Source organism: Epinephelus fuscoguttatus, linkage group LG16, assembly GCF_011397635.1.
Source record: "Epinephelus fuscoguttatus linkage group LG16, E.fuscoguttatus.final_Chr_v1".
Classification (NCBI taxonomy): Eukaryota; Metazoa; Chordata; class Actinopteri; order Perciformes; family Serranidae; genus Epinephelus; species Epinephelus fuscoguttatus.
The window spans coordinates 17,454,545-17,711,588 of record NC_064767.1 but is presented as its reverse complement, the minus strand read 5'-3'; the positions used below and the strand labels follow the sequence as shown (position 1 = coordinate 17,711,588).

At 40.9% G+C, this 257,044-nt stretch overlaps 10 protein-coding genes across 17 annotated transcripts in view; 5 read left to right on the top strand and 5 right to left on the bottom strand.

Annotated features, from left to right (window-relative positions):
• The window catches only part of fas (Fas cell surface death receptor), a 7,096-nt gene extending 3,647 nt beyond the window's left edge, over positions 1-3,449 (top strand). Inside the window, exons 4-9 of one of the 2 annotated variants that reach the window (XM_049600103.1) lie at positions 1-34; positions 451-521; positions 618-722; positions 929-981; positions 1,320-1,338; positions 2,452-3,449. The exon at positions 1-34 is cut by the window's left edge and continues 84 nt beyond it. In XM_049600103.1, the coding sequence (XP_049456060.1) occupies positions 1-34; positions 451-521; positions 618-722; positions 929-981; positions 1,320-1,338; positions 2,452-2,570 (401 nt within the window). In that variant the 3' untranslated portion in view covers positions 2,571-3,449. Of the gene's footprint in view, positions 35-450; positions 522-617; positions 723-928; positions 982-1,319; positions 1,339-2,341 lie in introns of both variants that reach the window. The other variant, XM_049600102.1, reaches the window with a different exon arrangement.
• A 6,348-nt stretch (positions 3,450-9,797) lies between these two features.
• Positions 9,798-11,266, bottom strand: LOC125903279 (cholesterol 25-hydroxylase-like protein). Its single transcript, XM_049600105.1, has one exon. It carries the CDS (start codon positions 11,264-11,266, stop codon positions 10,457-10,459), a length of 810 nt encoding a protein of 269 aa, XP_049456062.1. The 3' UTR covers positions 9,798-10,456.
• Positions 11,267-13,741: 2,475 nt separating this feature from the next.
• LOC125903273 (inositol 1,4,5-trisphosphate receptor interacting protein) lies at positions 13,742-20,221 on the top strand. The gene is made up of 2 exons (XM_049600095.1): positions 13,742-13,859; positions 16,881-20,221. The coding sequence occupies exon 2, from the start codon at positions 16,948-16,950 to the stop codon at positions 18,580-18,582; it is 1,635 nt and encodes a 544-aa protein (XP_049456052.1). The 5' UTR covers positions 13,742-13,859; positions 16,881-16,947; the 3' UTR covers positions 18,583-20,221.
• Positions 20,222-20,223: 2 nt separating this feature from the next.
• On the bottom strand, positions 20,224-23,598 carry LOC125903281 (glutathione S-transferase omega-1-like). Its single transcript, XM_049600107.1, has 6 exons — positions 23,433-23,598; positions 21,760-21,868; positions 21,427-21,649; positions 21,226-21,327; positions 20,939-21,045; positions 20,224-20,668 (listed from the first exon to the last, which is right to left on the bottom strand). Exons 1-6 carry the CDS (start codon positions 23,458-23,460, stop codon positions 20,518-20,520), a joined length of 720 nt encoding a protein of 239 aa, XP_049456064.1. The 5' UTR covers positions 23,461-23,598; the 3' UTR covers positions 20,224-20,517.
• A 74-nt stretch (positions 23,599-23,672) lies between these two features.
• On the top strand, positions 23,673-46,258 carry cfap43 (cilia and flagella associated protein 43). 2 transcript variants are annotated; one of them, XM_049600083.1, is made up of 38 exons: positions 23,673-23,800; positions 25,495-25,748; positions 25,919-26,015; positions 26,125-26,292; positions 26,382-26,532; positions 26,717-26,861; positions 26,983-27,065; positions 27,245-27,376; positions 27,495-27,611; positions 27,710-27,787; positions 27,918-28,066; positions 29,958-30,061; positions 30,269-30,418; positions 31,779-31,939; positions 32,092-32,256; positions 32,337-32,467; positions 33,523-33,688; positions 35,024-35,134; positions 35,814-35,891; positions 36,312-36,428; positions 37,753-37,857; positions 37,958-38,074; positions 38,593-38,784; positions 38,987-39,193; positions 39,374-39,457; positions 39,692-39,772; positions 40,636-40,764; positions 40,870-40,989; positions 41,838-41,945; positions 42,204-42,290; positions 42,379-42,467; positions 42,552-42,765; positions 43,806-43,918; positions 44,140-44,299; positions 44,394-44,558; positions 45,668-45,748; positions 45,846-45,999; positions 46,080-46,258. In XM_049600083.1, exons 1-38 carry the CDS (start codon positions 23,772-23,774, stop codon positions 46,253-46,255), a joined length of 4,968 nt encoding a protein of 1,655 aa, XP_049456040.1. In that variant the 5' UTR covers positions 23,673-23,771; the 3' UTR covers positions 46,256-46,258. The 2 variants fall into 2 exon arrangements, with proteins under 2 accessions (XP_049456040.1, XP_049456039.1); XM_049600082.1 differs by having other exon boundaries at positions 38,590-38,784.
• Positions 46,259-46,268: 10 nt separating this feature from the next.
• On the bottom strand, positions 46,269-47,632 carry sfr1 (SWI5-dependent homologous recombination repair protein 1). The gene is made up of 3 exons (XM_049600108.1): positions 47,223-47,632; positions 46,726-47,082; positions 46,269-46,636 (listed from the first exon to the last, which is right to left on the bottom strand). The coding sequence occupies exons 1-3, from the start codon at positions 47,316-47,318 to the stop codon at positions 46,448-46,450; spliced, it is 642 nt and encodes a 213-aa protein (XP_049456065.1). The 5' UTR covers positions 47,319-47,632; the 3' UTR covers positions 46,269-46,447.
• A 9,905-nt stretch (positions 47,633-57,537) lies between these two features.
• LOC125903266 (collagen alpha-1(XVII) chain-like) lies at positions 57,538-88,382 on the top strand. Of its 2 annotated transcripts, XM_049600080.1 has the most exons (56): positions 57,538-57,966; positions 59,209-59,273; positions 61,781-61,831; positions 61,975-62,082; positions 64,561-64,887; positions 65,009-65,065; positions 65,177-65,215; positions 65,352-65,402; positions 68,142-68,279; positions 68,609-69,061; positions 69,202-69,285; positions 69,393-69,476; positions 69,581-69,742; positions 71,408-71,497; positions 71,585-71,629; positions 71,716-71,862; positions 74,554-75,189; positions 75,290-75,334; positions 75,452-75,469; positions 75,586-75,612; positions 75,709-75,771; positions 75,861-75,965; positions 76,073-76,126; positions 77,729-77,764; positions 77,910-77,963; positions 78,062-78,097; positions 78,595-78,630; positions 78,722-78,784; positions 79,709-79,744; positions 79,969-80,037; positions 80,129-80,155; positions 80,269-80,304; positions 80,419-80,454; positions 80,544-80,624; positions 80,717-80,752; positions 80,846-80,926; positions 81,811-81,891; positions 82,045-82,095; positions 82,222-82,281; positions 82,373-82,441; positions 82,528-82,554; positions 82,662-82,721; positions 82,831-82,917; positions 83,019-83,057; positions 83,154-83,261; positions 83,351-83,470; positions 83,574-83,684; positions 83,842-83,985; positions 84,077-84,196; positions 84,287-84,466; positions 85,515-85,664; positions 85,747-85,974; positions 86,059-86,223; positions 86,351-86,431; positions 86,514-86,597; positions 86,680-88,382. In XM_049600080.1, the coding sequence occupies exons 2-56, from the start codon at positions 59,219-59,221 to the stop codon at positions 86,727-86,729; spliced, it is 5,481 nt and encodes a 1,826-aa protein (XP_049456037.1). In that variant the 5' UTR covers positions 57,538-57,966; positions 59,209-59,218; the 3' UTR covers positions 86,730-88,382. The 2 variants fall into 2 exon arrangements, with proteins under 2 accessions (XP_049456037.1, XP_049456038.1); XM_049600081.1 differs by lacking the exon at positions 59,209-59,273.
• An 80-nt stretch (positions 88,383-88,462) lies between these two features.
• slka (STE20-like kinase a) lies at positions 88,463-116,793 on the bottom strand. Of its 4 annotated transcripts, none has more exons than XM_049600084.1 (19): positions 116,016-116,793; positions 112,951-113,115; positions 109,676-109,724; positions 108,974-109,123; positions 107,079-107,151; positions 106,507-106,701; positions 106,233-106,314; positions 105,922-106,053; positions 104,100-105,353; positions 103,874-104,004; positions 101,505-101,628; positions 100,936-101,115; positions 95,808-95,909; positions 94,615-94,744; positions 92,831-92,955; positions 92,539-92,733; positions 91,864-91,989; positions 90,299-90,412; positions 88,463-90,173 (listed from the first exon to the last, which is right to left on the bottom strand). In XM_049600084.1, exons 1-19 carry the CDS (start codon positions 116,163-116,165, stop codon positions 90,027-90,029), a joined length of 3,624 nt encoding a protein of 1,207 aa, XP_049456041.1. In that variant the 5' UTR covers positions 116,166-116,793; the 3' UTR covers positions 88,463-90,026. The 4 variants fall into 4 exon arrangements, with proteins under 4 accessions (XP_049456041.1, XP_049456042.1, XP_049456043.1 ...); XM_049600085.1 differs by lacking the exon at positions 95,808-95,909 and adding an exon at positions 97,717-97,809 and having other exon boundaries at positions 116,016-116,791; XM_049600086.1 differs by having other exon boundaries at positions 95,808-95,879; positions 116,016-116,791.
• A 2,801-nt stretch (positions 116,794-119,594) lies between these two features.
• Positions 119,595-182,108, top strand: LOC125903269 (SH3 and PX domain-containing protein 2A-like). 2 transcript variants are annotated; one of them, XM_049600088.1, is made up of 14 exons: positions 119,595-120,071; positions 124,325-124,405; positions 131,683-131,758; positions 133,578-133,654; positions 134,546-134,637; positions 142,165-142,196; positions 156,108-156,236; positions 170,289-170,402; positions 174,145-174,228; positions 177,914-178,031; positions 178,120-178,448; positions 178,549-178,598; positions 179,770-179,889; positions 180,067-182,108. In XM_049600088.1, the coding sequence occupies exons 1-14, from the start codon at positions 120,000-120,002 to the stop codon at positions 181,987-181,989; spliced, it is 3,297 nt and encodes a 1,098-aa protein (XP_049456045.1). In that variant the 5' UTR covers positions 119,595-119,999; the 3' UTR covers positions 181,990-182,108. The 2 variants fall into 2 exon arrangements, with proteins under 2 accessions (XP_049456045.1, XP_049456046.1); XM_049600089.1 differs by lacking the exon at positions 174,145-174,228 and having other exon boundaries at positions 119,598-120,071.
• Positions 182,109-191,904: 9,796 nt separating this feature from the next.
• LOC125903272 (E3 ubiquitin-protein ligase NEURL1-like) lies at positions 191,905-234,254 on the bottom strand. The gene is made up of 6 exons (XM_049600094.1): positions 233,995-234,254; positions 225,538-225,779; positions 222,667-222,988; positions 204,297-205,013; positions 197,569-197,748; positions 191,905-196,735 (listed from the first exon to the last, which is right to left on the bottom strand). The coding sequence occupies exons 1-6, from the start codon at positions 234,026-234,028 to the stop codon at positions 196,491-196,493; spliced, it is 1,740 nt and encodes a 579-aa protein (XP_049456051.1). The 5' UTR covers positions 234,029-234,254; the 3' UTR covers positions 191,905-196,490.
• Between the last annotated feature and the right edge of the window lie 22,790 nt (positions 234,255-257,044).

Below are 257,044 nucleotides of genomic sequence, written 5' to 3'. Positions count from 1 at the left end.
CAGAAACCTGTAGGATCTGCTACCCATGTAAAGAGTAAGTTCTGCTCCTACAAGTATCCTTGAACTGGAAGATGTTGATGATGTCTTTAAAACAGTGCCACAGTGCTGTAACAGTTTGAGTCCATGTTTCTTGATGGAGGTAGTTTGGAGAGTGTGGAAAAACATGATAGTCAAAAACTCACAGCAGCACTTGAACTGAATTTACCACAATGCCCGTCATTTACTCATCAACCTTACACCGGGTTGTACGGTTACTGTCTTAACATAAATTAACAAAATAGAGTTCGGCACAGGCATCTTTTTGTAGCAAGAGTGCCACCTAACTAACTATTGTGTGTTTCGTATCCGTGTTTATTTACTTGTCCTCATAGGCTGCCAGCAGAGTTTTAAAAATATGTGTATAAAGATGTGAATATCTGTCACTCATACTTGCTTTTCTTTTGGTTCAAGGTGTGGTCCCAAGGGCGTCAAAGTAGCCTGTACAGCGAGAAACGACACAGTCTGCAATGAGAAAACTGATGGTATGGTTTAATTCAGCATTATTGCATTATGGTGGCTTCAGTAAGTACATTGTCTTATTGTTTGGGATCAAAATGTAATGTGCCTTTGTGTTTCAGGGGGAGATAACACAGGGATGATAGTCGGTATAGTTGGCGCCGTACTTGCAGTACTCGTGCTTGGTCTTGGTCTTGCTGCATACTGTTGGAAGATACGTAATGGCCGTGAGTATATCTACCACCACACCTACATTTAATAGGACCAGCAGAGGGCACTAAAGCCTCATGTGTTCCTTAATAAAATAGCAAAGTACAGTGATAATAAAGGAGGTTCATGTTAAATTCAACATACATTCAGATTTAATCACTCTTGTTGTGTCTTCTAAATTCTTCGTTTAAGTGTCTTGTTTTTTCATTATTTACCTCACAAGGGAAGAGACAGCCGATCACAGAAAGAGAGATGAATGGAAATGCACGTGATGTGGTAAGTTATTCTCAAGTGTTATCATCTCTTATAGTCTATTTTTAACTCTCTGACCCGTTCGAAGATGTTTGTCCTTTGTTCTGTTTTATCTAACCTCTCTTGTCACACTTGCACATGTGCACATGTGCCTGTATAGTAAACACTTTTCTGTCTCTTCTCTTATGCTGGCAAAGCTGCCCCTTTCTATAGGAGGTGCAGGTTAGTTGTCTGTAACCTTTGGTGTCCGTGTTAGTGTGCATGCTCTGTGTCAGTACCGCTGTGGTGTAACGTAGCTGTAAAGGTTGTGTTAGCAGTTTGATCACTGTTTTATTAACATTTATTCTACTTGTGTTTTTCAGGAGATGCAGCCACTCGCAGGTAAGAAAAGATCCACAACGCCTTTATTTATTGATGCAATATGAGAGCTTTAATTGCTGTTTCTCTACATTTTGAGCTTGTTAGATGAAATAGCTGATCAGTTGATAATCAGACTGAATCGACATGTCATTATGTCATTATGCAGTGTGATATTGGAGCCCTATCTCACTTCAAAGTCGTCGAAATCCGGCGCTTGGGCAGTAACTTCCGCCGTCAAAAACCAATAAAAAAAGCTGTCCTTTAATGTTGGCATGATACGCGGCCGGTTGCCGATATAGTCTAATGGTGTGCGGCAGCATTGGTGGGGGGGAAGCCGCAGGACAATCAGGAAAGTTAAGGTGGCGAAAGGCTGACTGGGGCAGGCGGGAGGGTTGGTGGATGGTTCCAAGACACTTGAGAGAGCGGTGTTCAAGTCCTGAAAGATTCTAAAGCCGAACCCTGTTCCTTTTTTCTTGTTCCTTTTTGTGTTTGTTGTTGAAGGAAAAAAAAATGTCAATTCGCGGTGTTGTACCGATGTAGTGTTTATTTTGAAAGAGACTCTATGTAAACGGTCAATTTCCTGCAAACAGAAGTGTACTGAAAGAAGACAATGCATGTAACAGGCAGAACTTGACACGGCGTCCCAGAACATCAGCAACCAACGTAGGGTACCTTGCACGTCGTATGTCGACGTGGAAAGGCCGTGACCAAACGTCAATATGTGACGAGGTCGGAGTGAGAATGTGTTGGAAATTTGTGTTTGGTAGGGTTGTATTTAGGTACTGTAAAATTTAAATTAAAAGCCTCGTCCCAATTTAATGCCCAGTCCCTTTTACTAGCCCGGTGTGGCTACACATTTTGACAAATAAAGGTCTGTCTCAGTTAGACACCTGGTCTGGTTGCCAAGCAATTTTTATAGAAATTCTCTGGATGTTTAAAACCAGGTTGTTGGCTACCCACTTGAGCTAACATTAGTTCAATCAGGAGAGACAGAAGAGGGATAATGTGTTGTCTTTCCTTTTAGTTCCAGTTTTGGATCTCCAGCCTCACTTGCATAAACTTGCAGAAGTGATAGGATGGAAGGATATGCACTATGTAGCAACGCAGAGCCATATAACACCCGCTGTTATTCAGTCTTGTCAGCTGGACCACATCAGAAGTCAGGACCAGACATACCAACTTCTGGAGATCTGGGTGGAGAAGCAGGGCAGGAATGCCTCAAAGAAGCTTGTCGAAATCCTACAGAAAGGTGACAAAAAGGGCGCAGTGGACAGGGTGATGGAAATATTGTCTAGAGAAAATCCTTCAGCTTGAGTGTGTCTGTTGTGAGCACTTTTTAAATATCTGCAGTGCTGTCTGCTGTGTGAATTGTTCTCCTAAAAGCAATTGAGATGTTTACATTATAGGATCAAAGTGTAACTACTGATAAAAGATTCTATGTGTTGATTCTGACTGTACTTGAACTTTTTTAAAGCAGAATTTAGGGTATGATTTTGGAGAGCTACTGTGATCTGCAACGGTGGTCAGGGAGGAATTACTAGTATCTGCCCCCATGTTAATGAACTAATGGTGTGAGGGGTTTTTTCCTGAAGTGTGGAGTATAAGTGTTCATAATGATTAGATTGAATATTGCATGCACTGGTTTACGCCTCTCTCCACTTGTTTTTATAATAATGTTGGTCAAAAGCCAGAAATATGCTATGTACTGTTTGTGCCACCATTTGTATATTGTGCAATAAACTAATAAATGTGTTAATAGTAAAAGTGTCACAGGGATTTTGATCGTCTAATGTTCATATAGCTGTTTTTTCTGTTCACGTGTCCTTCCATAATCTCAAACCAAATTACAACAGTACATCTTAACTTCTGAGAACTATCAAACTTTTATTGCTGTTTTGTCAGGCTTGTTGCAGAAACAGTACTCTAGTTATTTAATAAGTTCTATATTTAAAAGTTTTTGTAAGTATCAAAAGTCTAAACTAAAATATAGGCCATCTGTATCATATTTATAAGTACTTAACAAAACAGTATGGGGTGCAGTGATGTTACTTTGTTACAGATTAAGAGCATAAGTTGAATAATTATTGAGTATCCTGAAATAAGTACCAATAAACCCACATTATTTTCACATCTTTTGTCTACTTGCCGTGTATTTTGTTCTAGTTTCTGTTTTATTGCCACTAGGAAAACCAACAAACCCTCAAATTTGAAAAGCTGCGAGGTGAACTTTTGTCATTTTTGCCTTTAAAACTATCATTATTTCAAACGTTTTTGTAAATATCGGATACTAAACTTAAAAATAGACCATCTGTATCTGCTTTATAAGTACTTAACAAAACAGTGTGTAACAATACAGATACATATTTCTAATTAAATAATTATTAAGGCGAGACACTGCAGGTGAATAGGGTAAAATTTTAAAATAATAGATATCATGAAACTTCCCCAGTTGATTACTTACAATAGTATTAAAAAAAGTATTACAAGTTTTTAAAATTGTAATGTTTAATTATGCAAATTAGACATTATCTCATTAAATATGCGATAATTTGCATAGATTTTAGAAAGATAAATCTGAACATCTGATAAAGTCAGGTGCAAAATTCTTTTTTCATTTTGTTTACATATAAGATGGAAAAAAATTACAGAGAGATTTAAGGATATCTGCTTTTATTACCTAGAAAATCAAAATAGACTGTCCATAGCCTTAAAAAAAAATCAATTTTCGCCATATTTTTGGGAATAAAATGTCACATAAATCAGGCTAGGAATGATTTATTAACAAACCCCTCTGTAAATATCTTCAGAATGTATAACTGGAAGGTTTGGTGTACATAGGTGCTACAGAGGCTGAGATGTTCGACTTGGAGTATGACAAAAAACTCATTTTGAGAAAACGGCATTCGAAGATTTACATAACAACATAACATAATACAAGTAGACAAAATGTAATAAAATAAACATCTAAATGTATAATTTGAATGTTTCCATTATAGCAGTTTGAAAGAATACATATACAAGGTGTAAACAAGCCCAAAATCTCAAAATTGACCACTGCATGACAAAATCAATGTTTTTGCTTGCCTAGTCTCACCTTAAGTACCCTGAAATAAATACAGATAGACTTACATCCCCATTATTTTCACATCTCTTGTCTATTCACCTTGTATTTTGCTCTGTTTTTTTTTTTGTCTAACTAGCACTAGGGTTGCAACATTTATTTTCATTATTAGTTTTTAACACTTAAACAATACACAAAAAGAAGAAATCCAGGACAGAAAAAAAGAAAAATATAATGATGACAAAAACAACGGAAAAACGCAGGAGATGAATGACTATAAACTGAATAAGTTGAAGTCGAGCTTGAATGGAACATGTTTTAATCCTTTGTAACCCTCTCGCCCATAATTCATCTGAAATTGCTTCACCTGTATCCCCAGACCGAGCCTCTTTAATATGGAGAGAAGGGTTTGCTAAAGTAAAGAGATGGACAAAATGTGGAATGAAATACTTGGATGTGGGAGCTCTAGTCATTAGGTCATAAAAGTCGTGCTGTGTGGGCAGTGTGTCAAAATCAGGTAGTAGCTGTCCAACCAGATTTCTAATTTGGAGGTTATGAAAAGTGACCAGGAGGGAGACTGGATTTTGCCTGGAGTTTGGCAAAAGATGCAGATTGTTTATTGATATAAAGAAGTGAATTCAAGATTGAAATTACAAAAAAAACCCACACACACTCACATCTGAAAAACTGAAACAAATGAATTTTTGTTGTTTTTGCTTTAAAAATAAAAATTGACACCGACTAAAATTCTGTCAATTCATTGTTTCAGCTCCAACTGGCACTTTTCATGGACAACAAACAACAAATGGTTGCAATTTAAAGTATTATCCTTTTGACCCATTACCCTTTCTTGTAGATGAATCAATAAATTCTTTGTTCAATAAAATGTTGAAACATTTCCAAAAGTCTTTTCACTAGCATACAAGACAGAAAAGACACACATCTGGACAACTGAGGGGCTGAAAATAGAAAATGTTTGGCATTTCTGATAAAGAACGAAACTAAAAGTTCTGTCAATTCACTAATCGCTTTTAATAGAATGACACGAATCAGAGTGGATGACTGCCTGACACAAGAATCCCCTTACAGCTCAGTATAGTGGTGATGTGAAAAGCGAGTGTCCGAGTGCAGTTTCTCTTTTATGTATAGTGGTTTGGTTTCTCAATCCAAGTTCCACATTCTGTAAAATGCAGATAATGTGGTCAGCGCTGACAAGAAGTTGGGATCGGGAAAGTCTGTAGTTGTATTCTACCTTTGTGCACCTTTTGTAAAACAAATCAAAATATATTTTACTTTGAGATTGTGCTGAAGGGTTTTGTAGTGGTAGAAACATTGCGAGAATGTATGATGAAGAAATCGACAGTGAGGTCACTTGATGAAAAAAAATTAAAATAGGATTTACAAAGAATAACCAAAATAATCAAAAATAGATCATTAAACAAAGTTAAGTGGATGAATATATAGTAATATAACAGAGTCATTTGACAGCAGGGATTTTTAAACAGCAGGTTTGGTGTTTTAGGGGCTTTCCGCAAATAAATAGCTGTTGTGTCATCTGATGGGTATTTAAAGGTCACTTCACCCATATTACCAGATGCAGATACTTGAATCTAGGTTTCATTAGTCCGAACTTTAAGATATGTGATTTCTGCCTCCACACCAATGTAGGTGTTTGAGGTACTCAAACTGTGAAATAGTCATTTCGTTTCAAGCCATACATGGGCTGGCACCCCAGTACATTGCTGAACTTCTCTGCCCCTACTCCAACTCTGACCTCTTGGATCCTCAGAACATTGTCTTTCAACTGTCCCACGATCGAAGCTGGTGGGTAAGGGAGATCGTGCCTTCACAGTAGCCTTCCACTCTCAATCAAATCCTTCCCCTCCCTTGACACTTTTAAGACAAATCTTAAAACGTACATGTTTTCAATGGCCTTTGGTTGTTTGTAGTTGCTTTAATATTGTAGTACTAGTCCATACACATTGAGTACAGCATACCATACCATGACTTAGTCATACCAAAAATTAGAAAAAACACAACAACAGGGGCCACATCGGTCGCATTTTAGCCATTTTTAAGCATTTTTCTGTTGTTATAGCGCCACCCAGTTGCCAATTAGAGTTAAATTTCTCCAGTCACCTTGAGGCGTCCTGTTCTACATATCTATCAAGTTTAGTAAAAATCGATACAGCGGTTAGGCCTAGATAAGAAATTAGCTCTCTAGCGCCCCCATTTTGTTTGATGGGGTCAGTAATGGAGGGGTCCCCTCAGATTATGTGTGGTCATATGCCTACAAAGTTGCGTGGTGATTGGTGAAACCCTTGAGATGTTATACACCTTTATGTGATGAGCCACGCCCTCCGCAATATTCATTGCCTTATAGAAGCTCAGTTTTAGTAAGTTTTCCAACTTTTGCCAAGAGGGAACTTTAGATATTGGTCCCTAGATTATGTTCACTGAGTTTCATGCAGATGGTCAAACTTCCTAGGAAGAGATCCATTTGAAGTGTTTTTCAAAAAATTCAAAATGGTGGGAAATCTGTATAACCGAAAGTTATGGGTTCTTGAGGCAAATTTGTTCCTCATGAGGAGAGGCATCTCTGTGCAAAGTTTCATAAAAATGCTCATACAGCAAAATAACATGTTTGTCTTAGGTAGACATCGGCGTAGACAGACATAAAACCACCTAACACTTCGACAGATTCATGTTTCAGTCCCATATAACCATGAGGAAGGAAGCCCATCTGTTCAGCCCAGTCATTTCAGGTCTGCTGATTAGCCTGTCCACTTTCATTTCTCATTGTTGCAACACTGGCACCGATGTGCCCACATTCACTTTTAAAATCAGCCAGAGCTGCTTTCAAAGGTCAGTGTATGTAATTTGTGATGACATCCAGGCATAGTTTCTAATATTACTTTTCACAGACTCTTTTTGTTGAGACATCAGCACCCTCAGTGTTATTATTTCTACAGTAACTTTACATCATCGTCTCCTTTTCATTGTCAACAAAATTCAGTTTGGCATATATCTGTTTCCTGGAAATTATTTTAAAAAATGACAGCACATGGGAATAATTTTCAGTGAAGAGAGTGGGTGGGCTATATAAAACTACAGATTAGTATATGTTGAGAATATTAAGAGTACCTGCTATGGTCATAAAAACATATACAATTATCAAAATGGAGAGAAATGATGCTGCAACTCCTACATTGGGAAATATAAAGAGGGAACATTTGTTTCAGGGCCAACCCCAGACGTTTGGGGGCCTAAAGAAGGATTTGGTTTTGGGGCTCCTCATTATAACCTGTTCAAATGGCACTGAACAAACTTCCCTGCTAAAAGAAAAAGCATAGACCAGCATGGTTTACTGTACATGCTATTAACAGCACATGTTGTTCTTGCACTTACACACACACATATATATATATATATATATATATATACCCACATAAAGTACCACAATTTGTATGTAACCCATGTAATCAGGGGGGCTGTGATCATGTAATCAATGCACTGATGGTAGTTAAGAAGGAAGTAGTATAAAGACCAAAAGTCCACATAAGGAGGTAGGCTGGGGTGGTGAAACAAAGGACTTTCCCCCATAAGACCAGCATTTGGAACTGTGTGAAACTATAGCTCCGTTTCCACCAAACACTTTCAGTATGGTACCTTTGGAACCAAAAGTAACCCTTCAGACATGGTACCTAGACCCTAGGTCCGTTTAGTGTTTGCACTGCAAACAGTACTTTTAAATGTGGGCAGGGCTGTTGTCACTCACTGCTCTGTCCTGAACTGTATTTCCTAGCTCTTCACTGGTGACACAAGGGAACGTCTGCAACTCGTTTATCATTAACAAAATGAGGGCAAAATAGAACAGGCTGCAGTGAGAGTCTCTCTCCATGGGTTATTGAAAAATAGCGGATTTGTGCATTTAGTCCTTCTCAGGCAAGCTCAGGGGTTTAGTGTTGCCGTAGCCACAGGGTGAGGATTATAATAAACGCAGCTCACATTATCCGGTCGAAATTAATATATATTTTCAAACACTTAAAGATCCTAAAAGTGCATTTCATCCAAAAGAAACAATAAAAACTACAGTAATGGTCAAAGTTACCATTGAAATTTGAGGTGTGATGATGGATTCACATTGTCAACTCATAGATCTGGTAACATTACAAGTTAACGTTCCACCTTAAAAATTGCCAGCAGTCAGCCCAGTAAATTAAAGTACTTTTTCCTCAGACTCCAGCTGCTGCAAGAGGCAGCAAAACATCCTTTCATTTTATAGTTGCTACTAATGTATGTAAAACTCTCCATGGTATGAACAGTGGTTACATAAGTCTAAAATCATGCCACAGCTCAGCCCTGAGCAGAGTGACCGTCTGCTATTGACCAATCAACAGACTGCAGTGTTCACAGCTCCACCTTTTAGTATCAGATCTGTGTGTTAGGTACCCCAACAGAGGGGGGACCAAAAATGGGAAAAGTACAGAACGGTTCCACTGGTACCATCCACAACTTTTCACAGTGGAAATGGATAAAAATACGTACCGAACTGAACTGTACCGTACTGCTTGGTGGAAACGAGGCTCAAGTGAATTTTGAGTTATTTTAAGGTACATCATCACCATGTTTCTTTTCCTAAACTTGACCTATGTGTAACTTTACGTTATGTAAGTAACGTCATTCATTGGGTGTTAATTCGTTAGTTATCATACAAACTACTGTATGAGAACATGTCGAGCACAAGCAACAAGGCTGAAAAATGAAGCCAACACCAAGTGCCAAAAAGTGCAGTTCTTTGAACGGCCACTTGAGGCTGGCTCCAGACGACAGTCAATCCTCATAGACCCCAGTGTTACAATAGCCAGCTTTACAGCAGAAATAAACATGTTTACAGCCTGATGTAAATGATTTGAGTCTTAATAGTTAATTTCTCCCTTTACGACAGCTGTACAGGGGGTGGATTTTTTTTTTTTTATATAACTCTGACGTTTACATTTTATCAAGGCTAAAGTTACACATAATTAAGGATGTGGTCACTTTGAGTGACAGGCTGTCTGCTGATAGTGTCCTCCATCCTCCACAGCACCAGCCTCTTGCCCAAATATGGTCACTTCTAGCTCCACAAAAACCAAGATGGTGACAACCGTAATGCTGAACTCGAGGCTCAGAACGGGTGTCCACAAACCAGTGGGTAGCTCGGTCCCTTATTTTTACAGTCCATGCTGCTGCCTAAATTGTCCATCTTGCCCGTCTCTGAGCTTTTTGTTTTGTCACAATTTGTTGGCAAAAATGGCACAAAATGCTGCCAGTTTTTCTTTTTTTGTAAACCTTTTTACTGATTGAGGATATGGATAATACTAATAAAATATATTTTTAAAAGAATTCTGTTTTAGACTGAAAAATTGCTTAAATATGAGAGAAAATATGATGCATGAATTGAGAGACTTTTGCAGAAACATGGCTCATTTTAATTAATTTTTGGGGTGTGGTAATAATCATGGTTGGAAGATTCAAGATTATCAGTATCAGTGCAAACCTTATGTCTTCATGCATTGTATTTACAGATGGAGATACAAGTCTAGATTTGATTTCCTTCCTTCCACAGAGCCTGGTAATAACTAGGGTGCAGCTGTGCAAACAAATTGTTACATAAGTGACATCACCAAAATATGAGTGAGTGCTCCAAAAACATGGGGTGAATGTGTCCTATCATGTTTTCCATGCTGCATGATCAAATTGGTGGTGGGAAAGTGTAAGGAGTCAGATAAACGGACCAATAATACCAATCATTAGTGGTAGACAAGTGTAGTAATTGAAAAATGGATAAACTAAATGTAAACAAGAATGTCAACCGGATGTAAAACAGTAAGTAAAAGTAAAATGTACAGACGTTTTCCAAAATTTGAACCTATTTTTTGAGCATGACAGACAACAGGAGGTGTGTTTCATTCTCAAAAGTTTTTTAAGTATCTCTAGTGGTCTTTTAAATAAATTAAATCAGTCAGTCTTCTTCATGAGTTGCTTTTCTTACAAGCTAACAGCAGAAATAAAAATATACTTCACATATTCTGACAATCATGGCCTCTTTAAAGTCTTCCGCAACTTCCTCCGTGCTTTCTTCAGTGTGCCAAAAAGTCTGTCCCAGTGTGTGAAGTATGGCGCATAGTTTACTTTAAATTTTAGGTGGTGTAGGTCATGATGCCGAGCTCCTCCGTAGAGGCCAAAGGGCACCAGTCCATGTGGAGACCAGGGGAATTCATAGCCAGAGTGCGCCTCCACAGACAGATACATGTTTGTGATGAAGAAGAGCATCTCGGTGAGTGGATGGCAGTCCAGAAGAGCAGGGTTCAAGCCTGTGAAGAAGGCGAGGCTCAGCATCTCCCACACGCTTGTGTTTTCTGTCATCAGGGAGAAGGTGGCTGTGTAGATGTGGTGCTCCTTATGGAAGACATGGTAGAGCCAGGGCACCTTGTGATGCAGCAGATGCCACAGAAAGTACTGCATGTCGAACAGGAGGAGGCAGGCAAGTACGTCCTTAACAATGCTCAGCATCTCAGGTGCAAGTGCAGGAGCAAACACAGGTCTCCAGTACCAGTGCACGACAGAGAGGGGGAAAATGAAACACACATGGTTGTGGAGAATTTTGCGCAAACACCTCCAAGCCATCGCCCATGTCACCTCGCTCTGAGGCTGGATCTTGAATCGATGCACCAGGGTAAGTCTGGAACAGAGCAAATCCAGGCAAACATAAGGCAAGCAGCAGCTCAGGTAAACTGACAGAGAGAAGAAGACTGGGAAGAATGGAGATCTGAGGAAGCTCTGATGTCTTAACCAGTCCCAGGGAACCTGCAGAAGGAGCGTCTCTGTGCCCTCGGAGTTTGTCATCTCTGCTACAGTGTTCGAAAACGTAACTGTACTGATGCATTTGTGCTTATTTCAGGGTTCTCGAAAAGTGTTGCGTAAGACACAAAAGCATTTCCTGAGGGGTGTTACACTGAAGACACTGCCAGACAAAATATTTGTATTCATGACAGATACATCCACTCCTGTGACAGTCGTTCACGATGGCACAATATTAATTTATCACTTTGAAAACAATGGAAATATGTGGATTTGTTTTAGGTTGGCATCCACATAGGAGTGCCAGTGTTGATACAACAGTGTCTGTCAGTTTACTGTGTTTAATGTCTCCAAGTCGACTTCAGAAAGTTTGATTTGCTCAAGCATGAAGCGCCATCTTGTGGATGTAAATATTTCTTGTTACTATATCAACAGTGTTGTTATTTTTAAAGTTAGCTGAGGTATTTCATGAAACATGTGACCCACACCAAGGCCCAAAACTGGTTGTTTTTTAGAGATGAAAATTTTAGAGAGTTTTTTGGTTTGATTTACATTTTTGCAACATCTTAGTTTAACCCTTTGAAAACTGGAGCAACATCATTTTTTTTGAGCTGCTTTCAGACACTTTTCACAAGTATTTCAACCTTTGAACCCTGAGAAAATGGGTGGAATTTCTTAAAAAAAATATGGGGAAAAAGGCAATGAGCAACTTAGTAAGAAATGTTCCACAAATTTAGAAAAAAAAAAGAATTAGAAAATTATTCATAAAGGGAAATATTATTTTAAATTATGTTACAGAGTTGTTATAATTTAAAAAATATTATTTTTAAATTTAATTTTTTTTTAATTAAGCACTCTTGTGGTAATTTCTTTGTTTTTTTTTAACTAATTTTTTTTTTCTCAATTTTCTCTTTTTACTTTTGCTAATTTTTGGGGGGTTATTTCTACTTCTGCTGCTCATTGGCTTCTTCCCATGTTTTTTTAAAAAAGAAATGAAGCCAGTTTTCTCAGGTTATTAAAAAGGCTTAAAAGTGTATCACAAACAAATGCCTTTATCCACACCATCCACTCACGACTGAGTTAAAGTTTTTAGGGGTTTCAGAATTACTGATTTTCTAGTAATTCAAGTTTTACAACATACAATTGGTTGTTTTTTAGAGGGGAAAATTTTAGAAAGTTTTTTGGTTTGATTTACATTTTGCGACATCTTAGTTTAACCCTTTGAAACCTGGAGCAACATCACTTTTCTTGAGCTGCTTTGAACCCTGAGCAAATGGGTGGGATTTCTTCAAAAAATGTGGGAAAAAATGAAATGAGCAACTTGATAAGAAATGTTCCACAAATTAAAAAAAAAAAAAAAATTTAGAAAATTATTCAAAAAGGGAAAAAAGCAAAAAGCAAGGGGAAAGAATGTATTACTATTACTGTTATTATTATTATTATTATGATGATTATTATTATTATTTTAAATTATGTTACAGTGTTATTATAATTTAAAAAATATTATTTTTAAATTTAACTTTTTTTTTTAAATTTTAATTAAGCACTCTTTCATGGTCATTTCTTTGTTTTTTTCACCTTTCTTCTTTTTTAGTATTTTTTTGTTCTTAATTTTCTCTTTTTACTGATTTCTTGCTAATTATTTGCGATTATTTCTACTTTCGTCGCTCACTGGGTTCTTCCCATGTGTTTTTAAAAAGAAATGAAGCCAATTTTCTCAGGTTATAAAGGGTTAAAAAGGCTTAAAAGTGTAGAAATGAGAAAAATCACAAACAAATGCCTTCATGCACACCATCCACTGATAACTGAGTTTTTAGGGGTTTCAGAATTACTGATTTTCTAGTAATTCAAGTTTTAAAGCATACAATAATTAGCCTAATGCTTTAAGTACATTTTTCTAATTAAACTCACCAGAGGTGCGACCAAGTTATTGTTTTGCAAGTCACAAGTAAGTCTCAAGTCTTTGCACTCAAGTCCCAAGTCCTAAGCTTTGAGTTTCCAATCCTAAACAAGTCATAATGCACTCCTGGGTTGTCTCCTGCAACTTGACAGGACTCTGTCAGATTGATTCAAAGTTGATCATCTGGGGAATTAAGTATTGACTTGCTGGAAACGAATAGTAGTATAAAAGTAGCACAGTGTGCTATTTGTAGCCTACTTTTACTTAAATAAGGATTTTATACCTTATTTCCAGCAATATCACATATATGTACTGTAATCAAATTCATATTCTGCACAGTGAGTAAAGCTGTGAGCTGAACTATTACAGTATTATTACACTATTATAAAAAAAAGCCTACATCAACATTGCACAGCTAAAGCAGCCCAAGTGCAATTTATAGAGTCAAAAACCTCTGCTGTTCAGAGTGATGTAAGCTCTTTTTGCACTCCATGCATGACATTTAAATTCATCATGAAACCGGAAGTCTACTGTTGACAGGTCAAAATGCCTATTTTAGGGGTTGGAGAGGGGAAGCTGGGCGGTGTCTCTGTGTGCATGGGTGGAGCACACAGTCAGGAAATGTGTAAGACAAGAGCTGAGAAACATTTTCCCTCGCTGTTCACATGAGGCTGTTTCAACTGGAGAGCCTGCAACACAACTTTAACATCATGAACTCAGCCAGAGATCACCCCAAAGGTAGGTTTTTAACTTTTCACACCCCTATGTTTTACATATAACTTACATCTGTAGACTTGTGGATCGACGATGAGCGAGTTGAAGCTGATAACATGCAGATATGTTGCCCACATGACGCGTGTTGCTCATATTTTCTGGAAGGTAAACATTTTAGTTGTTGTTTGCGTTAAATCTTTGCACAGCATCCTACAACAGAGCAGTGTTTGTGAGCTGTGAAGTGACTCATGTGTCTGGTAGCTATAATGTTTTCCTGCCGCGATATTTCCGCGATGAGCGGGTCTCTATTTTGTTGCTAAGACAACCGAGGAGGTGACCGTTGGCAACGTGTGAACACCACATCACCCTGCAAGCACACAGACACGTCATTAAGGGGTGGTGGAAATATGTACAAGTTTATTTAAAGTACTTTTACTTTGCTTAGTGGGGAAAGAATCTGCAATAACTATCTGCTAGTCTACAAGTAAAAGTCCTGCGTTCAAAATTAGTACAAAATTAATAAACTTAAAGTATTAGAAGTACTCATTATGCAGAATGGTTAATTTCAGAATAATGTACATTAGACTATATTACTGGATTATAATTATTGATGCACTAATGAGTACATCACTTGAATGTTGCAGCTGATAGGATGGAGCTGATTTTAATGACCTTATACTCGGAATATGGCCCTAAAATAATATATTTCAGGGTATTTTTGCGATAACAATATTCTTGATGATTTGACTAATTTTCTTCTAAATAGAAGGAAAAAATAATAATTTAAGAGCATAGAACTGCAACAAAATAAGTGATATAGTTCATGTCACCCTAAAAGTTTGCCTTCAAATATTCAGTAAAATTTAAAATGATCTCTCATTTCTTTAGTTTGTGAACGATAACCATAACTCAGAGTGAGATTCAGATTCTGTATACAATATTAATAGTTCAACAAAATAAAATCTACCACATATTACACATTTAAACCGCTCCCTAATACAAAAAACGAACCCTGGGATCTATATATATATATATATATATATATATATAGAAAACAGCAGGTGATTTCCTTCTTTTAGCAAAATCCTAAATGATTGAGTTGTTGTTTTGTTTGTTGTTTTTTTTCCCACCTGGACCTTTATGCTCTGCCATTTCTCCTCTAATCATCACACATCAACTCTATTACAGGCTTGTGATTTGTGATATTAGGCTTTATACATATAATTAAATTGAACTGAATTAAACGCTGCTGGGTAGTTTATTAGTAGTAAATAACGCAGAGTTTATTAGTTGATTATATTTTGTATTCATTATCTGAATCTGCAAAGTAACTATACCATTAAAGGAATACTTCTTCCACAAAATCACTTTGTGTTAATTAGTAAGTCATGCTGCCGTGTTACCTTGAATTTGTGAGGAGAACTTTGTTGTTCCTCAGATGGCTCCACAGAAAACTTTGAACATACTGACTTATGTATTGATTTGGGGCCGTACACATGCTGCATCTTTAACCGCCTGGAAAACATGAGGTTCTCCCACTGGGTGGTCTTGTGCCCTTTTTGCGCCAGCATTCAGGAGAGGGCGGCAGGTTGTAGTCTGAAGTTGTTCAGCAACCTTAACAAGCATCGTACAGCCTATTTACCTGAAATTCTGAGTGCAGAGCTGATCGTCTTCTTGACGCTGTTTATAAGTGTGTAAGCCTATCGTCTGTGGGACAGATGTAAAGCTCTGGGCTCTGGCACTAAAATATTGTTGAGTAGAAGTATATAACTTGGCTACTTAAATTAAGTACAGATACCTCATAACTGTACTTAATAAATTGACATATATATAGTTACTGCACACCACTGGCTTTACTTGAGTACGTCCATTTAATGCTACTAAAATTCTGTACTCTTTATTCCCATATATTTATTTTAAGAGGAAAATTATTGCACTTTTAACTCCTCTTCTTTTATTTGACAGCTGTAGTAGGTAGTTGCTTTACAGATTAAGATGTTTCATACCAAAATGATAAAATATGAAGCATTGAATACATAATAATAATCTAATAATATCAACATTTTGCTGACTTCTTAAAGAGTTTTACTTCTACCAGAGCGTTTATATGTAGTGGTTTCAGCACTGAGGAGGAGTGAGTGAGTAAGGATCCAGCCTTTGTTTATGCTGACTCCATGTTCTGTAACAATAGCTGATCTCTGATTTTTAATGAGCTACAGAGCAGGCCTCTCTCTGTCTGGGCTGATGTTTGTTTGGATGGACTGAGCCATGTAAGTGTTGGAAAACATCCCAGTGAGTAAGTCATGGGAAGTTTCCCTGGCTCTGTGGCCTCGCATAGTCTGCCATTACTGCCCCGCCATTACTGCTGACATTTTAAAGCTCAGGTCTGACAGAGAACAGCTCAAAAGCTCATGATCTGATACTGAGATCATGATGTACGAGCACTTCCCGTTTCTTGTTGCACTCATTTGCCACAGGAAGTCGCACATTTTATGCTTTTATTTTAAAGATTAATAAGTCATTCAGTCGATTCTCAGCAGAGCAGTGTGTGGCTGTCTCTTTAAATTGTACTAAAAGCTTGGAGCAGGAGCAAGACACTTATGTAATTTCCTCTTATGTACAGTATATTGCATTACTTGTTGGTTAACTGATGATGTCCGGGAAGGATGATAATAACGTCAATGACAGTTTTTTTCCACATTGTTTCTCTTTGACACTTTACTTGGACACTTTCCAGTTATTCGTTTTATTTTAGACAAAATGCTAACAGGCACAATGTTGGTAACTCAATAGGGTTATCAGAGGAGGGCACCCAAAGGGCCCAATCTTCCTTCCTCCCATCATGTTGCACAGTCTGATACTGGGCGAGTGCGTCACTCAGCCCACTGACTCTATATTTAGAGGAACAATCTGTGCTTTCCTTGAGGGTGGAGTGCTTTACAGAAATAACTGGATTTTTTTATACATACCATGATTTTCATACATTTATATACATTAAATCCACTTGGCTTCTAAATAAAACCACTATTTCTGTTTTTGTTTCAGGATCTGAGCTGCAGCTGCCCAGGCGTCTGCGAGGAGCTTAAATGTACATGTTAGAAACAAGCTGAAGATGCAGGGTGCCATTGCACGAGTGTGTATGGTGGTGGCCGCTGCCATATTAAACCACCCGCTGCTCTTTCCCCAAGAGAACACCACAATCCCGGAGCAGGATGAGGTGCTGATGGCTCGCATGCGGGAGCACGAGGAGAGGCTGGAATTGGAGCAGGCCAGGCTGGAGAAAGAGCTCGCACAGCTGGAGAAAGAGCTCGCGCAGCTGGACACGAAGCAGGAAGAAATCAGCTCGGAGGACGGTTACAGTTGGTACTTTTGGAGCACTTTGTCTTTCATCATATTCTTCACTATCGAGATATACAGGGTGGATCCTTCTGATGCAGAAATCCGGCCAGTTGAGGATGAAGACGTGTTTTCAGAGAGCGGATCCGTCACCCCCAGGACGATGGTGCTGGATAAGCATGTCCTGAGCAACTTCTGTGACAAATGCACCTACACTTCAGCCCATGAAAACTGGAGGGTGAGGGAGTTTGTCGAGGGTTTTGCAGATGACTTGCTGGAGTCGCTCCGGAGCGTATGTGACAGAGAGGCAGACATGGAAGTCGGGGATTTTGTCGGGATTGGAAGCATGTTTGAATCCTGGAAGGTGTGCAAGCCACTGACATGCGACCTTATGGTGCCTTTCTCGCCTCCAGATCCGTACTCCTTCCAGTTCCACCTGTGGTGCAGCCCCTCCAGTGACATTCCTCCAGACATGCAGGGCTGCGGCAAGATAAAGGTGACCAGGTTTGGGGAGAACGAGGAGGGCTGTCTTTGTGGGTCCGCTAACCTGGGAGAGGACATGCTGTGTCTGTTGCATAGCAGGGATGACACCCCCAAAGTGGACCTCAGTCCTGATGAACTGCTGTGCTCCAGGAACACACGTTTCTTAGCCAAAGATCAAGTCATGAAGTGGTTTCAGATCTCTGTAACCAAAGCGTGGGGACGCATCTCTCACAAATACGACTTTGAGGTCACTTTTCGCAATCTTGATGCAGCCGGTGCTTTGAAGATCCGATTCCGTTCAGGGAAAGTCATTGTAATGAACATCGTACCTGTGGTTCAGCTGGAGGATACAGATGCTTATTTTGTCTCACACTTCCCATCAGACTGTGACAGCTCCCCTGACCCATACTGGCCCCTCTCTTTTGCCGTCTACGAGAGGAATTTGCTGAAACACTTTGCCAAACGCCTACCACAAAATTCCTGTCATTTGCACTGCCTTCAGATTGTTACTTTCCTACACAGAAAGCAGACAGGGCTCACAGGGAAAACTGCCCTTACTAATTATCATTTAAAGACTGCTCTGTTGCACTTGTTGCTGAGTAAAAGGCCCTCTGCGTGGGGCATCGAGAGTATGGAGCACAGGCTGCGGGATGTGCTCAGCTTCTTGCAGAGGAGCCTACAGGAAAAGAGACTTCATCACGTTCTGGTTGGGAACAGTAAAGTTCCAGAGGTCGTGCAGGTTCCAGAGATCATTCGCAAATCGGAGCCCATCAATCTGTTCCGGTCTCTGGTGTTGCAGAGGGAGCTTCACGCTGCAACAGTCAGGCATTTTCACGAGATGTTGAGAAATGCACCTGTGCTCATACAAGAGTACACACCTCACTTATCAAACGGAGGTTTACACCACAGCTTCGACGACAGTTTGTGAGCTTTGGCTATGTTTCTTATCATGGCTAGAGCACTAGCAGATCTTAAAGTACCATTCAGTGTTACTAAGATAGTGTAAGTAATAGTTGCACCAGATACACAAGTACTCAAACGAAAAGGTGCAGTTATTTTAGTTACGGCTGATATCTTGACATGTAGTGGTTTATGCTGCAGCTGCTTTCTTCAGTGTAAGGGACTCCAACAATAGAATAACAGAATGTTAACACTGGGCTCTGTTGTTCGGAAAATCTAGTTGCAAAATGTTTCCTACCAGATTTAATGGGTTTATAGTTTACCAATGCAGGAGGTAGGCAGTCTGTAGGACTCCTTCTGAAGCTTGCAAGTCATATTGCTTGTTTTATAGATGTAACCTGGCAGAGAGATTTTCAGTAGATATTCCTCTGCCTTTTAAAGAAGCAGCAACATGTAGTTAAATGAATGACGATCATTTTAGAAATGCAATTTACCATTTATATGAAAAAAAGACAGCACTTTTGTCAGTTGGGGAAATATTTTAACAGAAATACCTCTCATACTATACCGGTATGAACAGGAAATAATAGAGTGGTGCAGGTATGACCTTTTTTAGCATCGCCCTGGTTTTGCTCGCCAAAAGCCAATGCGATTTTACCACTGGATTTTGGATTATTGCAGAAAATAAGCTCTATGGCAACCAAAAGTTGCTTACACCTTTGGTTCAGCAATATCATCTTCACTAATGAACAACAATTTTTCTTAATTTAAAGCATAAATGCATTTGCCCAAAGTGAACAGCAAACGTTAGACTATGAACGAACTGAACCACGATTGCAGTACCTCAATGTCACCATCACCACGAGGTTCTAAAGCTGTGTTCAGGGCAATGACTAGGGCTGACCTGCATGCTTTGAAGCTTCAATCGTGCCAGTAATCAACATCCAAATCAATATTTGAGTGCTTCTACATTTGTTTTTCTTCACCACTAAAATGGTGGAGCAAATTGAAAGGAGGTGGCAAGTGTTAGAGAGAAATAAGGCCAATATTTTCGGCACAGTTATCAACCCCTGCTTTGAGCATTAAATTGGCAGCCCAGTGAGGAAAAGGAACAAGTGAGACAAATTGCAGATGGTTATCTGAAGCCGCCAACTGCAATTAAGCACTTGATTTGTATCTAGTGATGTGGCCCGACCTGCAGCATTCCAGGTTATTTATAACTTACAAAAAGATTTGTTGCCACAATAGTCCACCTTCCACCTTCTCTTCCCTTTCTCTGTCACACACATGCAACGGCTAATATGTTGTTTAGCATACATGAATATAATGGATTAAAATCATCGATTTTGAGATGAGTGAACCAGATGTACAAAAATGCAAACTCATTTCCGGACTTTCTGACTCATTCCTGCACCATTCTGTTTACCAAACAGTATAGCAATGTGTTTATTTTCATTCATACTGTTGCATATCTGATGGCAGCTATCACACTTTGTAATGTTCAGTGTTTTCTTTTTTTCTTCCAATTTCTTGGTTTGAAGCAAAGTTTTGCTTTCTTATTTTCTTCCCTGATAATTTCTACTGTGTTGTCCAGTTGTCTCCAGTTCGAATAATATAGTATTTTGTTAATTATGACACAAACAGAAAATCATGATTCAGGCCCGAGTCATTACTTCTACAATTTTTATTAGAAAAAGTGCCGCATCATTGAAAACACCTTGAGTCATACTGACGTCACTGTACCTCATTCCCATTATGGTTCATATATCTTTTTTAAACAACAAAAAAATGTCAAATAAAAACTTTCTTACTGTGTCCCATTTTAAGGCATTGCTATGGTATGTTTTCCTTGTACATCAAATCTAGAAGAACAGACATGACTCCAAAATAACCATAAACAAAAAAACAGACAGGATTTAACATATGGGACGGTTTAAGGTTTGGGGTTTTGCTCACTTCTTTTCTACAGGCCATAGTCGTAGTCAGGTTTCCCCTCGATGAAAGTCTTGTAGAAGGCCTTGTACGTGTCCAAACTGTGCATGGTGGCTTTGACAGCTGCGTCCTCCAACATGCGCTCTGTCCACTTCTTCAGCTCAGGTGTGCCGTCAAGGCAGCTGAAAAGACAACGGGAATCAAATCAGTCACCTGAACCAAATTACAGCACATGAACACAAGTCATCCTCATGAAATATGACTTATCAGATGTCATGAGAATACTTATATGCTCTGTTCAGGTGAGATTCCCTGCTCTTCATTGTCTTCCTTTTGTACTGTACCTAATATTTGTACCTTTTGCTCCTCTCTGTGGTGTCCATGAGTGTTTTGTAATGCTTCCATAAATAAAATGTATTTATTTTTAAATGTCCTGAGAGATTATTACTCACTGTTTGAGTTCAAAGATCTCCAGCCTCTCGAACCACGGCCACATCATGTAGTCGATCATTGTGATGGAGTCACCAGCAAAGAACTTGGTCTTCTTATTAACCAGGTCCTGAAAAATAAACATTGCATTTATCAGCATTATATAAAACACTGTAATTTAACCAGGTACAGTTTTAAAAGACGGACACTTTACTCATTATTTTTGACAATTTCCTGGGACAATTTTGTCTTACCAAAACACATTTTGTGAATATGTGAAGAAACCAGAGCATGTGACTCTGCAACCTACCTCATTTAATTTGGCAAACTTCTCTTTAAGTTCAGCTTCAAGTGCTGAGACATCGTCACCATTCCTTCTCCCCATTGGGATCTTGTAGAAGTATGGTGTTACCTGAAGCAAACAGTGGCATTCATAGGATTATTTGATAGTAACGAAAGACAAGGGTACCAAATAAATCCCCTAGATTTAGAGTCTTCATGTATAAGATACCTTGGAAAAATGCTCCAGCATCATCCTCTGCTGAGCTTTACCAAAAGGAGAGGAGGGAAGCAGCTTCTTCTCAGGGTAAACTTCATCCAGGTAGTCACAGGTGATGGGGGACTCGTATATCACCTCGCCAGCGGTAGTCTCCAGTGTTGGGACAAGGCCAAGAGGATTCTTCTCAAGGAACCATTCAGGTTTGTTTTTCAGATTAATGTTGATGGTGTCATGCCTGGAAAGCAAGACAGGTTCTTTAATCAGAAGTAGAGATTACAGGAATTTCATGTTACTGTATTAGTAATGCTGTAGTTTGAAATAAAATATAATGAAATGTGTCTTTACTTGATCCCTTTGGCACTCAGCACTAATCTGGTCCGGTGGGCGAAGGGGCAGAATCTCATGCTGTAAAGTCTGATGTGGTCGCTGGGCACTGGACCAGGTGCAGCACTTCCTGAAAGAAAAAAAAAAAAGCAATTTCCATACATGACAAAGTGCTACGAGGAGAGCACGTTGCTTTGTTGCCTGAATGTAAACAATTATTTATATTTACTTCTGTTACTGTCCTTTTTTGCACCATAGCATTGTCCTTCACATCTGAAAATCACAGCTGTCACAAACTACAAATCTAGTCAAGTTTATAAGAGAAACTCTTACTGGAACCTGAATACATTTTTAAGATTTAGTGTTTTCATTTCATACTTCCTACTTCAATCTCAAATGGAAAAAAATGTACTAAATAAAAATGTATCCGTCAGCAACAGTTACTAGTCTCTTTATGAATTAATGTTTTACATACCAAATGTATGATCTTTTTATAACATATGATGGATTGTTACAAAGTAGGGGAGTATCCTTACATTGTAGTACTACTACTCTAACTGGAGTAAATAATCTCAGTTTATTAATTTGCTTCTTTCACAAGTATAAAGCTGTATGTTTGAACTTCATCCTTAAAGTCACACCATGTTCTCTGCAGCTAAGGAGACTCTCCAAGATTAGTTAAATTCTATCCCGTAGAAATCTAGAGATTGTCATCCATGATTTTATTTATTTTAAGACCAAAACCAAAAAAGCGAGCATGTAACTCCTATTTGAGCTTCTCTTCATTGGCTTCCAGTAAATTTTAGAATTCATTTTGAGATATTATTGATGATCCTTAAGGCCCACTCTGGACTAGCACCTAAGTACATCTCACCTCTGTAACCCGAGGTCCTCTGTTTAGACTTTGCTGGCCATTCCACAATCTAGGCTGAAAACCAACAACCTCCCTGATGAGATCAGACTTCAGAGAGTTCCTTATCTAACTTAAAAACACATTTTTATAAATGTGCTTTCACAGCATTTATGGCCTGAACTTTGGTCTGTAAATCACTTCCTTAAAACCTATTTATAAACAAAGACATCCTCTTGATTTTTATTTCATTGACTATTTTATTTATTTGTTTGACCTATTTTAGGCTTTCTCATGTGCACTGAAACAAATTAGTTACTTATAATATCAGTAAAATAGCCTGAAGTACTCAGATACATATAATTTTCACAACTGCATGCCATGAGGGTATCCACAGGGGGTGGCAGTATGCTCCCTGTACAGGTAATACAGGTATAATTAATACTCGAGGTAAAAAGGGGTTGGTTATGGACTCTTTGCAAGACATCTTATCTATGACTGTAAGACATACGTAGTGAGTTGAGCAGATTATATAATGCCTAGTCATCATGACCGTGCAGAAACATTGCATTCCTCACTGCTTCAGGCATGTGACAGCATGTCACAATGGAGGAACTCAATGGGAAGGCGAACACGGACAGCATGTAAAGTTCAGTTTCAGGTTTTAAAAAAGCATTGCATTCAGTGGACATGAAAGTGAGCGCATATACACTGAACTGCACGTGACAGATTTTAGGAAGTGAATTAAGAGTAACAGCCATGCTAATCGTACTTTAGCTTGCTAGCAAAAAAATGACCTGCAAGATGCTTTTTCAGTGAGCCGAGTAACCGCTGTGCCACTTACCTTTGGCGAAACACTTCTCTGTAGACATGTTGACACTTCAGGTGGTGAATGAAATCAGTGTGAAAGCGACTTTGGTGCGAACTGGGACTCAAATCTGTGAGTGACCGAGAAGAGAACAAAACAAACAGTACACGGCAGTGGTGTGTGGCTGAATTATTTAATATGTACCATACTTCCGGTATGGGAGTGACGAATAAAATATCAACCAATAGCAGGAGAGGGTGGTTTCCTAGGAGTTTTGTGGTTGCCAGGGTTACACAACGACTCTTCTTGCCGTTAGTGTGTTGTGTCGGTGAAAAAGTTTAACTTTACTGTGTGTATTTTTATTCCTGTCTTAAAATGGATGACTTTGGAAGTCTAGAAGTCAGGTATGTCTCCGCTACAAATACACACATATATATTTTTTTACTTAACTACAATTAACGCACACCGTTAATGTACCGCTTTATACCAGTTGTGTACGTTATAGCAGTTAAGCTAGCTAATATTAAGATGCTCATTTGTTAGCATGGGGTGAAGTCAGGTAAAATGGGACACATAAGGTTTTACATCTTAGGCTCTTTAAATATTAGCACCCAGTCACCAAACATGTTATTGTCACATCATTACAAATGTCCTTTACATGAAACAGTCATTTTTATTGGTCTGAGATAACCAGTATGGCCACACCAAAGATATAAAACAAATATTAACTCTCAGAACTTGCCAAGTTAGCCATGTGGCTTTTTTTGTGGCTGACTTTCTCATTTTAGTAATGAGTCCTGCAGCTAAAACAGTAAGGGTACAACAACAAAATGGTTGCAGGATGTTGCATTTTATTAACTGTTTGACTTACAATCCAAATATTTTTACAATACACTTTACTTTTCAGGAGATAGGGTTTTGAGTGAGTGCTTAATGCAGTCAAGTAAAATGGGACAAAAAATTAAGTGAAAATGGGACATTTTCTGAAGTGAAACCAGCATGGTTTAGGCTCCCAGGTGCCATAAAATCATGGGTTTTGCTATAGTGTGCCACCCTGTCATATTACAGACATGTCTAGTATTTTTGTTAGTTAGAAAATATCAAAGATGAGTCCATGTCAGCCACAACAGTCCAGAGAAGGGATGAACAATAATATCAGCTTGCATCAGCTGATATTGGCTTTAAAATGAACTATCAGAGTCAGCCAACATGATTTTTTTAATCTTATTTTGCACACACATCCATCCATTTTTTCCCCTTATCCGGGGCTGGGTCACAGGGGCAGCAGGCCAAGCAAAGCACCCCAGATGTCCCTCTCCCCACTAATGCTTTCCAGCTCCTCCTGGGGGACCCCAAGGCGTTCCCAGGCCAGATGAGATACAGTATGTAATCCGTCCAGCACAACGAATGAATATTACATCCCTTAACAAGGATTTTATGTCATGTCTCCATCTGCTGGTGGGCATGCATAACATGATGTTAATTCCGCCACAGAAGACACTTGATGATCACTAAAATTAGGTTATATCGATAATATTGGCATGTTGGATATTGGCAAAAAATCCAATACCATGCATCCCTAGTCTAAAATAAGCCATCATTCTTATAAATGCACGTTGTAGACAGTATGGCACCGTGGAAACAGGCAGCAAAAGAACAGAGAAAACATGGCAGAAAAGTTGGATGATCTTTTTTAATGAAAGCCACAGGTTACGTTAATGATTTAAGAAATTCATGAGTGAACTGAAACATTGATTAAACCATTAAAAACATGAACAACAAACATGACTGTCCCATTTTACGTTACCAGTTATCCTATTCTACTTTAACATGTCATCAGAGTGAGGAAGGGGTACTCGCTGTGTTTGAAGGTCCAAAGTTGCTACAATATTTTACCTGGCAACATATTTTCTTCAAATATAGCAAAGAAACAAAATAAGTGCTAAAAGTTTTCAGAGTTTTGGGTGATTTTCTCGGTAAGCTACCAAAAAGTGTCCCAGATTACCTGACTTCACCTGACATATGGGTCACTGAGGTTAGCATACATGAGAGGCAAAAGTTGTGGCTGGCTAATATTCAGCTGTTTTACTCCTTCTAGGTGGATTCAAGGTTTTACAAACAAGACCATCGAGTTTGTCGACAACAAAACAATATGTTACACATGTGGAAGTCATATCTGTTTCCTGAACCTGGAGACAACAAAACAAAGTGTGTTTAAGAGTCCTGGCAGAGGCATCAGTGCACTGACAGCCAATGACAACAATGGGACCTTTGCTTTCTCTGAGGAAAAACTATCCCCATCTATATTTGTGTATGTTTTCCCTGAGTTGCAGTTGAAGAATGAACTCAAAGGTAAGATATTTTCTCGTAGCTGGGATCAATAGCTAGATCTATGCAATTGCTATGATATTGTCACCTGTAAGTTTTGTTTTTATCTATGATATTACTATATTTTTCTTCTAAGATGTATTGAGATAGTGTAGTTTGTTTGTATACATATCTCTTACATTCATTTTCACTAGGAACAGCACAACTGGACTACACATCTCTGACATTAAGTGATGGTGGTCCATATTTGGGCTGTTGTTCCTCTCTTCCAGACCACACCATAACAGTGTGGTAAGCCACCGAGAGCAGTACACTACCTTACATTGTGTACTTCATGTTTTCAGTTATGTTTATTTAGGCTGAGAAGCTCTGTTACTGTAATCATGACTGTGTGATGCAGGAACTGGGAAAGCGCTGAGCCAATTTGTACACAACCACAAGCTGGGCAGGGTGTCATTACTTTGGTCTTCAACCCTCTGAATTGGCTCCAGCTCTGTGCTCTGGGCACTACATCCCTCACTGTCTGGAATATTGAGAAGAGTGCCAGCTTTCATGTCCTGAAACCGAGGTAAAGCAGACCTGGCTGCACAAGCATGTAGGAGCAGTAGTAGTCCAATGAACACTGATAATATGTATGTCATATTTGTCGCACTGCAGTGTGATTGAGCTTCCAGCAACTGATGGTTCTTTTGTTGAGAGATTGGTGCCCACCTCTCATACTGCCAGCGACACAGTGCCCTATTTTGGTCCTGAGATGCCTCCCTCAGCCATCTCAGGGCTCAGGGGAGACAAGGCAGAACGCATTATGGTATTGCCTCATTGTTATTTACACACTAATACAACAAAACAAATACACTTTCACCAATTAATGTTTATTTAGGTGATACAGCTGTGATTATAAGATCTATTGGTTGGGAAAAGTGTTTGGTTTCCAGGTACACAAACAAAGATGAAATGTAAACTGTTACCCAACTCCACATGTGTTTACACAGACTAAACTGTGTACCAAGGCCAGGCTCACTCCTACTGCCATCTGCTGGACAGCCACATCAGAGCTTTACGTGGGCTGTGCGGAAGGCTTTCTGCTCCTTGTTGACCCAGAGAGTCTCTCTGTCTCAGTCCTCTTCAGCCCCACTAGTAAACAGACGCACACACTGGGACACTAGGACGGGGCAGATATTCAAAATATCACTGGGAGTGATTCTACACTTCTATATAAGTATTGCCTAATGTTGTTTTGTGTTTCACTTTTGCTCAGCTGTTGATGCCATTCCTGAACTCACACAGAGCAGCTTCCAAAGTTTAACCCTTAACAAGAATGGTTTGATTGCTGTGGGAAAGGTACAGGCCAATGCACCCATTAACATCTGTTTGGCTCACTGAGTATGACACATTCAGAATTGAATTAAATATAATACATTCATTCTCCTGCCAGTTGCTGATCTGATTTGCAATTTCAGGCATCAAGAATTCTCACTGACTAGAATTTAAAAGCACCTAAAAATGCTTATGTTTTACAGGAGAGTGTGGTGCACTGCCTGCAAATCAAAGAGACCAAGATCAGCATCACACAAACATGGCAATTAGAAGGACCTGTCACAAAAGTGATGTGCTCCCCTGACTATGAAACATTACTTTTATCTTCTTCTACTGTAAGTACTTCAGTAAACCACAATGTGTACATAAAAAAACACACAATAATAATGTTACTTGAGAGAAAAGGTGCACTAAAAGAAAATATTAGAAAATAACAGGCCTCTTGTTTTTCAGGGGCAAATTTATATGTTGAACCCAGCCCAGTCAGATGAGATTGTGAAAGTCCTGGATGTTCTCAGCGGCATCTTTGTGGCAGCAGCTTTGTCACACATTGACAAGAACATTTGTGTGGTAAAACATTTGTCTTGCTCAAGAATTACAGTGTCTCATGATGGCATGTGTAATTTAGTCAGTGTCTTTTAAGTAAGCTGTGATGTTTGTGTTCGCAGTCAGTGAGGGATTCGGGACAACTGCAGCAGTGGTCCACAGATGGCATTTGCCTTGGTTCTTTGTCTCTTCAAGCTGAGGTCAGATTCACAACATGTTAGAATTCAGAACATATCAGCAGTGTCATATTAATAAATTTGTTCTATAAGCATGTGAACATAAAGGAGGAAAATGTAAGTGAAGTTAAAACTTGTAATCTTTTTTGTTTAGGTGACAAGTCTGGCCTGCTGTCCTATTGCACAATACGCAGCTGTGGGAACGGTTTCAGGAAGTGTCCTCTTTATTGACCTGAACAGGGCGCAGCAACCTCGCCTGGTGCACCGTATTCATCTCTACCACACTCCTGTGGATCACCTAGTGCAAGTATCCTCCATCCCTGTGATGCCACAGAGTTTCCAAAATCCAAATTTATTTATAAAGCACATTTAAAAACAAGAACATATGACAAAAGTGCTGTACAACCAACAATTACAAAAATCTTTAAACAACACAATAGCCACCCTTAGACCAATGTAAAAGACAAAAGGGCAACTCTCAAACTGAATTAAAGCCAAGGAATAAAGATGTGTTGATTTAAATACAGACAGTGTAGGGGCCAGTAGGGGGGGAATGTGCTTTCACTTGCTTTCTGGACCAGCTGCAGGTGTGTGAGGGAGGCCTGGCTAACATCAACATAGAGGCATTACAGTGGTCAAATCAGGTCGAGATAAAATGTATGACCCTTACAAAATCACTAATGATAAAAAGGACTTGACCTTAGATAAGAGCTTAGATTTGGTCACTGAGTTTATCTGTTTGTCCAAATGAAAGTTTTAGTTTAACACAACACAAAATATCTCATCGCACAAATTATCTGCAGTGGTCGAATTGAGGGGGGATGAGGGGAGATGCCATCCCCTTTGTTAGAAAATTGACCAAAAAGCATCCCCCTTGTTATTCTAGAATCTGTGTGTGTAGGTACGGATGTAATTTGAGGGTGGGACACAGGGGACATGTCCCCTGCACTTCCTGTATCTGTGCCCTCTGTCCCCCGCACTTTTTACAGACGTTACAAGCATTCAATTCGTTTTTAACATGTGTTAACATGTTTTTCCGAGCCGTCTTTAAACGCACCACGAGTAGACTGTGCCAGGCGCATACACATGCTGTCATGCTGTGATCAGAATCACTTGCACACAGACGAGAGGTGGGCTGCTGACTGAGCAGTGCTGCTGTATGTTCAGCAAACCAGCAAACAAGAAGCAAAAAACCTTGCACAGTTTCTTCCAAACAAACCGTGTAAGTTGAGTAATGCTGTTGCATGTAGATAATGTTACCTCAATGATGACTAATTAATAGATGCCAATATATCAAGTTAAGCTAGTAAACAAGAACACTAATGTTATTGTTAACTATGTTAAATACCTTGGTAGCTAGTTTCATGCTAGGAAAAAACCCACTCCTCCTTAATAAGAACTTGTGCTCACTATTGCTTTGCATATATTCTTTAATCTTTATTGCCACAATAGAAAGAGCAGGGTCAGGGAGGAGACAGTGGACCAGAGGCCAGCAAAGATGATCATGCAGGGTTCTCACAGGTGAGGAGAGATTATAACTGGCTGAAAGAAAATATCTAGAGCACAAAAGTGACTGTGCGATTAATTTCCACAGCTATGTCACCACTACTATTCCTAATTCTATTTATTATTTTGCTTTGCACATTTATTATCTATATTATTGCAATAGATAGACGAGGGACAGGGAGAAACCAGGCAGGTATCAGGACAGGGACCTGACAGCAGCACCAATTATCAGCCCAAGGCTTCACAGGTAAGGAGAAATTACAACTGGCTAAGGAAATGTCTATAGGATAAGAGTGAGTCTAAGATTAATTTTCACGGATATTTCAGAACTACTCTCATTTATACTCTAAAATGTTTTTGTCTGTATTGCAATAGCAATACTACTGCATTATTTGTGTTTTAAAGGCAGCAGGTATAGGTCATGCCATTTTTCTTTATCTTGATTAATTTTGCACATCTGTGCTGTCATATTTGATTATGTGTGCACGCAAAAAAATCAAAGCTACATTGCATCCCCCTTGTTAAAAATTAACAATTCGACCACTGGTTATCTGTACCCAAAAAACGCAGACAGGACAACTGCTCTTCCACATCTGCTCAGGACATGTCACATTGAGTAGTTACATGCTGTCTTACTGTGTGCATGTATTATATTTCTGTGTATGTGTGTGTGTTTGTGCTTCTACAGTTTTGATCAAGAGGGGCACTATCTTTTCACCAGTGCCTCAGATTCACACATCTATGTACTAGATGCAAGGCCATCAAAGAGGTTTTCAGTCATAGGATACACAGGTAGATACTATGCTGTCCTGTTTGTACCAAGACACTTTACATATCAATGCAGAGGTCATTCGAGCTTTAAACTGATATAGCTATGTACCTCTGTAACACTTTAACTTGAGAACAAAAATGTATTTGGTTATTTTATGTCTAACTATTGAAAGATGGAGTGAGGTCAAGCTCACCTGCATCCTTCTGTCATTTTTCTTTCTTTTCCAGTTGTTCCTGGACCCATTTTGTCACTTTCCACTCAGTGCATCAGGGACTGTGAGCAGGTGAAAGTTCTTGCACTGTGCACTGGACAGAAGGGCAAAAGTCATGATGGTAGCCTGCTCACATTGCTCTCTCTGCCTGCGATGGACCTTACAGGTACAGCACTGATGGAGTAGATTCATGTCCTTCTTATTCTCTGGATTTTTGTTTTAATTGAGGGCATTTGTATCTGGTACAGATGAGATAGAGCTGTTCGGAACAGAGAACCAATAGGTCCAGTGGCTCCCATTACCTCTCTGAACTAACTGGTGAGGACAGTGTCAAGATGAGGGTCTTCTTGGACACATTATTCGTAAGATGATGTGGTGATAATAACCCAAACAAACTCGGACAGAGGCCAGGGAGGTCCACTGGAGACATGGGAGGTGTGATGTTGGGACATTGAACTCTAGGTGAGGAGAGGTTTACAAGGGGATCAATGGTATTAAACCAATTTCAAGGATTGTGCCAGTTGGTAAAAATGAATGATCGCCTGTAGCTTCCTTTACTTCAATGTTACATAACATTTCAGTCATAAATAATGAGTTACAGTTTTACGAGACTTCCATTTGCCTTCTGTTCTTATTGTTATAAGGCTGGGAATCCCATGATTCATCCATGGGAATGCTCAGACAGTGGACTTCAGATTGTTTCCAAAGAGAAAACCACAGCCAGAGACATTAACTTAACTGATTAATAGTACTCAGCCAGACATTTTTATCCAATTGTTTAGACATGATGTCACTAAAAATGTTAAAAAGAGAGAAAAACAACTGAACGGTGTACAGAAACACGCCCACTGTTTATACAGCCTGTAAAACTGTGCTGAGCAAGACCATGAGACAGATAGGTCTCAAGAGGAAAGTGCAAACAGTGCGTCTAGGGAGTGGCTGCAGATGAGACTTGTACCATGCACAGGTTAAAACATGCCTGTGTGTTTTAAGGTGTTATCTACATGATAGTTAGAGGTATATTAGGCTGGAATGGTCTGCTAATGTTTTTTAACAATATCGCTAGCAAAAATGAAAGTGACAGCCAATTCCTTCTTTGTTTGCTTGATGTTTCGCCTCGCTGTATTTATGATTTTTTTAGCCACTGTGTTGTGACTTTCATAGCTCACTCTTGGATGTGTGCTTATGGTCTTTAAGTCCTGACCTCATCTGCGCAAAGGTCAGGGTCTTACCACCACATACTTCTAGTGGGTCATAAGGGATGATTGAGAGGGAGAACTTCAGTATGAGTCCATACATTGTTTTTAGGAAAATCCTGCATTGTATATCTTTAAAATCGCCAATAACATTTGATCTTAAGTTGTCTTGTATAACAATGTTTATAGAGTCTTTCTATATGTGGTGTGTTTTATATGCATGCTTAAGCTGATGCAGCACCTCTGTAAAAAGCCCTCACTATTATTGTAGGTGTGTGTGATAAGCAAGCTGTAGCAGCTGATTGATGACGTGTCCTTTCTTACCTATAGGTCCAGATTGTGTAGACCACCATGGTTGTCTGTCTCCTCACATCCTCAAAGTGTCCAGATATGAAGTGCCTCAACCACTTACATCCTGTGTACTGGGAGACAGTGAGGTCTTTGCTTACTGCCACAAGAGAAAAACTCTTCAGTGCTTTCGGCTTCCTCAGGTTTACTGCTGCCAAATGTGACAGATTATGATCCTTATTCTCTCATCATCCACCTAAAATATCACTGATCATTATTATTATTATTATTATTATTATCATATAGAAACAGTGACAGTGATTAACACATTACTGTGCTTCCTGATTTTGTCCAGGACACAGATGGCTTCTCCAGTCAACAGGTGGTCCAGCTCAAGCCAGAGCAGGAAGTGAGGGGTCACCCTCTGGGCCCTGCCTCTCCCATCCTGTCTCCACATCAATTATGGCTGGCTTCTGTGGGCCAAGATGGCCTCCTACGCATCCGAGAAACTGCTTCCATGGTGGGAGCTCATTTTGTTTTGTTTGTTTCTGAATCAAGTTTTCATTCTCTGTGGTTACGATGCTGTTGCTGCACGTACAGGGGCGGTACACTGAACTGCAGTGTCATTCATGGCATCTGGGTGGAGTTCGGAGCGTGTCCTTCTCTGCAGACAGCCAGACCCTCCTCACTGCTGGCTTTAAAGATGGCTCTCTTGTGTGTGCTGATCTCAGGTAAAGCAACAAGCAGTCTGACATGCTTACACAATGCAGTAGAGGGAGCTGTTGCTCTCAGTAGTGATGCCACCCATATACAGTTTGGTATAATGCACATTAAACAGTATTTCCTCTCTTTGCGTCGGCCTTGGCGGACAGTAGTAAATAAATACAACTGAGGTGGTGGGTCAAGGAGGATCATGGTCGTAATCTGCAGGAAAACAAAGATCCAATAAATTTAACAGCCCAATCTCCCCCCTGAATCAGATCACATTCTACATCTGGCTCCTCTGCTTGCTCCTGCCCGCTATTGTTTTGATGTGTAAAAATATTTTCCGCAGCCCTTACTACTTGTGAGAACACTGTTTTTTTAATGTTCCAGGAATTGTATTTTTTTCTCCAATATTTTGTTGGGTCGCCATATGTCTTTGTTTATTGTGGATATGGGAATTTTAAGGACAGGTCTGATTTATTTTGAGTCAATCCCATATACACACTCCTGCTGTCTTAAATACTCAGTAGCGCACTGAAGTCACAGCTGGAATTAGCCCGTGATAAATACGCTATTTACTCCTGTTTGAATAACATTTGCAAAAAATACAGTGCTTAGCTGTTTTATGAAATAATAAAACAAACAAACTATAAAAAATGATATATGTGTGAACATTTTTTAAAGATTTGCATCTTCAGTGGGAAAAAATGAGCCTTGGGGCTGAGTGCCACAGACGGGAACAGAAGTTGGAAATTATAGAGGAATGAAGTAATTGCACAGTTTCTTTGGTCTTTTCATTTTGATTTGTCGACGAATAAAACTGTAGAATATGGTCAGCCTTATCCACTGATGTTATTCTACTCTTACACTTGATGATTTATAGATATATTACAAATAGAAACTGGCTACTTGATGGATTATATCATAAGGCAGAAAGAAACAGCATGATTTGTTTTTGAAAGATCATATGAAATGGTTAATTCTGTAATTATTTGGTCTTATGGATCATCATTAGACCTCTATGACAAATATCTTCATATATCTACTGTGATATTGTGTATATATTGTGGATTCTATACAGACTTAAAGGTGTAACAGCTGGTAAGGTGAATGAAGCTACTGAGTACAGTCAGTCTATGGATCATTTCTTGAAGACCATAATCAACACAGAGAATCCCGTCCTCATTAACCTGCCTGAGTGGGACCAAGAGTCTCCTGCTGGCACTGAAAAAACAGCGGAAAGGGAGGTAAATTATATTTTTATGTTCTACTTTAGCATTTAATTAGTGCTATGTAACAGTTACTATGTTTGTTGCTTTGCCATGCATTAATATTGACATTCATGAAGGTTGTAATGTTCAGTTATACTGAGCTGTTTTTTTAATTTTAGTATCCCCTCATTGTTATATATGTGGTGGAAAAAATATTAGAAACACTGCAGCAACAAAATTCAACAGCACCACAGACTTTAACCTCTAAAAGGATGAAACACCACTCTAACACAGGTTCAACAAAAATATTGTGTTACAGACTTAGAATGTTGATCAAATTTGTCAGCTTACTGGACAGCAAAGTATTTTGGCATTGTAGCTCTTGTAAGTGTGAGGCATCCCAGACTATAATGATAAATGTGAATTGTTTGTAACAGAGCTGTTTCAAAAATGTACAGCTCTGCATTTTTTGTTCTTATGCAAGGCACCGTGATACATCTGAAATGAATATTACACAATTGATAGATACTAAATTATGTTATTTATTGCCTATGCAAAAGCCTTGTTTATTACTTAAAGGGCAAGTTCAGTATTTCACAACTTACACCCTATTTTCCCATGTTTTTGTCTCTTAGTGACTAATGGGAACAGCAATTTTTGAAACTGATCCAGTATTGAGTGAGACTGCTGCAGATGGTGGTGGCTAAACAGGCTGCAATGTAACCATTAAAGAGTAAGATCCTTTCTGTTTATCAAAAACAGCCCCCAGAATTGCTGTCACCAATCACACCAGACTCCATTTGAATAAACATTAATTTTATCATTATAAAACACACTTCCTTCTAAATTTACAAAAACAAAATAAAACTCACAAAAGCTATCTTGGCTCATCTTTCGACTGTTCCAACCATCACTAACTCTGGTTCAGCTGAAATAAACCCTTAATACACCTGGTTTAATGGTGACAATATGCTGGCTCTATACAAGCTATAATGACTGTTTATTTAAATGGAGTCTGGTGGAATTGACAATGGCGTTTTCAAGGCTGTTTCAGGTGAAACATGAAGAATCTTAATCTTACAGAAAGGTCAGTCACTATAGGGATGCTTTTAATTATTGTTTTTAGACAATTGAAATAATAGTCAATGGATGTAAACTGATGATGTTAATATGCTCTGATTGGTACTCGCTCAATACTGAACCAATTCTTCAGTCAATTAGACACAAAACATGGGAAAATTGGGTCCAGGTTGAAAACTACTGAACTCACTCTTTAATTAGATTAACATTCTAACAATGTGTCAAAGCAAATGCATTTATGTTTCTATATCTGTGTATTATTTATTTATCCATGTTGTTAACACTCTGTAGGTCAGTGGTGGAGCACAGACTGTGGATGTGACAGAGCAGGATGAGAGTTATAACAGCCTGCTGTCTGCTCCTCCTTCACACCCCACCTGGCTGGAGAGCAGGCGAGAGGCGGTCAGTGACTAGCATGCTATAATATTTGCGGTGGTGGCATAAGATGTGAATAATGTAAACTATGTTTAGAGACTTCTCCCAGGTCTCAGCGGTGTTGCAGGTGGAGGATTTCGAAAGTGCCCATTGCACCTGTGTGTGATATCTTGCCATGCTGCTTTTGGCGAACAGTTTCTCCATGCAGCAGCTTGATTTATCGCCTTGTACTATAGAGTGAGAAAATCAACCAATTAGCAAATAGCAGATAAGCATTTGTAAATAAATGTACAATACGTTGTCACCTGACAAAGCTCCTTGATAACAATAAATGATACTGAGGGTGTGGCAGTCTTTGTGGGTTTACACCTCGCTGCTAATCACACATGGGAAACGGGCAGAGACATTTTCCTGCCTGCTTGTATGCCGCAACATGCTTTCTAATCTGACTCACGTTTTCTTCGAACACTTCTGCTTAATTCAAGCTGCATCATGTCAAGTGATAAAATGTTGGATAGCATATAATTAATCTTTTTTCCTCATGTTGTAAAATGCATCATAATTAACACACTGTGTGTCTGCGAGACATTTGGGTTTATCTACAGTAGGAAGGTGGGCAGGTGTTGGGAAGTTGACATAAGTGTACGCACTTTAACACTAAATGATTCAATGAATATCTGACTTGTTTTTTCAATCTGTTCTTTAGGTTATGAAAGAAGAGAATGAGCAATATTCTGAGACAAAGAAAAAACTGAGGAAAAGTCTCAAAGAGTTACGTGACACTGTGAGTTTGTTTTTCAATCTGCGCTTGAGACAAGAGTCATAAGTTCCTAAGCAGGAAAAAGGTATCATGACAAACACAAAACAACATCCCATAGTGCATGTACGTAAGCATGTGAGTGCTTTTCAGTTCAAAAAGACTTATCCCTGTAATTACATGCAGCAGGTCACTACCAGGGCAACACATACACACAGTAAGTTAGGGGGCAAAACACGTCATAACAAAACCAAAGCAGAAAGATAAAATAAAATGCATAAACAAGCTATGAAGCCATGCTGATGTCAACACTGAACTGAAAGTATCTGATATGCTTGAAGTCCATCATTAAAAATATGTATCATTTCAACAAACAGGTAACGTTTGTAGTTATGTTTTGAACATAACATGAACGATGACTAAACTGTGTGTATTTCTTGTTGTCAGATCCAGGAGATGATGCGTGAAAATGAGAACGACCCAGATGCCGAGCGCCTGGAGCAACAGGAGTTCAACCTGAATATTGAGGAGCAGAAGAGACTGGAAGAGCAGGAAGTTACTCGTGTAATGCACACATACAGTACACACACATTAATGAAGAAGAAGAAGCACTTTATTTATCCTTAATGGGGACATTTTTTCCATAGATAGTGTAAAAGAAGTGGACATAGCCACTGTGACATCACCCATTAGTTTATCATTTTGAAGTCTCAAGTTTTGGATTTTTGTCATCCCCATTTTGTGTTTTTGTGGAGTATACGCCTTGCTACAGCTCCACGAAACAAAATCACAAAATATCAAGAAAGGTAATATTTTTTTAGACCTTTTTTGTTACTAAACTGAAAAATAGAACCACATCTTTAAACGAACTAAAACTAGCTTAATTGCCTTGTAAATTCATCGTGAAACACACTTAATTTAAACTGTTGAAACAAAATAAATTCACCAAAACCGTCTTAGTTCATCATGCTAGTCAACTAGTTCGTTCGTCCTCTTTTCCAGCAGTCACTAACTCTGGTTTGGTCGCAATAACCCTTAATTCACCGAGTTAGATGTGGAAACATGCTGTTTTTCCTGTGGTCTCTCTGCCGTTGTTGGCCAGCTGTTTGCAGTCCTGTAACATTATCCCCACCACTGGCAGTGGTTTCTCTGTTCAACTACCTGCTCTTTGTTCCAAGAGTAGAGACTGACCTCTGGTGGTGTGTGCTGTGCACTACATGCAACACATCCTCAGTACAGCCTTTCAGTATGAGTTTAATAGAAAGATAAACACCTGTATTTTTGATGTTAATAAAAATCCATATGTCGGGATTTCTGAATACCCTGGTATACTCTAATACTGCAATACTGCCCAAGCCTAGCCTCTATTCTGATTTACAGGTTGCTGTGATAATTTGTTAATCACAAGGTAGCCATGTTTAAAAGCATACCCTGCTTTATGACATGTTTACTGAGGTTGTAAATCAAGTGAGAAATATTGTCATTGTTTTAGAGACATCTACACAGTCTGAAGTGTTTTGGTTTTTTTGCAACCAGTGGAGGTTTAAGGACTCTCTGCATTGGCTTCACTTTTTTAGACCTTGAGGCTACATCCATTTCTTTTATGAAGTCAGTGAGTGTCACACTGAAATACACGCTTAATGGAGAATGGCTGTGATCCAAACAGTTGTGGGTTTGGCACCACTGCAGTGCCCAGGAGGTGAACTGGCACCTCTCCAGCTACCAGTCCACAATCCGGACTTTGGTATGTTCCGGACATGAACTGCCCACCCTCTGGTCCCCAAGCCAAGTCTCTACAGACTAAGCCACTGCTGCCCCCAGTGCAATGTATTTTTCAACTTGGTTTGAGCTCATGATGGTAGTAATTTTTAATGCGGTCACATTTTAGGTGCGCACTGAAGTGGAATGGGAGATTTTATCAAAATGGTACCTCCGTGATGTCCTACAGAGAGAATGCTGGGATTCTTTGAAGGTCAAAGGCAAGGCCATAAAGGTGGGATGACAAACACAGTGAAGCGTTACATTTCTTATTTATCACAGCATGTTATGATCTGTACTAAGAAATATGAATCGCTTCTGGCTTTCTACCACAGGCCTTTCATTCTGACCATGAGGTGAAGAACTACCCTTTGAAGGAGCGAACAGGGAAGGAGCTGGAGGACCTTCGCAGGGTTCAGAATACAAGGAAGACTGAAGAGGCTGCTTGCACCGTAAGCAAAACTACTCCACAGCCCTGAGCTGTATGTGGTTTAGGTTCTTGTTAATGCCGTAATGAGGAGCACATGTGATGAGCCAGAATGGATTAGATGATATATTTACTGTTTTTAATGTGGAACAGACAGGCAGCATGCAAACATCTTCTCAAAGCTGTGATAAGGCAGCCTCGTCAGTATGTGGGTTTTCACACTCTGGAAATACATTTTATGGCAAAACCATTCAAGTCAAAACAGGTTTACAGCTGGAAAATAATTTGATGCTTTGAATCACGCTCCTACATCTGACCTTTCACTGTTGTAACTTTTTTAAATGCTTGAAAACCTGCCAGTCCGCTGGTGTCGAAACTTTTCTAGATTTACAGCCATGTGGCCTGAAGATGGTTGTTTAGATAGCTCCCTTCACTGCAATATTCTTAAGATAAAGTTTATAATCTTATGGCCGCAGAGTTGATCCTCAACATTTATTTCTGCTCTCTTATTCAAAATATTTCCCCACCTTCCGACTGCAGCAGAGCAGCGTAAAGAAAACTTCCAACACAGTGAGTGCGAATGAGGACAAGCTTGGGGAGGAAAGCCACGAGGCAGAAAGTGCTGCTGTAACAGGAAGTTTCACCGCCAAGTTGGGATATTCAAATCCTTACATCTACAATCAGTTCTGCCTGCAGACTACAGAGCAGAAGATCAACCAGATAATTCTGCTACAGGTGGGAACCTGCTTAAAAACTGCTTTGAACTATATTATATCATAATAAAACACACACTTAAGCCAAAGATGTGAACAAGTGAAATAAAAAGCACATGAAAATGAGTGATTTAAAAGAACTGACAGCTCAGTCACACATGGTTGTTGTCATAATGATGATAAATATTTTTTCTTTGCCTGATTTCACTCGTCTCTGACTGTAGGATGTGATTTATAACATCAAGACATCTTTCAACACTGAGTTTGACGCCGTGCACAAGCAGAAGGTGCAGGAGCTGAACCGTGTGAGAGACAGGAACAGACAAATCCGGGACATCATGCTGAAGCTGGACATGAATGAGAAGCTGTGGGAGCCTAGCCTGACCATCAGCGAGCAGCCAAAGAGGCTGCTCACAGTGGATGACTCTGAGGTTACCGACCTCCTCGTGAAACATCCAAACAGTTGACAAAGTTCACACATAGTTCAACAAACAAAGAGTACATGTCGAGCTACTCTGTGGTTTGTTTGTTTGTTTTAGTAAATTGTGAAATACTGTATGGTCATTACCGTATGGTTTACCAGAGAAATATGCACCTTTGTCCCATTCTAGATAAAAGCAGAGAAGTTTCTCACCCCAGAGAAGAAGGAGGAGGAGAGGAAGAAGCTGGAGGAGCAAAAACGTCTGGCTGCCGAAGTATGCTGCCATAAAAAATGTGTTTTTGTTTTGCAACTCTTGTTTGTCGCCATTAACAAATTCCTTAAATACTTCCATATATGAAAACAGCATCCATGATTATTGTTGACAACAGTGGGAGTACATTTATCAGTCCTTTACCAAAAAGAAATGAAATATATGTGATTTATAGAAAGGCATAAATATAAGCAGTTCACTTGTCTTATTAACAAAATGTCTGTCTTTCTGTTGCAGGGTGATGAAGTCAGAGACAGGGCTCTGGACGACATGATGGATGGAGTGCTTGAAGTGAAAAAAGAGGACATCTTGAAAATGGTGGGTCAAAATATTACAATTTTTGTGTGCGCATTTATAATAAAATAGATGATCCTATACATATATTTCCCATAAAATAATATATAAAATGGTGGACTTTTTTCCTGTGATATATTATGTATTTACTTGTTTGCTCAGTTATTTCGAGACAATTTGAAATACTTTTTTTTTTCAAGAATCAAGTGATTTAGTCAAGAAAATCTGCAACTGTTGTAATAATCTATTAATTGTTTAGTCATTTTTCAAGCAACAATCCTGAACATTCTCTGGTTTCAGTTTCTCGAATGGGAAGATTTGCTGATTCAGTAAACAGTAAACCAAAGATTTTTGAGTTTTAAAAACAATCTTTATAAGAAATACCACAAATTCTTTAATAAATATTTCTAAAACAAGACATTTGTTCTCCTTGGGCTGTTGAGAACTATAATGGGCATTTATTTGAATTAATGGTCCGCAGTTCTCTGACAGATTTATAGAATAAAATATTAATCTGTGAAATCAATCGCTAGTTTCAGCCCTAATGTAAATGTAGTTTTTTTTAATCATTATTAGGTGTAAATTTATTATATAATTAGATCACAGGGTATGCAAAGAGTTTCCGTCTGAGAGAGAAAGATTGAAAAGCAGAGCAGAGGAAAACCCTTCGCTACCTCCTGCAGTTGTTTCTCATGACGTACACTAAACACTACATCTCACTGCAGCCAAAATACTCAATGCTCGCACGAGAAAGCATTAATTCTCTCCCTTTAGGCAAATGATGTCTTAGGTTTGTTTTGTACTTGACATACTTTTCTGGGCAGCGTCAGTTGAATTAGACAAATCAGCTTGAAGTGCACATAGTTTCTTTTGAATTGCCTCCACAGGAAATACCTCTGCCTGAGTTTGTTTTGAGCAAACCTGACAGCCAGTGGACTGAGGAGGAGAAGAAAGCCTTTAAAGAGAATGAAAAGAAAAGCAAAGACCTGAGTGAGGAGAAGGAGAAATACAAAAAGGTGCTACAGAAGAAACATTCACAGTTCTGTTTTGCTACTGTCAGAAATATAGTTATCATGTGATCAGTGATCCATATCAATCATCTGTGAACTCTGTGATTACAGTCACTGGAAAATGAAATGAAAAAACTGCAGGCGTCCAACAGGGATGCAACCAAAAAGTTGGATGACACGTTGACGAAGCTGTTTGAGAAGAAAATGAAATGTGAAATGACTATTTATCAGGTGAGCCAATGCACAGGTACACACAGTACATGCATGTGATATTTCTTTATTTTAATGTATTTTATTTATAAGGACATCACACATTAATCAAAATTTCTGTAAACATGCAGTCCTTTGGCAAGATGTTTTGAGACAAATGAAAGGATAAAATTCACTGGACAAAGATATAAAGACATAAAGACAGCATTAACTACAGCAAACAGAGATACTCAAGATGGTACAGAAGCCATGCAAACCAACAAGCAACAGCAAAGCATCAGTACAACACAATAATACAAACAGCATGTGAGCACAAACAGACATGAACATGAAGTACCAACACACAGATTAGCATTACATGCAGACATGCCGAGCAGCAATAGTAATTATGTAGGTCTCAATAAAATATTAAAACATACAGTTACAGGTCAGCAACATGGTCATTTGCACTAACACACAAGCTATGCGACACAAAATTAGCCATGCTGTTGATAAAATAAATATTGCATACATACCCATACAGAGTTGGCTGCCTGGCAGTGGGCAAAGGACGGAAAGCAAGTCAGCAGCATGTAAGCCAGAAATAACAACAACAGTGTAGAAATGTTCACATGTCTGTTTGTCCAGAAACCAGGTCTTGAGCCTTTGTTCGATGGTGTGATAGGCGTTACACATTGACAGACTCATTACACTTAAAGCTAATCTGCGTCACGTTGTTTCCTTTTGTTTTCTCATTTTCCTCACACAGGATGAAAGGCCCTCTGTTCTCATTGTGGTTTTCTCCTTAAGATAATTGGGAGAGATGATATCTTGTGTATGTGTCTTCTTCACAAATACTGATTTAATGTTGTTTTTGATGTGTTTTACAGGAAGAGCTCAAGATTACCTATCTGGTTTATTCAGTCCTCACAGAAGATGAGATGAGAAACCGAGAGCTGGAGCTCAAGCTCAAACTTGAAAAAACGTTGGCATACAAGGTCAGAAAACTCGTAATAAAACAGAGAAAAACAGTAATGCTGAAGGAATTTATCACTGGCAGCCTTGGTTTCTGTTATTTGTCAGACACCTGAGTAAATGGCAGGGATGTTCTTCTTCCAAATTCTAGTTTAATATCTTGCCATCACTCAGGCGTGTTTTGCAAGAGCTAACCTGTGCGCCGCTCTCATTTCAAGAATGCCAGTGGCTAGTTATCATACACGCTGCTCCCGTGTTATTGACCCGTATTTCTCTGACAGGATGAAATTGCCGAGGAGGTGAAGAGACATGAAGAGGAAGTGGAATTGTTTCAGGAGGCCTATGACAGCCTTGTAGCTGAGGACAAAGTAAGCCAGCTGGTAAAACACTGAAATCATTTTGACTGTAAGTGATGGTGCACATACATTGATATAACATCCACTCATGTCTCCAAAGGTTCTTGACAAAGAATTCAGGAGGGAGTTCTTTGATGTACCAAGCAATGTGGTTGACCAACTATATAAGTCATTCAAGCGTAGACCCAGGTGGGTGATACTTACCTCGATGTCCACACACTGTAAGTTGTAAATTAGCTGCTCAGTCACTGCACACTGTCTCTTATGCCTCAGGGTTCAAAAGATAAAGACCCAGACCGACAACAACAACTCCAGCCCGTTTAAAAACCAGCGTCTGTGTGGCTCTCTGGCTCCTGATGCACTCGGCAAAATGTTGAAGGCCGTGGAGGAGCTTGATACTCCGGAGAATGTACCAGCAGGCTTAAGCCCATTGATCTGGGAGAGGTTTCGTCTTGTCCGCAAAGCAAAAATAGAGAGTGAGCATAAGGTAAAATGAGGACATGGAAATGTTAAAGAGTGGAGAGAGACACAGACAAACATTGCCAGTCAGCTGAAATACTGACAGAGGCTTTTCACACTGGAAATATACAATTAGCATTACATTTTATAGTCTGTTAACAAACTTTTTTGTTTTAATCTGCATCCTATTTCCTCATGTTTTTGTGTCTCAGTAACTAATGGAGACAACAGTTTAAATTAGTCCAGTATTGAGTGAAAGAGCTCCAGCCAGCAGCATCAAAACAGGCTGCAATGTCACCACTTGGGGGGTGTTCGCACTGTTAGTTTACATCCACTGAAAGAGCTTGTTTTTGCCACTGATGGGCTCGAATTACTTTCTAAGTGTCTTACAAAATTACAGAGAGGATCCCTACAGAGATAGACCTTTCTGTTAAAGGGTAAGATCCTTTTTGTTTAACCAGAAACCCATAGAACCCCCCAGAAATCATTTAAATAAACAGTAATTTTAGTGTGTATAGACATATCTAACTGAGTGAATTAAGGGTTTATTTCAACCAAATAAGGTTGATGCAACAGTGGAAAACTAAGATGGCTTTTTTTTCTCTATCAACTTAGAATGAGGTCTATTTTACATTGGTAAGATTACTGTTTATTTAAATGGATTCTGGTGGGTTTGGCGACTTTGGGGCTGTTTCTGGTTAAAATGATCTTACTCTTTAACAAAAAAAGGTTGTCTCTTTAGGGATCCTTTCAATAATTTTAAAAACACTTACAATAACAGTGTGAGCCTGTCAGTGGCAAAAATAAACACTTTTAGTGGTGTATTGACAGTGCACAATACCCCCTTTCACAGCTGCTAGCTGGACCAATTTTAAAAATCATTCATTAATCACAGACTCAAAAAACATGGGAAAATAGGGCCCAGGTTGAAAAATACAGAAGTTCCCCTTTAAATCTTTTTAATTGCAATTGTAAATTTATATTGCCAACATTATATTTAAGAAACTTTACCAAATTATTGTGTCTCATTTGTAGTTGTCTGTTTACTCTTTGACATGTCTTCTGCAGATCAAAGTAAAAGCTCTGACTATTGCTGAGATGTATGCGTTCCTACAGAAGAAGAGAGATGAAGAGAACGCCGCTCTACAGGAAATTAAAAATCTCTCTGACGGACTTGAAAGGTATTACTGCCATGTTGTCACTCCTTCTGATTATCATCACTCATTAAGGATGAACTGAGAGTATGGCACTCAAGCCATGACTCATAAATATGAGAATTTGTCTCATTGTCTGAAACCTGTAACAATAGTAAAAGGTGATATATTAAAAGTAAATGTTATTTATTGTATTTCTTGAATGAAGAATGATCCTCTAATGATTTTGTTGTCCTGCTTCCTTCTAGTCTGCATAAGGAGAAGCACCGTTTCCTGATGGACATCATGGTCCAGGTCCTGCTCAAACAGGGCCAGGTGGAGGTGTCCACCACAGACCTGACTCCTGACTACTCTGCCTCTGTGCTCCTTCACATGAGTGTGGTGGAGGACCTCAACAAAACCATCAGGGTAAGCCTACACGACCAGACACACTTTCACAAAACTAGGATATATATTCTTATGAGGGATCTGTGTGTCAAGTAATTATTATGCATATGATCAGACGCTTGGAGAGCAGAAGGTTGCCTCCATGGTGGAGTGCAAAGACATCCGTAAGGGCTTCATCCAGCTGCAGTGGGAGGACAGGATGATGAGGATGCAAATAGAGGACCTCAACACCAAGGCGAGGGACATCCAAAAGTTAAGACTCTCTGAGAGGCAACGGGAAGTAAGTTTAAAACATTATCATGTTTTTTTTGTTTTTTTTCTCAGCTTCCCTCTGAGACATGGATTTATTTTATTCTCAATCAAATCCTGTGTAACACTTTCTGAGCAATAATGCTATTGGATTGTAATTAGATTTGACCTTGTACATAATTTATGATAATTACATGTCAGAAACTTCCAAGAAGCTCAGCATCTTCTCGAAAAGGCATTAAAGTCTCCATTTATGGTGAAACTTTAACCCCGTTAGAATTTCTGGCCAAACCTCAGTCGCTGATATCAAGGCAGGTATTTTGGTTTTGGCAGCATGAGATGTTTTGCGAGCAGAAAATTGTTACCATCCCCGAACACAGATGGATCATCTTTTGTTATCAGAGACACACACCCTGCTCACGTAAGCTCCCCACCCTATTTTTTTCTTCTTCTTTCCGCATGTTTGAAAAGCGTATAGGTGGAGGCTGCTTAAATATACTATAACATACTTGTGCTTTCTTTACTCCTACTTTAAGATCTCTGACATGCCTATACAATATTTAAAAAGTGTAGAAAACTGAAAGCTTCTTTTCTTTGTTTGGCAGCAGATGCCAATCTAAGGCGTGAACAGGCAGTTTAATAAAAAACAGACCACAAATGCTGACAGGAAGATACTTTGCTCCAATCTGTTAACCCCTTCATACACATTATAAAACACGAGGAATTCCACATGTTGTTGATATGAAAAATAAGAGAGGTGGTGGTTGTGCAGTGAAGAAATACATAAAAATCATGAGTCATCCATCAATTTTATTTTCAGCAAGTCGATGAGCATGGCACACACGGAGTCACGTTTCCAGGCCTGAGTGCCAGTTTCCTCTGGCAAAAGGTTCAGGTAGCTCTGCTGTGGCGTGGCATGCAGCTTCCTGTCATTGTTTAGCCCCCCTGAAACCCTGAGAGGAAAAGAAACTTTAACTATAAACAAATCCGTCCGGAGTGATCCTGAATACTTTATGATGAAGCCGTTTTTCCATGACTGTTGTCAAAAGATCTGGAGCAGACACTTAATGTTACTGCTCCTTTTGTTTTATCTTTACCTTTGTTAAAGGTTATTATTCTGTTAATCCCTTTTCTTTTAAGTATCTCAACAAGACAGATCAAAACAGTCGCGTGTCCAAGCAAGTTTCCACTCTTGAGAAAGAGATGGATTTCCAGGAAAAGGTAACAAAAAACTAAAGACGTGATCTCATTAAATGGCTCTGTATTTTTTTACTTTCTATCCCCGACTGTTAATATACACATTCTGCTCTACTTGTAGACTCATCTTAAATATGTGCAACATCGCATAAAAAATATCAAACAAATTAAAAGGCAGGCGGCAATGAAAGCTAAGAAGAACAAAACTGTAGAGGAGCAGCTACCGGACATGCAGATGACCGTGGCAGAGAGGAGACACGTCTGTAAAGCAACAGGTAATAATCATTTCAGCTCACTGCAGATGCAGCTTTCAGAACCCTTATCTGACTGATAATGTGACTTGTTTGTTGTTCAGCTTCAGAGGAAAATCAGGCGGCTAAAACAGAGGAGCGCTACAGAGAAATCGTTCAGAGGAAGAACTTGGCGGACTTTGCCAGAGAGCAGGCGGAGGATCTGGCTTTCCTCTGGGCAGAGGTCGAGCGTCTGAGGATGAAGAACTTTCCTTCGCTCAATCAGCTGAAACACAACTGAGCGAAGCCTTCTCTTCAACAGATAACAGTTTCATTTACACCTCTTTAAGCAAGTAAACTTTACAACTTAAGCTGAGAATAACAATAGCAGCAACAAATAAAACAATAACATAACTCAGGATGTTTGAAATGTGTTCTCATGTAGTCATTTTGTATACTGATGACACAAATAATGTGTGTTAAAGCATATTTATTAGGTGGTGAAGTCCTCTTCTGTGCGGTCAAAGTGCAGGATGCCATCATCCAAACCAAAGAGATCAATCAGTTCCGACAGGCTGGCCTTTCGTCCGTCTACAGTGACGTCTGACTGGAGCTCATACAGTGCAGCCTGAGCACAACTCCTCCACTTGTCAATCAGGGTTTGGAGCTGCGTTAAGTCATTCTGGGGAGAGAAACAGGGGATGTGTGATATCAAATGACCACTTTAACTCAAAATAAATCAAAATGTTTATGTGAAATGTAGCTGATCACCTTGCTTCTGTACATTTTCACCATCTTGAGTCTGCGCAGAGTCTCCGCCTTGTCTTTAACCTCCTTCCTCAGCTGGTCTCGTTGTTGTTCAAAGCCTTTGGAAGGAGGATGTGGTGGTTTGGGACTGGCTCCAGAAAACTTCTCACTCCCTGATGTCTCTTCATTTCTGTTTACATCAACACTGGGCACGATCAGTGGAGGGTTATTAACCATGTCCCGGGAATCTGCTGAAACTTGTCGGCCATCATCCTCCTCCTCATCAACACAAAGGCGTTTGGCCACAGAGAAAGGCGAGGTGAAGGAGCGCCTTGTTCTCTTCAGCCTCTCCTTCAGCGAGGAGCTCAGCTTCTGATGATGCTGCGGAAGTCACAGTGAATGAATGACAGGGCACAGAGAGCAGTTCTGACATAAGGTTTAATAACTCTGACGTGACATTAACCAGCTAACTTTACCTGACTAGCAACGTTAACGTGCAAACAAACTGCAGCTGAACCTACCTTTTCCTCTTTGTATTCACAGGGGCTTGACTCCACCGAATCACACGGTGATGAGTACACAGACTTTAATTTGGCAGCTTTAGGGGTGATTTCCATCGGTGACACTTACTCATCTGAACTTTACTGAAACAGTAGAAACCTTCGGGATACAGAGTTAGCTTAACGACTTTTAGCTAGTCACATAGCTTCTCATCGACAATCACGTAAAAACAAAACTAACACCAACACTCAAACACACGTACTAATAAGCACTTTCGTAATATGTAATAAACAACTAACAGGTTTTTCAAAAAACTCGGACTAAGATACAAAAGTGAACGCGGTGTGAGATACTTCTGTTTTCCTTATTTTTGAGACTCAAGCAAACCTCCGAAGTCAGTGATTGGACAGAATTTGATGACGCATTATCGAAGAGAATCTTGGGAGCTGTAGTTGTTGCCAGCTAAACATGTTTCAGCACAAACCACAGCTTTAAAACGACTTTATTCAAGAAATTGAATCACATCCAAAAGGCTCTCTCCTCTTGTTTTGGTAAAATTATGCATACAAAATAACTTTTGACAAAACAAAACTGAACTTCATTTCTGTATTTTAAACTACACAGCCCACAAGCAGTGGAGGAGTGGAAATAAATGTGATTACTGTAGCCTACTTAAAAACATTTGACGTGTTGCACTTTACTTAAGTATTTCAATTTAATGCTACTTTCTTCTTACTTCTACCCTGGTACATTTTGGTGGCAAGTATTTCTACTCTTCCCTCCACTGCAGTTGTTGTCAGCTAAATATGTTTCAGCATAAACCACAACTTTAAACTCAATATTTCGACTTTATTCCACAATCACATCCAAAAGGCTGAGTCATCTGTCTGTTCTGGTTTTGGTAAAATTATACATATATAATAACTTAAGTGCCACTTGTGTTGCAACAAAACTGAACTGAATTATTTATTTTAAACTACAGATAGCCCGCAAGCAGTGTGGAATGTAATTTACTGTACTCATGTACACTTTACGTATTTGCACTTTCCTTAAGTATTTCCATTTTATGCTACTTTCTACTTTCTTCTACCCAACTACATTTTGGTGGCAAATATTTCTGCTTCTTACTCCACTACAGTTGTTGTCAGCTAAATATGTTCCATCATAAACCACAACTTTAAAACTCAATATTTCCACTTTATTCCACAGATTTAATCACATTCAAAAGGCTCCATCATTTCTCTGTTCTTGTTTTGGTAAAATTATACATATATAATCACTTAAGTGGTACTTGTGATACAACAAAACTGAACTGTATTTATTTATTTGAAACTACAGATAGCCCACATAGTGGAATGTAAGTACACTTTTGATATACTTGAACTTAACTTAAGTATTTCCATTTTATGATACTTTCTACTTCTACCCCACTACATTTTGGTGACAAATACTTCTACTTTTTACTCCACTACAGTTGTTTGACAGCTTAAGTTACTTTGCAGATTTAGATTATTAATACAAAATATAGATAAACTGATAAGTTATGATGTATTATTGTTGTGGGATAAGCCAGAGGAATATAAAGTACTTAAAACAAGCTCCACCTTTTCCAGCAGCAACAATAAAGTGATGAACACATCAGTGCAACACTAATTATAATCATATAACATAATACATATAATTATGAAATCTGCCATTTTGTATAATTAGTACCCTATCTTTTTTAGCTATTGACACTCTAAGTATAATATGATGCTAATACTTTTACTTAAGATATAGTTTGAGCACAGGACTTTGACTTGTAAAAGAATATTTCTCCACGGTTGACCTTCTACTTTTACCTACAGGGCAGTTGCTTAGTACAATACAACAGAGTACAATATAGCAACAGTAATAATATAGCAACTGAAAATAATGATTTTACGACAGAAGGGATTGCTTTAGTGAGATTAAAAAAAAAAAGTGAGACACTTTTTCTCAAACTGCTCAAAGGACGTAACAGTAGCAATGACTGTGGCTTCTGGGCAGTTTCATTGTTGAGGCAGTGTTACTTGGTGCTGCCTGTTACTAGGGTCGACTCATGCTGTGATTCAGCCCTTCTCATCCGTTGATTCATCTGTATTAAAGGATTTATTTTAAACTCCTGCAGGCAGATGTATTCATCGTTTGCTGAAGACTGTTTTGAGACTTGTCCAGATATCCTACGTTATTTTTAATTGTGTTTTTCTGTAGCCGAGAGGAAAAAAGGTGTGAATTAAAACCTGCTCCTGCCTAGACTTGAGCTTCAGTACTTGGCAGTCTGTTATAACACACCTGAGGGAATGGGGATTTTTAACATTTTATGTTGATGAATCTTGCAAGGCTGGGGGTTGGGGATAATTACTGTGTGTGTGAGTCAGGAGACTGTTTTCTGTACTTTTTAACGTTTGAGCAGTTGACATGAAATATTGTGTTTGCTCCTCGGCTCTGTGACTGTAGCGAAGGTGTGGGGTTGTAAGAATCTGGAGTCTATGTGAGATTTGAGTGAGAACGGCAGCTCTGTCATCAAAGCAGGTGTGTGTGCTGAGCACTCATAAATAAGGGTACGTGTTATGTTTGTGCAGGCGAATAAATCTTCTCAAGAAGCACATATGAGTCAGCAGTAGGACATTGTTGCTCTGTTAACACCTAATATAGTCCTGTCCTGTAGCTGAGGAGTACATTGTGAAGATGATTGTCAAACACACCAGTCCCGTCCCCCCCTCCGGATGACGTGCACAGACTGCAGTGTTGTCACTTGATTTTGTTGCCTGAAAAGGTTTTTAGGCTTTGAGTTAATGGGTTATTTTTATTTCCTGTTGATACTCTACGATGAAAAGGTGCCAAGTCTTGTCTGCAAACACTTCCTTATCTTCCAGGTCTGCATAACATAACATGGTTTCTAAATAGCAACACAATAAAGATCTGTAACACAGATTCCCTCGACAAGACACAGACACAAAATTACCTAATGATACAGGAACTTGTAGTTGATATTGTCTCTCAGTGGTGCCAACTTATTACAAATGTGCAAAGTATCTAATAGCTAAAGCAGCAGACATGCAGTAAACCTTTGGGTCTTTTTCACAGTGGACATTTTGAGTTGTCAGCACAGGTGCTATAAAGTGCACTAACAATGGCTGTGTTTTATTCAAGTGCTCCAGTAAATCATGACTGTGACATTGAACCAGCATGCGCAGCACCAGAACCCTGAAACCAGAGCAGCTAACAGGAATTTTAGCTGCTCTGAGACTTTATTTTTACACCTGTGCTTCCCCTACTGTGACATGTCAGAATGCTGTCTGTGAAGAAGAACTATAACTATTATAAAGTGCTTTTGAAATGGCAGTTTGACCCATAGCCTGCTGATTGCTGTGCTGGTTTGGATGATTTCGAAATATCCCCCTGAAGGATTTTTCTGCTGAGGTCAAAGAGTGGGGTAATTATAAAATACTGTGTGTTAACCATAAATCAAAAGTTGCGTTCCTTTCAGAAATAACAGTCCTTCCATTTTGGACATTACATTCTGTACACTGCCACATAGCGCTTCTCTCTATGCCTGTTATGCTCTCAGTCTGATCATATTAGTGCTAATTTCATTATGAGTATATCTCTAATGTTCCCTGATTAAAAAATACCTTTATTATTAGTCTATGGATTAAAATAAAAGCAGCAAACCCTCCAAATTTCAAAGCTGACTGGAGCTCTACCTTGAGAAATTACTTTAAAGGAGACCACCACCTAAATTAAGATTTCCAAAATGTTATTTCTGTGTTCTAGGAAAGTTCGATCAACATTTGTGGACATGAGCTACTCTCTCTCAACGCCAGAAACCAGAGAAGGTAGTCGTAAACTTATGATGTCATAGCACAGTGGTTCCCAACTGGTCCAGCCATGGGGCCCAGATTTCTCCTTAGTCATTAGTTCAAGGTCCACACAGTTAAATATACTCAGTGTCACACTTGCACTTGGCTGTGTCGTTGAGCTGGTTTCCTGTCTCTGTTGAATAGCTCTCTGTTTGTCACTCACTCTACAGCAGGGAACGGTACTTTAGAATAAAAGCTCTGTGCCAGAGATTCACTGAACTTTTTTACAAACAATTCAGAATGGACCCAGGATCCACTTTTGGACCTTGGCCCACCAGTTGGGAACCACTGTCATTGGATATAAAGTCTGGAGCTGCACTACTGACATTGAATGGGAGTGTGATTTTGTGCACCCACGGTTGTTGTCTCCAAATTAGCTTTATTGTACTATGGTGTTCTTAGTTCTGAAATAGAAAATGTACCCATACCCTCAAAACATTCTCCTTGGTGCTCTCACTATCATCTAAAATATCCTCCCTGATTCATTGTCTATGGAATAACTTCAGACGTTACACCCTATGACATCATACATTTCAGTTTTAGCACTTTAGTTTTTAGATTTATGAGGAAGTTAACTTGTGTTTTTGGACAGTCTTTGACCATAGGAATAACATGTAAATTTTGAAAATGGGAATAGTTCCCTTTTAACAATTAGTCAGTTATCAACGCAGTTGTTGATTATTTCTCATTTAATTGTTTCAGCTCAAGTTTAGTTTTTCTTTGACTATTAAAAGTAAGAGTATTTCAAAAAATAACAAAATCAACTGAAACGAAGTAAAAAATAAATGATGTCCTCTCCAAAAAACTTCCCTGTATCACTTTCTCTGACTCAAGAACACAGTGCTGGGAGGGTTACTAGGCTACACATTATTAGCTACCCTGTTGAAAATGTAATAAGTATTGTAACTATTTTAAGTAATTTGATTACTGTTTGATTACTTTTTTAAAAAATGTTTTAAACTGGCAATAAAGCTGAAAAATGTCTAAAAACAGGCTCTGCCAAAAGAAGGCATTGATGCACCGCATAAAAAACGCAAGGCAACAGACTCTGTGTTATATTCTACATATCCTGCTGAGACTCTGTGTCCTCATATGAGGACATCACATTTAGGTTTACTGGACCTTATACTTCATTCTGCTCAACTTGGACCTCTTGTCCTTGTCCCTTTTTCGTCCCATCTATTGGCAGTAAGACCACATACTAATCCATGTAAAAACAAGATGGCAGCCATCTCTGCCAAGTCAGTCTGCAGCTGATCCCGACACAAAAGTGGACAAGGTCCAAAACCTGATCACATTTAATGGTTGGAACTTGTTTTTATATGATTTTTTTGTAGTTTTGATATGACAAAATAATTGACCAATTTACGCAACAATAACAAGCTAAGACACTGTTAATTAGAAAGTACTTGTCTGAAGACGCTGGGAAGTTATCATCAGCTCATTGAAGGACATTGGGACGTTATTATCGTCTCGTTTGAGGACATTGGGACTTTTTATTGTCTTCTTTGAAGACATTGGGGCGTTATTATCGTCTTGTTTGAGGACACTGGGAATTTTTTATTGTCTTATTTGAAGCACATTGGGGCGTTATTATTGTCTCGTTTAAGGACACTGGAACTTTATTATCGTCTCGTTTAAGGACACTGGAACTTTATTCTCATCTCGTTTGAGGACACTGGGACTTTATCGTCTCATTTGAAGACATTGGGACTTGAGGACATTGGGGCGTTATTATTGTCTTGTTTAAGGACACTGGAACTTTATCATCATCTCGTTTGAGGACATTGGGACTTTATTATTGTCTAGTTTGAGGACATTGGGACTTTATTATTGTCTCGTTTGAGGACATTGGGACTTTATTATCATCTAGTTTGAGGACATTGGGACTTGTAGACATTGGGACTTTATTATCGTCTAGTTTGAGGACATTGGGACTTGAAGACATTGGGACTTTATTATCGTCTCGTTTGAGGACATTGGGACTTGTAGACATTGGGACTTTATTATCATCTCGTTTGAGGACATTGGGACTTTATTATCGTCTAGTTTGAGGACATTGGGACTTGAAGACATTGGGACTTTATTATCGTCTAGTTTGATGACATTGGGACTTGAAGACATTGGGACTTTATTATCGTCTAGTTTGAGGACATTGGGACTTTATTATCGTCTAGTTTGAGGACATTGGGACTTGAAGACATTGGGACTTTATTATCGTCTAGTTTGATGACACTGGGACTTGAAGACATTGGGATGTTATTATTGTCTCATTTGATGACATTGGAGCTTTATTATCGTCTCGTTTGAGGACATTGGGACTTTATTATCATCCAGTTTGAGGACAATGGGACTTGGAGACATTGGGACGTTATTATCGTCTAGTTTGAGGACATTGGGACTTTATTATTGTCTCATTTGATGACACTGGGACTTGAAGACATTGGGACTTTATTATCGTCTAGTTTGAGGACATTGGGACTTGAAGACATTGGGACTTTATTATCGTCTTGTTTGAGGACATTGGGACTTTATTATCGTCTAGTTTGAGGACACTGGGACTTGAAGACATTGGGACTTTATTATCATCTAGTTTGATGACATTGGGACTTGAAGACATTGGGATGTTATTATTGTCTCATTTGATGACATTGGAGCTTTATTATCGTCTCGTTTGAGGACATTGGGACGTTATTATCATCCAGTTTGAGGACATTGGGACTTGAAGACACTGGGACTTTATTATCGTCTCGTTTGATGACACTGGGACTTGAAGACATTGGGACGTTATTATCGTCTCGTTTGATGACACTGGGACTTGAAGACATTGGGACTTGAAGACACTGGGACTTTATTATCGTCTCGTTTGATGACACTGGGACTTGAAGACATTGGGACATTATTATCGTCTAGTTTGATGACATTGGGAATTTTTTATTCTCTTATTTGAAGACACTGGGGCGTTATTATTGTCTCGTTTGAGGACACTGGAACTTTATCATCATCTCGTTTGAGGACATTGGGACTTTATTATTGTCTAGTTTGAGGACATTGGGACTTTATTATCGTCTAGTTTGAGGACATTGGGACTTTATTATTGTCTAGTTTGAGGACATTGGGACTTGAAGACATTGGGACTTTATTATCGTCTAGTTTGAGGACATTGGGACGTTATTATCGTCTAGTTTGATGACATTGGGAATTTTTTATTCTCTTATTTGAAGACATTGGGGCGTTATTATTGTCTAGTTTGAGGACATTGGGACTTGAAGACATTGGGACTTTATTATCGTCTAGTTTGAGGACATTGGGACGTTATTATCGTCTAGTTTGATGACATTGGGAATTTTTTATTCTCTTATTTGAGGACATTGGGACGTTATTATCGTCTAGTTTGATGACATTGGGAATTTTTTATTCTCTTATTTGAAGACATTGGGGCGTTATTATTGTCTTGTTTAAGGACACTGGAACTTTATCATCATCTCGTTTGAGGACATTGGGACTTTATTATTGTCTAGTTTGAGGACATTGGGACTTTATTATCGTCTCGTTTGAGGACATTGGGACTTTATTATCGTCTAGTTTGAGGACATTGGGACTTGAAGACATTGGGACTTTATTATCGTCTCGTTTGAGGACATTGGGACGTTATTATCGTCTAGTTTGAGGACATTGGGACTTGAAGACATTGGGACTTTATTATCGTCTCGTTTGAGGACATTGGGACTTTATTATCGTCTAGTTTGAGGACATTGGGACTTGAAGACATTGGGACTTTATTATTGTCTAGTTTGATGACATTGGGACTTTATTATCGTCTAGTTTGATGACATTGGGACTTGAAGACATTGGGATGTTATTATTGTCTCATTTGATGACATTGGAGCTTTATTATCGTCTTGTTTGAGGACATTGGGACGTTATTATCATCCAGTTTGTGGACATTGGGACTTGAAGACATTGGGACGTTATTATCGTCTAGTTTGAGGACATTGGGACTTTATTATCGTCTCGTTTGATGACACTGGGACTTGAAGACATTGGGACTTTATTATCGTCTAGTTTGAGGACATTGGGAGTTGAAGACATTGGGACTTTATTATCGTCTCGTTTGAGGACATTGGGACTTTATTATCGTCTCGTTTGAGGACACTGGGACTTGAAGACATTGGGACGTTATTATCGTCTAGTTTGAGGACATTGGGACTTTATTATCGTCTCGTTTGATGACACTGGGACTTGAAGACATTGGGACTTTATTATTGTCTAGTTTGAGGACATTGGGACTTGAAGACATTGGGACTTTATTATTGTCTCGTTTGAGGACATTGGGACTTTATTATTGTCTAGTTTGAGGACACTGGGACTTGAAGACATTGGGACGTTATTATCGTCTAGTTTGAGGACATTGGGACTTGAAGACACTGGGACTTTATTATCGTCTCGTTTGATGACACTGGGACTTGAAGACATTGGGACGTTATTATCGTCTCGTTTGATGACACTGAGACTTGAAGACATTGGGACTTGAAGACACTGGGACTTTATTATCGTCTCGTTTGATGACACTGGGACTTGAAGACATTGGGACGTTATTATCGTCTAGTTTGAGGACATTGGGAATTTTTTATTCTCTTATTTGAAGACACTGGGGCGTTATTATTGTCTCGTTTGAGGACATTGGGACTTGAAGACATTGGGACTTGAAGACATTGGGACTTTATTATCATCTAGTTTGAGGACATTGGGACTTGAAGACATTGGGACATTATTATTGTCTTGTTTGAGGATACTGGGACTTTATTATTTTTGACAATGTTTAGTTTTCAAACTCATCAGGTCCTACTGATCCCAAACAGCTGGTAGAAATTAAAAACCAAACGAGGGTTCCGGTCTCACATGGATATGAAATTCTTTCCAAAAACATAGCAGAAACATTCAGATATACCTCCTTTGTGACCTCCAACATTTTGATTATAACTAAAGTTTGATTACATATTTTTTCTCACTAACTGTGACTGATTACAGTTACAGTTGTCATGTAATTTATTACTCAACACTGCAAGTATCCAGGTAAATAAATCCAGATAAAACCCAGTGAGGTCTCCCGCTGCCTCTGCTTGGTGAGACCACACACAACGAGTGCCCCCCCTGGAATTTATCATCTGCTGCTCCTTCTCTCTGAGGAGAGCTTTTACCAGAGACGTTTACCAGCTTAACTTAACAAAGCGTGACATCTTTTAAAGGATGAGCCTCAGCTTTGTCCCTTCAAACATCCAAAATACCTGTGGAGACAGTGTGCTGAGTTTTCCTATATTATCTTTTACAGTGCAGAGGAACTGTGCCCAGGGGAGGTTTCAGCTACGTAGATTCATCATTACCCACAGCCATGAAGAAAACAATATCTATTCCATCAGTTCTTGTAATGAAGCACTGTGAGTGATGTTTTCTGGTTTACCTGAGGACAGCTGGTGATTTCCTTACAACACCCTGCTGTCAAGAGATTCACTTTCACAGTGAATCATTAATGTGTACATGCCACATTATCTTGATAAACCTCCAGTGATTAAGTTCTTTGCTATGTAACACACTCTCTGTGAACCTAATTTGGGCACCTCCTAAACTGTTTGCCCCTTGTTCCAGAGAACCGTTGAGCCCTTGTGTGGGAGAGCGGTGATCCTCAACACAGACATGAGTGTGTTTCAGCACAAAGGGCTGCACAAGCCCGTCGACTCCCTTTCTTTCTTCACCATCCTGGAATCTGTTGTTTTAAACCAGCCCCTTTCCGTTAGATTTGGCATTATTCAAGCTTGCACATAAATGTGAGCGGAGCAGCTCCTCCTCTGCTACACTGTCCTTGGGGGCATTTGTTTTCCATCATTTTTGAGCAGATTGGAGTCATGCTCGCTGTGAGTCATGTGGGTGGGTGGATGTCTACACAGGGTGTGGTAGGTGAAGGATCCTAGTGGCGCTTGCGGCTGCCAGTGGAGGAATAAAGCATCCAATTTGGCTCAAAATTGCACAAATGCAAATGAATGGATGGGGAACTCTTTATTATGATCGTGGGGAGTTAAAAACAGCTCTTCCACTCTCCTGTGGGAGTCCTCAGTTAAGTTGTAGCAAAGCAGGAAAGCTGATCCTCAAACAGCTGCACCAACATGCTGATCAGCCCTTTGTGCAAAGACCTGGAAGTCGGCTAAGTCATGCATGTTGCTTTTGCACCAAAAATTAATGTGGCAAAACAGTGTCTGCAACCATATAGACTCTTTCCACTTCTAATGTGCGCACCAGATGTGCTCCAGCTGCAGCAGGATGGATATGCTGCATACAATAGATCAGCAGACCCTGAGATGGTTGCCTGCAATCTATAAAAAGAAAAAAACAGAAAGACAAAAAAATCCCACCCACCCCCCAAATCCCCAAATCACTCCTCTGCACCTCCTCCCAAAACTTTGCCAGTTTGGAAAAGTGGTGACTAAAGCAGCAGCAGCAGCAGCGCAGGAGCAGGAGGAGTTCACCACTTTTTCTTTTTACAGTCGACTATCTGTCTCTGCAGAGGTGAGTCTGACAACTTAATTGGTTCCCTCAGGCGGTGTTTTTTTTTTCTTCTTTTTTAAAAACCCAGCTTTTCGTGCCGTCTACTACACCTGCCTGCCAAGCTCCAGCGCTGATGGGCGCGGCTGGGACCAGTGCCCAAATCTGTGTTTTGACTTGCCTGGGAAAGTTGAGCGAAAAGGCACAAAAGGACCGAGGACTTTAAGAACATCCCACCACGGCGCGTCAACTCCACATAAACACATTATCCCTCCTGTGGACGGTCGCAGTCGGTCCATCCTGAGAGCACTCGGGATTTAATTCTCACTGGAGCTGGCTGAAGGTATGGATTTCATAACCTGAATGAGACTTCTTCTGTATATAAAAACTTGTGTATGGTGGATGGTGCTTCCCACCTGGCTGTTGCATCTTTCTGCACTAACAACTGCGCTGTGGGATTTTGGTGATGGGCTGTCGAGCTCTTTTCTTTAACTTAACAGCTACAGAATTTGTTGGATGAAATTGCACAAACTTCTTTATATTCCCCACAAAAAACTACAAGTACTTTTGATCTAGTCTGTGAAGCTCAGCAGGGGGTTTTGGGATCAGTTTTCTTCCGGTGTTATCTATAGAATAAGTCTGTTATAGTGATCTCAGGATAGTTTTACATGTATTTTTACTGGGCTATTTGCATCCCTCTAAATATATTCCAGAACCTGACGAGCTGGAGCACCAGCTTGATGTGACATAAGCCTTTTATATTTGCTGTTCAGATCAGTTTCAAGCAGTAAGTCTGTGAGAGCTCTGATGAAAAGAAGTTGTAGATGTGTGGAGAAATGTAGGTGTTATTGACTTCCACTAATATTTTACATGTCTCAAAGCTGGAGGAAGCTAAAAACTTTAGTTCATTTTGCACTCTACAGGCTAGAAATTGCTGTTTCAGTGACTCAGGCTGCAAGGAAACGGAAAGAAATGCCTATTTTGAGAGTGTTAGTGCTTTTTACTCTCTGAATATGATATAAAATGTGCAGTAAGTGAAGCACATGTTGTTAAATGTCCTTGGCTGGCAGGGTGTGGTGAGAGGATGGTCTTTCAGAGCTGTGCAGTGATCCTCAGGCCTCTTTTGTTCCTTTGTTAGCCTTTAAAGAAGTAGGTACAAAGTCTATTGAAATCTATGGATGATGCTTTATAGCTCCTGGGAGCTTTAATGTGGTTTCAGCTGTTCAGAAGAGGTATGGAAAGTTTTTGAATACAGTATAGGTGATGTCTTTGGATGTTCTAAGGAAATCTGTATCTGGAATATTAGATTGTGGTTTTAAAACATGATCATGAGACTGCTGGGAGGACATTTTTGTTTGTCCTCAGTGGTTTGAATCTTCTAATTGATGCAGTAAACAATCACAAACAAGCAGCCTGGTCTTTAACCCAAATCATTCCTGGCGTAACTTTGGGCCTTTCCCCATCCGAATGTTTGCTAAAATGCCATTTAACCACAGTTACAAGTTCAAGGAATAAACTGACTTTTGACATCAGCTGGCGCAGTGTCTGCATGACGGTGGTCACCATTTTATCATCATGTCACCAGATAAAATGGGATGGACGAGTTAACGAGACAGATGGACTTCTCGGCAGGCTTGTCGGGAGACAAGGGTGAGATTTCTGAATTTATTTATGAAGTTTTACGTAAACAAAAAAGTCACCAGAGAATGCACATTTCACACTTGTAGCTGTAGATGAAACAGACAGCGTGGGCTTTAGAGATATCTGAGACGTCTCAGGCCACACAAACAACATGGAAACATGTATTTACCAACAACACAGACCTCATTGTGGCAAGAGATATAAAAATATGCCATGTGAAAGCTTAATGAAAGATTGGCGCAGTTTGTTTAAAAGCCCCCAAAACACTCATGCATCTTATCTTCCTGGGTGATGCTTTTGTCTCTGTGTTTTTGAGGGTTTACTGTCACTAACATCAAGGCATGCCTTCACTGGTGTCGGTTTCCATTTCTGCTCCTCGCTCTCAAGGCTCAGGGTGTAAGTCATCCTTCGGGTTTTTCCTCCAGTAGTCGTAACTGGATGTAGAAGGACAGCTGGCAGCTCAGCTCGGCCTAATGACTTTTGACACAGGGGAGGATGGCGAAGGCAGAGGAACGCCTGATTACATGTTTGAAGCTAACTGGGAGAAACATGTAATCAGCCACCCTGCTGCCTTCGTGTTCTTCTCTTCTTTGATATGTCACTTCTAGAAGAAAGTTAGTCAAGTTTATACATGTGTCACCTTTTTAAATCAGTAGTTACAAAGTGCTTTAGAGGAGGAGACACACAAGATGACGTGGATTGGACACATATGCAAAGCTGGAAAATCATTTAAGAAAAAAAAGCAAGTGAGTATGTTTGTTATGATTTGGCTTCTTGGATGCTGCTTCAAAGTCGAGGAGCAACGGCAGCAGAAGCATGATCACCTTTAGATTTAAGCAGTGACCCTGAAACAAACAGAAGTCCCTAAAAGGAAGGAGGAGGAGGAGGACGGGAGCGAGGAGGCAACATGAAATCGAAATGGAATTTACATTATCTATAACCATTAAAGCCCAACAGGCAGCAGCTGCAGAACAAGATGCCTCCCAGTGGACAGAGGGTGTCATTAACATTAATTATCTGCACCCACTCCATCATAAACATGACAAGAGTTACCCCAACTTTATACAATGAATCAGACACAGTTTAACCACCTCTATGAGACTAAAGAGACACACACATAAATATGAATACGTCCTCAGCACAAAGAGTCTGAGAGTATAAGCCAAGCTGAGGTTGGAGGCTCGTTGTTGAAAATGGTCATTTGACAAAAAAAGAAATCCAAGCAAGAAGAACCACGAGCTGGAAATGTTCTGGAGCATTTATGGAAATGGTTTGTTTCATAATTACGTTTTAGGATAATATCTAAACTGTCTCCATGATGACGGAGCAAACTGTCCACAAATGAAGGCCTGGATATCTGACCAAAAGCTCAGGGAACAAAATGAAAGCTGTGACACACACACAGGAAAGACTGACGTGTCAGATATATTTGTTTGTTATTTGAATAACTAACTAAACAGACAAACTTGATCACACTCAGCATTCAGAAACACTGGCACTCCCTCATGAGGCGGCTTTTAAAATCTGTGCTCATGGTTAATAAATCATTTACAGCTCTGTTGCTTTATTAAAAGTCACTAATAAGAGCAACTTTTAGGTTGCCAGGTTGTAGACAATCTCCATTACTGGTTTCTAAAGTTGATGAACAGCTCAGTTTCTAAGACGCAATCAACTTCACAGTAGAAGATGTGAAGCTGACATCACGTCGTCTTAATCTTTTTGGATGCAAGCGCCATCTTGTGAAGTACGCGCTCTGCTACCTTGGCCTGCTAAGGTGGTCAGGCAACAGTATTAGAACAAACTAAACACAATAAACAACACAGATCCGTATGTGTTGGCGGGCCAAGACTGATTACAGACCCTGACGCAGTGCCTCCACTCACATACCCAGACATTGTGATCTCATTTTTAGAATTTAGACGGAGTACAGACACTTTGGTAATAGAGATAACAGAGCACTTACCTCACAAGATGGAGCCCCTGTCCCACACGGTGTGACGCACCTCACATTCTCCATGCATTAAGTAATTATGTTATATATATATCACTTATTTAAGCTGCTGGTGAGAAGTATTTTAAGTTTGGTGAGTCATTGATAAGAGGGTGCAGGTTTCTTACAGTCTAATTAGGGTTTTACAGTGATAATAATATATGTTCATTAAGTATGTACTTGTAAATGTTCTTAATAAACTGACTGTGCTTCAAGGTCAGAGGAGGAGAAGCAACTGACCTGCTGGAGGAGGATAGGCACCAACCTGGCAACCCAAACACTGTTCTTATTAATGGCTTGTAGCTGATATATTAAGGAATGTTGTTAAATGACTCAATTAGTTTTTGCTGTTGTTAGAAAGTGTTACTGAAGTTTTCACAGTGGCTGTAAATCCGTCACCCCTGTCTGTCAGTCAAAGTCGTCTTATTTTAGGTCTCATCACCGTGCCACTCACTCAACACTCAACACCTGTAAACAACTCCCAGGATAATACCGTTAATAATTATCTTTCTGTTTATGTGCACAGTTGTGACAGAAACAGTAACCACCACCACCAGACTGACTTCTCTGCCACCAAGTGAGTGTCTCTCTCTTCCAGTCATGCTCGCTTTAATTATAAACCTAACGCATAATACAATAATTATAGCCGAGCAGCACTGAAGGAAGTTCCCGATGAGTAACAGCTTCTCCTTGTTTTGCCATGTGTCTCCTCGTTGCTAGAGGGAACCAGCGGATCAAATCACAGGAATATGTCCAGCGGTGCTGGAGGGCTGGGCTTGGAGAAGAATGTCTTAACCCAGAACAGCGGTGGAACTTATTTCTCCTCATGTGAGAGCAAATTTCCACTCGTGGTCCAAAATTGGGAAGTTGTGGGTTCGTCTTAGGATAAGTTTTGAGATGCTGCATGTAATATTTTTAACCCCTGGCCAGTAGAAAGAAGGAGAAGTAGTCATTTCATTTCACATCACTTGCAGTTTTTAAGAAGTTCTAGACTCTTTTTTACTGCGCTACATTTATTTTACTGGTAACTTTACAAGTTAAATATATAAAAACTTCATATATGAAGAGCTTATAAACCATGATGCTTTGTTACAGAGCAAACTACCCAACAGTTTACTTGTTTACAGTTAGAGCTGACACAAATCAGTTTGTCAGCTGACAGAAAATCAACTGAGAGATGTTTTAATGATCAGTTTAATGCAAAAATAGAAATCATTGAATGGTTCCAGCTTGTCAAATGTGAGGATTTGCAGCTTTTTCCTTATAATAATAAGTATTTCTACTTAGTTCGCCCAATTATTAGACAAAACAAAGAATGTGAAGGTGTAAGAGTTTTACAAACCCAACAATTAATCATTTAATTAGTCGAGAAAATGATTATAACAAAAATAATCATTAGCTGCAGCCCTATATAAAACAGTTAAAAAAAATAGCTCCACTTCAACAAACTACAACAGTAAAATGCAGCTTACACATTAATGCATCAGTAATACTAATCTAATGACATAATATATAATAGTACAGACAGTTATTTTTCTGCAGTGAGTAGCTTTACTTTTTATACATGCTTTTACTAAAACATGACTTTTACTTACAGTGTGGTAATACTACTTTTATTTAAGTAAAACATGTGAATACTTCCTCCATTACTGCCCAAAGCTTCCTGAAATTTCCTAAAGAGGAACTGAAACTGTAAATACATCTGAAGGGTCCTGCAAAGAGCTGTGTAATTTAGTAGTAATTATAAGGAAAATTGTCACAGTATTGATGTGGCACACCTACAATAGTCTTAAAGTCAGTGCACAGCAGGTCAGCTGAACAGGTAGCAAAAAGTACAACATGTATGAAGAGTAAAGTTAGCTAGAAAAAGTTGGCTTTGTATGTTTCTACAAGCCATGGAAATGTTACATTTGTATGTTATTGTGCAGCGGATACACTAAATGTGGTGAATGTGTGGTTAGGTTTAGGCCCAAAAACCACTTGCCTATGGTCAGGAAAAGGTCTCCAATGTCTCGCTAAAAAACAGCCGCTTTTTCGTGGTTCTATCCCCGCTGGAAAACTTTGAAAAAACACCCACGTTTGATGGCTAAAAAGCCACTGGAAAGAAACACAGCGATAACTTGCTAAATCACAACCTGTGGTGTTATTTGTTGGTCTTGAACAGTAGTCTGCAGCTTGGAAGGTGTCCTGCCCAGGTGACACATCACCCACCATCCCCTCACCTCTAGTTGACAATGCTCATATACTACATCACTTTAGAAATGATATCATACATATGGAACGTGCAAATGTAACATATCCCAGGGTGTCTACAGCTCCTTAAAGAGTCTTAACGTGTCTTAAATGAAGTATTCTTAATATGCAGTAAGGCCTTAAAAAGTTTTAAATTGTCTTAAATTCAGATTCGACTGGTCTGAAATACTTTCAGCCACATTACCGTGAAAATGTCTCCAGCCTGACAGACCCAATGACTGTTTATGATCATTAGACAGACTGAAGAATTACAATAATAAATAGCATTTATGACAGAGATGAGATTTTGTATTTACATTAAAAACACAGACTTAAACTCACTCAATTGTTGTCATTTTCCCTTACTGGTCATTTTGAACTGACATCAGTGTGTGTACTTGGAAAGAGTACTTACACACTTACAGTACACACACATAGCCTATATAAATAATGTATATTTCCAGTGCAAGTTTGGTCTTAAATTTGACACAAGGTGGTTTTAAAAAGGTCTCAAAAAGGCTTTTAACTTGGTTATATCTGTAGACACCCTATTCACGGTTTGCAGAAACACCACTCTCACTGTGTGTGTTTACAGTCATTAATATCTCTTATGTTAATCCCTCTGCACAACAATAACTATTTATAAACCGAGGCAGCTAATTCAACACAAATAACTGTCTACTAAATTTTGTTTCCAGGAAATTCCTTGAAAATTATTAGGAAATACTGTGACCTATGAGGTGTTACCACTGATTTTAAGTACTTTGTATACTGTTGGTTAGTTTAATTGCATCATCATCATTCTCTTTTCATATGTTTTGTTATGTATGAAAAATATTAGTGAAGTAACAGCTGTCACATGGATGTCGTGCAGTAAAAGCTACATACTTTCCCTCTTAGATGTGGTGGAGTTTATAGAGGTATAAAGTAGCATGACATGGAAACACTCATCCCAACTAAAATAAGTAGAAGTACGTCCAGTTCAGCCTCACATGACTCAGGGATATTCATGTTTGTTTAGAGCTGATCCTCTTGCAATAAATCAAAAATAACTTTTACGCATCGTCCCTCCAGCCTCTGTAGGTGTAAACACTGGCAGCTACAGCTCCTCCTCGGGTGTGTACCTTGGAGGAGACTCCTCAGGAGGAGGTGATGGAGGGGGGATCTTCCTAGACCTGGAGGGGTATGGAAGCAGCGGAGGTGGCGTTGGAGGAGGAGGAGGTGGCGGTGGAGGAGGAGGAGGCAGAGGTGGCGGCAGTTATCTCGTGAGCTCCGTGACAAAGGTCAGGTCCAGCTCGTCGGGTGGTGCCAGGAGGGGGCAGACTGCTGGCTCATCAGGAGGCCTGTCGCCAGGTTTCCGGGAGAGAAAGATCATAACGAGCCGCTCAGGAGGCTACGACGGTGAGGTCATGAAACAAGTTGGCATCAGGAGTGTCTGAAACACAAGTTTGAGAAGTGGAGGAAACTGTTGTGCAGGAGGGTGTTGTTAATAAATCTGCTGCCATTGTGTTTCCTTTTATAGGAAGTTCCAGTGCTAATTCCTCTCCTGAGTTTACACGCAAAGATTATGGAGTCTATTGTGAGTGAGAGTGGCGGTTATACTGGATTATATACTTTCTGATTACACAATGTTATTCCAGCTTTATCCTCATGATGTGTCTGTGTGTGTGTATTTATGTTTTCTCTCCAGGCTCCAGCGGTACCACAAGAGGGCGGAGCGAGAGCAGAGGTATTCACTACTTCTTTCTCTCCCTTCCTCCCTTCATTATTTCTGCACCATCTGACTCTGAATTGTCCTGGCTTACTTTTTTATTAAACCAGGATTCCTGTGTCCATTGTGTGTGTTTGTGTGTGCTTTTTTCCAGAGAGCGAGATCAGAGCCAGATTACAAAGTGCCTCTCCCACGGCCGGCAGATGTAAGACCACTTGAGACACACTGATCCGTTCGCTGCTGGTTATGCAAGTCCTCATAAAGCAACAAAGCATCTTTATTTGAGTGTGTTCATTCAGAGAACCACATGGATCGTGGAACATTTTTACAGCAGGGTTACTTTAGTGCAGTGTGTTTCTTTTTTTTTTTGAGTTACGCTGCTGTCAAATACTTTGGCTCAGCATAAGTCACTCCTCTTCCACCACCTCTCACGTGGATGTTTAACTTTTCACAATTAGTAACACATGTGCAGTTCCCCCAGACAAAAGGTGCATGCGTCAGCAGAAAGAAAAGCGCAAGATTTAAACAATGACGCTCATGGGTTTGTGTTTGCATTGTGTGCATGTGGGGAAGAAGTGAAGGGGCATGTTTGTGGTGGCAACAATGGCACACATGAGTCACTGTTTGCAGCACCACCCGTTTGGGGCAGAGCAGCAGAGAGTCAGAGTTTAACCGACGGTGATTGCTCCCCCTGGTGAATAAAGTGCATAATATTTAATCCCCATTTTTTACCAGTTAGTCACTCTGTGCCACCTTAACCCTACTTCACCCCCTCTCAACCGTGATGGAAGAACTATTTAGTGATTTTATTTGAGTAGAAATAGCAATCCAACAATATGGAGTGTAATTAATGACTTTTACTTAAGTACTGTCCTTGAATACATTTTTTGGGTACTTGTACATCCCATTTTATGCTACTTACTGATAGCCTACTATGTTTTAGGGGGTATTATTTAAGAATTGCTGGCTACTTTTTACTCCACCACATTAGTATGACATATTTTACACATTGTATTCATGCATTGTTACAGATCAAACTAAGCAGGCGTATATAAAGAAGTAAAATTAGTCCCACGTCCACCAGCTACAGTATTAAACACAGTACATTCGTAATGATAATCCATAAATCAAATACTGTTGCTATAACATGCTGACAGCTGCCTTTCTATCTTTAATTTTATGATTGAAGTAGGCCTACATTTTTTGCTCCTGCTTTTATATTTGTACATGAGTAAATTTATGAATGTAGGACTTTTAATGTTCTATATATCCAAGTAAAATTCTCAGTACTTCTTCCACCACTGGCGACAGTGCCAAAAGTAAAAGTCTTGAATTCAAACTTTTTACTTCAGTAAAGAGAGTGTCATATTGTTGTATATTTAGATTTTAGGTGTTTATTATTCATTGCTGCACCCTCTGTCATGCTCAGAAGAGATAGCCGTGGCTAGCCTTAGCTAAAATTAAAGCTAAATAAATAGTAGCAGGCTTGGAGCCAAATGGAGGCAGCTGGAGGAATTTGGTTCGTTTCGAAAGCAGGTGACAAAACGCCAAACCAAAAATGAAGACGTACTGACAAAGAGCAAAGGAACTGGGCAGGTATAAGTAGTAGGGAGACACTGATTGGGGAAGTGACAACAGGTGAGCAGACTGCAGGACTAGTGAGGAGTGAGGGACAGGTGAAATTAATCAGACAATCAAAACTGAAAATACAATGGCAGAAAGTGAAGTGATCTGAAATGAGAAGAGATATAAGTAACAAAATAAAATAGGAAACAAACAAAATGACAAAACAAAATAACAGATTTAGCCGTTCAGTTGGCATTTTTGTTACTCGGTTACTTATTTCACATAACTAAATGCAGTGGTGGATGAAGTACCTCAGAGCCATACTTGAGTTTAAAAGTACAGATATCTTAACAGGAATTGACTTTGGTAGAAGATAAAATCCCCTATTAGAATATTACTTGAATAAAAGATTTACAGTATCTGATATTTACTGTAGTATTGGAAGTAAGTAAATGCTGGCAATAAAAAGCAAACGGTCAGAATCCTGAGGATTGTAAAATGTATTTCTTCTTAACATGTACACCACCTTAAAAATGGAGTGTACATTACCCTGTAAACTAAGGTCTTCTTCAGAGGGTAAAAGATTTAAAGACCAATTATCCAGTTGTCCTTTCCTCAAATTCATCAAGTTGTCCGTTCCTCCCTTCCTTTCCTGTTCTGTAGTAAGTAACTGAGACACAAATGTAGTGGAGCAAAAGTGACGGTTTACAAAAATGAAAAAACTCAAGTAAAGTATGGATACTCCCAAAAAATACTTAAGTACTGTAACAAAGTATTGTTACTTCATTACATTACAATACTGACTAAATGAGGCAGTAGCTAAAGCCAATCATGATGGAGAAAAAAAAAACGACACTCCAGCTAAAGCTAACTAGCTTAGCAGATCCCATGTGTAAGCTATCTTTAAACCACACACTAATAATGGAGCCTATTCAATTTTTAATTTATGTATTACATTTATTTCAATATAAATATTAATAGTACTCGTATACATTAAAATAATCAGAATTATTTCTCCAACAATCTGGGTTAAGTTTTCACATTCATGTTCCCTGAAGCTTATTGAAGGCAAAGTGAAGTAGCATATTTGTATTTTTGGGTTGTTTAGACAATTATTTTTGGGGGGGCTAAATAATCAGCTTACAAAATGGCTGTTTCTGTAGATACAGCGCTCTGTCTACAGGGCAGTATGGCTGTCCAGTAAGTGTTAGTGAATAAAAAGTACCTTACTTTTCATTAAAATTTAGTGGAGTTAAAGTACCATGAAATACCTCAATTTTACGTAAGTGCAGTACTTCAGTAAGTGTGCACTCCAACACTGACACTGACTGAGATATTGCATTATTACATTTGTTGAGCATTGTTTGTGGCGTCGCAGGGACGGAGCTGGATGACGTGAAGAAGCTGCTGAAGGGACGCTCCAACAGCGTGAGCCCCACTCGCACCTCGGTCACCCTGCCTGTCCCTAAAAAGGCCAGCGTGGAAACCAAGACCATCTCTGTGACCTCCCAGACGGGTATATACCCTTACCACAGCCACACACACACTCACACACATACTTCACATGCACAGACACCTTGTCTCCCTCTCTAAGGTATGTGGGTTAAAATGGTCTCAGTTTGTGCCCCTCATGTATTAGCATAGCATTAGCCTACATTCCAGATGCACAGCTGGTTTTCTGAAAGATAAATCCTTTTTGAACCCAGACGTCAACACTTATCACGGTTACAGTATTTTTAGACTCCTGAAAGACTTCTTCCTTGTTGCATGATTAAAATGACGCCTCCTTTCTTATTTTAAGCGACCTACAAAATATCAACAAGTTATTATTTTTCGCTCTTGCAGGTTCGACTTCATTTGGCTCTGGTGCGCTGAGCGGGTTCCACACCATTGACACATCCGGCCTGTATGACACTGCTCTGACATCAGGACAGTATGATACTGGCGTAAAATCCGGCCAGTATGATGTCACTCTGAAGTCAGGCCAATATGATACTGGATTGAAGTCAAGCCAGTACGATATGGGTCTGAAATCAGGACAGTATGATACTAGTGTGAAGTCAGGACATTATGACGTCACTGTGAAATCAGGACAGTATGACACCAGCATGCGAACAGGCCAGTACGACACGCTGGACGCCACACTGCCTACCTTCTCCTGGTCCACCTCCACGCTGCCCTCCGCCAACACCACGGTGGTCGCTGGCAACACCAGCAGCTACTCATACCAGGTCAGCACCAACAACATGTCGGGGGGAACCTCGCCTGTGGGCCTCACCTCACCCTCGTCCCTGTCAGGTGAGACCGAACGCCCCTTGAACGTCACCTGCAATTTTTTCTCAATATTTGGTCAAGTGTGTCACATCTTTGTGTGCTGTTTTATGATGATTATTATGTATGTTATTTAACTAAATCAAACCCTGTATCTCTGTTTACAGTTTACGGCTTCCAGAATAATCTGGCTCCCACCTCTCCCACAGTGCTCACCACCAGTGGAGGCAACATAAATGCCAACCTAGGAGGTACGACAGCATGCTCCCTCAACACTGTGACATATTTGCACTTTACAATAAAAGAAAATAGCACATTTTTTACTTGCATGTTCATCTGTGTGTGTTTGTATTTGCAGGTTATGGCGTTCAGAAGAATTTGTCAACTGGTGGTGGTGGTGGTGGTGGTGGTCTCGGTCTCATCACCACTCAACAAGTAACAAGTGAGTCCACAACATATTTATTTAATCTCCTAAAAAGTGATCACAGTCAAAAACAGTGCTCAAATTTAAATGATTTACAACTGTCTTTTCTTTGTCGTCGTCAGCCACTAGATCCCAACCTGATGATTCCTTTAAGAGAGAAAAGTTCCTGATCTCTGATAAAGAGAACGCTCCAGTGAAGAGGGACACAGAAATGTTCATTTTGTCCAAAGACAGCGGGAAGCAGTTCACCAGCACTGGCAGCATGCAGATAGGTGGTGGAGGAGGTGAGTCTGCTGAGTACTGCCCCCTTCTGGACAAACTCTGAATTTTCTCTCTCACATTAAAGGGATAGTTTGGATCTTTTGAAGTAGGGTTGTACGTATTACCTACAGCACGTTGGTTGAGATAGTCCCAGTTTGGAGAAGCAGGCAGGAATACAGACACAGAAGCTAAACAATGTACTGCTGTGGATGGGGGCGGCAGCAAAATGTATTTTAGCCACCTAAAAAACGTTCCCCATCCATGCTCTCGTCAAAGGCCACCAGACTCCATTGAAAACATACAGTAATTATAACTTGCAGAACACAGGAGTTTCTGGTCTCATGTGACGTTGGTGAATCCGAACTATTCCTTTTAAACGCCAAAGTCACACAATAACACAAACGAACTAACTGGTTTGGCTGTGTTGGAACAACAGCTCCTGTGTTCAGCTAAGTTAAATTACTGCTTTCTTCAATGGAGTCTGGCTTTGAAGAGAGCGATGTAACGGCTTCAGTTCCCCATCAAAAATAGCCATCTGGCAGCTGTGTAAAGTTGTGAAAATATTCTAAATATAGTGTACACTTAAAGTGATGTTGATATTTTAGGTGGCTAAAATAGGTTTTGCTGCTGCCCCCATTGGTAGTACTCCAGCCTGCTTTTCCAAATCGGAGGCATGCTGGCTGTAGGTAATATACTGACAATATGTACCTCATACAACCCCACTTCACAACATCTGAACTGACCCTTTAGTAGGATTTTTCAACTTTTCTGGACCCCAATACAACTATTCTGTTTAAACTGACACTGGTTTCTGGTCACTTGGAGGCTGTTCATGGATGTGATCCCATTAAAATATCTCAACGTTGACCCAACATTTCTTTTTCTTAAGAAGCCAGAACAACCTGAACTGAATTTGAATTTACAGTTCAGTGTTTCTAGCTTTCACAGATGATTTTAACCAGATCAGGAACTGAAGTACTATCCAGGCCAGCCTCATGGAATTATGGACATGGAGACAAAATTTTCCAAATTGGAACGTCATCCGTCACCCACCCTCAGCCTTTATTCCACTATCTTCACTCTGGCTTGTAAACTGAGCCAGCCATAGCAAGTTCTATTTGAGTCTGCCTCACTCCTCACCTTCGCCTCACACCTGGTGCTTTGAACACTTTTTAAGGGGCCAGAAATTCGGCCATTACCTGTCTGATCCTTTTGTTTTCTCATTTCCTCTGTACCCTGACTTTTCCTTGTCTTAACCCCTGATTTTTGGTGAGGCACTCTGACTCAGCCAGTCAGGCTCATTTTCACAATAACCGCGGGGGGCTGGGTGTCGGATGACAAGTTGAAATGTGTTTCTGATTTCTGGTGAGGCTTTTTGACTTAGCTAGTCGCCCCCACCCTGTGGCGAGGCTGCCTGTAGCAGTATTTATTTGTTTACCCTCGAGTGTTGGGGACAGAAATTCTGCTGCTTACTATTTTTTTCATCTTCTTTCTATAAATTGAGGATATTTGCTTGCTTATTTTTGTCTTTATAGGTTAAAGCCCTTTCTCTGTCGTGTTGTATCACATGTATCATCTGTCCTATGTTGATTATTGTGTTGTCTTGTTGTTAAAGAGCTGTGTTTCCTGGTTCTGCTTGTTAAATACAATAAAACTAGAGTTTTAAAAAAGTATTTGTTATCTTACAGGCTCACTATCAGGAGATTCAATAAAGAAAGAGAAGCTCATTTCAAGTTACAGTGAGCCGGCACAACTGAAGACAGAGACAGCCAACTCTTGTGAGTGCTCATTAAAAACATCTCTAATAACCAAAAGTATGTTGATTATAAAAGTAAATAAGTGATGTTTATTTATTGCTTCATCAGATGGATCATCTGGAGTTGTAATGAAAGACAAAGCCACCTATGCAGGTATTTTTTATTGCATGTTTGTTGATTAATTATGAGTATTAAAGTGTTTGGAAGTTAGGGTTTGACTCTGTCCTCTCCGCCTGCAGAGATTCACAGGGACAGCGGCATCTTTGGAGGAGGTGGAGGATTTTGCTGCTGCTCCGACTCCTGTTGCTCCTGGTGGAAATGGCTGCTGGGTCTCCTCCTCCTCTCCCTACTCCTGCTGGGACTCCTGTTTGGGCTCATTGCACTGGGTAAGGCTGACTTATACCACATAATGAGGTTTAACAGGGAACAATAAAAGTGTCCCTGAAGATAAAACCTTAGGAGTCATGGGATTCTCTCCGGAGCTGCTCTGCAGCAAAACGCCTGGGAGTGACTGTTTTTGAACCAATAAACTGTGTGTTTCAGCTTTTACAGGCTAGTGAGCATTATTTCACAGCGCTGCTAAGAGCTGTGAGACCGTAAATGTAATCCTCTCCCTGGAAATTTGATCTGTGGGTACTGTCCCGCCGCCATGAAGTCGGTCTGGCTTTCATTGTCAGTGGAGCAGCTCCAGAAATTGTTGCTTGATGACATCAGAGACTCCAGTTTGTTTTGCTGCAGCAGCAGCAGAGCTGTTAATGTGGATTTATCCTGATAAAAATGTGATAAAAAGAGAGCCTGGAATAACATCTGCAACTTGCATGCAAGCTTGTGCAAATCAAAACCTGTTGAGCCGTTACAGATAATCTGATCCTGTACAGTACATACAGTATATTTAGTGTGTGTAGGACACAATGTTCAGCTGCACTCTGTGGTAGGTTAAAGGTGCATCCTGAAGTTTTTTTTGGTCCTTTTCAGTGACATACACTAACACCACACTTCCAACTTCCAACTTCCAACTTCTGAGAATCCACTTAGAAAACAGAGAAAGAGACACTTGTTTTGGCCGTTCAATTTAGGACCCAAAATGCAAACACATCCAGCAAACGGGATGGTTAACAGTAGTTTATTGTAGTTTGAAAAAAATGGAGCTGAACTGGAATGATGGCTGAAGTGGGCAGGGAGTGGCAAAGCAGAGCAGGCAGATTAGCTAAAGGCAGAGCAGTCCAAATCTGGAGGCAGAAGACGAGAACAAGGCTGGATGTGGTGGGTTTTGGTTGAAGCAGGCAGAGATTCACAGAGTGGGAATAGATGTCCAAAAGAACAAAAAGACAAAGTGTCAAAAAACTAGACGTTGGCCCCGACATCTGTACCACGGTGGCGACTGAGCGATCTAGCAGAGTCTGGAGATCTGAGCTGGGTTTTATACTGCAGTGGATTGTAGATGAGGTTCAGGTGTGCAGGTTCAGGTTCAGCAGCTGCTGGCACTCAGGAGGAATTGGCAGGAGGAGGGAACCAGGAGGCCACACCCAGCAGAGACAGAGACTGAAAACAAACATGAGGCACTAGGACAGAACTTGCTTGAAAATCAACACATTTTTAAGTTCTCTTCAGTATTATAGTGACTCAGTGATTGTTGTGTGTACATCAATGAATGCATTGCAAAGAGGGACTGCTAATTGCTAGTTCAGCATACTTTTAATGCTTCCGATATGCCAAAATGTTTAAAAATATAGCTTAAAACTGGGACTAAAGTTGTAGCCCACACACACGTCCTGTTGGACTGTTGTACCAAGTGTCATACTCTTATTTATTTCCTTTCCAGTACAGTTTGTTGAGTGATCAGACAGTTGAGATTTGCTCTTTTATTTTGACAGTTTGGCTTTTGCTAATGAGATTTTGGCAGTTTGTAGTGGGAAAAGGTTAGCAGCTACTGAACTGCAGAAACAGCTGCACAGAGGACTATAATTCAGTGTGTGCATTAACTTACACACTGGTAATAAATCAAATATATGTACATACACGAGGGGAAATAACACAATAACTACATAAAGTAATGATATAAAAATGTATGAATAAGTAATTCTAAAAAAAAAAAAAAAAAAAAAAATCCTACATAAATATGCACCACAATCTACAATCAACAGATGAGCTCACTATGTATTATATTTTTAATATTAAAGGTCCAGTGTGGAGGATTTAGGAGCATCTATTAGTAGGAAATGCTATATTACATTTACAACTATGTTTTCATTAGTTTATAAAAACTTAAAAATGAGAATGAGCCGTTCATGTCTACATACAGAGTGGATCCTCCTCCACAGAATCCTCCATGTTGTTCTACAGTAGCCCAGAAGGGACAAACCCAGCAGTGGCTCTAGATAGGGTTATTCGCAGGTTCGAGTCAGCCACCTTAGTTCTCCTACACGCTGGGTAAATGGGTGAAGTGTCAGTTCTGCAACCTCACCACTAGATGCCACTACATCCCACACACTGGACCTTCAAGATAGAGCTGTTTCGGGGACAGATGTCTTTTTCTGTTTTGATTGGAAGGGCTACAATCTTCGCCTTGTTTTGTCTTCTTTATAGATAAATTGTTATTATTTGTATTATTGAGTACAATGTTTACTGTGGGCTGTATACAAAATATTTGTTTGTATTGTTATTTTCTAAATTTAGCTGATTCAAAAGTCAGTCAGAACGGTGCATTCAGGTGCAGTCGTTTAGATCAGCGACTTCCCTAGCAAGGGTTTAGTTTATGAATGCAACACTGTCTTAATAATGATAATGATAATAACCTTTATTTCTATGCACAGTTGTATGGATAAATGCAACACAAAGTGCTTTACATAAAGATGAATAATTACCAATCATCACATTATCAATGAAATAAGGTTAAAAACAGTAAAATAAGTTAGAGATATAGATAGGTTTATAAACTGTGGAAAACTGGTATTGATTATGAAATGATTCTCAATCTGTATTTTGTCAAATTTCAGATCGAGAATCATTTCTATCACTGCCTAAACGTGTTTCTCCTTGTAAGTTCATTTTACTAAATTTGGGCGTTCCTTTTTCAGCTGAGGACGTGAGAAAGCTGAAGAATCGTGTGGCCACACTGGAGGCCGAGTCCTCAGTCACTGCTGCTCGTACCAGCCGGCTGTCAGGTACTTCCAATGACATCAACGGCTATGGCGTCGCTGGAGGTGCAGGTGCAGGTGCAGTTGCAGGTGCAGGTGCAGGTGGAGGTGGAGGTGGAGGTACCTCCCACACTGACAACACGCTACTCCTAAACGGCGGAGGTGGAGGCTCAAGCTCCAAAACACGAGTCATTGTTGCTGGCGGTGGCACCAGTGATAGAAACGAAGTTGACGTCAGCCTTGCGACCGCTGCTGCTGCTGGCGGTGGGGCCAGTGGGGCCAGTGGGACCAGTGGGGCCAGTGGGGCTAGTGGTGCTGTTGCTGGCGGTGGGGCCGGTGGGTCCACTGGGTCCACTGGGGCCAGAGCTGGAAGTGCCGGCACAAGCCATGGTAGCACTAGTGGTGGTCGTACTAGTACCGGTTTTGGTGGCGGTGTCGTCGAAGGCAGCGACTCTTCAGTACTCTTCAGCAGTAGTGATGGCTACGGGATCAGTGGAGGACACATGAGCGCTGCTGCTCTTCAGTTGATGATCCAGCGAATGTTAAGAGCTGAAATGCATTCAGAGTCATACCAAGGTACTGATCATACTACATGAATACACACACACACACACACACACACACACACACACACACCCTGAACTAATGTTCATTGAGCTGTTGTTTTCTGTCTCAGCTTTGCTAGCATCGTCAGCGCAGAGAGGACTGCCTGGACCTAAAGGTGAAATTCAAATACATTTATTTCATAAAATCCAAACATATACTCTTTTTTAAAATCAATCAACATGAGTCTTGTTGAATTAATGCTCATTTTTGTTTCCGTTTTTAATATTTTTAGGGGACACTGGAGCTAAAGGTCAGGATGAAAATCACTCACTGAAATCTTCACATTTTTCAGCTGTAATTCTGTTTTATTTCTTTATTTTTTTTTTCTACTGCATCATAACCAAATATATGTTTCACTCATCACAGGAGATTCAGGTTTCCCTGGGATTCCAGGTAAGGAATGAAGACTAATTTTTTCATTGAGTCATTTTCTAAGACTATTTTGGGGCATCATAGTGTAATTCTGCTGACTGTGACCTTTGACCTCAGGCACTCCAGGTCCGATTGGACAACCAGGCCCTGAGGGTCCAAAAGGACAGAAAGGAAGCCAAGGTACAGACAGCTCTTCAGGTCAAACTACACGATGCCTCGCTAATTAACAGTGAGGTTTTTTTTAACCTGTATGTAAAATGTCTGATCAGGTGATCATGGACTGGACGGGGCGCCAGGTATCAGAGGTCGCGAGGGCCCGCCCGGCCCCAGAGGTGAGGCAGGACCTCCAGGCTTTGGACCGAAAGGTGACAAAGGTATGGCTCCCAGCAGAAACATGACTTAGTGTTTGTTAATGATACAGATAACACCTAGTTATTCCTGACTGTGTCACTGCAGGATCTCAAGTGTTTGGTTTATGCAGGTTCTTCCGGAGAGCCAGGACCCGTGGGACCTCCCGGCCCGTCTGGACCAAAGGGTGAGGTCACTGAACAAAAACATTCAAGTTGTGTTATAACATCAAAATATCATGGGTCCTACTTGCGGACAAAAGGTGCATCTGTATCAGTTTATTGCTTCATGGTGTATGAACCACAAGCAGCACCAGGTGGCAGCATAGAGTCAAAAAAGCCTCCACATCTCTACTTTCTATTTTTATACTAAACTCCTGCTGCTTGTACTTGTTGGAAAACGCCATATCACGGGACATATAAGCACACGTGTTCTGATGATGACTTCACACCAACAGCATTAATCCACCCTCTTTAACTTTTTAACTGTCGTTCTAAGCTTTATCATCATTCAGCCCATCCCTCTGTCCTGTGTATAAACCTAAATAAACCAATAAACATCACGTTTCAGAAAAGAAAAATACTCACAAAAGGTAAATGGACCTTCATCTGTATAGCACCTTTCTAGTCTCTCTGACCGCTCCAAGCGCTTTAACACTACATGCCACATTCATCCATTCACACACACATTCATACACTGGTGGCTAACGCAGCCCTCAGATCAATTTGGGATTCAGTATCCTGCCCAATATGAACATATGACATATGTTACATATGTTATGTTGACATATGAACTGGAGGAGCCAGGGATTGAATCACAGATCCGATGAATGGATGCCCTGCTCTAGCTCATGAGCCACAGCTGCCACAAAATGCTACTTTATTGTGATTTTAAAGATAATTAAACTTGTACAAACAGGATTGGGAATATGTCATTGGTATTATATAATTGGATTACAAAAAATAAGTAACTATAATCAGCCCAGATTACTTCTGAAAACATGTGTGATTGGATTACAGTAACATTGCAAAGGATTGTTGTAGTATAAAGTGAAATATTTTCATTGTTTGATTTTTAAGTAATCCAAAAGTTTACTAATTACAAAAGTTGTGATGTAATTTGTATAAAGTAACTGACTACATTTGAAAGTAATCTGATACATGATATAAATGCTTATTGGGCTTCAGTGTATTAAGAACACATCTTTATTTATATATTTATGAAATATTCTTTGATTTTAAATGAAATTAAATTACAATCTAAATGTATTTTTTCTCATACACTCAAAGATATTTTTGATAATTCTCATTACAGCACAATTTACACTTAAAATATTTAACTGTAATATAGAATCCATTAATTTAACCTGAGCAATTTATTACTTTCAAGAACACAAGAAAAAGGCAACGAGCAACTTTTCAAGAAATGACCCAAAATTTAGCAAGAAATTAGTGAAAGTTACAAGAAAATTTCCAGAAAAAATAGCAAAAAAACTTCTGTGACAAAATTTTAAAAAATATAAATAGATTTTTCTGGGTGTTTTTTCTTTGATTTTTAAATCATTTTCTGGTTACTTTCCCTCTCTCCTTTTTCTTTTTCAGGTTATTTTTCTTGTCATATTTTACTATTTTCTTGAAATTTGCGGGATGCTTTTTTTTGCCAAGTTGCTCATTGCCTTTTTCTTGTATGTTTTTGAAAATAATCAAAATAATTAACTCAAAGGTTTAATTAATCTTAATGTTAAACTGTGTTTTTTCATTCTAATAATTATTATTAATCTATGATGTAGGTATACATGGACTTCCTGGACTTATTGGATCACAAGGTCAGTTTGTCCCTGTTGTCATTCACATAGAGCATCACAGTGGCTCCTGCTAAATCAAATATTATCTAAAATTTACTATCTGAGAATACTGTAAGCAGTGCCTTGAATTAACCCCTGGTGTTCTACATGAACTGTTCTGTTGTAGGTCAACCAGGTGCTCAAGGTTTCCGTGGTGAACCTGGGCTTCCTGGACCTAAAGGTAGGTCGCATGGTTATAATCAGTTGCTAAATACACTTAAATGCATAATTACTTTATATACTTTCATGTTACTCACAGTCACTCTTCTCCCTCTGCAGGTGACAGAGGACTTGCTGGATTTCAAGGACCTAAAGGTTGGTTGTAACTACAACAGGTTTTTGTACAATTTGTGGAGTCAGTGAATGTTTCTAACCCAAATGTCAGCGTCGGGGGCTGAAAAATCAAGACAAAGGGGAAGTTTCAAAAGCTGCAGTTCCTCAAATGACCACTTGAGGCTGGCTCCAAAAGCGAGTCAATCCCCACTCATTCTTGGAACCAATCTACATTCACTGAATGTAGAGTCTGTATATAGAGACTAATCCCTGCTAGTCTCCCGTACCAAATTACAGCGCTGTGTCAGCAGGAGGAAGAGATCTGGAAACACCCATTATCGTTCTGGCACGGGGGAAAAAAACGCTCTGGGTAGTCTGTATTTCTCTAAATCAAGAGCTCCACCCTCTTGTCCAAATATGGTCACTTTTGGCTCCAAAAATCCAGTGGTGACAGCCACAAACCAGTGGGTGACATCACGGTAGTAACGTCCATTTTTAAATACAGACTATGTTTCTAACCATGTTAATGTTTATTTTAGGTGAAGCTGGTGACTCTGGTCTCAGAGGTCCCAAAGGTCAGTAGAGCTTTGTGAATTATTTGAAGCTGTCAACTTGCCATGTTGTGTACTCTGTGCTGTTTCCTAATCCAGTTGCCCCTCTCCTCAGGTGATCCTGGTATACCAGGTCTGCAAGGGCCGGCTGGAGAGAGAGGAATGAAAGGATCAATGGGTGAGTCGCAGGACCTCCAGACCCAGATAACTATTTCATTCTCAGACACTCAGATTGTGGTATCGTGCTTCTTAACAGTTTGGGAAATAGGCTCATTCACTTTCTTTGATGAGAAGATCAATACCATTCATGTATTTTTCCACTGAATATGAAGCTACAGCCCGCAACCGGCTAGCTTAGCGTAGCTTAGCACAAAGACTGGACATAAAAGCTTTCTTTCCTTGCTCCGTCCATGCACTAGGACCAGACAGCAAAACTAAATTTTGAGACTGTAGCTACAGGCACAGCTCTGTTCAGTCAAAGTACAAATATTTGAAGGGAGTTTACCCAGTATTGCTTTATAAATGAACAAATACCAGTTACTGAGCCTACGAAAGGTCAAAGATGGCCAGCCAGCCCTGGAATAAAGCGTACAGTCATGAGTGAGGGCTTTGGAATTTGTGACAAATCTCAGTGCACTATGATATGCATTATCTAACACGTGCAAACAATGTGCAGATGCATTCATGTACAACAAATCCCCCCAATCCAGAAGCGATAGCAGCAAGATTATCAACCTGAGGTTTAAAAGAAAGGGACTCATCGAGCCAAACACCAAGATATTAATAGGTGACAACCTCTAACTTCTTTCCCTGAGCAGTAAGAACATCAGGAATGTTCACAGGCTCTTTCCTAGCATTTGAGAAAGGCATTACCTGAGTTTAATCGGCATTTAAAATCAGATCTTAGCCCGTTTTCTGAACGTTACTGTTGATTTATGTAAAAATCAATAAACAACATGATCCAGCAGGGGGCAGCAGAGAGGAGTCTGCTCCTAAAGACTCTCACTGTTCACTGAAGGAACAATAGACAATGGCTATTACACCAAAAGCTTGTTTTTAAGAGCGATTAATGGATTGTTTTTGGTTCTTTTTATGTCGTCAGGTCTGTCTGGAGTTGATGGAGCTAAAGGATCAAGAGGTAAAACACTCATAATTAAAGCATTACAGATACACCTGCTTAAATATTATTTTGATGTGCACAAGAATGTAAAAGTGGTGATTACAGAACTCAAGAATGTCAAACTAAAAACAAAGCTTTTCCTCCTCTTCTTGAACATTTAGTATTTCAGACACACATTGTTTCCAACCTCCCCAAACAAGTCCTCAAATCAAAAGTTATATTTTTATTTTTTTGGCCCTCAGGTGACACAGGACCTGCCGGGCCCCCTGGACTCAGAGGTCCCGCTGGGCCTCCAGGAGATTCACATCCAGGTAAACTGAGCCTCTGATGAAAATGTAGCTGTATTACCATCATTAGTTGATAATATAATAAGATACATTCATGATATCTCTCCCTCTATAGCTGCACCTGGGCTTCCAGGACCTCCAGGTACAACTTGACTATTAATACAACACATATGACGTTTGATTATTAATTCTGTGGCACTTTATTATGAATTACCTTAACTTATAAACATATTTCGTCTTGCATCTTGCTTGTAGGGATACCAGGGAATCCAGGACGACCTGGTCCCAAAGGTAAAGCTCCCTTGATGCCGTCTGCAGCGAAAAAAAAAGCATGTTTTACACATTACCGCCTGTTTTGTGCTGTTAATCTGTGCGTCTGACGGAGCATGTGTCTGTCTGTTTTAGGTGACACAGGTCCACCAGGAAGAATCATCAATGCAGGTAATAGATCATGACAAAACATATACTTAAAACATAATATTATACATTGTCTAAGAAGATGTCTTACCATCACTTTATTTATCCTCCAGCTGGCTCCACTGCCGTCGGCATCCCAGGACCACCTGGGCCTGCTGGTCCTCCCGGCCCTGCAGGACCTCCAGGATTATCAGGTCTGACATTGCGCCCTTTGCATCCTGAGCCCTGAATGATCAAACTGTATCAGTAGTACCAGAGCTTGATGTTTCTTGTTTTAACTCCTCAGGTCCCATTGGTCCTGCTGGTCTGCCTGGCCAACCTGGTACGTTATTGTGTCTTTGCTCCTGAAGGGAGTTTTCCAGATCGGATGTGTTGCCCTCCGAGTCTGACAGATGCTGGATTTTTTTCTTCACAGGTGCTAAAGGTGACAGAGGATTTAAGGGAGAGCAGGGAGATGCAGGAATATCATCGAGGGTGTCTGAGACTGTGAGCTCGAGTGAGTACTTTTTAAAATGGTTTTCTTGAAGACATATTGTTTAGAGGTGAGAAATAACTTCATCTTTAGAAAACAGCAAGGACTGCATCACTTCTGAGAGAAACATAAATGGTGCAATCTCCATCTTACAAATGAAAACAACAATTTCCCCCCAGGATCAATAAAGTACCTTGAGATAGTTTGGAATTAACAGAATTTTTTATAACATTTCTTAAGATAAATTGTTTTTGCTATGTTAGCATTTAGCGTTATCCTGTAATTACATCTTGTGGCCACAGTGGGCGCTATTTGGCAAAAGTAATAATGTAATTTTCTACACTTTTAGTCTGGTTCATCCCTCTCTAACAGGTCCCCATAAAGTGCAATGGAATTTAAAGACAATTTGACATAGTGGCCAAACCGTGTAACTACAACTCACAGGTCCCCTCAACAAGACTTTTTCCCATAGACTCACATTGTGAAAGAGACGTTTGTAAATCAGTGGATACATTCTTTTAACCTCACAACCCCTGCGAAATGACTCCTTTCACCATTGGGATTGATCATTTTGGTCTGGTAAGATTTAGAAGAGGCCCCAGATTTTAGAGTTGCATAATTAAATCAATTGATCCCCATTCAAGGTAGTTGAGCACTAAACTGGAAGTTAGCTGCCAGGCTGCGTAAGTCTCCAGTGAGCTTTATGAGCCAATAACACAGAAGATCTGGGTCATTTTATACCTGGAAAGTTAACATTTTTTGGCCACATGCACCAGTGAGCAACTTCCAAAAGAGTCCATGGGGCTCCACCTCCAACGCTGGATCCAGTTCTCTTTATGCATCCATGCTCTCTACAGATCAAAATAATGTTCATTGCTTAAAATCATTTGTTTCTGTTTCTGCTTCAGGGCAGTACAGTGGTAGTTCAAGTTCAGGACACTTTGGCCAACCCGGCCCACCTGGTCCACCAGGTCCACCTGGACGCCCAGGTAAATAAAACAACACGCTCTGTTGCAGCGTTATCAAACACATCATCTGTAATGATTAAGTTGGATTTGTTTGACACCATCGAAGAAGACCAGAGTTTTCTTGTGATATTCTTAAAACTGGGTCACTGACTGATTCAAAAATGTTTCCATCAGGCGATTCAAGACAAGGACCTCCAGGACCACCCGGGCCTCCAGGTCAACCAGGTATTTAAGCTCTTTAAATCCACTGTTTCAAATATGGACTCTGCGTTGAGTGGTTCGTAAGGTGTGTTTAGTGTTATGTGAAGATCATCCATTAATATATCAAACTTCAATCATCTTCTCTTTTAGGTTATGGAATTCAAGGACCTAAAGGAGACAGAGGAGAGTCAGGCTTTTCATCCAGCTCTGGTATGAGCCAAAATCTAAACGTGTGCTCTGTCTTGATGTGGGTTTGTATTTAGCAGTAACAGAAACCATTTCAACGCTGCTCTCATTACAGGAACATATTACACTGGACCACCAGGACCACCAGGACCACCTGGGCCTGCCGGGCCTAAAGGATCAACAGGTGATCAGATTTGTGACAACTTATAATGTCCCCTCTTTTAGTTTTAGTAATTCTGAATTCTAACGTTAAATCTGTTGTTATTTTAGGTTCTCCTGGACCGAGAGGATACCAAGGTAATTGTCTTTCTTTAAGTAGACATACAATACAGGCGGTTGTGAGCCTCCCTTTGAACAGATTCTTGCCAGCATAAATAACTGTGATGTTATCATGTGTGTCTCAGGTGAAACAGGCCAGCCAGGTGTGCCAGGTGCCCCAGGAAGACCAGGAACCTCTGAGAGAGGTCAACATCCAAATGCCTATCATACAAAATCACATTAGAGTTGTATCACAGAGCCGCAAAGGCGTAATGCACACGTGTGATGAACTGTATATCTATTTCTTCCTTACAGTGTCGAGTTACGGTGAAGTACAGGGGATCCCTGGACCACCAGGTCCACCTGGACCTCCTGGACATCCCGGACAACAGGGACTTAAAGGTACCAACACATAGAAACATGTGGATGCTGTCAGTGTTTTATTGTCTGTATGCACCTGTGTATCACATGACATTAACGTTTTGTTGTTTATCATTTCTAAGGTGATCCCGGAGTTCCTGGTATTCCCGGCTCTTCAAGAGGTAGAGGAAAATTATAATTACATTTCACAGTAATATACAATGTCCAGTAATTTGTAACTAATTTGTAACTTGTAACTGTATCTAATTGTTCCTCAGGCGCCATCTCAGTCACTGCAGGCCCTCCTGGTCCTCCTGGTCCGCCCGGTCCTCCTGGTTCATTCTCTTCTTCCAGTGAGATGCGGCAGTACATCTCTGACTATCTGAGTAAGAGTTCTTCTGAAGCAAGATCTCACACTCACAGGCCATCAGGAGGACAGAACAAAGTATGAACATGTTTTATTTCTTCCACGCAGGTAGAAGCAGACAGTCTAGTATCCCCGGACCTCCAGGTCCACCTGGGCCTCCAGGACTTCCCGGAACCTTCTCAGGCTCTATTGAGGACATCTCTGCTCGTATCATTGCATACCTGCAACGTAAGTCTGTGCTTCTCCACAGACTGTATATTACTCAGTGATGAGGAGTGTGTATGTATGGGGCATAGTGACAGCAGCCATTAACTCTGTTGTGCAATTTTAGGTTCAGGCTCAAGCCTCGGCATTGGTGTTCAGGGTCCTCCAGGACCACCTGGTCCACCTGGACCTGGCTCTGGATCTTTGACGGTTAGCGGACTCATCGCCATGCTTCAGAGTGAGTATATTACAAATTTGGGCGGCGCCAAATGGCATTATCATCCAGCTCTCAACTGTCTTTATAATCTCTTCAACATGATCTCATTTGATTGTGAAAACAAACAAGTTTGAGTTTGAGGGCTAAACTACATCTACATCTGCTGTGATCTGTCCAGGAGACGATGTGAGGAGATATTTGACAGGACCACAAGGGCCACAAGGGCCACAAGGACCACCAGGAATACCAGGGGCTTCGGGAGGACTCTCAGGCACTTACAGTGTGGAGGAGATCGCCACGTATGTCTTCAAAATCATGAATGGTAAGCACAGGTTGCACTAAGAGAGACTAGAACCCTGGGAGTGATGTCTGGACTTGTCAACCAATCAAATTGCTGTTATTGTCATTTTCAGACAGAGGGATTGCTAGAGGTCCGCCCGGGCCACCTGGTCCTGCTGGACCTGCTGGACCTGCTGTTTCAGGGGGCTCTGGCTACACTACCGCTACGATTGACTACTCTGCCTTGATGAGAAGTAAGTCACTGTGTTTTATACACAGAGCAAATTCTCCAAGAGTAAAAACGTAGTCACTCATCATCCACCTTATATCTTCTCCTACTTTAGATCCAGACTTCCGCTCATGGATTACCTCTACTGTACAGCACGGTCTGCCTGGTCCTCCTGGCGTCCCAGGGCAAGCTGGCCCTCCTGGTCCTCAGGGGCCACCGGGAGTCTCCACTGCCACTGTGATCGGGACGGGAAGTCGCGACTACAGCTTTGAGGACATTCAGCGTTACCTGCAGGGTGAGTCTGACAGAGAGGATGAACATAATGTCCTGTATACACTGAGCAAGCCAACAACTTTAGCTTGGATTCACACATTAAGGTAATTTAACGATAATGTTACATATTTGTCATCAGAGAAAACCATCAGGTTAAATATCACCTATTTAATTTTTAATAGCTTTAATTTAATTTTGATTTAATTTTAATCTATTCATAACTAAAGTTATGAATTATTGTATATTATATTTTTATTTGTATATCATTTTAGCACCCTCAAGATAAATGAAAGCCTTAATTAAATACAGAAGAGAGAGATTAATTATCGTCATAAGTGCCTCCCTGAGAGAACATTTACTGAAAACAGGATTAAACATTTAAACGTACACAGCAGAACAAATCTGAATTTATTGTAAGCATCAACCAAAGGTGGTGTGCATGTATTTAAGCACTTCCAATCTGTTTGTTTTAAATCAACAGACTATGCTAGGCTAATTTATACAGTACAAAATGCCATAGGCTTGTGCTAATGTTAGCATGTTACATTAGTTTATGAAACGTGTTTAGTATAAGACAGTTGTTTTGTCGGTAAACCTTGTTAGCTATAATGGAGATGAATTTTGTAACGTTACCTTTGTTAAATGTTGCTGTTGTCCCTGGCTTCATATGAGTAGAGGAAAAGTCCACTAGCCACTAGGCTAATTTATACAATGTAAAATTCCATAGGCTTGTGCTAAAAACACTAGCATGTTGTATTTGTGGGGGAAATGTGTCCAGATAAAGACAAGTGTTTGTCTGTGAATGCTGCGAGTTATAGTGAAGCTGATTTGTGTACTTGTGTTGGAAACTGTCGCTATTAAGCCATGTTTAATGTGTGTTTAATGTGTGTTTTGGGTGTGTTTCAAATCAACTAAACTTTACAGCACTTCACAGACACCTTAATTTTAATGGGTGTTTATTACGGCATATTTTTTAGTCTGCTATCAGTGGGTGGGGTCGCACAGTTTCTTCATCTTGCTGTGCACTTAAAAACTAGAATGACAATGACATCAACTTGAATCTTTCCCAGGTTCTAACTTCAGAGGTCTCCCCGGCCCTCCTGGTCCTCCGGGACCACAGGGACCACAGGGTCCACCAGGCAGTTACAGCGGAACAGTCTCCTACAGTGGAACCTTCCCTCGGGAGAGCATCCGCACTGAGATTCAACAGTATCTGACCAGTAAGCACCTAACATCCCTCACAGACAGATTGTAGTAGCACACAGACGAGTGCAGGCATCGCTGATGATCTTTATCTCCCAGGTGACAGTGTTCGTCGTTCCATCATCGGACCTCCTGGGCCTCCTGGACAGAGGGGTCAGAAGGGAGATCGCGGAGAGCCGGGTTACATCCAAAGCTACACACACAGCCAGAGCTATGCTCAGGGTGACTCTCGATACAGCTCTGATCGCAAAGAGATTGATGTCAGCAGGCTTGCGGAGAATCTGGACTACTCCAGCGTCGCCATGAAAGTTACAGACTACATCAAGAGTGAGTCGATCACAGCTGACAAACATAGGTTGATAGTGATGATGAGTGTCATTTCAAGTCTCTGATATAACATCCCTCCTCTAGATCAAGGTCTGCTGCAGGGCTATCTGGTTGACGGTCCTGCGACGGCGCATGTCAGAGCGGTCCAAGGCCCCCCTGGTCCACCCGGCCCCATGGGACCACCCGGTCACAGCCGCGTCTTCAGTTCCTACGGGAACATCACAGCTGACCTCATGGATTTCTTCAGAAGTGAGGATACACAGTTATGATTTTCCACAGTGACTGTACAGCTGTGGAAAACTATCCAGACTTATGTAAGTGTAGCTGGAAAATGTTGCTTCATCTCAACTAAATCTCTGCTTCTGCTCTTGCGCAGCCTATGGCACCATCGCTGGCCCACCAGGAGGCCCTGGACCAAGGGGTGACAGAGGGTACCCAGGACCCAGAGGAGAGAAGGGTACGTTTAAACAGAGCAGATTAAACACTGCACATTCAGTGTGACTGACACGAGCATGTCTGAGAGTTTTGTGTGTTTTCAGGTGATCCCGGACGCCCAGGTATACCAGGACTACCAGGGTCCTACACTGTCCAAATTCCACACAGAGTGCAGAAGAGGGATGCAGGTAACCTCAGTTGGATTCTGTTAAATCACACAACAAGTATCCAGTGTTACATTCATGCTAACCGCATCTTTTCCATCCACAGAAGATAAGGTGGTTGGTCGTCGTCATCGCCGTCACGCCAGAGGTGGTTAAACATACTACTGGAGTTCATTTTTCCTCATCTTTTTTTTAAAGGGTTAAACTGTAGAAATGCAAGAAGTCGAAATGCTCCTTATTCTTGCCATCTGTAGAAAAGTCACAGGACAATGAAATATTAAATAAAAGCGGCCAAAAAATGCAATAAGTCTTTTTACAACAGCTTCAGTAGAGGTTTGGTTTTAGCTGCTGGTCGGTGTCTTCGTCACACAGACTGCATTATTTTTTAACGTGGGTGTATAATGTTTACTTTGCTTAGATAGACGCTTGCATCGAAACCTTTTTTCTCCAGGGGCAGCTTTGTTTAAAGGGTGACTTAGGTATTTTTTGACCTGGACCCTATTTCCCTGTTTTTTGTGTGTCTAAGAGACTAATGGGAACAGCAGTTTTGAAGTTGGTCCAGTGTTGAGTGAAAGCGCTGAATCCCATGGCAGCAAAACAGGCTGCAATGTAACCACATGGGGCAATTGCGCACTTTCACTTTATGTCCCCTTTAAGTGCTTGTTTTTGCCACTGACAGGCTCAGACTGTTATTAAAAGCATCTGGCAACATTATGGAAAGGATCCCTACAGCGATAGACCTCTGTTTAACCAGAAACAGCCCTGAAATCGCAATTACCAAACCTACCAATCTCCATTTTAAAAAAACAGAAATTTAAGCAGTTACAGATTTCAGGGCTGTTTCTGGTCAAACAAAAATTATCTTCCTCTTTGACAAAAAGCTCTACTTCTGTAGGGATCCTTTCCATAATATTTAAGACACTCTAAATTATAATCTAAGCCTGTCAGTGGCAAAACAAGCACTTATAGTTGACGTAAATTGACGGTGCACAATTGCCCCAAGTGGTTACTTCGCAGCCTGTTTTGTAGCTGCCTGCTGCAGCGCTTTCTCTCAATACTGGACCAGCTTTAAAATTGTTCCTATTTGTCACTTAAGACACAAAAACATGGGAAAATAGGGTCCAGGTTGAAAAATACTGCAGTTCCCCTTTAAGAGAATATCTATTTTTAAGCAATAAGTGGCTGATACTCTAATAGCACTTTGCATCTTTTCCCACTGCTTGTGTAACTTGAGTGTCTGGTGTATTTTTTTTTTTGTACTTGTTGTCTTTTAAGGATTATGTTGTATTGAGGATTATATGTGTTACATGTTGTGTCAAGGAACCCTTCATTGTGTCAGAAAATACAACAATATTGTCAGATTATACACAGAAATCAAGCCAGCCTTTAAGACCTTTAGGACCTCGGACATCATCCATTCTCCCCATACAAATTACATTTTTAAATATATATATAAAGCAATGCATCATTACCAGTCAGAGTGATGGTCATTTGTGCAGCAGGGAGGGGACTTTGGTCACAGGAAGTGTCGCTGTTGTCAGGACTGATGATTTACTTGAAAGATTTGATGGTGAAAAAGGAAATACATAAATGTTTGCATGGTTGACGGGCAAATAATCACTAAGGAATGACTGACTGGATTGTATATTTTTTGTATGAGAGCGCACTGAAATGGATATATTCTTTATACCTTGAAGTGTTGGAAAGATTAAATTATATCAACTGTTCCCAGATGATGTTTTACATGATTGAACTTATTGACATTTGATCAATATATTTGAAAGACACACAAATAAATATATTTTTGGACTTGGGAGTCTTGATATTTGTATGACTAAATTTGAAACTCACGTGTTTTTTTTTTTTTAAGAGACTTAAAATGTCAAATGAACAGTCAATATTTTATTTACAACAACAAAAAAAAGTCAATTTATAAAGACACTTTAAATACATTTGATCTGACATCAAAATAATATTCATTGTGGTACAACTTATCGAAATGCTGTAACCTAACAAAATAAAAAACATATTTGAAATCTATGGGGCGTGTGGTGTATGCACAGGACGCAGTCTCCAATGACCCCGATAAAAACCCAGCATTCATGACAGAACAGGAGTCGATGTTAATGTCAGCATACGGAAATTAAAACATGCACCGATGATATGCAAAATAAACTAACCAGGAAATCTCTTTTTGAAAACCATCAATACTTTTGTTCCTAAAATACAGCAAAGGATGTCTCCTCAGACAGATACTTCCACCTTTCACACAACACTGGTTTCAACAAGAGCCGACAGCTCACAGAAAAGAGCGATTACAGCATCGATATAACAGGAATACATGTTTAGAAAACTAGATGTGGTTTTAAAATACTAAAGGGCATATTTGAAAAAAAGTGAAATTATAAGTAAAAATAAAAGTTCAATTCAGTCAGTTTGGAGTTTGAATAGGCTTGGGTGAGACGAAGGTGACTCGCTGTCAAAAAAGACTACTGCATATTTTTTTCTTTAGCTCATGTGGCAAAACAGTGCAAATCAACAGCTTTACATTCCTTTAGTTTTCATTTCAAGGTGATTTATTTCTATATATATGTCTATATATATTAAAAAAGAACATATTTAACCATTCTCCGGGAAGCAACAGGTCACCTCTGTGTTTAACTAAGCGGGAGTAAAGCGCTGAAATGAAATTATGTGCCAAAGCAGTAAGATATATTCTTGTTCCCAAGGTTTTAAAATCCTCATGGCAAGCACAGACAGTATCTGATTAAACTTCATACGTAGGTACACACATGTAACATTTCACTCAGCGCATCATTTACAACACAGTACATTCCTTTTAATTTTATGATCCCAACACGGCTGACATTAGACCACACAGCCGAGACAAAGTCTTACAACTACATCAGCACATATCTCCCTTGAACCAGCTCTACCGTCCATGCAGCAACTCAAAATCTCAGAGTCGTCTTAGTCGCCAGTTTATGTGAAATGATTTAAAATAATCTCCCAACATCTTGTGATTGCAGGTGGAAATGATAGCCAGGTATTTAAGTGCAAAACATTCGCTGTATTTACTGTAAAACACAGGCAAGGGGCCTAAATGCAGAAAGAAAATGAGGCACTGGAGATCATTCGTACTGTAGCAGGCTGTGCTTACACTAATCTGATAAGCATGATTGGCCTTCGCTACTGACTGCAGGCTTTTAAAATTTGAACATGCTCAAAAAAGTGCATATTTATTATTGTTGGATTACCCAACAAGCTGAGGAAAAATTTGATCAAGTGAGGGAGCGGTGTGTAGGCACGTCATGCTCACTATAGGTGGATTCAAAGCGGTGATTTTTTAATATTTTTATCAGTAGCGGTCGGAGAAATGATGTCGCTCCACCAAGAAGAGTCTGTGAGCACAGCCGAGTTTGAGTCTGTTTTGTAGCACGGACAGACACGAGGCTATAAACCAGAGTTGTGCAGGTTTGGGATGGGGTAGAATTTGGATACTCGACTCTGGGTGGTGGGGTTAAGGCATTCGGATTCGCCGCTCATCTTGAAGAAGACCTCCTGCTCCTGCAGCTTCCGTGTGAACTCCTCCTCTAGTGCCTGCAGGGGGCAGCAGATACAAACATCTGAGACAAACACTGAGGGTTATATCACAAAAAAAACAAAGACATTGATCCTCCTGACTGTAGAGGAAATCTGTGTGAGCAAATGGACATCAAATATACCTTCTTCCTGGGTCTCAGCTTCTCTCTCCACTCCTTTATCTCCTGGCTGTGCTCCTCATCCAGCTCCTTCAGCTTTTGGGTCTCATGTTCAATCAGAAGGTGGCATTTCTCATTCTGAGAGAAAAAGGTATGTTAACGTGGCGTAAGGATTAATGTGCTCTATTATTAATGAATAACACCTACTGTACTCTGCTTAATTTATCTGCACTGGAATATTCTAATGTCTCTTTGCTTTTATTAATTCAATTTACAGTTGTTTTTTTTTTACAGCACAGTTATCTGAGATGAAAATCATTTCCTGTTATGATCGGGGTATTAAAGCTTGTGCTCCATACTTGCCAAGCCTCTTAGATTTTCCTGGGAGGCACCCGTTTTTCACCACCCTATCCTGGTTTCCTCCCAGGGTCACTATTCTCCTGTATGTCTCCTGATTTATGACAAATTTTCCCATCTGTTTTTTCCTTTTGGTTATCACTACCTCATTCTGTTTTCACCCAGAAAACAATACAGCTACATTAAATGTTGTTTCCTGGCATGTGACCTGAAAAAGAGCTTCTAGTGCCTCGTACTTGAGGAAATGGAGAGTTCTGAAAGAATGAAACACTCAAGCAAATCTCATGTCCTGGAAAGAAGAGAAAGAATCCCCATTTCCTCCTTCTTTCATGCTGTATTTCTATTTCTATTTCTATTTCTATTTCTATTTCTAGTTTGCATGGAGCATTGGAACAAAAACAATTCCCCCCGGGGATTAATAAAGTATTCTGAATCTGAATCTGAAAGTTTTAAATGAAAGGGACATGCCCTTTTGTAAAAACTGCCGCACAGATTTTTCCATTGGACGCTTGGTGCAGTGAATGAATCAATGAATGAATGCCGGAGATTCATAGCCTGGTAAGACCATCCTAATGATGTGAGCTCAAAATTCTGTTTTGCTCTCTGTAACAGTCTGGCCCCGCTACTGCCACAAACACTTTCCAGAACTAAAATCCAAACAGGGCCAATCAGGGACTATGTTGTAGCTGATGATGCAAAATGCAGCCCCGTAGAGTTAACACAACAATAAGTTAAGTTATTGCAGAACTAGAGTCAATGACAACAGTAACACAAGAACAAGAGGGTGCAGAGGATGTTCCCTGGTGTTTTGTTCTACTGATTGGCTGAAGGAGTTTGTCTGTCAGGGTGAGTGTTCGTGCCCACTGACAGTGTTTAGGGCGGCAGCGAGTCCAGACTGATGGAGAGAGCAAAAAATGTTGAGCTCACGTGATCAGGATGGTCTTACCAGGCTAAGATTCATAGAGGAGGGGTGAATTATTCTGTATTCTTTCCTGAGAATTAAAAGTAAACTTGAAAGCATTTAACATAAAAATACTGTTGCAGTGTTTTGTTATTTTCATTCTTTAAAAGTCACCAGAATGAAGGAAACAAGCTCCACCGCTTTGGTTTCAAAATCCCTCCTATTTTTGAGGTCTAAAGGTTGGCAAGTATGTTGAGCTCATGGATGACGAAGCTCAGCTCAGTGATTAAAATCTGGCCTGAAAGACATAAAAAACTGTGTGTGTGCTGACCTGTAGCTGCTGCAGCTCCCTGATGTTTGAGTCACACTGCAGCTGCAGATCTCTCATCTGGTTCTCGTGTTTCTGGTGTTGATGGAGCCTCTCGTTCTTCTGCCTCTTGTCTTCCTGTACGGCAAACTGGACCACGCAGACAAAGTACAACAGAACTGTGACGGCAACTCAAACCCAAGCAAAGCTATGACGGGATTTGTCTTTAATCGCAGACAGGTTGGCGGTCTGCTCGTGCTACAGGCAGTGTGAGCACATACAGCCAGAGAGTGGTGATTGTAAGGAACTCAGCCATGGAGCGGTCAGTTTCAGATACATACACTGATTCCAAAGACAAAATCAAACTTTTCTTTAATGGCTAACTTTTTGCACTATCCACTTCTTGCTGCTGAGAATGTTTAAGACGTTAAAGAGTTCTTTCACTGGTCTCATCAGAACAAAACTAAACTGAAACAGCACTTTGAGGAGGCAGTTCGGGTTGTGTTATGGTGACTGGAAAGTTGCTGGTCTGAGGTCCAGACAGGCTGAGATAATTAAGAGTGCTTGCACTGGGCAGATCCTTGAAGTGACTCTATGCCAGTGTGACATAGTGCTGCTAAAAAAAGACTATGCATGTTCAGTCACTTCTGCTTACGTTGTAAAACAACAGCAGCAGCATGAATCTACTGTGTGTGTTACCTGTTTTATCCGCTCCCTCTCCTGCTCAGGTGTGACGGCTGCGGTGGCGGTGATGCGGAGGCTCTTCTTGTACATGGCCATGCGTGTTTTGGCCTCGCTGCGCTGAATCTTAGGCAGACGAACCCTCTCTTGAGTCTGTTTGTTCTTCATCTCCTCTATCAGCCGCTGGTTGTAGCGCTGCATCTGCTCCATTTCCTGTAAAAACACACGCATGTGCACAGTTTTGAGTTCAGCAGCGTTATTTAAAACAAAACATTTTTATGAGCGATAGAGTTTCTCTCCGAGCTCTTACTTTCTCGTGCCTCTTCAGTAGCTGGTGTCTCTGCAGGAAGTACTGGTCCTTTAGCTGCTGCTTCAGCTGCTGATGCTTCTCCTGCAGGTGGCGCTCCTCCAGCTCCCACATGGCTGCCTCTCGAGCTGCAAAACACGTGTGCACACACAAAATCATGACGTCACCTTAGTTAGCAGACTTGTACATGCATGTTAGCTGGTGATGAGCGAAGTGACGGAAACACAACAGACAGAAAACTCTCAGCAAGTTGGACAAGTTAAAACATGTCTGCGTGTCACAGTCAGTATGACACACTGTTGTGTCACCAGCATAAAATCCTTTTACAAGTTGAGACTGAAAAAATGTCTACTTTTTTTTTTTACCTTTAGGGCTGCTGTTGATGTCATGTCTGTCTGTTATGAAACTTGAAAGCTGCACAGCATGTTAGAGCTCAGTTGTTTGCTCGAGAGTCAATCTGTCACATCATGGTTGTCAAATTTAATGGCAACATGAGTTTAAGTGTGGATTGATACCAAAGGTCTGCTGATGTGGTGCCTCCAGATGTGTTGTGAGGAAATCAGAAGCAGAAGTAAGCCTGTCTTGATAACTACTTTTGTTGGACGATATTTTGTCACAGAAATAATGTGATAAACAATAATATTGTCATTTTGAGACCATTTTATGCCACTGATATAATGATAATATAGTAGCATAACAATGCAAGTACACCCGTTCAAACAGCAAAGAACCTTTAATTTATTGAAGAATATTCAGACATTGAAACTGGAATATGAAAAAGTAATTAACACATAATATAAAAGTATATCTTTATACGAGAAGCCCAAAATTAAGTTTCAGTTTGTCTCTTGTGATTAATACACAAATAGGCAAGTAGACTCGTGCAAGTAGGCCAGGGGCTCCCCGACCCCAGGCTTCAAACCACATCTGAGTTCAAACCAGGAACCCTCTTGTTGTGAGGTGACAATGCTAACCACTGTACCACCGTGCCGCCTGATTCTGGCATCATGCTGGCTAAAATATTGTTGACAATCTTATGTATATGTACATGCATGTAAACAGAATAGGCAATATCAGGGTCAGCAAAATATTTGAGGTCATATCTATATGTTGTATGATAAGCTGGTAACATAATTATCGTGACAGGCCCTGTTTCTCACTTAAACGTGAACACACCACAACAGCATGCTTCAAATCGATCCATGCCTTCACCAGCTTTACTGTGCTATGACAAAAACACTTATAAAAATAAAGACAGGGTGATATTCCTGTAGGAGCCAGAGTGTGTATTTAACTTATGGTGTTTATTATTTGTTTAGGCCGCACATGTTCTTGTGGTCACTTTCACTCCCAATAGTAACTGGCACAGGGATGGGTGTGGTTTCACCTCATTTTACCTGTTTATTCACTGACGTGGCGGCTTTTAGACAAAGAGGGTGAGTTTTTGGCTCTGATATTTTCTGTTGACCACAATCACATCACGCAATATTTTGTTTCATCTCATTTTGCTTTATTTATCTCGGTTGTTTGCTTAATAAATCATCATAAAACGCATCTTTGGACTTCGGCATGGATTTCTTTTAACGAGTCACAGTTGAGAGCCTACTTAGCCTCTTACTGACTTTTGTCATTGATAGTAGTCGCCACAATTCCCTGTGAGTGAGTGCATGTCTTGAGTTTCAAGTGTCTACTTTGAATGTACGTAATGAACATTCAGAAATCTAAACAGCTATGGTAGAGCCGTAATGTACAGAGGTCTGATGATTTAATGTAATCCCATCTCCTACCTCTCATCAGCTGCTGCTTGTGGTTCAGGCAGTCTCTCTCAATAGTGGCAATCTCCACTTTATGCTGCTGGATGATTTTCTTCAGAGCTCCGTCCAGCTCTTGCTGCTGCTTCTGTAGGAACTCCTGCTCCTGAGGAGCCAGAGATAAAGAGCAGCAGTGAGAGGAGGCCAAGGGGATCACACAGAGGGACAGCAGACAGCAAGAGAGAAAGGGCACAAGACAATGCATCAAAACTGCAGTAAATTAAACGCTACAATCTAGTCAAGTCATCCAGTTCAAGTTCAGAACAACACAGAGCACTAAGATGTCACATCATCAACTGCAATCAGCAGAAGAGACACTCAGAGATCATGGATGGCAACGATCCACAATGGAGGTGAAGAGAGAAAGAGAGAAAAGTTAACAGTTCAGTAAAGATTCACAGTTTAATGTGAGACAACATCGACATTGACGTTCACACCGTCCAGAGCTCGGCCTACATTATGCATGACTCATTACACAATGAGCCAGAATTATCTATTATTTAATTATCTTTTATGCCTAAACTCATAATTTAAAATTGACATTTTGTCTGCCTAGCTGGTGGCTAATTGTAGGTTAGATATACGATTATTACCTCGCTATAATTAGGCATAATTGATCATATAACTACACAGAATTCACTGTTGAAAACCTACAACAGGTAACATTGTTGTCACACTGCTGAATCCAAATTAAAATGGTAAAAGTACTATAGAATAATGCACAATACAAGTGACTTTTACATCCATCCTGTAAGGCAGTCGGTCTATATTTGGCCCTCGTCTGACAGAGACAAACATGGATCCAGACAGAAGGGGATCAACAACAACACCACCTCTGGGACACAGCACTGTTTACTCCCAGACTCAATGTAGTGGTGTAATACAATATAAATACCATAGAAAATACACAGACTGGATGTTGAACATTTGTGGAGTGGTGGAGGAGAAATACGGAGCAGGAGAGGAACAGAGAACCACTGCACAAACACAGCGATGACAACACTCAAAAAAACAAAACCAAAATAAATTAAAAAAAAAAAAAAAAACACCGCCCATGCTTACATGTGTCGTAAAGTAAAACTGAACCATCACAGACTATCCTGCCACTTCGCACATCTAAGTATGGGCCAGAAGACGGAGAGAAACAGGGTGGATGGGGGGGGACTTACATCCTGCATCTGAGCGTTGAAGAGTGCGCATGAGGACAACTGAAAAGACTGTATCATAACCTGGGCCACTGCCTGCGGAGGAGAGCACACAGCGCACTCGTCCTGATGATCAGGGACAGACAGCACACACAGCAGGCTGAGGATCTTTTTCTCTCTCACACAAACACACACACACACACCAGCACACACTCTGATTCTTCCTGAATTATGTAAGAGATTTTCCACTTTGGGAATATGGGTGAGTTTAAGGCGCACAGCACAGTTCTGGATAAATGTTAGGAGGAAGTCATTTAATTAGTTATTAATCCTCTTCTCGTCCTCTCATGCTTGAAAAGCAGCACTTGAGTTTAATCCAGCATGGTGGAGAAAAAAAGCAGTTTTGTTACTTTCCATGCTACCGGCTCACGCAGTGTTAATAATCTACGAGTTACCTTTCAAAGAAAACAAGACATGACTCATGTCTAATTTATAAAAGATGCACAGGAAAACAAAGTTTGAAAAAGGTTTTCAGTACAGATGTCTATTGTGGAGACAAAAGCTGTGTCTGTAATCGCTCCCGTGTTCATTAATTCACTACATGATGAACCATTAAAGGACACTGTGGTAAGTATTCAGAGCAGATACTTACTAATCATGATCATCATAATCATTGTGCATCACCACTGATGTGTCGTGACATAAGGAGAAGGATGCACTGAGGGGTGTTTAGTAGTGCTAACACACATGCTATGGATTGAAGCTTTGATTCTCTGCTCGAACCTGAACCTGACGTTTCTTTCCAATCTTGCTCTGTCTCTCTGTTTACCTGCCTACACTTGTATTGTTAGTGTAATTTATTTACCAAAAAAGAGACAAAGCACACAATAAACAAAGACAGTTATGAATTTGACAAATAGCATTATTATTAATTTAAGACAGAATATTTTTTGTTCCATTGTGGGCATTTTTTAAAGAAGTCTATCATCGTATATATCATTTTGTTGGGGCTGCAACCAACAATTATTTTCATTATCAACAATTTATTTGGTCTACAAAATGTTGGCAAGTAATAAAAAATGCCCACTGTGATTTCTGGACAGTTTAAAACCCAAAGGTATGTATTTTACCATCAACGTAGACGAAGAAAAACAGCAAATATTTACATTTAAGAAAGTCAGAACTCTGTACTGTATAAAAATTAAGGATGTAGCCACCGTTATGTCACCCACTGGTTTGTGGACTCCTGTTTTAAAGCCTTGAGTTTGGCATTTTGGCCATCGCCACCTTCTGGGCGCCAGAAGTGACACAAGGTGACCATGGAGGGTGGAGCTGTGGTGAAGTAACGGGAGGATCTGACTCATAGACTGACTTAAACATGAGAGTTATATAAAAATTCACCCCTGTACAGTTGTCCTGAATGTTAAAATTAGTGCGAGAGGCCAAAACCATTTATTTTTGGCTGTAGACGTGTTTATTTCTGCTGTAACTTTGGGAATTTTGACATGAGTGTCTATAGGGATCGACTTGGCTTTGGCGGCAAACTGAAGCACCATTTGAGGAACTGCAATTTTTGGCACTTCCACATCAGCTTGATATTTTGGCCCTGGAGGTTGCCACTTGCTCAGAACATAAGAATATATGTAACTTTAACAGATTCAGGCATTTAATCTCATTTATGTAATGATTTTGTGAATCTAATATAATCAGAAGACAGTACTGCTCACTTTAAATGGGATGGTTAAACATTTGATGGTTGACAGATTTATATTTCTACAGTCCCACGATACAGAGCGATTACAGACACAGCAGTTCTCTGTGTGCATGTGAATACTTTACATTTATGAATCAGGTTAAAGGGAGAGAGGGAAGAAAAGAAAGAGAGAGAAATCTTACTCCTTCACAGAGTAAGAGACAGCAGGTGATGGTTTACCTCTGCAGTCTTAAGGAGCGATAGGTCCTCCTTTATGCGTTTCATGAGCTCTTTTCTCATATGTTTGGGTGACTGTCCAACTTCCTGTTTGGCCTACAGTGTGTGCAGAAACTGGTTGATGCTGTGTACTCTGAAAATCTAACAAAGCTGGCCAACAACAGTACAAGACATGCATGGCCCACTTTGAGAGGAGAGATTCGGCACCCAGCCACCAACTGATTTAAAGTCAGCATGCTTTGATTCCCATGACCTGCGTCTGGTGTTCCTTTGAACTAGGCAGTCAGTCTCTTTTGATTAGTAGCACGTCAGAGATGTAAGTTTAAACTGCACGAGTAAGAGTCACGAGTTTGTGGAAAGAAAGATTTGACTGGTACATGGCAGAGGATGTTAGTCTCAAAATAAAGCTCCCCCTGTATTACTTTGCATTCAATTAAGTCCCACAGCCATCAAGATGATTAATCTGCCTCCAGAAATTAAAAGAGAGTAACTGAGTTGGAATCATCTGGAGACTATGACCTCTGAATGTTAACAGCCCCGACATGTGGACTGCTCAAAAGCTCTCAATTTATTTATAAGTGAATTCAGATTAGACTGCAGCGATGTATCACACCAAACAAAATAATTCACGTCTAGTTGGGTTCTACCGAACACTGATACCTGCAACTAAGAAACCAAACATTGTTGTGGAGCTATTTGTTTCTTAAAGGCTACAGGCTCACTGCTCTGACTTTGATGATAATGAAAAACTGGTTAAATGGAAAATTCTATGTTTTGGTCATGTCTAAGTGATTTATGGTGACAACATTTTTTGAAATTGGTTCAGTATTGAGCAAGAGAGCTGCAGCCAGTAGCTATGAACAGGGCTGCGGTGTAATCCTTGGGGGCAATAGAGCACTGTCAATGTGCGTCCAGGAAAACTGCTTGGTTTTGCCACTGCTAGTGTCTAACAACATTATGGAAAGGATCCCTAGAGAGAAATAAAAAAAACGATTGTGTCCAACCAAGTCTTGCTCAAGGAGACGTCTCTTTCTGAGGTCTTGGGAGTTCAGTTGTTGCGGGAAGACAGTAAGGAACAGACCAGATCGAGCCAAAGGTAAAAAAAAAACAAAAACAAAACATTTTGTCTCCCTCTGTAGGGATCCTTACATTCATGTTGTCAGACAATTATAATTACATTCTGAGCCTGTCAGTGGCAAAACCAAGCACTTTTAGTGGACGTATGTTGAGTTGAGGTGCAGTATGAGCATTATATTGCAGCCCGTGTTGCAGCTGCAGGCTCAATAAACCCAAAAACACAGGATTATATGGTCCAGGCTGAAAAATATCACAGTTTCTCTTTAAAACCTTCATATGTGATACTTCACCTGATGCCCTTTACCCTCTTCAGTGTGCTCATCGACTGAATAGATGTGTGGCTGATGCAGTTTCTTTTGTCCTGCACTCTGCTGAAGGTATTTTTACCCTCAAGATGTTCTAAGACAGATTGCTGTTCATAGACTCATGTAACATGACTGTACCAGAGAATCTGGTGGCTTAACTCAACCAGCTCGGTCTGTGTGATGTAATCTGTGTGTGGGAGCACAAGGCCACAAACAGTGAGAGTGGGAAATGACTCTCACTGAGCACAGGTGGGCCACAGGGTTTATGTCTCAGTCCACTGCTTCTTTTTCAGCCACTAATGTGTTTTCTGCTCTATTTATTCAAGTCTACGTCTTTCTTTTGTATGTGATGTTTATACTTTAACACTGTGTAACTCTGTGTGATAGTGACTGTATACTGTGTATACTCTTAACATGTTGATAGCAGAGCAGCAGGGGAAGTTTTTCATTGTATGGAAATGAACTGGTGTCATTTTGCAATACTCTGTTTTAACTGCCAAACTGTACAATATGCAGTACTGACTTGAGGCCCTCTACAATATTGTGCAATGATAACTCACATGTGCAATACACTGTTATTTCATTCCATTCTTACCTATTCTGCTCTTGCATGTATAGTTATCACACTTGCAGAACGATGCACATATTTGTACATATCTCTTCTTCTTGTTTCCCTTACATTTTTCTTACATTTATATGTATATATTATGCCACAGATTTTAGCACTATATGCACATTTTTTCTTGTATATCTTGCATTTCTATTTTGTTTAATAATTTGTCTAGAAACAAAATAAGAGCAACTCCAACGCCCTCCCAGGGATCAATAAAGCATTTTGAATCTGAATTTTGATGCATATGACAAAGAAAGTATTGAATATGCACCTTTAAGATGATTCCATATCAGTTACTCTGATGCAAGGCTATTATTGTATCCCCAAATGAGCCCAACACCACCAGGAAAATCTTCAAAAGTCGGCCATCCCATGACCAAAGCCACCTCACACACTCATACAAGAGACATGGTTAGTTAAAAACACAACAACAGTACATTTTGAATAATGAATACAACATTACCAATTACAAAAAGTACAAGAAAACGTCACATTTTATCAATTGCTTATATTTTTGCAGCTAAAGAACCACAACAAAGTACACAGCTGAGGGCTGAAGCGACCACTTTAAGCCAACCTGCAATAATATTTTTAGGCACAATATAAATATACTCTAAGTGGCCCAGAAAGCAAATTGCGGAGCAGCATGACCACCACCAGGCATCATAAATACTCAATGGATGCCAATCGGTACTGTTGCCATGAAAAAAGCTGCATAAAGCACAACACAAAGACTGCAAGCACACCCAAAAAACATCTTCCAAAGCATTTAAGGCTGCAAAGCAGAGAAAGAGACAGAAAAGACTACTAAAAACCTAACATTTATTTATAACAAACCCAGCACCACCATGATAAGGTTTTATGCTTAGCCTAAGACTGAACTTTTAATAAACAGCTCCCTAAAAATAACAAATAGACTCAGTAGCACTGTTTAGGAGGCAACCAGGAGCCTCGGGGCAGATGAATAATGGATAGAACAACATGGAGCTAGCAGCATCTGGGAGAAATACAGCAGAGTCTGTCTGTTGCTATCATTTGCACACATACAGTACTACAACAGCAAGGCACACCACTCCCATAGGATTAATATTACACAGCCAAGTACGCCACCGGCTAAGTTGTTAAACACATGCACCATTAAAAGGGTCGAATCTATGACATGCAAACGCTTGCGACCTCCCAGTTAGGAGCTAATCAGCCCATAGACACAGCCATGCATCACTGTACCTCTTTCTTTCGGTTCTTCAGCATGTTTTGGAACTTGGAGAGCTCCTTGTCTTGATCCGCTTTGATGCGTTTGGCTTCGTCTCGGAGCCGGCTGGTGTGATCCTGTTCTAGTCGCTCAATGGTCTGCTTCTGCTTCTTCTCAAGGTTCTCCACTTCTTGGTCATACTGACGCTTTTTAGCCTGCATGGACAGAAACACCAGACATGGCAACAACTTTACATGATGGCAGTAAGTGTTTATATGTGCTCTAACATCCTAAGATTACAGATCAAATTACTGCTAAGGAGGGAGGTGGAATTGACTGCAAAGGACATCTGTGTGGTGTCATTTCAACCTGGCTACAAGACAGTGTGACAAAATCAAATTAAAGTTCCTAAGATTGTGCCCATCACTGATCACAGGAGAAATGCTAATTGAGGAAATGCTTAGTGATGTCTGGCTATCGCCTGCATGTAAGTCCCTCCTTCAGATTGAGATCTTCTTTGAGGCGAAGCAGCTCGTTTCCTAGGAGTTGGCAAAATAAAAAAAACAAAACATCACACCACTGCGGTATGAACAAACTGACTCACAGTAGTTTCCTGTTCAAAGCGCCGGTAGATCTGCTCTCTCTGCTGCTGCAGCTTGTTGCTCAGCTGCTGCTGGGCCCTCTGCTCCTCTTTCTGCAGGAGGCGCAGCTCTCTCAACTCCTGCCGCCTGAGGAAACCACACAGACAGTGTAATAGGCCACCACATTTAGTCATTCAAATTTAATAGCTTGTCATTGATGATATTAGGGCTGCACAATATATTGTTTTTATTTTCAATATATAAATTTCAATCTGTGTGACAAACACATAGCAAAAGACTCTTTAAAGTTATGCCTGCCATACACTAGAGGACTTTAAAAAATACTTTTAAAAGACTAAAGTATAACAGCCTTTCACATCTAAAGACAGACTATAAGTCGATAGGATTTTGCAGACTGGAGATCTTGCAGGGTCACCATTTGGAAAACTAGATTCCTTTTAAGATTATTTCTCATCATGCTACTGGTGGAAAATTTCACACCAAACTCCCTTTAAGAAATACAACATATTAACAATTAATTAAGTGTCTGCAAAAACACATAACTTTCAAAACAGATAAAACATGTCATATTCTTGTCAATTCAGCAACAGTATAGTCCATAAATAAACTGTATTTGCTTGCAAACTTTACATTTTGGAGTTTGTTGCCTCAACATGCTACCAGCCTCTGTTTGTTAGCTGCACTATTTCAGGAGAAATTGGGAACTGTTTCAAAAATTAAGATTTGTCACTAAAATAAGCGCCGAAAGCTTCGCCTCCTTTTCAACAATACAACAGACCCGAGACTTGCCTCCCCAGGGTCCCCTCCATGTTTACTCTCTACCCGGTTTGTTGTTTCCTGCTGTTGTTTAATGCACAGAGAGCGCAGCTATTGGTTGTTGGCGATGTTTACTTCATTGAACTTAACTATTCGCATGAGCCAAGACCAAAAACTTCTGATAACATCACACAGTCTTGATTTCTCCAGAATGTCAAGACAAGACGAAGACTGATTTATGACAGCTCGGACTGAGTTTTATGATCACCTTACACCAAATGATCGAGATCACAGGAGAGTGCTGCAACTGAGGTGAAACTCATGATTTTAATCTGACATTGGAAATTTGTCTGCGACGGTGGAATCACTTGAACGTTTTTTGGTGTAGGGCTGGCATTAGTTGAAAGAAGGTGTTGTAGAAAACAGCACTATAAAATGTAAGGGGCCGTACACCTGCCGCGTGTTCCCAAGCGCCTATTTTTTAGGGCGCAACAGCTGCACTCTAAACTAAATGGAGTTCAACTTTTGGAATGCAGCAGCGCGCAACGCATGTCATGTGATGAGGAACAACCTATCACAGCCAACATATATCTTTCCCTTCTTCCGTGAATATTCAGTCTGTGGTAAATTTGGAAAAGTTGATTTTGGTGAGGAGCTGTCAGACCTTCTCATCTGTTCCATGGACGATATGCCCACACACATAAACAGTGCCTGGAGGAAGATCAGCTCTACACTCAGGATTTGAGGTAAATAGGCTATGATATGGTGACTGTTAAGGTTGCTTAGAACCTCAGGCGCAACCTGCTGCTGCATTTGCGAAAGCTGGCACAAAAAAGGCACAAAAGTAGTGCCCAGTGTTGGACCTCATGTTTTCCAGGCAGTTAAAGACGCAGCATGTACCGCCTGTAAATCATTCTTTTTTTAATTGGTGCCTGTTGTGTTCAGTTCAATTTTTCAAATAAAGATTGTTGAAAATAATTTCCTTTAATTTTGTAAGTTAACAAGCATTTTTTAAAATTCAAGCAATACAGTGCGGAAGAACTGAGTACATTTCGATATCTGTTTATCACAAGTACTATTGTTGTTGCGATATTCAACAATGTTACTGCATATCACATATTTTTCTTATATTTTTCACTCTAAAGGATATGAGATTTTATTCGCAAATAAAATGTTTTTCATTCCTGAGATTGTATTTTATGGTTAGTTTCATTCTACTTTTTTCATATATGTAATTTAAGATTGATTACAATATTACTCTCGCATTAATATTTAATAGCATCTTTAATGGTACTGGTCTCCTCATGCCTGAATCAGTAGTTGTTAAATTGACTCATGTTAACTCTGTGCATTACTGACATGAGGTCATAAACTCAACGGCAAATAGTCAGACAGCACTTGTGTAAACATTCGGAGCAGCACGCCTCATGCCTTTAAAAGGCAGCATGACAGTAACATAATGCAGCATTCATCACAGGAGATAACCCATCTGGCATTTGTAAAAAGTAGTGGGAGTTGTGAAATGAACCAGAACTATTTAAGGCAGGCATGTTAAATAGGCCGTGTAACATATTTAGACCAACAGTATGGTGAAGCAGGTTGAATACAGACGTACCTCAGGAATCTCATCTCTTCGCTCTTGGTGTCGTTATCTGTCACGATCTTTGATGTCGTCACGCTTACTTCCACACCATCCACCATGAACTTCCGTGTCTTCTTCAGAGTCTTCTTCTGACGTTTTGACTCCTACAAATGAAACAGGGAGGTTTTGAGGGGCTTGAATTGTCAAAACAGTGTTGATGATTTAATATTAGAGGTTTGTAGACTTTAGATTATATTACCTGCATAGACACAGAGCCTCCTTCTTTACTCTTGGACAGGAAGCTGGAGATGGACAGATTGAGGTCAAGGCTGTTGCTATCAGCAGCCGAGCTGCTTCCAGAGTCAGAGTCCTTTTCCAGATCCGGCTTGATCACAGCAGGGCTTCCATGCTCGATCTTGCTCTCTGAGTCTGTTTCACTCTCCAGGACAGACACAGTATCTTGGGACGTGCTTTCATCTGCACGGGTGGCTTTCTCCTCATCTTCCTTCACAGGGACATCTTCACATATGACCACTTGTTCTGAATCGTCAGTGGTCTCTTTGGCTTCATCACTAACTCCATTTGTGGATTCAGTTGGGGCCTGTTCCTCCAGACCAACCTCCTCTCTGGTCTCATTCTCTTGTTCAGGCTGCTTTGCCTCCTCTGGGGCCTCATCCTCAGGCTTTTCCTCTGGCTGACTCTCTATGGCCTCCTTCTCAACCTCAGTGGACATCTCGTCCACACTCGACTTTGTATCTGTTTCTCCATTTATGCTTGTGTCCACTACATTCGATCCTATATTCTCTGTGTTTATAATAACGTCTGTGCCATTAGCTGTGTCTTCTACTAGGTCCTCTGTCAATTTATGTTGAGGTGTCTCTTCATCTGGCTCTTTGCTTTCTTCTTCTTCTGCCTGTGTCGCTTCTTCTGATACAGATTCTGGTTCTCCTGGTGTATCTTCAGGTTGCTCTTGTGATTCTCTAGATTCTGTATCAGCTTCTTTTTCTTTCTCATCTTTCACCTTCTCAGGCTCTTGTTCTTCTTCTATTACCCAGGCAGGTTCATTCTCTGTTTTCTCTTCTTGTGGCTCCTTTTGTTCCTCCTCTGCTTCTTGACTATCTGTTCCAACTTCTGGTATATCCACTGCTTCTACTGGCTCTTCTGGCTGTGATACTATGGGCTCAGCAGGAATCTCTTCGGCTGGACCATCTTCTGGTTTAGTAGGCTCTGTAGGTTCTTGTGAGATTAAGTCCTTGGTGGGCTCTATGAGCCCAGAAGCCAAGTCTTCATTACTGGCGTCAGACACCTCATTGAGTTTCTCCTCCTCAGTCTTGTCGACCTCACTTGTTCCAAGTCCTTCGTCAGAGAGCTTGTCACTGGTCCGGTCCTCAGCAGGCTCAGCCTCCGTCTTCTCTGTGACAGATTCCAGTGTGGAGGGAGTTGGTGGGACTTTGTCATCCTCTGAGCTGGCAACACTGGCATCTGATGGTGCTCGCTTGTGCCCAGGAGCCGCCTGAGCCAACAGTCAGAGAGATATGAAAATAACAATATGTCTTTAATGAAGATATAAACAACTCATACATAATTTAGAATATATCTTGTTGAGTATTATTATGCTTGTGATTACACACTGACCAGCAATAACATTAAAACCACTGACAGGTGAAATAAAGGACATTGATAATATCGTTAAAACAAAATTTCCTACTGGGAAACCTTGGGTTCATGAATTCACGTGGATGCCATTTGGCGTGCTCCACCCACCCAAACACTGTTACAGACCAAGTCCATCCCCTCATGGCAGCTGCACCCTTAAGGGGACAATGCATCATGTCACATGGCAAAAACTGCTCCGGAATGACATGTGGTTAGTGCTTAAACTCAAGGCTTCCACCTGGCCTCCAAATTACCCAGATCCCAATGTGATCAAGCATCAGTGGGACGTGCTGGTACCCCAGAACTAAGTCAGATTCATGAGGAGTGCTGCCATTGTAATGAGATGGTCAATGATATTCACTTCAAATGTCATTGGTTTTAATGTCATGGCTGATCTGTGTACATACACTAATAAAACTATATACCAGAGGTGTGTCAGGCTCCTCCTCCTCATCCTCCTCTTTGCTGTCCTCGATCTCCTCCGTGACTTCAGCTTTGGCCTCGGCTATAAGCTCTCTGAGTGGTCTGCTATCAGTTACACTGGTGACAAACGGATGCTACACAGATGGACAGAGACACAAGAATCCCAAATCGTTATCCTTCACAAACTGTCAGGCTGAATCAAATGACACGTTCTGATTTCTGATTAAAGCATGTATGAATTCTTTGGGCAAAACTGTAGGCTGCATAAATGGTTTAGGTAACATTAGGAAGTGAATGTAGTAGAGCAGCTCACCTGTAGGAGCTGCAGTGTGCCCCACCTATTGTCTACATTCTTGTCAAGTGCTTTCCGCAGGAAGTCGTTAAATTCTGGTGACCTTTTAAGAGCAAATACAACAGATTCAGTTTGTTGTAAAATAGAATGAAAACCACTCTTCCCCCTGTGACTATTCAGTTAGGCATTAACAATTCACCAAGCTTTCACACATTAAACAGTCAACATATCCTTATCTCCAATCCGGAAATATTCCAGTGCCACCTCTCTTGTTATCACCAGCACTTCATCTTACCAGCGAGAGGGATGCATGAGTGTGGGCGGCTCGGACTTGGCTATTTTCAGCAGCACTCTCATGGGATTCATCTCGTGGTTGGGTGGCTCAATCTGCGCCAGCTCTATCAGGGTAACCCCGAGGGACCAGATGTCGGCCTTGTAGTCGTATGGACGGTCCTTAGAAGTTTCACACATTACCACCTCTGGGGCCATCCTGCAAAAATTAGAAGTCAGTGGGTATGTAATTGGCATTAAGCTAAGTTTGGACTGCGAGTGAAAGTGTGCATTCAGGCACGTTATCTTTCTGATCCCTAAAAGGTCAATTTACTTTGCTCTATAAGGGTAAGGAGACAATTAAATAGAATGTGTGCATTTCAGTCTGGAATTTGAAAGATATGAAGCTTATTCAGTCTTTAAAGCCGAGGTCATTCAACACTGTGCATCTAAATTGCTGAATGAGGCTTTTTTCTGTTTCCACATTCCATGACAGCTTTTGTGCCATAGCATAGAATAATCTGTGAGACACGCTTGGACAATTATCAGATGGTGACAGGGTGAATGCCCTCTTTTTATGCGGGCTGCATGACTCACCAATACGGAGTGCCGATGAAAGAATCTCTTCTTTGTAACGTCTTGGTATTTTTAGCAGACACCCCAAAGTCAGCTGAAAGCAGAAATCAATTATGATTCTTTTCATCAGTGAATCAAACTGTATAATGACACTTTCTGTGTTAAACTGTGAATCCATATAATCACATTTCTACTAAAGCTACGCAGTTATGCCTGGATTCTATCTTAATTTGCTTCGAGCTTTCAAATATGAGCACAGAAAAGTGGACAGAAAAGCCTCAGTCTCTCCTTCTTATCATCTTTCCCAGCTGTTCTAGTGTTACCTGTGAAACTATTTCAGCCTGCTCTCCTCTTCTCCCCTCACTTACAGTACGCACACATTAGAGGGAAAGAGAGATCTATCATTAAGTCCCTGGTGGCAGCTTGATAATTATTGTTTGCCAGGCTCTGCCATGACCCTCTGCCTACAGAACATGAATCATCAGGGAGCCAGCAGCTATGGATGCTACAGCAGCAATATGAATACTTCCTGGAATGTTACGTAACCGATTCAATGTATCACCAACTCCAGTACATAAGTGGTGTATAAAAATTACAGTTCTTTCCTTTGGGGCTGCAGAAAACACGTCACTTTGTTTTGTAACTTTTTCAAAAAAAAAAAAAAAAAAAAAAAAAAAAACTCGACTCCGCATGAATGACTCAGTCCTGTGCACCACTATCCCCCAAAGTCACATAGCTCAGCTGGTTGCCACAGTGATGATGGCAAAGTGATTCACAATTGACTTTGCTAATTAGCTTTTTAAGCCTTTAAGTGTTGGCCCTGTAGGAAGGTTCAGGGTGGCCACCAAGGACATCTGAGAGACAAATCAACAATGAATCAGCTATTGTTCTGTGTAGTACTCCGAAGCGAGTATCTTAGTATATGCGTAGCTGGAGACAGAGATGAAACAGTATGACAATTTCATTCCGCGATTATAGTGGCCAAATTTCCATAGCTATCAGTATTATCACAGTATTATTAAATGTGTTTTAAATGTCCAAAAAGTACTGAAACACACACTGAAATCATTACATCATTGAAATCACACAAATAAAATTAGCAGCACTATGCACTTTTTGTTTGCATAGACATTACAATTATAACATATCTTATGTAACATAAGAAAACCATATCAAATGTGCATTGACCTTAAAAGATTGCCTGTTTTTGAAATGCTTGCTTGAGTGTCTGTGTCATATAGATGACGATAAGGGGCCAGTAGCCAGTGTTACAGTATTCGAGATCAGTCTTGGTATTGAGACCGCTTTTTGAAGGTCCTCTCCCTGACTCAGTTACTTGGTCTTGGCCTCAGATAGAGAACTTCAAAACCAGTCAAGACTACATGTGCGGTTAGGTACATCACTAATTTGCCTGTGCAAAAAAGAAGTGTTGAATAAAGACAGTTAAGTTGTTTTCAGCTCCTTAGTGTTTGAGAAAACAAAGGGAAATTCCCACACATAATTTTGCCTCTGCAATGCCTTTGATTACTGTATCAAGACTTTTTTCAAAGTGCAGTTATACATACAAACATATATGCAGTATATGGCAACAAAAGAGGTGAATGAAGAGGAATCATTTGTTTTCTGTGGGTGTTTTTATGGGGATGTGGGTTTTTCAGGTCAACATGAGGAGTGCCTATCTCATCGTAACTCAGTAATGCAGTATTTGTCATGTCCTGGTCCTGACTTGGTCTCAGTTTAGCTGGTGTTGACTACAACTCTGAACTTTGAAATGATAATACTAACTCTTGACAGTTTTATTACAGTTTCTCATGAAGCTGGTAACTGTTTCATCATTAGCTGGGACATGAATGAATAATCCTTCACATTTAGAGAATTGTTACGATGACAAACGCAGCAGCAAAAGATGATTTTACCCAGCTTCACTTCTCCATCCAAGGAGAGGAGAATGTTCCCGGCTTTCAAGTCTCTGTGGATGATTTTGTTCTCATGGAGGTAAGACAAGGCCTCCAAGGTCTGCCTACACACCACACGGATCTGGGGCTCTGTCAGGGGCCTCTCCAGCTCTGTGGATAAACATGCACACAATTAATACACAAGTGATAATTAATTAATTCACAAATTCACAACACAGACTGAGCCATTTGGATATTTAACATCAATTGTGATGGCCTGATGGTATCCAATAGCAACGGGAGGGCAGAACTCCACCCTGACACCAGCCGGCATGTATGACTGGACAAATCTGGGGGAAGGAATTCGTCCTAGGTGAGTCAGACCACAGAACAAAACATGTCAACAACCAACAGAGAAGGGAATTAATTGGTATCCTGTTCATAATTCATGTGTAAGAGAAAAGTGGTGAGGTGTTTCTTCAAGCTTCAAAATAAGAGAGAGAAACTGCAGGCATTAAAAGTGGACTAACCACTCCTCGAAATCTGAGCCACAATAATTACACAGTTGGATGGCCTCTCCAACTGGGGAGAGGGAAAAAAATCCCACAGAGGAGGATTTTGGATGAAATAAAAAGAGCTGGCACTTGAGGATGGAGCAAAAAAAAAAAAAGCTCCAGAACTTTATAGTGTTTTTCTGTTTCCTGCAATGAATGAGGGACTTACCCAGCATGATGGCATCTACTGCACCACCCGCACAGAACTCAATCAGAATCTGAAAAGGTAAAACAAAGTGGAACAATAAGTAATGTGTACTGTAATGCAAAAAGCCCCAATCTAGAGGGGATCTTTTATGCTTTCCGTATTTTGTGTCTTATATATGGTGTTAGAATAAAGTACGTTCATATGAAATGTGGCCAAAGTTTCAAATAATGAGGTTAATGTATGCAGAAGTAATCCCTGTGAGCAAAATCCTCAGGCTTCAGATGGTTCTGACTACTGTTTTTTCTACTCTGGCTACAGTATGATGTCACTGTGTGGCGTATTTCTTAATATGGTCATCTGCTCCTGCCTCCTGCTACATGAATTGACATGCTAACGATTAGAAAACATCTAAACTTGGTTGCAGTTGTATTAAGAAGCTTTTATTGGTGATTTTTCACAACAGAAATTGCTGCTTTTCTGTGGTACAGTCATTCCCTCAAGTACACTGCTAACATACATGTAGCAACAACCTAACGTCATGGAAACATCTAAACATGGTTGCTGATGTTGTGAATTTCTCCCCAATTTTGAGTCATGCTGCTGCTAGGACATATCAGTGTGTTTATAAGCTTTTACTGGTGGTTTTTCATGACAGAAATTGCTGTTATTATCTGGTACAGTCATTTTCCGGCTGCAAGTACATTGCTACATGTAACTACATGCTAACATCAGGGAGAATTTCGGTTGCTATTAATTTCTCCCCAATTTCTGATCACATTCATGCTGGAACATGTCCAGTTGTGTTTATAAGTTTTTTCTAGTGATTTTTTTTCAATGCAGAAAGTGTCACTTTTCTCTGTTACAGTCATTCCTCTGCTGCAACGACAGTGCTATGACAGTGAGATATCGAAGACCTGGAAATGCTGACCGATCAGAGCAGACTAAGCTTTTTCGGGACAGGGACTTCAAAAGACAGGCGCAAAAACTGTGTCTCAGACAGAGGGTGAATACAGGTGTTTCAGCACAGGCATTATGAGGAAAGTATTTTTGGAACACTGTAGCATGTTCTAGTGGAAACCCAAAATACAAGTATGAACCTGAAAATAAGCATATTAACTTCTCTTTAACTCCAATCATAGCACAAAATTTGCTTTTCAGGAGGAACTTGTGTTTTCCAAGGTAGGTGAGCATCATGACCGTTATAGGAAAGACATCAGAACCCCGTTTCCATGTTATTGATTACATTGTGGAGACATTCCAAGAAGCCAATCGATCAGACACAAAGCATCCTCTATTGACACATCTTTTCTCTGCCATTTCAGGACAATCTTTATGTTTCAATCCGTGCTGGATCGAAACATCAGTAGAGGTTCTAGTGGCAAGCTGGAGACAGAGACAGGGATCCTCTCACTATGGATTCTTCATGATGCACAGCCTGATTTTTATGCAAAAGGTGTGCAGGTCCTCCTGTTCGAACAATTTGTACCAAATAAATTCTTATTCTTTAGAGTGCAAATCCTTTGAGTGTGTGTCTACATATGTATGACTCACATCCAGGATGTTTCATCATACATTCTGATGAAAATTATTTCCTCATTTGGGTAAACATTGTAAAGCCTTGAGCTAATACTCCTCCCTTTCAAGTCACGATGTCAAGTGCAGCACACAGAATTTCATTTCTGAAGTACACAGTTTAATTCCTGCTGTAAACAATTTTTCAACATATCTAAACCATAGTATTTATTTTAGGGAAGATGTAAAAACCGTAAAAAACTTGCTGCTGTCTAATAGTAAGAGAACTATGGATTCACCAGTAAACTCTGTGAAGCCGCTATGCATTAGAGGAACATAACATTTCGTAATACTGTTACAGAGATGTAAAACTGACCAGCTCCTGACCTCAGTTGTAATGGCAGATGTAATGTACCCCACCACCACTTCATACTGTATATATTGGCACTTGCCAGTTAGTTGGCAGCTCATGGTATCAGATGACAGACAAAAATCAATCAAGGCTACAACCCAGCACCACCTTCTATTCAGGGACTCAAACAAAAGGGAGAAAGCGGTTGTTCCTGTTCTGCATAACAATTTATCGAGCCATGGAAATCTGTCTTGTAATTTACAATCATACGACTCTAACAGGTGCTCATCTTAATATGAGGTTAAACTGAACATCATGCATACATGCAAAAAAAATCCTCTTTTTTTAGCCACACATTTTCCTGATGCCTTCCATAATCTTTTGCAGAAAAATTATTACACATTAACGCAACACGTGCACAGCCAGAAGAGGTTATACATTCATCACGCTGCTTAAAGATGGGGGCCGGAGGGACAACCTGCATGCAGCTCTGAATTATTCAGGCACTTTCTCCAGCCACCAAAACCACTCCATTATCTTCCCATAGATGTGGCCAGTCCACAAGGGACGGTCACATGACACCACCTGCCAGGACCTAATTGCTCTGGGGCCTCTTAACTGCACACAGAATGAGATCTACTGACCATGTATTTAAAATGTAGCTCAACACTCTGCTCACAGTAAAATAGCCTGGTATGGAAACAGACGAGGGCGGCAACTAACAATTATCTTCACTGCTGATTATTTTCTCAACTAATCAATTAGTGGTTTGGTTTGTAAAATGCCATGAAATGGTGAAAAATAGTGTTCACTGTTTCAAAGACATCCTCAAATGTCTTGTTTTGTCCACAACCCCAATATATTCAGTTTACTGTCATGGAGGAGTGAAGAAATTGGAAAATAATCACATTTAAGAAGCTGAAATCAGAGAATTTTGAGTTTTTGCTCTTAAATACTTACCCAAACTGATTAATCAACGGTCAAATAAGACTAATAACTAACACAACTAATCGATAAATTGTTGCAGATCCAAAGTAGATGCAGGGCTCTCCTGAGAATAGGTTTAGAGAATTTCACTCTTAAAATGGAGAGTATGCCTTTGACTTCAGCTGTAAGACTATGACCCATGACCTCTGGGAGGTCAGGTGTTCCTGCAGCTGAATATGCAGTCCTAGCCTCGTACTAGCCTCTGACTGTGCCACATGATCCAGGTTAAACTCTTGTTGTAGGCGACAGCAAAAAATGCACTGCTATTATCCCTTAATCGGATGATATAAGAGTCCTGTGAGAAACAGCATAACGAATAGTGGCTTGTGATGAATTTGTGTGTCTCCATGCGTGACTGGTTCACTGCCTCTGTGTCTCCTTGGCTTCAAATCAACAGCAACACACAGAAAAAAAAAGAAAGTCAGGCGCTTGCTTGCTTACTTACCCAAAGTTTGCCTTCAAAATAGAAGGCATCCAGCAGTTTGACGATGTGATGGTGGTTGCAGGAGGCCAGGATGTCAATCTCTACCATGTAATCCTCCAATTCATCCTCTGTCTTTGTGTCAATAACCTTGGCAGCAGCGAGGGTCCCATTCTGCTTGTTCTGAGCCTGGGAACAACATTGACGACAGAGGCTTTAATCAATTGAGCATACTATTCAATACATTTCTGATATTGCTGGCTGGACTACAGAGCAATCAGTTTGACTTCCTTTGCTGTTATAGTGCCGTAGAGTGGCTATTGTGGAAGAACATCCATCAACGTTAACAACTTCATTTAAGACAAAAGCCATTTTGGAGCCAAAGCAATAAACACCGCAGCACTTTATGGCTTTAGTAGCACCTAGAGGATCACATCTCTATAAATACATTTCATAGAGACTTTATGACAACTCGCTGCTGCACAGTGAAAAGGAAAATTACTGTAGAAACACCCACAGCAACCATTTGAAGTCAAAATATTTACAATACACCCCATCACCTTCTGACCTACTCTAACAAAAGCTGAGTTTGCTCACTTCCTCCTCTTCTTTTCTCCGCTACATCGTTCTTTCCTCTCACTTTGATACACCTACTTGAAGGTCACATGTGGAAAAACAGTTGCAGTAATTTAGATATGAGTATTACCAAATAAATCTATGATTAAGTAGGGAAATGGCTTCCAAAATCTTCACTCCCTATTAGGCTTTACTGAAGAGACTACTACGAAAAATTACCACCACACATCCCATCAAACAGGTAGCCGAGAAGTTATTTTAAGGTCAGCTTTGGGCTTAATGTTTATGGATACAGACACAGTCTCAGGGAGTTAAGGAAAAAAGAAAAGGGAGGGAGTGTTAGGACCAACCGCTGCAGAGTGTGTCACAAACTATATTTACACAGCTCTGACCTGACACACTCCCTGTCTCTTTCCCTTTGTGCGGGCCGACGCCTGTCTAACACAGGCCATCACTAATACATATGCACAATATGAGCTTCATGATGGAGAGGGCAGCTCTAATTTGTCTGCCACTGAGTCATTCAAGTGGAGCCTGTGGCCTTCAGTCATTATGTACATGGCACTTAGACAAACTCTGCACTTTTCCCTGGTACTTAGGGATTCAATGAAAGGGTTTTGCGGGTGTCATAACAACAAATAAAACAACCATGCACATTGTTAAAATAATCTTTTAAGGCTAGCAAATGTTTCAACTTGCCTGAGTGCAAGTAAACTGTAATAAATCTCACCCCCCTCTAGCTGTATTGAATGTGCACACTCTTTGGCAGGAGGACTGGATTTTTATATCACATATTAAAAGACACATATGCCACTCTAACTAAGTTAACTGACAGGCTGTGCAAACAGAATTATGTAAGCAGTTTGTCCAAACAAATGGCACATCTCTTCACTAATTAAAGGCACAATACAGCCCATGTTTATGTGCTGATGTGAGTTCAGGACTCTTCTCTCTTCCACTCACACACTAAAACAGCTGATTTGACACTTTGCTGGCAATATCTGTCACCCCGCCCAAATGAGGCAGCCATCAAAAGCCTGTGAAATAACTGGTGAAATACGTAGTCTGTGTTGATAGTAATGTGACCTATTGATGACGAGTCCTCCCTCTATGTGTGGGAACAGTGAGTCAATAGGTTGTGAAGTGTATATTTGTCTACAACTTAAGTCTGGGAAGCCACAAGAAGTCTACTGGCTTCCATCACAGTTAGTTAAACGGCTAATAAGACTTGCAAATGAAGATTTTCTGGGCCATTAGCTGCTTTATCTGATCTCAGGAGTTCCAAGAAGTGACACCATAAGTCACAGAGAAATAGGGAGAGAAAGCTGGGGTTACTGAAGTAAGAGTCTCCAGCTGATGAAGATGTGGAGCTTCATGTGAAACTAATTTCCACCAAACTACCTACATTTCTAATCGGATAATTGTCTGTGTTTGATTTGTATAATACATCTCAGTCCTTTCTTAAAGGCTGTTTAAAAGAGTTTGCCCCTGGCAACCTCATTTTAACCTCCATTCAAAGACAGAGAGGTAATGAAAAGAGCTGATTTTGCCTCATGTTGTTGACCTTTCCGAAGGGTGTTCTCAACCCAATACAAATTCACGTTCAGATAACATGGAGAGGTACGTCACTGAGCAGAGATTACAGGTGGTGGACACAAAACCATGAATACTGTGTGATATAATCCAGGGCTGCAAACTACAGACCACAGAGGGAAACAACCCCCACGCTCTCTATCAGCTAACCAAAACTGAACATTACAAGCTCCACATAAATTGTTTTGGGGCCATTTGATTAAATGGCATGATACTGTGCTTGTGTCGCAGGTATTATGTCCACCTCATGCATAATACACAGTATGTGTTGGTGAAACAAACAGACCATCAGCCTGATGTGACAAACTGTTAACCACTAGACAGCATTTACGTACACACCTGTGCACCCGTCACAGCGTATGGCAAACACAAACTACTTACACATTTGACTTGTAAGGGCACCTGCTCTCGGGATTTTTATCTGTATGTCCTCTGATCTCTCAGATCAACCTTAGACAATACAGTTTGGCATTTGGGAGGCCATGTTTATTCTGTGGTTGTGAACCACACCTTCAACAGTTTGACTGAGGCCAAGTGCAACTCAATGACATAGCAAAGTCATATTTACAACATGACAGTGTAACAGGGCCCACCTTAATGAGCTAAAATGGAAAAATGCCACTGATACATTAGGAGATGAGTTCAAGGTATCACTAAACAAAGCCCTAGGCCACGTTTCTTTACCTCAGCAGGAACACTGTGGCGGGCAGGTGATAGTTACGATATGAGAGAGCTGTCACAGCATGCAGTTGACACAAAAATATAAATGACTAGTGGTTTAGTGGCCTAGAGGAGGAGGCCTGAGCAGCTGTCATTTTAACGTTATATCGCATGACCTGACTGCAATAACATGAAACATAACGGAAGCTAGTGTCTCAAGAAATAGGTTAGAAAACCCCAAGGCGGATGTAACACATTACCTTGTACACTTTTCCAAACGCTCCATCTCCCAGCTCCCCAATGATGTCCCATATTTCCTCTGGGTTGACGTCTCTGTGTACATGTTCATACTGCTTCTTCTTTTTGTCGGGCCCCAACTTGAATATCTTCCGAAAATTGAAGAAAGACATCTTTCAGGACGTGAACTACAGTGCTGTGGATGCGGTCTCTTCGGTTATTTCCGCCAAGAACGGTTCCTCCCGACGACGCGGAGCTCAAATGGCTATCGAAATAACAGCATGCAGGCGTCAAACGAAGGCAGACAAGCTGCTATTGTAGCCATTCAGCTATGATAATTCCAATTATAACTTCCCTCGACGACTGTTATTCATAATCACATCATAGATAGCGGTGTTCACAGGACGCTGGCTGGCCAAGGAGATGAGGGATACAGAGAAGAAGAGTTCGTTGTTACGCACAGGCTAGTATTTCCGTTTTGAAAAACAATTAAATTAAATGAAACCGCAGATATCGCTTGTATCAACACCATCGGTACGGCATTTTTATCATATAACGCTAGCGAGCAAAAAACGTTGAGTCAAAGGACCCCATGCTTCGGTTGGCTGACCACACAGAAGTTAGCGGACCAGCGTCAAGCTAGCTAACGCCAGTTGGACTTCCGTTAAAATCATTAAAAGTAAAAACTTTAACGTTACTGACAAACAGCCGCGCAACACACTTACTAGTCAGTGAAATTAGCAATAAGAAAATGACACTCACTTGCAACAAACAGGCAAACAACTGACATTAGCTGCCTTTTGTGCTATTTTGTGAGAGTGCTAACGGATGAATCTTGCTAGCTTTGCTAACATGCTAACAGCGTTTTGTCATTTTGTCAAGCTATGTTAAGCTAAGTAAAAACAACATTTCCACCGAGTACCGTTAACAAGTGCAAGTAAGTTCAGCTAGCCCGGTTTCGTAATGTTTTAACAACGCAACACACCCGTTAAACGCTTTTACTTCGGAGGTTAGACGTTGATACTTCCGCTGTCAGTTGGTGTACCGGAAGTTAGCTTGACGCTATTAGTTAGCTGTATCTATTTCCTGAATCTCCTCGGCAGGACGTGCTTAGCGGCTCAGCCCCTCGGCTCTACCACGCATGCTACTTGTGTTCCTGCCGTCATGAAGGAGGGAAAAAATGGTACAAGTTGTTTGTACAGGCCCACATCATGTAATAAGGAGTCAGATGATTTGGGCTGACTGATCAGTTCAGCTAATTCAAAGTAATTAGGCAGTCATGGGTGGGGATTGTTATGAGCTAATCCAGTCTGATATAACAGATGATGATGACCTTATGATTTGCCATAAGGCTAGGTAATATGTGACACTTGGTGCTAGATTACCAAGAAAACCACTTAAAAAGTCGGAACACTGCCTTGAGTGTTACTTTCAGACCTTTATATGGCTTTCTGCTCTATTTCTATCAAGAGAATATGTCGCCAACTAAAATATATTAGAAACTTTGGACCCTCAATCACACCAATAACCCCTACTTTACTCCAATGACATGTTCAAGTACAATGGGACATATGGCAAGGTGAAATGGGACGGTCATTTTTTTTTAAATGGATACATAAATCCAATCATTAATTCCTTAAATCATTAATGTAACACGTGGCTATTTATTTAAAAAAAAAAAAAACCCTTCAATTTCTCTGCCATGCTTTTCCTGTTTGCTGCCTGTTTCCTTGGTGCCATACTGTCTACAATGACGTGTGTGTACACATGATGGCTATTGAACTTATGTGGCTGACATGGACTCACTGCATCATCTTCAAGTTTAATAAATGACAAAAATACCCCCAAATGTCTGCAATATGACAGAGTAGCACATATTAGCACAACTCATGATTTTATGGCACCTGGTAGCCATTGTCCCATTTTATCTGAATGCATTCTGCACTCACACAAAACCATTTCCCATGAAAAGTAAGGTGCACTGAGTAAATACTTTAATTATAAGTCAAACATTTAATCAATGGCGTAAGGTGGTTACGATGGGCCCTGGTGCACGCTGTCATGCACATATCATCTCATACCATGATCAGAAACTTGGATAACATCAACGTACACATTACCCAGTTATCATCATCATTGCATATCTGTGACAAAAAATACCAAAGAAAATAAGAAATTATTTAACAACTTTAATTGTTGATTTAAAGACAGTAGTGATTTTTTTCTTTATCTCAGGTGTGCCCATACTATTTATCTCAGACCAATAAAAATGATTGTTTCATGTAAAGCACATTTGTATTAACAATACAGTAACATGTTTGGTAATCAGCTGCTTAAATATTTAATGAACCCGAGATGTAAAACCTTATTTGTCCAATTTTACCTGATGTTTGACTTCACACTGTATAAGGATTCATGTGGCCCATTATAATCCATGAAATCATGAGACCCACTCATTTTTAGTTGTTGTGTCTTTCTGCATGAAATGTAGTACCCAGTAGTATAAAGCAATTTAAATAAGCCCACCTTTACAAGCTGCAGCATTAAAGCAATGGACACATTAATGCATCGATAATCATAACTCAATAATGTAATGTTTATTATTATGAAATTGGCCTTTCTACACAATGAGTACTTTGGGTGTATTTGATGCTAATATTTTTGTACTTATACTTAATAAAGATTTTGAATGCAAGACTTTCACTTTTATAGAGTATTTTTTAATTTGTACTACTTTTACTTAAGTAAAAGATCTGAATACTGAATCCATCACTGTTAAAAATACATCAGATTTCACTAATTAACTTTTGTTTGGTTTCAGTAAGCACAGTCTTCTAAAATTATGCATTGTACAATAATATTATAACATTATTATTTACTCAGTATAAGTTAAATCTGCCTAATAAATGTAGTGGGGTCTTTAAACTGCAAATAAAACAATCATAAAATGCATTATTTATTCTGTATAGGGTAGATCAATGTTTGTATAGCGCCCCCGTGTGGAATAATGATCAAAATATTATCCTCCTCTGGACCTCCATGGTCTCACCTCCTCCACTAGGAGGGAGCAGAGTCATTTGCCATCTGATACGATGAGTTTAAGTGCTGTCGGAAATCATAAGGTGACATATAAATGCACGGTAAAGCACATACATTTTATATGATATGATTGTTAACTGAGCAAAATGCATGTTCCTCTGTGTAGCTGTTCATGTTTGTTTAAGCATAAAGCTGCTTTCTTAAAGTTAAAAATACAGCATGTACACAGTCGACTATTTAGAGATTATTGTCCTAAAGGTGTATTAAAAGCAAGTAAAACTTCAAATGTAAGTGCATGTGAGAATGATGCTTTTATTTTCCTTCTTTGCATCTGGTTTTTATTTAAAAAATAACGGCAACCTACAACAAAAGTTTGTTTTGTGTAGCATTTGGTGGGAAGTAGGAGGAACACGTGAATGCATTAATTCTCTCCATCCACTTTTTTCCAGTGGGAAGGAAAATGTGCTTGTCATTATGCAGTCTATTTTTTTTCTTCAGATTCTCGATACTTTTCAGGGAATGTTGCACAATGTTACACACGACATGAGAAAAAGAAGTCTCAAACAGCTGGACTGTACTTCTTCTCAGGGTTCCTGTGTCCAGCCAGCTGCAGCGGGACCGCCCCGCACACACTCACACTCACACGCACTGCCCTCCTGTCCGTGCTGTGTCGCGGCAGTCCAGCCCCCCTTGAGGGAGGGGAAGCCGGATTGAACGCCAGTTTTATTGCGTTGTCATGTTTCACAAGAGTTCAGAAGCTCAGAGACCGCCTGATAACAGCGTTTCATGGATGCACCCGAAGTCTGAGCGCGGAGGGGCTTTTTTTTCTCACCTTCTACCAACTTTGCAACTCCGCGTAAGGCTGTTCCCTTATGGTGTTTGGTTTTCAATACCGTTTTCATGGGTGAGAATCTTCTTCTGTAGCTTTTAGAGTATTTCTTGGTGCAAATCCAATTAGGTCTGTGAAGATGCAGCTCCGTACGGTCCTTGACGTCAATGTTGTGGATGTCCAGAAGAGAAGGAATCCCTCCAAACACTATGTAAGTTGTCTAATCTTTATCTGGTACTTCACAAAAGTATGCTCCACTTTGGTAACCAGATCTTGACATTTCAGTCGTGAAAGCTGCTCTATGCATGGGGATGTTGCTGTGTTTGGTCCAAACTGAAACATCTCAACAATTATTGCATTGATCAGGCATTTTGTAGACATTTGTGGTGGATCCAAGCGACTCTGGTGGCCCCTGACTTTTCCTCTGGTGCCATCATGAGCTTCATATTTGTGGCTTTGAGTGAAATGTGGCAGGATGTGTATCATCTGATGTGGTACTTAACTTCTCATCTGGCACCATCACTGGGTCACAAGTTTAGTTTGCACAATATTTTGGCTTATGTTGTTTATGACCTGCAATACTAATAGTTTCATCAGCCTCAGCTGGATGTGTGTTGAAGCAAACAGTAAGAAGACGGTGACCGTGATAAACATCATCTGCTAAATATCAGCATGTCACATCTGACATCAGCATTTAGTACACAGGACTGCTGTGCCTAAGATCAGCCTCACAGAGCTGCTAACAACAACTGGAACATATGCAGTCATTCCTTTTGCAGTCAACAATATTGTCACCATGTTGTAAACTTATTAAAAGGAAGAAAGGGTCTTTGGTAAAGGGGTGTGTCTGTGTTTGACTGACAACAGCTGGCAGGCTGAGCCCTGACAGGGGAATAAGGGACAAAGTAAACACACTGAGGCTGTAGCCTGTAAGCCAGTGGTAAGGGCCACAGCAGCATCCAAATGTAGCAAAGTGATTTTTGCAGGTATGTTAACATGCAGCTGACTGGCTAATCTGCTAATATGGCCTGCAGACTGACATTAGCAGTGCACTTATGGAGAACTGGATATAGTGTAAAAAGAGTGGTGCATTTGGTGTCTGACTTATTGACAGAGCAGATATGTATGCTGCAGCAAGGGAACAGACATTCAATTTAATTTTAGTGAGAGTTTGGATTTTTATTGCAGATCAATGCCAGCCCTAGTCACAAAAATAACACAACACCAAGTTGACGGCAGTTATGTAAATATGTAGAACACAAAACATACTCTCCCACACTCCACATAAAAACAGAAAAACATTCGACTGTGTGTTGGACACCCACTGAGAGGCTGCAGCAGCGGTATAAAACAGTTCAAACCTTTTCTCGCAGTAGAATATAGAGGGTCATGCATGCCTGCGTACATGCAAAGTACAAAGAGCTCCTTGACCACCTGAAAGCTACAGCTTGGTTTTCCTCAAGCTCATTCTTTGAGACACCACATTTTAGGTCGAGATCATATATTCTTTGCCACATAAAATACATGTTAGCTGAGAGGACTGTGTATACCAGTAGCTGTTTAAAATAGCAAGGGTCATATTTATCTGGTGTGCAGTAAGGAATGTGACATCCAAGTGTCTTCTATATGGGACGCAGAATTTAGTTCTGCTTTGGCCAGACAAATCACCATGAAAGCATTATTAGTAGGAACATTACTGATGGGACTTGGACATCTTGTCTATGAACATGAGGCAGCTGTGGATCAGAAAGTAGAGCGGGTTGTCCACCAATCAACAGATCCATCCTTGGCTCATCTAGTCGAGCAAGATACTGAACCCTAAATTGCGCCTGATGGCTGCTCCATCGATGTGTGAGGGTGTTAAAAGTAGAGTAGCAGGTGGCATTTTGTATGGTGGCCTCGGCCACCAGTGTGTGTTCGTGAATATGACTCGTAGCGTAAAAAGCACTCTGAGGGGTCCGAAAAATAGAAAAGCACTATACAATTGCAGGCCCACTTACCACATGACCAAAGCTGTGTGGACAGACAGAAGGAAGCCCCCACCACCACACTAAAGGGGTATGAGTTTGACTTGTACACCTGAGCTAGAATCAAATACTTGCTGTTTGACCATCTTGACTTGAACTGACCATTGGATAGCCAGTGAAGAGATGCTTGCGTACATCATTACCCTTGAGACTTTGGAGGTACTCAACCACGTTGTCTGACTTGGCAAAGACGTCATCATCACCATTTAGCAGGAAGCAAGCATGCTGACAGTTTCTTTCCGTCCATTTGAGGAAGAGTGTCAGCTTTAAGGTGAGGTCGTAAATGATTCATCAAAATCCCATTGGAGGATGTCATTGTACTCACGTCGCTCTAGTTCGAGGAGTTTGTTCAGCATCAATTGTTCCTGCGATGACGATCCTTCAAATCTGCACACCAGTGTGTGACCCCTCTTCAGCCCAGGTTTTGCGCAGCACCTCTGGGCGGTCATAGATCACAGGGGAGCTTTAAATGACATCTGCAGATTCATCAGCTCCTCCGCATTTGTCAGGGATGACCAGTAGCATGGGGAAATGGAGACAGTGACGATAGTAGAGAATGTCTTGGGATGTCAACAGAGATTCAAGACTCTGAAGACACAGAGGATAGTCCTTCATGCTTGGCGTTATTTTACTGACTTAAGTAATCAGATCCAATGAGCCATGTGACATGTCTCAGCGGGGCTGCAAAAATCAATTAGTCCATCAGGTACAATTGGATTAATTAACCTGAGAGTTGGGATCAATTGCATCATCCATCTCCTGCTGAGAGACACTCCCCGAGGCCACAAAACATAGGGCACAGACTTTCCCTTGGGATGGAAGCCGGCGGTGAGGGTTGACGGGGAAGTCCCCACGAGGGGAGAAGAGGGGGGAAAAAATAAAATCTCATTATCTATGAGCTAAGCAACTGAAAATGCTTATCCGGTTTGAGAGAGGAAAGAAGCAACCCTTTGTCTTTTGTCCCCACTGTTCAAGTGTGACTTCCTTCCAGGGACTCATGGCACTGGAGCCAGAGAGTGCATGGCAACTAATCCTTGTTTACATACATTGTCAGAGGGGGATCATTTCAGGAGAGATGAGATCCAACGGCAAGTCTTTACTTAGTGCAATTTGCTGCATAAACACGCTTGTTAAATTCAGACTTTAATATTTAAAGTAAAAATGCTGCTTGTCAGCTGTACGTGACCATGAGGCTCACATATACTGTTAATGTGTATTAATTTGTCTTAATGTGCTTTGAATCAGGAATGTAATCATGTTGCGTAAAATTAAAATAGGCTTATGCCACATCAGTTATGTTGCAACCATCATAATCAATTCCTGATGTTACACTAACTGGCGCATTACACATTAACTAGCTCATAATAATGTGGTAATCTCCGATTGTTTTATGTTGCATAACTTCTATTGTCATGTTCAAACACAAGCATGGTTCATGGTTATGTTGGGGTGTATCTTGACCTCACTCACCCTCACTTTGAGCCATGCCGTTGCCTAAATTCAGAGTGTTTGGTCATGCTGTCTGTATCTAATTAGCGAGCTGCTGGAGCACTCGTTCCGCCTTGCTGCGCACTCTCTGTAATGAACTGTGCTCAGACTGAAGAGTGCATTTCAAACTAGTCACTGATGTCCTTGTAGATTGCCACCATATGTGTAAATGCCGCTTTGTAAACACTTTGTGCCATGCATGGGCTTAGATAGAAAATGCATTAGGTGCAGCCATCTGTTTCCCAAACCTCAGGGCGTGCACAATTGTTTGCGGGTCCTTTGTTGGTGAGACAAAAAGAGAATATATTTTGGGAAAACTTCCGGCAACAGTGTGTTTTGTAACTGTGACTGACTGATGTCTGCCAAGGAAATGATATTCCCATCTCAGCTTCTGTGTGAGTAAACACTTGTGCGGTGTCATTATTCCTGGTGATAGATAGAAGCGCCGGAAGTTCTTGACATAATGGGAGCTTCATTTGTTTCCTCAGACAGTGGACTCAGGTAGACCTTGTAAAAGTAAACTGTTAAGTTGTTAGTTATGCAAGGCACTGAAATACAACTTTGTACATCATCAGAACAATCGTGTAAAGTTGTTGCAGACCAGAAACAAGAGCCTCATAGCTTTTTGCTATCATTGCTGCAGGAAACTACTACAAAATGTTGCGTTCACTCAAAAACACAGATGTGATTCATTATAAATTCTTTTATTGACATAATACTTGAAATCCACTGGCCCTCCCATTGACCCCTGATGTCTTTCCAATGTGTGACGGAAACAGACAAACTTAATGAGTTTATCTGACCTTTGACGACCTCTTGAAGTTAAGCCAGGAGGGAATGCAAGCACTTTGTGCCATTAGGGCGAGTCTGGCTAAGGCACTGCCGCGGTGTCTTTGACAAAGCGATTTAGCTCCTAATGGGCCTCTTTTGTTTGTGCTTCTCTCACTAGGTGTACCTCATCAACGTCACTTACTCGGACTCCACTTCTCATGTCATCTACAGGAGATACAGCAAGTTCTTTGACCTGCAGGTATGTTACACTAAAGCTGTCATTTAACAGTGCTCCGTAGCTGTTCTAAAATCACTGCACCACATATGTCCCAAGCTGTCGTCTCTTACTTGCTGAGTAACCAAGCTACACTGTGACAAAAACAATGCTGCTAGCAATTGACAGCATAGCGAAAGTGAAGTGAGCATAATAGGCTTCACATAAAACATGCAAGCTAGCTAAAGTAACATTGTCAACTTAAGCTCCTTAAGAACGTTGGTGTAGTTTGTCTTCTTTGGATGGAGATAAACGCTGTGTGGATTGGGCGGCAGTAATGACAGGTATTTCTCTAAGGAAACATGAGGACACAATGCTTCCCTGGCTGCTCAAACATGAATCTCTCTAGGTTCTTTTTGTTTCTTTGGCCGGCATTTTTGTGGTGTTCTTCTGACTGTTATTATCCTGGCAAATGATGGATGATTCAGGCTTTGGTTGGCGGTCTTGAACGCTGCGTCCTATATGACAATAGGTGACTAACTGGTACAGTGTTATTGAAATTGTAATGTTGTCACAGCTGTGTGTTTATAGAGTATTTTACAATGGCTTCAAACACATCTTAGTCAGTTATATTTAAGGACCGGACCCATCTGTTTTATGATTAACTAACTACTTCTACTGTCACTTACTACATGAGCAGCATAGCATTCAAATTGGGTGTTGAAAATGGCCTGGATACTAAACTCTATGAGGTCAGTTTGACCTTTTGGTCACGTCTTTCTGTTCAGCTGCTGGAAGGCGGCATGCTTACTGAAAGGTTTCATTTAAGACTACTGGAGCCGGATTGGAAAAAGGGAAATGCGGGGGAAATCCAGTCAGCAGATGCAGGAAGAAAACACGACCTCAATCAGAAAACAGCATGGGGCAACGTTATATCCCAGGATTCTTTTAAGGGCTCCAGTTGCCTCCAGTGAAATTTCTGCATTTCTTTAACTGTGACTCAAGTTTATGTTTTAACCACAAATGGTTGAGCTGTATACAGTTTGTTTTAAGAATGATTGAAACATCTCAGCAGCCTAAGCAACAGTATGAGGGGTGTAAACCTAAACCAGTGCATACCTTATCAAGCATTTTTCTAGTACTGTAAAAGACTCTTGTCTCTGGCTCTTCTCTGATAACTCTTTCTGCCAGACTGCACTCTCCAGCGCTGTGGCTCTGGTGGGCTGGCTGTATTGGAGGTAGCAGAGGAAACCCTTTGTTCTCTGGTCTCTTGCTAATAGCCAGGAAAATTCTGCCCTGGTCTGTTTGATGGAAACAGAGCTTCTCTCCTGTCTCTGTAAACATTAGTCTTGTCCATAGATCCCTGCTGCCGGGGTGTGTTTGTCTGGCCACGGTAATCCGTGAAGAACAACAGTCTGCAGCTGTCCATACAGAATTGGGTGGGGATGGCGTGTTTTATTTGTCCTTATATGAACATAGTCATATAGGTGAAAGATGAAGTTTCAAGTGTGGAGCACACTGTTGCAGTCTATGGTTAGTGTTGGACTGAGCAGGTGTTAAAAAAGATGAAAGCGTCTTCTCACTAGCAGGTAAGATAGCAAGGAAAAAGGTTCGTAAAAAACCCAAGTACTGAAACTTTCTTTGCAGCTAGTGAGATCTGCAGTAAGCAAGGACCATTTTCAGAATGCACTGGATGAAACAAGGAGGAAGCTGTGGTCAGGAAAGGGTTGGGGGTTGGGGTAATGAACAGTTTTGGTGTTTTGGATTTAAAGACTGGAAGGAAGATGCTTTCCCTTGGAAGTTTAGATACACCGGCCATTTAATAACTGCATGTCTCCTTTTGGTTTCAACCCTTCTGACTCTACCTATACTCTCCTTTTCTGTATTAAAATATTTGTCTTTTCTCCAGGCAGAAACTGAGCTTTTGTTTGTGTCTCTGCCAAACTGACACCTACAATCTCTCCCCAGCTCTGCACAGCTCTCTGTCTTCACAGCACAATTGCGTGTTTTATGCTCACTAGAAGCTGACAGAGGAAAAAAAAAAAATGCATTTGACACCCTTGGCCTGACAAATGTGACCATGATCTAATCAGATAACCATTAATTCGGAGTTCAGAGAAGCTAAGTAAGGTCAGAGAACAAGAAATGCCTTTTAAGAAGCGGCTAATCATTATTATGTCCAACATCAGCTAGCACTGTACAGCTGGTCATATGAAACCCCTTGTCAACAACAGGCAGCTTAGGTGTTTGTCTGTTAGAGATGAGGTATCCATCTTCGCTGCCAAATGGATGTCCAGAAGTGCACTCTCTGCTAATGTTTCAAACCCCACCAGTGCGCATAACTCATAACTGCTCCTCTGGGAAGCAATTATCCTAAATTATCACGATCTTCTTTGCACCAGATTCCTTTTCTCTTCATCTTTTTTGCTGACCCTAAAGTGAAGTCTTTGTAATGCATGTGCAGAGTAAACACATCGATTCCTCCTTTTAAAGATGTTTGTTTTCATGCTGAATACTGCTGAGGCTGAGCTCCACCAAATGCTGTTTCTTGAGTCAAGGGGAAACGTTGCTGATCCACGAATGTTTGACGTGAGCAGGATCGGTCAGTGTGTCAAACAGAGTTTACCGTCAGAGAGAAGGGAGTGAACCCCCCACCCCCTCTCCACACCCTTCAACCACAGCGGACAGAGCGCATGGGTCATGGCATTCCTCAGGGGGATTGTGGAGTGTGCAAGCTGGCTTGGTTTCCTTTTGGACCAAAACTTCTCCAAAAATCCCTTAGTCGTCATTATTTTTGGATTGAGGAATTGGAGCAGGGTCAGCTCTACTCTGTCTGCATTATAATTTGTCTGGCCTACATTCCTCACACAGGATGGAACTCTAACAAGATTAGTTTTCTCAAAAAGCTGTTGTTAAACCTGGAATACTTTGCAGGAATATGACGGGACATAAAGTAATGGCTGAGAATAGTCTGAAGTTAAAGATAATTTAGGAGAGTACACCACCGATTTAGCATTTCACGACTACAGTATACCAGTAGCCCTTTTTACACTGCCTGTTCAAGGTGGGAATGTTGTGCTGTTATCCCACTTCCCTGTTCAGTATAAAAGGTACAAACACGGAATGGGGTTGCAGAGTTCTGCCTTTAAGCCTGCAGCGGAGGTAGTAACAGAGCCGATTTGACGTTTGTGTAAAAAGTGTGGGCCTGCAAAACAGGATGGGTGTGACATTTTGAAGACATGTTATGTGTGCGACCTACAAGTAGGGGATTTAAAAAGAAGCTGATAGCAGTTAGCGGCTAACTCAAAGAAGAAGAACAGCGACGTAAAATGTCCGTGAATTTGTGAGACATTGAGGCTCCTTACCTTTTGAGCAGAGGATGAGATCAGCTGCCATATAACAGGAACAGTAAATCGTTGTTATTGCCATCATTGGAGAGTGCGGCTTGATATGTACTATGTATGTTGTGTTGTGTTACACGTCATGCCCGTCATGCCTGTCACGCCCTTTTTGCTTCCAGGATCCTGGAATGCTATCTAAAATCACAGTGGTATTATGCTTGCATGGTTTGGGTCTATGTAGCAAACTAATGCCCCGTGTCCACCAAAGTGTTCTTTTCCAGCGGAAAATGCCAGGCGTACCTCAGAAAACACCCAGCTGGGAGTGTTTGAGAGCACTTTGGAGGCATGGCATTTTTTTTAGTTGCGTCTGGTTGCTGTAATACTGAATATTCGCGGAAGTAAACATGTTGGCACTGGGTGGAGTACTTGCTCTGGATGGGGGGAAGGGCGAAGCATGCAGGGAGAGAGGATGGACCCACTAGATTGTGTGGGTGATGAGAGGAAACACAATATATAAAAATATACAGTATATTAGATACACAGATTTCTTCTCCATTGTTGTTGTTCAGCACTTGTACATGTAAGATGTAACGGTTAAGCTTCACAGTATGTGTCCCTCTTCCACTGCGACTGAGTGGCTGAACTGACAGTGACCAGCGTTTTTACCCAAGGTTGAACATTTTTCTACTCTGTGCACCTCGTCAAGTGGCGTAAATATGCAGCACTCCCATTGCAAAGCACTACAAAAATACGTCGACCCAAGATAAAACGTTTGCTTGCGGGATCCCTGTGTACAAAGAGCTGTAGTGGGACTCATGTTCAACAGTCTTTTAAATAAAGGTATCAAAATTGATGGAGCAGAACCAGAAGTAAAGTCTTTTTATTCCACACACTCTTATTCCTGGGCGGCACAGTGGTATGGTGGTTAGCACTGTCGCCTCACAGCAAGAGGGTTCCTGTTTCGATCCCAGGAGGGAGCCCTTCTGTGCAGAGTTTGCATGCTCTCCCCATGTCAGCATGGGTTTTCTCCAGGTACTCCAGCTTCCTCCCACAGTCCAAAGACATGCAGGTTAATTGGTGACTCTAAATTACCCGTAGGTGTGAATGTGAGTGTGAATGGTTGTCTGTCTCTATGTGTCAGCCCTGTGATAGTCTAGCGACCTGTCCAGGGTGTACCCCGCCTCTCACCCAATGTCAGCTGGGATAGGCTCCAGGCGCCCCTCAAGAGGATAAGCGGTTACGAAGATGGATGGATTCTTATTCCTTGTCATAACCTGATGCCTACATTACCCACAATGTAGCTCGATCACCGAGAGTTCAGTTGCGGCTAAAGTAGCCTCGACCTTCTAACCTCAAGCAGAGATGAGGAGCAGGCTGATCACTTCATTTAATTGATCATTTAAACTCAATTGACATTACTTGAGGCAGTTTTTTAGACTTCACACAGACCCCTCAAGAACCATGAAGGGCTTTGTGCAACTTTTCTTTCACATATGTAAACATACTATTTTGTAATATCAATTGAGTTCTCTTTCATAGTGAATAAACTGATTATAGTTAATGAATCCCATGTGTTGTGTGATAAACAAAGATTAGCATACCTTTCGATGTTGCAATATTTTGTTTGTACCAGAGGAGGTATAAATGTGTTTATATCACTTGTTTCTAATAATGATGACCATGCAGCTTTTTTAAAACATGTTTCGGACCAAGGCAGCTGTTGCATCATAACCTGTCTGCAGTAAACAACTGTCAAGTAGATGTCAAAACACAACCCGGAGATGGAATCAGATTGTTTTCCCACTCAAACATTCCTGCAAACTCCCCCCTGTCTGAGATTCCTCTCAGAACAGTTTCTTTGTCTTGCTGCACAGTGCAGTGTCTCTTTGTCTGTCCCTCCCTCTCCACTCCTGTGGGTGCACTAAAGTTTAAATGCTTCAAATGATTATCATTACAGTGTACAGAAGCTGTTTGGGTTCCTCCCGTCGCCATAATTCATGTCCACGGCATCACAATGCCAAAATAGAGATGATTGACTGTGATGATTGTCTTTCTCTGGCATTTATTCACTACACTGATTATGAAGTGTGTAAAAAAAAAAAAAGAGAGAGACTGGGAAATGGGATGACATCATAGCACCTGTTGCTACATGGTTCATTTTCCCAGTGGGAACACTTGGCTGACACTGCAGCGTAACATACTGAAGGATCCTGTGCAGGGTTTACGAAAACAGTATAGAGTAAATACAGCAGTAAGTCCCCGAAGCCTGTGAATTAAAGGTACATGAAATGTGAGAAATGTTTCCCTCAGTTTTGTTCCAAGTTGTCCGGCCGTTGCCATAGAAACGGCTTTCACACCTGTCCTGTGGAGCTGTGAGTGTACGCAGGCAGGTCCCACCGGGGATGATGTCATCATCGCTTCTGGATGAGACGCCTCTCTGTCAGCGAGGTGGTTTTCTGAAGTGGTTTGCTGAGTGAACACTCCCATCTTAGAGGGAGTAAACGGCTACGTCCAGCCGGGAGGCTGATAACATGACGAGTGTGCAGCTTGATGTGTCACACAAACAATACAGCTGCCAGTGTTACAAAAACAGGGGTTTTTGGAAATTACAGCCTTTTATTCTGAAGAAACAGTCTGGTTTGTATTCATATTTGATGTCTTGCCTTTTCACTTTTAGAAGCGTAAAACTCTAAGATTTTACCATGTCGTGTTTGTGTGCAGGTGTGGTTAACCAGAGCTGTTCTTTCAATACTCAGCCCTTTTTACCTCAGCCCCTAAAACACAAATAATGGCAGCCCTCTTCAAAAAGGAACCATTTCTTGTTAGCTGTCTGTATTTTGGAGGCAGGGGGAAAATCCCATGCCCTGAGAGAAATTTAGGGATTTAGCCAAGGCAGCAGATGAGTGCAAGAAAGGAAAAAACCACAAGAAGAGAAACCAAACCACCTCTTACTGCTGAAGTCCTACAAACAACTCTTGGACGCCCAGACATAGTGGATCCCACTTTACCCCTCAGGCTCGAATCTGTTTGTCCACCTGGTTCTTTTTGGCTTGTTTTTTACACCAAAACTAGTCTTCCGGTCTCCTCCTCCCAGTTGAGTGTGGTTAAGCTTGACGCTCCCAGTCTTTGCTGTTTAACAGAGCACATCTGGAACAAGGCAAAGCAGAACGAATGAAAGGCGGGGCTGCATCTGGATATCGAGCACGCCGTTACTGTACGATGCTCTGATGTGCGTTTTATGGTATTGTGATTTATTCAAAGAGGAAACCAGAAACTCTTGTCTGTGATACAGACACATGCAGACACATCCCGTACACATTCGCAGTGCTTGTTTTTTTTTTTTTTTCAGCTCTCAACTAAACAGCATCGTGCATCATTTGCAGGTATACATGAAGTAGACACATGCTGAGACAATTAAACACTGCTGCTATGCATAGGAGGAAATACTTCCAAGCTGTCACCATAAAAGCCTTAACACAGCTTGCTTTGTATCTATTTTCTCCGCCTGTTGCACCTCACATCTCTTAATACATCAATCCTGTAAATGCCTCGATGCATCAAAATGTTAATTATCTCCTCTGATGTCCTTTTAAGCTCCTTAACTACAACTTGCTTTTGATTATTCCTCAGATAAGTGTGGGTGATATAACCTTGTCTGCTGCCCCAGAGATCAAAGTGAAGCTGTTTGCAGTTTCTCGACACAGTAGCTTTTCAGATGATATGTAATTACACCCCACGCTGGAGTCATGTACCGTAACAAAAAGGTCGACTGTTCCTGTTTGCAAGCCCCGTCTTTGTTTCTATTCTCCGCTCTGATTCCACTTTGAACTGACTGATAAACTTGTGGTAGATAAAAGACAGTTAATGTGGTTTAACCATCAAACAGTTACAAGATAGTGATTGCTTGTATCTTTTTTTGTGCCTTTCGTGAGTTTGCTGCGCAACTCATGTTCCTGTCACTGTGCTTTCTCTCTGTTGCAGATGCGAATCCTTGACAAATTCCCAATTGATGGAGGACAGAAGGACCCCAAAAAGAGAATTATTCCTTTCTTACCAGGTGATAAACACAATGCACAACACTGATGTCACTGTCCCCTTAAGTTTAGATTTATCCTGCAGTATTCAAACAAAAGAAAGGCCTTGAGACATTTCCGTGCACAACCGATGCTTGTTAGCACTCCTACATGCTCCATAGAATGGGCCCACCACATCGCATTGTCTTATTAACTGCCATACTCCACCCAAGCTAAATCAATTTGTGGTGTGCCATGGCAGTAGGAGGCTAGCAGAGAGGGATTTGTCTAATCTGATAAACTTGTTGTGGGTCAGAGCAGAGGAGAGCAGTGAAGAAATCCTTTGTTAGACAAGCTGCACCGCTCAAGTTTAACCAGTGCTGTTTTGATCTCTCTGTAAACCCAACACGGGGTGAACTGTATTCCCTTACACACAGCCGACAGCATGCACAATTTCACTGTTTGGTGGGCTGCATGCATTTGGACACTGATATTAGTAGTCAGTCTCGGAGATCTAAAGTGGGATTAGTAACTATTCTGCAACTGTTCTCATTAATTTGTGGATTGAAAAACCAGTGGGAGTTCTTCTGTTTTTAGAATCAAGCTATTATTGTTAAATATTTTAAACGCATAGTCAGTGTGTGCTACTTTTTCTTCAGTACACCATATCAGGTGAAGAGATACATTTGCTGGACTTCTCACTGTCAACATAGAGAGATACATCCTCTGTGGTGTAAACATTACATGCCCCGAGAGGCTCTGCTAAATGTTATTTTTTTGTAATTTATATGTAATTTTTTGCATACTGAAACAACTGTGTAGTTATGCTGCCGCTGGCTCACACAACATCTGATGATGAGGTGCACAGTCAAACACAGGATCCAGGGAGCCATTTCAACATTTTATTGCAGACATACGGTAGTTGAACAATTCTAAGGTGGTTGTCGGATGATTTTTTTGTCAGTTTATAATCTTTTATAATCTTGGGTTTTATAATCTTGGGGGGAGTGGTCTAGTCAGGAGTGCAGGTGGGGTGGAGACATACAGGGGAAAAACCCTTCACCTTAGGTGCAAAAGACATTTTCCACATACGGGTAATAAAGCTACATCCACACTTATGCGGTTTTGTTTTAAAATGTATAACTACTGCTACGTTTACACCTAGCATCCACACTACTTTGGCGTTTGTGTGAGCCTTAAAACAGAGACCTATGAAAACACTGCTGACCCTGGTTTAGTTTGAAAACTCTGGTATTACGTGTTAGTCTGGACCGGTGGAAACGGAGACTTTTGAAAACGATGATGCAGACACCATGACTGATTGGGTCTAATCAGTCACAATGTGTCACGCCAAAACATGATAGCTAAGGTTACTTTTCATGATTTCATCCTTCATGTGTTGGTGCTCCTTTCCCATTGCGATTGGTCGATGATCGTTGTTGTCGGTCCAAGCAAAGAAATCTCTGGTCGTACTTTTCGCCATCTTCATAGCTTTTTCTGTAACTAAGCAACCAACTGCAGAGCTGACAATCTGCTTCCTGTTTGGCAGAAAGTACACCAAATGTGTGTTAAAGGTCATGTGACATATGTTTTCAGGTGTGTTAATATGTACGAAGATTATTTCTGAAATGGTGCTTAAACACTTGTAATAAAAAGTAAAAGTGTAGTTGTGGCCTAAGTTTAAAGCCTCACCATCAGTACCGCCTGAATCCACTTGGCTCCCATGACATGCTAAGGTTTTTATAAATGCATAACAAACAGCAAGCCTTTTTAAAAAAAAATATAAATAATACATTTCAATTGTTGTATTTTTAATGTTTTTGGAGATGTACGTGTAACTGACAGTGCTTTGTTTCTCCTCAGGTAAAGTCTTGTTTCGCCGAAGTCACATAAGAGATGTAGCCGTCCGAAGGCTGAAACACCTGGATAATTACTGCAAAGTAAGACAAAGGCTTTATGTCTCATAATGTCCTCAGGACTACACCTTTCACACAACTTAAAGTCCATAGTATCAGTTTGTCTGCTGTAAACACAATACATCTTCTTGGAAAATAAATGTTGTCTTCTCAAGTTTGGTTTACATGTTGGTTGGAAGAGCACTTGATCCATGTGTCAGTGCTCAACTCCCTGAACATTTGCCACAGCCTTTCCAAGGCAGGCCTCAACATTTATCTCCCCCACCAGCCTCAACAGGAAAGTGCTGCTCTATCTGCTCTATCTGCTCTGGTCATTTCCTGTCACCAATGTAAATAGGCAGCCTATAAAGGAAACGAGGGAAATGGGGGCACACAGGGCTAAAACAGAACCCAGTGAATAAGAATGAATCAGCAGACTGAACGTGTAGTAGTGAGTGCAGCTGGCTACCTGACCCTCTTGTATTCATTAGGTCAGTGACGGGAATGTGGGGCAGGTGCGCTGCCAAGTGTGGCAGCAGTTTTCATTTAGAGGAACTAAACGAGATTTGCTGCGAAGGCAAGAAGCTTAGAGATTTCTTTTTAATATTGCTCCTTTAAGGATGTCTTTTCTGTTTGAGCGCAGCGGGCTGAGGCATCTCGTTCTGAGCACAATGTAGCTCAGACAGGCGGTGGTTATGCTATATCACCTCTGTGTCTTTTCCTTTGTTTTAACCCTCACTCCGGGCTCAGAGCCCTCTTCCTTCCCCTCCACACCCTCCACATCTCCGCCCCGGGCCTTCTCATCCAACTCTACAATGACTAAGTGTTATAAACTGGTTACTCATTGCTATTCAAACCAAGCTCCAGCACTTTTAACAATGCAGGCAGACTTTTAAATATGTGTTCTCTCCCTTGTCTTTCCCTTCTCGCCCTCAGGCTCTGTTGAAGCTTCCCTCCCACATTTCCCAAAGTGAGGAGGTCCTGAAGTTTTTTGAAACCAACTCAGAGGACCTCAACCCTCCCGCAGAGTGAGTAACTATCACTGCATACTTTACAAATCATAAGCTATCACTGAGCATTAGCATCATCTCTGTTACATGAGCTGATAGATACCGAACATTGCCCTCTGGTGGGTTTTAAACAGAGACTACAGCCGCAGACTGCGTGTGAGCCAGAGATGATTGATTAATGCCGGTTGAGAGGCGCTGTGTTTTAATCATAATGATTTCTGGGAGGTGGCACCTGATCCCCAAAACAAATGCGTAAGGATCAGCGGTGTCATGAGAGTGCAGCTGAGTTCAAGTCTCGGAGCAGATAAGGCTCTCAGGGTAGTCATTTGTCATACTCAGCTCAAAGTCGGAGTGGGAGTAATTACAGACTGGCTGCTAGATTACTTTTTGTTTAAATTCTCGTCTTTCCTTTTGATTTATGTTCATCGAAGCACATGTGTGATCATTCTTCTCTCACTAAAATATTAATTTACACTCATCAGATATTGTTAGTACGCTTTCCAACACACTCAAGGAGACAAATGTGGAGTATTCTTGAGTGGTCTCTTCTCCAACAACAGACCCACCACCTCGAACCCCCGCTGCCCATTCGAGTTAATCCCACTTCAAAGCGTGATCCTCCTCCAGTCTTGGAGGATCTCAACTTAAAATTGAGACGTTAAGGTCTAAAAGCCATGCCACCCAAGTGCTCAGTTCACTACTGGGGCATCTAGAAGTTTGCAGCATCACAAAACAGTCATCTTGTGATACTATATAATGTGAGGTAGAGTGAAGAAACATTTATTGTCACTCTTAAACTGTTAATGAGTTGGGAAAATGACTTTAAAGGTAAATAAAGAGGGTGAATTGGAGAGTTTGGGGTAATAATGTGAAAACAGCTCAAAGAATAAGCTTTTCTGCTCAGGTGATAATAATACATTCTAAAACATGATCAGTACAGGCTGAAAAAGCAGTTGAACCTTTATCCAATCAATCCAGAATATCTCTATGATGATATTTTCTCCACCATCAAACATGATTCAGGTTTATTTTACTGGTATTTCTGCCACTATCAGCAGCAGCAACCAGGCAGTGTTGTTTCTCAAGCCCTCATCTGCTACTGCCATCTAATGGTCAACATGTCTCACTGCACAGATACAGAATAAATAAATAACTAAAAGGTTGTGATGTTGCTGTGTCACAAGAGGGAGCTGTGCCACAGGCTTAAAAACAGATGTTTCTCTTGACTTTGGATGAATGACGCGTAGTGTCACATTACACCAATGAAGCAGAGGTTGTGTGTGTGTGTGTGTGTGTGTGTGTGTGTGTGTGTGCTGTTGCACAGAAAGCATAACAAGCTGAGTTGCTCATATTAATAGTGCAGACAGACAAGCACCAAGTGAGGACATTTGCCAACAAAAAGCATGTCTTGCTGTAATTTTTTAGATTTGTATTGATAATAAATTAAAAAATTAAATAGCATGTGGCTTTGTGAACTTTACAATAAAGATGCTGTACATAGAACTGTACTGCTTTTTCCAATGTGGAAAGTTGTTAACTAGAGGTAAGTGAAATCATCTGAAAGTGTAGAAACATCAGTACCAAAATGAGGTAACAGACTCATTTGAAATGCTTAAATAATTTAGACCATTGTCACAGTGATTGATTTTAAATCTTTTTGATGCAAAGTGACTTCCATGTAAGATAGATTTTCCCCATTTCCCCTTATTTAAAGGTTTTTTTTCCTTATCTGCGTGACGGTCTAAGGACAGAGGGATGTCGTATGCTGTAAAGCCCTCTAAGGCAAATTGTGTATGTAATATTGGGCTTTATAAATGAAATTGAATTGAACATTTCATTCAAATAATGATGTCGTCTCTTGAGGTAGTTTCAGAGGCTAAAAGCTTTTGGAGAAACTTGGTGACCAGTTAAGAAAATTGGACATTATATTACATTTGGATAATAGAAACATGTTTTTTGCAGTCTTTACAAATCATCTTACATCCTGATTGGTACCTCAAATTACTGTTAACGAGAGCATGCGCAGAGAATATTCAATTATAGAGTTTGGATTACCTTTATGATAACAAATGCCACTGGCCAGATCTTAAATTAAAACACAATGTTTTAGTTGTCAGTCACACTTTAAATACTAAAAAGTCAGTTTGACAGTTACGCAGATTTGAGACTGGGCATTTGTGCCGTCGGCAACAAGGTAACTTTGCTCCTAACTTTTTACCTCAGTTTGCTTTCAGGTGTTTTGCTGAGATAATACGTGCCGTCAATGCCAGCCCGTGTTTTCGCTTGTTCACTGACAACACATCTTTTACTGCCCCCTCAGCCAATGTGACTTTGCTTTGTGCTATATTTTTAGAGTGGCAATAAGTAAGTCACACTTTATTAATCCCCATGGGGAAATTTGTCCTCTGCATTGGATCCATCCTGACTGCTTAGGAGTGGTGCGGTGTGCAGCCACGGCACAGCACCTGGAGACCATCTGCAGTTCTGAGGCCAGCAACTTGGTCAAGGGCAATGGCATACTTATGAATAATTCCAGTAAACAAAAGCACATATCCATCATCTCCGCCTAAAATAACATTTTACTTTTCATACTAACAAATCTCAGGTTAAACAACACCTGCTGATTCTTATTTATTCATCTGTTTATATTTTGTTGACATGATAATGGGCCTCTTTCAAAGTATGTGAGCTGTTAGTTGCATTGAAACTACTCTATTTGATGCATTGCACTGTTGTCTAACAGACTTAAGCACCAAATGTACATCTAGACTTGAGAGTCTGAGCATATGTGACCCAGCGGGAGGCATACTGACTCAGCCTGCAGGAAAATTAAAGATTAAGGTCTCGACCCAGAGAGAGAAATAACCCCTCCTGGAAAAAATAAAAATATTAGTATTCCTGAATCGTACTCCTGTGCATACATCCAGTCAATCCAAGGCCATTGGCCCTCGTGCGAGAGGCTTGTATTGTTATCCTACGTTTCTCTGTTAGTCTGTGAGGTTTGGTTGTACAAGCGTTCCAAGTCTGGTTCACCCAACTGGCATATTAGACACCCTTAAAGTTGCCATCTACTGCTCCCTTTTGTGGGCAAGTTTCATTCTCACAAAACCTGTGGTCACTTCACAGTCCTGCAGATGTGCACACATGATGCTGTAGCTACTGTGGAATAGCTTGCACATGCATGTAAACAACACATGCATGCCTCTATAAACTCTAATAAGCCCACAGATTCTGCATACGTATATGCAGAATCTGTGGGCAAGATTTTGGTATCGGAAGTGTTCTGGTGTCTGTTTGTAGGCCGTTTGCAGTCTGAGTAGTGTTGACCATTCACGTTTGAACAGCAGGTAAAGGTTTGTAGAAATTTTCTGCATTTTTATGCAGGTATCTGTTTATAGAGATTAGCCAAAATGACTGGCGTACGGCAGAGGATTTCTTGGCCCGGAATATCCGCTGGCTAGAACGGATCAGCCTGAAATATTGGCCCTTGCCCTAACAGGCTTATCAACATCAAACCGATAGCCGATGGCCTCCAAGATTGGTACACAGATAGCACACACAGGATTTTGTGACGTTGGAAGACATCGACATCGCGCTGAGTTAGCTTCTTTTCATTCCTACTAGAGAATACAAGATGAACACTTGAGCATCTACCTCATGTCTGACCTTACTTTAACCTAAATTTGACCAAAAACTGACTGACTTAACCCTAAAATGTGATGATTAACCTTGTTGTGAATGTGTAAACACATTGTTAACATAAACGATTATGTGTTTTTAGTTTATATTAGAGACAATAACATTGTTTCAAAGTCTTTTCTTGACAGCCCTAAAGCTTAATTTCACATCAGTGTCTCACCACAATGGAAGTTATTAGTGGTTTATATGTGGTCAAACTAACATACTTTCACACTGACATCATAACCACGCTTTGCTGGAGATTTTGGCCTGTTTGCACAAGTTTATTGTGCTTGTGTGTGAGAGAGGATTTAAATAAGAAGCATCATGCTTATCATAAGGATATACGCACAGAAATTACCTACTGCACCCTTTCTGTGTGCAAATCAGACCCCTGCTTATGATCATAATGCTACGCTGGTCAATGACGTTGACCTGCCGACCCCTGAGCTGGAGCTCACTCCTACAGAGGTTAATCTGAGGTCGGGCAGGAGTGTCTGAGTAATGTATACATGAAGCAGGGCAGACACTTGTCCTCCGACTTGGCTAAAAAATGCGAGCAAAGGACTAATGTCTCACACATTCCATTTCTAATAGGCCCACCTACAAAGAGTGAGCTGCAGCTATGTGCAAACAGATGGTTATTCTCAACTTAAGCTTAGGATGGACTCTCATGGGCTTGGATTTTTAATGACGTGTTCAGCCCATGCGTGTACTGTATGTGCATCTCCTGGCATGGGCGTCTACATAATGAAACCAAAACTGTAAAGACTATCTCCCAACTTCTGTGACTCTTTATTGGTTAAGGAGAGGTTAAACTGGATCCCCTGAAACACAGAATCTTAAGCATTTAATAGTGTTTGGACATGTTTTTGCTCCCCTTACCTTCCCCTCATTTATTAGATTTTACTGGTGATAGGAGGAAAGCGCACAGAGCCAGAGTTGTGTGCTCAGTCTCCTCCTGGGAAGAATATTATTCCAGCTATGTGCTAAGGGTCACAAGCGAGCAGGGCAGGTCAAGCATCCACTTTATCCCCATCATTTCTCCCCCAATTCTCTGCAGTATAGTGCTTCCCTTGGTTTCATCTCCACCCTACCAGATTTTTGACAAAATAAGCACTCCATGAAATAGTTCTGTAATGTTTCACATGTATTACAATTAATTTGTCTCATACACTGTCTTGACATGAACAGTGTCTGAAATCATATCCGTCAAGATACTGTAATTTGTCCCTGAGTTTATAAAGTAATACCACCACATACACTGCTCGGTTTTCTTTTTCTGACAAGAATCAGAGAGCTATTACAGCATATATGATGTGTGTTATTTGGATTTTAAAACATATTTTACCTCTTACCTGTAGTGCTGTTTATCATTCTAGATTGTTTTGGTGTGAGTTGCCGTGTGTTGGATATTTGGGCCGTAGAGATGCCTGCCTTTTCTCCAGTTTAATGGAACTGGATACCGTTCGGCTTGTGGTGCTCAAAGCGCCAAAAAAATTAATTTGAAAAATTTACACATGATAATCCACAGACCTTGTTGTGAGCAGTTTTATGTGTTTTCTTTCAACCGAACTACACCCAATAATCATATCACCGCCTAGAAGGAACTGCGCGTTTACCCATGGACGAGAGGCTTGTGACAGTGGTGTCCTCCTCAGCTGAGCTGTAGTGTTAGTTCAGTGGTGCTAGCTTTAGATGCACACTTCCTTCTGCGTGGTGATATGGTTGGCAGGTGTAGTTCAGTAGCAAGAAAATAGTTCCTACATGAAACTGCTCACAACAAGGTCTGTGGATTATCTTGAGTCATCGGATCATGTTTTCTGGAAAAAGACATTGCTGTTGAGTTTTTCAAATGTATTTTTTCGGCGCTTTGAGCACCACAAGCCGAGTGCCATCCAGTTCCATTATATTGCAAACAAGGAAGATATCGCTACGGCCGATATCTCAAACACTCTGCAACTCACACCAAAGCAATTTAGCCTGATAAACAACACTACAGATGAAAAAAAAAAAAAAAGTGTTTTTGAATTTTGGTTGAACTGTCCCTTTAAAGTCACCTCAGTGATACTACGTGCATCATCTCCTCAGACTCTGCTTATCTTTTAATGAACTACAAACCTATTTATGTTGGCTCGGCACGAATGTTAAACATGATTGCATTTTGTGCCCCATCATATCATGTCGTATATAGAAAGTTATGGAATTCATTTCCAGAGTATGAACATCGCTCGAGGACCTAATATAAACATTGTTTTTACCGTGTGTCACAATCCAATTTAATTTGTTGTTTTATTTCAAAATTAGGAAAGTAATGAAGCTGAACTGAGCTGTGAGCTATTACATGTGCGATTGGAAATATCTCATAACTTGTTCATGCATCTGGAAATGGAGAAGCTTTGTGCCAAAAATGACTTTATCTTAAGTAACAGAGGAATACAGTTATTGTTGGAAAAAAAAAAGATGTGATTAAGCATGAAGCGTTGCTTAGTTTGAACAAGGGTAGTCCTTTTATAATGATTGCCAAACACTGACTTATTCAGTGTACCTTTTTGTGTTTGTCCTCTTAAGTGTGAAACTGCGTCTTTGTTGTACAGTGTGAAAAACTTGAAATGCAAAATAGTTAAAATTCTTTTTTTCTGAACACAAACACACAGAGTTGATGAACTTGCTGTAACCTGGCAAGTGTTGGATAAGGTTTATCCAAACATGTACTCATATCCATAACTGGACGTGGCTCCAGTCCTGCTGCTGGCCTCTCCAGAGTGCCAGGTGTCTGTTCCCATCTGCGTCAAACCTCAGCGTCTCCTCAGTGTGCTCTCTCTGCAGCTCAGTGAACTAACCGAGGACGCGCAGGCGGGCGGCACCTCCCTAAATGTACAACAAGCTGCACACCACACGTATACATACGGACCCAGATCCAGAAACGTTGGATGTTTATGCATTTCCATCGTATAACAAATCCTCATCAAGCCGGATTAAGCAATTATGTGAAGTATCATCACTTATGTACCTGCGCTACAATGAATGAAGCGTCCAAATTGAGCTGACAACACTTTAATAATTTAAATGTATTCATCCTGTGTTCATCGTACCGTCGTTTGTTTTGTTTTTTTGCTTCTAAATGACTAATTTCTGTCAAACTGAAATAATAGCTTTGCATCTTCTCGGGCTGAATAGATCCAACAACAGCGACAGACTTACAATTATGCAAATGATCTGCTTCAGCCTAAATAATAATAAGCCAAACCAACCCACACAGACGTGTACAGTAAATGCGCACGCAGTCAGTAGCAAATTGCTGCTCTGTGACTCTTGATGAGCATGAAAGCACAGAGCGGGTTCATTGACACTAATGCTCATCCTTTCAGTGTTTTGTTACAGTCCAGGCTTTGGAACAGAGAGGCGCTTTCACATCTAAACATGAATGGGACTTATCAAGGGGGATATGATACTGTTGTCAAGTAAATAAATGCTGTTCTGTTAAACAGAGGCAGCTGCATCATCCTCACAAGCGCCATGTCCTCTGTTTGAACAGATTCATACACGCTTGGCAGTGTATTAGCTAAAAGATCTGAAGATTTGCTTTGTTACTGTCCTTGACACACTTACTGTAGTCCTCCACACACACCCTTATGTTGTATCCCACCCTGTCTCCCTCTCCCTCCCTCTAGTAGTGGGTCAAGTTCTGCGTGCATTCTCGACGAGGGTTTGGCTGGTACTTGTGTGCCAACTGTACTCGGATGGTCCCGGGCAGAGATTCAGCTGTAACCAGTTTCAGGATTGATCAAGTTATATTAATACTCTGACCTCTCCAGCACTCACACTCACACTAACCATGCTCTTCTGGTGTTGCTTCTTTTGCAGAGAATGTGGAGGCTCGGGAAAACGAAAATCAGGTAAGGACCTAAAATCTTTTTACCTTGGTCAATAGAAGCGGTCTTTTCCATTTTTATCATGTCTCTATTGTATTGACTGGTTACTTGAATGAAGCTGTGATTTGACTACAAATCTGACAATGAAAAAGTGACCTAACCTCTTCAGCTCACTCCTCCTCTCTGCTTGAAGCTAGCACCTTGGGGCTACACTACTACTTAACTGCTAGTAGTATAACACACCCAAAATTCTTGTCAGGGGGTCAAGTTGCCTTGTGGGAAATGTAGGCAACAGGGTATGACTAGGAAGAAGGCTGTTTGGAGCAGAGCTGCAATGATTAGTCCAGTAGGCCTACTTGATAAGTGGATCAACAGAGAATGAATCTGGCACTATTTGAATAATCTATTAATGGTTTCAATTATTTCCAAGCCCAAATTGTAAATATTCTCCACTTTCAGCTTCTCAAATGAGAAGATTTGCTGCTTTACTTTGTCACATATGACACTAAATTTAATATGTTTTAGTTTTGGGCTGCTGATTGGAAATAAAAAAATAAAAAATAAAACAATCTTCACCATGGGCTTGTGAATGACAATTTATTTTTGGTGGCAGAAAAGGACAGTAGTGGTATCGGTGTGAGTGCCAAATAAAATGTAAAAAGCACTTTAACGTATAAATTTCTTAACCGATTGCAATGACTCGTGTCTGTGTCCATGACTTTACGATCTACATGTTGTAGAAAAAAAAAGTTTTGTCTCCAGTTAATTCGAATCTTGATATCTAGCTATAATCATTGCTGCTCAATGCTCAGTAGAAAAGTGTGTGTTTGGCTTATTTGAATTACTTACTTATTTACATGGTGAAAGATAAATCATCGTAAGAAATGTAAAAGCTCATGTTAGTCAAGCATGGATTTGACTAATAGTTGTGGAGAGGTCCCCATGTGATATAATGTAATGTGGAGGCACAACTTATCAACGTGCTAGCACGCTAGCCAGCTAATGCTGTCTACTAACACTTTGATCATAACAAAGTATATTAACTTTCACCTTTGCTCACTTTAGAAAGGCCAATAACTTATGTCCTATAATTTGCATTTAGATTGGCTCCCAACTGCATCCAGTCAGGGTAAATTAAAGGCTCGCTAACATTAGCAATGTAGCTAGCGTGCTACCCATGGCTGATCGCAGCTAGAAACAAACGATGATCCATTGTCAGTTTATAAATCTAAACAAAGAACATGTTTTCTTGTGGTGTCCTTTCCATATGAGCAGTGGTGAAAGTATTCTGTTATGATCAAGGAGTTAAGACGGTGAATTATCACCACGTCACTTATCTGGAGCATCCAGGAGCGATTATAGCCTGAATATCGAGTTTATAATTAACTGGAGGCAAAACTTTATTTCTACGACCGTGTCCTCTGCAATGGTTTTATATAAAAATGAAGGTTATCTCAATCTGTATCCCTGTTCTGACATCCAACGGCACAAGGAGACATTTTCACTCTGGGTATGTCAACTGTTTCTCTCCTATGTCCGCTGTTTTTCTGCCACCAGTAAGCACACGCAACTACTGTGACGTAACTGTGATGTCCATTCAAAATTGGTCAATAGATTAAACAACTAATTGATTAATCAAGAAAGTAATCAGCAGATAATTTAGTTTTTGTTAGTTGCAGCCCTAGTTTGCTCTGCTGGACTGATTTTTATCATTTATTCATCAACAATGTAATAGGAGTGCAGTGCCAAAATGGTCCTCTTCCAGGAGTATGTGCTCTTCAAACACTCATCCTGACCTTACGCTTCTGTATTGTGATGAAATAGTTAAGAAAACAGTGTTAGGTGGGAGAGACCACCTGTTTGTGCCTCTGTTAGGTTCGCTCTGCCAGGGTTGGCTTTGTGTTTGTATGTGAGCGAGTGAGAGGAAGACAGAAAGACTGAGTGACTCAGCTGAGCATGGGGATACAGGCGTAGGAGGCAGCAGGAAAAGCATGAGAGGGGTTTAGCGAACAGCTGTGCAAGTGTTGTGTGTTTGTGTGCGCGTGCATGCAGTCTCAGAATACCCACACGCATTACTAAATTACACGCTAGCCCTGCAATCAGATGCAAAAAGTTGCTGTGGCCATCCTTCCTGCAATCTGCCACAGTTATGTATGACATAGCTGGGCAATGAAAGTCTCACTTAAATGACCTGTAAGTTAATTTTCTGTGGGCGATGCACTCTGAGGAAAAGCTGTGCCGGAGTTGCCACCAAACGAAATAAGACCCCAACCTAATTTCATTATATGTTCCATGGTATTGAGGCTTTACGTAACAGGGAATTCCAGCGACATAGCGAAATGGAAAAATTGTCTTATTTCAGCTGTGTGTGTGTGTGTGTGTGTGTGTGTGTGTGTGTGTGTGTGTGTGGAGTAACCTACATTCAGTCTGTGCAAGATATTAGATTGGTTTCCAGTTATATCCATATCGGCTGCCTGGAAAGTTTGTCATATAGAGCCTGACGTTTGCATGCACAGTTTCAGCTGTTTAATATGAAGGGTTTGGTTTGATAGTAAATATGTTACCAGCTATATTTCCTAAGATGTACATGTTTTTATGCCATATAAATCATTTGATGGGATCAAGTCTACCGGTGCAAACAATAATAACACTCTTTATGTCTGGTGCTCACTGTGATTTACTTCCCCCAGTCAGCATGGAGCACAAACTGTACAAGCCCTCCATACTTGATCTCTAGACCTCCATCATGGTCCCCATGCCGGACATTAGCGGTTAAAGCAGCTGAAAGATTGATCTTTCTCCTTTAGAGCAGGGCAGCAGATAAAGTGCAGTGAGTCTGTGGTGAGTTTGTGCTGTAGCTGCAGCTTATGGTTTCCATAATTACATGGTGCAGGTCTCCCATAAGAGTGTACTGAGCCCCGGCCCCTGAACAGGAGAATGTAGCCCTTCGCCACAAAACTGCCAGCGGTTAGAGGTTTGACTAGGAAGTCTGTTTACCTGGCAAGCAGAGGACATTAGAGGAGCATCTCAGGTTTACGCACTCGCTGCTCTCATTATCATGTTCGTCGTCATGACAATACTGTCATCGTTTTCCTCACTCTTTCTTTGATTTGCTACTTTTCATTGTCTTTAGTGCACCTTTTTGTTGGACTGATAATTAATAGATGATGAAGACCAATGGACAGATTTTCTTAAAGGAAATGTTGTTATATACTTGGGGATTTCATCTCTCATTTGTTTTTAGTAAGATTCTGTCTCAGATTTAATTAATTGTCCTCCAACTGCGACTTCGAGCACTCTGCATTATTGACTCAGCATCAACGCCAGGCCACAAGGTTCAAAGACAGACATACTATCTTCTGTGTAACACGTAATGGAGTTGTCAGGATTGACTGGCGATACCACGCTCGTCAGCATAAATCACTGTCAGATGCTGCCATAACTAAACCCTAAAGGAAGCATCTGTTGACAAGATACCATGGTGATTAAATGCATAACACTTTTTTCCATACACAGGAGAGAACGTCAAGGGGGATCTGTCTCGTAGGTAAAAGAAAACAATCTGAATCTAATTAACTTCAAGGATCAACCGTTGCTTACTTTTTTAGGACGTTGAGGTTCAGGAGATTCAGATCATCTTTAAGTCATCAGCGATAATCTGTGTTCAAAAACAAAGTAAGATGAGCAGTCAGAAACTGAGTAGGAGAGAAAAAGAAACGCAGCGCTCAGGGGTGTAGTGCATGTGAAAAGCAGCTGGAGAGGAGAGGAGGTTTACGTGGCAAGTGGAAACCATTTCAGTGTTGCGCACGGACTGAGGGAGTGTGTTTATGTGTGCAGACTCGCTGTCTTTATTTGAGCTGCGGGTCTCTGGGGGCCTGTAGGGTGTGTGTGTGTGTGTGTGTGCGTGCGCTTGTGTCTATGTGGGTGTTTACATACTGTATGTGGGTACGCGCATGCTTGCTGGGAGGAGAAGGGTTAATGTGTTCACGAGTTGGATGGCGGGGTGGGTCAAGAGGTCTGTGTGTTTGTTTGTATTTGCAGATGGATAAGATTTTAAACTAGCAGGGGAAATCATTAAGGCAAATGAGGACTTCCAAATCACTTTAACAACCATTCACTGTTTCAGCAGCTTCTTTCTCAATGAACAGCGCCCCACTCTTCTACATCCACGCACAATGACTCTCACAGTCACCAAAAGATTCATTTTGTGGGTAAAACCAGGCTCAAACCAAATGTTGCTTTTTAAAATCATAGATGTTGCTGTTTATTTCACGGATACAGCTTTAACATCAGTATAGAGATTTTTTTCCCCCCAAGTTACAACTTAATCTGGCAGCGTTGAGGCTCCACCCTCTCCAGCAGAGAGCAGATCCAATACAGGCCTCTCTGTTTCTGATAAGTGACCTTTTGTCACAGTGGACTCCCACCCTGGAGGCAGCACTTAAAATTTTTGCTCAAAACACCACATTCAAGCCAGAAAATGCTCTGTAATGAATGAGATCACAAATGTTTGTTTATTTATTTATTTATTTATTTGTTTTCTTGTGTAGCGCTAGTCATAGGGATAAGTCATGTTGTTCTTCAATGAACTTGCCTCACAGTTTTAGTTGTCAAGCAATAAAGGAATAAAAAATTCCCCTGGAAAACCTGATAAAGTGGAGGATTGGTTTGAAGTCCCGTTAATTTGTTTCTGATGCTAGACTTTTTGGAAACTACATCTGCAACATGCAGCGTAATGGTAACTACTAGGCTTGTGTGGTATTTATTTTTTCATGCCTTTATACCTTCCTGGAATTTCACCAGGGTATACAGTATATGTGTGCAGTGCAGCCCCATCTCCCACCCAACCCCAACCTACCGCTGACTTCACTGTGTTTCACAAGCTCTCTCTGCATTTTTAGTCAAATAAATAAACAAAATACACTCACAACATGTCATGATACGTAACATTCTTACACCTGTTTTCCTTATTAACAGAGATACAACTGTAAAGGGATACAAGATATCAAATTTTTGCAGATACCTCATATGCCGATATGTAATTTAATTCAGTATGGCCAATAATCTATATCGATATATCCACTTTTTTTTTCTCTACCTAATTTTAGTGATCATCAAGTCTCTTCTGTAGTGGAATCAGCATCATGTTATGCATGCATGCTCTTACTGTGATGGCCCACCAGCAGATGGAGACATGAAATACAATGCGGTGGAGAGCGATGGCATGCTGATATTATCGTGCATCCCTCATAAACTTTCTGAATTAATTTAGTTTCTGTTACCGAACTAAGACGAGCTTGATTGCCTTTCTGACACACCGTAACTCGACAGTAACAAAGGAAGTCTAGTCTTTGTCAGTCATTTTGGCAGTTAGTCCACTGTACCAACAATCACCAGCTCCAGTTTGGTCGAAATAAATCCTTAATTCACCGAGTTAGATGTTGAAAAAAAAAGCTGTTTTCCTTTCGGTCTTTCGGTCTCTCTGCTGTTGCGGGCACGTCACGGGCTGGCTGTTTAAAGTTGGTCCTGTAACGTCATCCCCACCACTGGCCGTCAGCTCAGCTGCTTATTCCACCAGACTGACCTCTGGTGGCACGTGATGTGCACTACATGCAAAACATATAGACAGATGAGTGTCTGTAGTTTTGATGATACTGAAAAACATACTGTCTGGATTTTTAAATACCCTGGTATACCAGTGTACCATGATACCGCCCAAGCCTAATAACTACTGAAGTTTAAGGTATGATGTGGAGTTGTTGTTTTTTTTTTTTAATCTAGCAGCACTGTGGAGTTTTTACAAGAAATATAGTGATTTTTTGCAGTTGTTATGATGACATCACACATCAGTGGGGCCGTAAAGTATGTCACACTTAGGCTACTAGTTTTAGAACTTCGTTTGGCCTACACACACTTTTTTCAATCTCCTGGTGATGCTCATCACGTAGCCTGGGCTTATTATCACATTTATAGTTATCAACGTCGGTGTGCCTGAGTGTGTTACCGAGCTAATGGTCAAAACTCAACTGAAATCATGGATAACAGCTTAACATGATCAAAGATTGTGATTTTCTTAACTCGTCTAGCTTCTCTAGTCAATAGGCTCACTGTAAAATAACAAATCTACCTGGTAACTGTCATCAAAAATATTTTAGTTCATTCAACTCTTTAAATGTTACAAATTGACGTAGATTAGCTTTAACGTTAGTGGAGAAGAAAGGGCTCATTGAGTGTCTAGTGGACACTAGTTGAAACTGAGATGAATAGTTCCAGACAGTTATAACCAATTATAAATACATCTACTCCCTGTGCAAATATGTCAATACCTTTACTCAATTCAAAAGCAGCAGCACTCTGTAAAATGATGGCGATATTGCACAAAGATGGCTCTCCATGCTTTGTACTACTCCCATGCTCATTTGATTGCTAACTGTAAAACTTAACCTCAGTGTGTTCGCGATTTGTCGCAAGTCTGTTTGCCCTAGAACGGTCAAAGTTCTTTGCAATGGCAACATAACACATAAAAATGACTATCCTGCTATGGCGATTTGGATGGGAATATTATTAAAAAAAATTGCGACCCTTGCCTGTATTTGACAATGTATTTTTTCTGTCTAATGCAAATAATATTGTAGTACCTTTTCTTTGGACTTTTGTGGCATTTACACTTTTATCTAGACCTAAAATACTCAGAGGTCCAGCAGACTAAGGGAAGATAATTAAGATGTTCAACAGTTTTTAAGTGCCTTGTGAAGGCCGTCTTACTGTCCGATGATTTTAGGGAAAGTTTCTGTACTATTTGTTTGTGGTCTGCCCCTTCTCCCTCAGGGCCACATACTGATTCAATGACATGAGTACATCTGTACTACATTGAACAGCAGTCCTGTGTCCTTTTCTAATCCAACTGCACATCTGCTGCTGATGAGCCAAACAAAGGCATTGCACTTTGCCAAATTGTGCTCCTCTCAACCCAGATCTGCACTCATAAAGTTACCCCAGGGTTCAAAATATGGCAATAAGACATCAGGCTCGTGCCAACTATGCTATCAACCAAACTGCTTGATCCTGAAAAATCTCTCACAGAGAGAAATTCCTTGGTATAAATGGGTAGACTAGATTCCCTGGTTTCCTCCTCCTGGTGATGAATTATTGCAAAGTTCCCTACTGTCATCATCGTTGGATGGAGCTGATGATGGGTGAGTGGGGGCGGGGGTGGGGGTTGGATGGAGTTAGGTCGTCTGGGAGTGCAAGGGTGGGAGCAGGAAGCACATGTATAAATCTGAGTGAGGAGAGATATAAACACAGAGAGTGGCTAATAGGGCGATCTGGTGGAAGCCAAGAGGAAAATACTTTTCTTTTCAAAGCTCATAAATACTTAATATCTATGTTGTGCATACACATACTAGATTATACACATATAAACACACGCAAGCTCACTCACACATACACACCCACACTTTGTCATTGTTCCCAAACTTTTTGTCAAATGTAACCTCACAGTACTATCAGATGAACTCAAGCACCCCTTCATCAACAGCATTTATCATGTTCCAAATGTGTTTTATGGATATAATAAACTCAATATTATTCAATATAAAAGTGAATGCTTTACAGTATTTGTATTATACAGTTAAATTGTCCGTATAGAAGTGGGTTTGGCTAAGTTTGTACTTGTACACTTGAGACACTGGATTTTTTTACCCAGTTATCTATTGCTTTAGCTAACTGTTTCAACGTATGTGCTCATATGCTAATAGTTTGCATTCATTTTTTTGCTGACTGTGTATGTGGGTATATGCTGTATTTATCTTTATGGAAATCTTAATCACTGTTTTTCCAGATTATTCAGCACAATCCTTCCACATAACCTCTGGCAATTGTGAAAGTACTCTCAGGGCCTGTTTATACGGTTCTGTATATTTCTGAAAGTGGGTATTTATCTTTGTGTTTGCACCTATCATTTACACGTAACCAGCATTTTTCTCGACGAAAATGGAGCTTTTCAAAAATGTCTTCCGAAGTGAAAGTTTTTAAAAAATATCCCTTTCTATGGATACATGTAAACAGGATAGACTGAGATTTTGGAAAACGATAACATTTCCCAGTTCACACATGCCCATTACGCGCCTGGTAACCACAACAACAATGGTGTTGCCAGGTTGTTTACATTGTGTTAGCACTTTTGGGACTACTTACGAGCTTACAAATGAACTTAGCACTGCTGCATCAACATCACCGCTACATCAGCGAACAAAGACGTAGGCTGTGCCAAATATTAGTAAGTGCATAGCAGCTAACTATGCTACACAAGATTAAAATGTAGTTTATCATTGTTTTTATCACTAGCGCCAAGAGGAAAACAAAACACTGTGCATGCGCAGAACCTTCTTCTATGGTGTTTGACATATGGTGTATCGCCACCTACTGGCCTGGCATGCTAATTGTAGCAAAAAGCTGCCGTTTTTGTGTTTTCGTGTAAACAGGGATATCGTTTTCACAATGAATCGTGTAAACCCGGATTTTTTTTTTTTATACGGGATAAATAAACAAGTAAACAAGGCCTTAGTCGGAAATCACCACTCTATAGAAAGGTGAAGTCCATCCAGTTCAGGTGAACCACAGTGGGACCTTGTTGCGTAAAAACATATTTACAGCAGTGAGAGGCAAGAGACTAATAATTTTTTTATCCTGTCTAAATTGTGCCGTGAAATACATGTTTGTCAGTTCAAGATAATTTTGCAAGTCAAGAAAGTTGCAGTTTCCCAGTAGCTCAGTAGGTAGAGTGGAGGCAGTGTCCTTGCCTCAGCGACCGCGGGTTTGATTCCAGCCTGTGTTCCTTTTACTGTATGTCGTCCGCCTTTTAGGCTTCAAACTTGTCTGGTCATTAAAGGCAAAAAAGTCCAAAAATATTCTTTAAAAAAAATAGAAAGTTGTGGTTTCTTGACTACGCAGGCTAGACTTATGTAATTGACGTCATACCTTTCTCTCTTGCTGAGACTATGATGCCTGTGTGAGGTTCTTTGGATGTATAAAACCAGGTTGTTGGCTACCTCAAATTATGTGTCCATTCCTAGATTACCCTGTAAGTTCCTCTTGTTCCTTTAGTCTTTAAGAGCCCTCAGATCAAAAGAATTAAAAAGGTTTTTCATAAAAATTAATCAAAGTTATTAATATTGTTTTAACAGGAAAAAGTAGTGTCTGTATACAGGGTGGCGTAATCCTGGAGTGCCGAAATCTCACTCTGTCTGTCAGAGCTAGATCAAATGAATGATTCATAATTAATGTGTGTTCTGAAGCCTAAGTTTTACACAAACAATTGTCATACTGGTTTAAATAAACAGTCAGATTGTATTTCCAGATGTTTACTGAGCAACAGTTTTTGTGAAAGGAATTAAAGGCCTGTCCCAAAGAATAGCCTGATTTTAGTGATTTAAGCAAAGTATTGCCTGGGCTATTAACTTAAGTTTTATTGTAGTTCACTGAGCGGTTTCACGCCAAACTAAATCGAAAAAAAAAAAACAATGATAAACTGCGTGCTTCTTGACTTGCAAAATTCTGTTTTAAATTGACAGACATCATCTGTGTAAATGATTACACAATTTAAACGTGATCAAAAATATACTGTCTCTTGCCATTGACTACCATACATATTTTTTTCCAAAATGAGGTCCCATGGGGGCCACTGGAAGGGTAAGGACTTGGTCTCTCTATGATACCGAACATTTTCAGGCAATGACTGATTTAAGTCCTGTAACTTTACAGGGCTGATGCATTTCACTGAGACCTTGATGTGTACACAGTAATTTATGTAGCTCATTTTATACTATTTGTTTTATAGCTGTCTTCACACAGTTCATTTGAAATTAGACCTATCCTGTCCAAGACTGTTTCACCTCATTTTCCTCACATATGTTCCCCTTGTTCTGGCTCTGTCTTCCTGCTGTTGCAAAACATTTCATTTCCTGAATGAGGTTGAAATATTAGCTTTTGTTTTTCAGGCCTATTGACTTTGCTGACAAAGTCTTTATTCACCTCAGGTCTCAGATTTACGGTTCACTCACTGCGGTAGTTAATTGTGTGTTGTAGAAACCTCCATTCACATAATTTTACATAGAGTATGGTTTTATGAGATCATGACCTGCTGAGTTTTATGTCTATCTGTCTTGAAATTATATTGTGAACGTGGCTGTTTTTTCTTTTCTTTTTCTTTTCTTTTTTTGGTTAAGACAACGTCGAGGACAGCAAACATGTCTGAAATTAGGTTCCTAGCAGGTCTTTATTTTATTTCAAGGTAAGATTTAGTATGAAGTAAGCAAAGGCACAGAATAAATCCACAGGTTGTGGTTTGAGAAGAAGGAAATTTACTGATCATGAAAAAGTAAAGAGTAGCTAATTGAAATTGCCCGCAGTAAAGACGCTTCATACTAATAAATCTGTAAATCCAGACAAGCCAAGACCAGCGGTGATGGCCGGGAACTTGATTTACACATATTCAGATTCCCATACTGAATACAAAATGCATCATATCTGAAAAATGCATTTTAAAATGAAGTTAAGTGGGGAAAAAAATACATTAACGTATTTAATTTAAATGAAAGTGACATGAGTGACTTACAAAATGACTAAGTTCTGATAATAGAGTTGGGTAAATTTCCGGTTTTGTCAGTCCAGTCCAGTGTATGAGCTTAAAGTAGCCTACATCAGCAACCTGTGCCGACAGCATCATGGCAGTAAATTTAACTTGTATTCCATTAGAAATCAGCAATTTGACAATGGGATAACACAATGTTTATTTATAACCAGACTACAACATGCCACTAGTGTCTGACAGGATGTCGAAATTTACTGATGAGCCGAGTACTGATAACATGAGATCTAATTTCAGTCGTGGTGGGAAGAGCGACACATGTTGCAATTGTTTAATAGAAAGTATACTTGTTTTTTGGGGTGACGAGACATGGCAGACTCTGTCAAGACAACTAAGACTATCAGACACAAAGGTGGACTCACGAATGCAGACTGAGACGAAATCCTAAGTTCAGTTTTGCCTCCGTATTTCACAACAAAACCCAAAATGAGGTGGCAGCTGGCTCGAGCGAGATCGCCAAGGAGCTGAAAGTTTTTAGTAAATGAGCGTTGCTAATAAAAACCTACTTGCTACTATACTACTAAAGTCACAGTATAAAATGTGTGTTTTCTGTTTAGAAAGAACAAATGTAGGAAGATAGCAAGTAGTCGGTGGAGATTCTCAGTCATCCAGGTCATGGTAATCGTAAGTGCTAATATTGTAGGCAACTGGACTTGCTTGCGATTCTTGAAGACATTTTGCCTCTCATCCAAGAAGCTTCTTCTAAGAGCTTCTAAGAAACCAAGAGCTCACGTGACCCCTACGACTCTGCAAGGGTTCCCACCCACACAGGGTTTATAGCCTGCAACTTCGTACCAGTCATTTAGAACTGAAGAAGCTTCTTGGATGAGAAGCAAAACGTCTTCAAGAAACGCAAGCAAGTCCAGTTGTCTACAATATTAGCACTTTCGAAGATAGCAAGTAGGTTACTCACCCGTCTTTTATGTGGTTCAGTCTCCAGTCTGATCTCAAGTGTACAGCTATTAGCTACGTGGTTTGTTTACATGACATCACAGAAGTGCATCAGTGTGGACTGAGAACTCCGATATGACATGATGAAGCATAATAGTCAGACGCTCACTTGCTGTTGGGATGCAGTGTCATTATGTGCCATTAGGGAGTGGCTGTTACGAGAAGTGTGACACCTAGTGGTAACATTTGGTATACTGGTCTGGAGTGCTGTTTGGCTTACTATTAACCGGTTTGAAAACTTGAACACCAGCCCAACCCTAACTGACAGTAATTTTAAGTCTTTATGTGTATGACTGTTAAATAGTCATGTAATAGCAGCAAAGCATGTCTGAGTCAGTCCTCTCATGTCCCCGTTAAGTCGTCATTATTATTGATCAGCCTTAAATGACCTGTGAGTTAAAACAAACCACTCAACCGCACGTTTCCAAGAATAGCGTCAAAACAAATATCTCTGTTTGCTGTAACTAATGTAATTGCTGTCATATTACACTTTGAAGAACATGAAGGCTCTACCCAGAATTTAATAGTAACGTTCTTTCCAGTGTTTTTTGCACCCAGCGTTGCGGTTTGACAAAACATCTTGCACAAATAACGTGAAGCTTCATAAACCACAGGCCAACCACAGTAATTCAGTGTCAGGCTCTTTGGCAGTTTTAGCATTTGAGATGTTAATGCTGCTGAGTTCATCTTCATAAGTTATGAGCTCCTTGACATTTAAATTTGGTTCCCGAATTGACTGCAAAATACTATCCCAAGACAAAAATGTTAATCTTTAGTCTGAAGGACTGTTGCCAGGTCAGCTCTTTGGAGAAATGACAGCCTAATCCATGTTGTCTCAATCATGCCTTATCTAAGCCCCAAACCTTCCATCTATTGGACTGAATTGTTCCTATTTTCCATCCTCAGGATAAAACAGTGGCCCTCTTTCCAGAAATAACTGAAAGTGTGGCTTTTCCCTGTCTACTTGTGACAATATTTTGCTGGAAATATTTGTTGATTATGTGAGTCCAGAGCCCACAGATTTAATTTTACACTACATTTACTGACGACAGTTAGTAAAAGCACCAAGCGACTGAAAAAAACAGATTGTGATCTCTACTGTGTTTGTAGAGCCTTTACTGTTATTCAAACACACCATAAAAAGTACATTGTGTATCTGCTGTAGCAGCCTTATTAGTGTAAACAGATAAAATCTAAAGTGTGCAGACAGAAGCTCTCATCTGTCTGGAGCTTCGAACACAGTGGTCAGCTGAAGCTCTTGTTAAAGTGTGAAGTGAATGTCAGCTGTGGTTGTGTCTGGATTCCAGCTGACGCTTGTTAGATCTGCTTAAGTTCATTCAGCTATGCTTGTTTTAAGGATTCCTCATGATTAAGGCTTCAGCCGGGCTCAGTCGATGCAGCCTTACTCATGTGGGGGGGGGGGGGGGATGGTGTAGTTGTTTGCAATATATCTGGGAATGTATGGTTTCTATACATGTTTACAAATGAAATCTGATTTTTCTGTGAATTCCTGTGGTAAGTTAGAGTGACCAAACTGTGGTTAAGCAGTGGATGGTAACCAAGTTATGAAAGCAGGCACAAACTGAGAAAAAACTAAGTCACTGCTGGTGTTTACATGGTTAACTCAGTGAAGTACAGAAAGGAAGATTTCCATTGGCTGGGCTGCACGCTGTAGTCAGAGCTCTAGTGTTTCATGGAGACAGAGGGCCATCCCTCTGAGCACAGCTCCAGCCCCTTCATCTGGTTCTATTTAAGGCCTCGAGTGCCGACTCTTATGATTGGCGTACACAACCCCCCTACTCTTCCTCCAGCTCCAGCCCCAAACTGAGGAGAAGGAGGCTTTTTAGCAGATGGTTTATTTTCCAAGGGAAACCATTTCTTTCTCCCACTCTACTGTCCTGTCCTCAGCTGGCTTTAGCTCACTTTTCTATCACTGTTGCAGCTCCTTCTGCTCTCTCACTGCTCTTGCTCTTTCCACTGTGTTAATGTGCCTACCTGCATCTGCTGACCCAGGCCCAGCTTTGTCGGACAATCAGGATGAGGCCCCTTCAGTAACACAGAATGGATTTTCTGCACATGACTGCTTGATCCTACACTTTTTAGGGGGAGATTGTTTTCCTAGGCTTTCAGCATCTCCATTGCCCTTGTTGTTGGGCTGGAGGGGGATGCAGCTCTATGGCTAGACTCTCAGGAAGATGCACTGAGCCCTGTGAATATTGTGATTGGCTGAGCTCTACAGACAAAGTGGCCTATGGCACAACGAGTGCCCAGCAGTCGTTCTCGTGGACCTATGGCTGGCAGCTGGCTGACAGCATGTTTTTTCCCATCAACCCCAGGTGTGGATGCTTCGGATCCCATGCTCCTGGAACAGTATGTGGTGGTGGCCAATTACGAGAAACAAGAGCCTGCAGAAATCGGCCTTCAAGCGGGCGAGGTGGTCGACGTCATTGAGAAGAGCGAGAGTGGTGAGTAGTCAAAATGCAAACGCAACAAAGACGTGTTGAGCAGGAAAGGAACATGCATGCTGTGTGTATTTGAGAAACAAAGTCTTTAATGGTTCAGTTAAACATGCAGCACTTTTCCCTGACTCAACCCCTTTCACCTCCTTTGTCCAGAGCTAGCTGTTACTTAGCCCCATCTGGAGGCTCACTTTGGCCTGCAGTCAGCCCTGTTTTTTCCCACTGTTGGTTTAGGCCGGGGGCCAGAATGTTGCCTCTAGCAAGAGGAATGTCTTCCAGACTCGTATTAATTATTCCACCTCACTTAAATGGAAAGCCAGCAAGACATGCCGGATTTACAAATGCCAGCTGCGGAGAGTCCTTAGTCAGCTGTTTAACCTCTGGAAATAGCTCGCAAACAGGGCCAAGATCATGTTTTAGGATATATGTGACTCAGTTTGACAGCATTTAATGTTTAATGAGTCAGTAGCACGCTGATGTAAAGCACAAGTTTGTGATATTCTTGGAATATGCTGTAATGCCTCCAGGAACTTGCATCGATTATTTATTTATTTTTTTTTTTTTCAGCAAATGCACATGAATAAACTTTGAAAACTGGTGAGATGTTTTTGTAGACTTTATGACAAAAAGACACCAGAAAAACTACTGTCGTTACATGTCATTTGTGAATACTACAATAAGGCTACCTGCCCAAATCACTTTTATGTTGAAGGGAATTTGCCATATGAAGCACAAGAATGGCTAGACCCAGTAACAGGGTCTGACGATGGGCTTAAATGGTGTGCTGAGACAGTAAAACAGTAATGGGACTCATGTGTTCCTCAGTGGGAGGATGGGGACGGAGGAAACAGTGACCAGGAAGGCAATTGGACTTGGGTTTCATGATGGGTGTGAGTGAAACGCCATGCCACACTGGCCTCAAGGAAGAGGGTCTGCGGAGTGGGACTGCTTTGAAGTGTCACGTGTCCTGCCTTCGGGGTTCATGTATTTGTTTTCACTCCCTGCTCCAGTAGGATTTCAACCCAATGGGGAGCCACAGGGAGGCGGATATTCCAACACCTTGAAGTCCTTTTATCGGGAGGCCTTATATGAGAGCTTTCCTCCATGAATTTGAACTGCACAGTCCTTTGCTTTTAAGTAGAGGCCCCCTTTACTTTTGTATTTCAGCTGACCACTGCGCAAAGTTATACTGGTTGATGTGCGTGTTGATGATCCATGCAGAATGTGAAACTCATGCACTTCAGTGGTCTCATTGCAGATTTATGATTTCCAGGCTTCCAGGTGTTATTACCGTAGCTTAGTTTCCATGTTATCATTGCTTTGTTTCATCTTCGTCTCCTCTGTGGAGGCTATATTTTGTTACCGCTCGTGCTTCGGCTCATTCATTCATCTCTGGTTTGGATTTGTCATGTGTTTCTAGAAAGCAAAACAGCAGACTCCGGGCTCCTTAAAACACATCCTAAAGCTCTTTGACAGTTTTATTACACACGGACGGACACTTTCACAGAGATCTGAAGTAAATACACCCCCCCACATCTTGCTATAGAGATTGTTTCCAGCAGCACAGCTAGAATTTAACTAAAATCTCAACACCTCCTGCAATAGAGGCCGTCTAAATCTGCTCTATTTGGCTGAGTGACATCACTCCATATCCATTTGCCAGTACTAACAAGACCAGGTGCGTGCTAAGAAGATTTCAGAGCTCATTTGATTTACCATCCATTACCTTGCAGGATAAGTACAAAACCCCTAAATGGTTTCTGACAGATTGATCTGTGTATTACACAGCTAAGTAGTGAGTATGCTGCGTTCGAGGCACTAAAAGGTGTCTGTTACATTTGTAATGATAAAAGGGTTGTATAGATTTTTATTAAGTCTCCAGCTATAGTCACATATTTTCCTTTAAAGCACATTCAAACCAGCATGGGTTCCCCCTGTAGAGTCTTTGGATGCAGTGAGTGGAAAATATCTGCATGCTGTCATATTGCCTTCTAATTTAGTATCAGCATTGTGTGTCTGGCGGGTTTTGTATGAGATTTTTTCTTACACAAAAGGTGTAAGAGTACGAGAGTGTGACGTGACGAATCTACAGTGAAAATGGAAAACTACAGCGCTGTTATTTTTGACGTTCACCCCAATCCTTCAGCAGAAGTCCCGCTGTTAAAGCTACTGTACCATAGACTTTGGCTGTGACTGCTGCCCAGCGCAGTTATCGACTTTTCCTTACCTTGGATTAGATAATATATGCCTTTGACAGGGCAGTGAATCTAGGTCAGACCTATAAGAGGGCTCAGCTTTCTTCACTTTTCCAGCCTGCCGTCCCGAGCCAAGACAGTATTTTCCATTGCAGTGGCTTGACGATACAGTTTGTGTCTTGGCACGTGTTTCAGTTGGTACAGTATTTTGTATTGATTTCTGTCAGGGGTTTGAAGTAGGTGCAGTATGCTGTGAATCAACAGGGTGGACCAATCACAGCTTGATGTCCTGTTACAGCATTCAGCTTTTGGGAATAAAACCATAAGAGTAAATGCATGGCTTAATCTACAGGAGCAAAATGTTACAGAAGGTACAATTCAGTATTGTCAATAGCTAAAATTTGTTTTATAATCATCAATTCCGTCCTCAGTCCCTCTGCCGCTATTTTATTTGTCTCTTTTATGAGAGTTTGCCAGGGGTAGATGCTGGCTCAGGAGGAGAGAGTAGTGCAGGGAGAAACTCAGGGAGAAAATGGAAAAAGCCATTTCCTGCCAAAGTTAGTGGTTCAGAGAGGTTGGTTCATTATAATGGCTTAATGGATCCTCCAGGATGCCTCCTCAGTTTACACTATATTGGAGAGATGTTAACCAAAGCTAAGCTAGCAGCCTTGTTGGTCAGTTCGGATGCTCTGTATCCAGTGGTTTAAACTTTGCCCTTTAATAGAGCAGCATGTCGGAAAGGAACAAAATAATTTGCAGTCACTCCTGGAAATATTGTGCTTATTGCAGCCAGTTTGCCTACACCTCAAGGGCAGCGTTAGGCACGTTGTGCCCAGTTCTGTGTAGAAAATCTCTCTCTGTGGACCAGTGAGGGTTTAACTTGTCTCCAGTCCAAGTCTACATCAGCCTCTATGAATTACAATCTGCCAAATGAACTCCAGGAATGCCTGTCTGTTTTGGAGAGGCTAGCTCACATCCGTCAGTCCCTCCAGCTCCCCCAAGACCCCCTGGCACCACCCATATGCAGTGTGTATTGTATCCACCCTTACTTAAGCAGGGTGGAGTGAGGGAAATTTCAGGAAGACCCTGAAGGGCCACAGTGATCTTATCTGTACCAAATTGCCTCTTTTTGTCCTCATGAACACTAATGATTTTAAGTTTGACAAATTGAGCCGTAGAGAAGCTAGAAGGTAACAGCGGTATCCTGCAGGTGATGTTCAGCCGCCTGGCTCAAAGCCCAAAGAGACTGCTGGAGTCAAATCCTGGCAGATTAAGGAGGTCTGGCCCTCAGTGTGGCATGATGGATGTGCAGGATGTCTTCTTTACCTTCAAATGGAGAAAAAAAATGGACCAGTACAATAACGTCTCTGCTCTCTGTCTTCAGGCTGGAAGCAAGATGATGTAAGGGCTCAGCTCAGCAGGAGCTCAATCTTCAGAGAGGGCAAATCCTTTTTGAGATCACTCCAAAAGCACAGACTTACTGTTGCTCTCTAAAGGATTATTCCTGTAAAAATTTAAAGTTATCTATTAAATTATACAAGGCAGTATTTGTGTCATGGAAAACAGTCCTGTTCCAGATAACTACCAGAGTTTAGTGAATCTGTTTTTTGCACCATCAGATTATTTTAGTTCTTTTAATTGTTTTAAGATATGCTAACAGCTAGCTTCAAGTACTGCTGTGTCTAAGTCATAGACTGTACACAAATCATTGACATAGCCACCATGATGTCACCCATTGGTTTGCGGATTCCAGTTTCAAACAAGCCTTCAGGAACAGCGCCGGGCTTTAAAGCCCATTTTACATAGTACATAGTGTTTGGGTCTGTCAGTTGATGTCATGGGGAAAAAACCTTTCCTTATGGACTCACATTTTGAATGAGACATCTGTAAATCCGTTTGGTTCATTAACATCGCTTAAGTCTATAAGAGCTGGACAGTCAAATAATTTTATCCCCATTCAAGTTAGCAGAGGGCTAAACTGAAAGCTATCCGCCTGACTGTCTTCAGTCACGAGTGCACTTTTATGATGTGAAAGATTCAGGTAATTTCATACATCACAAAAGAGGGGCGCAAAAGTTGGGCTTCTTTTTGTCACAAAACTGCTTGCCTGATGAAGGTCTAGTCAAAATGTTGCTGCATTGAAATAATTATCTTTGTAAGTCAGACAGTGTTGTGTTCAGACAGCGGAAATTGAGCTTGTTTGGCTTCATGTGCCACTGAGCAGCTTTCATAGATATGAACAGAGCACTGCATCCAACACTCTATCCAATTCTCTTTATACATCTACTGGTTTGAAGCCTAGAATTTGGCATTTTGGCCAACGCCATCTTGGATTTTTGGAGCCAGAAGTGACAAGAAGGTGGAGCTGGTGGATCTGACTGAGCCCGAGGACGCTATCAGCAGACAGCCTGTGACTCAAAGCCGCCACGCCCTTAATTATGTGTAACTTAAAGCCTGAATAAAATTGAAATGGGTATATGTTATATAAAAACTCAGTCCATACAGTTGTCATGACAATTGATGTTAACTACAGAGACCCAAACCAGTTTTTGTACCAGGCTGTCAACATCTTTTTTTTCTATTGTTAAGTCATGCATTTTAACATGGGGGTCTATGGGGATTGACTCGCTTCTTGAGCCAGCCTCAAGTGGTCATTCGAGGAACTGCAGTTTTTGGCACTTCTGTATTCAGCTCCAGAGGTTGCCACTTGCTCTAAGTACCCTTACAGAGCTGCTAGCATGGCTGTAGATTCTTGTTTGAGCTGTCATACATGGACAAAAACAAGCAGGGGGGACACAACCTTGGTAAATGTAAAAAACTTGAAACCTTAAGTATTTATTGTTTCACCCGAGACACGCTCCTAGGTCCTCATGTTCATCCTGCGTAGATTATAATGTAATAAAATGACAGGTGACTTTCTTCTCTACCTAGATAATAGCACCAAAGAGTATGTTGCCGTCAATAGCTCAGGTGATAAATGAGACAGCTAGCATCAGCATCCCTGGCTCTTGCAAGTGTGACAGCTACATGTGTACTGGCTGTCCCGATTTTCTGTCCCTGATATGCAGGAGGATTAAGGGCAAGGTCAGCGTTGAGCCTCGAGTGCGTCTAGTGCTCAAACCCTCAGTTTCCCAGTTTGGTATGTGCAGTTTCAGCAAGAACATGTTTCCTTGTATAAAGGAGGAAAAACCCTATAATTCTTGTCAGTGAACCACCAACGACATGATACAGAAAACCTGCCAAGTGTTAAACGTCTTTTTTTAAGCCGAATTTGCAGCAGCAGATGGAAGACACATTATCCACTCATAGTAATCCCCATCTACCACATTCTTTTAGCTTACCATAGGAAGCACTAATGACCGTCTCAAGAAATTAACCTTATCCTGTATTTTTAGATATGGAAACTCAGATGGGAGGTTTGTAACTCGCTTTTCTACTTGCTTTTATTTTCTTGCATCCTGTCATGGAGGCAGAGGAGTTGAAGAACAGGAGCAATAACGGCTTTTAAGAGCACAAATTTGTGGTAATAATAGTGTAGAAATCAGTCTGTGGAGCCAAAAAGGTGCCTCTGTGTCTCACTCAAGAATTGACCATTGAGTCAGACCAGCATTTTAAGGGGTGGTCTTTCAGATACTCAAGGACTGCTGTGTCTCCAAATCAGTGGAGCCCAGAGAGCACACAGGCTGGGGGCTATAGCTTAGTTGAGACCATGAGGAGATCCTTTCAGAGGCTGGGAGGGAGAGAAGGTTGTTCCTTAGGTCAACATCAGCTCTTGAAAGTCTTGTTGTGCCGTTTTCACCCTCCCCCTCCTCGTACCAGAGACACTCAGGTAATTGAAACCCAGTGTTTTATGAATACTGGAAATGTGTGTATATTGGGCTGGATCCCTTCCCCCCTGTGCTTTGATACTGAATCCACTGTTAATGAATACAGAAGCTGGAAATGAATGGGGTTTTCTCCTGCTTTACTCAACAGTGGTGTCAGATATCTGCAGGACTGCTGAGCCACTGCATTCCTCATCATTTCAGGTCGTTAAAAAAAAAAAAAAAAAAAAAAAAAAAGCCTCCTCCTCTCGCTGCTGAATCTGTGGTTCTCATATTCATGCTGGATGTGTAGAAATCGTTTGTGAGTATTTCAGAGTTACTCCCAAACAAACTCTCAGCACAGTTTGAGGTCTATTTGTCTCAATGATAAATGTGCAGGGATGAGTAGGACGTTAAGGAGCATTGCAGTGTCACGCTGTGTTATGTATATCGTTCCTAAGGTGATTGATTGTGTACGTAGATTGCGGTTTTGTTTTATAGGTCAACCAGTCACCTTAGGAAAAACCCAAAATGGCATAAATCTAGTTTCTTGTTGCAGCTGAGAATCTGTTGTTGATTACAGTAAAAATGAAGCCCGGGTCTTAAAGCTGATAGAGTTTCCAGATGGCAGATACTGTATAAGAGACAAATAGAGCGCAGAAATGCTGCTCACTCTCATGATATGTCTGTCCACTGTATCTGCACTTGCAGGAGTGGAATATAAGTAAAGTGAGACTATGAGGACAGCGCAATAAAAGTCTGACTTTCTCGTTGCAGTAGTATCTATCTCAGTAGCATTTTTCCATCTGGCACTGTCAAAGTGCTGCAAAACGTTCAGCTTACATAACCAACATTGATTTGTTATAATCAATTGGTTTTTAAAGTATGTTGCTCATAGTTAAAAGTAGTTTGACATTATTGGACATAGGCTGATCCATTCTCTGCTGGAGCTTTAGATGTGAGGGTTGGTAGCACTCTTACATCTGTCTGCTCAGCAGTCTGTTAGCTTAGCTTAGCACAAAGACTGGAGACAGTAGGAAACAGCTAGCCTGGCTCCGTCCAGCAGTAACAAAATACACCTACCAGCGCTTAAGATCACAAATTAACATCTAGTTAGTTTAATCTGTACCACAACCAAAGTGTAAAAGTGACAATGTGTGTGGGACCAGCTGCCTGGCAGCTATCTGAGATTCAAGGAAGTTACAAGATATATCATAGCGACTCCCTAAAAAATTGGTGTTTTATCTGGCGTGCTCCTGATGTCCTGCGTCACACAGTGTAATGTAATTGATGCACGTTCCTGTCATTTCCACTCTGTCTAGATGAGCTAATCTATGCCCTAACCCAAGGGGAGGCAACCTGCGGCTCTTTAGCCCCTCACCAGAGGCTCCACTTGGCTTTTTCGAAGAAATATCTGGAAATGAATAAGAGTTATTTTTTAACATTTTCATTTTTCATCGCTGTAGGTCTGAAGTGATTCTTACATTTTCCAGTTGTAAAAACGTATCACCTATAAACTCAAAAAAATATTTTTTTAATCAACATTCTGTCAACAAAAGCGCGCATCCTACGTCTATGACCTGGTGCCTTCTCCTAAATTTTGGTGAGCCTAAATGGGTAGGAAAACAGAAATTTAATAATGACTGGGCAGATTTCTGTACTTTCACCGTCAAGGCTGCACTGTTTAAAGCTCCAGTAGGCAACACTGTTTTGGTATAATTGAGTAAAAATTTTATAATATCCTCTAAGCATAATGTAAATCAAGTGGTCTGAGACAAACAATAGGTTTCTACACCTCACCATGGCTCTGTGTTCAGCCTTTAAAGAATCAGTATCGTGCCGATGTGTATCAACCAATCAAAGGTCAGCTCAGACCTCTGCGTTCCTATTGGCTGTTCTACTGCATATGCGCGTTCGCGTGCCACCGGCAGAACGGGAGAGCAAGCGGCAATGGCGAACAGTGCACCAGGTAAAATAGCTATTCCAGCACTGGCTACAACTGCCTACACGGCTAAACCCAAAGGGATGGGGAGGGCTGCTGCGCGGTGAGGGAGAGCCGAGGCTCCCAGAGAGGGAGAAATAGAACCAAGTAGGATAAAATACTCGCGTGCTCGTCTGGTAGGAGGGGCTCAGGGTGGAAACGAACGAAACCTAACTCAGATGTGACTCAAAAATCAACAGTTTTCAGGCTTTCTACTTACTGAAGCTTTAAGTACCACTGCAGAGTAGCTGTGCTCATTTAGACCTATTAGTAATACTGACAGGCTAATTTAGACCCAACAGGCTGTGTTACCTTTATTACAAAGCACAAATATGTGTTGCAGCTCCAGACAAATAAAAAAGAATTATGCCAAAAATGGCTCTTTTTATAGTAAAGGTTGCTGACCTATGCCCTAACCCCAAGTTTAAACCGACAGGAGACCTCACGCCTAATTGGAACTTTAAAAAAAGATTATTTTGATGGATTTATAGAGATGCACTTAGATTTTTGCTCCTTGTACCACTGGCACAGCTGCAACAATGACTAGACTTTCCTGTAGATTTTCAAAAGACCATCATAATGTTATAATAGAAAACGTGAACAGCTAAAAAGCGCAAATAGATATTGACATTTAGATGGACTAAATTGTATGCAACAACAAAAATATACTCAGACGGGTGGGTCTTTTCAGTGTAGTATCTTGCATCAACAGATGTCCGAACTGGCTCACAAGACTACTACCAGTTTTCATGTGCATAGGTTTGAGACCAAATATACAACTTATAGGAAAACAAAGAATGTTCTGTGTGCCTTCACACTTGACATGCATCAAATGAAGTGATTTGATTTTGTATGCGTGAATTTTTCAGTTTACTTTGCCTAATTTTCAAAGCTTTAAAAATAAAACAAGCCCACACTTTGCCCTCAGTCCAACTTGTCATTTTCATCAGACCAAAAGACATAGACAGGTCAGAGACAGGTCAGAGACAGGCAAGGTCGATAACAGATCAGGCAGGTAAGGAGAACAATGTGGCACCGCAGCTGCTTATATGCAGGGAGAGCTGATGAGGAGCAGCTGTGTGCACAGGTGAGTGGCGTTGTCTTGATGAGGGGGGCATGGCTGGCAGGTAGAGTGGAAAAACACAGGGAGAGCAGAATGCAGGCTGTGACAGTTTGTATCAACGTGCACTCAGAGCATCAAATCACAGCCATACCAGCGCTGGTAGGCAGATTCTGTTGAACAGAGCCTGGTGAGCTCTTTCCTCCAATACAGAAAGCAAATAAGTGCATTTCCCAAAATCTCATTTTTTCTATAAATCTGGGTCTGTTGTTTCATGCTGTCTAAATTAGGCTGACATCATCATTTTCTTTTATTTTATTACAGAAATAATTGGAATCAAGCAGGCACTTAACTCGATACGACCAGAGTTTTGCAGCTCACAGCGGGCTACCGAGGCATAAACTCGCCCTCGGCTCTCCTTAAAATACCCTGTTGTTTTTTCATGATGTCCTTGTAGCTCAATACAACAGTGTTGTCAAGACAAACTGTTTGGTTTCTTCCTTTCCAAGGCTGTGACATTTGAGGTCGATGTCTGCGGTCGTGATCCTATGGTGTGATGGTGTTATATGACATCTCCACCAGAGGGTTGTGGGTTGAGCTATTGTCTTATGCAACCACTGACCCCAAAACCATGGGGGTTACAAAACTAAACTGTGCTCAAACGTTTTAAAAGCTCCTTGATTTACTCAGGATGTTGACTAAGTAGCTATAATCGTAATATTGAATAATGTTTAGCAAAGTGTATTGCCAGTCAGCATTTGGCTGTGTTCTTTTTTTCCCTTTGTGGTTGAAGCTCTGCAGCAGCTTTCCAAGATTTTTAACTTTTTCTAACGTGGATGGCGAGGCAGAGAGACATGGAGGGAAGCAGGTTGTGATATACACTGATCAGAAACAGCGAAAGATGATAAAAACGCGCAGATAAAGACGCAGGTGTAGCTTTACAATGCATGTGCGCTCTCTCTCTGTCTTTGTACTCGAAGAAACGCACACACCCACACGCATATTTCCAGACATAAGGCATGCTTCCTTCACCTTTGTTACTCCCACATCTGCACAGATAATCCCTGCCATCCGGAAACAAGGAAGAGTGAACAAGTTCATCTCATCTTATTTCTATTATCTGCCGTCTTTGCCTTTTAGCGGCTAAATCTGCAACTTTATCCACTCACCTAACAGGAGTTTAACTTTGTGACTTTAAGCAAAATTGCCGTCTTGGCAACAGGAGAGCCAGAAAACATCTGTGTGGTTTGTAATGACCTCAGTGTAAGGTCTGTGTCATCATGAAGAATGCACAAATGATATCCCTGTCAAATATGAGGTTGACGTCATCCCAACATTAAGAATCACACTCCCTTCCCAGCCCCCATGGAGAAGTATTCCAGAAGAATTATCACAACAAGAAGTACAATATGTGACCATTATAGATCAGTTTTGAAATCTGCAGCCCTGCACAATACCTACAAATTGGATGAGTTCATGAAAGTTGTCATTTGCGTAGCCTGTGTTGACCCACAGAGCTGGTTTTAATTGCTCTGGAAGTGAATACATGCGATGAAGGACGGGAAGCAGGTTTCTTTTTTTTTTTCTACATTTCACATAATTGCAACCTGCCTGATATAAAGCCGCAACAGCCGGGAAATCAGCGCTTGCGTAACATGTGTGCCTTTTTAATAGTACTTTTATTGCTTCTTTTGAGGTTCAGTGAACTCAGCCTAAGCACCTGCCATATGGGAGGATGGTTGAAAAATACAGGCGAGGCGGCCCCAGCCATCAATAACAGCATATATTTACTCAGGCCCTTTTAAAGTGGCGGCGTGTCTTTGCTGCGTATGTATATATTCAGACTCACAGCCAAGTGCTCTCAATTAAAGTACATTCCCACACCTTATTCTTATATTTGCTTACATTTCTATAAGTGTCACTTTGCCGAGGTGAGAATGACATTTTCCCCAAGCTAGCACGTCAGTGTGAAAATGGCAATTTGCAAATGTAAGGTATTTTTTTTTCTTTATTGAGCTGACGCAGGTCTTTTTTCACTCCTGCCAAGCTGACCTTTCTTCATAATGGTCAGTTTAATTTAATGTACCATTAATGCAGCTGATGTTGCCCTTTGCTGGTTGTTAAACATGGCACATGAGATTTATTCAAATGTTTTTAGTGACTTAATGAGATGTATAGTGAGCGGAATTATGGTGCAATTAACACATTTAAAATTAGGATGTCAGCGTGTGATTAATATTTAAAAATGCTTGAATTTCTCCACATCTACAGTGAAAAGAAAAAGGTTTTATTTTGAGTCCTGAATGTTGTCAACACCATTTTGCTCTTTATCTGATTTATTGGCATGAGGTTTTGTTAAAGCCACAGCTCTGGTGCAAAGTCTAAGCACATTACATGGCTTGTTACGTACCTGAGCCGCAGCCAGCATGTTACTCTGCACCAGGCACTAACAGCATCCTTCTCTCCGGACCCACCCTGACTCTATGCAAAACAGCCTCACTGTACAGCTGATGATGTTTTTAGTTGTGTAGCTGAGCAAGTTGATCAGTTAAATAAATCTTCGCTGGTATGAATCACGCAGATTGCATGTTTAAAAAAACAGCATGGAAGGATTTTCTTTGTTATTTCCTCCGCTGAGAAAGTCATTAAGTCTGTCAGCAGGGTATCTCCACTGCTGCTGTAATCCAGATAGATTTGGTGGACAGATAGATTCAGTAGTGTTAGTCATCACAAATTGGGATTGCAAACATTAACTACAGTATGAAACTGCCTGAGAAAGGAACCTGATTGCAAATCCTACGGGCATTCATGCAGAAATCAATAAACTGTAGTGAAAGCTGTGATTTCTTTGGATGTAACAGCAGGCTGAGGGATTGTTCAGTGTTGGCAGAGGGTTTGTATCTCCACTCTGGTTTTTTTTTGCTGAGAGATAAGATACCATGATCCAGTAGGTGTGAAATTCTTTCTGACAGTGACATTACATAATACAATTATTTATCCGAATAAAGCACATCCAACATAATAGAATAAAACAGTGTGTACTCTCCTGTCTGCCTCAAACAGCTCTAATCTATTGCAACCTTTAATTGCAACCCACTTTAATTGTGATGCATGACTGCAAAATTAAGGACATAATTACAACATATTTCACTAAATGCAGATGAGTCATGATTGCCTAATTTAGGGGTCTGCACTCCCAATGCCGTTATTTCCATCTCATCCTTTAATTAAGTGATACATCTTGTTTCTGTTCCTGTCTATCAAACCCTATTCTGTTGCTTTTTGTTAATTGTGTGCAGCTAAATTACCTCATAACTCACCATTTCTGCAGGAAAAATGTACACTGGATGTCTGGGCCAGCTGTGAAAGTGTGATGAAACACCCCTATCCTTTTTATGGGTTGTCCAGACAGCTGTCGGCCATATTGTATTCCCGTTACCACAACAAATAGCGTATGTGTGGCATACCACACAGGGCAGCTTTTGTGTCAGCTTTGTCACCCACAAATGTGGAGTGACTTCTTGTGGAAGTGATTTAGCACACGTTAAACTGTTCTGATTAGCGCATATATGAGCTTTACATTTCCGTGAAGGCCTCATACAGCACACCTTATCTAACACAATGGATCAGTGTACTCCACTCACTTAATGGGGATCAGATTTTTTGTGTGTGCACCTTTCCAGCTGAGGAATTTGTCATAAAACAGTTGGCAGAGTGATGCTGCCATACCCAAAGGAACCAAGTCAAATCAGCTGCAACATTGCAAATGGATATTTTGGCTAGAAACAGCACTTGAAGAAATGCCCTGCCCACTTAAATCATGACTGATGAAACGCAGCTTGAACAAGACTCCGTCACGAGTCCAGCTACAGCCAGGCGGCGTTCCCTCTGATGTTCTTGGCTCCGATCGTAGTTATAGATTCTGCTGGCAACACAATTAAGTTCCTCGTGTTCATGTTCATTTGCAGCTCATCCATGTGATTTGAGATATTTGATCAGATCGGGGCTCGGCCATTAAAACAAAGATACAAATGATTTGATGTGAGATGTAAGCCAGGCTATGGTCACATCACCAGATGTTATCTGTGCTCATTTTCATCTGTCTTTATAGAGATTTATTACGTGTGTTGACTCTTTGGGGTGGGAATCTTATCACGGGCCAAAATTCATCTGAGAGAAAATTCAACAAATCCTCTTATCTTACCATGTAATGCACTGTATGACATGTTTGTTAAACATCCTGCACACTATGCATCCAATTACTACCGGTGAAACAGTACGCTAAAGTCACTTAGTTCATACCTTGACTTAGGAGTTTAGAAGCTCTGTTTCTGTCCATTTATTTTGAACAGACAGTATTTTCATTGTAAAAATAAGGAACATTTCATTTATACTGAACGAACATCGAACACACACTTTCTCTAAAGGCAACAGGTCACAACAGGCTACAAAACTGCAAAGCATTTTTTATGCTTTGACATTGAAAACATCGAAACACATAGAATTAAAAATAAAACTTGTGCATTAGGAGTGTTACAATGATTTCAACCTTGGCTGTATTTAAACATTTAAAGCATCCAAACATTTAGTGCCCCGGTGATTTGCACATTTTAGTGATGCCGTCGATTTAGAGTTAGCATGTTGGATGTGTTTCCATTCACAGACCCTACAAAGGTGGAGCACTGTCCTTGTCTCTGTAACTGTTGTAGCGGACCAGTCTTCTGGCTCTGGTGTTTCATATGCTTTCACCATAGTATGACTGACTCACATGTCAAACAGCTTGTTGTTCCAACCTCAGCACATGTTGCTAACGGTGTACAGCTGCAGAATTTTGGGAGTAACTCATGCTCGTGACCTTTGTTTCCATATTACCTGCATTACCTGCAGCTGCTTGCACCAGACTGTGACCCCTGTACCGTGATGGTTCAGTACAAATACATGAACAGTTACAGCTCTACCAATCACATTGGTACACTCTACACAGTCCTGGTGAGTTTCAGCCTCTGTGTGTTTCCACAGGTTGGTGGTTTGTCAGCACCGCAGAGGAGCAGGGTTGGGTCCCTGCCACCTATCTCAACTCCCACAGTGGCACACGGGATGACTTGGAGCTGGGCGCCTCTAAAGCTGGGGAAGGTAAGTCACTGTAGACTCTCCTGCCTCTGCCCACCCACACACAAACACAACCTCACACACTCTGTTATAAACCCACACACAGACACCACCTCTGCCCTCAATCCTCCGCCTTTTGATCTGTGACAAAATGGAGCAAACTCGCCCCTTTAGTTTACCACTGCCGGCCTACGCTACTGGCTGACGCCCGGCTGGTGTGAACAACTCTCTCTGTTTGTCTGCCATCATAAGCACGCTTAAACAGAGTGTAGATTCAAGTCTGGGTAAACAGTGAGGAGGAGCGCCAGGAGAGAGCGGACCACAACCGCTGAAGTGATGTTCTGTACAGTAACGCACTGTGCAGTAGAGTTGTAATATTAAGAGATATGACCTCCGTGGAGTGAGCTCATGAAAGAGGCATGTGTTTCTGTCAGCAGCAGGGAATCAAACATGGGAATATTTCACGAGTCATGCTCTTTAAATTATTCTTATCTGTAATTAAAGCAAGATCTGACATGAATTATGCCATTTCATGCAATGTCTGCGTATTATTGTGGATCGCAGATAAGTTACAGTACAGTAGACAAGTGTTGACGTTATATTTCGTAAGCTTACTGGAGTCAGAGAGGGATCCAAATCCCTGATAAGAAACACACCTTCGTAGAGTTTGGTTTGCCAGAATATAATTCTGACACATGTGAACGTGGAGACAGCGTCCAATCATGCAATCATCTTGATAGCCCCGTCAGATACGGTTATCAAGCCATCGAGTCATTCTTCAAGTATTTTTAATATTAGCGGAGAAAACATTTCGACCTCAGAGCCGTAGAGCTAGATTAGTGTCACATATTGAGACAGATAGCTGTGACAGGTAGTGCAGTAACCGAAGCTCGTTTGTGAAGATTTATGCAGCGTTGTGTTAGAGAAAACCCAACAATCTGGAGGCACGGAAATAATTAAGTTGCGAATTACACTTCCAAACAAACATCAAGATTTTCCAGCACTCTGGCCAAAACATCTTTTGCTGTACAATTGCTGCACTCTATAACAATGGGACCCAGGATCCCCTCGGTGTTGTATATCTTATGACTCAAGGATGGAGGCAGAGAGGGAATACATGAGGCTAAACACTTTCACAGTATGTTAAATATGTTTAAATATCCCTTTCTCCCCTTTTAGACTCACAGTATATTTATCAACAGAAGATTTCAGCTTGTATGCATACCTCAGATGTATGAGCGCACACAAATGGAAACGTATACACACACCTAGCACTCCTATCTGCTCTGTCAGAGATAGCTGGAGCTCGCTGCCAGGGGGTTTCGGGAAGGACAATCTGTCAGTGCAATTAGTGTTTATGTGTCTAGTCAGTCATGGGAATGGCATGAAACTCATAAAGCATCTCTTTGTCAGTGCTGTGGTCTTCAGCAGTCTGTGCCACCACATTGTCACAGAGAAAACAACACATTTCTAGAAGAACTAGATTTGGAATTTATGATATTTCTTTTGAAAAAGACAGAAAAGAGACATGTTGAAAGCTCAGACAGTATGACATGTTGGTTTATACATACACATCCTTTTCTTTCTTGTTTTGCCACTTTTACGCAGAAATAATACTGCCTGAAGGAAAAGTTAGACATTCTGGTAAACATGCTTATTTGCTTCATGGGGGAGACTTAAATGAGAAGATTGATAACCACTCAGTGTCAGTGTGGGAAATATGGAACTAATGCTAGCAGCCGTTAGCTTAGCCTAGCATAAAGAGTGGAAACAGGGCAGCAGAATGGAAACAGCTAGCCTGTCTTAGCGATGGGCGGACCGATTCTTTTCAGAGGATCGGTCTCTTCAAATTGATTCATGATCCTTTTTGCAAAATATGGTGTCAGTTTGTCCGTGACTCTCAGGTATAGCACATGCATGTTCACTAGCCAGTGCTGCCCACTCCACGGAACTTCTCCTCAATTAATCAACAATCATCATGTATAAGTTTACATTAAGAAATATAAAATATTCATTTCAATGCACTGATTTAGCACCCCGCTTGTATGTAAGCAGACTGTGTAGGCTCATTATGTTATAGGAATGTCAAGTAGCAGACGTCCCAGTTACCTCCACAGCTTTGTGCTGCAGTCACGCGGTGTTAGATAATCTGAAAAATGAGTTCAAGCTCATATTTCATGGCTCGTCTGATCACTTTCCTTGCTCTTCATTATCATATTGTCTGAATTTTCTGAGCAATAAAATACAACACCTCATCTTCGTGGCATCCTTGTTGTTTCCGCATTACAGCTTAAACCTCGTGAACACACCGAAGTTGGAAGAACGACCATCTGAGGAGCAATAAATGCACATTTGGTTGGCAGAGGTCTCAACTCAAGCCCAATTTAATTGGTCCTCACTCGTTCATTCAGTGCCCTTGCTGCTCTATGTTACGACAGGTTAACGATTAATGAGCACTTGGACCTTCGACAGGCTGACTTGGTACTCACTGAACACTAAAAAGAGTGGTTCAAAAAGATTAGTTTGTTTATTTTTGCCCATCACTAGTCTCACTCTGTCCAATTGTAAAAGAAAAATCTACCTAGCATCACCTTTTAAAGCTCATGAATTGGCAAGTTATGACTAAATAGTTTGGCTGGAAATTGACGGTGAAGATTCTCAGTCATCCAGGTCATGGTAATCATAGATGGTATATCGTAGGCAACTGGACTTGCTTGCGTTTCTTGAAGACTTTTCGCCTCTCATTAAAGAGGCTTCCCCAGTTCTCTGAAAAAGAAGCCTCTTGGATGAGAGGTGAAACGTCTTCAAGAAACACAGTCAAGTCCAGTTGCCTTTGATATATGGTATTGGCTGGGACTAGTAACTTCCTGGAGTCTCTGCTGGTCACCTGGCAACTGCTTAAAGCCAAGAACTAGTCTGGTACAGACTGCGTAAAATGATGAAGTGCCTTTGAACAGAACTAGGCTAGCTGTTTCCATCTGCTTCCAGTCTTTGTGCTAAGCTAGGCTAATTGATGGCTTATAGTGGCTTCATTTTTATAACACAGACATGAAAGTGGTAAAATCTTCTCTAGCTCTTTGCCAGAAAGCGAGTAGTATTTCCCAAAAAGTCAAGCTATTCCTTTAAAACTGTCAAAGGTTTTGTACTATGGTGTCATTTCTTTTTTCAGCTGCCTAGCATTATTCATTTAAACTGTCTCTCTCTCTCTGATTCTGTCTGACACTCCCATCAGTTGACAGGAAAGGATTCTCTTTCTCCTACATAAGATCATTTACAGGAGCAACTTCTTCTATCATTTTGGCGTGTGACACAAGATCTCTCAGTTGGCAGAAATCATTTCCATTTCCAGTGTTTTACCTACAAAAGGCACAGGGAATCATAGACCTTCTGAGGCTCACACAGCTCCGACCAGCAGCCTCTCTCAGCTGCTCTATTAATTGGATGGCATTCTTGCAGCACCAATGTGTGTCCCAGATGCTTCACAGGATGGGAAAACCATGCTAACAACATCCTAATTACAAGCCACAGAGAAGATGTCTTGGGTTTAACACTTCCTCCGTAACCTCCATCCATCCACTCTAACTGTCCACCGTGTTTGGCTTTGCGGTCTTGTTTTTATGTCCTCCATGTAGCTAATAATGGGGCTCCTCTGTGTTGGATCCATGTCATTTTGTGTGCTGTGTGTTTGTGTAACATTTGTGCTTGCTCTTCATGTCTCCCATGTTTGTGTGTTTGCTGTCGTCTGGTCACCACGTGTGTCTGTCAGTAACTAAGCGGCATAAGGCTCATCTGAAGAGGCTGGACCGGAGATGGACGTTGGGGGGTGTCATCAGCCGCCAGCAGAGCCGAGGTGAAACGAGACAGATGCTGCATTCCCCTCCCTGCCTATCTCTGTTATTGTTCCCCCCCACCCATTGTCTCTTATCACATGGCTCATCTCCTCCCTCGCCACATGCACATATTTGTTCAGTCCTTCATCCTGTGTTGTCCTCCAGCGAATGCATTTATCACAAGCCACGATCCACCACGACTAACCACTAACTGACTTTAATATGAAATGAGCTTGGAAAGCAAAGGTGAAATCATCAACTTTATATACACCAATTATTGATGCTAAACTCAAAGTATGTTACGAAATCGCTCCATGTAAGCATTTTTATTATAATTAAACACTGCGTGCCAAGACTAATCTTCCCAGAATCACAGAGAGAAAACTACCCACTCATCTAAAAGTAGTTGCGTAATAGACTTTGGAATGCCTTATGCTGCATTTTAGAGCCATATTTTGCTTTTTTATGAGCAAATGAAGCGTGTATGTAGTTTTTTAATGAATGTGTGTTTCACCGACGTGTGGTAGAAACAGACTTTTATCAAGCTGGGTGCAGATAGCAACCGATATTGACAGATAAACAAAAAGGCTTATTAGCAGGACATTCTCAATCGCAAACTTGCACATGTTCCTCCAACCAAGGCCAAGGGTTTTTGTTTTTTTTTCGTTCACAGGAGATGCATTTGGATTGCTGACAGTGGAGTGAGGATAAGCTATTGAGTTCAGCCCCAAACTTAACGCTTGGCAGTGGATGCAGCTCTCTGGAGTGGAGAGAGAGCTGTTTCCACCCTATGACTGAAATCCTGCTTTGTGTTTAAAAAAAAAAAAAAAAAAAAAGAGACAGATATTTTGCTGACTCCACAAGAATAATTTATAACACTGATGCAGGCGATGCATGTTGTGGTTAACATAACATCTGATTCAGAGTTTCCCTCCATTGCACTGCTGGATATTGTTTTGAAAGAGGTTGGTGAGAGGAAAACGTTTTACCAGCCGCGACACAAAGAGGCCGGAAGAACCAGGAAAAAAAGGAAAATAAAGCATACAGAAATATCTTTACCCGCCGAGACTACTATAGCTTTTGCAAGTGAAGGGATTTACTATCCCACAACCATGCTGCTCCTACACAACCTCAGAAACGGGTGGAGAAAGGGAAAATTTGTCACCAGAATGTTGCTTCCTGTTTACCCACTGGGAGGACGGCATATAGAGCTTTTTTTATGTGCTCTTCTCCCTTTTGAACACACCTCCTCTCCCAGTGCTGTCTGTGTTTAGACAGGAATTAGTGTAATGACAGGAAATGATGTCTTTGCTCTGCCCCTTGGCCTCATGGGAATGCATAAATCAGCATGGAGCCTCCGCTCTCTATTATGTGCTGAGTTGGGAGATGCTCGCTGTCACATGGCCAAGGACACTGTTAGGACTCTAGCTGGACCCGTGTGCCATCGCTCCCCTCGGTCAATACCCGTAATGAGTACTAGTGGTGTATTAGTTATGGTAAAGTAGTAAATATTATGCAGCAGTACGTATGATTATATTTAGAGGAAAACACATAGAAGTAGTTATTTTTATAGACTCAGTTGGACAGGTGATGGTAGAGAGATAACAGGAAAGGAAGGGGAGATAATATGTTCGAATCTACAATCTGTGCTGTTATAACTTTGAAGGTAAACTACATAACATCACTAAAGCCCCGTTTCCACCAAACACTTTCGATATGGTACCTTTGGAACCAAAAGTAACCCTTCAGACATGGTACCTAGACCCTAGCGTTTCCACTGCAAACAGTACTCCTAAATGTGGGCGGAGTCACTGCTCCATCCAGCAGTCACTGTATTTCCTCATTGATCAGTCTACACCTCGTCTGTCGTCCACAGAACAGGGTTGCACATTCTATAGTGAGAGTCTCTCTGAATGGGATATTTAAAAATGGGGGTTTGTGCATTTAGTCCTTCTTAGGCAAGCACAGGGCTTTAGTGTTGCTGTAGCCTGATGCACTGCAACCCTTTTTTGTTTTTTTTGCTCCGAGTGAGGGTTAGAAGATATGCAGTTCACATAACTTGGCCGAAATTGATATATAAATGCTTGAAGATCCACTCATTACCAAAAGTGTATGTCATATAAAAAATAAAGTTATGGTCAAAGTTGTCACAGTGAAATTTAAGGTGTGTTGATGGATTCAGGTAGTCAACTCATACACTGAGTAACATTATAAGTTAACGTTCCACCTTAAAAGTCGTCGGCAGTCGGCCCAGCGAATTAAGTAATTTTTTCTCCAACTCCAGCTGCTGCAAGAGGCAGCAAAACTTCATTTTATAGTTAGTCTACTAATAAAACTCTCCACAGTATGAACAGTGGTTACATGAGCCTCAAAACCAGCCACAGCTCAGCCCTGAGCAGATTGACCGTCCGCTATTGACCAATCAACAGACTGCAGTGTTCACAGCTCGACCGTTCAGTACCAGATCTGTGTGCTAGGTACCCCAACAGAGGGGGGGACCAAAAATGGGAACGATACGGAACGGTTCTGTTGGTACCATCCACAACTTTTCACAGTGGAAACAGAAAAAAACGTACTGCTCAGGGCGTAATGTAAGAAGACAGTAGTATGTCCCAATTGTGCGCATAATGTGTGCAACATTATGTACATTTTAAGGGCGGCTGCAGTACCTACTAAAAGTAAAAAGAAAAAGTATGCGATTCGGAACGCACCGAAAGTTTTATAGCCTGTGCGGGTTTCTCCTTGTTATGGACTGATGTTCTCCCAAACTGATGTCTACAGCATGGTTCTTCTGTTTCTCCACCAGTCTAATTAGAAAATATTGATATGCACAGGCAGGCGTAAACCCGCCACGCAGCACTTAAGGTTACCCGCCCTACTCTGCCCTACTCCGCCTCTGATTGGATAACTGTGGTATTCTCACCAGAACCAATGACACTTCTCTTGCCTAAGTCTAATCAACCCAACCCACAAAGGCAATGACTACTAACCAGAGGGAGAGTAGGGTGGGTCATGCTTTCGCCATCCTAGATTAAAACAAATTTTGCGCATGGGAAAGGGCGTGTTGATGGTGAGACATCACTTTGGCCATGCAGACATTTGGTACCCTTGTGGATGTATCAAGCATAAATCAAGAATTAGGTGTGATGACTAATCAGAGAGTTGATTCTTTTCTATGTGATATATTGCAAAACAACAATTTAACACACAGGACATCACATCTGTGTAACATCAAAGAAATACATACTGGTGCGAAAGCAAAATACTTCTTCTCAGTGCAAGAATGTGTTATGTTCTCTGGTTATTTACTGCATTATAAAGTTCTCTTTTAGTTTCAAAAAGAAAATTATAGACCAATATCTTGTGCCAAAGAAGATTTTAAAACACACAGCACATCCACTCACACATCTGGCAGCTGAACATACTGCCAGAAAGCAGAACAGATCCAGTATGTGTTAAAGAAACAGATACATGTCTGCTCCAGTATCATATCATAAAACTGGTGCCAGTGAATCACAAGTGAATCTATCACTCTATATTTGTTAACCCTTATCTCTCAGTACTGCAGTATGATTGTATAAATATATAAAGCCTATAGAAAGGATTAATAGAATATACATTTCCTTTTCTTTTCCAGTGATTATTTTGTTTTCACAGCCCCTGGAATCTTAGCTGTGTTGTCTTTCTCTGCTCTTGCTTTGGCAGAAGAGAAGTACATAACAGTGCAGCCCTATACCAGCGAGGGCAAGGATGAAATTGCTTTTGAGAAAGGTGTCATTGTGGAGGTGATTCAGAAGAATCTGGAAGGCTGGTGGTTTGTCAGGTAAACTTCTGCTCCCCTGCTTTAGACCCTTTTTACCTCTTTCATTACAAATGATGATGCCTTTTATCTTTACCAACTTACTCCACAGGTACCAGGATAAAGAGGGCTGGGCTCCAGCCTCTTACCTGAAGAAGATGAAGGATGATCTCTCTCCCCGCAAGAAGACCGTGACGGGCCCGGTGGAGATCATTGGAAACATCATGGAGATCAGTAACCTGCTCAACAAGAAAGCTTTGAGTGAGAAAGATGTGCAGGTTGAAGGAGTCCCAGAGAGCCCCCAGGTGGCCAAGAAGGAGATCAGCCTGCCAATCCCATGTGCTGACTCCAGCCCTGTTAATACCCTCCAGGATGGAAAAAGTAAAGCAGAGCCTGCCTCGCCAGCTGTAGCTCGCATCGCCCCTCATCGGGTGGAAATTGGTTAGTCAGATCACTGTGAATGCATCAAGCTTTTTTAAAAATCTCATTCTTTTTGAATGTGTCCTCTGAAATGTTTTTTTCTCTGTGTATTATTTTACAGGTTCCCCAGTTCTCAGGCAAAAACCTCCTCCTCGAAGAGATGCAACCTTGGTAAGTGTGTTTGATATTTTAGCCATCCATTCATCCTTCTAGTCATTCATCTCTCTGATTAAAGGCCTTGCACAGGAGTTTGATATCTGCGATGTTTTCTTTGTACAGACTATAAACAGCAAGCAATAAGCATTGGTGGAAGACATATCCAGATTATTGACTTAAAAGTCCAGTGTGTAGGATTTAGGGGCCATTTATATCTACATATGGACCGGGTCCTCTTCCACGGAGTCTGCCACGTTGTTTCTACAGTAGCTAGAACACACAAATCAAACACTGGCTCTACATAGGGCCATTTGCGTTTTTGTGTCGGGCACTTAACACTTGGCATACAGGAGAAGTTTTAATTCTGCAACCTTACCACTAGATGCCACCAAATCCCACACACCGGACCTTTAAATAAAAGCACTTATCCATTAGTGTAAAAACTTTTCATTACAAGTTCTGCATTGAGAATCTCACTTAATTAGAAGTGTTATTAGAAAAATATCCTCAAAGTATCAAAGGTCAAAGAACACATGACATTTATACATGACATTATTAGATTGTTTCTAAGGCATCAGTGTGTAAGCACGTTTTTACTGCAGCAGATGGTCAAAATAGAGTTAGTTTTTACTACTTTATAAAGTTAGGCGTGTTAGTGTAGAGGTTCCCACGCTGGCGGTCAGGCCCCATCCCATGTCTCACAAGTTGAATCTGAGAGGTCTCGAGAAGATTAATGGGGTAGAAAAGAAGAAAAAACAAAGTTTTGCCATAAAATGTTACTAAAATAATTATTTAACTGAAACCATCTGAGAGGTTTAACTGTGAAATCTGTTGTTGTGGAAATACCAACAGCTCATAACTCTAGACTTCTGAAATATGACAAGGGGCCCTAATCAGATACTGTTGTTTTTTGTTTTGTAGGGGGCTGCAAGCCAAGAGGGCTGGGAAATGTATCATATGCTTGTTAATGTAACATCTTCATTTAAAAGTAATAACTGCCGTCAGACAAATTTAGGAGTAAAAAGTACAATATTTCCCTTCTCAAATTTAAAATAGCGTGAAATGTAAATACTCAAGTAAAGCACAAGTACCTCAAAACTGGTTGCAAGTATAGTACTTGAGTACCTTTGTCTTACCTTCTAACACTGACGGTACATCTAACAGTGCCAATTTCTTTTGTGTTCAGGGATTTCAGTTGCCCTCCCCACCAGAGGCCCCTACAGTTGAAGCAGAGTATTACACCATCGCAGATTTCCAGTCCTGTATATCTGATGGGATCACCTTCAATGGAGGACAGAAAGCAGAGGTAAGCACTCCTCTTCAAGATAAACTACAGTCACAAGACATACAGTAGATATCTTGCTGTATCAATTTATTCATCATAGCTCCATAACAACTGTCTTGTCCTAGAGAAACTCTGAATTGAAATGTTTAAAAATGCTGTCATATAAAGAAAATATTCTTTTTTTAATATGTATTTTAGGTCATTGAGAAGAACTCTGGTGGTTGGTGGTACGTCCAGATAGGAGAGAAGGAGGGCTGGGCTCCCTGCTCCTACATTGACAAACGTAAAAAGCCCAACCTGAATCGTAGAACAAGCACTCTGTGCCGCCCAAAAGTTCCACCCCCAGCTCCCCCTGTCAAAAAACAAGACTCAGTGGAGACAGCACCTCCCAGCAGCCCCGGCTCTGAAGCTCCAGAGTCCCCTGTGTCTCCTGGAAGGCCAGTGTATGAAGAGCCAGAATATGACGTCCCTGCCATTGGCGATCTGGACATGGAGTCTGAGTTTGAGTTTCTGAGGGGAGAAGGTTCCTTGGTGGATGTAAAAACTGAGGACACTTCCTCCGAGAAGGGATCCCACCTGTCCTCCAAGCCTTCTCCGGCTTCATCGCTCCACAGCGCCTCCTTCAAGATCTCATTTGAAGATGGCCATGAGGCAGAGGGGGAGGCGGAAGGGGAGGAAGAGTGTATCTATGAGAATGACGGATTCCGGCCCCTCAGGGAGACGCCAGAGCGACAGTGCAGCAGGGACTCAAATTCCTCCAAGACAAGTGTCTTGTCAGAAACTGGCAAGACTGCAAACCTGACATCAGGTGGGTGGAGACCTGCAGGTAACAAGCTCAAGATCGACTTGAATGGGAGCCCATTTTCAACCAAAGCTGAGGAGGCATCCAGTCCTAAATCTGCCTCCACTGAGTCCACCCCAGATCTGTCCAGAACTAAGAAAGACCAAGAGGACGGAAAAGCATCATCTTCCAACAAGTCCTCCTCTAAACCAAAGCCAGTGGTGAGGCCTAAACCACAACTAGCCAAGGCGTCGAGTGCAGAGAAGATGGACATCAGCACCTTGAGAAGACAGCTGCGGCCAACAGGGCAGCTGAAGAATGGCACCAAAGCTAAAGGTGAGGACTCTGAGACAGCTTCAGTCATCTCCTCAGAGGACTCCTTCTCCTCTCAGAGCACATCCGATCTCTCTTCCATCTATTCTAAAGGCAGCAGGGGAGACTCGGACCTGGAAGGCTGCAACCTGTATCGTACCACAGATCCCTATGAGAAAGTCCAAGAGTCAGAGCTCAGCTTCCCTGCTGGAGTGGAGGTGGAGGTGTTGGAGAAGCAGGAGAGTGGCTGGTGGTATATCCGCTGGGGAGACACAGAGGGTTGGGCTCCGACTTACTTTCTGGAGCCTGTCAGGCAACAAGATGACATGGCAGGGTCTGAATCTGACGGCACCCCGACTAAACCTGGAAGCCTCAGCAAGTCCAACAGCCTTGAGAAGAATGAACAAAGGGTGCAGGCTTTGAACAACATCAACCAAAACCTAAAGAAAATCACCCCACCCATCCCCTCCAAGCCTCCAGGTGGCCTCTCCAAACCCATTGGCTTGTTCGGCTCACGGAAACAGAATAGCACCAAACAGCAGCAGGTTGTCAGACCTCAGTCTGTCTTCATATCAGCTCCGATCAGGGACGGCCCCAGCCCTGTTGGCTCTCTCAGGAGAAACGAGTCCCTCAACTCCACGGACCACCCTCGTGCCAGCCCCACAGTGCGACGCAATGCCTCCTTCGGCACTGTGCCACGCAACGTGCCACCCAACAACATAGCACTGCCCAACAGGAACAGATCCGGTACCGGCAGCTCTGAATCTCTTGGCCTCAGCTCTCAAAAGAATGCCCTCCCTGTATCCACAGTGAAACCCAAGCCCCACATCATCCACAACAACCTCAGAGAGGTGTACGTCTCCATAGCAGATTACCATGGTGACGAGGAGACCATGGGATTCCCCGAGGGGACGAGTCTGGAGGTCCTGGACAGAAACCCCAATGGATGGTGGTACTGCAAGGTTCTGGACAATGGCAGACCAAGGAAAGGATGGGTTCCCTCAAATTACCTCGAGAAAAAGCACTAGCACTCATGTGTGGAGCTGGCAGAACTCTGAACATGCGTGTAAAGACTACTCAAACAGATTTATTTTGTGAAAAAAAAAAAAAAAAAGGCTAACCTTAAGACGTTAAGTAAGGATTGAAATCTTACCCGGTACCTTTGCCAAAACAAGCAGCCAGATCAAATTGTGACTTTGAAATGAAACAAGACATCTGGTAAAATGAGTCTTCATGATACAGTGCCTGAGACGTTGCATTAGGAGCAATATATTGGGACTTAGAGACGCAGCCAACGAGAACACCAGAGCGCGGAAGAATGATTTAATGATTTTCTTCAGTGGTTACCTTTAACTTGAACTAAGATCATTTTGTGTCCACTCTGACTCTCTCTGTAAGTTTATAATGTAATTTTTTAAGAAACAAACAAACAAACTTTTTAAAGCATTTTAAAGCTTACTGCATGTTTGAAATGATTCATTATATTGACGATGCCTTGAGCTGTTGAAGTTAAACCTTTTTCTCCTCCTTACCGTAAAGAAAATCTCAGTCGTTGCCAAAGCTGCTTTGTGTTAGTCTCACCTTGGTGCTGTCTGTTTGCATGTTTTTTTTTTAATATCTCTTTATACTGTATGTCACCTTTATGTGAAGTATTTTATCCATTTAATTGTGTAATATTGTCCTAATGAAACAATTTGTGAGCATCTCTGATTATCACAGTATTTCTTACACTTAAATATAAAAACAAATCCTGATTTTTTTTTCCCCCTTAAAAGTTTTTTTGTTTTCATTTCAGAAGCTAATTTTCCAAAATTAAAACCTCCCTAACGTCAGTGAAAAATATATATTTATTCATTACTTAAAAATCATATTATTACTTATTTTATTTTTATTCTAAGAAATTTACTGATAAAAAAACAATGTCACAGCCGCTTCAACATTTCTAAGCACTGCTCTATTAATAATGATAACATTTTGAATTTCTGCTGGGCAGTAAATTTGACATAACTCTTCAGCTGCAGTTGTACTGGGATGCTCACTTTTGTTTTATGTTAACTGTGTGACCAGTGATGATAACTGAAGTGCCAAAAGAATGAAATAAATAAATGCACTTTTGAACAATCATTAGTACTTTCTTTTTTCTGTCTTGTTTTTTCACACTGTCATCACTCATAGCCACTGTTTACCCACACACTAGGAGTGTACATTGTTTCTTTGATGTAGACTACTCCCACAGCGCTGTCAGACAAACTCAAGTACCCCTTCATCAGCACCACCCGCTCCAAATATGTTGTTATGTGTGGACTGTAAGCCGGATGTTATCTAACAATAATGATAATGTGAAAGGGATACAATAGTTTTTTCATACAGTTGAATTACTGCTAGTAATGTTTAGGTTTTAGACATGTGTACCACTATTAGTAACTAATGATCCGTTACTGTTATGTATCACATTAAAAGCTTACATACGTAGAGGCCACTTTATTAGGTACACCTTGCTAGTACCAGGTTGGACCCCTTTTGCCTTCAGAACTGCCTTAATTGTTCGTGACATAGATTCAACAAGGTGCTGGAAACATTCCTGTAGAGACTTTGGTCCATATAAACATGATAGCATCACACAGTTGCTGCAGGTTTGTCAGCTGCACATCCATGATGAGAATCTCCCGTTCCACCACATCCCAAAGGTGCTCTATTGGATTGAGGTCTGGTGACTGTGGAGGCCATTGGAGTACAGTGAACTCATTGTCATGTTCAAGAAACCAGTTTGAGATGATTTGAGCTTTGTGACATGGTGCGTTATCCTGCTGGAAGTAGCCATCAGAAGATGGGTACACTGTGGTCATAAAGGGATGGACACGGTCAGCAACAATACTCAGGTAGGCTGTGGTGTTTAAACCATGCTCAGTTGGTACTAAGGGGCCCAAAGTGTGCCAAGAAAATATCCCCCACACCATTACACCACCACCACCAGCCAGAACTGTTGATACAAGGCAGACGTTTTTCAAGTCTTCTGTTGTCACATTTTGGTGAGCCTGTGTGAATTGTAGCCTCAGTTTCCTGTTGTTAGCTGACAGGAGTGGCACCTGGTGTGGTCCTCTGCTGCTGTAGCCCATCTGCTTCAAGGTTGGACGTGTCGTTGGTAGAGTTGTACCGACACCGATACCAGTATTGGAAATGCCTCCGATACTGCCTAAAATGCGGTATTGGGTATCGGCGAGTACAGCCTATGACCAATCCGATACCACGTAATGCCTCACGTCATTACGCATACGCACGCTAGAGGCAAACGAAACGGAAACGGAGCAGAGTTTTAAAAGCAAATTGTGTGGCTGTACTTTAACCTGTCTTGATCTGTGTCAACACTGGATAATAATAATAAAAAGTTTTATGGCATTCATTCTACTATTATGTATTCATTTCTTAATATTTCACATAGAGTTTTAGGAGTTGAGACATGCAACAATTCATATCCCATCCATTTTTATTTTATGCGCTGGTATCGGATCGGTACTCGGTATCGGCAGATACCTAAGGTTCAGGGATTGGAATCGGTATAGGGAAGGAAAAAGTGGTTTCGGTACATCTCTAGTTGTTGGTTCAGAGATGGTCTTCTGCAGACCTTGGTTGTAACCAGTGGTTATTGGAGTTACTGTTGCCTTTCTATCATCTTGAACCAGTCTGGCCATTCTCCTCTGACCTCTGGCATCAACAAGGCATTTTCACCCAGAGAACTGCTGCTCACTGGATATTTTCTCTTTTTCAGACCATCCTCTGTAAACCCTAGAGATGGCTGTGTGTGGAAATCCCAGTAGATCAGCAGTTTCTGAAATATACAACAACCATGCCACATTCAAAGTCACTTAAATCACCTTTTTTCCTCATTCTGATGCTCAGTTTGAACTTCAGCAGGTTTTCTTGACCATGTCTATGTGCCGAAATGCATTGAGTTGCTGCCATGTGACTGGTTGGTTAGCTATTTGCGTTAACAAGCAGTTGAACAGATGTACCTAATAAAAAAAACAACAACATAATCACAATGTCCCCAGTTCAGTTGCAGGCTGGGAACCTAATTATCGCTTGTCCTCCCTCTTTAATTTCTGTCACCTCTCTCTGCTTTCAACAGGGTTCCCAAAGGTCCTTGAAATCTTTAAAGGTTTGTGAATTTTAGAGAAAAAAAACATCAGTTTTTTTGAAACAGATATGAAAAGACATAGGTCATTGCAGTGCTTGAATTTATTGTGTGCAGAAATAGAAACTGAAGTTCTTTTAATAATGTCTGCCACCATCTACCAAAGCACAGTTGAAAAGTGTTAGCACATCTAAGCATCTGTCTCTTCTTAATTGTTGTCGGTGAACATCTGTAAAGCTGGCTAGTTCTCATTATAAAATTTCTCAGTGTTATACCATTAATTAACCTTGATTGGTGTCTCAAACTATGCTGCGTTGGGTCCTTAAAGTTTGGGGAATTGGGCCTGAAAAGTCCTTGAAAAGTTATTGAATTTGATGTTGAACAAGTTGTAGGAAACCCGTTTGGACATAAAAGGCAAAAATACCACTAAAAATAATGTGTATTGTTTTTGTAGATCTGTTAGTGTTGTCATTTATTTTGTCTATATTTGTATTATTTGATAAAATCCAAAACTGATTGTGAATCAGATAAAAACACATAAAAGGCAGAGAGTATATTGTTATGTACACTCCCCGGCCACACAAGAAACTGAGACTACAGTTCACACAGGCTCACCAAAACTGGACAATAGAAGATTGGAAAAACGTTGCCTGGTCTGATGAGTCTGGATTTCTGCTGCCACATTCAGATGGTAGGGTCAGAATTTGGCGTAAACAACATGAAAGCATGGATCCATCCTGCCTTGTATCAACGGTTCAGACAGGTGGTGGTGGTGTAATGGTGTGGGGGATATTTTCTTGGCACACTTTGGGCCCCTTAGTACCAGCTGAGCATGGTTTAAACACCACAGCCTACCTGAGTATTGTTGCTGACTGTCATGAACCACGCAAGTAATTCTTTTAAACATCACTGAAAAAGGTGAAAAGTGTAAATCAGTATTATCAGTATTATCAGTGATGTAGGGAGTGCTTGGGTGGAATGAATGTGTGGTGTAGGTGAGTGTGGGGGAAAAAGAAATCAAACTAACATAACAAAACAACCCTGTTAGCCAGGGGCAGAGAGAGACTGTAACTGACACATCCAGCCCTCTATATAGACCCAGTGGCTTAATCAGGAAACTGGATTCAAGTGTGGCTCATCCTCCAGCCACACCTCTGCACACCGGCCTGCATCCTGCAGGGGAGCAGAAAAAAGACACCACAGGAACAACCACCAAAGAGGGAGGGGTCGTCACACTGACCGTGTCCATCCCTTTATGACCACAGTGAGCCCATCTTCTGATGACAAAGTTCACTGTACTCCAATGGCCTCCACAGTCACCAGATCTCAATCCAATAGAGCACCTTTGGGATGTGGTGGAACGGGAGATTCTCATCATGGATGCGTAGCCGACAAACCTGCAGCAACTGTGTGATGCTATCATGTTTATATGGACCACAGTCTCTGAGGAATGTTTCCAGCACCTTGTTGGATCTATGACACCAAGAATTAAAGCACTTCTGAAGGTAGAAGGGGTCCAACCTGGTACTAGCAAGGTGTACCTTATAAAGTGACCGGTGAATGTATGTTTTATGCCCAGTTTGAATCACATTTAGTTATCCCCAAGTGTAGTCAAACATAATGTCAGCTTTGACAACTCTGGAGGTGCGTGTATTTGTTTGACTGACAGCAAAGTCAACAACAAAGTGAACAAATTTGCTCTGTGGTCTACATATATGTATTTACATATCCTGGACAGACAGCATGCTGCTAGTTATATTGAAGAGTAAGAACCACACCAGCATCTAAATGGACCCAAGTGACTTATGCAAGTTAGTTTACATGCTGTTTAATGTGCTGCAGCTGAGCAGCTAATGTGCTAATAATATGGCCTGCAGACTGATGCAAGCAGTGCACTTTTACCTGTGAGTGTGTGTCAGTGTTTGTAAGTTATGAAGGAGAATTTAGCAGGGAAGTTAATGTTGGTTGCTGTTCAGAGTTTGTAGCTCTTGCAAAGCAATCATGAAATCTAAATATACAGGCCTGAGTGTGATCCTCTTGGTTCCTGATTAATGTCTCAAAGGTGAACACAGGACAAGTGATTTACAGAGCACACGTTTATGCTGTTGCAGTCAAATAAAAGGGTTTTTAATTGGACTTTAATGCTCCACATGTGGCGTTTTGTGTGGCACTACTGTTTATGAAAGTCATGTGAGAAGGGAGTACTAATCATCTGCTGAATTAATTGCAAATTAATGTGGCGTATAATAAACACTATAATGAAAACTTATCACAGGCCATAATCACCGCTGATGTTAAGCCTCTCGGTTGTGTTGCATTAAAAGCTTTCTGCATAGGAGGAAGTAGAGGGTCTCAATATTGAATGTGTTTATATCCAGTGTAAACTCACATCTGTGCATATGCAATACAGCTCAAGTGTTTGACCAGCTGGATGCTGTTATGCAAATAAATTACATCACACTTGGTTGCCTGACACCCCTTTCAGTTCTTATACATAGCAATGAGCCAGATAGCGGCACAGTTCACTTTGATTGGCCTCCTCTGCTTCAGAGGAACCTGCATGTGTGACTGTGGTGTAGACAGCTTTCATTCTGTGGTCACTAGGCTGCTTAATATAGCATCAACTGACAAAGCAGAGGCTTAAGTATCCATTGCGGAGTTGTAGGCTACAATATTATCACCTTCAGCTATAATCAGAGAAACACCAAATCAAAACTCTGATGCAGTTTCAGCGGCAGATGCTGCATATTGCTGATATATTGGATTTGGTGCTTGAAATATAATAAGATTTACACCCTACAGGAATTTAATGTGAAATATGTCCATCCCGCTGGCTGTTTCCTCCATTGGGATCTCATACCACACTCACTGGCTTGGAACTAAGTTATGGGTGCCCGTTGATCATCTTTATACCATGTTTGTCTGCTGGCTGTGTGTCTGTGCTTGGCTGCTTGTACTCATGTGTGGAGTATGTGTTTATTGCAAATGATAAATCACTGGAGTTAGATATGGAAGAAAAAGGAAATATAAGATGATGCAGGTGAGATAAAGACACCCCAAGTGGCTCATAACCTGAGATGGGAAGGCGGTGTGTCAGTCATTGTGTCACAGGTTGCTGTATTTTATGGTGTCAACTAAAACTAAGAATGTAATGCATACTGAATGTTGAATTTCACTCTTGACCTTAGAAATGGTAGCTGTCAGCCACAACATTAGACGTGATTTAAAACTCTGGGGAAAAAAGCGACGGTAGCATGTAGACTGTGGGTCCTCTGTCCAATTGACAGAGGTGGACTGAGTCATCGTTTTGCAAGATCAGGGTTCCCATGGTCATGGAAAACCTGGAAAAGTGATTGGATTTCATAGATAGCCGTCCACGTAATGTAAGGTCAACAGCACATTAAGTTTCTGTAGCTGTAAATATGTAACATAGCTCTAATATGCATTGGTGTTTGACCTTTTGTGTACCATCGCGTACGTTTCGTCATTTTCTCCCTGAGTATGTCTCTTCCTTCCTGCTTGGCAGCTAGCTGAAATTGTGTGTGTGAACGCTGGGCAAGTGGGGCAAGAAAAAAAACCCTTTATGGGTCCTTGAAAAGTCTTGAAAAAAGTTTTGTCCATGGAAATATGTGGGAACCCTGTAAGTCTTTGCACTCAAGCCCAAGTCAAGTCTCAAGTCCTAAACTTTGAGTTTTGACTTCTAAACAAGTCAAATGAAATTAAATTTACAGAAGTCATGAATGATTTGTATTTGTTTGTCAAAACAAGTTTGTTGAAAACTCAGCTGTTCTTTGTGCAGCTTCAAATGCCTAACAAAGTTGAAAGTTTTATCTCCATCTGTAATTTTCAACCTGCACATTTTGCATACCGTAATTCATTTTTTGTTGACCACCAAGTATTTTTTTGAACATGAATGAAACTATTTTTCTTTTTTTTATTGATCCAAACAAAGTGCATCATCTGGGAAATTAAATATCAACTTTCTGGAATTGAATCGTATTAAGGTTAGTTGAGGAAATGAGAAAATAATGAGGATATAAAGGAAATGAATTAATCATCATCATTATCATGGCACACTTTTCGAATAACATAATTTTTAATCTGTTTTGGGGGAAGGTATTAAAGACTCTCTAAGTCTTCCTAAACTTGAAAAGTTTTTGTCACATACAGCAAACCTCTCCTCATGATCCGCTAGCTACATGTCCTCTGAATATGCTGTGAAAAATTCCAGTCTCTGTAGGCAGCCCAGGCTCTGCAAATGGCAACAAAAACACTTCACTTCCGTTTACGTTCAACAATGTTATCAAACACAACGGAGCTAGCTTGCCTTTTAGCCTCATTGTAGCCTGTAGCTCTAACTGCCTCTCTGGGGGTCCATGTCATTGGTTCGACAGCCCATTGGTTCGACATCCCATTAGTCCGACTGTCCGCGGTGCTGAACGGCTTGCGGCGGGCACATGGTGCGCCGCGACCGGCTTGAGGCGGAGCAGGCTCACGGCTTATGTGTTTGTCACTTTTTTTTCATTTTAACCCACACCATGATCTTTTCCTGACCCTAACCAAGTGGTTTTTGTGCCTAAACGTAACCAGACCTTAACCACAGGGCATCATGATGATTTCGGAACGGACTTTGGAACAATGAGTTTAATATGGTTGGAACAATGGGCTGTCGGACCAATGGGCAGTTCCCCTCTCTGGGCACCGCATTCACGTGTGCGCGCTTGCTTTCGCTGGTGTCGCGCTGGCTGGTTGGTGCAGCCTGGACCCAAATGTTTTTGTTGCCATTTGCGGAGCCTGGGCTGCCTACAGAGACCGGACTTTTTCATAGCATATTCAGAGGACATGTAGCTAGCGGATTGTGAGGAGATGTTTGCTGTATGTGACAAAAACTTTTCAAGCTTAGGAAGACTTAGAGAGCCTTTAACTACTTTCAAGTCAAAGGGCTCAAGTTGAAGTGAGTCATTGGTGTTAAATCCAATTTCAAGTCTTTTTTGATTTTGTCAAGTTGAGTCTAAAGTCATCAAATTTGTGACTCGAGTCTAAGTCATGTGACTTGAGTCCACACTTCTGCAAATCGATGTAGTGTATGCTATTAGAGAACAGGCTTGGATGTTGAGTGGGCAGTTTAAAGGTGCATCCTATCCAACAAGGGCTTAAGTTTTGTTTCAACATTGGTGGGAACACGTAAGGAACAGGTGGTGTGGGAGTGCTGTGCCAGGAAATTTTCAGCATTAGTCGCCTAATTTCCTGCATTCTGGTGAATATTTTACCAGTTTGTGCTCAGCTCAGGTTGTACATTTTTTAAATTTTGCCAAAACAATAGCCCTCTGCTACTTTGTTATGATGTGGGGGATGAATGCAGATGTTCTAAATATTGAGATGGACGTGTCCCCTGTTTCCTTGGCGAAATCTATGTCTATGCTATCACATTCACTGAACACTTTTCTGATTTCATCCCTCATAGCTGGTAGTTTTGTCTTTGAAGGTTTTCTCTGTGCTCTGCTGAAGGTGCTGTAGCTGTTTCTGGCCTCTGGAGGGCAGCAGCACTCAGCCTCTCACTGCAGACTGAGCACAGCATCACAATAACCTTCACCTCTGTCTTCATCAGCACAGTAATTAGATAATGCAGGGGCAAGACTTCTCAATTGATATTTTGCACTATGAACAAAGTTGTACTTTTTAAATATAATTGCACTTCTCCTCACAGTGTGTCCCTGGACACTGCAAATCTCACTGAGGAAAGGATTTTACATCACGCTGAACACAGAGAGCTTAAAGCCTTAACTACAACAGAGGAACAAACTCAAACTCCAACTGTCTGATGTCTAGTTGAAATTCAAAATCGATAGCGTTGTGCTTTTTTGGAATACAAATTTGATACCTTAATAGACGGTGTGTGTGTTTGACCAAACAGCTGTCTCGAAGAGATACCACAACACAGCTCAAACAAGTCTGCCAAGCCCTTAAGCCTTCAGAAGGCCGTCAGCCAGGTTCACTGAGAGGTCTGAGTGGAAAGTCTGTGTGTACACAGACACCAGTGAGATATACTGTATTCGTGTCACTGTCACAGATCCTGGCTGTGTATTTCCCTCTCACCTCTGAGAACACTTGGCCATGAACGGCAGCCTCTGCTGCCTGTTTCATGTCCGGACGTCATGGGCTGTATTTGTGCCTATTGGAGTGCAGCATAAAACAGTGCTGCATTAGAGCCAGGCCCGCAGGGTAGTAAATAACAGATGATGTTCACTCTGGCCAGGTCTACATACCACAACTCTAAACACTTTCTCTGTGAGTTATAGCTGTTTACTAAAAGCCCTTGCCTTTGTTATTCATGTAGTATATGGAGGGGTGTTAGTCAAGTATACTACTGACTGTGGTGAGGGATTGTGTACGGCGTCTGAAAGATGGCTGCCTTTTTGTTCTCTAACTGTTCCCTAATTTGAATTTTCTTGCGCTACAATATGTTGTATCAACCATTTGTATAATGCACACTTTGGGAATAGGTAATAGCACTAATGCTCTCTCATTCCCCATCTTTTGTGCCAGATTGACTTGTTTCCTGCTGTGCATAAAACATAATAAGGACTGTAGCTGTGAAATGGAAATGGTCAGCTTTAACTTTTTATTGCAATTTGAGTCAAAGTGGGGACAGGCTTTCTCTTGCACAGAAAGAACAGCTGCATGGGCTCAAAATGTACCTTTTTAAAATGTCATAAATAAGAAATAAAGCCAGTGATTCAGACTTAAACTTTATTTGACAAACTTAACATAATCAAAACACCTTAAGAATGTTTTTTAAATGACTGATAGAAATCCCAAGTCCAGGAAACCCGAGTTATGAGCTGATTCTCTTGTCCAAAATGCACAATGTCTGCCTTCACTTACTTGCTGGTTTTGTTTTGGTTGGACTGCAAATATTTGGTCACATTTGAAAAACAGGCTGTCAGAAGTGTGTTCACGCCTCAAGATAGAATTTAAATATGCACAAATAGGACAAACATCATTTCACCAACTACACATTTAGTCCCTTTAAATAGCACGAATTCAGTATATGGCATTTAAGAAAATGTTTGACATCTTGGGAAATAGGCTCATTTGCTTTCTGGTGAGGAGTTGGATAAAAATATTCCCTCAGGCCATCCTAAAGTCCTGAATCAATTACTTTGACCAGCCATAACTCATAATTCAGAATTCATTAATTGAATGCATCCACCTGCCAAACACAGCATGGAATATACACTGTGTTGTATCTGTTTTATAAAGTCATCATGGTCACACTGTTTCATTGTTTCACTGCTCATTTCTCTACAGTTGCTCTTATATAGTTTCATTGTATGCTTTTGTGAAACATTTTTCTTTATTTATTTTTTTTCCTATTTGTTGGTTGCTTTCTAGAGATAGGCATAAAAGCATTTGACTGCACACTGTGCTTTGTATGATTGTTTATGTAATAAATTAATGTTGACTTGATAGAGATTATACAACTCCCATACTTGCCCAATAAGTGGCCACCGCTAGCATTGGGTTAGCTTAGCATAAAGACTTTTTTAAGGTAACGAAATCCTCTTACAAATACCTCTAATGCTCACAAAATTACACATTGCATGTTTAAAAAAAGTCGCTGTTTTAAGGGGGGTGATGTATTAGACTTGGACACACTATTTTTTTGGCAAAGACCAGTGGAGACTCCAGGGTGTTGTGAGCTTTTGGTGCTGGTAGGTGGATTTTGTTACCTGGACAATAGCCAGGCTGACTGTCTCCAGTCTTTATGCTACTTTAAGTTAGCTGGCTGCTGAATTTCGCTTCAAATTTAAACTCTGTTTTTGGTCTCCACCAACTCCTGAGGGAAATATCTGGCTCTTTAGCTGCCTAAGGGGCCGTGTCCACCAAGGATTTATTAATTTATTTTGAGGCCAGTATATTTCTTTAATTCTCTGCAATGGGATTGCTGCATATTGACACTACGCCGGCGACATGACGACAACATGCTGAGCATCTTTTTCGTGCTGAGCATTGCATGTTTGGTGTTGTCTTTTTTTCTTCTGATAGCCAGGAACTGAAAGACATTCAACTACAGGTTATTCAGCCATCCAATCACAGTGAAGGAAGGGCGTGACAAATACCACAAAGACCAACCAAACGCTCCACTATGTTGCCCAGCTAGTGTCTGTCTGCCGTTTCGGGTGATAATTCTCGGCAGGTTCATCAGTACCAATGACCTTTTTCACACTTTTGTCTCACTTTTTACACGGTCATTTGATACATTGTTATTTTATAGTCGCACAGTACCGTATAATTTACACGATGATAACACAATGTCAAAATACTCTGCAAGTATGCATCCAGAATTTGCTTAAATAAAAGTACACATTGCACTTATTTGCCCTGAAGTTTCAAAAGTGAAAGTACTACCGTCAGTGTTATATTATTATACACAATATTGCGATCATTTTTACTCGTGCAGTATTTCAGTGTTTTAGCAGGGTCAAAGATCATTTTAATCACTGTGTTCTTTTGAGTACTGTATTCTGTAACAGTGTGTCATATTTTATAAGATGTGTGTTGGGTGTAAAATTTTAATCCACAAAGTAACGACAGCTGTCAGATAAAAAACTATAAGTAGTACTATTATAAAGTAGTATAATTTGGAAATACAAGTCCCTCAAAATTGTACTTAATTACAGTACTTGAGTAAATGTGAGTGGCATCCACTTTAAAATCCCGTCAAGCTGGCATATTTAGTCTGATTTATGGTGACACACATATTGAGACTTGCACTGATGCCAATTTTATGCCTAATATTTATATTTAGGATAATTATAAGGATTTTATTTTCTAGTCATTTTATTAACTTTTATTGTATATTACTGAAATGATTGATTTTATGATGTATGGATACATTGCTGCTTTTTTCTGTCTTGTAAGGTGTCCTTGAGTGCTTTGAAAGGCGCCTATAAATAAGATGCATTATCATTATTATTGTTATTCTCATCTATGATATGCATATTTCCAAAAATGTCAAACCATTCCTTTGAGAGAAAACCAGCGGACAGATCCACAGAGCCTTTCACTGGGGAAAGAGTTTCCTATAATCCTATGCAACAACAAAATAAACAATATATTTTCATTTTGGACACTATAGCCATACATATAAAACAAACAGTGATAATTCTTTATAGTAGCATTGACAAAATAAATAGACCTCATAATGTACAGTTGATATTACACTCATCAATACCACTTTTCTATCAAAAATGTTTCACAAATGGTTTATTTCTGCTAGGTCATATTTGGTCAGGAAGGAAAAACAAAAACAGGTAGAAATGTAAAAGGCTGAGCGTCTCTCAAGCAACAACAAAATTCCAGTATAATGCAATGCAGTGACAGAGAGGGGACAAGGCGATATTTAAACATTTCATCTTTAGCAGTGAATAAAGTCACACACTGATATTAAGCACACTGAAATGTTTGTATCGCTAGATTGTGTGGTTACACCTGCTCACATCAGAGACCACGAAATAGTGACTTTAAGATGAAATTAAGATGAACTTCCTGGTTTTCACAGTGAGGAGCCCGGCAGACCAAAAGCTTGTCCAGACTTCTCTTTTTAAAGGCACACAAGAAAACGTAACTGTGACTCAAATGTTAAACATAACTGCTAATTTTCCCTCCACAGCGGCGAGATGACACGCTTCAACACCTTGAAAAGAAAACAAATCAGCACTTTACAAATTACTGCGTAATGTTTCAGCGAGGCCAAAGTAACACCTGAAAATAGCTTGTATTTCTCAACAATTCAAAGCAGTACATAATGCATGAGATTAGTCGAATGAAAATGTCCTTGGAGTTTGCTTTTACAGACGAGAGAGCAGCATTCAGAAACTGATATGCAAATTAAATTCTCACAATGTCCCACAATAACAAGCTACACCCTTGTCACCGACTGCACTCGTGTGATTTTTTTCCACTTGAAGACAGGGTGCTGAAACACGTCACTGAAAGCAAATATTTTTATTTTTAATGTACATATGAAAGAGAAGTGTGTAACCTGAAGTAAGCAAAGCCATCTCTGACTTATAGTGGGTTAATGTGTTTCTTGCGATGATGAAGAGCTTTATTCGTCATCCTTTATGTGCTCGTTCAGCATTTTAAAAATACCTCACTGCCCACCAATGTTTATTTGGATGACTTTAGTCCAATCACAGCATCCAGCCGGCTTACTGAGCAGCCAGAGACGGCGGGGGCGGCCGCCGGGAAGCAGGACATGCAACTCATGCAAGTCCCACATCTTACAGGCTTTCATACAAACTTCTGATGTATGGGGTGTGCCTGAGTGAGCAAACACTTTCTTTGCGCCGAAACGATGTGCAGACCCACGCCACAAAGGTACCCCTTCCTCCGCTGTCTCTGTCCCAAACATACAACATCCTCTCGCCTACCTCCTGCCTCGCTCCCCCTTCAATGATTTACATCCTCATTCACCGTGAGTGTGACCTTCTATGGTGACAACGTTCACACTTTTTTCACCCTTCGCACAATCTCGCCTGGCCTGAAATTCACAGAAGCACAGCAGGAAGTGAGATATCAGACAAAACATTTTACTTATTTATTCTTTACCCTTTAGATTTAGGCATTCTGTTGTGTTTTATTGCAGGAGGAGTATTTTTCTCTATGCATTCAAAATACAGCTCATTTTAGCAGGGCTGCAAAGTTCTCACCACGAAAACTCTTTTTCTTTTTACTCATTCCTCACTGGCCTCTGGAAATATTCGGGAAATGTCAAATGAAACGATCTCGTGTTGATTTTTGCTAAGATTCAGTAGAGAACTGATTCTTACTCTAAAACAACACTTTTAAACCCAATGCACTCTGACAAGCAGCGGAGGAGCAGCTGGTGAAACCACATATTTATTCTCCTTGTTTCTTCCGCAGCTCTGGACAATTTCACTTCTTGTAAAACTAGCTAGCAGCCATGCTATCACCAGCAGAACGAAGGGATACTCTGCAGGAAGTAGGACACATGCCTCCTCAGATTACTCTTTCTCTTCTACAGATGCACAAATCACAGAGTCGCTGGACAATAGTAGGTCACGATCCTGTCTGCAGTTCCTGCAGTAGCACATACTTTGTCTCTGTTGATCACATTGTATGTTGAATCTTACTGAGAGCTCACAGGTCAGAACTGTGAGCTCTCCAAGAATGTGCATTAGACAAAACATAGATAAAATGTTTAATGATGGAGGTTAAAGTCCTGCTGTAGAGTACCTGAGCCAGATTGCACACACAAACAAGCAGGGCTTTCAGTTGTGCTGCGTCCGTCGTTACTAAGTCTTTACATGGCTTTGACAAACCTCTTGAGCTGAACCTGACGATACGATTACATCATCTAACACAAGTCTACGTGCTCCGGTAGGTCTTGATGATATCTTTGATTGTTCTCCTGCAGATGGGGCAGCATGCGTTGGCCATCTTCTTGAGTTTGAGGCCACAGGCGTAGCAGAGACACATGTGTCCGCAGGCGTAGAGGACCGTGTCCACCACGTTTTCGTAGCAAATGGTGCATTCGTCGCTCCACGAGCCCGAGCAGGATGGGAAAGTGGGGGACTCTGGGTGGCTGGAGAATGGAGAGCTTGGGGTTGTACCTGAGGTGATGAGAGGAAAGACATTAGAGATGTGTGAGTGAGTGTGAGACAGAAAACAAAAGAAGAAAACAAAACCCTCCAAGTAGTGGCATTGCTTTGCTTACATGTGACACATATATCTAACTAGGAAAGCAATACTTAGGTACCAAGTCGATACCAAAGTTCAGAAGACATGGTGGTACTTGTGTTTTTTCTAGTATCGTACGTGCCTGGGATGCAATTCTTCCAGGCCTGACTGGGCAGCGCATCCGTCTACAAGTGTTCTAGTCTACCAGCACATGTACCAGAGCAACAACGACACGTGAAAGATGGCAAGGGCGGCTACAGCTTCATCTTGACAAGCAAAAAATAGGCTTCTCCTGAAAACTCAATTCTTTACAATGGGAACACCGCATACATTACACTCGTGATACACAGCGTGACAAGGCACTAAGAATCTATTTTGCATGTGTTGCCTATATCCAACACACGTTTTATTTAAAATTTAAATACCCCTCCCACTCTTTTTCTCTGCTAATGAAGCTCCATATGCCGCCATTATCTGCCAGGAGTTTCCACGTCATGCTCTCTGCAGCTTGGGACAGCAGTGATGTCGAGAATCACTGCTTCACATCTCTAAGGTAAACACGTGCTTCTTGTCTTCTTGTCTTGGTGCTTGCGGTTCAGTCAGTATTTGTGTTCTGCCGGCTTTTTTTATTGCTGTCTTGAATGTCTACATTTTTAATCAGTTTCGTAAATGAAAGAAAAGAAAAAAATCTGGACAGGAAATACTAATGCAGAGGGAAAAAAGATAGAGAGAAGATACAGGAGTAAACTGGAGTACTTGGACAAACCTGTGGAGGAGGAAAAGACGGTGTAGTAGCTGGAGTTGAGGCTCGAGTTGAGGTTGATGTTCATGGGTGTGTTGAGGTTGGGCTCGGAGTTGCCGCTGCAAAGCATCGTGGGGGTGTTGGGTGTACAGGATGGAGAGCTGGGCACTGACGGGCCTCGAAGGTCAGGGTGTGGAGATGAGCCTGAAGGTACAGAAGAGACATCTGGGTCACACCAGTAAGTGTTCAAAAGAGCCAAATGCAATGCGTTCCTAAGTGGGCGTCACATATTTCCATCATTCACACTTTGAAGAGTTTAGTCAGAGCTGATAATTAGCAAAAGGAGGAGACTTGATGTCCTGTTGCATCTCTGTTACTGTCTCAGTCTGTCACTCTCCCTCTAACACGCACATTAAACCTCCTCTGTAACCAAGCAGATGACTTGTGAGTCCACAGCGTCTGTGTGAGGGTGTGTGTGAGTGAGTCAAGAGCTCATGAGTTTGTGTAGTCCCCCCGCTTCTTCCTTCCTTCCTCCTTCATGAGCCCATGATCCCTCTGGGTAGGGTACAAAATGCTTTCACAGACTATCTGTTGTCTGTCTCTTGTGATCCGTCCCCACCCGCACCCCATAACCACCGGCTCTGGCATCAGTTCTCATATTGGCAGCTCATCTCTCCTCACAGACCAGAATACCGACCCCGATTCCACAGACAGATTCTGATCCAGTCTGCCTGGCAGGCACACGCCATTGTTGTTTACACATTGTCCTTCAACTGACCATGGCAGAAATATTGCTACACTGTCGGGCCGGCCGCTCACTTGGCAACACCATCCTTCCATGTGTCAAATTATCTAATATTGCTTGTTTACATCCCATCCCACAATTTGCTTGTCCAAATTTTCCTACAATGACAGTGTGGAGTGGAGAAATGGCTAAAAAAAGAACCACAGATGCTGAGAAATTGCTGAAATAATGAAATACTGTTGGCTTAAAATAAGAAAAGGACACATTTATGTGGTCTGTTGTTAGCAGAAAAATGTATACAGTTTGTTGCATAACTCTGTCTATGTGCTCTGATCCATTGCTCTGAACTCATGCCTTTTCTGTGGACCGCTCCAACCACTGCAGTCTCAGTTTCAGCCTACGTAAACAAACCATAGTAGCCTTTTAGTCATGCAACAATCAGTTTGCTGCTAAAAAATCAACACACGTAGCAAAGTATGCATGAATACAAACTCTGGTAATCCATGCTAAAACCCTTCCATAATTTGTGTGCTTTTAAGTTTAGCGCTGGGATCAATGTGTTCTTACCACTTTGCTGAGGCATGCTTTTTTGAGAGTCATCTATTTATCTATCCTTTATATTATATTTTAGAGGGGATACAGAGGCACGTATGCGAACTGTAGCATTTACACACCCTTCAATTACCTACTTTACCATGACCTACTGTACGGGCAGCCCGGCTGTTAGCAAATGTCTCGGTCAACTCTAATAAGGCAGAATGGATAACCTTCATGTCTATTCATGTACCCTTTCATCAAGCGTACCTTTCATCTTCTCTTGTATTGTGAATTTACTGCTGGCTGTGCGACCAGGAATGAGTATGTGAATGTTTTTAGTTATGCAGACTGTGGAGGAGGCTTATTTGTAGTTGACCATGTGGTGGCTTTCAGCACTTATCAAATAAAACGATCTCCGCCACACCCTATTGTTTCCTTGGTTAGGGTCTGAAAGAAGTCAGGTTTGAAACAGATTTTCTGACCACTTGGGGGTAGCAGCCTGTAAACATTACACTAACATTGACATTTTTTTTTGCTGTTACAGCAAACATGTTAGCAAACAGTTGCTTATTTACACCAAAGGCTGTATAAAGATGGACAACGTGTCTCCACTTCCTCACACTGCATAAATATGACACTGAAAATATCCCAGATACGGCTTCTGCCATTTTGCGCTGGTGACGTCTGCGCTGGGCCCTCAGGGAGCGTGTCGGGCTTTGAAGCTAATTTTTGTCATGGCTTAACAGTATAAATACATCTGTCACATGATGCCACTGGGCCCCAAAATACTTTTTCCGAAAGACTTACACTGTGGATAACATCCCAGCAAAATAAATCCTTGGATCAGAATTTGATCATCTTGGTTTGACAGCATTCATAAGCCTTGTAGAATTTTATCCCCATTCAAGTTAGCGGAGTGCTAAACTGAAAGTAGCCAGCTTGGCCTACAGAAGTCTGTAGTATGCCTGCTCTAAGGGCCGCACAGTGTGGAAATATTGATTACCCAGGTAATGTCATACTGGCAAAATTCAGCTTTTTTTGGGCTTTAAGTGCCACTAAACAACTCTCATAGGAATGAATAGGGCCCCGCTTTCAATGCTGTATCCAGTTCTCTTACTACATCCATGGTCTGCACCGTCCCGAGCTCTGCAGTATCAAGTTCCCACTGTCCAACCGATCGTGAGCACACAGAGCTGTCAATCATGATGTTAAACCAACTTTTACAGCATCAAATTACAAGTTATAACTGAACTTATCAGAAAAATGAACACTTGAATTCTCATCAGTGTGATAAGTAGTACCTAAAATGACAGAAAATACCTTTGGGAAAAAATTATTTATGTTGGGGCGGCATCTGGCTCAGTGGGTGGAGTGTACGCCTCATGTGGGCTGCGTGTCATCCCCATTCTCTCTTCCCCTTTCCTGTCACTCTCTGGCTGTACTATAATAAAGGCAATACAAGCCCAAAATAACCTTAAAAAAATAAATAAAATTGATGTCTTTGACTTTTTGGTTTGGCCCATGTTTCATCCACTAACGTCAAGGAGGCGGGGTTTATGACCTATACTGCAGCCAGCCACCAGAGGGCTTCACTTTTGGGAAGCTGTCATGTTGTCCGCCTTTGTTACGGTCTATGTTTTACACATCCAGCAGTTATGAAGCGATGTTAGCATTCATTCGGAGTTGTGTTTGTTTCCATCTATAGCGCATGCAAGTCCAGTTTTTAAGCTAAGTTTTGTTCTCCACTAACTCCTGAGGGAAATATCTGTCTCTTTAGCTGCTAGCTTAAATGCTTCACTGTGTGCACCAGCTAGTTGCTAACTACACCATAACAGCAATGAGAGTGAAGCAGAATATTAAGTTGCTGGCTGGAGAACCAAAACAGTGAGCGACCCCTCTTTCAGATACTCATTTGATCAATTGTTGATGTGAAAATATTGATTATAGCAGCTTTAAACCTACAGCTGAACCCATTTGTAACCCCACAGCAGGACCCCTGTAACGAGGAAATACATGACTACTGAAGGTCGTTATTGATTCTAAATATCTCCCATGACATTATAAAGATAACACGGACAAAATGACCATGTGAGAGCAACAGACTCCCATCTGTTCCACTTCACAGGCTTGACAACACCCAGCCATGACAAACTGTCACTTGCCTCAGTGGCTAGATGTTTCCATGGCAACTCGTGGCATGAAGCTGCAGTGAGTGGGTGAGCAGAGACGTCACAAATGCACTCCCCACAGCTGGAGTGGGTAATGACTCGGAGAACGCTCATACCCCAAAGAATCGGTAGAGAGAGGAGGGGGGGTGAGAAAATGCACGAGGAGAAAAAGGAAGAGACGACTGGAGGACCCGTGTTAAGGGAACAAGCTGTGGGTGGAAAACCCAGCATCTCAAACCTCCATGCAATTACATTTTAATAATGCATATGGAGGGCATCATAAGGAGCTATCACGGGCCCCCTCCTGATACATAATGCTGGCTGCTGGGAGCCCACGCAAGACAGAAATAACCTCCTCAGCCCTGGTCTGACTGACTACATGAAAGAGAGGAGAGGAAAGACTCTAATCCAGAAATGAGTTATGAGAGAGAAGTGAAACAAATTCTAACAAACCAATGCATTTGTAGCATTTCTTAAGTTTAGGAAAACTTTCCCTCTAATTATAAATTTCCTGTGAAAAGACGGCTAACCTGCTGGGACAGAGTCATTATCAGCCTAGCCAGAAGACAAGACTGGAGGGGGAGCGAGATTGTTCTCAAGGAATTAAGACGAATGTCTTTATCTGTGGCGACTGTAAACAAATCAAAAGCACTCACACACAGTGCTCGCTGCACTCTGCAGTATTTCAAAGTCAAGTCATAATACACTAAGTCCAAGCAACACTTGAGCCCGTTCTTATGAAAAATAGAGAATTTAAAATCCTTTAAGTGCAGGACTCTTAAAAACTGAGTGAGTCATACTAAATATTTCAAACTTAAATTGGATTTGCACAAAATGTGGTGAAGCTTATTTACCTCTTCGCTGAAGATGTGTGCTGTGTGTTAAATGTCCTAGAAAATAAACTCTTAGCGATATCAAAGACTTTGTACATTCTCCAAACTCTGTGAAAATTGCTGCAATATACAAAGACTACGTCCTGAACAATATAAACAGTAAAATCGTCCGAAGACAAGAAGGAAACAAACGTCAAACCAGAAAACTACATTCCTCCCCCGTCGTCTGAAGCATATCTCCAGCCTGTGATCATCACCACAGCGTTTACACGGTATGTGTCGTCATTAAACCACCATTTTCAACAGCTCCTGAACCTGTTTGCCATTATATGTTCTTATTCTGCTCATTTTGAGTCAAACAGTCCTAAACTGTGCATGCAGTCCCACATCCAGGCAGCCAGGATGGTGATTAACTTCAGGTAATGTGGTATCATTGTGTGAAATCTGCTGGAATCAAATGCCGCTGACAGAAACTCTGTTCAGCTGCAGATACAACGTTAACATTCATATGCAAACTGCGGGGGATAGAACGAATGTAAATTCCTAAGAGATATATGAGTTGATAAAAAGTCAAGAGAGCAGCCCAGACAGCAAAGTAGGGGGAAACTATTTCATGACTCGGCTGAGTGGGAATTCAGCCTCCAAAGGTTATTCAAGGATCACAGACTGCATTACCTTCTGAATGGAAAGTTACAAATGACATTGTGTAAAGTATTATGGAACAAGCTCGAATACCTTGAACCGTGATTTGTTTTAATATTCAAAGTGCTGCTAAAACTAATGCTTATAAGAAACTGCTGATCTGTGTAGGTCCCTTTTCTTTTTACTTGGACCAGAAAGGCTAAAATCTTAGTTTGGCTCTTTGACTTGGAGTTGTTAGTTTCCTTCGTCAGTTCAAGAACATGGAAAACAGCCCACCTGAGTCTGAACAGGAATAAAAAGGCAATGGAAGTGAATGAAAGTCAGCAATTATGTTTGAAACCTGTGTTTTCTGAGAGAATAATAACCGTGATGGAGTCCATTATTGTGAAAACTTTCCATTTTGGCTATTGACATTTATAAATACAGTTTGCTTTGCTTCCCCAAACAGATTGAAAGGGACAGTTCATCCCCAAATCAAAAATACATATTCTTCTTTTGGTGAGAGGTGCTGAGTGTTTGCGATATCAGCTGTAGAGATGTTGGCCTTCTCTCCAATATAATATAACTAGATGGCACTCTGCTTGTGGTGCTAAAAGTGCCAAAATATATTTGAAAAATTCAACAGCTGTGTCTCTTTCCAGAAATCCTGGTAAGAAAGGAACTGTAAGAAAGACCTGGTCACTCCACAATAATACACACATCTTGTCGTGAGCAGTTAATGTAGGTAATGTAACTATGTAACTAATTACTCTCTACCGAACTACACCACCCAACCATACAGTATCACAGTGCAGAAGGAAGTGTGCATCTACTCATGGCCAAAAGGCTTGTGCTCTCTTGTCCTTGTGACAGCTTGAGATGTAAGAATTTTTCTAGTCGACCAATAGTCGTTATTGAGGGCTAGTCGCCCGCATGTTTATGATATTAATTTGATTATTAAATGAGTCTGAGACCATACTAATGAACCTTCATTAATATAGGCCTATATTTTATCTACAAGTGCACGTCACACACTGAGCGAGCCGCCTGTTAATGACGCTGTGGGCAAAGCAGTAATGATTGTGCTAAGTGGCTAATGGTCATGTAGCTACTTCCATGTTTCAGATGATACGTCATGTTTGTAGTTGACCAATGAAGATGAGTTTACATATCACCTTGGGTTCGTCCTTCACCTTCTCAAAATGATCCCACACTTTGGATTTCCTGCCCGACATGTTATTAACTAGCCTGTGGAATAACCGCAGGTACCAGCCCTGGAAATTAACGTGACTCCTGTCTGACTGCTGAGTGTGGCCACTTCCTGTGTCTGTCCTTTTCAAATTAAATTCCCACATGGTCCAGTCATATAGGTTTTGATTTATTTTGACAAGGAACAGCTCCTAATAGAGTTTCATGTTTCTTTCTTTCTCCTGTGAATAAGCGACCCATGAAATCGTGCCGACTAATGACCCTTCTGGTCGACTAACGTTTGGTTGACTATTAGAGGTCAGCCCTAATGTAAACATTAATGGTGTCTTCCAAGGTGTGCTAGCAGTAGATGCACGCTTCCTTTTGCATGGTGATATGGTTGGTGGGTGTAGGTCGGGAGAAAGAAAATAGTTCCTACATGAAACTGCTCACAACAAGGTCTGTGGATTCTCTTGCTGTTGTGTTTTTCAAATGTATTGTATTGGCAAGAAGGCAGAAATTTCTACGGATGATATCTCAAACATTCGGCAACTCAAACCTAAACAATCTACACTGATAAATAGTCCTAAAGGAAAGGGGAAAAAACTGTCCCTAAGTTTTTACGCTGTTAACATACAGTCTAAGTTGAGGTGAGCGTACCTAAAATCCTGAGTTGTGTGATGGTGCCGTGCAGACCGTAGAACATCCAGAGTGGTCTGGAATTATCGACACACAGCTGCATCCCTGCACTGACGCCGTTATGGCTCATCATGACCTCCCCTTCTGCGTTCACCACAAAGCCCAAGATATCCCCACTGTGGAGTGGCACGGCCACCCGACACACGGCCCAGAATTCCTTTCGGTCAACCAGGGACTCTGGGTTGGACGGGAGGTCACTGGGCCTCAGACTGGCCGGGTCACACGATGTCACACCGTACGAGAGAGACCCAGGCCGTGTGACACCTGCCTTCACCTTCACATACACAGTCTCTGAGCAGCGCATTGGCCGGCTGGTGAACACCAGGATCCTCTCGTCACCGCGGTGATCCAGCCGAGCCACCGTGTGCTTGTCCAGCACGGTGACATGGACGCCGTGCACCGAGTGGAAGTGCAGATCGGTGTCCAAATGGCTGGGCAGCAGCGAGCACTGCTGCGAGTTCTGAGAGTTCTGGGGCACATGGCAGGAGGCGGAGCTTAAGCGTTGTAGCCGCTCTTCTTCCTCATCATCTTCCTCCAGATGCGTCTCCTGCTGCTGCAAGCTCAGGTCACACAGGCTGATGGAGAGGCGAGGGTCATCACCGTTTCGCTGAATGGAGGCCCGGTGGGCGGCAGCAAAAGAACGAGGACGCAGGCAGTCCAGGGGGACCATCTCGCTGTCTGTGGAAAAAAACACACACAGAGACACACACACACACGCACAGGAATGTTATATAATGACTTGTTTGTGGTGTTTTGAAGGAAGATTCAATCTGAACAAACACATAATGTCTGTGGCTACTGCAGTCACAAAACTCTCTATTTACTGTCTCTCCAAGTGTCCACACAACCAAATTAAATTTACGTACCCACTTAGTATTCTGCATATTCCCATGTACAACACTGCTTTGTTTTACATTCACTGTCTGTGCGCTGTTCATTCATCATACCTGTCACTATAAACAAATGGTGCCTTGCGGCTCCTGTGCTTTATAACATATTCATTCTAATGCACTCTCTGTACTAAGGCTCGACAATATGAACAAATACGTCAATGTTTACATACTTAGAAACATATCAGGACTTAAGTGGGGGCATGCTGTAGCTGCAGGCCTGTGGCTACATCACAGTAAAAGAGATGTAACAGCTTTATGTAACGTGGAAGGATAAGAGATGCACATGAAGCCACAGTATGACAATAAAGCTCAGCTGTGTTTGAGACACATTTCTTGACTTATCTTCTTATTTTTAATCTTTTTGGAGTGTTGAAGATGCATACAATATTATAAGCTATTAAATCCAAAGACTATTTTCGAAAAGGTTTTATTAGTTTGCCATCAGGACTTACAGTGTATGTATAGTATACAGTGGGCTATAATGAGTCCAGGCTGTTTACATAACAAACTGTCTCTGCAGCAGTGACTTGATGTGCTGTATTCTACCTCTGTGCACTGTTAACATTTTAAGTTACGTGTCTGGATGCTAAAAGCAGCCTTTTTCCGATCATTGAAAGGGAAAGGCATCCTAAAAACTGTATCACATGTCTTGTCTCTCAAAAATAACCCTTCCTATCCTAATTCTGCACACTGTAAACTAGAAGCCACATGGGAACATCGCTGCAAAAAAGAAAACAGAAAGAGCGTGTGTCTTTGCGTGCACACACTCGGTTCAAACGGATCTGCATCGCGGCACGCTTAGGGACACACTGCCAAATTTAACACGGCCCTCCGACACGAGCTAAAATTAGCCTGATTGGACATTTGAGGAGAGCGAGGAGGGACAGGCCGAGGGATGAGTGACATGATGGCTGAGCTGTGTGGCTCTTAGCCTCGACCTGCTTTGGGCTTCCCCTATGGGAAGTTGGATGAGTGCAGCAGAGGAGGCAAGGATGAAAAATAGGGTGGGGTGGACACTCGAGAGAAAGGGCATACCTCACCAGCTCCTCTTTATCACACAAAGACAGCACATCTCCGGCCAGCCACTGATAAACTGCTTGAACTTAATTACTTCCTCAGTCAAGAGTGTCCACAACCAAGCATGAGGCTCTTATTATTAGCAGCCTTATCATCTTCAAGGCAAAGTTAGCCGACTTTAGGCTACAAGAGATAATTTCTATTCTTGCTGTTACGGCTTCCCGCGGTTCACAGTTTCTGTTTTTTTGAGAGTGGCACAGCAGTCAAAACAAGCCGTGAGGAGAATAGCAACATTACATGGGAGTTTCTACCTATTGCAGAAAAACAAGATGCACGGAAGATAAGAGAAGACAAAACAATGAAAGATAAAGACGTGAGCCAAATAAATATGTATGATCTCTTCCTGGGATTGGTCTCAAAGGAGTCTGGGTAGTATTTCACACATAAAACCTGACAAATACGAAAAGCAACGAGTCACACGGTGAGGTAACACAGCTTGAAACGCACAGTACGCTATGTTTATCTGCCGTGTCCTATGATGAACATGTGTTTATGTGTGTACACCAGCATTCACAGCGTGGTTGCATGACAAGGGATTAAGAGCTGCTCTTGTAACAACCATACAGACATAGCAGAGACATGGCCGGTACAGTCAATCCATACTTTCTATAGCATTTAAAGACCAACATTCAACCAGGGTACCTGAACCCTATGGTGTATCCATATACAGAGTCAGGTATAAAAGTTATGAAACTATTAGTAAGCGATCACAGAACAGAATTAGCTAGAGGAACATTCTCACTCCGACCTTGTCACATATTGACAATTGGTCATGGACTTGCCACGTCCACATGCAACATAAAAGGTACCGTGGCTGCATTGGTCATTGACATTCTTGGACATCATGTCAAGTTCTGCCTGTTACATGCATTGTCTTTAGTTGGTGTTTGTTGGACCCATCCACCACACCTCTCACCTGCCCCACTAAGACTTTCACCGCCTTAACGTTCCTTCTTGTTCTACTGCGTTTCCCCTTAATGCTGCGAAGCGCTGTTAAACTACAACGGCGACCAGCCACGTATCATGCTGACATTAAAGGACGGCTTTGTTGCCAGTGTTGGCTCCCACAAGTCACCCAACGACTTCGGAGTGAGACCAGGTTGAAAGAAAATGGCTAATTGGTTAAAGGAATACTTCACCCCCCAAATGATCATTTTATATCAATTATTCACCCTTCTTGCATGTCTCCATGGCAGACTCAAAAGAATCCAAAAACAGAGGAAGATCTTCATGACTAAAAGGTAAAAAGGGGTCCGTGTCTAACGAGAGTAAAACTACATCAAACATCTGTTAACAAACTCTTACACAACTCATGCAGTGTACATGTAATCCATGTCTCATTTATCCAGTCGTACCCTCAGTGCTTCCCAAACACACGCTATTTAAAACTGAAAGTGAAACTTACATGCTCTCTTGAAAGCCAGACTCTGTTTACATAAGAGTAATTTTACCTCGCTGAACATGGGAGCTGCTGGTCTACTGTGGCCTCAACTGGTAGTTTGTTTGTGTTACTGTGTGACTTTGGTGAATCCAAACTAACCCTTTAAAACACCAAAGTTATAATCATATTGCATGAGTTGCTTGATAGTTTGTAAACAGATGTTTTAATAGTTCTGCTGTTGTTATATGTGGACCCCTTTTGCTTCAATTCATTGAGAATTTTCCCTGGTTTTGGATTCTTTGTTCGCCATGGAGGCATGAGAGAAAAGTTTCTCCATGAATTCAACATTATCATGAGGTTAGTGATTGATATACAAATGGTCATCTGTGGGATGATGTATTCCTTTAAAACAGTGGTTCCCAGCTGGTGGGTTGTAGTCCAAAAGTTGGTCGCGGGTCCATTCTGTATGGACCGAAGTGACTCACAAACGTGTCAAGTTTGTAAAAAACACAGTTTATTTTGAAGTACAGCAAATTTCTGGCACAAAGCTTTTATTTTTAAATCCCCTGCTGACTTAATAATGGACAGCTAATTTACAGAGACAGTAAACTAGCTTGGCGACATGGCCAGACACAAGTATGACACTGAATATAATAAACTATAATAAATATAATAAACGTGGACCTTGAACTAATGACTAAGGCAAAATCTGAACCCCCTGGCTGCACCAGTTAGGAACCATTGCTTTAAAATGATGACTTGTAATGGATAAATGGTTAAAATAGACAGATGCACTAATTAAACAATATCCAGTTTATTTAAGGCCGTGACGGGTGAAGGGGAACTTGGGTTCATCTGGGGCTGTGGAGGTACATGTGACAAAAGAATAGGCCGGGAACCACTGACTTGAGATATTCAGACAGCAATCTTTTCATCTTTTTGTGGCTGGAGTGTAAACACTCAGTGTTATTACTGTTGATAAGAAGCCAACTCTTCCTCTCACTGCTCACTCATTAAAATGTCACTCACACACAGACAAGTGCCATCTTGTCTTTTGTCCTCTGATTTATGTTAGAAAATTAAGCACGGGCACTCACAGAAAATTCACTGCAGCTTAGCGTGACACGCTAATAACATCTGGCAAGGCTCCAGTGGTTTTACAATACCATGCCATGAACATAATGGTGATTATATTCAACTTCAAAAATTTTAAGTTCAAGTCCTTGAAACTTTTGAATAGCAGGTCTGAACCACTTTTTTGGGGCACGAAAACAATACAGACGTGATCAAGTGCATAGCTTAAAATTAAGTGGTCTTTGAACAGCTCCTGCTACTCAGTCTCAGAGAAAAGCTCTGATTAAATAGAGGAACACATACCAGACTGACACTGTTCTGCAGGGTCAATGGCTGACCTCTTGGCTATGGCTTTTTATTAAGCACTGAGAAACTCGCTCGAACATTACAGGGATTTTCTTGGCTTTGTGGAGGTAAGAACACACCCAAGCCAAATCGCACACCTGCAGAAAATCCCTCTACCTGTTTTAGGTTTACCTATTCAAACAAGTCGCAACCTTCAGGGACAGAAAGTCTTAATGCAATCCGGAAAAACCAGTTCCTGGAAAGTAAATGTGATGTTGGCAAACAGGGATGTTCAGGATATAACTGAAAAACTGGTATCCTGTTTCACTGGAAAGACATGCCAGAATGACGACTAACGTATTGCGGTTAAAACCTGTTTATGCTGCCAACACAAACAGCCTGGCTCCACCTCATCTTAAAAATGCATTTCAGGGAGGCCTGCCTGTATTACAGTACAGTAGTTTTTGATCTGAATCGTTCAATTCAATTTTTAGGTATGCCTTTTTTTAGTCTTGAACAGCCCTCAGTCAGACAATGGCATGGTACTGAATAGATGAGGGAGGGTTCAGTTGATTCCTCGGCCCGGTGGAACAGGATTAGGAGGCTTCTGGGGGCTTTAGTGAGGCTGCAACCTCTATACAAGGTCAGCTGCACCAATTGTGTGCGTGTATGCATGTGTGTGTGTTTGGGGATTTGCCCTAAGTATGCATGCCTAGGGGGCCTATCCAGGGCTGCGTCTAGAATGAGTGAGTGAAGTCATCTGTCATGAGAAAGGAGGCTGCGGAGGGGAGGGGGTGGTGTGTCTGTCCCAAAAAGGAGAGGGAAGGGCTTTCACTCAAGTAAAAAAAAAAAGAGAGTGAGCACCGCGGGAAAATCTGCATTGATGAGCTTTTAAGGAGTGGTATCCCGGTCAAGATAATGGCACAAGTATATGAGTGTGAAGCAGGAGGAGGCTAAAAGGCTAAAGAGCGCTATGATATCGATACACAAGGAGAAGTCCAACAGTTTGAGTGTGTGAGATGCCGTGTGCAACAGGAGCCACATGTGTGGCGTTTTTCAGAGATCAAGTTGAGTCTCTGGTTTAGTGCCAGATGTTTCTGAGTTTTGGATGGTGATCGTGGAAATAGAGTTGACAAACGGCAGCAGTAAAAACGACCTTCAGCACTTCAGGGATGTCACAAGGGCACAGTTTTTCTGAGGCCAGTTAAAAGCTTAGCTAAAGTGTCTCTGTGCATAAAACACCACGCACTTTCACACAGCCCTGAGTCCCCTTTTTAACCAAATACTTGACTTGAGTGTCCTCAAAGTGTTGGAGTGTCCACTGGTTGATGAAGTGTCTTTGGAGTTTCAATCTGATCTCATACACATTTCTCCAATTATAGATTAATCTCATTGTTTTTGTCAAAACAACCTCTACGAAAGCTGCACAGATGGACGCTGAATACACACAGAATCCACAAGAACACATTCACGTCTTCACTGGGACTTGACTCTGGTCATCTGAAAGTGATTAGCCGTCTCTCCGAAGGCTTCCCCCTGTACAGCCCGGCTCCCATGGATCCAAACCTGACAGGCTCCATTACGATTTCTATTTTGATTTCTCCGCAAATCTGTTCGATTCCATCTGGGCCGATTAAATCCCAGCTGAGGCACAATAGCCTGTCCAGCGGCATTTATTTTGGTTGAACAAATCAAATAAATTCCAAGCACTGAGATCACTTGAAACAGAGCTCGCATAAATACATAGACCCTAATCCTGATGTGTACATGCTGGCAGATGTTAGGTCAAAGGACATTTTAGTTTATACCAGGCCTCTGATTTCATTGTAACCAACTGTCTGACAGAACGACTTTACTTCAGATATAATGACGGAGCAGAGAAGAAATAAAAGGAAAAAAGATCTAGGGTAACATTTGCAATTGGGATAAAGAGCCTTAGTTACAACATTAAAATCATGAGGACTGAGCAAAGTGAGTTATACTTTTTAATATAAGCGATGAATCAAATGACTGAGACTCTGTTTACATGCACACTAACCTTCCAGTACTATTCCAAATATGACAATACTCCAAATTTGATCCAGGCCATGTAAACAGCATATTCTGTTGGATATTATGAAGACAGCCTTTTTCCGAATTAAGCATCTTCTATTTAAGACGTGGGATATGCTGATGTTATTCTGCATTTAGGAACATTGGGTTTCTTACTGAATGGGTCCAGGGCCTCTGTGTGAAGTTGCTGTTAATAACTTTGCAACAACAGAGCCCTAAAAGTACAAAAAAACTCAAGGAGTGGCCTAAACATTCACTTTGGAGATGTCACAAGAAAGAAACGATCATGATACATTTCCAGTGAGTGTTTCTATTATAAAGGATTCTATATAAAGGACTTTAGATGTGCTGAGTGTGGGAGGAAACAACAGCATGTTGTACCTGCCCTGGGGAGGTTGGGGGGGCCTTTCAGGCGTCAAGACCCAGGAGCCCATTGTGTCATAATCCGCCTTTGTTGACATGTGTACAGCGCATTTGCAATATGCGCCTCAGTTGGGGTTTTCATCGCAGTTTGCGACACACAGCCTCTGGCCTGTTTACAGCCAGCTCTGTGCGTTGTTGTGGAGACGTTGTACACAAACCAACTCGCCAACAGTTTGCAAGGCTGAGGTAGAGATGCAGGGCCAGATGCCCACATTTCTAGTCAGGAGAAACACACCCCTGCTTTTAAACACAAAGAAAGACTTCCATATCAACAGGTATTTGTTGGTAAATGACGCGACCTTTTCCAGAAGGTGGTTGAAGGAATGGAAGTGGGAGGCTGTCTTCACACGGTCAGAAAAACCTATTCTGTCACACCCACTTTTCCATATTTTGACGTGATAAACGACATGTAAGGGCACATTAATCGCAGTATGCATAGCTGTAAAAAACTTAGTGGGAATATTGTCTTTTATTGAAATAAGGGCTGAATACCACAATATTTTGTGCATGTAAATGTGGTCAGTGTAAAGTATAAGAAGTCGCTCATAGCAAAGTAGCCACACATGATTATCACCAGGTCTGGCGTTCAGGTTTTTAGCTTCTTTCAAGTCGTTGTTTCCGTTTTTTTAGGTCGGCATTCACCTAATCACAAGTCACCACGAGGACCAGTAACTGTTTGCATACTGGCTTTAGTTTGTTTCTTATAACAAAGACAGTTCTCTCTACAAATTCACAGAGTCTGTGAATCTCTTATTTGTTTTTTCAAGCCATTTCTTGGCGCTTTGCTCTGCTCTTGACTCACACCAGCCTCAGAGGCACCGTTACCATGGTTGCCTTCATCCAACGTGTTTCTCTTGCTGATTACAGCCAATGTACTGCAGATTAAGAAGGCTTATTATCTTGGGCAAGGTGAACTGCTATCATCAGTTCCTCTGAATGTTTTAAAAATTTTGGGGATGAAAATCTTCTATTTTCATAGCTGTGCTGCATATCCACGAGCCGTGTTCAGCTCCCAAAGCTGAAGTCCTGCCTCCAAAATGTGTTTTTCTTTAAAATATCTGCTCATGTTGTATCACAGTAAGCTCACCCAGAGAGAAATATAATAAACAGGGGAGTACGCTGCAGTGTCTTTGCACTGGAATTCAGGTTATCTAGGTTATCTGCATCGCAATTCAACACGATGTATAAATATTACACTCTAATCCTTGTAGTTATTGTTCTGGCAGTTAGTATATTAAAAAGTGACTCATGCACTATAATTATGTATCACTACTATCAGGATGTAGCACCAAGTGTGCAGCTGCAGATGCCAATCAAGTTAAAACTACTAGCAGCAATTACAAATTTGAAAACACCACATTTAGCAATTAAAACATTGCACTATGCAAGGAGGCACCCGAAAGGCATTTTAAGTACACTTCCAGAATGAATGTTAAAGTAATAAGAAGTGTGGATACAAAAATTGTTACATTTAGCACGTAAGAGCGATGCTAATGCTGCCCTTGGGAAGGTATTAGGGATTTATGATTGGCTGAGTGCTGAGGAGCATAGCTCCAGCTCCAGCATCAAACATGGTGGGAAAGCTAAAAGGGACGATGTACCTACTTAGATATGGACAAGGTTACCACAGCTCTGGACTGCAATCATTTCCAGCCTTATGATTTTTACCCAAAAAAGGCATCAACATGGATCTAGCTGGTTCTCCTGACCTGAACATAAGTTGCAGGCTTCAGTAATTTCCAAAAGAGGAGAACTTGGGACAGCGTCCATAGTCTTGCAAAATCTTAATGCAAGTGTAATCAGGTTTAAATGTCCGGCCCCTTGGGAAAAAAAAAAAAACAAAAAACAAAAAACGGATCACTTTTCATATGATTTATTGGTGTGATCAGCATACAGAAAGAGCAGCAGAGAAAAAAAGAGCGACAGGCTGTAAGTATGATTCATGATTTTAGTCTAATTCTGCCAAAAGAATTCAGCTCAAGGAAATTACTAAATGTTTATAATGTTGAGACATTTAACATCCCTCTTTGCCTTTCTCCCTCACTGTCTGCTGTTTGCCTTTGGCTGGAAACTGACTTTTGACAGATGACTTTGCATATTGTTATTACCATGCTGAATTTCCAGTTATTGTATTTGGAGGATTTGGCTGTAAGCAGCAGACCAGAAATCAAACGTATTAGTACAATGTTGATTTGCAGGACTTCAGGGTAACCGGAGCCTTCGGGCTGATCGTGTGTCTTCATCAATCAAAATTAACAAAACAGTGTAGCTCAGCTCTTCTATTAAGGCCTGTAGAAACAGGTAAAGACCACACCTTCACAGTGTGATAAACATCATTCAACATAAATTTAAACTTTTACTTGTACTTGTTGTTTTTTACAGCCCACTTTTTTCCCACCCTGCAACCTGCATTGTTAGCAGGCTGACCCTGCAGTCCGCTGTATTTCTGGCCACTTGTGTCAGGTTGCACCTATCTCACCTCTCTATATTTAAAACCATTTCATCCACAAATCAAAACCTGTGAAACTCCACATAATCTATGTTGACAAGTGAAACAATAAGTGAGATCTGTAGCAAGTGAGCGTGAGTGTTGGGCGCAGTGAGAGAACACAGACAAAAATAGACACAAAGAAAGGAAAGTAAAGCACAATCAGGTTCAGACTTCAACATGTTTGTGCAGCGCAGAGCTTTTCAGCATTTACACGCCATCTCTTTATCTGTTGACAAAACAGGTATGAGTCAAAGGTACAGCGATCTTTAACTGCTAATGGACAGGTTTGGATTTAAATCAAATTAACTCCAATTTCCCATGACAGTAAGAGTGTACATTGGTTTTCGAGGTAGGTGTAGATTTCAGGGGGGACACAGGGGGCACGTCTCCCTCGACATTTAGAACAAAATGAAAACATTAAAGTGGCAGAGGGCATTCATTTGACAAAATTAAAGACATTTACAATAAACTGATGGAGAAAATGCAAAAATTGGTCCAAATAAAATCACCAGAATGAAGGAAATTAGGTGTTTGTGGCTCAACATTTTTACCGCAGAGGACCCTCAAGTACCTGTTTTCATATGTGTCCCCCTCAAATGTTGAAACAAAACGTCCACCCTCGGTTTCAGACAAAGTGGTAAAATATCACAAATGTCCACCAATGAATCTAAAATAAGACTAAGAGCCCATTTATACTCCCTTTATGTATGAAAATAAATACCTCAGTTTCAAACGCTGCAAAAGTCACTGCCCTCATACTTCCATGTGTCCTTTATGATGACATAGATACAGCCAAAAGATGGCACGAGAGGGCAGAGTTAAAAGTTTCAGACAACAAACAAGAGGATGGTGGAGGAGGTTGTTGTAAAGTAGGCCTACCTTTTAACAGAGACATGGATAGCTGTGGATGGTAAGGGCATTAAATACACAGCGACATGTGGACGAGAATTCTTTTCACTATATTACTGATTTATTCCGTTCTGCCATTTTATAAATGTCTTTGTTGTCTCCTACGGATGTATCTCCATTGCATTTGTATCCATAAGCTTTCAGAAAACGTGCACAAAGGCAGACTATGAACAGAAGGCTCCATCTGTGTCTGTATATGTATCTGATGTTGAGCATAAATGAGACCCCAGAGTCTACAGCCATGCTGGCAGCTCTGTGAGGCTGTACTTGAGCTAAATGCAAATGTCAGCAACATGCTCACAATGACAGCGCCAACATGCAGTGTTACAGCTGAAAGTTGTTGTTTAATAAGTTGTTTAATTAATCTGTTTGACAGAAAAACAATCAACTTCAATTATATGAGTCATTTTCAAAGACAAAATGCTAAATTTTCTCCAGTTTCAGCTTCTAAATTATGAGATTTTGCTGCTTTTCTTTGTCCAATTCCAATGTAAACTGAAAAAGCTATTGTGGGGTTTTCAGAGCAATGTCATTATCTTAGGGTTAAGGAAATTATGATGTCATTTTTTCACTAATTTCTAAACAATGACTTGATTAAATGACAAAATAATCAACAGGTTAATTGATAACGAACATGATCATTAGTTGCAGCCCTAATGCTGATTAGCAGGTGCAACAATTACCATGTTCACCCTTAGATTAGCATGTTAGCATGCTAACATTTGCTAAATGATGGGAATTAGACCTGTCATGATAACTACCTCTGGTGGACAAAATATTGTCCCACAAATTATTGTGATAAACAATGTCATTGTAATTTTACGATCATTTTATGCCACTGATGTAACGATAATATAACAGCATAAGAATGCGAGTACACCTTTTCAAAGAGCAATGAACTTTTTCTCCTTAATAATACTCAAAAATCGGAATTGGAGTGTGGACAATAAAATTAAATAAAATATTCTTAATAAATAAAACTCTTCTCTTCATTCAACTTGGGGCGCTGCACCCACGTCTTATGAGAGTAGTAAAAACCCTGCTGTTTAGTTTGGCATCATCTTGGCTAAAATGTCAGTGACATTCTTATGTACACAAACGCACATATTAACACAACATCGGCAGTATTGTATGACATATGGACATGCTTTTGATAATTTTTGCTGACATTGATTAATCCATGATGTAGTCATGACATGCCTAACGGGAATGTCATTGGTTCTGGAGGTATTTGGTCACAACAAGGTACTCAAAAATTTTAATTCTGAGCTGATGGTGGAAATCTATGCCATAGCTGTTGAGCTGTTTCACACAAAACCATGGGGTGGCGCTATAGAAAACATCACAATAATCATAATCTGGGAAACATGAATGTCTTGACAATATTTGGTGTATGTAGCTGTTGAGAGATTTCACAGGATTAGCGAAAAATCTGACCTGCTGGTGGCGCTAGATGAAAAGTACGGGAACAAATAAAGTCTTGTGAATTCAAGCTCTGGAGACTGTGAATGATTGTGTAAGATTTCATTGATATCCATCCTATTTTTGTTGATATAAACCAATGAAAGTGGCATCCATAAAGCCAGGATGCAAACTGTATTCAAACACTGGGTCCCTCCTGCACAGCCGCTCCCTCTGTCCCCTGAGGTGTTAACATTAGTGATGTCTCTCAGGGTGTCACTAAGCATGAAAAGCATACAGCACAAGGTTTTCCCCACCAAGATGCACTACAGGCCTAATGCATCGCAATGCCATGTACAGACATGATTGATGTCAACACCCTCCTCTTAATCACCTGAGATGTATGCAGCCTCTTGACAGTCTGGCAGCCATTTTGGATTCTTCTCTAATGACTAGAGAGACAGGTTGCAGATGATGTTAGCTGACGCCGGTCTCACGGATCACTACCAGTCTGTCAGTGATTAAGTGACTCATCTACCTCGAGTAAACAAACCCCCAGTAGAGCATCTTGCATCCATCAAAAGATGCCTTTGACTCGCTCCGCTTATCTAACTTGGAAGGAATCCATCATACCTGTACAAAACGGTGGATGCTGTGTGGTCTCTCGGGAGTCGTCCCATAAACAAACACGTTCTGGTAAGACTGCAGCCGTACATGTGTAAAGGGAACTTTCTTGACTGCAGAAAGCTATAGCATTCCCATATGTGTCTCGCTTTGGGGAAATAAAACTGAAAACACTTGCAAGTTATTTGTGACCTGATTTCTGGAGCTTCTACAACAAACTAGATAAAACTCAAAAGCGGAAAAGTTGAAGAGCAAACTTTCAAACTTAACATTTTAAAATATCCGTTGGAAACAGTGTTTTTATTTTATAAACTTGTATCCAAAGCCAGGTTTCTTATAATAGTGCATGGAGAAATACAGTAAATAAAGACTTGTGAAAATCCAGCTGACATATTGTGCTTTAAAAACTGTTATGTTGCTTCAGACATACAGTATCATACACTTGAGGAAACCTTTTGTCAGTGCCTTCAAGAACTAATGTGTCTCAGCGTAGCACAGGCCGTTCTGTACATAACCCAAGCAAGGCACTTTAGTCTTTATTGATAGCTGCGTGAGTAGGACAAGTGTGGTGATGTAAGAGATCTTTCTTAAATTGCATGGGCAGCATTGTTGGTCAGGACAACCCCCGAGGCTCAGTTTGATTTCAGTAGATTAATTTAGCTTCCTCTCTTACGCAACACCATCTCAGCTTTCAAGCTGTCTCACTGATCTCAGGATCACCTTTGACTCGTTGCATGGGTGGCTAGCTACTGAGCTGCACTCCCTTGATAAAAGCTCAGAGAGGAAACAACACCGCTCTTGAAAAGATCCTTAAACATCAGAATAAGACCTGATGGCAGGAAAGCTGTTTGGCAGCGTGCTGCAATGAGAGAAGTGAAAAGGCAGCGATGGATAGCAGCTTTGATGAATGTCTTTAATACAGTGTGTAAGGTTGTAAGAGATCAAACAGACACAACAGTGTTTGATGTGGATTATCCACAGGCTAAAAGCAACAACAGACTTTTAATTGTAGCCCTGCTAAAATGGATCAATTCCATAGTAGGTCACTGCAACTGAATAAAAAAAACATCTTCAAAAATGTCAGCTGATTTATGCAACTTCATCACAAGTTCAGAATTCATTTTAGAGGCTTGGTTTTAGAGAAAAATTCACCTCAAGAAGGATCACAGAAACCATTACTCGCAGCAAAATAATCAAACCATCAAAAGGTTTGATCATAGTAGCAATGACGCACTGTGTCTGTAACGCTGTCTCCAGTAGATGTTCATACACAGGTGGTGGCCCCGCAGAAAAAGTGTGACACTTGAGGTAATTTGTGCCGACATGCGAGCAGGGACACTTTCATAATTAATCCATGAAATATTAAAGGCGAGGAAGCTATTCACAGAAAGGATGTGATCACATACAGTTATGCTCACTACATGGTTCTTAAAATAAGAGAGAGTGATGGCTGATTGGTCTGAGCTGACGGCCGATGTCAGCCGGGGAATGAGGTCACAAGAATGGTTCAGCTTAGAGAAACAATGGTTTAAAGTTTTGGGGAAGTTGAGGTCTGTTTTAACTACTCATATATATATTTATTTTCTTAACATAAGCTCAAAGAAGAAATCCAGTGATTAAGCTTTCATCTCACAAATGAAGAAAGGTCAAAATCAAAGCAGCAGATATTCTGATACCCTGACTTTTAGGGTGCTTTCACACCTGTCCTGTTTGGTTCGGTTCAATCGAACTCAAGTTTGTTTGCCCCCTAAGTGCAGTTCATTTGGGCAGGTGTGAACACATCAATCGCACCCGGGCGTACACCAAATAAAACAGACCGAGACCTTCTTGAAGAGGTGGTCTCGGTCCGGTTACATACAAACTCTGGTGCGGTTCATTTGTGTTGAGAACATGTTCCAACCTCGATCTGAACCAGCTGCAGTCACATGACACATTGTTTGGGTTAAACATGAGCATGTTACAGTCCTGGAGGATTATTAATGTGCACCTCCTCCTGTACTGCCTTAATATGCACATTCAGCTCATCCAATGCATCAAAACATTGTTTTCTAGTTGGAGCCGCACCTCGTTTTCAAACTGTGTGGTTTGACTAAAATGAACAATGACAGCAATATAGTCCACGCTGAGCAGCGCTGAAATCAACCTGCGTAGTTGTCCCTCCATTGTGACATTAGAAAGTGTCACATTTATCTTGCAAGTGTACTCTTCTTCAGCATTTTGTTTACTTCCTGGATTTTTCCCGCATGCAAATTCTGACCAATCAAGAGCAGCTTTCTCACACAAGGCATTTGATCTGGTCTGCTTGTAAATGCTGCTGTGAGAACATGAACCAACTCAAGACAATTATGATTCAACTTAATACAGTCTTTAATTAGGACCCTTCCTTCCTGGTAAATGCCTTATCTGTTAAACGGCAGCCTAAAAAATGAAGCAACCCTGAGGTGCCAAAAACTGCAGTTCCTCAAATGGCCACTTGACGCTGGCTCCAAAAGCAAGTCAGTCCCCATAGACTCACATGTTAAAATTCCCAACTTCACAGCAGAAATAAACATGTTCACAGCCTGGTACAAAAAGCAGTTTTGGTCTCTATAGCTATTTTACCCGATCATGACAAATGTACAGGGGCTGAATTTTTATATAACCCTATCATTTACATTTTATTAAGACTTAAGAGTTGCACATTTTTAGTGGCAGGACTGCTCGAGTGAGAGGCTGTCTGTGAGGTGTTGCTACAGTTTATGAGTCAAAGCCACCCCTCACTCCTCCACAACTCTACCCTTTAGTCCAAATATGGTCACGTCTGTCTCCAAATAAAAACCAAGATGGCAACGGCTGAAATGCCAAACTCAAGCCTTCAAAAGGGAGTACACAAACAAATCGGTGACGTCACGCTAGCTATGTCCATTATTTTTATACAGGCTATGGTCAAACACCACATCTCTAGTTTGTAGCGCAACCTTTATTGCAGAAATTGAAACCTCAAGTCAAAGTTGAGATAACCATGATGACATCTTTAAGGTTATTTTCTCAGACTTTACAGGTGAACTCCACCAAATTTACACATACAAATCTGTTCACAGGTCTTGCTACCACTGCATATGTGAGAAAAAGTTGCAACAGCCAGAGAAAGCTGCATGAAATCCAATAAATTGCTTCCTGTGATGTTACTTGAGCCAGTATCAGATGTGTCTGAAAACAAGATTAAAAATGAAAAAAAAAATCAGGATGTGTAGGGTAAGAAAGAAATGCGCTACCAGATTTCTGAAGCTTGCTAATCATCTCTGCTTGAAGCTAGTGACTCGAGATACATTAGCTGCCACAAATATCACCAAACTGAATCTCCAACTGAACTGTCAATGGATGAGTTGGATTGCAGGTAAAGCAGGCGCCAGGTTTTGACAAGGAAGAAGAATGCTTGGAATAAAGAAGACGATATCTCTGGTTTTGCTACAATGATTTCAATCCTTATTTTTTCAAACTGTCCTTCATGAACCTGACAGCTACATGGGTGCAATGCTAAATCGATGAAGTACACTTAAATAGCTCTCTTCAGAGCCACAAAAGACGTTATACAACTGCCTCGCAGACTGAGTAGCACTCTCAGTGACAAGTAAGCTGATCTTTATGTGTACAATTGGTGGAGAGCCCTTTTAATAAACCTAAAGCTCTTTAAACACATTACCCCACTGACATGACAATCTATATCACTTAAGTCAACAGGTTTATCACAACTTATTTTCTCTCATACTTTCACTGTCTTTCATATTTATCTCAAAAGCCAAATCAAGGTCACCTAACCCAGCCATTCTCTACACTCCATAGAGCTCATTCACAGCTCCACGCTCCATTTGTCTCCTGTAAAAAAAAACAACAAAAAAACAACTGCAGCAGATCTGTAACTCCCACCTGGACAGATTGTGTGATAACAAGCCCACAACAGGTGAAATTTGGCTCAATTTATCAGCTGGTGCAGCATTAATTTCAGACCCAAGTGTAAGCATCATTAAGAAGCAAAATGCGCCCTTCTGTTGAAGGAAAATTCGCACATGTGCCAGTTCACAACACCAGACTTTGATGTGTCCGCCCATATTTCAGAGACTAAAGTGTTTGCTGAACTGCAGCCAAGTGCCGAGACAATACCGGGCCTTTGAGATATACCATGCTCTCCAGCAGTGACGCTCTCGGGCTACAGAGGAAAGCTGATAGCCAAGTGATCCTTCAGCTGACTGAGGGCCGAGGCTTTTCGGTTTAAGCCATCAATGTGGAGATAAAGGTGATCGATGTGGGAAAACTGAAGTAGAAAACAGAGGGATTTAGAGCTGCTGGCCTCATTCGCAAGGAAAAAAATACATGAATTACGACTATACACTGCAAGAAATCTTGATTTTAATTGTTTTATACCATACTATTTGGTGAAAAGGCCACTCATTTGAACATATAACTCTGCGTTAGGGTTGACTGAAGTTGAATTCAGACTTGGATCCACAGAGTGAGACATTCCTCTGGTTTGATTGTCTCGGAAAAAAACACCCCAGACATGTCATTACCTGACATCATCCCTCCTCTTTGTCTGTCCTCTTGGGATGACCAACACACTCCTCTTGTTCTCCAACAAGAGCTGTGTGCTGCTCAGCACCATGAGGCCAGTGAACCCCAGATAGTGGCACTCTGGCGCTGGATACCAAACAGCCCATCACGAGATAGCACGCTTCTCGCTGTCAGAAATGAGGTTAAATGGCACTATCTACACAATACGGGAGCCTCTTCTATTTTTATTAACGGCGCTGACAGCCTTGATTCTTTGGAGAGAGGCAGCGCAATTCTTGGAAATGGTTATAAATAAGTAGTGAGGCGTCCGCAAGGATTCCTATTTATCTATTTTGCATAGTTTTGTATTGTTTTGAAAAATTGGAGACAGCTGTTTTTGATGCATGATGTGTTTCATAATGCATCTCAATCTACGATCCAGTCATACTTCAGACGATTCAGTGCAGTGCAAAGCTGCTGTTAATGATCGGGGAGGACCTGTTTGCTCTTAATTTCTTTGATGTAATGACCCTTTAAAGAGCACAGAGAACTTGTTAGAATGGATTTCAGAAATCCCCCCTTCAGGGAAATTTCTTTGATACTAACGACTGTGGTAACTATACAATCTTCCTAATCTCCCACCATCTTTTTCCACTGAGCTATTTGGTGGGAGTGGGAAAAGTGGAGCAGCTGTATGTAACATCACCTTTTAACCACTAACACTGCGTAAGAAAACATCACACGCAGAATGGTTTCCAGTGGTAAAGCATTATTGTAACAAGACTCTGTGAGGTCTGCGAGGTTGTACTTAGGCACAGCTTTGCTTAGCAGTATAATTCATACCATGTTTATCATCTTAGCTTAGCATAAACATGAACACAAAGTTCAGCTGAGGCTGATGGGAATGTCTTTAGATTTGCAGGTATTTGCAGGCATAAAGTATTGGACATATATAAATCACTAGGATCACTAAAGTCATTTGGATTTATCCTCTGTACCAAATCTCATGGAAATCCATCTTCTATTTGATGAGATATTTCAGTCTGGACCGACTGACTGACAGACTGACATTGCCCTCCCCAGCATGCACAGCTATCTCTGTTGCTTTAAAAATAAACTACAGTGCACACACTTCACAAATCAGAAAGAGCCATAATGTCTCAGAAAGAACTTGGTTCTGCATGAACGACTGACCTAGCAGCTGGACCCCCCTGGTGAGGCCGTAGACGTCTATGAGAGCCCACAGAGGCTCAGAGACCTGCACCCCACTGAAGAACAGCATCGGGCTGGAGTCGTTGATGCGGTAAAACACCCGGCCTTTCTTGTCCACCCAGAACGCGATGACATTTCCCTCGTTGGAGAGCTCCTCTGGCAGGGCTTTTGCCCAGAAACCGCTCTGGGAGACCAGGTCGGGGCAGGCGTACTTGGGCAAGGTGTCTGGGTTGATCCTCGACGGGTCTTTGGATGTGAAACCGAGACGCAGAGCGCCGCTCCAGCAACACTGCTTTTTAGTGATCTGAGGAGGAAACGTTTTAGATTCATGAAGACAGTGCTGACATGCTGGTGTTTAGCAGGTGTAATAAATGATTACAATGTTCATTATTCTATTTTGGTGTGTTAGCATGCCAACATTAGCTAATTAGCAATAAACACAAGGTACAGCTGAGGCTGATGGGAATTAGGGGTGGGGGAAAAATCGATTCAGCAAAGTATCGTGATATTTTTTGTGTGGCAATATCATATCGTCACACAGTGCCATGCAAGTGAGATGATCAGATTTAATTTTCATTTACCGCTGAAAAAAGGTAATAAATCGCAATATATCACAATATATTTTATCACGATACCCAGCATTTCACAACACACTTAAAATCGCAATACTGTTGTATCATGATCATATTGTATTGTGGAGCCTCTAGTGATTCCCACCCCTAATGAGCATGTCATTAGGTTAGCAGGTGTTTCATTATTATATTTTGACCTGATGGTGCTGGATGAAGCATTAAAAGGATAGTACACCCAAAAATGAAAATTCAGCCATTATCTACTCACCCATATGCCGATGGAGGCCCTGGTGAAGTTTTAGAGTCCTCACATCCCTTGCGGAGATCGGCGGGGGGAGCGGCTAGCACACCTAATGGTAGACGGCGCCCCAGACTAATGTCCAAGAACACAAAATTGAATCCACAGAGTACCTCCATACTGCTCATCTGTAGTGATCCAAGTGTGCTGCAGCTCCGACATACAAAGTTGTTTCGAAAAACGAAATATGAACTCTGTTTTTAGCCTCACTGTAGCCTGTAGCTCTGACTGCTTCTCTGTGCTCCGTGTTCACGTGTGCGTGCCTGCGCGAGACCAACAAAAGCATGAGCTTTGCTCACCCGTGTTTACATCACCTGACACGTGCACCGCAGGGAGAGACAACGTAACCACAGTAGTTAAAAGATAATTTGCACTATGGTCTTTTAGCAGACTTTGAAACTGAGGAGGAACAGCATTTCTTTGTTGACAGAACTCAGGCTACTGGACGAAGCAGCCGCCGCAGCTCATGAGCCTCAGCCAGCCGCAGAATACCGGAGTTGAGCACTGGAAACCTGGTGGTGTGCACACGTGAGCGCGGAGCACAGAGAAGCAGTCAGAGCTACAGGCTACAGTGAGGCTAAAAGCAGAGTTCACATGATGTTTTTCGAAACAACTTTTTATGTCGCGGCTGCAGTATGGAGGTACTCTGTGGATTCAGTTTTGTGTTCTTGGACATTAGTCTGGGGCACCGTCTGCCATTAGGTGTGCTGGCGCTCCCCCTGCCGATCTCCGCAAGGGATGTGAGGACTCTAAAACTTCACCAGGGCCTCCATTGGCATATGGGTGAGTAGATAATGGCTGAATTTTCATTTTTGGATGCACTATCCCTTTAAGGACGAATAACATTTCATCCTGAGTTTCTACAGCTGCTGCCTTGGCCAGGTCTTTCTTGTAAAGGAGATTATTTTATCTCAGTGAGGACTTCTTGGTAGAATAAAGGTAACATATAAATAGCACCCAGCTTCCTGCATGGTAAGAAAAAACTGTTTCAACCACCTAAGAATAGTTACCTTGGTATGTTTATCACCTGCAAACGATTTTTGTCTTATTTCAAACCTCTATTTACTTTGCATTTACTGTGCCAGATAACAGTATTCCTCACATGGCAATGCTTGCCCTGCTCTCTCACTTTCGAGACATAGATGGCCTGATAGGTGAAGTGGAAACTTGTTCTAAGCTGCTGCCGCTTTGGCCCACACAAGAGCAGGGAGAGAAAAGGGAGAAAATCAAAACAGGAGTGCAAAGAAGGGGGATGAGGAGAGAGGAAGAGAGCGATGGGGAGGGAGGGAGAAGAAAAACAAAAACACTGAGAGGAAATGAAGGCGAGGATGAGAAAGAGAGGTCTTTATCTTAATTTCTCACCACTCTACTGTACATACCAATAATATGGAAATACAGAATGTACTAATTTTAATAGTGCGGTATCTTGGTAGTGGTATCCAGGAAACTGGAGAACTGTTTTGTTTTGTACTGTCTTTTACAGGAAATGATGGGAGCAACTGGGATGACTCATGTTGGTCATGTTGCAATCCACAGGCTTCTTTCATCACAGGTCACAAATGGTGGCAGTGTCATGTTTCACATTGAAGATACATGCTAATGCATCAAGTATGATGCTTGTTTTGATTATTGAAACATCAAACAAGGAAGAGGAAATGATCTCATGTTACAATTTGCAGCTTTCATGTTGGAAATTTGGTAAAACGAGTCCCTGATATTTAAGAAAAATATGTTTTTTTAGTTCATTTGTCATGGTGTCAGCGTAGCCATTGTGCTTGTTTCCATCCCACATTTGTGTTTTACATCATGTCCTGATAGTTTCCATCGATGCCCCACTCAGGAATCTATTGATTTTAATTATAGCTGAGCATGTTGGGATCCATTCTATTGTCATTTCCCCACTGTTTACAGCTTGAGCATCAAAACATGGCCGGGGCATATACTATATGATACAACTGGGACACAGCTAGTGTGCTCTTTTACCTTCAGTCGAACTTGCTCATACACAGCGGTCGGTCGGTTGCTGAAGGTGATGGCGTTACAGAAGCTGGCCTGTCTCTTGACGGTCCTCTGGGACATGTCCATGACAATCTGCGAGCCCTTGGTGCTGGGGTGGAAGAGCAGAGGGAACGAGGACAAGCTTCCACACGGCTGAATGGGCAGGCATCGTTTGGGCTTGTGGTGGCATCTGTGAGACGTGGTGGGAAATGGCCCGTTCAGAGAATCTACGCGGAGACAGAAAAGTAGTTGCTCAGTTTGACCCAAAATACATTAAATTAGCAAATTCATCCTGGGGAACAATTTACAGTAAAACACCCAAATTTTAGATTAGATTAGAATATTAGATTAGTCTGCGCCGCCACAGGCTTCACTTTGAATACCGTCATCATGAAGTAGACTCCAGGTTGTGACCTGCTGTCACATCTAATTCCTCCTCACATATCTCACCTACTCTTGTAACATCCAATTAAGTAAAAGTGCATTAAAATAATGTAATACTCAGGCTCTGTTTTCCGCCACACCTGCTGCAGACATGAGAGAACAAAGTGCAAGGTAAATGCAAACATGTCCTTGGAAGGCAAAAAAAAACCAACAAGGACAGAACAGCTCCTGTGCTTACGTAATTAAAGAGAACAAAGGATCTGTGAGAAGAGCATACAAAATCCTCTAATTTCAGTAAATGGCAGGTTGTGGTAATAAAAAAACAAAACAATAACTTTTTGTTTTTCCACATCTTGCCAGATTTAAACCAGTTTGTGTTTTAACACTTTATCACCATGCTAGAACACATTTGCAGGAAACAGAGCGGGCAAAGGAGGATAAACTGTGATGATTAGCTAACATTTAAGGTGCTCTAACATCATCTCAAACATCTGATTCAGCACAAAACAAGCTTTTTGGAGCTTACAAGAGTTCTGGCTGTATACCACGGGTGGAGTATGAAACAATGGGCCCCGGGGCACAGGGCAAAGGGCCCACCACCTTTCCTACTTAGGAGCAAGACTCAGTGGCAGGTTTTTTGAATCTCTTTGTCATCATTACGCATCTTTTTGTGGTTTTGTGTGTCATTTTGTGTTTGCTTGTGGTTGTTTTTTTTTTTGTCTTTTTGTAACTCTCTGAGGTAATTTTATATCTTTTTGACATAATTTTGTTTGTTGTTTAGTTGTTTTGTGTTGTTTCAAAGTCGTTTTGTGTCTTCTTTTTGTTGTTTTATGTCTCTCTGTAGTCATTTTGCATCTTTTTATAGTTATATGCATCTTTTTGTGGTTTTGTGTGTTGCAGTGGTCATCTTATGTCCACTTGTGATTGTTTTGTGTCTTTTTGTAGCCGTTTGCACCGCTTTGAGGTAAATTTGTGTCAAATTGAGGTAATTTTGTGTCTCAGATGTAATATTTAGTTCTTTTTAAGTTTCTTTGTGTTGCTTTATAGTCAATGTGTGTCTTCTTTTTGTAGTTTGATGTCTCCTTGTGGTTGTCTTTTGTCTTTTTTGAGTCGTTTTACATCTCTTAGTAGTGGATATGCATATTTTTGTTGTTTTTGTGTCTTGGTGGTCATTTTGTGTTCACTTGTGCTTGTTTTGCGTCTTTTTGTGGCTATTTGCATCCCTTTGAGGTAATTTTATGTCTTTTTTTTGTAATTTAATGTAGCTTTGTAGTCAATGTGTGTCTTTGTGTCTTCTTTGAGTAGTTTTATGTCTCCTTGTAGTTGTTTCTTTGTCTTTCTTGAGCTGTTTCATGTCTCTTTGTAATGGATATGCATCTTTTTGTGGTTTTGTGTGTCTATGTGGTCATCTTGTGTCTACTTGTGGTTGTTTGCACCTCTTTGAGGTAAATTTGTGTCAAATTGAGTTAATTTTATGTCTCTTTAATGTAATATTTATTTCTTTTTAAGTTGTTTTGTGTTGCTTTGTAGTTATTGTGTGTCTTCTTTTGGATGTTTTATGTCTTCTTGTGGTTGTTTTTGGTCTTTTTTTAGTCGTTATGCATCTTTTTGAGGTAAGTTGAGTGTTACTACGGTCATTTTGTGTCTTCTTTAGTCACTTTGTGTTGCCTTGTTGTCATTATGTGTCTCCTTGTGGTTGTTTTTTGTCTCCTTTTAGTCGTCTTGCATCTCTTTGTAGTCAGTATGCATCTTTTTGTGGTTTATGTTTGCCTTTGTGGTCATTTTGTGTCCACTTGGGGTTGTTCGATGTGTTTTTGTTGTTGTCTGCACCTCTTCAAGGTCATTTCATATATCTTTGAGGTCATTTTGTATCTTATTGAGGCAATTTGCTGTCTTTTTTAGTTGTTTTGTGTCACTTCGTTCTCATTTTGTGTTCCTTGTGTTTGTTTTGTGTCTCTTTGTAGTTGTTTTTTTGTCTCTCTGTGGCTGTTTGGCCCATTTTTGTAGTTATTTTGTGTCCCTTTATAGTTCCTTTGCATCTCTTCGTGGTCATTTTGAGTCTCTTCCTGGTCAGTATGTGTTAATTTGAGTGAAATCTTACAGGTGAAGGCCATGGGGCCCCTGACACTTCGGGCCCCTGGGCCTGTGCCCAGTAGGCCCGTTCAGCAATCCATCCATGTGTACATGTCCAACTGGCTGGTACAGCACATTCAGAGCTACCCCTAAAATAGCGAGGCATGGCTGTTACATGTGATTTCCAGTTGTGGCTCATGTTTTGATGAGTACATATCAACAACAGAGAGTCACACTACCTGCTTTATCAGAAAAACACTGCTACTAAATGCGATCTAGTGACAATTATTGTGTTTTGCTGGTCAGAGGAAGTAGCAAAATAAGAGCAGACCCAAAGGAGAACATCTGACTCATAATATGCAGCAGAGTTTTTAACAATTTTCCCATGTGAACATGTGTGAATCATGCCTGCTCCCACTTACAGTTACCTCATAATAGAGCAAAACATCTTCTTTTTTTTTCCAAATCACATCTGTCTTTTTGGGACTGATAAAGAGTTTCCTCAGTTTCATCATGAGCCTGATTTCACACTCACTCCCTTTCATAAAGACCAACTCTCCCCACTCTTCAAAGCACAACGCCAAGGTCACTCTGGTGTGAGGCATTTTCTCACAGACACTTGGCTCTTATTAAACACAAGGCAAGATTATTTAAAGTTGATCAATAACATGTTGATTCATACATTTTGCTGCACTGCAATACCTTAGTCTTCTCTACAATGACATTTAAAGGTCTGAAAGTACCACAAATTCCAGCCAACGTAGCAAGACTGCAAGCCAAATAAATAATTCAGGCCTAATTAACACTTCTTCGTCCTTGAGAACTGCTTGTAATTTCACACCTAAATTTGGAAGACTAAATTTGTGTAGGAGCTCCTTGTGTTCGTCCGTGAGAGAAGAGGACTATACGAGCTACTGCTGAAAGACGGCTATTCCTGCTCTCCTTTGAGGGACCTTGGAGGGTCAAGAGGTCTATAATGAACCCTGAAGACAAATCAATCAACACTGACAAGATTGGCAAAGACTAATCAGTTGACCTCTGAGTCCAGGTCTGTTATAATGTCACTGCTGCTCTGATTTAAGGGCAGAGAGAGAGGTTTGAGGTGGGGCTGTCGAAATAATCACAATATTGCAATACTACGATATTGACAAGCAAATCACAGAGGATGACAAACAACTGCTATGTTCAAGTTTCTTTTTTTCATGAGAGTGTTGTGTATTTACTCTGTGCTACAAATGGCAGCAGAATAATGAGGCACTGAGCGCCTTTTATTGCGCTGATCGCTGCAGGTTTGCCGTTTCTATCTTGTTGCCGAGAGTTGAAAAATAATCAACTTTGGGTAAAATGCTGCAGCTGCTTGTCACTGTCACTTTTTACCCAGCCATCCAATCACAGTGAAGAAGGGACAGGATAAATCCCACAAAGACCAAATGTTACCTTGCCGAACAACAGCAACAATGAAGGATAAATCAACACTGAACCCATATTGACTGACGGGTGTGTCATCTCTCCCTACGGTCTACAGCCTTCTCTTCATCCAGAACCAACATTTTTACCTCTATGTATATTCTGTAAAGTTGCAACCAAAGCGTCTTAGCTGTGTCATCTGTATAATAAAAAAAAAAGCTTATTTACAAAGCACTAAAATCAGGATAAATGAAGTAATTTCAAAAATAAAAAATGGCAGTAATAGTACATCTGTTGCTGTTGAGCCACCCTTAATCACCACAGGGGAAGTTCCTTCACCACGACAGCTCTAGTATGAGGGATGTTAAAACTTCTAACTTGTTGAGGTTAAGCTATAAAGAGTCCTTCCCCTCACATCACAATCAGAGAGGCTCTGCCAAGTGTTCTGGGCTCAGTACAGTGTATTTGTTAAGCTCCTTGCATGCTCTTGTCGCTGCAGAACAATGTGGAATTGTGCTCTGTGCACAACAATGGTCTTAAATGAAGTCATAACAAAGCCTTCAACCATATTGCATCCATGATGTCATAACAGACGTGATGTCTTCGGGAAAACAAAGCAGGACTGTATTGTACTCCATCGACGACCAGGCCCGAGACTGAATAGAGCGTTTCCTGTGAGGTCTGAAAAACAGAAGCAACACCTAACAGGCCTCATGCTTCGCCATCTAACCAAGAATCTAATATCTTCTTTCATTCCCACTGCATTAATATCATTTCTGCTGCTGTGAAATTGAATTCTCCAGTCTGTTTTCTATTTTCACTTCCCGGGCATCTTAGGAGTACAGCACTCAGAGCACATAGGGGACCATAAACTATGAATAGAGTCAAATAAGTAAATAAATGGATAAATAAACCTACCAGATTTGATTTACTGTAAATGACAGCTGGTTAGAGCCAAAAGTGCTGATGATACAGTGGCTGTTGAAGTGTGTTTAAAAAGTCATGCGACCTGACGGAGATGTCAGGGTAAACAGTGACCAGAGCCCTGTCATGATAAAAGAGAGGTGCCATGACGAATGTCAGATGAGCAACTTAAGGAAGGATAATGTTTCTTAATGCACCACCGCACACAATGTGACTGCCTTCGCTGTCATTAATTGGAAAGGACAAACAGTGCAGAGACAAAGAGTGGCCCTGGCCAGTGTCACCTGGCCTCTTACGCTCTTACTCTGTGTTTTATCCCCAGGCTCAGTCTCACTAAGAAGCCCCAACAGAGGCCCTAATGTGGTGTGACGTTAGTATGGAGGCTTGGTGGCCCTCCCTCACAAGACAACCTCTCACAGGCAGCATCCTAAAGAGCCAAAGGGCACGTATGTGCTTTTAGCTTCTGCGAATATGTCATAGCTTGTGTGGTTTCAGTAAAGTAAACAAAGATGAATCTTAAACACTTAGAAAGTTTAAAACATCTTCCTGCAGCATCACAGTGTGCCAGTCCTGTTACTTGTGCAGTGCTGTTTATTTTCTATCTGGTGACATGTTATGAATTATGAAAATATCCTCCAATAAAGAAGACGCTGAGTTGATAGTCTCTCCAGTTGGCTATTATCTTCGCAGGCAATATTGTACTTTGTAAATGATAGAAGTGTTATAAGGGTGGATAAAGTTTGGGTGTTCCTGTTAGGGCCAGGCATCCGCACAAATCTGTTGAAAAACTGTTTTATTTTTTTAAGATCGTTGATAAAATTTCACCTGAAAGCAGAGATTACTTTATCCTTCAGGCTCTGACCTAACAGGTTTGTACAATGTATATAATGTAATGTAATGTACTGTAAAGTAGTCATGTGACGATATGTATATTTCATGACACAATTATCTTAGCCAAAATAATTCACAATAGTATCATGATAATCGGTAAAATATTCTTAAAACTCTTAAAACATACTGGAATCACTATACCTTACATTTTGTTAAGAAACAAATGGTTTTATTGCATCACAGCCTTTTTTAGTGAACATCCTTTTTACTGAAACACAATCAAACTATCTTAAAAAAAAACAGGCTGCAAGATCAACTGATTTTTATCACAATCCACAAAAAAAAATCAAATATCGTCCCATCTCTACTGTGATTTTTAGGGCTGCAACTAATAGTTATTTTCATTTTAGAGTAATATTTTGATTATTTTCTTCATTAATGGATCGATAGGTTGGTTAAAAAATATGACTGATGTCTTTAGATGTCTTGTTTTGACTAACCAAGTGTCCAAAACACAAAGATTTTTAACTTACTATCATTGAGGACACAGAAAACCATTTTTGAGTAACTGTAACCAGAGAATTTTGGCATTTTGTTCCCTTAAAAAACACACAAAAAAACATGAATCATAATGTTGAGTAAGGAATCATGAGTGCTGCTTGTTTCGGAGCTATACTCTTAATAAGGAGATGACACTGAAGCAAAGTTTTATCTTGATGTTTCTTGAAATCTCAGTGCTAGTGTACGCATTTCAAAACTCTAAACACATTCAACAAGTATAACTAGACAGGCTAAATGCCCTATCTCGCAATGTTTATGAAAGTGAAAAATATTTTGTGTATCTGCCCTGTGATTCGGACCCACGAAAAAAAACTTCATCCTTGGCCCCTGCTACACCCTTCCCAGCAAGTTTCATGCATATTGGACCAGTAGTTTTTCCGTAAACCTCCTCACAAACAAACAAATTGAACCTTGGCTGAGGTAACTAATTGCCCTCCTTGAAAAATGGTGTAACCTCTGTGCTGACGTCACACTGTGATAACCTAAACTTCAGTAATACAATCATGTCGGTTTGACAAATGGGGAGCGCTGAATGATTCATGAGCCCGTGAGCTGGACAGGGGCCCTGTAACATGACGGGGATTACATATTCAGGGCCCAGACTGAGCTCTTGTCAGAGGGCCAAGGATTTCTAGTAGTGTCCCCGCCTGCACCTACATTGTTATTTCACACCAATGGTCCGAGACAGTGAAATTGGGAAAAGAACTGTATTGGCTGGCACGTTTCCATCTGTCCATCTGGGGAATGAAACCGTTATTTTCATTATAGATGAGATCGCTGACATAGATTCAGACAGCAGCCCATCACAGTTTCCTGAAGCTCAAGGTGACATCTTGATAATGCTTGTTTTGTCAGCCTAGAGCTGCAGCGATTCGCTGATTAATCGACTAGTTAATCAAAAGAGAATTCATCGCCAAGTATTTTGATGATAAATAATTATTTCAGCATTTTTTCAAGCAAAAATATAAAACATTTGCTGATTCCAGCTTCTTAAATCTGACAATATTCTGCTTTACTTTGTCATTTTACTGCAGTTAATTTAGAGTCTTTGGGTTTTGGAGTCTTGGTTGGAGAAAAGAAGCAAAGTGAAGATGTCACTTAAACGACTCATCAGTCGATCTTAAAAGTAATCCACAGATTAGCTGATAATAAAAATAATTGTTAGTCGCAGCCTGAGTTCAACCAACAGTCCAATACCAAAGAAATTCAATTTACAGTCATATAAACCACAAGAAAGCAGCAAATTCTCCCATTTAAGAAGCTGGAACCAGAAAACACTTTGCATTTTTGCTTAAAAAATGACTTAAGTGACCATCAAAATAGTTGCTGAGTAATTTTCTGGCATTCGGCTACTCAATTAATTGACTTTTTGTTGCAGTTCTACAATTAATTTAATCAATAACTCCCCCTTTCATACATACATCATATTTTTTATTGTGTTAACTTTAAGTTTTCTGAACAAAACAGCAATAATGAGTCAAAATACTTTTATCTGCCTTTCAAGTTATTAGTAAGTAGTAAGTGTTGGGCTAATGTAAAGAGTATTGTAGTAAATAAGTTTAATTACACACGTATGTATGCAGAAAGCAACTGCAAACAGCTACACATTATGCACATAATTTGTTAACAAGTCAGGAAATCAAACAATAATCTGTTTTTTGTAGTTACTAATTGGCTTAAGAGCCTTTAAAATAAATTTTAATGATTACTGAAATGTGAAAAGTGATAAATATAAAGGTCCAACGCACCTGTTTGAGACATGATCGACTGAATAGAAAGACACTGAAGTTGTGGCAATGTTTACCAAACACCCCGACATCCATGAAGCCTGTGGGTGTATCAGTTTCAAACAAATAACAAGCCAGGTGGGAAAAGTTGTGTGGCAACTTGGTTCAGTTTTTCCTGTCTGATGTATTTGAATTCTAACTCACTGTGAGTTGGCTTCAAGAACAAAAAGGGGCAAGAGTGATTAACTTTCAATTCTGGGTTGTTTTTGTATTGTGTCAGGCTAATCAAAATTTGATTTCCTGTTCATATTTCCTCTCATTCAGATCCAGTCGTGACTTACAGAAGGTGGCAAAACTTGGCTACTTTCACTTCTCATTTATTTTAGGCAACCAGGACGCCTACAATTTCCATGCACACAGACTCGAGGCTGCACGCGCACGCTTCCAGCTCCATTGCATCGTCTTTTATTATAATAATAACCACTGGATCCATTTATTGTAAGGATCAAATCCCCGTGATGCCAGATGTGCTTACCGTAGAAGGTATTCCTGGTGATCTGACCTCCCATGGCTGGATGCAAGGTGCGTTCACCTCCTCTCTAACTACCGGCTGGATCCTCTAGATTCACATTCAGCTGCGCGTCCTCAGCGGCGACATTATACAGACACGACGCCGTTCACACACTGAAAAAAAAAAAAAAGTCCCGACAGTGATTCAGCGGCAGGTTGTGTCTGTGCAAAGCCTCATCGACATGAAGCAGCAGGCAGCAGATTCAGCGCTCAGCGGCTCCCTCCAGTCCGTACAGAGATCACGCTGAAATTAACATAAAAGGTGGTAGTGGAGGTGGGGCTTCCCGGGACTATTAACGCTGTAGCTACCAAAGAGGGGACATCAAGAGTCTCCACAGGCAATAAATCACCATCATATGAGTATTGACTCATAGAGGACACGTCTCCCTGCAAGATACATTTAATCCCTCTGTAGTGGCTGATGAAATCCTTTTCTTATTATCTTATGTTTGACTTTGGGATTTGTACTCTCAGCGTGTTATGTAATGTCCTTACATCCATCAGCTGCACAGTCTTTATGAAACAGATTGTTTGTTGTCTCAACACCTGTTGAAAGGACTCACCTGTTCACAGCTTCCACCTACATCAATATCCTCTTCCACTTTCAAAATACAGGCTGGTGTATTCATGTAGAGAAACTCACATATTCCTAGAAGGAGTCACTGGGTAGATGGGAAAATAAAAGTGCAGGGAGGAAAATATTTTAAATGTATAGTTTGTTTTGGCAGAAACCCACTGAAACAGTCTTCAAGGACCCATCTGGAAACTGACCGATAATGCAGAGACGTCACGCTGCCGGGCACTTATTCCAACCACTGAAGGTTTAAGGCTTTGTTGGTTTCTCTTCGTCCAAAGCCAGTATCTTTACTTAACACAGTAGTGTTTCAAGATTTGCTTGGCAGCTCATGGGAAGATAAATGCTGAGACATTATGACTTCTTGTCTTGTCTCGGCAGTGGAGTTTCCATGATGACCAGGCAGAGAAACCACTGTCTTCAGGCTGAAATGGAGCAGAGAAATTGGGCCTGAGCGGCAGTGCTGTGTCGTAAATTATCCTCAGCTTTAATTTCATAAAGGTTGATAGTTGGTGTTTCGGGGTTTAGTACATCTGCCAGATTTATGTCAGTGTATCCTTACATCAGGGGTTCTCAAAGTTTTGGTGAGCAAGTGCCAATTTATAAAGCCAGAGGAATGACTGAGGAATACACAGGAAAAATGCGCACACAAAATAACTCCCAAACCAGTCATTTATTCAGGAAATACAAAGATGCCAGGAAGACCTGATCCACCTGATCGACACATTCTCACTCCAACCTCGTCACATATCAACGTTTGGCCATGGACCATCCACATCCGGATACGACGTGAAAGATACCTTGGGTGTGTTGGTCGTTGACGTGCTGAGACATCGTGCCAAGTTCTGCCTGTTACATGCATTGTCTTCTTTCAAAATACACTTCTATTTTCACAGGACATTTAACGTTAACATAGAGTTTCTTTCAAAACAAAGGCACTATGTCAGTACAACAACGCAAATTGACGTTTTTTTTTCCTCCAACAAATAACGCATGTGGTTGGATTTAGGAAAAAAAAAACAGGGTTTGGTTTTAGAATCTTACGGGACACAAACACCGCTTTCCTGGGTGAAAGTCAATGTTTGTTTGACCCAACGGCACCTTAACTTTCGTTCTTGTCCCGCCGCATTTCCCCCTGATGCTGGCAAGCGCACGTATCATGCCGACATTAAACTCTATGGGCCCTAGGCGTTTTTGGGGTATTTTTTACTGCCTTTACTTTTAAGCTCATATCACAGTCATTATAAAGGCTACATACACATGCTATATCTTGTTTTTTTCAGGACAATCTGGGCTAACCAGATTTGCCATCATTTCATGTCCTTCTATGTGCCTGTATTTTATATTAATTTTTATATCAATGAAAAAAACAAATCTGTGTGACTAAGTTCTTACATTTTTATATGTGTCTCACCATAGCAAGTTGGAAAAAGACATATTCTGCCATATATGAAGAGGGGAGACTCTCTGGAATCCGGCAATATAAGAACCATGATGGTGGGACATTCTGTCACTTCACAGCTGTCCAAAACATGAGGTTTGTGCCAGGCAGACATGATTGCCAGTATTTTTTCATTATTGTGAGAAATTCTACTGACTCATTCACAAGTCAAAAATGTGTTTTATCTGAAAGTAACATGCAATATTTACATCTGAGATAATAGAAAAATAGTCAACCAAGTGCAATAATGCCCTCCAAGATAATATTTGCCACTTTGTTTGCAGTAAACAAAGTCTGCTGTTGTTGGTGGGGGGGCACGTGTCCCCCTCAATGTATATGGTGACTATGGCCCTGTCAAGCATGCATAATTAGGCCTCAGTTGTCCGGGTGCGCAAAGGTGAAGTGCGCTGGTCTTGTCATACAAAGTTTGATGGAGTGTCAACTGGACAATATGGAGATATTTGCATCTTGAAAGCCGGACTACAAATGTGGATAGACAGGAAGAAACACACGCAAGCCTAAGACGTGGTAAGATACGATATTCCTCACTATATGAAGTGACTGATAACAAGATCTGTATAATGGGTTGTAAAGAAATTCGTCAGGTTTTTATTTTGTAGACATTTAATCTGGATTTATCGCGTGATGGGATGACAGCACAGTGATGTGTGTGGTGCCATTGGAAAGCTCTGCTCCTGCGCTTTCATGTGATATGCGTGGCATTTCTGTGCCACCCTGCATTCGCGAATAATCCATCCAAGAGTAATGTGTGTGCAGAGCTGCATGAAAGCTCTGTTATTCATGATTTTAGTGTAACTTCATCATTTTTTTTCGCTGTGAAAAGATTGGACTACCAACAAGCTTGGTCTTGTCGGAAAGCTATGATTCTGCTGTTTCACGTGATATGCGTGGATTATCGCTATGACGCACGGTCGCGGAGAAAAACAAAGGAGAAGAACAGGTGTGAATTTGGACGCACTATGCGTCGTTCGGGCCCATAGGGTTAAAGGACGGCTTTTTGCGTCAGTGTCTGACACTACAAGTCACTGCCCAAGCGCCGGATTTTGATGACTTTGGAGTGAGACCGGGTTGACCTTATAGCAGATAAGGTTAATCACTTTATCCGTCCCCCGAGATTCATCAAAGAATTGTTCCATTTCTCTAGAAACTAGCGTTGCTTTTCAACCATACAGCACTTCTCTGTGCTGGCTTTTCCAACTCACTTCCACATTAAACTGCTGAGTTGTCCACCAAAATCGATAACTTTAGCTAACAGCACTAGCATTAATGACAAACTGTTACTCCCAGACACTCATGAGGTGCCACGTAACCAGTAGTTTCCTGCAAAGTATCATTCCTAATGGCCGAAATACATGGGACACAGATGCAGCAGGACATGTCTGTAGCAGCATGCCTGCAGCAGAGCCTGTCCATTTTAATCAACTGAAGTTGCTACACTGACCACTGAAGCTGTGCTATCCCATGCGGGCATCACGTGGCTGTTCTCTGTTTTTACGTGGCTGGTGTATTTTTTCATCTCTGCCGCAGCCCTCCAACAGGTAAAAACCTCACAGAACTGTGTAACAAAGGAGTACCATCTGTTTAAAAATGATTAAAACAAATACTTCATTGTACCAGAGGCGATGAAAAAAAGCAGAGCAACCTTGTGTTTGGTTTAACATTTCACATTGAAAGCAATCAATCAAATCTACGGATCCTGTAGTTCAAACAATCCAGTTACTTTATTCAGTGCAGTTAATTTAGCCTGTATGCTTTCAAACCCTACATAAACAGCTATATTATAATTGGCAACCACATGCCACAGAGACTCAGTCAGTGCAGCAGGTAAAAAAACCCCGCCCTGCCTATGTGACAGTCGTGTCCATGCTTCATGTATTTTGACAGTAACCTGACAGACTCTTGACACTGTCGCCAAGTAGTGTATTAAAAGCAGCCTATAGAAATTGAAAGTGCTGAAATGGACCCAGAATGATGAAAATATAATGCATTTCATGTCACATTCAGGAGCTGTACAAAATGTTTCTGAAGGCCACCATTGGCCCACGGGCCTCACTTTGACAAACTATGCTTTGCATTATGTGCAACATTTGAGATGTTCCAATTCCTAGATCACTAGAGGTTGGTGCAATAAAATGAAACTGAGCTGTACTCTCCTGTCAAATAAATGTACCTCTTAGACAGAGTTTTAAGGAGCAACTTGTTCGGTCTCCAGAGGTTCAGAGTTGGCGTGATGTCCCTGGTTCCCTGCGGGCACCTCTCAGGATCTGCCTTGTCGCCTTAGCGTTTACATAACTTGTGTCGGCAGCCAGGCCTGTGAGAGAACTGTATTGGCTCAGTAGCATGAGCTATATTCTCATGTTGTTTATACAAACTGATTGCGGTTTACTCGACTGTCTGTAAGCAATTTGCAACAGGGGTAAAGCCGTACGATTGTAGGGGGGGAAGTTACATGCAGCATTTTACATGGTGATTTTCTATGAAAAGTGATCAAACCCATTTTTATTTGTTACAGGAAATTGAGATGAACTAAAAATATCAAAGCAGAAAGTGTGAACAGAACACTTAGGAATTTATGGCACAGGCCCTGTAGCCATCACAGTCACGCTTAATGGAGTTTGACATGCCACCTGATCACTGGGCTGTCAAAATCTGATGTCTGCTGTTCTGTAATACAAGGAGAAGTGTTGTTCACCGTGAAATGATAAAATATGATGCCTTGTGTCCTACAGTAATATCAAAGCAGCACACGACTAATCACACACTCAGGAATGTTGCCAAATATTTAGCAATTGTGAAATATCAATTACAAGACACAAAAAGCAAAATGTTCTTGCCTATATTTGGCTTTAATGCGCCCTCATATTGCTGCACAGAAGAAAACTGTCATTACATTTCTGATAGTATGTTGTTGCTTTGTGTTGTTTTGCATCTCTTCGTGGTCCTTTACATCTCTTTGTAGTTGTGTTGAGTGTCTTTGTGGCAGTTTTGCACCTCTTTGCTTCTTTTTGTGGTTGTTTTGCATCTTTTTTCCATCTGCTTTAATTTTGCGTCTATTTTTGGCCATTTTGCATCCCTTTGTAGTCTTTTTGCCTCTCTATGTAGTCTTTTGCTTTGTTTTTTAGTCATTTGAGTTTCTTTGTAACAGCTTTACATGTCTTTGCGTCTTATTTTGGTTGTTTTGCATCTTTTGTTGCCAGCTCTCTTCTCTGTGTGGTAAAGTTGTGTCTCTTTATGGCCATTTTGCATCCCTTTCTAGTCATTTTGCCATTCTATGTGGTCTTTTGTGTGCCTTTGTAATTGTTTTGAGTGTCTTTGTGGCAGTTCTACATCTCTTTGTGTCTTTTTGTGGTTGTTTTTTTTCCATTGGCTTTTATCTCTTTGTTGTCATTTTGTGTCTCTTTATGACCATTTTGCATCCCTTTATAGTCATTTTGCCTCCCTATGTGGTGTTTTGCAGCTCTCGGTCTTGTTTTGGCTGTTTTATTTATTTTGTTGTTGTTTTTTTTGTTTCTGTGTGGTTGTTTTGTGTCTCTTTGTGGACATTTTGCATCCCTTTCTAGTTGTTTTTGCCTTTCTGTGTAGTCTTTTGCATCTCTGTCTCTCTCTAGTCATTTTGAGTTTCTTTTGTGGCAGTTTTGTGTCTCTTTGCATCTTTTTTGTGTGGTTGTTTTGCATCTTTTTTCATTGTTTTTCATCTCTATCTAGTCTGTTGCTTTGTTTTGTTGTTGTTTTTTGTTTTATAGTTATTTTAAGTTTATTTGTGGTTTTACAACGCTTTGCAACTTTCTGTGGTCGTTATGCATCTCTCTACAGTGGTTTTTGTCTCTGCATGGTTGTTTTGTTCCTCTCTCTGGCCATTTTGCATCCCTTCATAGTCATCTTGCCTCTCTTTGCAGTCTGTTGCTTTGTTTTGTTGTTGTTTTTAATTTCTTTGTGGCAGTTTTATGACTCTTTGCAACTTTTTGTGGTTGCTATGCATCCTTTTTTCATTGGTCTTGGTCTCTATGTGGTCCTTTGGTTGCTTTAACTGACTTTCCGATGAGAAATGCAAACAGTCAGGTCTAGTGGTAAAAGCCTAGGGGCCCCCTGACTCCTCAGGCCCTGGAGCCTGTGCCGAAAGCTCGTTCGGTAATCTATCCACACATGAAAATCACAGAACAACAAAACTGAGTCATACTGCTTTAATTCAAACACTACTAAATTCTTAGCAGTTTTCAAAATATTATTATTATCTGGTTCTTTGTGTCATGGCTCTGAACCTTTCACTCAGGGTTGGATATACACTCTATGCCCTGACAGAACAGACTGACACCTCCTCCCACAGTAGATTATTTGTAGATGGGCGCCTGGCAGGCAGCAGCTGCCTGGTGGGGTGTGCTGGTGTGGGGCCTCCGCGGACATCTTGACAACCTTGTTTGAGGCAGCCGCGTGCACGCTTGCTCTCTTCTGGGATGATCCATGTTGAACAAAAACACCATTCAACTCAGAGTTTGGACCCTCGCCCTGCAGCCATATGCAAAACATTACAAAGCAACACAAGAGCATCATATGATCCTCGATAGGGGGCCGTCAGAAGAAAAGGAACCCCACCCTGCAGGCACATATCAGAGGTGAAATCAAGTTGTCACTTAGCATTTAAAAGTGACAGTGACATAAGGAAGATACCAGGGGAAAGTTTATTGATCATGAGATTGTCATCAGGCAAAGTGTAGCTAGAAGGCAATCACACAAAGTATGCATCTAGAATTACCAGAATCCAGTTTATTTATTGGCTAAGTTTGCTCGCAGAAAGAATTTTGACTTCAGTTGTTTGAGGCTTTCAGTGTGTCTCCATGCAGTGGCAAAATGTGCTGACAAACACACACAGTCAGCTCTTATACAAAGCAAATAGGTATACAAAAGTTTCCTTTGGTTCATTTTATCAGTTTACTGCATTCCTTAACTTCTTTACCTTCCCACTTTGATAGACATTCCAGAGGCTTCAGCTGTTTTTGGGCAAAGCATTGTAGATTTAAGAACACAGCAGCATTATGAGCTTGGTTTGGATTTTATTTAGCCTGGCGTTGAGCAGTGTGCAGTGATCCAGAGACTGTGGAAGTGAAGGATCATCGCTGAGATTATGATGTGCTTTAAGACCTGAGGGACTGTGACTTGACTCGATGAGAAGTGCTGCATCCTTAAAGATAAAATAGTGCAACATTCTGTCATCTCTTTAATCAGTCAATAACTCTTTTTACCATTTAGCCCATGGTCCACAGTCCTGTTTCCATGCCGTCCTCTCAGGGATAACTGCTGCTGACATGTGACCAAGATGGATAAACGCACCCAACAACACAGCTTGACACCGACTCCTGGGTCACGACGAATGTTTTCCATGTAGGGTAACTGAGCGGCAGGACCCCAGGATAGATGTAGGTGGTGGCGTCAAAATATTTAGAGTGAATATATTTGATTGTTAGCACTGTTTTCAGTGATACGGTGGTTTACTGGGGAAATCGCTGCAGGAGTAAAGAACATTTCTTCATGGCACACTTTATATGACAGGCAAGATGAAATTATTTGGTGTATGATTTTTTAAAAGGAAAACATTTTGTATTTATTGATCATCAATCTTTGTACTTGTAGGACTTCAAAAGGAAACTTCAGTATTTTTCAACCTGGATCTTGGTTTCCCATGTTTTTGTGTCTAAGTGACGAATGGGAACAATAATATTTGAAGTTGGTCCAGTATTTATCCAGAGCGCTGCAGCCCACAGGCGCAAAATGGGCTGCAATGTAATCCTTTGGGGCAATAGTGCATCATCAGTGTATGTCCACTTGATTTTCCCTAGGCTCAGATTATTTTTTATAAGTGTCTGACAACATTATGGACAGGATAAATACAGAAGAATAAAATGTTTTTCTCGACCCTTTGGTTGATTCGGTCTGTTTATTGTCTTCCTGAAACAACTTGTGAAACTTCAGAACAAGACTTCTCCTTGAGCAAGACTTGGTTTGACACAATGACAAACCGACTGGATCAAGCAAAAGGTCAGAAGAAATGTTTAATTTCATGTCCACTCTTAAGCCCTGTTTCCACCAAGCAGCACGGTACGGTTCAGTTCAGTTCAGTTTGGTACACTTTTTTCCCATTTTCACTGTGAAAAGTTGTGGATGGTACCAATGGAACCGTTCCATACGTCCCCATTTTTGGTCCCCCCTCTGTTGGGGTACCTAGCACACAGATCTGGCACTAAAAGGTGGAGCTGTGAACACTGCAGTCTGTTGATTGGTCAATAGCGGACGGTCACTTACTATAGTTTTAATATGACATACACTTTCAGTAATGAGTGGATCTTCAAGCATTTATATATATATTAATTTCGACCGGGTTATGTTGCACATATTCTCATTCTCACTTGGACAGCCTGTTTTATTTTGATCTGAAAATATCAATGTGTAATAGGGATGGGAATTGATATGATTTTATCGATATCAGTGCCCTTATCGATTCTGCTTATTGATCCGATTCTTTATCGATTCCCTTATCGATTCCTCCTGTGAATTAATGATATCACCTCCTGTTGTTTGTAACCCAATACATCTGCTTTCAGAACGTTTTATTATAGGCTGACCAAACGTCCTCTTTTGCCCAGACATGTCCACTTTTTGGTCTCTGTCTGGGGGTTTTACCTAGCACACAGATCTGATAATGTCCGGTTTTCCGTGTCTGTGTGTGTGTGTTAATAGCAGGGCAGCATATTTCTATGAATATGACATACACTTTCAGTAATGAGTGGCCAAGCACTGAGTTATATATATTAAGTGGTTACAGGCTATTTACATAACCCGGGTGGGTGGGTGGGTGCTCAGCTGTGGAGAGGGAGACTGTCGTGTTTGAGACGGGAGCGGGAGGCGGGAGGTGGGAGGTTCGACGCTTCTAGGGAGAGGAGAGGGAGAAATAAAACAAAATAAGATAAAATAGAAAAAACCTGTCTCCCTCTTTTATTTTATTTTCAGCGTTTAGTCAAGGCGGAGGCGGGCGGCTGGAGGTCTGAGACTTCCAGAGAGGAGAGAGGTAGAAACAAACAGCCAATGTGTGTCTGTGTGTGTTATGTTCAGGTGTTGTCACGTAAATAACAGAGCCCAAGCAATAAACAGGACAGACAATAGGATTTTATTTTTTTTTACACTGTATTTTCACTGAAAGCTGACCGAATCCGACCCGAGCCCGAATACAATTTATAGCTATATTTTTGACCAAACCCGGCCTGACCCGTCGGGTACCGTCGGGCTCGGATCGCCACGCTCTAGTGTGTCTATGTGTCCCCTATTGGGGCCTATCTGAATTTCTGTCTTTGAGAGATATTATTTTGGAATATAACTGACTTTTCTATCCATACATATAAATTTTAAATATATTAAAATTATAAGGCATCTTTGAGTAAGCTGCGAGTATCATTTAAGTAGGCTATGTCGTGGCCGGCCGAGTGTCCTGTTTTTTGGAAATCAAAATATGGTCACCCTATTTTATTATGAACCTTAAAGCCATGGTCTAGTTTAGAAAGATGATGAGTAAGATTTGAAAAAAAGCATCGCCAGCCTGAGTGTTTCAACACCACGCAGCTAGTGCAGCTAACTCAGGTGAGGCAGCTACCGCAGCTAGCCCAGCATATTATAACAACAAATAGCGTGCAAATCAACTCAACTGCCCTCATCTTACCATCCTTGGTGTTCCCATGAAATCCGACAACAGGAGCGGGGATGCGCCAAAGCTCCACAGTGGGCTAGCAGCTCCAGGGAGGCTAACAACAACAGCGCCCCGCCCACCGTCCACCTGGAGCGGGGATGCGCCTAAGCTCCGCAGTCGGCTAGCAACTCCAGGGAGGCTAACAACAACAGCGCCCCGCCCGCCGTCCACCTGGAGTGGGGATGTGCCGAAGCTCCACAGTGGGCTAGCAGCTCCAGGGAGGCTAACAACAGCTGAAGTGAAGCTACGGCTTTGACCGCTTCTGCCTCTCCGCCATTACGTCTTCTTTGTTGTTGAACGGGCTGCTGACTGACGAGCATAGATTTGGCGTAATGAAAAGAATCGATAAGGGAATCATTAAGCATAAAGGCTAATGATGTCGATGAATTGGACCAGTTGGAACCGGTTCTTAACAGGAACCGGTTCTCGTTTCCCATCCCTAGTGTGTAACCTCATTCTGTGGACAATAAACGACATGCAGACTTCCATCTGTGTCACCAGTAATGAGGAAACACAGTGAGTGCTAGATGGAACTACGTGACAACAACCCCACCCACATGAAAGATTACTGATTGTGCTGGAAACACTAAACAGACCTAGGGTCTAGGTACCACGTCTGAAGGTTTACTTTTGGTTCCAAAGGTACCATATCAAAAGTGTTTGGTGGAAAGAAGACTTACATTGCAGCCCATTTTGCGGCTGCTGGCTGCAGCACTCTTGCTTATACTGGACTCATTTCCTAAACTGTTGTTCCCATTAATCACAATATTAATAGGAACATTAATAAAACATCCAAGATGTGACTTAGATGTTTAATATGAACTTGCACCACATGTGGTTTTATTATCACCAGTCTCTTTTGTGTTTGTCACCAAGTAAGAAAGTTTACGTCAAGTCTGGGCAAAGCAAAATTAATAAGTTTGTCACACCACAAAAAAAGTGTTCTAAACTACCCAGTCCAATTTGAAAGATTAAAAAATGGCAAGTAGAGAAAATTAGGTTTCAATTGTGAAAAAATGAGCAGTTTTCTCTGCTCTGAGACGCTGGAGGTGCGTCTGCTGAAGGAGCTGAAACGAGGTGGTGAGGTGCTGCAGCGCAAAAGATGCTCATTAACAGCTAACTCTGTTTAAGGTGGCACAGCACACACACTCTGAACCGAGGAACAAAGAGAGCTGCATTGTGGTAACGACGTCACGTTCAGCAGCCAACAGTAGCTAACGTTAGCACAAAGCACACACCCACAGTAGTTAAGTGAGCAGTGACTGCCAGCGGGCTGAGAAGCTGATTCAGGCAGAAAGACTGAACGGTATGTCAGTGACAGCTATTTTGCTTACATGATTGTGACATTATAAAGATGTTTATTCATGTATTTATTAGGAGCCAACAAAGAAAGGACTCAGACGCAGAACTCAAAATTTCTTTTTGCTGAAAAAAGGGGTCGGTGCACAGATAATAAGTCCACAAACACAAACCTGGACGAGGTGAATAAACACAAACGAGAACAACCTCAACCAGACAGCAAACCATATGCCCAGGGTGAGAGGGAAAGGCTCACTGACTCCAGCAGCTTATACAGCTGAGGAGCCGCAGCACACCTGGTATGAGTTCATCAGTGATGCCCTTCCTGCTTCCCTCCTTAAAAGGGAAAGACCGCCCAAGCCCGAAGCTAATAGGGCTGTCACAGTACCCAAAGGCACAAGGCTTAAACAGGGTCAAAAATGCAAAAAATCTGGTCAAATCCAAGGAGAACACTTGAGAAAATGCCTGGAACACACACTCTAAAACAACTGAGAATGAAGTGGCAACAGACAAATGGCAGCACAAGGATTAAACACACGAGGGAGGAGGGGTAATGAGGGACAGGTGAAACCAATCAGGGCAGGGCAGGTAATCACACAGGAGGGAAACACACAGGGGCAGGAGGTTAAGTACCTGAAACCAGAGACAAGGATGAGTATTAAAATATGACCTTAAGACCTGACTCCAGTAAGACTTGACGTAGCATTAAAGCACATTCAACATTTGAGTCTCAAATATTTTGGCCAGGTAAACTAGCCTCGTATGTGCATCATTATTTGCTTTACCATAAAAGAAATTCATCATCTATTCACCCACATGTTAATCAGAGCTCTGGTGACATTTGAACGACTGTCAGTGATTCAGCCCCCACAGCTCCACATCAGCCGTCTCTCAGCCTGCTGAAGTTAAAGGAGACGTCCTTTCGCAGCCACAAAACAGCATAAAATATCCATCAAATGCCTCACACCAGCTCATGCACCATAATAATCAGGTGTTTGTAGCCAAGCAAATGCGCTGCGGGTCCAGTCATTATCCCCTCTGTTTGCCTCTGTGAATATGCTTTGTTGTAAAAGGCAGCGACAGTCACACCACACCGCGTCACCAGAGCGCCGTGAGTGAGGAAAATAATGAGGTATTCGGGGAAATTTGACTGACATTTTACGTTTGTTTGCTTGTCTTTTTCTGTCTAAATAGATGCCTCCATTAACGTCAGCAGTTTGGGAGATGACAGTGACCAATTCGCCCCGTATCAGTCAGAACTTCACAGGAGTTTTTATGGAGTGAAAATGACAGATTTTACCCTGAAAATAAAAATGTTTCTGTCGTTGAGCTTGGAAACAGCAGTTTTTAATTATGTGTACATACGGTATATTGTATAGTACTGACTAGAATAGTCAGAGAACAGTAACTCACAGAAGTTGAGAAAATAAGGGTTTGAAGTTTGAAGGCTTTTAAGGCTTCACTTTTGGGGAGCTGTGATGTCATCCATCTTTATAATGCACTCTATGGTTCACAATAATAATAATTAATCACAGAAAAGGAAAGAGGAAAAAGTGGGTGAATTTGCTTTAACTAAGGCTATCTCTCTAGCTAGTTATTCTGAGCCAAGTGCAGTCGTACCATTTTTTACTCCATTTTTTTCTATTTCTTCCTGGCATAATACTTTTAAAATGGTATGATATAAAAAATGTTAAAAAGTCAGATTCTGGTTTTAACTTTGACCAAATATTGACAAACTGCTTTGTGGCTTTGTGGGACAGTATATCTCCAGGGGGACAGATTTTATCTACAAATAAACACAGTGCTAAATCCACAGCTTTACTGTGCCTTTCTTGTGGACATATTGGAATTGAAATCTGACATGCTCCTTTGTAGCTTTTGTCCTGCTAAACTGATGTTTATTTGTTTATATAGTTTAGATATTGTAAATACAGGCTTTTTGGATGTTGTTTTTAATTAAGGCTAAAACTGCCCATGTTTTCTTTTTCTATTTATATCTTAGTCCACAGTCACAAGCACCTCATTTAAAAATAGATTGTTTATATCACTGGGTTTATAGAAGACACGCACATCCCAGCTCCCAAATATCTGTCAGAGCTGGATCAAATAGATCCGCACACCCAATAGCTCCAGTTGGAGGGATTTTAATGCTGTGTAATGTTTACAGCAAACAGCTCTTCGTCAGACTTGTGGTAGTAAAAATACATTATATATTGATCATACACACTAACATTTTATCAGGTTACATGTGTATAAAAGGTGCACAAAGGTACATAAAGAAGATTATGATTCATACAAATGGAAAATACCATTGGAAACGCACCTTTTGTAGCCGTGATATGTCATTGGCGTATTCGATTGATATAAAATGTAGTCTGACAACTACTGAAGGATGATTTTTGCCACAGGTGTGGTATGTCACATGACTTCTATATGTATACTTAGGGATGGAAATCGGGAACCGGTTTCAATTGAGAACCAGTTCCTTACTGTCAGATCCACTGGAATGATACGCCTCCAAGCTCATCAGTTTCTTTCATCTATGCCGACGCATTTTTCTGATGACGACAACAGGTGCTGCTTGTAACGACTGCATAGTGATAATGTCAAGTAAGGGTGGAAACACCAGCAATATGAGCTTAAATTCCAGGAATGCCTCTGCACACGAGTGCCACAGCTTCCCAACCAAGCAGGATGTCATTTACAGGGGAAATATCCTGTTATAATGACATCAGCACCACCCAAAATGTAAAATATGATGATTAAACAGTTGGATTCATGCAGAAAACCTGTGTAGGTCTGCTTTTTCCCTCAAAGAAAATTGATTGGGAATAAATAAAGAATCAGACCTATAAGCAGAGTCGATAATGACATTGGTATCGACGTCCGGTTTGGGAAATGGTGGAGTAGGCAGCTGTCGGAAGAGCTCTATTGCGATCCGACATTTATTTAACATTTGTTATATTAACAAAAACAAAACAAAAACAAAAGTGAGAGTGACGGCAAACAATGACGACGCTGCTGACCTTCCAGCTTACAGCAACTCAGCACATGAGGAGTGTAACCATCCACTGGTATCTTTTTTTCAAATTCAAATTTAAATTCGAATTTAGAATATTTGTTGACAGCCCTACCGACGACCTCGAGAATGGATCCAGGAGCTGCAACATTAGTATTTAACAGGCATACCAAAGAAAGCTGAAGGCACACAACCAACTGCTCTCATTGAAAAAGATCATATCAATTCCTATTCTTATACATTATGGGTATTTAAGATGGTGACTATCAGAAGTCGGAGAAACCGTCAGACAGCCTTTACATCCTTTTACCGGGAGTGATTCAGTGTGCAGATCTACGTGTTTCACCTCTGTCTTTATACAAGAAACATATTTTTTGTCATCACTGTGTGAGGCACATTTGTTCCCCTAGAACGTTTTCATAGCTGCTGATCGTGAGTCTGCAGGATTATTGTACATTTTTTGGGACAGTGGATGTTTATCATCATGCGATGCCCTTATCAATAACCAGATATGATCGTTATGGAGCATTTATTGGAGCTTGTGAAAACAGCATCTGAGAGTGGGCCTTCCATCATTTTCATTACCATGGAGAGTTCAGATGATTACAATTGATCTTCCTCCAGAGGGAAAAAAAACTCCTCATTATTACAGAACCAGGATCACTGTAGCCGTGGTTCAAACGCCAGTACGATTTTCATCACACACCCATTGTGCAACTCGCTGCAGTTTCCCATACAAATGTGAAAGAATCCAAGAACAATGGGGTATAATTTTCTTGTGGAACATAATGTATGCTGACCTAGAAATCTGTGCATATTAAAATGGCAAACTAATAGCAGGCAGCGCCGAAGAACAGTGTTAACTAATTAGTCATTCATTTTTCTAAAGATGTTTTTCTTCATTGTGCGTTCACATCTTAGGATCACTGCAGTGCAGTAGCTGTAGTTGAAATCAAGCACCATCCATTCTACAGATGTTCCCATCTGCTCAGTTTGTGGTTAGTTTGATGCAACACAGCAAATCAAATGAATTCACAGCAGCAGTTTTTTCCCTCGTCTTTAAAAAGCACCTGCATCTATTCAGTAGAGGAGGAGCTGAATAGATGGTAATAAAGCAAGGCCAGGAGAAGTCTCACCGCCTATTATTTCAGTTTCTTACCATTGCGGGTTCGCCATGGTGAGTTGTCATTTCAAAGTCCATGTTTTCTACTTTGCATTGAAACCCCAGAACATTTAAGCCCTGCTGTACTGTGAAGAAAACACTGTAGCACAGTACAGCTGTTTACAGTCTTTCCACCATTGTTAATACTGTATTATAAACTGTTTAAACCTCCACCAATATAGAGCCTATAAAGCATTGCTGGAGCGGAGTGTGACTGCAAACATGCTGGAATGTTAACTGAAGCAAAGAGTAAACCAACCGTGAATAAAGCAAGTTTATAATGAAATATGACATTTATAATCAATAAATATTTAAGGTGGTCCCTCCAGCTTGGGCCTAATGCATAATTAAAGCACTTTACATAAATTCATAATGATGTAATGACAATAGAGGACATAACACAAACACTGACTGTCTCTATTTGCTTATGAGTTTAACATATTGATCTTATACTGCTGCTCAGGGCGTGTTTTATTATAACATGAGCACATGGAGTGCTGGAGAGCTTTCAACTGCTTGTCAGTGTGGAATTTTCTCTTAAATAATGACAGTAAAGCTGAACTTTAGGTTGAATGTGTTTAATATGAGATGATGGCATCTCAGAGGAAGATATGAAGTCATTAAATTCAACATGGTTTATCCTCTGTGGAGCACAAATGTGCTCATTATATTTCCTGGAAATTGTCCTATTAGACTTTGATATTTTTTGTGTATGAGTGGACATTGTAGCCTGATGGTGGTGTTAGAAGAAAGTAGATCAAAGATCATCATAACATTAGGATTAATCCTCTGGGGACCATGAATACTGGGAGGCGGCTATGGAGAAAGCTCTGCCAACCCAAGGTCCAGTACTTGGTCCTGAGTGGTGGCTTCAGGAAGTTGGCATCAGAGGGAAGGAGTGTGGCGATGGAGCAGGTCAGTGAGGAGTGAGGAGAAGGACTTTGATTGGATGCGTTGTAGGACAGGGAGCCAGTGGAGGTTCTGGAGGACAGGGGTGATGTGATTGCCATGACATTATACAAGTGTTTTCACATGCTGAGTTGTTCTCTCCATGATGAGTAAACTAACCTTTATGCAGGGGAGTAGTGCTATTTGTTTAGGTACTGCAGCACACCTATGACATACATGAATGCAAGCATGCCCACGATAAAAGTGAGGCTCATTTCAAAGGTTGTGTAACCTCTGTCCCTACTTCAACACATTCTCACTTACTACTTGTCAAATACCGACACGTTAAAATATGACAAGCTCAGTACGTCTCCTGCATCCATTTTGGACATTCAGAGACAGCGTGTCAGTTCATGGTTGTTACGTGTGTTGTCTCTTTTTAAAATATACTCCTGTTTTCATAAGAAATATACAGTTTCTGCCCCTTAAATGCATACAGTCTTTTTCAAAACACACTTAGAGAATAGATAAAAAAGTTTGTTGTCAGGTTTACATTCACTGGGTTTAGAAAAAACCCATCATGGTTCGACTTAAAACAAATACGTTTGTTACTGTTAATGTGACATATATCACTATCATGGTATGCTACACATACTTGCACACTATGTCGTCATTTCATTAACTCAATTGACTTTTGTTTTACATGGGAAAGGATAAGCAATCTTCCAGGTGAAAATCCACTGATAAAGGGTGCCGCTGTGCATCAGTCAGTGTGTTTACATGCACAGTTAGATTGAGTTATGATTGAAGCTCGACTGGGCCACCTAATTGGACTCCTGTCCTTGTCCCAGTATACAAGTGCAGGAGGGGAATCGATTTATTGACTGAAGTATGACTGACTCCGCTATGATGGATGGTGATGTGCCCCCTTTCAGCTTGTTAGTATTGGACCTTTTCCCGGTTGACCTATTACATCACAGACCAAACAATCAACAAATGTGTTAACAGCAGTTAGCTAGCGGCAGCTGGTACCATGGTGGACAATTTATGGATCTGTACATTTCGTCTGTCCAAAAATGCACGACTCTGGATGTAGATTTCACCATGTTGTTACCTGCTTCTTCTTCTGTTACACATTTCATGCTTTTGACTTCCAGGTCAAAGCACAATTGGGAGAAATGTTCCTTGAGGGGTTTATACTAGAAAGAGATCTCTTGATTAAGGTTAGGAAAAAGTTGTGGTTAGGGTTATTATGAATAGATTCCTGTCAGTACGGCCTTTCTTGGAGAAAGCTGTCAAGGAAAACTTCTACCATGTGTGGTCAAAGCCCAGGTTTGGACACTGTGCAGCATACGCAGACCACCTCCACCAGTTGGGGTCCGTTTGACCGTATACACGCAGGAGTAATTCGACTCCCAATCGTATTATATGGGTGTGTTAGTCCAACTTCACTAAAGTACAATTTTAATCTGACTAACATGTTTACATGTGTTTTAAAAGTCCACTTTTAGTCGGACTAACACAATGAATCGACTTTCTCTAATATCATGTAAACATACCAACTGTCTGTCCCAGAGGGTGACTGACCAAGCGTTGGTATTTGACGAGTTGGGAGAGAGACCAAGTTGATGGTGGCAAGCTCACTTTAGTTGCACTGAAAGGATGTTTCGCTGCCTTTTCATCTTTATTTGTTCACAGTTAGCAGATACAGACTAAAAAATTATTTAATTCAATGTGCTGCTCAAAGGCTTGATGTCTTGCACATTTCGCAGTGCATGAGTTGGTGTCACGAATCAATTAACACACCTTAAAATGTCAATATGACAACTTTAATAAATCCTTTTGTGTTTTTCATTGGTTTCTTTCATGACGTATGCTTTAGTGATGACTGGATTGTCAGTCGCTTCAAAAAAATGTGTATAAATTTCAATCAGGATTTTGCAAACAGCTCTCATTTAGAGAAAAAAAAGTGACGGAGCCTTGTTCCAGTGCGCTCTGACAGCACTGCACCCCTGCCTTTATGTGTTAAATCAGTGGAACCTTTAAAATGATAAATTGACAAATTATGTGATTTTACTGATAAATCTTCACTGAAATTGTTTTGTCAATCCAATGAGAAACCATATGATGACGCCAAGAACGTGCCATAAAATGCATTTTTCTGTGCCGCACATTTGCTTGCCACAAAGTCAAGCTAATAAATTAACAGATGTCATCAAATATCAGCATAATTACCACATTTAATTGTATAACTACTGTATTATAAAATGCAGCCTTGTGACATTTGGCCAGGATTTTGCACGTGTCATGAAAATACAATTTACTTAGGTAATGGAAAAACTGTCTTTCAGTCCAGTTGCTAAAATGACATGAAAACAGAGAATATCTGATTTTGCTTCATGCTTGAAAACAGCCCTGAAGAACTGACGGATTGAAGTCAGGGTTGGTGACTTTGGAAGTGCCAAGGGAGCTTCTAGTTGAGACCTGAAAGCTCTGTTTAATCTGTCCCAGGATCTGATGGTGTTTATTGGATTTTTTCATATGTCACACGCCCCAAAGGCAAGTGATAACATGGTTCTTCGTTTATTCAGTCAGACAAAGATGAACTTTGAGGGAGGTTATTAAAGTTCAGTGTTTACCATTTTTTAAAGACAAATACTCTGTCACGGTCCTGCTCTGCATCTGGTGGCTATATTTCTTTTGGTTTGTTATATAGTAATTTGATATTAAAACAGTTTTCACGTGTTTTATTATCATGAGGATTTTGTTTTCTAGGTTTTGTGTTTTTTCTTTGTTTCATTTATTTAGTTTGTCATGTCTCCTGTTTTATTTTGTCATACTGTTTCACTACCTCCCTCGAAGTGTTTCCCCTCCAGCCTTGATTTTCTGCCTGCTGATAAGTTTCACCTGTGTCTTGCTTGTTCTGCAGTCACCCCACCTCCTGCTTACCTGGTTTCACCTCCCAGTCAGTCACTCCCTACCTGCCCAGTTCTTTTATTCTTTGTCAGCACGTTGTCTGCCCCCCCCCCGTGAGAATTGCTCCAGCCTTCGTGGTTTTGTGTTTTCTGAGTATTAATATTCCCAGTGTGCTGGTTTAATTGTGGATTTTTCTCCTTTCAGTTACATACCTTCAGCTGGACTCTTTATATTGAAGGAGTTTTCTTAATAAATCAACACGATCATCCTGCTGTCTCCTCATCTATTCATCCTGTGTTTGGGTCCAAACCTACTATTCCCGAGCTGTGACATAGGCCTACACAGATGTTTTAAAAAATTATTTTAAGCTGATTTTAACTGTCATTTTCCGGTATGTTTCCATCCATTTATATTATATTTTTTTTCCCTACATAATACAATTTCTAAATCTACACTTGACCTTAACATTATTTTACCAGCTTATTACAGTAGCTCAGCTATAAGAATGCATCACAGCTTTTCTTTGATTTCTATTAAAGTGAATCGTGTCCTATACCTGTATGTTTAGTATGACAGTTGTAGAGTGAGAGGAATCAGTATGGGTCTGTTGGAGGATATGACAGCCTCTCTATGAACCAAATACTGACGTTGAAATGAACCATAACAGGTGCACTTTGGATGCGTGTCGTACCTGCACTGTGCCAGTGTTACGGTGAGGCAGTTTTTGTTGTGGCTGAACCTTATGATCAGTAGATCAGTCCATGAACAGTTAAGCCAAGAAGGACAGTAGGACGTATATTTGTTTGTTTTTTGTCATGGACTGTTGTGGAGACTTCCTCTCTGAGAAAAATGGTCTAAATGCTGAAGAACAAAATAGTAATTTAATGGAGCTACACTTTAATTTGCTGCACTTTAAACTGTAACAGTTAACAAATTAAACTTGTAATCAGTGTTGGGTAAGGGTTACTTAAAAAAGTTAAAAAAGTAACCAGTTACTTTACTGCGTTACTCCCTGAGTAAAGTAACTCAATTACTTTAAAAGTACTTCCAACATTTCTCCCAGAGAAAAGTAACTCAAGCACTTTTCTATGGGGTGCCGTTTGTAAAGTGTCTCACGCTGAAAATAACATCAACATTTTGCCACATTTAGCTTCAAACAATGTTTAAAAAAGTATTGTGATTTTTTTAACGTCACCTTTTACCACATTTACAGCAATATTTGTTAACTTAGAAATATATTAAATAGTTAAATCTAAATATTAAATGTGGCACCTAAATGTTAAATGTTAAATCTAAATATTAAATCTAAATCTAAATGCTAAATCTAAATCTAAATCTAAATGTTAAATCTAAATATTAAATCTAAATCTAAATGCTAAATCTAAATCTAAATGTTAAATCTAAATGCTAAATATAAATATAAATATAAATGTTAAATCTAAATATTAAATCTAAATCTAAATCTAAATGTTAAATCTAAATGTTCTGGGTGAAACTAAATATTTAGCTAATATGCAAATTCACACTGCCGGTCACCGGAAGTACCAAAATAAAAGCTCGAGATGGTCAGACTGTGTTTATAGAATCAATTAATGAATTAAAACCAACTTATCGGGGGAAATGGACACTTGAACATACATTAGCGTGATAATAACTACCTAAAATAACAAGAAACGTGTTTGGAGAAATTTTATTTGACGTGTACTTTGAGTTGTTAGTGTCCCTTCGGAGGGATTAACAACCTAAGCTAAGCTAACAACCGTCAGTTCTTAGCCCCGTTTGCAGTGTCTGTAATGACTCATTAACTCTTAAATGGTCCGTGAAAAAAATATTTTTTTCCAGCGGATGTCTTAGTTACAACATGATTGAACTAGCAAAGCAGTTTTGTGTTGCGATGTGTGGTATTTATTCAGTTTTGGGAAATCACGATGTCTAGAAAGCACCAGTGGCCGCCGCAGCAGCAAAGCTATCAGGACGTCATCTGTTAAATGTCTCCCGTTGTCGGATACGACATTAAACTACTCCAGTTAGCTCAATCATGTTGTAACTAAGACATCCGCTGGAAAAAATATTTTCTTCACGGACCGTTTAGAGTTAGTGAGTCATTACAGACACCGCTAACGGGGCTAACAGCTAACAGTTAGCCCGCTAATCTACGATAACCATGTTATTAATTTCAGACCGTGATAGTAATGTTTGTTCAGTCATAGTGTTTATAGGCTTTACAAACACCAGATTAGTCTAAACGGTGATACAGTGACGTGAAAAACGTGAGATGTGCATATATATATGTTGCTAAACTCCGCTGGTTTTCTACCTGGAAGTATTTGTAAACAACAGGGTGATTCCCTCAGAAGGGACACTAACAGCTCAAAGTACACATCAAATAAAATTTCTCCAAACACGTTTCTTGTTATTTTAGGTAGTTATTATCACGCTAATGTATGTTCAAGTGTCCATTTCCCCCCATAAGTTGGTTTTAATTCGTTATTTGATTCTATAAACAGTCTGACCATCTCGAGCTTTTATTTTGGTACTTCCGGTGACCGGCAGTGTGAATTTGCATATTAGCTAAATATTTAGTTTCACCCAAAACATTTAGATTTAACATTTAGATTTAGATTTAGATTTAATATTTAGATTTAACATTTAGATTTAGATTTAGATTTAGCATTTAGATTTAGATTTAATATTTAGATTTAACATTTAACATTTAGGTGCCACATTTAATATTTAGATTTAACTATTTAATATATTTCTAAGTTAACAAATATTGCTGTAAATGTGGTAAAAGGTGACGTTAAAAAAATCACAATACTTTTTTAAACATTGTTTGAAGCTAAATGTGGCAAAATGTTGATGTTATTTTCAGCGTGAGACACTTTACAAACGGCACCCCATACTTTTCAACTACTTTTGAGTATTCTACATTTCCTATTGTGCAATGGACCACAGGGCGCTAAGCCTACATTTTTTTGTCTCCAAAATTAAAGTTATGGACCACTTGCCCTTCACTGAGATCCAATTCTCCCATCACAGCCGTCACTTTGACCAGTAGAAACACAGAACGATCTGCTGCCGTAGACAACTGTATGACAACAACACCCCAGCCTTTTTAATATTTCCTCTAGGGATGTTACCACACAGAGTAAAAGGGGGAAATGATGGTGTGAAACAGCAGAGGCACTTTGTCAACCTGCTGAGTTAACGTTACTGTCATTAGCATCAAGCTAGCAAACAATGGTACATCCTCACGGTCGGACATAAAGTAATAACATTAAGAAATAGCGGCGGGGCTTTTACTCACCACAACTGCAGAGGCTCCCAGCTTCATTTGAAACAAACTACATTATAGACGGTCCATTATTTATTAATCCCTCTGTGTGTTTATATATTTACTTTTTATCCGCTCCGTTGTCTTTGTAAAGTTAACATATCCCACCGTCATTTCAAACTCTTTGAAACACTTGTTTCAAATTAAAAGCCCCTTATAACCTCGGCTAGAGAATCCCTCCATTTTCTAAATAGGCTTTTATTCTGAAACATTTGTCAGAACTTCCTGTGGAAGATACAGTAGCTTGATAGTTTACCTATGGCGCTTCAAATGCAGCTCCTGCCATCTGCTGACGCTTTCAGGTGACTACAACAACATGTCGGCTGGCACGTGAACAGACACAAATAATAGTAAAAGTGATAAAAATAGGACAAGAATAAACCGATGACATCACACACGCCGTGAAAGACGACTGGGGATAACTGGTGAGTACCAGCGTGTAGCGTGTACCAGGCATAATGCAAGTCCTGAGTCTGAAATATGTCTGTCAGTCCTACTCCACCTCCACTGTAGAAAACGGCAGCATTTTTCCGACCATGTAGCGAGCCACAAGCTCCGTGGCTTCTTTCAGACTGATAGGTTTAACGTTATCTCTGTTATTAGAACCAAACGACAGCCGTTGCTGTTTCGGT

Bases quoted from the DNA above. Each gene is read 5' to 3' on its own strand.
- cfap43 (XM_049600082.1), top strand. From the start codon at position 23,772: ATGGATGACTTTGGAAGTCTAGAAGTCAG. The intron at 27,066-27,244 runs GTACAGGCCAAT...TATGTTTTACAG, and splicing joins GTTTGATTGCTGTGGGAAAG to GAGAGTGTGGTGCACTGCCT. The intron at 44,559-45,667 runs GTAAGTTTAAAA...TTTTCTTTTAAG, and splicing joins TCTCTGAGAGGCAACGGGAA to TATCTCAACAAGACAGATCA.
- LOC125903281 (XM_049600107.1), bottom strand. From the start codon at position 23,460: ATGTCTACAGAGAAGTGTTTCGCCAAAG. The intron at 21,869-23,432 runs GTAAGTGGCACA...TTTTTCTTTCAG, and splicing joins AGAGAAGTGTTTCGCCAAAG to GAAGTGCTGCACCTGGTCCA. The intron at 21,046-21,225 runs GTAGGTTGCAGA...TTTATTTTTCAG, and splicing joins AGTTTGCCAAATTAAATGAG to GACCTGGTTAATAAGAAGAC.
- LOC125903272 (XM_049600094.1), bottom strand. From the start codon at position 234,028: ATGGGAGGTCAGATCACCAGGAATACCTTCTACG. The intron at 225,780-233,994 runs GTAAGCACATCT...GTCTCCGCGTAG, and splicing joins CACCAGGAATACCTTCTACG to ATTCTCTGAACGGGCCATTT. The intron at 222,989-225,537 runs GTAAAAGAGCAC...TTTCCTCCTCAG, and splicing joins ATGAGCAAGTTCGACTGAAG to ATCACTAAAAAGCAGTGTTG.
- sfr1 (XM_049600108.1), bottom strand. From the start codon at position 47,318: ATGGAAATCACCCCTAAAGCTGCCAAATTAAAGTCTGTGTACTCATCA. The intron at 47,083-47,222 runs GTAGGTTCAGCT...TGACTTCCGCAG, and splicing joins GTGAATACAAAGAGGAAAAG to CATCATCAGAAGCTGAGCTC. The intron at 46,637-46,725 runs GTGATCAGCTAC...TTCTCTCCCCAG, and splicing joins TGAAAATGTACAGAAGCAAG to AATGACTTAACGCAGCTCCA.
- LOC125903279 (XM_049600105.1), bottom strand. From the start codon at position 11,266: ATGACAAACTCCGAGGGCACAGAGACGCTCCTTCTGCAGGTTCCCTGG.
- slka (XM_049600084.1), bottom strand. From the start codon at position 116,165: ATGTCTTTCTTCAATTTTCGGAAGATATTCAAGTTGGGGCCCGACAAA. The intron at 106,054-106,232 runs GTGAGCTGCTCT...CCATCTGTGTAG, and splicing joins GCACACTGCAGCTCCTACAG to CATCCGTTTGTCACCAGTGT. The intron at 101,629-103,873 runs GTACGTCTGTAT...TGGTTTCCTCAG, and splicing joins GAAGAGATGAGATTCCTGAG to GCGGCAGGAGTTGAGAGAGC.
- LOC125903269 (XM_049600088.1), top strand. From the start codon at position 120,000: ATGCAGCTCCGTACGGTCCTTGACGTCAATGTTGTGGATGTCCAGAAG. The intron at 133,655-134,545 runs GTAAGACAAAGG...TCTCGCCCTCAG, and splicing joins ACCTGGATAATTACTGCAAA to GCTCTGTTGAAGCTTCCCTC. The intron at 142,197-156,107 runs GTAAGGACCTAA...CATCAACCCCAG, and splicing joins CTCGGGAAAACGAAAATCAG to GTGTGGATGCTTCGGATCCC.
- LOC125903266 (XM_049600080.1), top strand. From the start codon at position 59,219: ATGGACGAGTTAACGAGACAGATGGACTTCTCGGCAGGCTTGTCGGGA. The intron at 80,038-80,128 runs GTAAACTGAGCC...CTCCCTCTATAG, and splicing joins TCCAGGAGATTCACATCCAG to CTGCACCTGGGCTTCCAGGA. The intron at 86,432-86,513 runs GTACGTTTAAAC...GTGTGTTTTCAG, and splicing joins AGGACCCAGAGGAGAGAAGG to GTGATCCCGGACGCCCAGGT.
- LOC125903273 (XM_049600095.1), top strand. From the start codon at position 16,948: ATGCAGGGTGCCATTGCACGAGTGTGTATGGTGGTGGCCGCTGCCATA.